General features: G+C 39.4%; 4 protein-coding genes, 1 long non-coding RNA gene and 1 other non-coding gene across 29 annotated transcripts in view; 4 read left to right on the plus strand and 2 right to left on the minus strand.

The window, feature by feature from the left end:
• The first annotated feature begins 20,488 nt into the window (after nucleotides 1–20,488).
• On the plus strand, nucleotides 20,489–27,593 carry SLC25A3 (solute carrier family 25 member 3). 2 transcript variants are annotated; one of them, XM_047066538.1, is made up of 8 exons: nucleotides 20,489–20,898; nucleotides 21,132–21,292; nucleotides 22,543–22,667; nucleotides 24,758–24,937; nucleotides 25,411–25,592; nucleotides 26,220–26,392; nucleotides 27,059–27,169; nucleotides 27,253–27,593. In XM_047066538.1, the coding sequence occupies exons 2-8, from the start codon at nucleotides 21,136–21,138 to the stop codon at nucleotides 27,411–27,413; spliced, it is 1,089 nt and encodes a 362-aa protein (XP_046922494.1). In that variant the 5' UTR covers nucleotides 20,489–20,898; nucleotides 21,132–21,135; the 3' UTR covers nucleotides 27,414–27,593. The 2 variants fall into 2 exon arrangements, with proteins under 2 accessions (XP_046922494.1, XP_046922493.1); XM_047066537.1 differs by lacking the exon at nucleotides 22,543–22,667 and adding an exon at nucleotides 22,837–22,958 and having other exon boundaries at nucleotides 20,627–20,898.
• LOC124502809 (small nucleolar RNA SNORA53) lies at nucleotides 25,898–26,148 on the plus strand. The gene has a single exon (XR_006960057.1). It is a non-coding gene; the product is annotated as a small nucleolar RNA SNORA53 (small nucleolar RNA).
• A 7,045-nt stretch (nucleotides 27,594–34,638) lies between the features above and the next one.
• IKBIP (IKBKB interacting protein) lies at nucleotides 34,639–55,705 on the minus strand. 2 transcript variants are annotated; one of them, XM_047067442.1, is made up of 4 exons: nucleotides 55,624–55,705; nucleotides 55,214–55,434; nucleotides 47,948–48,065; nucleotides 42,139–42,976 (listed from the first exon to the last, which is right to left on the minus strand). In XM_047067442.1, exons 2-4 carry the CDS (start codon nucleotides 55,387–55,389, stop codon nucleotides 42,140–42,142), a joined length of 1,131 nt encoding a protein of 376 aa, XP_046923398.1. In that variant the 5' UTR covers nucleotides 55,390–55,434; nucleotides 55,624–55,705; the 3' UTR covers nucleotide 42,139. The 2 variants fall into 2 exon arrangements, with proteins under 2 accessions (XP_046923399.1, XP_046923398.1); XM_047067443.1 differs by lacking the exons at nucleotides 42,139–42,976; nucleotides 55,624–55,705 and adding an exon at nucleotides 34,639–35,931 and having other exon boundaries at nucleotides 55,214–55,503.
• A 144-nt stretch (nucleotides 55,706–55,849) lies between these two features.
• Nucleotides 55,850–144,793, plus strand: APAF1 (apoptotic peptidase activating factor 1). 5 transcript variants are annotated; one of them, XM_047067436.1, is made up of 27 exons: nucleotides 55,855–56,015; nucleotides 59,645–59,817; nucleotides 60,009–60,201; nucleotides 60,860–61,057; nucleotides 73,643–73,826; nucleotides 76,700–76,812; nucleotides 76,911–77,042; nucleotides 79,483–79,721; nucleotides 80,129–80,296; nucleotides 81,012–81,143; nucleotides 84,515–84,628; nucleotides 85,474–85,658; nucleotides 90,124–90,250; nucleotides 91,131–91,256; nucleotides 99,165–99,296; nucleotides 103,481–103,606; nucleotides 110,567–110,728; nucleotides 115,173–115,301; nucleotides 117,538–117,663; nucleotides 120,192–120,311; nucleotides 122,881–122,997; nucleotides 125,264–125,389; nucleotides 134,074–134,193; nucleotides 134,726–134,851; nucleotides 136,461–136,586; nucleotides 138,786–138,932; nucleotides 143,864–144,793. In XM_047067436.1, the coding sequence occupies exons 2-27, from the start codon at nucleotides 59,680–59,682 to the stop codon at nucleotides 144,008–144,010; spliced, it is 3,753 nt and encodes a 1,250-aa protein (XP_046923392.1). In that variant the 5' UTR covers nucleotides 55,855–56,015; nucleotides 59,645–59,679; the 3' UTR covers nucleotides 144,011–144,793. The 5 variants fall into 5 exon arrangements, with proteins under 5 accessions (XP_046923397.1, XP_046923396.1, XP_046923395.1 ...); XM_047067439.1 differs by lacking the exon at nucleotides 110,567–110,728 and having other exon boundaries at nucleotides 55,854–56,015; XM_047067438.1 differs by lacking the exon at nucleotides 99,165–99,296 and having other exon boundaries at nucleotides 55,854–56,015.
• A 14,032-nt stretch (nucleotides 144,794–158,825) lies between these two features.
• The window catches only part of ANKS1B (ankyrin repeat and sterile alpha motif domain containing 1B), a 1,075,523-nt gene continuing 945,990 nt past the window's right edge, over nucleotides 158,826–288,358 (minus strand). For 2 of the 16 annotated variants that reach the window (XM_047066127.1, XM_047066125.1), the window contains exons 18-26: nucleotides 244,661–244,768; nucleotides 242,399–242,578; nucleotides 216,958–217,086; nucleotides 214,760–214,831; nucleotides 196,839–196,850; nucleotides 195,859–195,945; nucleotides 186,631–186,768; nucleotides 169,969–170,136; nucleotides 158,826–158,953 (exon numbers count right to left, since the gene is read on the minus strand). In XM_047066127.1, the coding sequence (XP_046922083.1) occupies nucleotides 158,843–158,953; nucleotides 169,969–170,136; nucleotides 186,631–186,768; nucleotides 195,859–195,945; nucleotides 196,839–196,850; nucleotides 214,760–214,831; nucleotides 216,958–217,086; nucleotides 242,399–242,578; nucleotides 244,661–244,768 (1,005 nt within the window). In that variant the 3' untranslated portion in view covers nucleotides 158,826–158,842. Of the gene's footprint in view, nucleotides 158,954–169,968; nucleotides 170,137–186,630; nucleotides 186,769–195,858; nucleotides 195,946–196,838; nucleotides 196,851–214,759; nucleotides 214,832–216,957; nucleotides 217,087–223,319; nucleotides 223,395–242,398; nucleotides 242,579–244,660; nucleotides 244,769–245,122; nucleotides 245,213–288,358 lie in introns of those variants that run through there. The other 14 variants (XM_047066124.1, XM_047066123.1, XM_047066128.1 and 11 more) reach the window with 14 other exon arrangements.
• Nucleotides 231,018–271,221, plus strand: LOC124501722 (uncharacterized). Of its 3 annotated transcripts, XR_006959801.1 has the most exons (5): nucleotides 231,018–231,314; nucleotides 243,322–243,461; nucleotides 258,951–259,062; nucleotides 264,840–264,926; nucleotides 271,105–271,221. It is a non-coding gene; the product is annotated as an uncharacterized LOC124501722 (long non-coding RNA). The 3 variants fall into 3 exon arrangements; XR_006959802.1 differs by lacking the exon at nucleotides 258,951–259,062; XR_006959803.1 differs by lacking the exons at nucleotides 258,951–259,062; nucleotides 264,840–264,926.

Consider the following 288,358-nt stretch of genomic DNA (forward strand, 5'->3'; position numbering starts at 1 on the left):
GTGATTTTAGCAATTATAAATGTTACATACTTGGTTTTTTAAAATTTAGACCCTGAACAAAATCTTGAAAAAAAAACAAAGTTGGAGGTCTCATGCTTGCTGGTTGCAAAATATATTACAAAACTACAATAATTAAAACAGTGTGGTACCCACATAAGCCAGACATATGGACCAATGGAATAGAGTAGAGTCTAGTAGTGAATCCTCACACATATAGTTAAATGATCGCCAACAAGGTTGCCAAGACGACTCAGTGGTGAAAATCCTTTCAATAAATAGAGTTTGGAAAACTGGGTATCCACATGACTGAAGAATGAAGGTGGACCCTTACCTTACACCATATATAAAAAATAATTCAAAATAAATACTTAAATGTAAGATATAAAACTGTAAAAATCCTAGAAGAGAACATATGGGAAAGCCTTCATGACATTGGATTTAGCAATTATTTCTTGGAAATGACACCAAAAACCACAGGCAACACAGGCAAAAACATACAAACGGGACTAAACCAAACTTTCAAACTTCTATGCATCAAAGGATATAATCAGGGGCACCTGGGTGGCTCACGCAGTTAAGCATCTGACTTTGGCTCAGGTCATGATCTCATGGTTCATCAGTTCGAGTCCCATGTTGGGCTCTGCTCTGACAGCGTGGAAGTTGCTTGGAATTCTCTTTCCCTCTCTGCCCTCCCCTGCTCGCATTCTTTCTCTCTCTCTCAAAAATGAATCAATGTTAAAAAAATAAATAAATAAACAGCATCTCAATGTCTTTTAGAGGTGCAGTTCCAAACAAAACAAAACAAAACAAAACAAAAGGATATAATCAACAGAGTAAAAATGCAGCCTACAGAATGGGAGAAAATATTTGCCAATCATACATCTAATAAAAAGTTAATGTCCAGGGTGCCTGGGTGGCTCAGTCAGTTGAGCATCTGACTTCGACCCAGGTCATGATCTCACGTTCATGGGTTCGAGCCCCGCGTTGAGCTCTGTGCTGACAGCTCAGAGCCTGGAGCCTGCTTTGGAATCTGTGTCTCCCTTTCTCTCTGCCCCTCCCCTGCTCACACTCTGTCTCTGTCTTTCAAAAAATAAAATAAAACATTAAAAAAAATAAAAAGAAAGAAGTTAAGGTCCAAAATATATATCTTTAAAACTCCTACAACTCAACAGCAACAAAAAACCCCAAGTAACCCAATTTAAAAATGAAAAGAACTTGAATAGATATTTCTCCAAAAAAGATATATAAATGGACAAGAAGCATATGAAAAGATGCTCAATATCACTAATCACTACAGAAATGCAAATCTAATGAGATATCAGCTCTCACCCATCAGGATGACCATTATCAAAAAAACCCCACTATGTTGGGGGGCTCAGTCGGTTAAGCGTCTGACTTTGGCTCAGCTGATGACCTCATAGTTTGTGAGTTCAAGCCCCATGTTGGACTCCATGCTGACAGCTCGGAGCCTGGAGTCTGCTCTGAATTCTGTGTCTTCCTCTCTCTCTCTCACCTTCCCCAGCTCACGTCTGTCTCTCTCTTTCTCAAAAATAAATAAATATTAAAAAATATATATTTAAAAAAACCCCACTATGTAAAATAACAAGTATTGGCATGAATGTGGAAAAAAAAGGAAGCCTTGTGCACTGTTGATGGGAATGCAAACTATTGTGGCCACTGTGGAAGACAGTATGGAGGTTCCTCAAAAGTTTTAAAATACAACTACCTTATGACATGGTATCACACTATCGGGTATTTACTCAAAACATATGAAAACATTAATTCGAAAGGATATATGCATCCCTATGTTTAAAGCAGCATTATTTACAATAGCCAAGATATAGCAGCAGCCCAAGTGTTCCTCGATTAATGAGTGGATAAAAAAGAGGTGGTATATATGTATGATGGAATATTATTCAGCCATAAAAAAAGACTGAAATCTTGCCATTTGCAACAACATGGATGGATGTAGAAAGTATAATCCTAAATGGAATAGTCAGAGGAAGACAAATACCATATGATTTCATTAAGTGTGGAATTTAAGAAACAAAACAACCGGGGGCAGCTGGCTGGCTCAGTTGGTAGAGCGTACCACTCTTAATCTCAGGGGCATGAGTTTGATCCCCACATTGGGTGTGGAGACTACTTTAAAAACAAACAAAAAGAAACAAACAAACAAAGGAGAAAAAGACAACCAAGAAACAGACTCTTAACCATACAGAACAAACAGATGGTTTGGGAGGTGGGAGGGTTATGGGATTAAAGAGCACACTAATCATGATGAGTATTGAGTAATGAATGTATAGAACTGTTGGATCACTATATTGTACACCTGAAACAAATATGACACTGTATGTTAATTATACTAGCATTAAAATTAAAAAACTTAAAATTAGGGGTGCCTGGGTGGCTCAGGCAGTTAGTTAAGCGTCCGACTTCGTTCAGGTCATAATCTCACTGTTCAAGCCCCTCTCTGGGCTCTGTGCTGACAGCACAGAGCCTAGAACTCGCTTCAGATTCTGTGTCTCCCTCTCTCTCTGCTCCTCCCCTATTCATTCTCTGTCTCTCTCTCTCAAAAATAAACATTAAAAAAATTTTAAACAATAAAATGAAAACAAAACAGTAATAAGTGTTGGTGAGGGTTTGGAGAAGTTGGTACCCTTGTATACTATTGATAGGAATGTAAAATAGTACAACCACTATGGAACAGTATGGATATTCCTCATAAAGTTAAAAATAGAATTAACCATATGATCTAAACACCTTTGGATACATATTGAAAAGAATTGAAAGCAGGATCTTGAAAAGATATTTGCACACCCATGTTCATAACACCATTATTCACAATAGCCTTGAGAAGAGGGCAACCCAAATATCCAGAAAAATAGATGAATAGATAAACAAAATGTGATGTACATACAGTGGAATATTATTCAACCTTGAAAAGCCCAGCAATCCCATCACACGATACAACATGGATGAAACTTGAGAACATTGTACAAAGTGAAGTAAGCCAGTCACAAAAAGACAAATACTGTATGATTCCACTTACATGAGGTATCTGAAGTAGCCAAATTAATAGAAACAGAAAGTAGAATGGTGGTTGCAGAAGCTGCTTGGGGGAGAGGGTAATGAAGAGTTGTTTAACAGATACAGAATTTTGCAAGACAAAACAGTTTTGAAGATGTATTGCACAACAATGTGAATATACCTAACACTACAGAACTGTACATTTAAAAATGGTTAAGGAGCACTGGGTGGTTCAGTCGGTTAACCATCTAACTTTGGCTCAGGTCATGATCTCACAGTTCATGAGTTCGAGCCCCTCATAGGGCTCTCTGCTGTCAGCGTGGAGCCTGCTTCAGATCCTCTGTTCCAAACCTCCTCTCAAAAACATAAAAATAAAACATTAAAAAAATTATAAAAGTACTACTTGTTAGGTTTTTTTTTTTAATTTTTTTTTTTCAACGTTTATTTATTTTTGGGACAGAGAGAGACAGAGCATGAACGGGGGAGGGGCAGAGAGAGAGGGAGACACAGAATCGGAAGCAGGCTCCAGGCTCTGAGCCATCAGCCCAGAGCCTGACGCGGGGCTCGAACTCACGGACCGCGAGATCGTGACCTGGCTGAAGTCGGACGCTTAACCGACTGCGCCACCCAGGCGCCCCTACTTGTTAGGTTTTAAAAAATAAAACTAAAATAAAAAAAGATCACAAATATGTGGGTTTTTTTTTTTACCACAATTAAAATTCTAAAAAACTAAATCAGTTGCATCTGAATCAATGAATGTTGAAACTGTGTCCTAAGGAAAATGAGTGGGGCAAGCATAGAAGATGTTATTTTAATATTCTCTTGTTATTCTGTGCTAATTGTGCAATTTTTGTTCTAATTACAAATGGTATACCATGTTTTCAAAGTTTGGCGGTTTTGTGAGTTGTTTTTATTTGGTCCAAAAAAGCATGAACTCATAATCCTGTATCTTTTTAAGCATGTTGCTCCTTATAATTTCAACTATGCAATCTCAAAAGATACAGAAAAACCATTCAATAAAATTCAGTGCCCACTCATTATTTAAAAAAACAAAAACCAGGGGAGACGGGTGGCTCAATCATTTAAGCGTCCAACTCTGGATTTCAGCTCAGGTCATGATCTCATGGTTTGTGAGGTCGAGCCCTGCATCAGTCTCTGCCCTCACAGTGTGGAGCCTGCTTGGGATTCTCTCTCTCTACCTCTCTCTGCCCCTTCCCCCACAGAAGTAAATTTTAAAAAAACCAAAACTTTAAAAAACAAAACAAATTTTCAATCTAGCAAAAGAAGGGAGGGTCCTTAACTGATAAAGGTTAACTATCAAAAGCCTACAAAAACCCACAGTGAAATACTACACTTAAAAGTAAAACAATAGGAACTAAAAAATAGTTTCTAAATAGTTACTTTAGGAACTAAATAAGAATGCTTACTGTCATCACTACTTGTTGATCTCTAGGAAGGCTGATTAAATCCTCATTTAGCTGCTGAGAAAACTATAGCCCAAATGGAGTAAGTAATTATCAAGAGGCCACATAGCTACTAATCAAGACTGAAGTTTTGAAAGCGAATCTAACCAAAGGGTTTATATTTTTACTTGTGATAACAACGAAGGAATGTTCAACCAGGCACAACCAAGTAACTCCAAACATTCAGACTCAATTCCTTAGTTAAGTGAGGATTTGGTAGATAGCTTTGATTAATAGAATGAGGGCCGCCATAATCAGATAACAGAATAAATCCAATTTTCTCTTTGGTTAAGGGGGCAGAAGGGCTTCAAGGGAAGTTTGTTCAGTTAAATTGGATTGGACACATAACACTAAGGTATTCGTTTTTCAGTTATCATAGTAACGGCGACACTTTTCCTAAGACTATTCCAAATAACTATAACAGGAAAAAGTTATATGGCATTACCAGTAAATAGTCATTTATGGATCATTTTGTCTTTGTAAACGAATCACTTTGGAGCTATTTGGACCTTTTTATCATACTAAATAGAACGTTAGTACTGCCAAGGCATACATCTATTACTGTCTGTTACTCCTTTACTAGTCATTCAGGTGATTTCTTAGAAGCTTCTCAACATTCTACAAATAGAATTTATATATATTATATATATAATATATATAAAGATATTTTTTTAAGTAATCTCCACACCTAACAGGGGGCTCAAACTCACAACCCCGAGATCAAGAGTCACATGCTCCACTGACTAAGCCGGCCAGGAGCCCCTACAAATAGAATTTTTGTTGAATGTACAGAGGTCCCTTTTATAACATTTTCCTATTACAGTATCTTGAATGAGGCAGCTTTGAACTGAACAGTTCTTAATAATTTAAACATTTACAGATGGATTAAAACTTCTTTAATTTTTTCCCAATAAACTATGTAAATTTTACAGTAAATTTGTAAAACAATCAAACATAACTTTTACACTGCAGCGTCACCTGCTGTAGTAAATTCTAGTCCAGCTACAATATGTACCATGAGAACCCCAAACAATACCACATTCTGTACTATAATCTAAAAAATGATAATAAGGATTAATAAACAGACTTTCGTTAGGCTGTTTCCTTCAAGACTTCAAAAATAGTGCCTAGTCATAAGGCCACAAGCTACTCTATCAGAAATATGCAAGACTAAGCAATTTTACAAGAAGGACACACTAGATGTCGCTGTGGAACTCACTGTAGTTTGTAATACAGGTCCCTGCCCTGCCTCCTGCACGCCACCAACCCCATCCAAAAGGTTTCCTATCAAACCTTTCATAAACCATTATGGCTTAAAGTGAAGAAGCCATTACCATTTTGTAAAAACAGAAATCCCCTTTGGATTTCTTTTGATTAGGGAAAACCAGGCACAAAGGCAGGTATTTTGTAAAAGCAAAGTGGCCTAAAGCAAACTTTTGGGTAGAGGAGGAAACCTGTATTTCTTACTATTGGAGAACTTTACTAAGTAGAGTCTGTCACTTGTAAATAACACTTAAAATGATGATTTGCTGGGGGTTCCTGGCTGGCTCAGTTGGTAAAGCATGTGACTCTTGATCTCTGGTTTGTAAGTTTGAGTTTTACATTGGGTGTAGAGATTACTTAAAAATAAGATTTAAAAAAAAATTTTTTTTTTTTTTACGTTTATTTTTGAGACAGAGAGAGACAGAGCATGAACGGGGGAAGGCCAGACAGAGAGGGAGACACAGAACCGGAAGCAGGCTCCAGACTCTGAGCCATCAGCCCAGAGCCCGATGCGGGGCTCGAACTCATGGTCTGTGAGATCGTGACCTGAGCTGAAGTTGGACGCTTAACCGACTGAGCCACCCAGGCGCCCCAAAAATAAGATTTTAAAAACAATGTTGAGTTGCTATTATTCCATGCTGGATTAAAAATGTGTTAGGGAGTTCCTGGCTGGCTCAGTCAGTAGAGCATGCAAGTCTTGATCTTGGGGTTGTGAGTTTGAGCCCCACCTGTGGCATGGAATTTACTTAAAATTTTCTTACAAAGCTATTACATTCCAATCATTATGTTCATTATCATTACACTAAAATGAGCATAAAGGTAGACTAATAGAAAGTCAATAAATAGGAAATAAGCAACCTTAATGATGCCTTGTAATTTCCAATATAATATAACTTGATTATCAAGATTTTAAAATCAGGGGCGCCTGGGTGGCGCAGTCGGTTAAGCGTCCGACTTCAGCCAGGTCACGATCTCGCGGTCCGTGAGTTCGAGCCCCGCGTCGGGCTCTGGGCTGATGGCTCAGAGCCTGGAGCCTGCTTCCGATTCTGTGTCTCCCTCTCTCTCTGCCCCTCCCCCGTTCATGCTCTGTCTCTCTCTGTCCCAAAAATAAATAAAACGTTGAAAAAAAAAATTAAAAAAAAAAAAAAGATTTTAAAATCAATTTAGGATAATTTACTAATGACAGCATAACTCTTATTATGTTTGTGATTTTTGACAGATAGACATTATCAGGACAATATGTCTTTATTTATTTATTTATTTATTTATTTATTTATTTATTTAATTTTGATAGAAACAGAGCACAAGTGGGGGAGGGGTGGAGAAAGAAGGAGACCCAGAATCCGAAGCAGGCTCCAGGCTCCAGGCTCCGAGCTGTCAGCACAGAGCCCAACACGGGGCTCAAACTCACAAACCGAGAGATCATGACCTGAGCCAAAGTCGTCGCCTAACCGACTGAGCCACCAAGCGGCCCAGGACAATATGTCTTGATAGCTAAAGTATTCTTCCTCTTTCCTCTCTGCACCCCCTTTTAGGGTGTGAGATAAACAAAAATACAATTGACCCTTGAACAACACAGGTTTGAACTGCGCAGGTCTGCTTACAGGATTTTTTTTCGATAAATACAGTAGTGTACTGTAACCAGAGCCATTTACATTACTAACTTACATATAGTAAATCCTGGAATATCCAAAACATCAGGGTAATCATTTTTTTTGTTTCTTTTTTCTAAAAAAAAAATTAAAGATTTAAAATCTAATACATATAAATGGTTCAAAAGTTTAAATATATAAAAAAAAGATATAGTGAAAAGCTTCCCTCTTGCTCATGACCTCCAGCTATTCAATTTTCTACTGTATAGGCAACCAATGTTATTAGTTTCTGTGTGTATATCTTTGCAGAGACATTATACACACACACACACACACACACACACACACACACACACACACACAATTACCCCTCTTTAACACAAATGATACTATATTGTGTTATTGTGTATATATCTTACTTTTTCATTTGACAGTATTTTGGAGATCTTTCTACATCAATACAAAAGTTTCCAGTTCTATCTATCTATCTATCTATCTATCTATCTATCTATCCCTCCATTCATCCACAGTTGCACAGTATTCCATGTATGGCTGTACCGGAACTTATTTAACCCTATTGGTGGACTTATACATTGTTTCCAATCTGTTGTAGTTATAACTAATATCACAATGAATCATCTTGTTGCATACATTGTTTTGTTCCTAGAAGTGAGATGACTGGACTAAAAGGTAGATGCATTTGTGATTTTTAATAGATGGACATTGTCAGGATATGTCTTGATAGCTAAGGTATTCTTCCTCTCTCTCTCTGCACCTCCTTTTAGTAGTATGTCTGTGAGATAAACAAAAATAACAATTGACCCTTGAACAACATGGGTTTAAACTGCTCAGGTCTACTTAGAGGATTTTTTTTTCAATAAATACAGGGTAGTATTGTAAATATACTTTCTCTTCCTTACAATTTTCTTAATATTTTCTCTAGCTTACTTTATTGTAAGAAGATAGTATATAATACATATACAAAGTATGTGTTAAATGACTATTTTATTGGTAAGGCTTCTGGTCAACAGAAGGCTATTAGTAGTTAAGTTTTGGGGGAGTTACAAGTTATACTCTCATTTTAGACTGTGTGTGGGGTCAGCATTCCCAACCCCAACATTGTTCAAGGGTCAAACTGTATGTGTAACCATGTACCATGCAAAGGCATTTAATCTTAAGTGGTACTGGAGCCAGCTGTATATTTTTAGTTTATGGGTTTTATTCTCGTTCTTCCCTTTATTACCTATTATTTGTCATTTGTCCCTCCTTCTAGTTGTCAACTGACTTGTATAACAGCTTCTCTGTTGCCCCCTCCTATTCTCACTTCTAATCTTTCAGCAGCTTAAAAAGCAAGTCTCCAAGTTTATTAGGTTTCTGTCAAGATCAAACTATATTCACCAACTTTATAATTTGTTTCTCAAATCAGAGATCAGAATTCTACATTCATTTTGAATCTGTAATCTGAGTTATTCAGATTTTCTATATGTAGTTCCTTCACAGTAAGACAGCTCTATATCTTAATATTCTTTCTAAATTATCCATATAGGGGCGCCTGGGTGGCTCAGTCGGTTAAGCGTCCGACTTCGGCTCAGGTCATGATCTCACGGTTCGTGAATTCGAGCCCCGCGTCGGGCTCTGTGCTGACAGCTCGGAGCCTGGAGCCTGCTTCCAATTCTGTGTCTCCCTCTCTCTCTGCCCCTTCCCTGCTCATGCTCTGTCTCTGTCTCAAAAGTAAATAAACATTAAAAAAAATTTTTTTAATAAATAAATAATCCATATATATCTTGACGTGACTGTAACAATTGTTAAACACAAAGAGTTGAGTTTAAAAATACATCAAATTGGGGTGCCTGGCTACCTCAGTCGTAATGGCATGCTATTCTTCTTTTTAAAAAACAGCCAGTGATTATCAATTCACCTTATTTTTTTATTTTTATGTTTTTTTAATGTTTATTTTTGAGAGAGAAAAAGAGTGCATGCATGTGTGAGCAAGGGAAGGGCAGAGAGAGGGAGACAGAGGATCCCAAGCGGGCTCCTCAGCTGACAGCAGAAAACCCGATGGGGGCTCAAATTCACAAACTGCAAGATCATGACCTGAGCCGAAGTTGGATGCTTAACCGACTGAATCACCCAGGCGCCCTGAGCATGGCAACTCTTGATCGTGAGTTCTAGCCTAGCCCCACTTTGGGTATAGAGATTACTTAAATATATATGTAAAATCCATCAAGTACACATTCAAATGTTCTATAGATAGCATAGCATCTCAGAGTATAAGTGTATCAATATGATTCTATAACTGTTGTGCTACCAAGTGATTGTCTCTTGGCTCTAAATCCACTTCTCTACACTCACTCAGCCCTAGTACTGACAGGAGCAAGAAACTATTTTATGTTCCACCAGTAGGGGGTGCTAGAACAGAATGAAAGGCAGGACTAGGGAGTTGGGAGTTTGCTGTTGTTCCCGTTAGAATCCTTCACATCTTCACTCCTTCACTCTGACAGCAATAGCTATTTCCTGTTCCCAGTTTTTTCTAGCATTTCCAGAACCAGCCTTATTGAGTCCCCTCAGAGACACCAGCAGCAGTCAGGCAGTGCCTTCTCAGAGGTTTGGGTCCCAATTCCAGAAGGCCCCTCCTCCTAGCTGCTAAGTTCTAATATCCCCTGCCTCTTTCCTGTGTTCCTCCAGCAGCAGGGGTAGTAAATGCTTTCTGTGGTTATTATCTGTGACTTCGGTGTTTTTGTGCCTCTTCAGTTATCCAGTGCCTGTTTAACCAATTCCCATATTAAATATTCTGTTAAAATAACTCATGTGGGATTTTTTAATGATAAAATGACTGTAGTTTCAGTTCATCAAGGAAAACAAGCATAAAATACTCAACCATCCACTTTGAATGAACACTTCAGTCTTTATAAAATGTCCATACAGCCTCATTCTCAGTAAAAGGAATGACATTTATTGAAATCACTCCTAGCTATCTAGAAAATCTTGAAAACAGGACAGTCTTGAAAAAGGGACAATGAAAAATTTTTGTAGACTGAACTGTTGGCTTCTAAAAATAATATAAAAACATCAAGGTAAATGGCAAGACACATAATCTATTTTAAGCTATGAATCTGTCGCATGACAAGTGGTTATAACAAATGAATGCAAAGAATGTGACTACTCTGTAGTGATCCTTGAACTTAAAATTGAAACCATATCTCTAATAGATTTCTCTAAGACAGGCTTGGCAGCATGTAAACTGTTCAGCAAATATTTATGGAACACTTTTTATATGCACAGCTGGTGCTCTAGGTGTGGAGAATCCACTGATGAGCAAAACAGACCCTTGTAGAACGTATGAGCTCATAGACAATGAAAAGTAGGTAAATGCTTTCTCAGCCTCAGCAAATGGAACGAGTTCAGTTCTGCAGTTGAGAATGCCCAAAATAAGTAGGATTCAAGGAGAAATAACTAACTCCAGGACTAGGGCATAAAATGAACAAGTGAGCCAGGAATACGTTGCATCAGAAAGTAAGGATGTACTCAGAAAGTGATGGAACATGTTAAAAGAACACAAAAGCCAGGTTGGAGGGGCCCTCACTGGGATAATCTGAACATCAAAATAACAGTAATGTGTTATAACCAGAATCCATGGTAATAGAATCCAGAGTCTACACTGATAATAAACCAACAAAAAACAAATAGTAAATAAATAAACAAGGAAAGCTCATTGTTAGAATGGAATGGTCAACCACAAAAAATGTGAAGGAACAAGGATTTAGAAAATATCCATTTGGGGGGGCTCCTGGGGGGCTCAGTCAGTTAAGCGTCCAAACTTTTGGTTTTAGCTCAGGTCATGATGTAACAGTCTGTGGGTTTGAGTCCTGAGTTGGGCTCCACACAGGCTTGAGATTCTCTCTTCCTCTCTCTGCTCCTCCCTGGCTTGCGTGTGTGTGCATACACACTCCCTCTCAAAATTAATAAGTAAACTTTAAAAAGAAATGTATTCTGAAGTATTAGAGGTAAAACATAAGTCTGCAAATTACTCTGAAATGGCTCAGATTATATAGATGAATGGATGGACAGAGGCATCAATAGATGGATAGATTAAAAAGAAACTTAAAGTGGTTGCAGCAAGGGGCACATGGGTGGCTCACTCAGTTAAGCGCTGGACTCTTGATTTCAACTCAGGTCATGATTCCAGCATCATGGGATAGAGCCCTGTGTCAGGCTCTTTGCTGAGTGTGGCGCCTGCTTAAGATTCTCAGTCTCTCTCCCTCTGACCCTCTCCTCCACATGCCCTTTCTCTCTCTCTCTCAAAAAAAAATAAATAAAATTGTGTGTGTGTGTGTGTGTGTGTGTGTGTGTGTGTGTGTGTGTGTGTGTTTTCTTCACTTCATATAGCCAGGGTCAACAGGATTTGTAAGGTTGATGCCAAGGAGGCGGCCGGGAGGACTGGAAAGTTGGTTACATTCAGGGGGAATGAGCGAATAAGAGGCAATATACTGAAGATAATGAAAACCGGTTTCATCTCTATCAGAGAAGGGAATTATAAATGTGGAAAGGAAAAAAGGCTAGAATGAATCCTGTGGTATTCTGGTTTGGAATTGGAGATATTAGCATGAACTCATGGTTTTAAAAGAAAATATGATAGATTGATTTAAATGTGTTTGTGTGTGTATGTATATATGCTGAGAGAGCCTAGAAGCAATAACATCCCAGAGCAATAAGCACATTTTGGTCTCGGATCAAATGTTATTCTCCTCTAAAGAGAACCAGAGCTCTTTGGAGAAAAGGCTGATTCCAGAGCTGGGGGAGAAAAAAGTAGATGAGTCTGGGGGAAGGGGTGGAAGGATGGGTGAAATAGGTGATGGGGATTAAGACGTGTACTTGTTGTGATAAGCACCAGGCATGGTATAAAAGTGTTGAATCACTATATTGTACACCAGAAACTAATATTACACTGTTAACTAACTGGAATTTAAGTAAAAACTTAAAAATAATATCTTTTAATGTAAATAAATAAATAAATAGGAGGAATCTGGTACATTTGCTGTACCACAAAGTAACAAAGTGCTCAAAAACTGATGGGGACTTATCAAAAGAATACAGGATCAGCTTAAAGGGGTTTTATAGGCCAAATCTGTGTTAATATAAACACCAAAAGAATGTTTGTATTAGATTATAACTCATTGAATATGACAGGAATCCATTAGTCCACACTGATATAAATAAATAATTAAATAAATGAAAGAAATATAAATAAATAAATAAATAAATAAATAAATAAATAAATAAATGAAGAGGAAGTAAAGCACTTCCTTACTGTAGAATAATAAATATAGGACTGATAGAGTTAGGAAATCACCATTTGGTGCACCTGGGTGGCTTAATCAGGTAAGTGTCTGACTCTTGATTTCAGCTTAGGTCATAATCTCACTGTTTGTAAGATTGAGCCCAAATCGGACTCAGGCTCTGGGTTGATGGTTTGGAGCCTGCCTGGGATTCTCTCTCTCTCCCTCTCCCTCCCTCTCTCTGCTGCTCCCCTCACTTCTCTTTCCATGTCTCCAAATAAATAAGTAAATTTTTAAAGAATAAATAAGTTAAAAAAATTTTAAGAGTAATTATATTTCTATGTACACAGACTTCAGGTGTTTTTCATATTTTTAAAAAATGTTTATTTATTTATTTTGAGAGAGAGAGTGCAGGGTAGAGAGAGAGAAGGGGAGAGAGAGGATCCCAAGCAGGCTCCGTGCTACCATCACAGAACCCGACATGGTGCTTGAACTCTCAAACTGTGAGATCATGACCTGAGCTGAAACCAAGAGTAGGACGCTTAACCGACTGAACTACCCAGGTGCCCCTATCATATTTTTTTAAAAAATAAAAAGTCGGTTCCTAAGCTTCAGCCATACCACTTAAATAATGAAGTGAATAATATTGATTATTTAATTCAGACATCTAGTCTGATCAAACACCCAGGAACAAATTATTCCACCATATAAATTTCCTAGGTAAGTAAATTAGGCAGTTGACAAAACCCTATTTTGATTTTCTCCTACTTTGTAATTTAAGTGATAGATGATTTAAATATTTTTCAAATTGACATTCTTGAAATCAAAAGAAGGAAAAAAGTTTCTTTCCCACATTTCCAAGCAACACAAATGATAGAAAATTTGAGTAATTGCTAGTGTTATGTAAGTTAACTGTAATTGTGTTAAGAGTCAGCAACATTCAGTTTCTTTCAGAAGAATAAAGTCAGTCAGTTAATTCCACTAACATTTGAAGTTATGGCTCTCTAAACAATGTGTTTGATTCCCTAAAGCTATTCCCAATGGACTCCCTTCCAAGTTTAGAGATATAATAGAATTTTCCCTGAACTTTCTTTATGTTTACAAATTTTAATTTCATTTAGGGGTTGACATTAGGTTAATTTCATTTAGGGTTGACTACAATGCAACTGTACTCATTTGTGAATAGTCCCCTTAGTTATCTAGAGCAAAAATATTTCATAAGTGACATGAGGTTTGAATTACAACAAAACTACAACACATTTCAGTTCATGATGACCCACTGCATAAACTTAGGTGTTAAGTATACTCTGTCCTACATCTCTAAGGCTGAATGGAACTATTTCTACTCCTTTCAGTAAAGCTTAATTCCTTCATTTTATATTCATTACTTTTTTTATTAATTTTTTTTAACGTTTATTCATTCCTGAGACACACAGACAGAGTATGAGGGGGAGGGGGGCAGAGAGAGAGGGAGGGAGACATAGAATCCGAAGCAGGCTCCAGGCTCTGAGCTGCCAGCACACAGCCAGATGTGGGGCTCAAACTCACAGATTGTCAGATCATGACCTGAGCCAAAGCCGGAGGCCCAACAAACTGAGCCACCCAGGCGCCCCTATTCACTACTTTTCATATTTGCTGTCCTTTGAGTATATATATTTCTCTCTAAAATTTCTTGTATTGTTACTAAGCCTGTGGCTATTGTCCATCTTTGAACCACTGATATGCCCTGTCTCCTTTTATACTTAAGCAGTTGCCCCATTTTGTACAGCGCACTGATGGTATACACCACAACTGTGCACGTGGTTCTTGTGCGTGCGACAACAATGTGAACGGTTTGAAGCAAACCAGATCTACGGAGATTCCCTTGTAGTAACTGAGCACTTTACATCCATGGCAAACCAGGTAACTCAGGATGTTCTCTCATTTTAGTGATAGGAAACTTGTGTCAGACTCGTTCTATGGGCTCACGCTTTGAGTTCCTTAGATTATTGGTTCCTAAACCTGGCTGTTTATAGGAATCACCTGGGGATCTTAAAAAAATGGCAGATTCCAGGACTCCTCATCTGACTTAGTAAGTAGAATCTTTTGAGGTCTGAGAACATCTGTGTCTAAAAAGCCCCCCAGGTGCATTGATGAGAAACCATATTTGGGAACTTCTAACTTGTGACCACAAGGCCTCACTTAAAAGTTGTCAGGGTGGAGGCACCTGGGTGGCTCAGTCCGTTTAGCGTCCAACTCTTGATTTCAGCTTAGGTCATGACCTCAGGATTTGTGTGTTCAAGCCCTGTGCTGGGCTCCTCATGGTGACCATGAGGAGACTGTTTAAGATTCTCTTCCCTCTGCCCCTCCCCTCCTCTTCTCATGCTCCCTCTCCCCTCCCCTGCTCAGGCTCCTGCACTTTCTCTCTCTTGCAAAATAAATAAATAAACTTTAAAAGCTGTGAGGGTAGGGGCACCTGGGTGGCTCAGTCAGTTAGGCCTCCAACTCTTGATTTCAGCTCAGGTCATGATCTCATGGTTCACGAGTTGGTTCGTGAGTTCAACCCCTGCACTAGGCTCCATGCTGAGCCTGCTTGGGATTCTCTCTCTCTCCCTCTCTCTCTGCCCCTCCACTCCCCTGCTTGTGGCTCTCTCTCTCTCTCTCTCTCTCTCTCTCAAAAATAAATAAACTTTAAAAAAAAGTTTTTAAAAAGTTGTCAGGGTAGTAGATTATAGCCACTGAGTGACTAAAGTTGCCATCTATATGTGCAATTTCTATGAGGACTATTTTAGGGTCTGACATATCTAGGTATGCTTCTCCTCTGAGATAAAACATATTTTATGCTTTTAATTGCAGAAAGAATATCAAAATATCAAGAGATAAAGACTAGGTAAGAGTATTCCCTGCCTTTATTTCCTATAAAATACAATATCCCTGAATATGCAGATAGAACTGCCACAGTTTTCATTCCCCTGCACCAAGATAGGTAACTTCAAGTGTCTTTACCTGGGCTCCAGAGCTCAGGGCGCACTTTGTACTCTTGGGATGTACTTTGGTAAAGGGATAGCCTCCAGTCTTACACCACGGTACTCTAGGCTCAACCTAGGATACCCTTCCAAAGAAGGATGGTGATCATTGGAACTTTTAAAACTTTTCAGAATGGAAATTACAGCCCCATTGTGAAGTCCATTTTATCTTATTTCAGATAGAAAAAGATAAATTTCTCCCTATTCTCTTTATGGAGACATGAAAATAAACAAGCAAGATTTCTAATCAGGAGCACGTGGGTGGCTGAGTCAATTAAGCGTCTGACTTTGACTCAGGTAATGATCTCGGGGTTCGTGAGTTTGAGCCCTGTGTTGGGCTCTGTGCTGACAGCTCAGAGCCTGGAGCCTGCTTCAGATTCTGTGTCTCCCTTTCTATCTGCCCCTCCCCTGCTCGTGCTCTGTCTCTGTCTCTCAAAAATAAATAAACATTAAAAAATTAAAAAATTTTTCTAATAAAAAAGACAATATCTAAGGTGCTTATTTTTTAGGAAAAGGAACTTCAGTCTACCTTGCATAATTTATTATATCCCTCTATTAGATGGCTGTGGTAGGAATTATGTAAGGATTTTCTGTGATTTGCCCATGCAGGGATGATCCTCAAATCGATAAGTGTTAACCTCTAGTAAGTTTACAAATGCCTGTTGGAAAGTTCTACTTGAATGTCCTATTTCTCTAGCATCTCCAATTCTGTTTATCTCTCAAATATGGTTCTGTGTTAGAATTGGCCACAAGGGAAATCTGTGCAGGATTTCAAAGGCAGAAGTGAAGCACTTACGCTCTGAAGGTCAGTGTAAGATGTGAGGCGCTACAGCAGCCCACGCACACACATGTTGATCTGCTGGCTTACCTGGGAGTGGAGCAGTGGCCAAGTGAGGAACTCTTTCAGCAACTCCAGGACCTTCTTCAGTTTCTCTGAGCCCTGGCCCAGATGCATGTGCAGCACCTTGGCTCCTATGAGCACTTGCAGCATGGCTCCTGCAGGTACCTGCATTTTTGACATTGTAGGTAGTAAGAAACAGATGCATGGTCTAGTTTATCCTCTTGAGATCCAGTTTGTCTTTGTGGGTTCCAGTTTGTCCCTGCTCATCCTCACTTCATGTCCAGCTTTCCTGCCTGATTGTACACTCTATCGATTTATTGCAATTTCAGATGAAACCCCAGACACAGAGGAAACTTCTTCTCCAGCTCCCACAAGTTTAAAGACCTAGTCTCTAAAATAAACCTTATTTCATATGACTCATAGTGATTATGCTTCTCTGGTCAAACTCCGATACAGACAATGGTATTGGAAGTAATTCCAGAAAAAACTAAACCTTCAAAATGGGTTCTATGAATTTGTTCTGGGTTATCTGATCTGATTGGATTTAAAGGGTCTGATGACCAGTTGTCAATGATAAAGGTGACACTGGTTGTGCATGGGATTCATTACGAAAAACAGTTTCTTAAATCATCACCTATGGTGACGGACAACTGTAATCAAGCGCCTAAATAAGGCAAGGCTTTGGATAACCATGTAGATGCTTCTATAAATTTTTAAACAAAAATAAGAAACACAATGGAGTTGGTTGGTTTATCCTAATTATGTTGGATAACTGCGGGAAAAGAAATGTGATGAGCTTAGGGCTTTAAATGTTCAGTTGTAGTAAAGGATCAGAAATCTTACCAAATCCAAAATCTAATCCTGATTTACAACTGAATTTCCAATCTTGAAGGTCTCATGTTAAAATTAGTTTTTGTTTTTGTTTTTGAGCAGCAGTGGGAGCCTGAATATTGGAATGGTAATGGGCACCTATGGGCAGATTGATGACACTAAGATCGTGAACTTCTAAATTTGCTGACCTCTTTTGCCATTAACAGCCCTTCCTCCTTTGCTTGAGGAGTTTAGTCTCTCCTTACCTGTAAAATCTGTAATGACCCATCCTGAGGTAGTTAGTTGCCTTGTAGGGTCTGCTGATCCTCCTCAAGATTTATTATCAGCACCTCTCACAGCTTTTATACCCATTGCAGGAGATCCTAGAAGATAAATAGTATGCAAAATTTATATTGACAGAAACCTGGGCAACATGTATGGGGATGGAGACAAAGAATGCTGGGTTGGCTGCATGGTAGTCACCCTCCAGGATGGCCCAAAAATGCCTACCACACTACCACATTGTATCTGGATTGGTCTGTGATCAGTAAAATACAGAAGTGCTGGTGTGTCATTTCTGAGATTAGGTTATAAAGGTCACTGCAGCTTCTCTCTTGGTTGCTACTGTCTTCCTTGAATTACTCACTCTGGGGGAGCCATGACATAAGCAGCTCTATGGAGAGGTCCATTTGACAAAGAACTGGAGTGTCCTGCCAATGGCCAAGTTAGGGGGCTTGGAATCACGTCTTCCAGCCCTAGAGACCACAGTCCCAACCAACACTTGACAGCGAACCCATGACACACCCTGAGCCAGGCCATCCAGTTGAGCCTCTCCCAGATTCCTGACCCTCAGAAAATGTAAGATAATAATTGTTTATTGTTTTATGCTCTTAAATTTGGAGACAATTTTATAAGTAGTGATAACTAAAATGGAACAGAATGAATATAATGGTAGATAAAGCCCACTTTATTTATTTTTTAAATGTTTATTTATTTTTGAGAGAGATCGCAAGTGGGGGAGGAACAGAGAGAGGGGGGTCAGAGGATCGGAAGCGGGCTCCGGGCTGACAGCAACGAGCCCAATGTGGGGCTCAAACTCATGAACTGTGAGGTCATGGCCTGAGCCGAAGTCAGACGCTCAACCGACTGAGCCACCCAGGCACCCAGACCAAGCCAAACTTACTGATATGGGTACAGTAAACAGTGTCTCAGTCCATTGTTTTAGCTCAAATTGCTGAGAGGGACTTTGACAGTTTAGCTGAAATTTAAATTCACTCGTAGCTCATATTAAATGAAATTAAAATGCCAGACTTGGTACACTGAATAGGAAAGGTTTTTTAAAATTATTATCCTTTTATAAGCAGGCTCCTTGCACAAGGTGGGGTTCAAACTCATGATTCTGACATCAAGAGTCACATGCTCTACCAACTGAGTCAGCCAGGTGCTCCCTGAATAGGAAAGTGTTGACAAAGATTCTCTCCTTGACCAGACCTTAAGTTAGGCTCCTCTGAGCTTCCTTTTCAATTAGGACTGTCCTTGGACATGTCCTCCAAGAGCCCACCTATAGCAAGAATTCTGTCAAAAAGAATGAAATCTTTCCATTTGCAACAACGTGGGTGGAGCTGGAGAGTATAATGCTAAGCAAAATAAGTCAGAGAAAGACAAATACCATAGGATTTCACTCATATGTGGAATTTAAGAAACAAATCAGCAAAGGAAAAAAAAGAGAGAGAGAGAGAGGGACAACCAAGACATAGACTCTTAACGTCAGAGAACAAACTGATGGTTACCAGAGGGGAGGTGTGTGTGGGGATGGATGAAATAGGGATGGGGTTTAAAAGAGTACACTTACCATGATGAAGAATAAATAAATAAATAAAATGGGGAAAAAAAAAGAATTGTCACCTTAGTAACTTAGGTTAGCAAAAAATCTCCCAACCTTGTTATCTATTTAATTTACTTATTCTTTTAGTAATCTCTACACTCTATATGGGGAATGAACTTAACAACCCTGAGATCAAGAGTCACATGCTCCATCAACTGAGCCAGCCAGGCACCCCACCTAGGCATGATATCTGATCACCCTCAATACCTTATCAAATTCATCATCCCCCAAGTAATATCTGATTATCTTGGCCTGCCTTCAGTAAGAATCCTGTTAGGTCAATTTAGCAAGATTTCCCCTACCTTCTTAGTAACTTACCATCCAGTGACCCCTTCACCAGCTCTGCTTCTTGGCTAAAATCCCCACATTTAGACATTGTCTCATTGAGTTCTCATAAACTCTGCAAGATGGATGTTACTCTCATCCCAGGACCAGGTAATTTGTAATTTGTAATTTCAGTGCAAAATGAAGGCGTCTTGTTCACAAATTATTAAGAATTCCAAAATGGTGACAACAGAGCATTAAATCAAGCACAGGCTCTGTACTTTTGGTACAAGACGATGGGGCTGCTCCCTGCTTCCATGCTACTTTGAAGAAGCAAGTTCAGGGGTGCCTGGGTGGCTCAGTCAAATGTCTGACTTCAGCCTGGGTCATGATCTCATGGTTTGTGGGTTTAAGCCCTGCGTTGGGCTCTGTGCTGACAGCTTAGAGCCTGGAGCCTGCTTTGGATTCTGTGTCTCCCTCTCTCTCTGTCCCTCCCCTCCTTATGTGTTGTCTCTCTCTGTCTCTCAAAAATAAGTAAACGTTGAAAAAAAAATTTTTTTTTTTTTTTTTTTTTTTAAAGAAACAGGTTTATAGAGATCAAGTGAATTCCCAAAGTTACTTTATCAAGAGCCAGGACAAGGTCAGAGCCAGAATTCTAACAGGAGTTTAAACTACTCAACTCCCCCAGTTAACTGAGTCTAATGATGGTTTTCTAAATTTATTGAACAAATCTTCTGCTAATCACTTTCAATCTGGTTTATCAAGTAGTGTTAAAATGCATTTATTGAATGTTTTAATATGTCATATAAACTATTGTGATGAACCCCCAAGCTGTCTTGTCTAAAGAGTTCTTGTTGCACATTTTCTTTTGAAATACTCTCCTGTGGTCTATTGGAAAATGCAGACATGTCTATGTGTAATGTCAATGTATGAAACTTAAAAAAAAAGTACCTTAATGGCAGACGTTGTTAACACAAAATACTGCAGTAACATTCTTAACTGCAACACCGAAATAATGTATCATCCATCATTCAGGGTTTTTTTTTTCTGTTTGTTTAAATGACTACCACCCTGGGACTCATCTAAATGTAAAAGTCTGGAATTCCTGCGTCAAAGAAAGACTCTTGAAGGTGAAGGCAGACAAAAACAGGAGGTCACCGAGCACTACCGCACACCACTCAAAAACCCGGCCCCGGAATGTGCGCCTGCGCAGAACGAATCCTCCGGCGCAGAAGCCGGGCCGGAAGTGCCGGGGCAGGCGGGGGCGGGGATATGGTTGCTAGGTGAACGTGATGACGCCACGGCACCGGCGCTCTTCTTCACCAATGGGTGCCCCAGCTGTAGTGACGCGTAACGTGCGTCACGCTGACGACGCGCGAAGGGCACAGATCTAAGGGCCAGGAGGACGTTCGGCCTCTGTGAGCCGCAGCCTTTCCGAAGGAGCGGTTGTGTGTTCGCCATCTTAGGAAGTGAGTGTGCCGGGTCTTCCCCCCAGTGGGTGCGGGGAATGGAATCCCTGTGGGGAGCTGCTTAGACTGCAGGCCTGGTCGACCTCCTCCCTTGTGGAGGCCGCCATGACCTCCTCAAGGGCGCGGAGGCGGGCAGAAGGAAGGCCCGTGTCGGGGTCCTAGGGTGCCGGTGACTTTGGCTGTCTGACGGGTCTCTTTGCCTTTCTTCTGACCGCTGCTCCCTGTTCCCTTAGGACGATGTTCTCGTCTGTGGCGCATCTGGCGCGGGCAAACCCCTTCAACGCGCCCCACCTGCAGCTGGTACACGATGGCCTCGCGGGCCCCCGCAGCAGCCCCGCGGGGCCTCCGGGTCCGCCCCGCCGCTCCCGCAATCTGGCAGCAGCCGCTGTGGAAGGTGAGTTTAGACCCTAGCCCGATTCGGTCGTTATGTTCGTCGTGGCTTATTCGGCTTTAGTGGCCTAGAGGACGGAGAAGGACACACTTGGTTTTCTGCACCACAGGACGGCGCCCAGTTGCTTGCCCTAGGATGTCAGCCCTTTCCGCCCTAGGCCGTGTGTCGGATCCTTGGCCCTCTCTCAAGGGCGTGGAACGGCCTAGGCACAGTTCCCTCTGTGACCTCCACGTCCTCGAGAAAGTAAAGCTATAGAGGCCGTCACTAGCGTCTTATCTTCTCCTCAGTAACCTGCCTGGTCAGCGGGCTAAGTATTGGGTGAACTCTCGTTCGTAGCTGCAGGCCACCTGCAGTTCTTTCTAATTGTATTGTCTGTTACTTGATTTGACTTTGGTTATTAAAAATACTCCTTTCTCTCATAAGTGTTCCCAAAGTCTAATATTCCTTGACCCAAGGTATGAGAGATAATTGGGTCTCTTGTTTTAATGTAATTGGTGGAGGAGGTGACAGCAGCCCCAGATAGGCTATTAAAAGGCCATAGTAATTGGTAGGGATCCCTTTAGTCTTATCTCTCCGGATTCTTTTTGGTTAGACTCAACTTTAGCTTAATTGTGTGTTTTGAATCCCAGCGGAGTGTAATGTACAGAGAAATCCAAACACCAAATTATAGGAGTCCTGTAGATGTTATCTATATCGTGTGCCTGTAAAATCTAAACTTTTTAAATCCTTTATGTGTTTTGTTATGTCTTTAGTGTGGATAAAAAAGTCCTTATACTGTTGTGTAGTAGTAAATGTATTTGATTGCAGGAATTTGTTTCGTTTTATACTTATATGAATCCATAGGTGGAGATAGTATTGGTTAGTGGCTGGGGTATACTTAGAAGTTTGCAAGCTTTTTACTTGTCCAGTGCTCTGAGTTTGTACTCTGAAGTGTGTTTTTATTAGCACTTAATAACTTGAAGTTTAATTTTAATTGGAAGAGCTATTAATGTTGTAGGAAACATTTAGTATGGCAAAATAGGTAATAGGTAATGTCTCATAGTACCTTCATAATCTAAATGATTCTTTGATTTTGGTAGTAAATGTCTTGTTAAACTAGGTGGAAAATTATCTTTCAACCTAATTGTAAACAGTGGCCAAAGTTGTTCATTTGTGATAGCATTATCTCCCAGGGAATCTTAGTTCTCTTTCATTCCCATGGCCTTAGTCATCTCTGAAGAAATATTTACCTGATTTTTTTTTCAACCAAACAGAGCAGTATAGCTGTGACTATGGATCTGGCAGATTCTTTATCCTTTGTGGACTTGGAGGAATTATTAGCTGTGGCACAACACATACAGCATTGGTTCCTCTAGATCTGGTTAAATGCAGAATGCAGGTTTGTTTTGCATGCTGGACTAAAAGTGTATTTTTGAAGCATGGCTTTTAAGTTGTAAAACATAAGCATCTAACAAGCTGCGTGGAAACCTAACTGTCCAGGAGGTAAGTTGATAACCAGTAACATGAGATTTATATTGAAATGCATGGTGTGTCTTGTCTTACTACAGAGTACAGTTGCGAATATGGCTCCATGAAGTTTTATGCACTGTGTGGCTTTGGTGGGGTCTTAAGTTGTGGTCTGACACACACTGCTGTCGTTCCTCTGGATTTAGTGAAATGCCGTATGCAGGTTTGTATTGAGACGGCAACATTGAATGTATCTTCCATGTGTGATTTAATTGCAAATACTTTTAAAGAGCTTCACAAATTTGAAGACATTACAACTGCTAGAAACTTTAGGAAACCAAACCCAAATTTTCTTAACTCGTGATCTTTATTTTAATTGGTTTTGTTTGTTTTGTTTTGTTTATTTTTTGAGAGAGACAGAGACTGCTTGAGTCAGGGGGTGGGGGGCACAGGAGGGAGAGAGAATCCCAAGCAGGCTCCACACTGCCAGCACAGAAACCGATGTGAGGCTTGAACCCGTGAAACTATGAGATCATGACCTGAGCCAAAACCAAGAGTCAGACACTTAACTGACTGAGCCACCCAGGTGTGCCTCAAGATTTTATTTTTAAGTAACCTCCAACATGAGGCTCAAACTTAACCCTGCAATGAAGAGTTAGTTGCATGCTCCATAGGCTAAGCCAGCCAGATGCCCTGGAATGCCTCTCTTTGAAAAATAAAATTGTAGGCAGATTTTTGGATCCCAAACCCTGGCTATAAATGTTTTTTGTTTTTGCTGCTGGACTGTTTTGACTAGAGTTTCTCTTCAAGGCCTGCCGGTTCTTTATGCTCCCAAATTGTCATTTTATAAGCAGTTACATGACAGAGTGGGTAATCATTTGTGTATTTTTGAAGTAACTTCATGTCCCTGTTTACTGATAAGATCAGGGCAGAACATTATGTACATTAAAAAAATACTCATTATTTTAGTGTTAAAATTATGTAGGCATAGCTTCCTGTATGTTTACATAAAAGTTTCTTGCAATTAGAGTATTTTAAATTAGGATTATTGAAAAAAAATAATCAAATGTCAAAAATTTATTTGTCCCAAACAAGATTAGAAGTCCACTTACCTAAAAGAGAGAGGAAGGTGAAGTAAAGGAAAGTGAAATAATGTTAGCAGGCAGGAAGGTGATGTATACCAGCCATTTTAGTACTGGCAGATATAGTGAAATAAGATTTTTTTTTTCTTTTCCCATTAGTTAATAGAATGGATATGAAATATACCTTTGCTGAAACTTAACGCACGTCTCTTGAAGTGAATTTAACTTCTTAAGTCAAAAGATAAATTCTCATTATGTCCATGTACCTTCTCAGCTTTTTTCTTTTTAATTTTTTTTTTTTAATGTTTATTTATTTTTGAGACAGAGAGAGACAGAGCATGAACAGGGGAGGGGCAGAGAGAGAGGGAGACACAGAATCGGAAGCAGGCTCCAGGCTCTGAGCCATCAACCCAGAGCCCGACGCGGGGCTCGAACTCACGGACCACGAGATCGTGACCTGAGCTGAAGTCGGACGCTTAACCGACTGAGCCACCCAGGCGCCCCTCAGCTTGTATTTTTTAAATTTGTCTTAACTTCATAAAACTTCGTAGTATAAACTGCTTAACAGGCTAACATACATTAGGGATATAGACTTATTACCTAGGCAGTAGCTTTAAAACTAAATTTTTTAAAGTGGTAGAGTTGGATGGTGAAAAATCTGAGTCAGTTTTATGTATTTTTCTAGGAATTTTACCATCTTAAGTAACCCTCCAAATTAATTCTGACTGAAAGACCTTAATGTATAAAGTTACATTTACAAAGATAATTCTAGATATTCAGTTGATACCATGCAGTGAACTTGTATTTATCTATCTTGTGTGTAGTTACTGAAGTTTATTATAGAACCAAAAGGAAAGACTAATAATAGCAAAATTTAATATTTATGAGAAGTGATAGCTCTTTGGTTAAATTAATTTTTTTCTTCTTGTTTTAAATAAAGGTGGACCCCCAAAAGTACAAGGGCATATTTAATGGATTCTCAGTTACACTGAAAGAGGATGGTGTTCGTGGTTTGGCTAAAGGATGGGCTCCGACTTTCATTGGCTACTCTATGCAGGGGCTCTGCAAGTTTGGCTTTTATGAAGTTTTCAAAGTCTTGTATAGCAACATGCTTGGAGAGGTATGTAATTTAACTTTGAAATTGAAGTCCTAAGCTTTAACTTAAAGTTTAAGACCAAAAAGGATCTTTTTTTTTTTTTTTTTTTTTGTGTTTTGCTCACCTTATTTTAGAACTGAAGAAATGGTCTCAAAAAGGGTAAGCAACATACTTTAAATCAGGAGAGACTGAATGAGAAAAAATACATTTTTAAAAATCTCAGTGCTGTTTTTATTCTACTGGGCTCATTCCCAAGTAAGTTGGATTTTGAGTTTTTTTAAAGAGGTCTCGGATTCCTTGTGTAGTTCAAGGGCCAACTAGATGTTGGCACCTAGATGTTCAAAGAATAATTCACATTGTACTATGGTTGATAAGGTTATGAGAGATTATAAACTTTCAGTCTCATCCTGAAATGTAACTATTTCCTTGAATTGTCCCTTAATTGAAAACAGCCAATGCAGCAGCAGTACATGTTCCTTCTTACGCTTTTCAATTAGGAGAATGCCTATCTCTGGCGCACATCACTGTATTTGGCTGCCTCTGCCAGTGCTGAATTCTTTGCTGACATTGCCCTGGCTCCTATGGAAGCTGCTAAGGTTCGAATTCAAACCCAACCAGGTTATGCCAACACTTTGAGGGATGCAGCTCCCAAAATGTATAAAGAAGAAGGTTTAAAAGCGTAAGTAAACATTTGTCTAAAGTTATAGTATAAGAAGGGAAGTGCTTTTGTTAGCAGTAAACCTACCAAACTTTTTTTTTTAAACTATTATGTTATTTAATGTCTGTTTCTCCCTTAAGTAGAACGTAACGGGCAAGGACAAGTTGATACATAGCATGAGCCCTGAATTACAGGTTTTTCTTAAGAAAGAACTGGTCAGTCTGCAGATAACTCGATATTTGACATTAACTGTTAACTTCTGGGAAGAGCTTGTTAGAATTGTCATCTGTGTTTACCAGCTAAGAATTGGCATATAGTCTGGCCACAACATGCTTCCTTAGATCCACCTTTGTGGATGCTAATCTTGAACTGAGTTCTACTTGTAAACTTTCTGTTTCTTGTAGTTCCAGTCAGAGAAACATCCAACAACTTCTTCGGTTGTATAGTCAAAGGTGCTTGAGTCATTGGCATGTGAGATAAATATACCTGCATGTTAGTCCTAGGTTCTGATAGAAATGACATGCAATTGTGCTGCCATTTTTTTTTGCTATCAGGACTTGACTGGTGTGCGGACACTTCTGTTAATAATGAAAATCTCTGCTAGGTGAATAAAGACAGCTGAGTAAAATAAGTCTCCTGATTTCCTAGATTCTACAAGGGAGTTGCTCCTCTCTGGATGAGACAGATACCATATACCATGATGAAATTTGCGTGCTTTGAACGTACTGTTGAAGCATTGTACAAGTTTGTGGTTCCCAAGCCCCGAAGTGAATGTTCAAAGCCAGAGCAACTGGTTGTAACATTTGTGGCAGGTTACATAGGTATGAATTATTTAGAGCATGTTTATGAAATTAAGAACAAATAATCATTTCCATTATTGGCCTCTTTTTGTGAGGAAAAAAGTATTCCAAAGAAGTCTTCCCATAGCATTTTATATGCCTTCTAGGATTCATAAATGCTTGTTAGCTTCTGAAAGAATTGTTTTCTTGTTTGCATGTCTTAAGTTTTGGCATGTATTGATTTCACTCCCTCATCATTTGGGTTTTTGGTTTGTTTTTCAAGAATACTTTTTTTTTTTTTTTTTTAATTTTGAGAGAGAATGTGAGCGGGGGAGGGGCAGAGAGAATGGGGGAGAATCCCAAGCAGGCTCCACACTGCTAGTGCAGAGCCCTACGTGTGGCTTGATCTCAGGAACCACGAGATCATGACCTGAGCTGAAATCTAGAGTCAGACTTTCAACTGACTGAGCCACCCAGGTGCCCCTCAAGAATACATTTTTAACACAAAGAAAGTGCTGATTAAAATGTGAATATAAAGACTTTTGGAGGATTGTTTTACATGGGGTAGACTGCCATATAACTTTTGTCAGTCTCACTCTAAATTTCATTTTTTTTTAAATAACTAAAAATTAGGAAAAGGTTGTTGGTTGTTTTAATGAATTTTTTAAATTGATCCCATGCTGGATTATTTATCTTGACTTTTTTCAGCTGGAGTCTTCTGTGCAATTGTTTCTCACCCTGCTGATTCTGTGGTATCTGTGTTGAATAAAGAGAAAGGTAGCAGTGCTTCTCAAGTCCTCCAGAGACTTGGATTTAAAGGTAGGATTCTTTTTTGCTCCTCTAAACCAAGAGTAACACTTAGGTATATTTCATTTCTCATTCATGTGTTATGTTTCAACCAGGTGTATGGAAGGGACTCTTTGCCCGTATCATCATGATTGGCACTCTGACTGCGCTACAGTGGTTCATCTATGACTCTGTGAAGGTCTACTTCAGGCTCCCTCGCCCTCCTCCACCTGAGATGCCAGAGTCTCTGAAGAAGAAGCTCGGGTTAACTCAGTAGATTGATCAAAGCAAATGTGGACTGGATCTGCTTGTTGATCAGTGTTGAGGAAAGTGCAAGAGAAACTTTTATATATTTGACAGTGTAGGAAATTGTCTATTCCTGATAGAATTACTGTAGTACTCTTGCCTAAGGCGAGAGTTTCAAACTTACTCTTGAAATAAACCCAGCTGTTCATGATTTGTCTGTGACTTGATGGTTATTTTGAAAACTAGTTTCTAAAGATTTAATGCTAAAATGGAAAGGATTAAGTGTTAAAACCTCAAGGAAAAAAATGCAAATTAACCACTGTTGGTTTAGTACTCTGATCCCTACTCATAAATTGTCATGTGTTTCAAGTTTTGTCAAACAAGAGAGTTCCTATATTTTTAAGAAACATACCTGAATTTTCAAAAAACTTGATTTAGTTGTAGTTAAATTGAAATATGGATAAATATTTGTGGTTATATTTTGAGAAGTAAATTTCAGCCTATAATCAGATTTTTGCAACACGTACTATACTTTAAAAACTCCTAATGAGTTTGCTAATATCATTTGTTTTTATTTTATTATTTATTTATCTTATTTGGGGGAGAGTGCAAGTGAGCAAGGAAAGGGAGAGGGAGAGAGAATTTTAAGCAGGCTCTAAGCTCAGCCCCTGAGTCTGTCACAGGGCTCAGTCTCATGACTGAGATCATGATCTGAGCCAAAATCAAGAGTTAGGAAGCTTAACTGTTGAGCCACCCAGGCACCCCAACTAATCCTCATTTGTAAATCTAGTGGTCCCTGGTGGGGAGTTGGAGGAGTGGTTGTGAGTTTGAGCCCTACATTGGGTGTAGAAAGTAATCTAAATTAGACTGATTGTTAGAATGATAGTTATTTTTTGTAATTTTATTTCAAGATTTTATTTTTTGGAAGTAGTCTCTAATCCCACACCCATTGTGGGGCTCAAATTTACAACTGCAAGATCAAGAGTCACATGCTCTACTGACTGAGCCAGCCAGGCACCCCTAAAATGATAGTTTTTAAAAGGACCAAAGCATGTGAAAGCCAAAACTACCTGAGGTAACAATTCTCTTCATACAAACCTGACTTTCTAAATTACAAAAAATGTAGCTGTAAAAGCACCTAGAAAGTAAGCCACTGTTGAGGTTCCGCTTATATTTGGTTAGGAAGTGTTAACAGCCCAATCTAACATTTTTCAAGTCTGATTATAATTTACCTTGGGGCTTCCAGTATCTGGATTGAGTTGACAACGCTTGTGTAAAGTATATAGATGGGGCCTCAGGAAAAAACTTATAAGGAGTCTTGAGGGAGAGAGATGTTTTCACTACAAACCCATGTTGTAAGGTGAGTGAACTAAGTTTAGGAACCAGATACATTGAGTTGTGTGTTAACTTCTCTATGTCATCACTTGTTTTGTTTAAGATTATAGACTTACTTTACCAATGTTGCAGAGAGAAAGGGTTGTGGGTGCAGTGTGAGCCAGACTTAAAAGGTACAGGTGTAGTCTGAACCCACATAACTGGCATCACCAGTGTGTGTTAGTATTGCTGTGTAACAAATCAGCTGAAATCTAATGGCTTCAGACTTAAAATCTCAGGTCAGGAATTCAGGAGCATCTCTGCTGGACTCTTTGCTTTGGGTCTTATAAAGTTAAATAGTCAGGTGGTAGCTCTGAGGTCCTTTTTAAAAGCTTTAACGCTGAACACCGGCTGGCTTGGTAGAGCATACAACTCTTTTTTTTTTTTTTTTTTTTTTTTTTAATATGTTTTTAAAATTTACATCCAAATCAGCATATAGTGCAACAATGATTTCAGGAATAGATTCCTTAATGCCCCAAACCCATTTAGCCCATCCACCCTCCCCACAATCCCTCCAGTTCGCCTGTTCTCCATATTTAAGAGTCTCTTATGTTTTTTCCCCCTCCCTGTTTTTATATTATTTTTGCTTCCCTTCCCTTATGTTTATCTTTTGTATCTTAAGTCCTCATATGAGCAAAGTCATATTTGTCTTTGACTAATTTCCCTTAGCATAATACCCTCTAGTTCCATCCATGTAGTTGCAAATGGTGTAGAGCATACAACCCTTGATCCCAGGGTTGTGAGTTAAAGCCCCACGTTAGATGTAGAGCTTTAAAAATTTTTTTTCCTTTTTAATTTTTTTAATCTTTATTTTTGAGAGACAGAGTGTGAACAGGGGAGGAGCAGAGAGCTTCCATCTGAAGAAGGCTCCAGGCCCCGAGCTGTCAGCACAGAGCCCGACGCAGAGCTTGAACCGTGAGATCATGACCTGAGCCGAAGTTGGATGCTCAACTGACTGAGCCACCTAGGTGCCCCCCCCCCCCAAAATTTTTTTTTAACTTATCTGGGCTATAGAGCTATTCTAAGCATCATCTCATCTCTCTGTTACTGGCTCAGTGTTTCCTTAAGATCTACAGCATGGTGGCTCCAGGGCATTTGGACATAATTTCAGGGCTTTGAGGTGGAGCCAGGCAGAACATGGATCTTCTTTAGTACTTAGCACTGTGGAAGTCATAGCATCACTTCACTATACTCTGTCATGACATCAGAAGTCTCAGAAGACTAAATCCCAGCTTCAGGGGAAAGGAACTTCTCCTGTTGGGAGGAGTGTGAATCATGTAAGAAGAACCTGTAGGGATGGAAATACACATATTTTAAGCCAACCCAAAGATAGATTGGACTTGAAAACAGGATATGCAGTTCAGCCAGCTCTCCCTGTAAGAGTTTTATTTTTATTTACTAAAAATACATTTTTTTCAATGTTTGATTATTTTGAGAGAGCATGAGCAGGGCAGGGGCAGAGAGGGAGACACAGAATCTGAAGCAGGCCCCAGGCTCTGAGCTGCACAGAGCCCAACGCGGGGCTTGAACCTATGAACTGTGAGACCATGACCTGAGCCAAAGACAGACACTTACCGACTGAGCCACGCAGGCGCCCCTTATTTATTATTTTATTATTTTTTTAATGTTTATTTTTGAGAGGGAGAGAGCGTGAGCAGGAGAGGAGCAGAGAGAGAGGGAGATAGGATCCAAAGTGAGAACCACGATGACAGCCGGATGTGGGGCTCAAACTCATGAACTGAGATCATGACCTGAACCAAAGTCAGACACTTCACCGACAGCCACCCAGGCACCACAAGAGTTTTATTTTCAAGAAAGACAGCTTTTATTTGAGGGTATTTACAAGTGTATTGTGTTCAACTTGTTAAGAGTCACTTGTTACCTGTATAGAGATATATTTCAAAGCTATTTCTGAGAGAAAGCCATCTCAGCCTAGAAATTCAAGAAAAATGCCCACTTAAAGTTTTGTGATTCTCATTTTACATTTTAAAATTTATTCATACTGAAATAATATGACATTTTAAGAGCATTGTTTTTCACATTTGGTTTAAGAAAATGTCCACTCCATAAAGCAGAACTCAGTGGAATGAGTATATGTGATTAGTTTAATAGAATTATGTTGTAATGCTAGGACAAGATAGAATTGCCTAGTAGTTTCCAGGAGGGTCAGATATGTTTCAAATTGTCTTTAAAAGCAATTAAAACTGAGAAAACTTGATTTTTGCTAAATTATGAATACCTTATGACACAACAAAATTGAACAGAAGAAGTAACAGCTGAATCAAGTCATCTTTATTGTGTGAAAGCTTGAAACGTTTCACCATGTTTTAAAACAAGTTTACTAGTCCCTACCAAAATAACACCAGCATTTTTCACAGAGCTAGAACAAAGAATTCTAAAATTTGTATGGAACCAGAAAAGACCCCAAATGCCAAAGTAATGTTAGAAAGCCAAAGCTGGAGACATCACAATTCTGGTCTTCAAGCTGTATTACAAAGCTGTAATCATCAAGATAGTATGGTACTGGCACAAAACCAGACACATAGATCAATGGAACAATAGAGAACCCAGAAATGGACGCACAAATGTATAGCCAACTAATCTTTTACAAAGCAAGAAAGAGCATGCAATGGAATAAAGTCTCTTTAACAAATGGTGTTGGGAAAACTGGACCACTTTCTTATGCCGTACGCAAAAATAAACTCAACATGGATGAAAGACCTAAATGTAAGACAGGAAACCACCAAAATCCTAGAGGAGAAAACAGGCAACCACCTCTTTAACCTTGGCCACAGCAACTTCTTAGTAGACCTGTCTCTGGAGGCAAGGGAAATAAAAGCAAAAATGAACTATTGGGTCCTCATCAAGATAAAAAGCTTCTGCACAGTGAAGGAAACAACAAAACTAAAATGCAACTGACAGAATGGGAGAAGATATTTGCAAATGACTTTGCGAATGACGTCTGATAAAAGGTTATCCAAAATTTATGAAGAACTTATCAAAGTAAACACCCAAAAAACAATCCAGTGAAAAAATGGGCAAAAGACATGGACACTTTTCCAAAGAAGATATCCAGGTGACTAAGAGACACACACAAAGATGCTCAACATCATTTATCATCAGGGAAATACAAATCAAAACTACAATAAGATACCACCTCACAGCTGTCAGAATTGCTAAAATTAACAACACAAGAAACAACAGGTGTTGGCGAGGATGCAGAGAAAGGGAAACGCTCTTGCACTGCTGGTGGGAATGCAAACTGGTGCAGCCACTCTGGAAAACAGTATGGAGGTTCTTCAAAAAATTAAAAATAGGAATACCCTATGACCCAGCAATTGTACTGCCAGCTATTTATCCAAAAAATACAAAAATGGTGATTCGAAGGGGCACATGCACCCTGATGTGTATAGCAGCACTATCAACAATAGACAAATTATGGAAAGAGCCAAAATGTCTATCAACTGACGACAAATGGATAAAGAAGATGTGGCATATATATACAATGCAATATTACTCGGACATCGAAAAGAAATCTTGCCATTGCAACAACGTGGATGGAACTAGAGTGTATTATGCTAAGTGAAATAAGTCAGAGAAAGATACATGTATGATTTCACTCATGTGGAATTTAAGAAACAAATGAACATAGGGAAAGGGAAGGAAAAATAAGATAAAAAGAGGCAAACCAGAGACTCTTAAATACAGAGAAAAAAGGTTGCTGGAGGGATGTGGGTAGGGGGACGGGCTAAATAGGTGATGGGCATTAAGGAGAGCACTTGTTGGGATGAGCACTGGGTGTTATATGTAAATGATGAATCACTAAATTCTACTCCTGAAATCACTATTACACTGTGTGTTAATCCATTTGGATTTAAACAAAAATTTAAAATTAAAAAAAAAAAAGAAACTTAGAAAAATGAGTTTAACATTTCTGGGATACCATTTTTGGGATAGAAAAAATGTCCAAAATGTTCATGGTGCATAGCAGTCTTGCTGCTAAATTAGGAATTGCATACTGTTTCTTTAGCATAAGAAGTTATATACAGTTGACCGTTGAACAACTCAGGGTGGTGGTATTAGGGGTGCTGATTTCCACCACACCCCCACCCCCGCCATACATACACTGTCAAAATCCCATATACAGCTTTGACTTCCCCAAAACTTAACTAGTAGTACCCTACTGTTGACAGGAAGCCTTATTGAAACAGTCAACATATATTTTGTAAGTTATATGTATTGTACTGCATTAGGATGTACTATTGTGATACCCTGTGGGGTGTAGAGCTATTTCCAAAAAAATAGTTCCATACCATGTAACTTTTGTTGTATTAGTTAATGGCTTTGTCCTTTATTAGATGTGCCAGGCACTTCAGATATGTTAATGGTGGGGCTCCTGGGTGGGTCAGTTGGTTAAGCATCTGACTTTTGATAATCGGCTCAGGTGATGATCTTGCGGTCATGGGATCAAGCCCTGCTTCAGGCTCCATGCTGAGCATGAAGCCTGCTTGGGGTTCTCTTTCTCTCTCCCTCTCCCCCACCTCCCCTGTGTTTCTTTCTCTCTCTCTCAAAATAAAATAAACTTAAAAAAAGGAATAACATCTTTTAAAAAAGGTATGTTAATGGTAATAGTCACAGCAGTCTTGTGAAGCAGAAATTGTTGTCTTTACTTACAGATGAAGAAATTAAAATTCATATACACTAAATTTATTTAAAGCCACAGAGCTCTGTGGTGATAGAGCCAAGATTGGACCCCAGATCTCTCTGATTTCAAAGTCTCATGTTGTTTCTACTATATTTCTATTATGTTTCTACTGTATATGTTTCTACTAAATTAAATCAGACATGAGCTAGTCAACTCAGAGTTTATGAATTCTTATCCTAGAATGGCTGGTCCCTGTGCCTTGGGCTTTTTGTCATGGAAGTTAGCTACATACTCTGACTAGTTCGGTGCATCTGCACACCTTTCATGCCAGGCATTTGAAACTGGGACTAATGGTATGTGGGTTTTTTTTTTTTTTTTTAAGATTATTGTACTTTATTTCACAACTTTATTGAGGAATAATGTAGAATAAACACATTTAAAGAATACAATTTGATGAATTTTGACACATGTATATACCCGTGAAACCATCATAATAAATACCCTTTACTCCTTAAGATTTCTTTGTGCCTCTTTGTGATCTGTACCTCTCACCATCCCTAAGCAACCACTGATCTATTTTCTGCCTTTATAGTTTGCATTTTCTAGAATTTCATATAAGTAGAGTTACATAATGCTGTTTTAAATGTTAGAATTTTCTTCTCTGCTTAGGCTGCTCTGGTCACATCATCACCATATGAGTTGTGTTCCTTTGGAGCACTCTCCATCTGAGGTTTGGCAGACCCCCTGCAATCTGTGATGCCTCTCCCTTAAACTGCTCTAGCTGCCACTTCCCTACTCTATCTTAGATAATCTTTACTTGTTTCTTAAAGCCATGAAAGACCCAGGAAGGCTTACATGATTCTTTTCCTGAAGCTCGCTGGCTATGACCTTTCTAGTTTCCCTTCTAAATGGATAATGAATGCTACAGTTCTGATCCTGATAGGCAGTTCTCCAGTTAGGGCCCAAACCATACATACTATGCTCCCTGGCAGTCAAAGGTCAATGAGGGCAAGTGGGGTTCAGATCCTGCCCCATCTAGATTTCCCAGTGGTAGATTGGCAGATCCTTTCTCCCCACTTGTCTGAATGTGTGTGTATGTGTGGGCGCACGCGTGTTGGGTATGCATAGGGTTCTTGCTATATAAAGTAGCAAGTATATGTATGAGCATATTAATTTTGGAAAATCAAGTGCTCAACCCTTTAAAATATTTTGTTTTTACTGTACAAAACAGAATCCATTAACCTTAAAACAGCCGGCTATTTCACCAGCAAAATGGGTTTATTCAGGAATAACAATTGCAATTTGGGACATGCAAGCTATGGCAAAACGGTAGGCAATCCTGGAGAACAAAGGAGAGGACTACTTTTTATAGAGGAAGGGGGGCTGTTGGGAGGGATTGTTATAAACAAATAGTCCATTGGAGTAACCTGGGAGTTTGAAATGTGGTGGCTTCTCATTGATTGAGTTGTGACAGTCTCTCACTGGCTGGGCTGCTGCCTCAGGGAGAAAATGTTCCTTCCTCCTGCTGGGGTAGTCAAGTATAGGCTTCTTCCTGTTTGGCAAAGGGCTGCAAGGAGTTGTACGGCATGAGAACTCCCCCTTCTGGCCTCTCAACTCCATTTAAATGAGGTTTCCTTTATTGAGTTTCACAAATCAAATACAAAATGATATTTGCTCCAAAATTTCATTATTTCTGAGTCATAAGTATTTTTATGACATGACTAAGGTCATGTTATTAAAAAAGTTATTTCAGTTTAATCTAAATAATTTCAAACTAATCCATATCTGAAATGTGTGTTATTTCATCTTTCATATCCTTAATCTCAGCTCGGACTATTGTTAAATTAGACATTTTTTCATTTAAGAAAGCAATTTCTTTCTCTCGTTGTAGTAAGTCAGTAACCAATCTTCCAATGCGTAGTGTTAAATCATTTACCAATGGTTCCAAACGGGAAAAGTCCTTCTTTAGATTATACACCTTTGGTTTTAGATCATTTGCAAAAGTTACGGTCTTCATAACTTTAGCTCTGTCACTTTCTAAGCTTAAAAACCTATCTGTGTGCTTGTTGAAATTATTCTTTAGCTCTGAAAGTATCTTCTTAATAGAGTTAATTTTTTGTGAATTTTCAGATGCTGTCTTCCGGAGCATTGCTGTTCGATCGATGCTACTTGAAAGAAGATCACCTATGTTTTTTACTGTATCTTTTTCTATTTTTTCTATTTTATTTTCTAATTCTTGCACAGAATCTGTCAATGATGTTGCATCAGTTACTAAACCTGAAATACGTCGTATATCTGTTTTTACAGTTGTAATCTTGAGACCAACATCTTTTGCCATGGAAGTTGTACTTTGGTCTACTTTTGTTACATCTTGAGAAAGAGTTGTCAAATTGTTGTTCAGTATATTTTGTTTTTCAGTTATCCTGTTGGACCAAGTTTTCACTTCATAAATTTCCTCCTGTAGACGCTTTAGATGGGCAATTATTTGAAAAGACTTCCACTGTTCCACGATAGCTTCAGACTTCTGACACTATAAGAAAATATAACACCACAATAATTAACTTGATTAAAAGCTTAATATTTAAAATTCAACTTAAATTTTAGGTGCTATTTATTTTGTTTTTTAATGTTTATTCATTTTTGAGAGACAGAGAGTGAGGTGAGGATGGGCAGAGAGGGAGACACAGAATTTGAAGCAGGCTCCACGCCCAGCACAGAGCCCTATGCGGGACTTGAACTCACCAAATACGAGATCATGATCTGAGCTAAAGTCAGATGCTTAACTGACTGAGCTACCCATGCGCCTCCATAATTTTTGAAACATAAGTTTGTAGCTATTTCAAGTGCTAGAATGAAGGGACCAATGCCCAAGACTCCATATGCATATCTTTATTGTCCTATTACATTTAAAGATTTTATTTTTAAGTAATTTCCACACCCAACATGGGTTGGATTTACAACCCAGAGATCAAGTCACATGCTCTACCAACTGAAAAAGCCAGGTTCCCCTCTCCTATTACTTTTATGAATAATTTCCTGGGGTATCTATCCATGAATAATTCAATTAACTAATTCTTAAATTCCTAGTATTTTAGGCATACCAAGTGTGAGGAACATAAAGATGAGTACAGCTTGGGTTCTGACCTCAACTCAGTTTAGCAGAGGATAGATATGTAAAAAGCAAAACAACCAGAGAATAAAAAAAACTATCTCCAAAGTTCTAAAATCCTGTGATTTCAAATATAAGTGGTTCTCAACTTTTGTATATTTCCATGCCATCCTCCCTCCCCACCATCCATTGTAATACTGATATCTATAAATTGTCATTTTGGTTTAACTTGGATACATTAGTTGCTGAACATTTTTTCCCCATCCCATCCAACCCCTAGTTGATGAACATTTTGAGCCACATAACTGCCTGGCAGCTATGACAAGCTGAAATGTAGAATAGTTAACTCATAGTAGTGATTACCCCTCCTTGCCCATATGTTTGATTTCAAAACATATTTTAGGACTTTTCTCCTCAGTAGGTTTATGCTATGTTATTTAATGGTGGGGAGAGATGGCCCAAAATATTTTTTGGTAGTGAAGTTAGAATGTGAAAATGTTATTATTGGTGTGACATTAAAGAGTAACCACAAACCGGAAGGAAATCAAGTAGTGATTGCAAAAGCACTGTTTTTTTTTAAGGGAAAGGTTTTGCAAGTGTTATTTGCTGAAACAGAGCCTCCAAAGGGTGAAGAAAGTAGATGGCTTATTTCTTCTATTTCATTATTAGGTTATTATTTATTAACATATCTACTCTGGTAGAGTAAATGTAGCTTACCAGCATTACACAGTTAAGAGTCCTCAGAAAGAGCCTACTTTATTTTTTAATTATTTATTTATTTTTGAGAGAGAGTGAGGGGAGAGAGAATTCCAAGCAGGCTCCACCCTGTGAGGGAAGAGCCCACCTAGGGGCTCCACATGGGGCTCAAATTCAGGAGCCCATGAGATCATGACTTGAGTTAAAATCAGGAGTCAAATGCTTAACCCACTGAGCCACCCAGACGCTCCAGAACTTTATTTTTATAAGGATCAGATCATTAAGAAACTGCTAGTAAGGCTCTCTTTCACTTGATAGCTTATAAAAGCAATTTATCATGAACTTCTATTGATCTTTACTAACATATTAACTGAACACAGTGTAGGAATAGTCTTGAAATTGTTTCACCAAATTGTTTTTAGAATTACTTAGGGCTTGTTTAAATTATTTGCCTAGAATGGACAGAAGAGTTGGAGAGTCTACCAAAAAGATTCACAAGATTCAGTCAGAAATTTAAATATTTACCAAATTCTTATCATATATGCAAGGTACTAAGCTAGATGCTGTCCTGTAATGGTCAGTATTATCTCAATCTGCAAGTGGAGCAACATGGTTCAAGGGAATGATGTGGGTCCAACTGGTTTTCCAAAAACTTTGATAAAAGATCTTTGAACTGTAACTAAAGGACCTGGAAATTTTATTAATCTCTAAAATTTAAAACCATGTAAAGCCAGAAGGGGTCTTAGAGATTAAAAAAATTTTTTTTTTAAATGTTTATTTATTTTTGAGAGAGACAGAGACAGAATGCAAGTGGTTTGGGGCAGAGAGAGAGGGAGACACAGAAGCAGAAGCAGAAGCAGGCTCCAGGCTCTGAGCTGTCAGCACAGAGCCCAACGCGGGGCTCGAAGAGCTGTGAGATCATGACCTGAGCCGAAGTCTGACGCTCAGCCAACTGAGCCACCCAGGTGCCCCAGAGATTTTTTGATATAATTCCCTCATTTTACAAATTAAAAAACTGAGCCCCCAAATAAAGTGCCCAAGAACACACAGTTAGTGGCAGAGCCTAGATTGGAAGATTCTGGCCTAAGGCTTTTTCTCCATCTCGCTTTCCCACTCTTGCCTAAACATTTATCAGTTCCTTCTTGTGCCCAAGGCCCAAACAATTTTAGGTCATAGTTACAACCTTTGGGTGACTTACAGTCTTGTTTAATGGTGACATGGAAGAGACACATTTGGCAGAATTAGTTTTTTGAATTCTCAAGATGGTTCTATTGATAGCAGATTTCTTGTGATTTTCTCCCCATGATTGAACAGCAGCAGGTTGCATTGTATAGTGGGAGGTCAGTAGCCTCTGGAGTTAGACAGACGTAGCAGTGTGACTACAAGTTTTCTAACCTTGGTAAGCCCCAATTTCCTCATTTGAATAATGGGTGTCAAGGCTAGCAAAGTTGTAGTGGGAAGTAGTGATAATATGGGTCATGGTAGGTACTCAATACACAGAGCTGTTATTGTTGACAATGATGAACATAGACTTCCTAGCAGCGTTTGACACATAATAGACTCAAAATGCTAGTTCTCTCCTCCCTTGCTGTGAAAGCTGCGATGGAGCATTTTGATACATATTAAATTAATACTTTATAGCTGAACTAAAAAAAAACAAAACAAAACAGATGATGGGCAAATTTGCAGAGCTTTTGCCACCTGTGCAAATATGAAGTAAGTATATAGAGAAATGAGTTGTTTCCATGTGTTTGGTGAATTTGCAGTATCATTATTTTTAATGACATATTAATCTTGGATCACGATTATAGATTCATAGAAAGGTAATCAGGTTAAGATGAAAAATAATGCCATTGACTTTGTATCTTACTAGTTTTCCATTAAACCATATGGATAATAAATCAACATTTTTATTTTTCATTATAAAATATAAAAGTACACTTAGTCAACAGCTTACAATCATTAGGCAAAATTTAAGGAAATATATATTTTTTAATTTTTTCTTTGACGTTTATTTATTTTTGAGACAGAGACAGAGCATGAATGGGGGATGGGTAGAGAGAGGGAGACACAGAATCTGAAGTAGGCTCCAGGCTCTGAGCTGTCAGCACAGAGCCCGACGCAGGGCTCGAACTCATGGACTGTGAGATCATGACCTGAGCCAAAGTTGGATGCTTAACCAACATAAATAGATTCTTTTAAGTTTATTTATTTTGAGAGACAGAAATAGCACACACAAGTGAGGGAAGGGCAGAGAGAGAGGGAGAGCGGGAATCCCAAGCAGGTTCTGCACTGCCAGCACAGAGCCCGACAGGGGACTCGAACTCATGAACCATGAGATTACACCTTGAGCTGAAACCAAGAGTTGGATGCTTAACCTACTGAATCATCCAGGCACTCCATAAATAGATTTTTAAACTTTGCATCCAGAAGTTAAAAAAATTAGGTGTTTGTTTTTGTAAAAGTGATTTACTTGTACTAAATTAAAAAAATGGACCCAGTACTCTATCAGAAATTAACTGATATAAAATTTGTTATCAATTACAAAGATACAAAAATGTGTTTTAGAATATGGTAATCTTCCTTAAAGGAAAGACTAACAGTATAATTTAATATTTGATACACAAGAAGTTCTTGAAATTTCAAGGATCTGTGTTATATAAATGAATGTAAGAAACAGAAGACAAATCAGGTACATCTAAATCTGACAGGTTTTTAGAGGAAAAACTGAATAAAGGAAAATATACATATGCACATGTACATAATATGCATATACATGTACGCAATAGTTTTCTCGTGAAATACTTAGAGAAAGGCAGTTTTTGATTCCCTTGTAACTGTCACTATAGAACAGAATGGCCATCTTGTTTCCATTCATTTTCTGTAACCAGTACTATGGTATATACAAGTTAATAATGATGTATCAAATATGGTAATAGGCCAAATAAATAAATAAAAGTGAAGATCACATCTGACATGTTGGGTTGGAAGCTGAAATAACAAAGTTCTAGTGAAGTTCAGAATCTATTTTATTAGCATTAAAATAAAAGTAAACAAAAACAATTTTGTCAGTGCACACAGATAAGAACTTAAGACATTCAGAAGTCAAGGAATTTAATGTTAAGATTCCAGAAATTAATGCTATGCTTTTAATAGTAGCATTCTTTCAGGCTTATCTTTATGACCCATGGCTGTCTACCATAGGACCTCCTAAACCCAAAATAGAACTTGTTTGGGATTTTTAAAAAAATGTGCAAATTTACATAATAAAACTACCTGACCACAACTACTTTTCATAATTGACTGCTTTCAAGTTCTTTGTGTTTATTTTTTATAACTATGATCATGCATTTAAACTTATTTTTTAAAATTTATTTAATATTTTAATTTATTTAAAAAATCTCTACACCAAACATGGGGCTCAAACTCGCAATCCCGAGATCAACAGTCACATGCTCTTTCAAGTGAGCCAGCCAGGTGCCCCTCAAGTTGTGTTTAATTCCACTGATATTACATAATAAAACTGGGACTATAGTTGGTTATTGGCAAGAATACACAAGTAAGAATAGTACTTCCTTCCATATGTAATTGACTCAGTTTTCAATGCCAAGCCTGGACACTTTGATACATCAGTCACCAATAAGAGTCTTATGTGTTCCCCCAACCCTGAACATTTTCCGATTATCATTATTTGAAAAATCTGACTAGATCTCCCCTTAATCACATCTCAGTATGTCTACATCTTATTCCTCATGACTCCATTATAAGAGTTAGAATAAAATAAAATCACTATGTAAAACAAATTGGCATGGGTAGTTTGGGAGCTCTTTAAAACAATGACATATGCTTAATTACCTTATAGTTACCATAATTTCTCATTATGTTGCTTTTTCCTCTTTAAAATAGGCCACAGGTGTATTGGTATATTTTTATTGTAGATAAAATAATTTATCTAGAGACCATGTATCTAGCAAACTCAAGAGTCTAGAACACAGATAGAACCTTTGAAAAAACAAAGCCCAGGTATACAAAGATATTCCAACAGTCCATACTTCAGAGGATACACACTTAATTCATAGGGTAAAAACTTCAATAGAAACATCTTTACTTTTTTTTTTTAATTAAAAAAAATGTAAATAATCCCTATGCCCAACATGGGGCTTAAACTCATGACCTTGAGATCAAGAGTTGTATACTCTATGGACTGAACCAGCCAGGCACCCCCATATTTACTCTTATTTAAAAATTCTTACAAGTATCTGTAACATATTTTAGAACCTTAATAAAAAGTAAAAATGTTTCCCAGGCTCCATAGTTTTCAAAAAGTACATATTAATCCATAGCAAAGCACCTTAAGTTCCTCCTTGGGCATCTTATTTTTCATTTTAGACAAATTCCCTATGCACTTGGTGGTCTGGATCTTGGCTTGCAGTAAATTACAAAGGAAATGCAGAACTGATTAGGGCAGGCACATTCCCACCCAACCTTGGGCCAGTGGGTCGCATCTTTAGGTGGTAATAAAGGTATAAGAAATAGACATAAGGTTTGAAAATATAGCAAACTAGGGTCATTTAGTGAGAAGGGAAATACTCAACAGCTTCTAGCCATGTTAATATATTTGGGTCCAATATAATAGGTGAAATTCACAGTAATGCCCATTAATTATTAGAAAATCATTTAAAAATATTAAGTATATTGCTTTAAAAAAGTAGAGAAGTTATTTTGGAAATATTTCTATTTAAAATGGCCAAAATGAAATAAATTTTATTGCTTAAGAGGGTAAGCTTTGATTATCTGGATAATCCAAGTGTGTGAATATCTCACTTACTTGCTGGTAATGTAGGATAAAGTGAGGCATATCAAAATAACATAAAAGCATGGAAACAATAAGTTTACGTATAACAATATGGTCATCAAAATAAATGTAGTGCATTTAAAAATCATTATCAATTCCTTTATTTTCTAGATTATATTCTTCTAAAGTTCCCTTTTCTCCTGTATTTGAATATACCATAAAATCATGAACTTTTCCTTTTAGAACATCCAGTTCATTTTGCATCTTTAATATGCTATTATCATACTGAATTCCTTCAAGGGTTTTCTGCATCTCCATTATTTCAGATACTGCTTTCAGCATATCATCTTCCATATTAAACATCTGAGTAGTCAAGTCTTCTATTTTTTTTTCTGTCCCTATCAGATCCTGAGAGACCCTGAGAACAGAGCGAACAGCACTTTCAATTGCTGGCAAATGTGTCTTGCATTCTTCAACTTTGGGTTCATAGCTGGAAAGCTTATGAGTCAGGTCTTCATCTCTGGCAAAGAGAGCATGCTGTTCCTCTTCTAACTTTTCAACTGCTTTTGTATCAGACCCAAGCTGCTCTTCTACTCGCAGAAGATCCTCTTCTTCTTGTCTTTTTACTGTTCTAATATTTCTTAGTGTGCTATCTTCCAAATCTTTTAGCCTTTCAGTGAGCAATTTTATTTCTTGTTCAGCTGAGTTAATTTGGACAGTAACTTGAGAATGTATGTGTTTTGATTCTGATTTGAAAGTGTCTGTATTAACATTCATTTCATCTAGGCTTCTTTTCCAGAAATCTGAAACATTCTGGAATTTCTCATTAAGGCTTTGCATCTTTTGGGTGAGCAGCTCTTCACTATTTTGAATGTCATGCATGGTACTTTGCAGGCTGGATACTTCCTGCTCAAACTGGGTCACCAAGGACATGGATGATGTAGCTTCCTGCAGGATACTTTCAGTAGACTCAAGCTGTATTTATAACACAAAACAATTCCCAAAGCTACTTAATAACTTTTATATTAGGGAAACACACTTTAACAATCACACCCCCAGTTCAAATTCTGAATATGTCTAAGATATCCAATTATATCAGAAGCATAATGACAGAAAAACATTTTAAATAAATGCGATAGATTAGCACTATGGTAGAAAAACATACACCTGAATTTATAAATCTAAATATTTCCACATTTTCATGGAAGGATATTCAAGAAAGAAATAATGTCAAAGAAGCCTGAAGTATATCACATTTCCTTCTTTTCTTACTCCAATGGAGAGCAACCTAGTTGTCATTTTTATAAGTTATTTGGCTTTTTTAAGAAACTGTAACCTAGTTAATTCTAGTTAATCACAGAATTCTAGTTAATCATAGAATTCTAGTTAATCATAGATTTATTTCTTAAGTTCTATGATTCTGGAAGAGTTTGTGCCTGAAAATTTCTTGACTGACCTCTTACAGAGAAGGTACCAGAATCAGATCTTATAGCTATAACAAAGGCAAAAATGAATAAAAATCATGTTCAGTGAGGCAACTCACATCAAATAGTAATCTGTGCTAATAAGTATCTATATTGCGGTAAAGTTTCTGGCATCTCCTCATATGTGCCTAGAATAGAGACGGGTCAAGCTGTAGACCTCTTTTAGTCTAAACTTACGTATAGATAACAGCCTTAGAGACTACAGGAAGGTCTAGAATGATCATTAACTTATTAAATATTTCAGCATAGTGTTGAAGACATAATACTATAAAAGACATGGTTCTGCCCTTAGGCAGCTTAGCTTAATGGAGGAGAAAGCCAAGTCTATGTGTGTTATGACAGGGGAAGAATTATGGAAGCACTTACATGGGGCACCAAAACCAGACTTCAATGATCAAGGAAAATATTCCAGAAGTATTATCTAATGTCTGCTTCTAGTTACTTTTTTAAATCATCCTACACACTAGAGCCAAATTAAGCTTTTAAAAACTGCCATGAACATGATGGTACAACATTAAAAAACCCACAATGTTTCCTAATACTTCTAATATGATAAAGTCCTAAATTTATCTCTATATGCTATTCTTCCCTCCTTGTTGCTTAGCTAAGTTCTGTCTTTCCTTTAAGGTTCAGACCAGATCTCACCCCTCAGTGCAGCATTCCTCCACAGCCCTAGCCCTGACAGCCCAAACTCCTGGAGCACCTATTGTGTTGTGTAATTTGACACCTGTTTGGTACTTAGCACACATAATTAAAGAATTTTTGAGCGTTCGCTCTGTGCCAGACCTCGTGCTACACACTAGGTATGAAAATATAGACATAATATGGTTCCTGACTTTATAACAGGACAGAGGAGACAGCACTTTGGATCTTTTACATCACATTCTGGAGGTCTATTAAGATTTATTGATCATCGGGGTGCCTCAGTCAGTTAGGCGTCCGACTCTCAGTTTTGGCTCTCATGATCTCACAGTTTTGTGAGTTTCAGCCCTGCGTTGGGCTCTGCGCTGACAGTGCGGAGCCTGCTTGGGATTTTCTCTCTCTCTCTACTCCTCCCCTGCTCATGCTGTCTTTCTCTCAAAATAAATAAATAAACTTAAAAAATAAAAGATTTCTTGATTATCCTCTGTTCCATTATTAGGCATCAGGGGTATAGAGATAAAAAACACAGTGTTGGCTCTAAAGAGCAGTAAAGGAGGCAAATTAATGACAACAAAAACTGACAATAGATTATGATTCGTGTCATGACAGAATTAGCATGGGGAGAATGGATGCTTTGAGGGGAGATCAGCAGTCTGAAATGAGGAAAGGCTTAGAAGTGACTCCGAAATCTGACTCTTCAACAGACTGATGTTATTAGGTGAAGATATGAAAGCTTCTAAATTCCTTGGGGAATAGAGCATGTCTAATGCTTTTTTGTAGCCCCTGTAACTTATGGTATAAAAAACATGTTTGTTGATATTTAGGAAGAATGGCCATAAACCTTCTAGGCCTACCCAGTCAAGATCTGAAGCAATCCCAGGTGAAAGCTAGGAACAATGTGTGACCAAATATAATAAAACCATTCTGAAGCCTTGTTTAAAAATTATTTTGATGGGTGCCTGGCTGGTTCAGTCAATAGAGCATGCAACTCTTGATCCCAGGGTTGTAAGTTCGAGTCCCACATTGAGTGTAGACATTACTTAAAAATAAAATTTTCAGGGGCGCCTGGGTGGCTCAGTTGGTTAAGCGTCCGACTTCAGTTCAGGTTATGATCTCACAGTCTGTGAGTTCGAACCCCGCGTCGAGCTCTGTGCTGACAGCTCGGAGCCTAGAGCCTGCTTCGGATTCTGTGTCTCCCTTTCTCTCTGACCCTCCCCCGCCGTTCATGCTCTGTCTCTCTCGGTCTCAAAAATAACTAAACATTAAAAAATAAATAAATAAATAAAAATAAAATAAAATCTTCAGGGGTGCCTGGGTGGCTCAGTTGGTTGAGCATCTAATTGGTTTCGGCTCAAGTCATGATATCACGGTTCGTGGGTTCGAGGCCCATGTTGGACTCTTGTGCTGGCAGTGTACAACCTGCTTGGGATCCTCTCTCCCTGCCCCTCCGTTGCTCACATGCTCTATCTCAAAATAAATAAACTTAAAAAAAAAATAAGATCTTAAAAAAATTATTTTTAATGTACACATGTAGCTATAATACAAGATCCTTTAGAAAATTTAAAAAAAATTTTTTTTAACATTTATTCATTTTTTGAGAGACAGAGACAGAGCGTGAGTGGGGGAGGGGTGGAGAGAGAGGGAGACACAGAATCCGAAGCAGGCTCCAGGCTCTGAGCTGTCAGCACAAAGCCCAATGCGCGGCTGGAACTCACAAACCGCAAGATCATGACCTGAGCCGAAGTTGGACACTTAACCAACTGAGCCACCCAGGCGCCCCTAGAAATTAATTCTGAGAAATATTTGTACATAAGTAATACTGTTAGTTGTCTTAATATCAGCATTTTGAAGAGGTAAGCTTATCTTCACCGAAGGTAATTTCCTATTTAGGCTGTTTATCAGACCATCATTGTAATCTGGACGCACTATATCCCAGTAGACCCCAACCAAGTACAAGATCAACTTTTCACCATAGTAAAGGTCTCAAGATTTAATCTAAAAATACATGGTGTTTAGCATGTTACAATAATTTGCATTTAGGGGCTGTCAATGTATCCTAATAGTTTTTTCATATTTTTTGAAAAAGGGCTTAATACCTTAAATTTATTACTATTTAAAGTTTATAAAAGTTTGCATATACATTATATCACATCTGATCCTCATTAAAATCCTGTTATTCTCATTTAATGAGAATAGATGAAATAGAGGCCAAGAGAAGTTAAAGTGATTTTTCCAAGGTCACACAGTTGTGATGAGAGCCCACATCTAGTTGTTTTCCCCTCCTACTGATTATGCTGGCCTTTAAGGACCAGCTTTGCGAAAAGGCAGCTATTGTTGAACTACTCCTAGGGAAGACTGGGAGAGAAAGAGTTTTGCGAAGACTGAATATTTCTTGGATCCCATGATGATATTTTAAAAATCTGCCTCAAAAAGCATTTTAATTGCCACCAAATTTTTCACTTAAAAAGGAAGTCTTTCTTCAAAATTTATTTTCAATAGCTTTTAAGTACATGGAGTTCCTATCTCCTGCGATTTTTTTCCCCATAATTTTTCTAATTGTTTTCTATAAATATATGTGTGTGTGTGTGTTGTGTGTGTGTGTGTGTGTGTGTGTGTGTGTGTGTGTATACATATATATATATATATACATATATAGAGCATGCAACTCTCGATCCCGGGGTTGTAAGTTCGAGTCCCACATTGGGTGTAGACATTACTTAAAAATAAAATTTTCAGGGGCGCCTGGTTGGCTCAGTTGGTTGAGCATCTAATTGGTTTTGGCTCAAGTCATGATATCACAGTTCGTGGTTTCGAGCCCCATTACATATTTTATAATTTTATAGCCCCAACAAGTACAACCAGATTCCAACTTGAGCCCTATGTAAAAATAACCATTCTTGCAGTCCTATGCAGTTTCTTTCCAAGGCCCCTAAGCTTACCCTCTACGGAATCCCCTGACATATGTGAGAGGTGTATAATTTTCATCCATGGCTTTTCTCTTCTGGGGGATTATATACTAATTCTGTGCACGAGGCTGCAGGAACTCAGACCCTCCATTTCACTTGTCTATTTTGTAAATCCTTGTTCACCTTGGTGCCAAGCACAAGTCCTTGTCTACCTTATGACATGAGTAAAGGTTTAGTGAATGAATAAATGAACAAAGAAGGCATGTTTCCCAGTGATAGCTTGATTTCTGTTAGCCAGACAAGACCTCCATGATGCTTTATTGGTTGCAGCTGACTTCTCCTGAGAAGCATGGCAGTTAAAATTTTTTTTATCTGTCTCACATATCTAAGAATTCCAGCAATAATGCATCTGTATTTGCAGGTTTAAGAAACACAACATACACATGGATTTTAATTTTCATTTGGCTACAGAATCAATATTTATTTTTATATTAGTCATTATTATATGCAGATGTATGTAAATTTACGAGCTGGAAAGTGAAGAAAAAAAAAAAGCAACTCATGGATCTTTGCCCAAAAAGTCCATTCCTATTCTAATTTTGTACCTACCTAAAGAACAATTATATTTTCAGTGCCCTAGACACTTAAATAGAAATTTGGAGTCATATCAATATGAGAATATTGGTCTTTTTAAACAGTAACATATATTACATTAAAAAAAATCCTTTCCTTTCAAAATAATCTGAGTCTAAATTGGATTGAAGGGGAGAATGTAAAGATGTAGGAAAACCAGTGAGAGTTAAGACAGTAATGGTCTAAAAGGCAGGAAAAAGGAAATTATGAACTGGGGTAGAAGTGTGGTAGTAGGGAAGAAAAATGGGAAAATCTTCCCAAATAAGCCAATTAATAATTACCTTTTCTGAAATTAAACTGATTTTACTTTGAAGTCCTTGGAACTTGTTGGTTTCTATTTTCAGTAACTGGTATTGGCTTTCCACCTTTGCAAACTTTTCCGACTGCTGAAATACAAACCTGGAAAAGAAAAAAAAAATTCACTACCTCCTAATTTATATCTATTTAAGTTAGAATTTTTTAAAAAAGTTTATTTATTTATTGTGAGTGTGTGCACAAGTGAGGGAGGGGCAGAGAGAGGGTTAGAGAGAATCCCAAGTAGGCTCCATACTGTCAGCACAAGTCAGCACATACAAGTCAGAGCCTGACTTGGGGCTTGATCCCATGAACCCTGAGATCATGACCTGAGCTGATATCAAGAGTCGTATGCTTAACTGACTGAGCCACCCAGGCCCCCAAGTTTGAATTTTGAAGGAACATTTTATACTTCTGGTAAGGACAACATAAATTCTGGTATGAGTGGTGACAGCCTTTAGTAGTTTATTTCAACAAATTAATAGAAAGTGAAAACTATTCCTGTTCAAGTCTAAGTTCAGGAGTGAGATGGTGTGATAGTTGTATGCACAAGAAATATTTTGGAGGAAGAAACGATGAATTATCTAGAACAAGATATGGGATCCCTACTATTTTTCTCAAGGCTATATATGGGTAATATCTAGAAAATAAGTGTTTTCATACTGAAATGTAGAAGAGTTACCTGTATAAAAAAAGTATTAAAATTTTTTTTAATGTTTATTTTTGAGAGAGAAAGAGAGTGAACAGGGGAGGGGCAGAGAGAGAGACAGACACAGAATCTGAAGTAGGCTCCAGGCTCTCAGCTATCAGCACAGAGCCCGACGTGGGGCTCGAGTTCATGAACTGTGAGATCGTGACCTGAGCTGAAGTTGGACGCTTAACTGACTGAGCCACCCAGACAAACCCCCAAAAAGGTATTTTTAAACTAAAATGTAGAAAAGAAAATAAAATTGGAATAGGACAGAGAGATGATGCTTAGAAGTCGCAAAATAACAATAGTTAAAACTATGAAAACAGAAGTCATTGTCAAAGTGGTGATACAACGCAATGCCGGGAGTATAAGCTCTACAATTAATTATACTCAACACTACGAGTCATATAGGTGTACTTTATTTTCTATATAAGTGTACTTTAGATAGATGCCATTTTAAAATTGGATTGTATTCTTCATCTGATAAAAGTAGCAAAGGGTAGCAGCATAAAAAAGTTATCCAAATCTTAAAAACAATAAAGAGTTTGTATAGGACTTGAAATAAGCAAACACAAAAGAAATGCTTTGGATCTAATACCATTTTGGTTCATCTACTTTGACTCAATTCTTTGGGCTCAGAAAAAGCAGCGGTTAAAATTCTTTGTGTTATTTATTGAGTCATCAAAAAGCAGTGGAGCAGAACCATATGAAGAAAGTACTTAAATCATAGTACATAGACCAGTGGTTCAAAAGCTTTGCTACATATTGGAGTCACTTGTCTGCTTTTAAAAAGTCTCATGCCTGGATCCCACCCACAGAAATTCTGACTTATGTGGTGTAGGATGTGACTTGGATATCAGAAATCTTCAAAGCTCCCCAGATTATCTGAGTATTCAGTCAAGCTGAGAACTACTAATTGATAGTGTTTTATGAAATTGACTTCCATTGAAAGACAAACATTTAAAGATCCCAAAACTCAAAAGAAAGATGAAAGACTTCTGAGGTTTGCGTACCATTGCTAAGGTGATGTTTCAGACTCATAAATGTCATTATTAGGCTAACTTGCTATAAAACTGTCCAAAACTAAAATGTACTTTTTGCTTTTTGAACAAATGTTTACAATACTGAATGAAATAAGTTTCTTTTGATGATGGCTAATCTCTGTCCTATGAGATAACAGTGAATTGAGTAAGCCCAGGTTACATAATTAGTATAGATTGACTTTCCTCCTATGTGCTAATATGATTTTTATTTTTATTTTTTTCAAGTTTTTATTTATTTTGAGAGAGCCAGAGAGAGCACGAGCAGGGGAGGGGCAGAGGAGAGGCAGACTCCCAAGCAGGCTCCATGCTGTCAGTGCAGAGCCTAACATGGGGCTGGAACCCGTGAAACTGTAAGATCCTGACCTAAGCCGAAATCAAGAGCAGGTTGCTCAACCGACTGAGCCATCCAAGTGTCCCTAATATGATATTTATTTATTTAAATGTTTATGGGGGGGAGGGGCAGAGAGAAGGGGACAGAGGATCCAAAATGGACCGGGAGAGCAGAAAGCCTGCTTTCTGTTTGTGAGGCTCCAATTCACAAACTATGAGATGACCTGAGCTGAAGTTGGACACTTAACCAAATAAGCCACCCAGGCACCCCCCTAGTATGACTCATCATTTTTTTTTAAATTTTTTTTTTTATAATGTTTTTATTTATGTTTGCAACAGAGAGAGACAGAGCATGAGCAGGGGAGGGGCAGAGAGAGAGGGAGACACAGATTTGGAAGCAGGCTCCAGGCTCTGAGCTGTCAGCACAGAGCCCGATGCGGGGCTCGAACCCACAGACTGTAAGATCATGACCTGAGCCGAAGTTGGATGCTTAACCGACTGAGCCACCCAGGCGCCCCCCCCCCCCAGTAGGACTTAAATAAATTTCTGGTTATTAGAAAATGCCATTATCCTAATTTTCAAAGATGAATGTATAGACTTCTTTTTTATATTGGCTGTTTCATTCTTGGATTTTAAGAGATTCTTTTCAGAGTATAGGCTTACTGAGATCAGAGACCAAGGATGGAGAATACACTAATGAAATAAGTCTAATTTCAGAGATTAGTTTTATCATCCTTTACTCCAGTGTTACTACAGGGATTTATCCTGTAGATCCATGTGTTTATTCAGAATAAAATCATTATAAGAGACTTTTGTGAAGGTTGATCCACTACTGTAACACACTTTTCATTTTATTAAAACTTTTAATGCTGGCTATTTCTGGACTTCTCTTTAACATTAAAATATTAAGCAAAACCTTGGAGAAAACTATGTCATGTTAGTGCAAATATCTCTGATGATAATTTGCAGGTTTTTTTTTCATGGCTAGCTTTTCAACGGATTAAAAAAAAAAAGACCATTGCTACATATGAATAATAATGCATGTAAGTAAAAACAAGCATAAGGATGGGGTGCCTGGGTGGCTCAGTCGGTTAAGCGTCTGACTTCAGCTCAGGTCATGATCTCACAGTTCGTGAGTTTGAGCCCTGCATCGGGCTCTGTGCTGACAGCTTAGAGCCTGGAGCCTGCCTCGAATTCTGTGTCTCCCTCTCTCTCTGTTCCTCCCCCACTCATGCTGTTTCTCTCTCTTTCAAAAATTAATAAAAACATAAAAAAATTTTTTTTAAGCTGATTTTGTGCTAGTAATGAAAAAAATGAAAAGTGGTTTGAATGGTGCTGAGTTAAAATACATTTATTTTATTTTTCACTTAGATGTGCCAGGCACTATTCTAAAATGATTCATAGGGGTGCCTGGATGGCCTAGTTGGTTCAGCATCTGACTGGCTTAGGCCATGATATCACAGTTCATGAGTTTGAGCCCTGCATCGGGCTCTGTGTTGACAGCTCAGAGCCTGAAGCCTGCTTCAGATTCTGTCTCCCTCTCTATCTGCCCCTCCCTAACTTGTACTCTGTCTCTCAAAAAAAACAAAAAACAAAAACATTAAAAAATTTAAAATGATTTATAAATATTAACTCATTTTAACATTAAGGAGAAGGATGATTTTCTAGAAGTCAATGCTGACAGAAAGTAGCTTCAATCCTGAAAAACTAAATTTTTGGAATTGGCATCCAGAGTAGTGTCCAAAGGGCTTTGTCAGAGGCATATTCTAACAGAAGTTCAAGGCCCCCCTTATTCCCAATCTTCCTCAGTTTAGATGAGACAGACAGGGTCTACTAAGGGCTATAGCTTCTAGTTAGAAAAGGACTATAACTAGTTCTGGACTAGGGATTTTTATTTCTAGGATCTTGGCCTCTTAAGGATTAGTATCAAAGGGAGGAAGCATATCATACTGGTTAAAAGTATGGAGCTGAGGGGCACCTAGCTGGTTCAGTAGCTCAGTTGGTTGAGTGTCTGGCTTTTGATTTTGGGTCAGGTCACGATCTCACAGTTCATGAGTTCGAGCCCCATGTCAGGCTTGGCGGAGCTGCTTGGGATTCTTCCTCTCCTCTGCCCCTCCCCTGATCACACATGCTCTCTCTCTCAGAAAAAAAAAAAAAAAAAAAGGTATGGAGCTGAGCAACTTTGGCTCTATTTACTAGCTGTATAATCATCTTGGGCAAGTTATTTATCTTTGTTATAGTCTCATCTGTAAAGTGACTTCGTAAGATTGTTGTAGAGAATTTAATCTCTATAAATTTATGCAGTTAGGACACTACTGCATTCTCTCAGCTATTCTCTTATATGCTGGCCCTTTCTTTCAGACTGCTTTGTGGAGCTGCTTTTCATCCCTATGACAAGCCTATAGTAGTATAAAGGATCAGCTTTCTCCACTGCTTACAGTTGATGGAAGTTCCACATCTGTTCACTGTTGAAACCAGGGTTGGGTTTATAGTAAATGAAAGATGGAATGGATGGATTAGACCACTTACAGGAAGAGAAGAACACCCTTACTGTTTTTCGGCCTCTTCTCATTATCATATAGGAAAAGATACAGAAGAAAGGGACCCAGGTTAAATGGCTACTTTAGTGTTGGCCTTACAAAAGGGTTCTTCAACTCCTTCATCTATCTATTGTTGTCTACAGACACCTCAGATTCAGGGCCCAGTAGCACAAAACAGTGTTCATTTCCTTAGGGTGTTGATTCTATGTAGCTCCTTTAGTAATCTTAGATGGTGGCAGATAGCTGACTGAGGACTTACAGGGTTTCTCTGGCTTTGTTTCAACTTAGTAATGAAAAAGAGGCAAATAAGCAAAGGAAGCTGTTATAATGGACCTTATGCAAGAAAGGGAGTTCCAGGGCCACTAAGGTCAGTATCCACTTAGCCTTCTGTTTCATACTACAGCTTCATTTTCAGGCATAATACTGAATGTTCAGGAAAATAGTAACCATATTCCATTTTTGAAAATCAAGGCATTTAAAGCATAACCCTTTCAGATAAAACTTCACTAACAAGAAACAACGGAAAAAAGATGAAAAATGAGGTTAGTGAAAATTTTGAATGTAACTTGTGTCTTTATTGTGAGCACTGACAGTAAGTTCCTGCACTAACGTGTCTACCTTTCAAGTTTTCCTTTATAGATTTGTTAGTGTGTTCTCCCAGAATAGTAACCAAATTACTGAAAAGTTGAACATTTTATGATGTAATTTGTCTTATATGAATATGGGTCTTTGGATAATTAATGAGAATAAATTCAGTAACTAAAACCAATTGTATTAGGTTTCAGAGAAAAGGAAGCAACAGGTACAGATGATCCCCAACTTAAAATGGTTTGACTTAAATTTTTTTGACTTTTTGGTCATTCAATACAAAATGTACTTTGAATTTTGACCTTTTCCTGGGCTAGCAATGTGATCCTGATCCTCGACTTGGTAGGATCCTCTCTCCTGATGCTGGGCAGTGGCAGCCTTAGCTCCCTGTCTGCCATGTGACTAAGAGAGTATACAACTGATTCAAGTACAACCATTGTGTTTTTTCACTTTCAGTATTAAGTTATATAAGATATTCAATTCTTATAAAAAAGGCTTGTTAGATGATTTTGCTCAAGTGTCTGCTGATGTTAAGCATTCTGAACACATTTAAGGCAGGCTAGGCTAAACTATAATATTTGGTAGGTGAGATGCATTAAATGCATTTTCATCTTATGATATTTTCAATTTATCATGAGCTCACTGGGAAGTAATCCCATCCTAAGTCAAGAAAGATCTGTATCTTTTAGCCTATTACTGAATAGCTTTCTCAGTAAAAAAGCATTCTTATTTACCTAAAGAAATTCATGCATTTTATTTATATTAAAATTTTTTTTAAATGTTTTTATTTTTGAGAGAGAGAGAGAGAGAGAGAGAGGAGGAGCACAGAGAAAGGGGACACAGAATCCAAAGTAGCCTCTGAGCTGCCAGCAGAGTCCAACGCTGGGGCTGGAACCCACCGTCTGGGGGATCACGACATGAGTGGTGGTCAGAAGCCCAACTGACTGAGCCACCCAGGCGCGGGAGAGTCATGTATTTTAAGACATAAGAGCGGTTTATCTACAAGAGTAAATTTAGTCTTTAAAATCAAAATATTACATAAACAAAATATCATATTGCTAAGATGTCTTTTTTTAAAGAGCACATTCAATAACATTCAGTTTATTGTAACAAATCTTTTAACTTCAACTCAGTCACCAGTAGAGTATAATTCAAAATTTAGTACCATCAAAAATGGTCTAAAGGACATCCAGGGTCCCTTCTAGAATTCTTTTACTCTTGAAGATGAATAACTATCTTCTAAATACTTTAAAAATCAATTAAAAGTGGAGGAAATTTTAATTTAAAGCATCAGTCCTGTTATTAAGATGAAACAGGTTATTCCTCAAGAAAATGGGGAAAATACAATTAATAAGTTGGTTTTAAGGTTATTTCTAATATTCATTTTTCTTATAACAATGTATGGCTATTTGCTTGGTTTAAAAACTATAGATGTTCAGTTTTCGGTGAACACCAGAACTACACTTTTGTCATTTCACGGTAGTAAAATTCAATCTGGAATTTAGGAATACACCTTAAATTCATAACGCATGAACGATCATGAACACATGAGAAATCCTCCAAACTCTGAGGTTATCATTAACCGCTTGTTGCCCTGAGATCATAATAACTTCTTTAACGGTTGCAAACCCTGCCATTAGGCAGTTACGGGGTGAAGGTGGGGCAACGGCGTCCAAGACAAATAAATGCACAGCGGACAGGAAATGGTGGGTTACACGAACGGAAAAGCTTTCGACGCGTAGCAGGCGCTTAATAAAGTTTGGCCAAATCTGCATCTCTTAAGAAATGGCCGACTGGTTCCCAGGCCTTAGTTTCAACTCCAGTTGAGTGATCAGGGCACATTACTAATACAAAGTAAAAATGAGTTGGAAGAAACGAGCGAAAAGGAAAAAAAAAAAAAAAAAAAAAAGTTGGGCTGTCCTTTTTTTGAGGCAGAGGAACCGAAGCCGCAGGTCTGAGGTTTGGAGGTCAGCGGGATGCTGAACCGCGCGGCGCCCAGGGAAGAGCGGGGCGACCGACGGAGGCCGGACCCAGGGCCCAGGCGGCCTCGCGTCCACTTACCAGGCCAGGCCCAGGCACGTCCCCAGCGACAGCAGGCTCACGCCGGTCCGGGGGTCCGCCCAGCCCCCGCCTCCACCGCCCCGGGCCTCGGGGTTCTTCCCACCGTCGCTCCGCTTCCCCGGCTCCGAGGGGGCTCCCTTGGGTCCCGACTTCTTCCGGCTTTTCACCTCGAACATGTCTGGAGGTCCGGAGGACGACAAACCCAGAGAGGTAGCTTCACCCTGGGTGAGCGGGACGCCTCAGCGGTGACCGCGCCCCCTCCTGGACTTAGCGCCGCCCAGAAACCTGTCCCCTCCTTTCCCGGCCGTTCTCCAGCTTCACAGACTCCTCCAGCCTCCCGCCCCCTAGTTCCTCCAGCTAAGGCACCTGGTGACCTTATTTCCCCTTTCCTCAGCATTAATGCCACAAACCTGAAGAAGTCGTGGATTCCGGGCGCGCGCGGCGCGCCCCGAAGGGAGGGGGCGGGAAGGGGCAGCGCGCGCCACGTGGAGCGCGCCGCCGCCCTCCCCTGTCAAGGGAGGGCGGCGGCGCGCCCCCGTGGCTTAGCCACGCCCCCGCCATGGGGTGGGGCGGAGGACGCATCCTTAGGCGCGCGCGGCCACTAGCAGCAGCTGGAGCGCGCGCGGAGGCGTACTGTCCTTGGCGCTCGGAGTGTTATTTATTTGCGTGCGCGGGCGCGCGCTGTCCGGGCTGGGCGGGCGGAGCGGGCTTTGACTGCTCCGCGGTTCTGAGGCGAAGAGGAGGAGTTATCAAGTGGACGCTGATGCTGTATTTCTGGCCTGAGGGGGCGAGGGAGCAGAAGGTGAGGAATCTCGGCCATCAGCGACCCTCGAGGACTTGAAGCCGCGGCGGCGTCCGGAGGGACGCCAGGCTCCGCTGAAGGGAAAGAGCGACTGCCCGAGTGGCCCTCCTCCCTTTGTGTCTGGGGTGGGGTCCACCCAGAGGGCGGCCCTCGGACCCGGGTTCACCTCGGCGCCCCGGGCCTGTGTGGTCGGCCTGCGGGGGTGACATCTACCTTTTCGCCAGTCAGAGGTCCCCGGGGATGGGGCGGGGGGGGGGGTAGAAATTCATTCAGGCGCCCCGGGCTACGGAGGCTCTGGTAGGCACCTGTGAGGCCCGGACTTGCCCCAGGGCTGCGCGCCGCGCCCTACATTCCTTTTAGGAAGCCCCCATTGCTTCCCTCCCCAGACCGCCACCCCCACCTTGACTTCCCAGTCTGTCCCCGCAGGGCTGCTCTTTCCAGTAAGACCATGGTACACAGGTTTGGGTAAGTTTGTGCCTCGCTTTTCTGCCCGAGCTGGGTTCTTTGGAGGTTCAGTAGCCGATTTCAGGGACGCAGAATTCTGGGACAAGGAATAATTAGTAACCATCCTGCTCCTGTACCAGGAAGAGAGATTACTGAGAGAGGAAGTAGCCAACTATTACAGGTTTCCTGGATGAAATTGCCCTTTACTTTTTTTTAATTTAACATCTTTGAAGAGTTTGTTTTTACATTTTGATGCGGTTACAAAAGTGGGACACTGAATTTTTTCAGAATATTATGATTTGTGCAGGGTTTAAAAACGTGTTTAAAATTTACATAATGGGGATGGGTAAAGTTGGAAATTAGTTTCAGGTTGCCAATTTGCTTAGCAATTCGAAATAACCTAAAAAATTAACTAAAAATTAAGGGACGTTTTATGTTCAAAAAATTTTTAAAGTTTATTTATTTTGAGAGAGAGAGAGAGAGAACACAGGGGAGGGGCAGAGAGCGAGAGGGAGGGAGAGAGAATCCCAGGCAGGTTCTGTATTGTCTGTGTGGAGTTGGATGAGGGCTCGAACTAACAAATCGAGAGATCATGACCTGAGGTAAAACCAAGAGTCGGAGGCTTAACCGATTAAGCCACCCAGGCCCCAGAGGGGACGTTTATGTTTAAATTGAGATCATAAAATGTTATTAATGTTTAAAAAACATCATAGCTTTATTCCAATCATAACTTTGTATTATCATTCAGATTCATGCTAATACTGGACATTAGCATGCTGGACATGTGATGTCAAGGTGAACCTTGCCAAGTATAGGCACATGCTCTATTTCCCTATGTTGCAAGTGCCACAGTTGTGACTTTAAAAGTATATAGTCATTGTTGGCACTTAATGATTATCCCAACTCTCTGTGCACCCCAAATGATTTGTACTTACCTGTATTTTTGCACTTAGGACATCACATTCTAATTATCTCTTTAAGGGGCGCCTGGGTGGCTCAGTCGGTTGAGGGACCAACTTGGGCTCAGGTCATGATCTCGCATTCCATGAGTTGGAGCCCCGTGTCAGGCTCTGTGCTGACAGCTCAGAGCCTGGAGCCTGCTTCGGATTCTGTGTCTCCCTCTCTCTCTGCCCCTCCCCACTCGTGCTCTGTCTCAGAAATAAATAAACAATAAAAACATAAAAAATAAAAAAAACTTCTGTGAGTCTTTTAATTATCTCTTTAAATTTTTCTCTCCCACTAGATTGTGAATTCCTTCAGGGATATGATTTAATCTCTGTAGACTTCAGGGCTTGGCACATAGGGGCTCAAATGTTTACTGAATCAATAAATTAATATATTTAGACACTCACTGTATTATATTGGATAGAGTTCTGTTAATGTTTTAAAAACTTGCAAACATTCTGATCTGGATTTTATACCCCTGGAAAAATTAGTGTTGTATCTGAAATAAAGTTGGTAGGAACTTAGAATATTATACTGTAAAGAATATTCTTTTTTTGTGTCCTCTTAATCCAAGGAATGACACCAAAGAATATTTTCTGTTGCTTTGTCATACTTAGCACAGCCAAAACATCAGTGGAGTAAGCATGTGAGAAATATGTTTTAGATGAAGATCTAGAGCTGACACTCACCTTGAGTGAGAACTAATGCTCGATACCAACAATGCTGTGGTTAGTCTTAATGTTTAATACAAGTTTCTAAACACTAGGATTTTAGTACAATCACTGTTTATAAAAATCATAAGTTTTTTTTTAACTCTTTTTTAAATGTTTTATTTTTATTTTTGAGACAGTGCAAGCAGGGGAAGGGCAGAGAGGGAGACAGAATCTGAAGCAGATTTCAGGCTCTGAACTTTCAGCACAGAGCCTGACGTGGGTCTCAAACCCACGAACTGCAAGACCATGACCTGAGCCACCCAGGCACCTTTTAAGAAGTTTTTTAAATTGTAAAAATGATAATGTGTATTGAAAAAATTAAGACTATATAGAAAAGTACAAAAAAGAAAAAGGGGAAACGCACCAAATCTTGCTACTTGGAAGTAACCCAAAATGTTTTTCGTTGAGTAGACTTCCTAACATCTCCCAATATGTTTATATGATACCAACACATATTTTGTGCTGTTTTGGGGATCATGTTTCTCATTTTTTTAATCGGTTTGTGGTGAACATCTTTACATGTCAGTGCGTGAAGATGTGTCTTGTTTTTTGTTTTTAAATGTTTATTTATTTTGAGACAAAGAGCAGGGGAGGGGCAGAGAGAGAGGGAGACAGAGAATCCCAAGCAGCATCTGTGTTGTCAATGTGGAGCCGGTGGCTGGGCTTGAACTCACAAGCTGTGAGATCATGACCTGAGCTGAAATCAAGAGTCCGATTCTTAACCAACTCAGCCGCCCAGATACTCCATAGAGATGTGTTTTGTTTTAAATGGTTGTATAATATACCACTTTACATACATACTCTAATTTTTTAAATCCATACTTGGTGGGCATTTAGGTTGTTTTCATTTTTTTGGTGTGTCTATTAAAATGTTTATTTATTTTGAGAGAAAGGGAGAGTACGAGTTGGGGAGTGGTAGAGAGAAAGGGAGACGGAGAATCCCAAGTAGGCTTCTTGCTGTCAGCACAGAACCTGACACAGAGCTCGATCTCACAAACTGAGTGGAAATCAAGGATTTAGACGTCTAACCAGCTGAGTCACCCAGATGCCCCTCATCTTTTTTGTTTTTAATTTTGTTTTGTTTTCATGTTTTTTTCTTACCCAAACATTCTCTCTTAACTTTTTTTTTTTAAGTAGGCTCCACACCCAATTTGTGGCTTGAACTCACAGCTCTGTTAACTCTTTTTTGTGTTTTGTGTTTGTTTGTTTTTTTTTTTTTTGATATCTTTGCATACGTATGTAAATGTCTCCTTAAGGTAAATTTCTGGAAGTGAGATTTTTGGGTTAGAGACAATACTTACCTTAAATGCTTTTATATCTTATCGCCTTCCAGAAAAGTTATATCCATTTTGTACTCTCAAGTGGTGCATATGAAAACTCATTTTTTCACACCTTTGAAAGCGTTGGGTTTTGTCCAGTTTTAAAAATCTTTGCCAAAAAAATCTTTTATTTCTTGATTACCAGTAATGTTGCACATCTTTTCATATCTTTATTGACCTGACAAAAATTTTGATGTTTTGTCCATAGCTGATGGTTGACAGCTTAGAGAAAAATTTGAGAGGATGGATGCAAAAGCTCGAAACTGTTTGCTTCAACATAGAGAAGCCCTGGAAAAGGACATTAAAACGTCCTACATCATGGATTGTATGATTAATGATGGAGTTTTAACAGTATCAGAGGAGGAAAAAGTAAAAAATGAGGTAAAGCCCTCTGAAGCAGTCTTTGCTATAAAGTTTTTTTTTCTTTCCAATTTTTATTTAAAATGTTTGCTATAATTATTTGATGACTTTAAAAAGTTTTCTTAAATTTATTTCAGAACTTGCACTGGTCTCCACTAATTTATGTTGCAAACATACTCTTTGTAGTATACTAAACTACTTATTTTTTTTAGCCCACTCAGCAGCAACGAGCAGCTCTCCTAATTAAAATGATACTTAAAAAAGATAATTATTCCTACATATCATTCTACAATGCTCTAATACATGAAGGGTATAAAGATCTTGCTGGCCTTCTTCATGGTGGCATTCCTGTCATCTCTTCTTCGAATGGTGGCAAAGATTCAGTTGGTGGAATAACTTCATATGGTTTGTATTCATTATATCTTATATCACGTTGCTATGACAGTGCTACATTGCTGCAGTTTTATCGTATTTTAAATGGAGTCTGTTGAAGAGACTGGTTCACTGAAAATGCATGTGAAAAAATTATAGTTAGGTTTTCCAATTTAAATATATTTACTTGTACCTATGTTTACTCACATTTTCCTCTTGCCCAGGGAGCTGTCTACTGCTGAGGGAACAATACACATTTTTAGGGATTAAAAAGACAATTTTTAGGCTTTTATTTAAGCTCTTCTCCAGTTCTGTGTTTATTGAGTTCGTGCATAGGAAAGAATAAGAATCTTTAGAAATCTATGTTCTTGAAAGGAACTCCATATTCCTTTACACCATCCTTTCCAGTCTTTAATATGAGAAAAAGAGATTGGAGAGTTAAGGAGGAATAGGGTGTATAAGGGCAGATGCAGATGGAGCTTTCCATTATCTGTAGTCATCTTGAAAGGCCTATGTTTGTTTTTGTTATGTTCTGAGAAATCAGAACATTGAGGTTAGTATGCTAGCCACATCTTCTCTTGGAAGTTCTGAGGTTAAAGCCCCAGCCTTGCTTTCTTTGGCTTTTATGGTATGACCTGAGTAACCATTTCAAAGTTCTGTTCATTCATACTTGTTTTGTTTTGGATTTCAGTAAGGACAGTCCTGTGTGAAGGTGGAGTGCCACAGAGGCCGGTGGTCTTTGTTACGAGGAAGAAACTGGTGAACTCAATTCAGCAGAACCTCTTCAAACTAAATGGTGAACCAGGATGGGTCATCATATACGGAATGGCAGGTTGTGGGAAGTCTGTTTTAGCTGCAGAAACTGTTCGAGATCATTCTTTCTTAGATGGTAAGTTTGATTACCATGTGTTGCTGGCTAAGGAAGCATGGTATTAGTTTCCTGTTGCTGCTGTAGCAAATAACTAGAACTTTGGTGGCATAAAACAACACAAATTTGTTATTGTACAGTTCTGGAAGTGAGAAGTCTAAAGTAGTTCTTACTGGGCTAAAGTCATGGTGTCAGCAGGGCTGAGTTTCTTTTGGAGGCTCTAGGGAAAATCCTTTCCCTTGCATTTTCCAGCTTCTAGAGATTGCCTGGACTCATGGTTCCTTCTTCCATTTTCAAAGCTGGTGGTACATAACATCTTCAGATCTTTTTCTCTCTTTATGATCTTTGCTTCTGTCACTGCCTCTCTTTCTCTGACTCACCTTTTTGCCTCCCTCTTCTAGGGGCCCTTGGATGATCCAGAATAATATCATCCCCAAATCCTTAATTTAATTGCATCTGCAAAGTCCTTTTTTGCCATTTAAGGTACTATGATTACAAGTTCTGTAGGTTAGGATGTGAACATCTTGGAGAAGCTGTTATTCTCCAATTCCAGGCCAATATTCTCCAATAGCCAGCCAAAGAGGCTTGGCTAACCAGTCTAATAAATTCATTATTAGATGGCACTTATTATTACTGGATTGAATCTAGTTCCCTTGTATCTTAATAATTGAGGGGATTGTAGAGTTGAAAAAGGATTTTGAAAGGTTGTCCACTTTATATCCCTGTCTTTTAAGCAGTATTGGACTTACACGTTCCTGTCACTTGAGTGCTATAGAGAAGGAGAGTTTTGGAAACTCATTTCCATTAATGATTCTCCTAGTGGTGATTCTCCCATGTATTTGGCATCCTATATTAAACTATTAATTCCATTTCTGTAATTACTTCCATCAGTGGTCTATCTTTAAAAATCTTTAGGGGCACCTGGCTGGCTTAGTCAGTAGAGCATGCAACTCTAGATCTCAGGGTTGGGAGTTTGAATCCTATATTGGATTTTCGATATAGAGATTACTTAAAAAATCTTGAGGGGAAAAAAAAATCCTGGCTTCTCTTAAAATTTTTAGTAACTTGTCTATTTTATATGTAATCCCCAAGAAAAAGAAAAAAATGGGAATTGACTATGGCAACCAATGGGTTTTTGCAGATAGGCCTTTTTTTTAATTTGCTTTTTTTTTTATTTTTAAAAATGTTACTTATTTTTGAGAGAGAGAGGTAGAGAGAGAGAGGGAGACAGAGGATCTGAAGCAGGTTCCGTGCTGAAAGCAAGAGAGCCTCATGTGGGGCTTGAATTCATAAACCATGAGATCGTGACCTGAGCTGATGTCAGATGCTTCACTGACTGAGCCACCAGGCACCCCTAGGTTTTTTTTTTTTTTTTTAAGAAATCACTACACTCAGTGTGGGGCTTGAACTCACAACCTTGAGATCAAGAGTCCCATGGGGCACCTGGGTGACTCAGTCAGTTGGGCGTCCAACTTTGGCTCAGGTCATGATCTCACTGGTCACAAGTTTGGGCCCTGCATCAGGCTCTGTGCTGACAGCTCAGTGACTGGGGCCTGCTTTGGATTCTGTGTCTCCCTCTCTGCCCTCCCCCACTCGCACTCTGTCTCTCTGAAAAATAAAATAAATACAAGAGTCCCATGCTCGACTCACTGAGCCAGCTAGGCGCCCCTGTGGATAGGCTTTATAGATTCATTTGACATCTAGTGACTGACTTCTTGCTTCAGGTATTCATGTATTCAGCAAATGTTTGAGAGCCTACTATGGAGCTTGGCAAAAAGGAAGGTCCAGTCTGTGCATCTAAGAAATTTATTCACAGTCAAGTAGGGGAGACAGACACGTAAACAAATTATATGTGACAAATGGAGCAGTAGAAACAAGTATGTGGTACAAAGTTAGAACAAAGGAAGGAAGTATTATCTCTCTGGGGGAAGAGGATGAACAGGACAGGCTCCTCTAATGACATGACATTTTAGCTGGAGTTTGGAGGAATAATAGAAGTTTGCTAGGTAGACTACGTAGGGTTGGGAGAGTAGCGAAGGTATTGAATAGACTGGGGAAGGGCACACTGTGCAGAAGAGTGTTTAGGACATGTCGCAGGTATACTGCTGACCTTAATGAATCTGGTGGGTTCTCAAGGTATTCATAGTTAGACAGCTCCATCAGTCTTTGGTTGCCTTCATTCATTAGTGACTTCAAGTGGAATTTAAAGATGGTGCTTGACTTCTAGTTGTTAATAACTCTTTTGTTTATAATACATAATAAGCAGTTAAAAGAGTTTATGATGAGATGACAAAATTAATGATGGAATAAATAGTAAGTGTTTAAGAGATTTAGAAAGATGAAGGCTAGGGCACATCTGTTGTACTCACCCTGCTTTGGTGTATACTTCACAGCCCTTGTCAGCAGTATTGATCTTCTTTTGTTAGAAAAATGCCCAATTCCTTGGTTTTTCCCTGTTGTCATTAGAGAGAAGTTTGTGGGATTCAGTTCCATCCAAGTCTTATGGCTAAGGTTTTATTTGAATACTTATTTATTCATTCGCTCACTCTACTGCAAAGTTGATCACTAAGGGTATTTCAGGGTAAAAATTGGTTTAAGTTCTTTTAGTGTGAAGAAATGCATTTTCCTTACAATATTATGATGAATTTCTTTTAAAAACATATTTATAGCTTACTAATTTAAAGGTTAGAAGTATGCCGCTCAACTCAGTTTAAATCACTCTAGATTACTGAAGTGAATTTTCAATTTTAGGGGTTAAAATTGACCAATAACTTATGGAATTAATTACCCAGGAATCAGATGGTATAAATTGTGGTCTCAGAGTTTTAACCACCTTGTTTTGAGAAAATGTCAAAGATACTGGCAATAGTCCAGTGTATAATGTAGTTAATATCTTTCATATACTTTTTTGAGATTTCATGTTAATGTATAGAGGATTGAATTAATCATTGTTTAGTTCACACCTGTTTTCATATTGGGTCTGTGTAAGACTTAGCTTTTTCTTTTTTTTTATTTTCTTTTTCTTTCTTTTTTTTTGGTGTAAGACTTAGCTCTTAGCTACTATGTTTGTTTTCTTTTAAAAATTTCCCATTCTCGATAAAGAAATTGTGGCTTATATACACAATGGAGTACTATGTGGCAATGAGAAAGAATGAAATATGGCCCTTTGTAGCACCATGGTTGGAACTGGAGAGTGTGATGCTAGGTGAAATAAGCCATACAGAGAAATACAGATACCATATGTGTTCACTCTTAGGTGGATCCTGAGAAACTTAACAGAAACCCATGGGGGAGGGGAAGGAAAAAAAAAAAAAGGTTAGAGTGGGAGAGAGCCAAAGCATAAGAGACTCTTAAAAACTGAGAACAAACTGAGGGTTGGTGGGGGTGTGGGAGGGAGGGAAGGGTAGGTGATGGGCATTGAAGAGGGCATCTTTTGGGATGAGCACTGGGTGTTGTATGGAAACCAATTTGACAATAAATTTCATATATTAAAAAAAAAATTCCCATTCTCATTTTCCGTTGATTCCTTTAATACACACTTTTCCATTGTGTCTCCTCTTCTGTTTCATCTCCACAGTAATTCTTTTTTTTAAAAATTTTTATTTATTTACTTTTTTTCAACGTTTATTTATTTTTGGGACAGAGAGAGACAGAGCATGAACGGGAGAGGGGCAGAGAGAGAGGGAGACACAGAATCGGAAACAGGCTCCAGGCTCTGAGCCATCAGCCCAGAGCCTGACGCGGGGCTTGAACTCATGGACCGCGAAATCGTGACCTGGCTGAAGTCGGACGCTTAACCGACTGCGCCACCCAGGCACCCCTCCACAGTAATTCTTTAAGACCAGCTGGGTGTTCTACAGTTCAACTCAATTCTGACACTATGTACCTGGAGATAGTGGCAGATCCCACAGGTTAAGGGCTTAATCTTGCAAGACTGCCCTCCTGCCATCCCTCCCATCCTTCAGATGCTAATCACAAGTCCAGGTTGTTAGCTGTGCATCTGACCAAATGGCTATAGATTGGACTTTCCCTCTTCTTGTATTTGATTAATTTGCTAGAGTGACTTTCAATATATATATATTTTTAATGTTTATTTATTTCTGAGAGAGAGAGAGGGTGACACAGATCTGAAGTAGGCTCCAGCTCTGAGCTGTCAGCACAGAGTCCCACGCGAGGCTCAAACCCATGAACCGTGAGATCATGACCTGAGCTGAAGTTGGATGCTTAACCGACTGAGCCACCCAGGTGTCCCTAGTGTAGCTTCAAAGGAAAACATTTTATGTACTAGATTACTTGTTTATTATAAAAGCATACAAAAGAGGAACCGCCAGATGGAAGAGATGCAGTAGGGGCAAGGTATGTGGGAAGGGGTGTTGAGCTTCCCTGACAACTCTAGTATACCACTCTGTCTACACCTTCATTGAACAGGCTGTCTATACCCCCCTTTTGGGAGGCTTCATTAAAATGAAGGTGATTAAATCATTGGCCATTAGTGATTGAGTTCAATTTCCAGCCTCTCTTCCCTCTCTAGAGGTCTGGAAGATCTGGGGCATGGGGCTGGAAGTTCCAACCCTCTATATGGTTGGTTCCCTGGCAGCAGTCCCCATTTTTCCATTCTATTGAGCCTTTTCGAAAGTAATTTTATTAACAAACTCAGGTGTGTTTGAAAGTGTCTTATATGAATAATTTTCACTTTTATACCTCTGGCATTATTTCAGGAACTGGGAACAAAACTAAATATTATAAAAGGTGTCCCTATGGCTCTTATTTGGGAAATTACAAGGGTTTTACAGCTATGTGCCAGGAACAGTGATGAAGACCAAATATATTGATCACTGTATCACCTCCCCATAGGTGATCACACCTCCCCATAGGTGATCCTTCCAGTGTATTTAATGTATGTTCTTTGTAAGCATATTTGTAATGTATGTTTTCTTGTAAAACGTGTTGTTTGTAGGCAGGTATTTTAAATTTGCGTAAATGTTATAGCGTTAATTATTCTATTTCTTACCTCTCTTGACACTGTTTTTAAGATTTATCTTTGTTGCTGGGTATATATCTTATTTGTTACACCTGATTGCTATCCTACATGGGGTGCATCTAGCACATTTTATTGTTTATTCCCCTAGTTAATAGATACATAGATGGTCTCCAACTCTTTGCAGCCCCACTAAAGCTGGGCTGAACTTTTACAGAAGTGAGAATTTTTTGAGTGTGTGTATCTAGGAGCAGAATCACTAAATTATAGAAAATGGTGACATCAGATTTGATTGCCCTCCAATCTGTATGTTCCCACCAGTAGTGTATGAGGGATCCTATAATCTCACTTCCTTATTGACACTAGGTATCATCTAGATTTATAATTTTTTGCTAGGTCAGCAAGTATAATCTTCTAATTTGCATTTCTCTGATAACTTGAGTTTGACTATTTCTAAGGAAGCTTTTTAGCTTTTTGGGTTTCCTTTTTTTAATTTTGTTTCTATCATTTGTCTGTTTATCCATTGAGATTTCTTTTTCTCTTTGCTCTCTAGGAGTTTCTTTTATATTCTAGATATTTGATGCTGTTGGTTTTAGATTATGTAAATATCTTCTTTTTATTTGTCTGTATTAACTTTGCCCTGGATGTCTTTAACAGAAATCTTTAATTCTGATATAGTCAAATTAATGAATTTTTGTGTCTTCTAATTTGTGCTTCTTGAATTTTGCTTAAGTACTTCTAATACGGTATTATTATTCAGATTTAGTTCATTAATGTTTTTGGAGTCTGCTTTAGTATATCCACTAATTCAAGAGTAGATACTTTACTGAAGATAAATTTTAGTCACTGGAGTTCATTTCCATTCTAAAATATAGGAATCTTGGATTTTTGCCATTTAATTGTAGTATGAAACCTTTTTTTTTTTTTCTTTTGTAAGTGTCCATAGCTGTAAGGTTTACAAACTTTATTAACACTGTGGTTCTGGGGGCACCTGGGTGGCTCAGTTGGCTAAGTGTCCGACTTTGGCTCAGGTCATGATCTCACAGTTCATGGGTTTGAGCCCCATGTCGGGCTCTGTGCTGACAGCTCAGAGTTGGGAGCCTGCTTTGGATTCTGTGTCTCCCTCTCTGCCCCTCACCTGGTCATGCTTGCTCATGCTCTCTCTCTGTCACAAAATAAACAAACATTAAAAAAATTAAAAAAAAAACTGGTTCTTATAGAATTTTTGTTGTCTTAGGGTGGTGTTTAAAGAAATTATTAAAATTAATAAAGAATATTAAATTCTTAACTATTTATGCCTATACATTTTTAGGTAACCCAATTTCCTTTTTTTTAAAGTTTATTTATTTTGGGAGAGCTTGAGTAGGGGAGGGAAAGAGAGAGAGGAGAGAGAGGGAGAGGGAGAGAGAGGGAGAATCCCAAGCAGGCCTCTGCACTGTCAGTACAGAGCTGACAGGGGGCTTAAACTCACCAACTGTGAGATCATGACCTGAGCCAAAATCAAGAGTCAGTTGGTTAACTGACTGAACCACCCAAGGTGCCCCGAGTAACCCAGTATCCTTTCGAATGTTTAACCCTTTATTTATTTTGGGTGTGGGTAGGAAAATAGGAGTTCACAGGTGTTTTTAAAAAATTTTTTTTAATGTTTATTTTTGAGAGAGAGAGAGAGGGAGAGGGAGGGGGACAAAGTGTGAGCTGGGAAGGGGCAGAGAGTGAGGGAGACACAGAATCCAAAGCAGGCTTCAGGCTCTGAGCTGTCAGCACAGAGCCCAATGCAGGGCTTGAACACACAAGCTGTGAGATCATGACCTGAGTTGAAGTCGGACGCCCAACCGACTGAGCCACCCAGGTGCCCCCCCTTTTTTTTTAATGTTTATTTATTTATTTTGAGAGAGAGAGGTAGAGAGAGCATATGTGATAGAGCAAGGAACAGAGAGAGGGGGAGAGAGAGAATCCCAAGCAGACTCTGTGGTGCTTGAACTCACAAACTGTGAGATCATGACCTGAGCTGAAATCAAGAATCGGACGTTTAACCTACCGAGCTACCCAGGTGCCTGGAGGAGTTAACATGTTTATAAACCATTGATATCGCTGTGTATATATGCTGAGTTTTTAAAGCATGGAAGCTTTATCTGGAGGCTGTCTACTATTCGTTCTGTCCTTCCTAAGATTTCTTTGATGCTATTAGATTTTTGATTGCTACCAGGACAAATCACATGTGAAAGTAGGATGGGGTTACTTTTCTCTGATTAAAGGCAGTGTTTTTGTGAATAAGTTCCCCTGAATGAATTACAGGTGTAAGCCTCATTCAAGGCTGACTTGCTCCCTCTTGTGCCCATAGTCAAGATGTTTACATTCTTTCTGAAATGTGGAATTAATACTGTTATACCGTGATGGTAGGAGATTTGCAGATGAGTTGGTCATCTGGTCTCTTTGTTTTTCTTTGTAAAGCTAGCAGTGTTTTATTTTTTCTTGTATGTGTTTCTTTTTTTTTTTTTAAGCCCCTCTCTCTCCGTCTCCCTCTCCCTCCCTCCCTCTCTCTCTCTCTCTCTCTCTCTCTCTCTCTCTCTCTTTTAATTAAACTCTGTACCCAGCATGGGGCTTGAACTCATGACCCTGAGATCAAGAGTCACATGTTCTACCGACTAAGCCAGCCAGGGGCCCCTTGGATATGTTTCTAATGCCCTAATGTTTTTGTTTTAAATTTAGGAGAGAAAGATTTTTTTTTTTTTTTTTGCTTTTGAACATATTGTGCCTTTATTTTTTAAAAACTTTGTTTTTAATTGAAGTATAGTTGACACAATGTTACATTAGGTTCAGGTATACAACATAGTGATTTGAGGACTCTACACATTATCTATCACCCCAAGTATAGCTACCATCTGTCGCCATACAGTGCTATTATAATACCATTCCCTGTATTCCCTATGCTGTACCTTTCATCTCCTTGACTTATTCATTCCATAACTGGAAGCCTGTACCTCCCACTCCCCTTCATCCATTTTGCCCAGTGTCTCCACTCCCCTCCCTTCTATGAGTTTGTTCTCTGTATTTATGGGTCTGTTTATGCTTTTTGTTTGTTTATTTGTTTTTTAGATTCTACATTTACGTGATATCATATGGTATTTGTCTTTAGGAGAGAAAGACCTTTGGTCTAGGTAATAGGTACTTAAATTTAAATCTGAGGAATTCATTAGCTAGTTACATCTGGACACTTTCCATTGTCTTTTACTCTGGGATGACTTTTTTTTCCCCCTAAGTTCTTTATTCTGAGAGAGAGAGAGAGAGGGAGGGAGAGTGTGCATGCACACAACGTGTGGGGGAGGGGGTATGGGGGGAGAGAGAGAGAGAGAATGAATGAATCCCAAGTAGGCTCTGTGCTGACAGTGTGGACTTTGAGATCATGGCCTGAGCTGAAATAAAGAGTCAGCCGCTGAACCAACTAAACCACTCAGGTGCCTCGATTTTTAAGAAATTTTAAATGGAATGCACACATTAAAAAAAAACAAAACAAAACATAAAACCTTAGGAGCAACAGGTAGTTTAAAATCTGTTTTAAATGTTACAAAAGTAGGGGTGCCTGGCTGGCTCAGTCAGTAGAGCATGTAATGCTTGATCTTGGGGTTGTAAGTTTGAGCCCCACATGGGGTGTAGAGATTACTTACAAATAAAATCTTTAAAAAAATTACAAAAGTAGTATTTTCATTTAAAAAGGAGTAAAAATTCTTTTCACTTGCTTTTTTTTCCTTTTTCCTAAATTCTAAATCCCTTAGCAGAGGTAATTGTGGTTAACAGTTTACAGTGAAGTTTTCCAAAACTTTTTTCCTGTACATTTACAAACCTGTGCACACACAGAATGCAGCTGTAACACTAAGGGAAACCTCAGGGATTTACTATTTCATAAATGTAGACTTACACTGAGGGAAGTCTAAGGGAGCTTGCAGAAGCTTTCACTGATAATCAAACCATGCTTCCTTCACAGCACTGTCTTTACCCTAGTTCCCTGCAGAATTCTCTATCTCCCGGTCATTTGTTATCTTTTAGATTCTCATGCGGTTACTAGTTAGTACATTGCCAATTCTGATCTAGGTTTCCTCCTCTCATTCCCAAGCTTTTCTGTCTTATCCCCTAGGTTTTCTCCTCTGTGATCACGAAACTCTTCTATCTTATCACCCTGTTCTGAGAATGTTTATTTCCTTGCCTTATCTAAAATTGGGCATTCCCCCACTGTTCCCCCTTCCCCCCCCCATACCACATTCTCCATAGCTACCTTCCATGGTTTGGCAACTTTTTTCCCTTTACACCCTATATACTTAAGCACTAGGAAGTGTTTGATGTTGTCCTTGCTTTCTGTTGCCTCATCCAGACCATTAATACTCCCTTTTCCAGCTAAAGTCTTTGTCCTTTGAAGTTCACTTCTCTGATCCTTCCCAGTTATGATATTGTTCTCATTCATTGATGATTGGAGTTCTTAATTATAAATTTAAGCTCTTCTTCTGTTGACACTCTTAGTAATATCAGTTGACATTTATATAGATGAGTCATCCAAAACCTTGGCCTCTCATTTTCTTGATTTCTTTATCTGCAGTGACCATTGTCTTTATTTTCCTTTAGCCATTTGCTTCTTTGATCACAGACTGGACCCTTGTCCTTGCCAATACCGGAAATGATACTACTTTTGAAATCTTAACGTTAAACCTGTTCTACCCTTTGCCCACCTCCATCTATTCTTCAAGTTCACTACTACAGTTTTCTGATCTACCAAGACTTATTTCTTTTTGATTCCATAATATCCTCACTATTTATCCCATTAGCACCCTCCTAGGCTCAGACCTAGGTTTTTATTGCCCATTATTCAGTTGCTTCACAGCACATGCTCTTGGCTCTTTAGTTTCTCCTTACTTGGGTAAAAGCTGATTGCTTCTTCTCTGCTAGGAGATGGGATCTAATTGCTTAGTCCCCATTGCTTCATCCAGTTACTTGCTTATTCCACATTGCTTCATCCAGACCATAATTTCCTTCCTCTTTGCTGAAGAAAATCACCCAACTTAGTTCCAGTGTAAATTTATGACCATAAACCTTGGCAATTTTGCTAGGTTTAGTTAGCAGATGTGTAATTATTGCATTGAAGTTTATAGGGTGTAATCAAAAAACAACTTTTTTCCCGTGTTGCCTGTTCAAAACTTCCCTGGGACTGATTCTTTCCCTCACCTTGTACAGGTTCAGAGTCCCCAGGTCACTTCAAATTTTAAAAACAATCTAATTTTTTTTTTAAGTTTTTATTTTAATTCCAGTTAGGTAGCATACAGTGTTCGATTAGTTTCAGGTATATGATACAGCTATTCAACAATTCTGCATCATCTGGTGCTCATCACAAGTGTACTTTTTAAAAAATTTTTTTTGATGTAACTGTAACTTTATTCTTTACAAGGTTATATTTATTTCAGGTATGCAGTATAGTGATTCAACAGTTCCATACATCATCCCAAACAAATCCCATCACCTATTTAACCCATCCCCCCTCCCACCTCTCCTCTGGTAACCATCTGTTTGTTCTCTATAGTTAAGAATCTGTTTCTTGGTTTATCTCTCTTTTTCCCTGTGCTCATTTGTTTCTTAAATTCCACATGAGTGAAATCCTATGGTATTTGTTTTTCTCTGATTTATTTCTCTTAGCATTATACTCTCTAGCTTCAGACGTGTCATTGCATATGCCAAGATTTCATTCTTTTTTGTGGCTGAATAATATTCCATTGTGTATATATACATCTTTATCCATTCATTAATCGATGGGTACTTGAGCTGCTTCCATAATTTGGGTATTGTAGATAATGCTGCTATGTATCCCTTTGAATTAGTGTTTCTGTATTTTTTGGGTAAATACTCAGTGCCATTGCTGGACCATGGGATAGTTCTGTTTTTAACTTTTTGAGGAATCTCCATACTGTTTTCCATAGTGGCTGCACCAGTTTGCATTCCAGCAATCTAATTTCAATAATTAAAATGTCAAGGCCTATTTAATATTCCAAACTTCATTTATATGTAAGGTTTTCTCTTTCCTCAGTTGGTCCTGCCTCAGGCTTGGGAAGAGGTGGTTAGGGTGGACATTGCAGTTTGTTTCCAGCTTTTTTCTGTTGAAAATAGTGCTGCAGTAAATATCCTTGAGGAGGTGGAATAGTTTAGAATGAGCAGTGGTGCTGGAGGTTTGAATCCCAGCTCTACTTTATTAACCTGTGTGACTTTGGACAAACTACTCAATCTTCCTATACCTCAGTTTCCTTATCTATAAAATGGGGAAAATAAGTGTCTTCCTGATAGTTTACGATGTGGATTAAAAATAGATTAATATGTAGAACCCTTAGAATATCTGTCATAAGTAGGTCTTTGCATTTATACAGATCTTTCTTTTGGATGGTTAAGGTTTTATAATAGTGATTTTTGTACTTAATTATTTGTAAATACCAGTAAACAAAAATTGCCCTTTGGTATGTTATAGCTTATTAATCTTTATTTTTTGTATTTTCTTATACTATTTATGATTACCTAATATAAATCTTTATGGTTAATGCCACTGGTATGGTCTAATGCTACTGCTCACCATATTTTACACATAGGAACCCTTCTTGCATTTTTTTTTTTTTTAATCTATACATGGAGCTGATTAAGTATAGTCTATGAAGGCTTAAGATTTTTGGCTCCTGATACCTATGAAAGTAAAAATATGTATTGTAAGATATACTGTGGCTTAATTAACAATGATAATGATGTTAACAGTTGAAAGTAACAGTAATAATAATTTCCATTCTTATATGGTGCCTACTACTTCAAAGCTTAATATTTGCAGGGTGCTCTCAGATCCATATCACTAGTAATCCTGTCTGTTATAATACCTTACAGTCAACAACATAGCAAATTTACATGTTATTAATTTCTCAGTGTAACTCTGAAATAGGTAAGGTAAATAATACCTTAGTATACGTCAGTATAACAAATGAAAGTGAGGTTAAGTGATTTGCTAAAGATAGCATAGCTAGTAAGCAGTAGAGCCAGACTTGAACCTAACTTCTTACTTTAAGTTTCTATACGAGAACCATAATGAGTGAGTTATGTGTTCCTGGATATCTGTGGTTCTCAGTCAGAGGCAATTTTGCCCCCAGGGGGACATTTGACAATGTTTGGAGATATCTTTGGTTGTCATAATCAGGGAGGAGGAATGCTACTAGCATATAGTGGGTAGAGGCCAGGGAGACTGTTAAACATCCTACAATGCCCAGGAAAGTTCCTTACAATAAAGAATTATCTGGCCCAAAATGTCAAAAGTACTGAGTTTGAGAAATTATGTTTTACAGTGATCATTGATGACATAGGACAAAAACTAAATTTTAGTTTGGTAAGATTTTACTGATAAACAGATTTATTTCATACTTCAGTTTCTTCACATCTTCAGCTCTTCTTAGATTCAGGTTATAAAGCTCGACAGTACTCTACAAGCGAAATGTGTACACTGAATCAAGAGAAATTAAAGATAGGATGAGGTTGAAATTGGAGCAAATCTAATCACCAAAATCTTTCAAAGCAGGACACCTGTTCAAAGACCTTAAGTTTATTATTATTATTTATTTTCCTAGGTTGTTTCCCAGGGGGTGTGCACTGGGTTTCAGTTGGGAAACAAGACAAGTCTGGGCTTCTGATGAAACTGCAGAATCTTTGCGCACGGTTGGATCAGGATGAGAGTTTCTCCCAGAGGCTTCCACTCAATATTGAAGAGGCTAAAGACCGCCTTCGCATTCTGATGCTGCGTAAACACCCACGGTACAGATAGACAAATTTAATGTATGAAGTCCCAATGAGACTTAACTGCTGACAGTTTGAGAACATCATACCCTTTTCTTGCTCTTCAGTAGAGATCTAAGAATGAACCGTTGCTTTTCTGCTGTTCTTTGTCTTGTATTAAAACAAAGGTGGCTGCCACTGGGCAAAAATTGCTACTTTTCTTTGCATTCTACCTACTATGTCTCTTATCTACCACTGGGGTGCTCAAGAAGTATTTCTTAAGAAGGTGAGTTGGTTAGTGATCTTTGCTAGAAAATGCAAGCTTCTTACCTTGAATCCATTCTTTTTATTTTTTTATGTTTATTTTTAGAGAGCGAGCATATGTGTACACCAGTGTGTGTGCCAGCAGGGGAGGGGCAATGAGAGGGGGAGGGAGAGAAAGAGAGAGAGAATCCCAAGCAGGCTCCACACCCAGCACAGAGCCAGATGCAGGGCTTGATCTCATGACTATGACATCATGACCTGAGCTGAAATCAAGAGTCAGAAGCTTAACCAGCCGAGCTACCCAGGTGCTCCTGAATCTGTTGTTTCTGATGGATAACATTGAACAAGAGACCGAATAAATATAGGCACCTGGTAAAAGGGTTATTTATTTAATGGGACCCTTCTGTTGTGTTGTATTAATTTTTGGATATATGTATATCTAACTTTTCTACTTTCATGTACTTCAAGAGTGTGTTTTGTTTGTTTATTTAAATAATTCATTCAATAAATAAGATTATAATTAAATGCCAGGTGCTGTTATCAACTGTTTTGCAATTTTCATTAGCCAGAAGGGAGACAATAGCTTGGTTGCTGCTTATGTTAACAATATAATCATCAATAGTTAACCAGCTGGGATTCAGTCATCACTTTGATTTCCCTGATCTAACAACCATTCTTTCATTGGTTCATTTAACCAACATTGAGTGTTCTGCCAGGTTCTGGGTCAAGTGTTGCAAGTACAATGATGAATAAAGCCTTCCTTGAGAGTTCAGCAGTAAATTGGGTGAGAATTAGGTAATGGCGCTGAACTTTTTTTTAATGCTGCAGTGTAGCTGATGATGCAGTACACTTTCATATGTAACAGTGGTGAGTATGGCAGTGATTCTTAAATTGGTAAGGGGATTAATATCAGAATATTGAGTGAGAGTAGTAATTTGGGAAAAGCCTCGTAGTTGATTCTTAATGGATGCATAATACAGAGGACAAGCTCCCTTCTCTCTGGCTTCTTTCTCTTCCAGATCCCTCTGTTATTGCCCCCTTCCCTTGATAGTCACTGGTATCTATTTTCCTGGAGGAAATGGGATTGAGACCACTAACTAATACTCTTTTCTTGTGTAGTAACTTCTCCCTAGTCCTGCTTCCCTTCCCTATGAAAGTAAAAGTGATTTCTGTTTAGGAATACTGTAAATGCTAACACATGTATCAGGCCATGGCTTATAAAGTCATTGATTTTGTTTTATTTTTTAAATTGTTTTAAAATTTATTTTTTAATTTAATTTTTAGAAAGTGTGTGTGTGGATGTGTATGAGTGGGGGAGGGGCAGAGAGAGAGAGAATCCCAAGCAGGATCTGCGCTGTGAGTGCAGAGACTGACATGAGGCTCAGTCTCACCAACTGAGAGATCATGGTCTAAGCTGAAATCAAGTGTAGGATGCTTAACTGACTGAGACACCCAGGCACCCTGTCATTCGTTTTGTTTATCAACATCATTGTGGTTTATGCTTTGGCAATTTGCCAGGCTGTGTGTGTACCCAGAGTCTTTTTTTGTAATGCACAGAAGTGATGTGCCATTAGTATAAAAATGCTAGTGTATAATTACCCTATCAGCTTTTAGTTGTATTTTTTTCTCTGTATGTTCTGCTGAGTTCAAAAAAGCTTTTGGAGAAACCAATTAAGAATTGGCACAGAGGTTCATTAGGAATAAACAAACTGACTTATAGATGGAAAAGACCCCCACTAGTGTACCAAATGAAAGGTAATATTCTTGCTAGTGCATTATGTTAGAACATATGAAATTGCTAGTTTTGTTGGTAAAAAAAAAAAAGGCTAAAATGGTCATTGTTATATGATTGATTCTAATGCTAACCTTGAGCTCATTTCTCATTTGGTTTTGGTACTTAAAGACTAAATTAGAAAAACCTCATTACTGGGGCGCCTGGGTGGCTCAGTCGGTTGAGCGGCCGACTTTAGCTCAGGTCACGATCTCGCGGCCCGTGAGTTCGAGCCCCGCGTCGGGCTCTGTGCTGACAGCTCAGAGCCTGGAGCCTGTTTCAGATTCTGTGTTTCCTCTCTCTGCCCCTCCCCCGTTCATGCTCTGTCTCTCTCTGTCTCAAAAATAAATAAAAAAACATTAAAAAAAAAGAAAAACCTCATTACTTGGAAACTTCTTTTAAGGCACTTGGTAACCACTTTTTAATACCTACACGGTTCTGTTTTTATAGGTTTCTTAACTTTAATATACATTCATTGGGGTGCCTGCATGGCTCAGTTAAGTTTCCAATCTTGATTTTGGCTCAGGTCATGATCTCACAGTTCATGAGACCGACCCTGCCAGTGTGGGGCCTGCTTGGGATTCTCTCCCTCTCTCTGCCTCTCCTTCTCCCCTGCGCACACACACTCTCTCTCTCTCAAAATAAATTAAGTAAACTTAAGAAAATAATAAAATGCATTCATTGTTTTGGGTTGGAAGAGAGGAAAGTCTAATTTTTTTTCCTTATTTGTATCAGTATATTGTGAAACGAATATAGCAAAGGGGAAGAGCCATGAAATACATATCTTTTATTTTGTAAATTTTAAAAGACATTGGAAGGAAGCTTTAAATAAATGTCATTAGTGACTTAATACAAGTTTTTGTTTTTTTAAAATTAGGTCTCTGTTGATCTTGGATGATGTTTGGGATCCTTGGGTATTAAAAGCTTTTGACAATCAGTGTCAGATTCTTATTACAACCAGAGACAAGAGTGTTACAGATTCAGTAATGGGTAAGGGTTAATATGCTTTTTACTACCTTTATGTTGTAATTCAATTAGATTTATATATATTTTAACCAAATTACTTATATCGTGTGATTTTGTTACAGGTCCTAAATATGTAGTCTCTGTGGAGAGTGGCTTAGGAAAAGAAAAAGGACTTGAAATTTTATCCCTTTTTGTTAATATGAAGAAAGCAGATTTGCCAGAACAAGCTCACAGTATTATAAAAGAATGTAAAGGTATGGTTATTTATTTTGTGTATGAGAGGGTTATAGAGATACTAATTTTATCCTTTTGTAAATTAAGCTAATAAGTATGACAATTTAGCACATGAACATCCAGAAACTTTACTAGAATATTGTATTCTAGAACCTAGAGTATTTTAGGTTTTTCTTTGATACCCTAAATAGATAATAATATTTTGGTATTCATTTATTCATTAAAATAATATTTAATGAACACCCATGATACGTTAGTGGGAGACGTTAAAGACATGACTTTTGTCAAAGAATAAAAAAATATGAGAATCAGAGTTTTAATTTTTTTTGATTTTATAAAAATAGTATTCTAATTTTGTATGTAACATGGTGTTCTCTTAATTTGCATTTTTTATGAAGTTAAGTGAAGTTAAACTTTTTACTTGTTTATTGAATATTTATTTGCATTTTAAGAAATTATCCTTGACTCACTTTTCTTTGTGATAGCAGATTTTTAATTGACTTTTGGCACTCTATTGAAGCTATTAGCTCTTTGCCATTTTTTGTAAATACTTTCCCCAGTTTTTTGTCTGCTTTTTCATTTCATTTGTAGTATTTTATTTGACATACAGAAATTTAAAATTTTAAATAGTCCTATCAGTTCTTAAGATTATTTCTTCCACTGTTGTTAATGCTTCAACAGACCTTGTTTTTTCATTCTGCCATCAGATAGATAGTTCGTTTTGAGCTAATCGACTTAAAAAAAAATTTTTTTTGAATATTTATTTATTTTTGAGAGAGAGAGACAGAGCATGAGCAGGGGAGGGGCAGAGAGAGAGGGAGACACAGAATCCTAAGCAGGCTGCAGGCTCCGAGCTGTCAGCACAGAGCCTGACTCGGGGCTCGAACTCACGAGCTGTGAGATCATGACCTGAGCCAAAGTTGGGCGCCCAACCGACTGAGTCACCCAGGTGCCCCTGAGCTAATTGACTTTTTAAAAATATCTTAGAAGAGAATACTTCATTTGTATTCTAATTGTGAAGGTGACGTTTGTCCATTTTGAAACATTTATTATTTTTTAAATTTTTTTCAAGACTTAAAAAAAATTTTTTTTTTAATTTTTTTTTTTTTTTAACATTTATTTATTTTTGAGACAGAGAGAGACAGAGCATGAACAGGGGAGGGACAGAGAGAGAGGGAGACACAGAATCCGAAGCAGGCTCCAGGCTCTGAGCTGTCAGCACAGCTGACATGAACTCACAAGCTGCGAGATCATGATCTGAGCCCAAGTCGGACGCTCAGCCAACTGAGCCATCCAGGCGCCCCTATTTTGAAACATTTAAAAGATGTGTGAAATGATAAAAAAGAGAAATTATCCATAAACCTGATAATTATTATCATCACGAGAGTATTTCAGTCTTTTAGGACATATAAAACTTTGAAAAAAATATTCAGGTTACAATGGTATACATAATTTGAATCTTGTCTTTTTTCATATAACAAATCTTGAATATTATGTCATTAAGTATGTTTTGAAAAAAGTTATTAGTGGCATAATATTGTGATAACTTCAATTTATTCAGTCATTTCTCTATTGTTGTTTAAGATTTTTCACTATTTCAGGGGCACCTGGGTGGCTCATTTGGGTAGGTGACCAACTCTTGATTTCGGCTCAGGTCTTTATCTCATGGTTTGTGAGTTCAAGTCCCACATCTGCTGCATGCACTGATAGTGCGGAGGGAGCCTTCTTGGGATTCTCTTCCTCCTTGCCCCCCACAAATAAATAAATACATTAAAAAAAAAAGATTTTTCAGTATTAAAAAAATTTTTTTTAAATCTTTGTTTTTGAGAGAGAGATAGAGTGTGAGCAGGGGAGGAGCTGAGGGGAGGGAGACACAGAATCAGAAGCAGGCTCTAGGCCCTGAGCTGTTAGCACAGAGCCTGATGCAAGACCCAAACTCACAAACCGTGAGTTTAACCGACTGAGTTACCCAGGCGCCCCAGATTTTTCACTATTTTAAATAATGCTGTGTTGAGGGACACCTGGGTGGCTCAGTTGGTTAAATGTCCAACTTCAGCTCAGGTCATGATCTCATGGTTTGTGAGTTCAAAGCCTTTGCATTGGGCTCTGTGTTGACAGCGAGGAGCCTGGAGCTTGCTTTGAGTTCTGCGTCTTCCTCTGTCTCTGCCGTCCCCCCCCCCCCCCCCCTCCTGCTCACACTCTCTCTCTCAAAAATAAACATTAGAAAAATAAATAAATAAATAATGCTGTGATGGATATCCTTAAAGGAAATATTTCTTATTTCTAATGCCTTCTTTAGAATAAATACATAAAGTGAATCCAAGTTTTATAAATATTTTAAGGGTTTGGGTAACATGCAGCAGAAATTGTTTTTTAAGAATAATGTGACTCTTAGTGGTAATTTTGAAATGACACAGTGTTAACCCAGTGACTTTGTTTTTTGTTTTGTTTTATTTTTAGGTTCTCCTCTTGTAGTGTCTTTGATTGGTGCACTTTTACGTGATTTTCCCAACCGTTGGGATTACTACCTTAGGCAACTTCAGAATAAGCAATTTAAGAGAATAAGGAAATCTTCATTTTATGATTATGAGGCTCTGGATGAAGCCATGTCTATAAGCGTTGAAATGCTCAGAGAGGACATCAAAGATTATTATACAGATCTTTCCATCCTTCAGAAGGATGTTAAGGTGCCTACAAAGGTAATAGAAGGACCAGCAATCCTCATCATTGGGTATTTTTGACATGGAACTTTTGATATAGTACCAAGGATGTTGTTATAGAGGATACTGGAAGGTTAAGACCCATGTCACTGAGGAGGTGTGGGGGATGTAAAAATCCTACTGCTCTTAGTCTCCATCAAGAGCTTGGTGTTGAACTCAGATTAGTTTCCTATTTCTCAGTTCTAGTGAAGCTGGAGAAGCATCTGACTTTGTTATTTCTCTTTTCTATCTTGACAAATAGTTGAACTTCTTCATATGAAACTGAGATGCTGTTATTCAGGGCTTTATGATATGATTTGTGTGTATGTTTATGTGTGTTAACATCTTATCTGCAATCCTGGTAATTGTATTTTTGTGATACATTAAATGCTTAAAATGATTCCCAGGTGTTATGTATTCTCTGGGACATGGAAACCGAAGAAGTTGAAGACATACTGCAGGAGTTTGTTAATAAGTCTCTCTTATTCTGTGATCGGAATGGAAAATCATTTTGTTATTATTTACATGATCTTCAAGTAGATTTCCTTATAGAAAAGAATCGCAACCAGCTTCAGGTACTTGCATCTCTGTGCATTTTTTTTTTAATTTTTAACTTTGAAATTTTAGGGTTATAGAAGTTGCAAAACTGTCTTTAGGGTTAAAGAGAGTTTTATGCATGTACCTTCATCTAGCTTCCCCCAGAGTTAACATCTTACGTAACTATAATAAAGTTATCAAAACCAAAAAATTAACAATCACAGAATATTGTTAGCTAACCTACAGATTTTATTTGAATATCACCAGCTTTCCCACTAATGCCCTTCTTGTGGTTCAGATCAAGACCCCATATTGCATAATAATTGTCATGTTTCCCTGGTTTCCTCAAATCTATGAAAATTTCTTGGCTTTCTTTATCTTTCATGGTCACTTTTGAAGAGTACTACTCAGTTATTTTGTATAGAGTCTCTTAGTTTGGTTTGTCTGATTGTTTCTCCTGACTATATTTAGGTTATATTTTTTTTTGTCAAGAATACCACAAAAGTTATGTTGTGTCTTCAGTGCATCATATTAGGAAGTCGATATGTCTTATTGTCAGTGATGTTAATGTTGATCACTTGGTTAAAGTGGTACCTGCTAGTTTCTCCAGTGTAAAGCTACTATCTTTTCCTTTTGTAATTAAGTATTTTCTTGGTTGATTCTCTGCACATTTTTAAATAGCTTTGTAAGCTATAGTGATACTTAGGTTATGAAATTGTTTCTGTCCTCTAAAATGTTTCATTTGTGTTTCAGGATCTACATAAGAAGTTAATCACTCAGTTCCAGAGACATCACCAGCCACATACTCTTTCACCAGATCAGGAGGACTGCATGTATTGGTACAATTTTCTGGCTTACCACATGGCTAGTGCTAACATGCACAAAGTAAGATGACCCACTTAAAAATTACTATTTTTTATCTCACTTTTATTTCATCCTATGTTTAGAATTTTCTTTTACCTGTAAAAATAAGATTAAAGTCTATGTAAGTATTTTTGTTTTTGTTACTCTTTTTACCTACAGTGATTTAAAAAGGTACCTTAGTAAATCTAGTAAATGAACCACCTAAAAATTCACTCTTTTCTTACCAGTAGCTATCTTTTTTGGGCAGTATGGATTTTAAACTTTGAGAGGAATGAAGAATGGGAAAGTATATTCATTCATTCAGCAAATATTTATTGAGTGCCTGTTAGGTACTGGTATTGTTTTTCATTGTGAGGATATACCATAGGCACAAAGTCCCTGCTCTCGTTGAGTTTACATTTTCTAGGGAGACCAATAGTGGACAAATAAATTTATGCTATTTTGGGAGTAGTAAGTGCTCAGAGAAAGAAAACATGGAAAGAGAAAGTGATGGTACAGAATCATCATGATTTGTTGATGGAATTGGTGTGTATTATAAGATTACTCCAGACTTGTACAACAGAAAGAATGGAGTTGATATGAACTGAGATTCGGATGTCTGTCGGGGTGAAGGGAGTGTTAGGAACTCATTTTGAATATACTGCTTCTTATACTTTTAAGACATCTGACTGGAAATAATGAACATGTAGTTGGATATATGAATATGAATTTCTGGGGAAAAATTATAGATTAACATAATTTTAATATAACTTAATTTAATGTATCCATAACATTATGGCGAACATTTGGGTATTATCACCACATAGATGATATTTGAAGTCATTACTTCAACTAATTCAAAATGTTAACATTTTGGAAAACTGTATGTACTTTGAGTAATTTGTCTATGCTTAGGTATGTTATCTCTTGGTTAAAAAAAGGGTGTATTGTTGTACCCTGTTTTTTTTCACCTAGCAAAATACAGTTTACATTTAATAATCTGCATTGGAATGAAGATATTCTGATAAATATCTGTGCCAAATTTGCTTTAATTGTTGCACATTTAGGTTTTCAGATTTTTGCCTTTATGATGCTTTAATGAACAATCTTGCTTGTCTTTGTACCTACATTATTTCCTTCAAAAATTTTTTTGAAGTGGGATTATTGGGTCAGTGCATCTTTTTAAAATTTGGCATGTCTGATAGTGTGACAGGATTCAGTTTTTTCTCACCATTTTAGACTTTTTTTCCTGATTTTTAAAGGTAATTTCTAATATTTAATGTTTTTCATTGGAAAACTTTAGGAAAACTAAAAAGAAAATGAAGATGGCAATTATTGTTAATGCTTTTTTGTATAATTTTCTAAGTTGTTCTGCTCAGATACATATACTTATTCTTTAAAACCAAAATAGGATCATAATAGAAATAGTCTTGGGGAGCCTGAGTGGCCTAGTCAGTTGAACATCTGATTCTTGATTTTGGCTCAGGTCATGATCTTTTTTAGCTTGTGGGATCAAGCCCCACATTGGGCTCTGCTCTGACAGTGTGGAGCTTGCTTGGTATTCTCTCTCTCACTCCCTCTTTCAAAATAAGTAAACATTAAAAAAAATGAAATAGTCATATCTTTTTTTTCTACTAACCTACATTTCATGGTCATCTTTTTATGTCAATTTATGTAAGTGACAAAATTTTTTTTAAACATTTATTCATTTTTGAGACAGAGCATGAGTGGGGCAGGAGCAGAGAGAGAGAGAGATACACGAAATCTGAAGCAGGCTCTAGGCTCTGAGCTGTCAGCACAGAGCCTGACGTGGGGCCCGAACCCACGGACCACAAGTTCATGACCTGAGCTGAAGTCGGATGCTCAACTGACTGAGCCACCCAGGCGCCACATAGAGTGACAAAATTTTTAAAGCTTCATACTGTTTCATTGTATAGTGACCAATTGGCTTATAGATAATTAGATTGCCGAAGGACACTTGTCTGATTATTTTCTTAGGACATATTTAAAAAAAATTTTTTTTAAATGTTTATTTTTGAGAGAAAGCGAGAGTGAGGGAGGGGCAGAGAGAGATGGAGATGCAGAATCTGCAGCAGGCTCCAGGTGAGCGGTCAGCACAGAGCCTGATTTTCAGGGCTCAAACCCACAAACCGTGAGCTCATGAACAGATACTTAAAAGACTAAGCCACCCAGGTGACCCAGGACATATTTTTATAAGCATAGTTTCTGGGTCAAATGGTATGTAGAGTTTGTATTTTTTTTAAAGTTTATTTATTTATTTTGAGAGAGAAAATACAAGTGGGGGAGGGACAGAGACAGAGAGAGAAAGAATCCCAAGCAGTATCTGCACTGTCAGCACAGAGCCCAGTTTGGGGCTCAAACCCGTATATGAGATCATGACCTGAGCTGACGTCAGACATTTAACTGACTGAACCACTCAGATGCCCCTGCAGTTTGAATTTTAATATAGATTACCAAACTGCCCCCCAGAAGGATGCTCTGAGTTACATCACTGCCAACAGTATGTGAGAGTGTTCATTTCCTCTGATTCCAGCTAATCCTCTTATTACTGCTTTTAGTCTTTAGAAATTTGTTATTAAAAAAATGCTGAATTGGGGTGCCTGGGTGGCTCAGTTGGTTGAGCGTCTGACTTCGGCTCAGGTCATGATCGCACAGTCCGTGGGTTCGATCCCCGCATCGGGCTCTGTGCTGATAGCTGGAGCCTGGAGCCTGCTTCAGATTCTGTGTCTCCCTCTCTCTGACCCTTCCCTGTTCATGCTCTGTCTCTCTCTGTGTCAAAAATAAATAAACATAAAAAAAAAAAAAATGAACATGTTTAAAAAAAAATGCTGAATCTTTGTTGTTTCATTTAGATTATTGGTGAGGTTTTTGGCCATTTGACCTTTTATTCTGTGCATTGCCTTTACCAGATTTTTCTGGTGAGGTGTTTATCTTATTTTATTAGAATTTTCTATAAAATAATAATATTGAGCCCTCATCATAAGTGTTATAAATAAATATTTTTATTTTTTGTCAAATTTTCTTTATATTGTTTACAACTATATTAAAGGTTTGAATTTTTATGGTAGTTAAGTGCACTTCTTTCTCTCTCTCTCTTTTTTTTTTTTTTTTTTTTTGTATTTTTGCTTTGGTGTTATGCTTACAACCATTTCCTTCATTCTAGGGTTACAAAAATATTTGCCTGTATATTGTAGTATTTTTTGAGGCTTTCTATTTTATATTTAAGTTTTTAATGTTTCTTTGGTTCTTTTTAAAAAACTTCCTTTTTTGTCCTTAAGTTCTAGTTATCTGCTAAATTTCGTTCAGTAGTGTTAGGATAGAGTTATAAAGTGGTAGAGTTAGAATTCTTTGATGTCTTTAACAATGTCCTTCTCTTACTTTTTTTTTTAAAGGAACTTTGTGCTTTAATGTTTTCCCTGGATTGGATTAAAGCAAAAACTGAACTCGTAGGCCCTGCCCATCTGATTCATGAATTTGTGGAATATAGGCATATATTGGATGAAAAGGTATAAATTAGTATGAATAAGTCCCTAAAGGGCATCTCATTTTGTCATTTAATTCTAGTTTTAATAGTGGGGATGAGCAGCACAGAAGGGGCAAACAGAGATAATTTCCTTTTTTTGATCCTTGATTATTCTAATTATTTTGCTTCCTTCCTAGCCTGTTGGGAATGTGGATGGGATTGAGGTTTGAAAGATGGGGAAGTGAAGTGTTTAGTGGTATTTTTTACAAAACAATGTATTAAGAAAGTAATAGTTGGATAATGAGATTTTTACACTTTATTTTATTTTTTTAATATGAAATTTATTGTCAAATTGGTTTCCATACAACACCCAATGCTCATCCCAACAGGTGTCCTCCTCAATGCCCATCACCCACTTCCCCCTCCCTCCCACCCCCCATCAACTCTCAGTTTATTCTCAGTTTTTAAGAGTCTCTTATGGTTTGGCTCTCTCCCTCTCTAACCTTTTTTTTTTTTTTTTTTCCCTTCCCCTCCCCCATGGTCTTCTGTTAAGTTTCTCAGGATTCACGTAACAGTGAAAACATATGGTATCTGTCTTTCTCTGTATGACTTATTTCACTTAACATGACACTCTCCAGTTCCATCCACGTTGCTACAGAAGGCCATATTTCATTCTTTCTCATTGCCAAATAGTATTCCATTGTTACACTTTGTTTAAAAGTTTAGAGAAGGTCACCAGGTATTTATTACCTAATGGTTGGCTATTTAATTTTAGCTCATATAGAGAATATCTTCATTTAAGCTTTTAAACTGACAAGATCACAGAAACAGAAAAATTTTAGATCTTGGTTCTGGTTATATTTCTAAGAGATTTCAATTTGTTCGTAGGATTGTGCAGTCTGTGAAAATTTCCAAGAGTTTTTATCATTAAATGGACACCTTCTTGGACGACAGCCATTTCCTAATATTGTTCAACTGGGTCTCTGTGAACCAGAAACTTCAGAAGTTTATCAGCAAGCTAAGCTGCAGGCCAAGCAGGAGGTCGATAATGGAATGCTTTACCTGGAGTGGATGTAAGTAGGTTAGGAGAGAAACCAAAGGGGAGCAGAGTGCTAATTATGTCATTATTTTTCAGGTAGTGAATAAGTTCACTCCAGGAAGATGTAACTACTTTGGAAAAAGCTGGAACTTTTAATAAGCATTCTTACTTACTGAAAAGTTCTGGAGAAGTAAGCATTGGAAAAATACATATTTTCAGAGTCCATAGAAATAGATTCTTGCCTATAGGCATTTTGACCAGTTATACTAAATATTAACATCAAATGGTTTACTTACTATAACATAGTATATTAGTGAAAAATATGGGCTTTGAAACCGCAGACATTGGTTCTAAAACCTGATATGTTTGGGGCACCTGGGTGGCTCAGTCGGTTGGGTGTCCCACTTCAGCTCAGGTCATGATCTCGCAGTCCGTGAGTTCGAGCCCCGCGTTGGGCTCTGTGCTGACAGCTCAGAGCCTGGAGCCTGTTTCAGATTCTGTGTCTCCCTCTCTCTCTGACCTTCCCCCATTCATGCTCTGTCTCTCTCTGTCTCAAAAATGAATAAATGTTAAAAAAAATAAAAATAAAACCTGGTACGTTTTTGTGATTTTGAGTAAGTTACAGGTTGCTTTTCTTTTTCATATATAATAGAGATAACAGTTTTTTGAGGTATTATTTTTGTGAAGATTGAAATGAGATCTTGGATATATAGTGATTAACACTTGCTTTTCACATAGCACTAATAAAACTTCCACTGAATTTTGATTCTTATTCCTAAAAGAGGCTGTTCAGTTTTACTCTTGCCTTAATCTTACCAATTAGAAAAATGAAAGGGTAAACTATCATCTATTTAATGCCTGTTACACATGATATGTGCACGTTACTTATCTTCAAACCTTATAAATATTCTCTATTTTACAAATGAGAAAATTGCAGAGATGTTGAGACTTGATTAAGCTCCTGTAGTTAGTTGAATGGGATTTAAACCCTGGATCTGTTTAGGGGTGCCTGGATGGCTCAGTTGGTTAAGTGTCTGACTTTGGCTCAGGTCATGATCTCGCAGTTCATGGGTTTGAGCCCCACGTTGGGCTCTGTGCTGACAGCTTGGAGCCTGGAGCCTGCTTCGGATTCTCTCTCTCTCTCTCTCTCTCTCTCTCTCTCTCTCTCTCTCTCCCCCTCCCCCCTGTATCTCTCTCTCTCCCCCCCCCCACTCACTCTGCCCCTCCCCCATTCGCACTTTGTCACACTATCTCTGTCTCTCAAAAATAAACATTAAAAAAATTTAATAATAAAAAAACGCTGGATCTGTTTAGCTTTCTTTTTTTTAATATTTATTTATTTTAGAGAGTAAGAGAGAGTGTGAGCATGAGTGGAGGAGGGGTAGGGAGAGAGAGAATCCCAAGTAGGCTACACACTCACTTGGGGCTCTATCTCATGATGGTGAGATCATGACCTGAAATGAAATCAGGAGTCGGACACTTAACTGACTGAGCCACCCAGGTGCCCCTGTCTCATTTTATTTTCTATGCACTTTCTATATGCCATGGTTCTCTTATAGCTAGAGATAATGAATGTGAATGGTTGACTTTTCACATGTATAATTTATATCTGAATAGAACTCTAGGTTGATCTGCAATATTTATTAGTCCTGGGCCCTCTTTCCAAATAAGTCAGATTGCCATGGGTGATTGCCCTAATTCAGCTTAGTTTAACAAATATTTGAGTTTGTCTAATGTACTAATATTAAGCACTGTTACTAGGTGCTAAGGCTCTCTTGAAGGAGCTTATAATCTGTTAATGAAGAAAAAAGTTGAAGCAAATAATTAAACATAATGTGATGAGTGCAACAACAGAAATGTGTATAATATAGAACTGAGAAGTGGGTTATTAACTTGGATTGGTGAGGAATTCTGGGAAGTTTCCACAAAAGCGTTAAAAAGTGTTTTTAAAATTAAATACTAATTTTTTGTTGGTTTTATTTTTATTTTAAAGTAATCAGTGTTTCTGCTTTTTTTAAAAATCAAATAATACTAGAGGGATATAAAATGAAAAGTCAGGGATGCCTGGGTGTCTCAGTTGTTGAAGCGTCCGATTTCAACTCAGGTCATGATCTCACGGTTCATGAGTGTAAGCCCTGCATCTGGCTCTGTGCTGGCAGTGTGGAGTCTGCTTGGGATTCTTTCTCTCTCCCTCTGCCCCTCCCCCACTTGCACGCATACTCGCTCGCTCTCAAAATAAACAAACTTAAAAAAAAAAGACAGACTCCCCATCTTTTCTCACCTTCCCATTTCCTGGAGTTAACTATTCTTTTAATTCTTTCCTGGGAAGAAGTTTACTCTCTCTTTGAAGCAGTCTCTTAACTCATTGAGGCTAGGGTAGACCTGTCTGTATTCTAGAATACTTGCATACTTTATCATAGCATTTGTCTCACTTTATGGTGATTGCCTATTTTTCTCTGTTACTAGTCCATACATTCTGTACTCTGGAATAGTTTGGAGGTTAAAATAACAGACTTTGGCTTTAGATTGCCTAGGCATGAAATGCAGCTCTGTTTTATTAGTTGTATATAACCAGGGAATTTTATTCAACTTCTCTCACCTAATGTTGCTATTTCATAGCATTAATTGAGAAGATTAAATGACTGTGTGCATACACACACACACACACACACACACACACACACACAGTGCTTAGAGCAGTACCTCATTCATAGAAAGTGTTTAATATCTAATAGTTAATTACTAAGAATAGCATTTTGCCTGGCCCATATAGTTGGTACGCACTAGAAATTTGTGGAGGATTGACGGCATTGGTGTTTTGGTGAGTGGTTGAAATAGAATTTTAATACAGGGTCTGATAATCAAATGGGCATAGGTTTAGTTCTTGTTCTCTTGCGTTGTTGAGTTTGTTTTTTTTAATGTTTCTTGCTGTTTTATTTTTGTTGGTTTTTTTCCCCATTCTGTCAACTGTGTTTCAACCCATGGTGTTCTCTCATAGAATCGTTAGTCATTCATAGCTAAATTTTTTAAGTGGGTTTGACCAGATCATAGTTAAAGAATGCCTTATTCCTGTACTAGAAAATTTCTTTTTCTGTAGAACGGTTTAGGTGGATAGCAGCTTAAATTTAATTTAATTTTAGCTTTCAGAGAAATCATTTGTTCATGCATTCATTTGTTATTTCTTTAATACTTTTTGGCCATCCACTATATGCCCATCACTGGGACAGGTCACTTTCTGACCCTATTTTGGGGAATTGAGTAGTTAGATCAAGGGGAGAGAGAAGAGTATTTTTAATCTAATCCTATAAACTTTGCTAGTAACTTACCTGGTTTTCTTCCAGGTTCTCATTACTCTAGTTCTTCTTATTATATTACAGTTACTTGTTTTGTTGTTTCTAGTAAATTATAATACTTTTTTTCAAATGTTTATTTTTGATAGAGGGAGTGTGAGTAGAAGGGGGTAGAAAGAGGGAAGGACAGAGGATCTGAAATGGGCTGGGCGCTGACTGCAGCGAGCCCAATGTGGGGCTTGAACCCACGAACCATGAGATCATGACCTGAGCAGTAGTCAGACGTTCAATCAACTGAGCCACCCAGGCACCTCCTGAATTATAATACTTTCTAAGTAAGGTCTAAATCTGATTTACCTTTTGTGTTCCCTTATTTCATTTGGCCTAATTTCTGTGTGATTAATTTTTTTTAAAGAATAATAACAATGGCATCCTTATGTGTCAGAAACTGTTTAGGGCAGGTACCCTTACTCCCATTGTACATATGAGAAAATGGAAATGTATTAGGTCATTTGCTTAAGTTTACACACTTAATAAGTAGTAGAAGTAGGGTTATTCATTAGGTTTATCTGACTATTAAAATAAGCGTGATGCCATTTAACATTTAATTGTATTCAAGGTGACTGGGGCATATGTGTATGAAATTCTGACACTGTTCTTTTACCCCTTTAGCCCATGAGAAATAACATATTACCTATACTAGTGGAATAGTATTCAGTAGACTAAAATATAAATAAAATGACATTGCTTGATCTTTTTTTCTCTATACCTAATTGTGGTTAGAGAAGAACAGTTTTAAAGTACATCATCCTAACAGTGGGTGTAGTGTTGTACTTTAGTATGGCTTCTTTCCTTTTAAAAATGGAGATTTTTTTGAGAGTATTCTTATATAATGTTTTCTCTACACATGTTATCATTAATGTATCAAAGGAAAATAGAAAGCAACATGTATTTGATTAGATTTCTCCCAACTCTGTCATTTGCAACATATGACAGGTTGCTTGATAGAGGGTAGAATTTCTCTTAAAAAGCCACTTTTGTTATGCTTTTTTTTCCTTCAGGAGATCTATGCTGTCAGTTACAAGTTGGTAACTTAATTTTAAGAATTTTGTATTTTTGGCAACACAACGTTAAAAGACAGTTTACTTCATTATTGAAAAAAATTACTTTTACTTATTGGGTTTCTGTTCATTTTCTCCTTGTATGTAGAAACAAAAAAAACAACAAGAATCTTTCCCGCTTAGTTGTCCGCCCCCATACAGATGCTGTTTACCATGCTTGCTTTTCTGAGGATGGTCAAAGAATAGCTTCTTGTGGAGTTGATAAAACCTTACAGGTAAAACAAATCTCTTGAGAAAAATTGGAAGAGGCATGTACCTGATACTGTGCATATTAGAATATATTTAAATACTAAAATTGAAGAAAATTGTACATTAGAAATAGAGAAATCTAACTCTCTGGAATATTTTATGAAAACTTTCTCTGGAGATTTAAAAGATAGGGTTGTGCATTTTCATTATTTTAAATTTGCCAAGTGGCATGAAAGTACCTTTTACCCTAGCAATAAGTTTCCGTTCATCTGTGTACCAGCTAGGGGTAATGAGGAAATGAAAATTGTTAAAAGACATAAGGACTCCCTGGCATAGTGAACTGGGCTTTGATTAAAAAAGTCATTTAATAAAATACCTATTTTAGTACAGGCTCAGGCATAGATTTCTGACTGTAAATAGGAATTGGACTAGATTATTTCTAAGGTGCTTGAAGGAATTTCTTAAGTTCTCATTTCTTTTCAGAATACATGAATGAATGCTTTTCTTTAAATCTGTACTGTACCTTTTGGTTTGGAAGGAAACAGGATCAAATTAGTTAAAACTTTGATTTTCAGACTAGGTTTAGTCTTTATAAGATTATGACTGGAAACCTTATTTTTATATGTGTACTTCATTATTTAAAAAAAAAAGAATTTGCCAAACTAATCTCAAGAACTGAAGCTATACTCTGCTAGCTCTTTTTATTGATATTAAAAACATTTAACAAGGGATAGTTCTCTATGTTCAGGCATATAAATTCTGACGGATATTTCTGCTGTTTGGACTGTTTTTGCCAACGTTCATTCCTATTGCAAAATAATACTGAATAAGATCTTTAAAAGAAAGATTTTTATTGAATGGTGGCCAGTGGTTTATGGTAAAAAGATTTTATTTTTGCTTGTGCAGGTGTTCAAAGCTGAAACAGGAGAGAAACTTCTGGAAATCAAGGCTCATGAGGATGAAGTGCTTTGTTGTGCATTCTCTGCAGATGACAGATTCATAGCAACCTGCTCAGTGGATAAAAAAGTGAAGGTAGGGAAGTATTTTTCGCTTGAGTTGTAATTACCACAGAATTCATTTTCTTTTTCCATACTAGAGGGACTAGGGTAAGTAGGGATAAAAGACTTGCCTATTGATTACTAACTTGAGGCAACTGTAAATTAACACTGTCTAAAAAATCTTTTTTTTTTTTTTTTTAAATGTTTGTTTATTTTTGAGAGAGCGTGAGCAAGGGAGGGGCAGAGAGAAGGAGACACAGAATATGAAGCAGGCTCCAGCCTCTGAGCTGTTGGCACAGAGCCTGATGCGGGGCTTGAGCCCATGAGTCTTGAGATCATGAACTGAGTCGAAGTCAGATGTGTAACAGGTGCCCCTAATAGTCCTTATTTTTAAGCACCAGCAAAATGCCTAGGTTTCTCAGCCTGAGATATTTACCAGGCAGCTAAGAGAAACAATTACAAATTAATGAATATGTCTGCCATTTATTGATCAGTCTATGGGATAAATACCAATTGGAATCTTTGAATGCATTGTGATTGGAAGTGTTGCTGCACAAAATTATTGTCTGAGATTGGATTCCTGTTGTAAAATGCTTAGTCTGTGAGGGGCAACCCAGGTTTTTTTTTTTAATTAAAAAAAATTTTTTTTTAACGTTTATTTATTATTGAGAGACAGACACAGAGCATGAACAGGGGAGGGATAGAAAGAGGGGAGACACAGAATCTGAAGTAGGCTTCAGGCTCTGAGCTGTCAGCACAGAGCCCGATGTGGGGCTCGAACTCACAAACTGTGAGATCATGACCTGAGCCAAAGTCAGTCGCCTAACCAACTGAGCACCCCAGGCACCCCCCAGGTTTTAAAAAAAAATTTTTTTTAACCTTTATGAACTACATTCACTGCAAATCTAGATGCACGAACAAACTAGCAATTCAGTTACTAGTCTACAAAGTAAATAGAGAAAAAAAAGTAAACACAGGTTAATTTTTATCTTTGTTATTTTTTCCCCCTTTTTTTTTCTTTTTTTTTTTTTTTTTTATTCTTTCTTGTCTCTTGTTCCTAAATTTGGCTTTCTGCTAGAGCATTTATGTGGAATTTAGGAGAGACCGAAGTCCAGGGGAATGTTTTTTTCTGATAAGTGGAGGGGGATCCTCACTTCAGGCTTTAAAAAAATTTTTTTTAAATTTAATTTTATTTTTTTTATGTTTATTTTTGAGAGAGAGAGAAAGACAGAGCATGAGTGAGGTAGGGCAGAGAGAGAAGGAGACACAGAATCTGAAGCAGGCTCCAGGCTCTGAGCTGTCTGCATAGAACACACGAACTGTGAGGTCATGACCTGAGCCGAAGTTGGACATTTAACTGACTGAGCCACCCAGAAGCCCCAGCCTTTTTCTTTTTCTTTTTTTCTTTTTCTCTTTTTCTTTTTCTTTTTCTTTTTTTTTAAAGAATGTTGTAACTGGTTAGGTGTGTAACTGGGTCTTAGTGGACCTGGGAGCAAGAAAATTGGCTTGGAAGTTTTCCTAGGGTCTGGATCCACTTGAAGAAGACTTTGGAGTGTTCAGACTAAATTCAGGCCTTGGAAAAATCTACTTCTTGATAGAATGGACTCCAAGTGGCTTTACAACCAACTCGTTAATTTACTCCATAGCTTCTACTCTGAGTCAGACTTGGAGTTGGCCATTCCATGTAGTTCCACAGTCAGAGCCAAATGGAGTAAAAGGAAATAACACTGTGTTTCTGCTTTCTAAGTACTCAAAAACAAAACAAGAGGCAGAAATGTGTATTAAATAAAAATAAACTTTTTGGGCCTCTGGGGAGTGCTTTGACAAGATAAAATGTGGGGCGACTGGCTGACTCAGTCAGTAGAGCACATGATTCTTCATCTCGGGGTTGTAAGTTTGAGCCCTATTTGGGAATGGAGCTTACTTAAAAATTAAAAACAAAATGCTATAAGAGGCAAATTAGTACTTCTGAAAAATCCAGAGCCCAGTGAAGATTAGATAATTTATTTCTTTCATTTGTTGTTAGATAGAACACACTGCTTGGTTGTCTTACATAGTAGCTAAAATGATTATTCTTTTACTTGGGAATTTAACACCTTGTGAAGCTTTATACTGAATACTTTGTTGTATTACATTATCAATTTCTCACTACAACTTGTAAAGTAAGTATTTAACAGATGAGGCAACAAGTTCAGAGATGAAGTCATTTGTCCAGGCTCACATCAACTGATAAGTAATGGAGCCAGGGTTGGAAGCTTAGGTTTCCCTCAGAATCAGAAGCCTTTATTTTTTTCACTGAGCTATTTGTCTTTACTTATTTATTTATAAGTTCAAGTCAGAAATCTTAGCATGTCCTTTATCTCATTAAAAAAAAACTTTTTGTTTTTTTAAATTTACATCCAAGTTAGTTAGCATATAGTGCAACAATGATTTCAGGAGTAGATTCCTTAATGCCCCTTACCCATTTAGCCCATCTCCTCTCCCACAACCCCTCCAGTAACCAACCCTCTGCTTGTTCTCCATATTTAAGAGTTTCTTATGTTTTGTCCCCCTCCCTGTTTTTATATTATTTTTGCTTCCCTTCCCTTGTGTTCATCTGTTCTGTGTCTTAAAGTCCTCTTATGAGTGAAGTCATATGAGATTTGTCTTTCTCGAATTTCACTTAGCATAATACCCTCTAGTTCCATCCACATATGTGCAAATGGCAAGATTTCATTCTTTTTGATTGCTGAGTAATTCTCCGTTGTATGTATATACCACATCTTCTTTATCCATTCATCCATTGATGGGCATTTGGGCTCTTTCCATACTTTGGCTGCTGTTGATAGTGCTGCTATAAACATTAGGGTGCATGTTAAACAACAGCGGTGAGTGGACATCCCTGTTGTGTTCCTGATCTCAGGGAGAAAGCTGTCAGTTTTTCCCTATTGAGGATGATATTAGCTGTGGGCTTTTCATAAATGGCTTTTATAATGTTTAAGTATGTTCCTTCTATCCCGACTTTCTCAAGGGTTTTTATTAAGAAAGGATGCTGAATTTTGTCAAATGCTTTTTCTGCGTCGATTGACAGGATCATATGGTTCTTATCTTTTTTATTAATGTGATGTATCACATTGATTGATTTGCGAATGTTGAACCAGCCCTGCAGCCCAGGAATGAATCCCACTTGATCATGGCGAATAATTCTTTTTATATGCTGTTGAATTCGATTTGCTAGTATCTTATTGAGAATTTTTGCATCCATATTCATCAGGGATATTGGCCTGTACTCTTTTTTTACTAGGTCTGGTTTAGGAATTAAAGTAATGCTGATTTCATAGAATGAGTCTGGAAGTTTTCCTTCCCTTTCTATTTTTTGGAATAGCTTGAGAAGGGTAGGTATTATCTCTGCTTTAAATGGCTGGTAGAATTCCCCTGGGAAGCCATCTGGTCCTGGACTCTTATTTGTTGGGAGATTTTTGACAACTGATTCAATTTCTGCGCTGGTTATGGGTGTGTTCAAGCTTTCTATTTCTTCCCGTTTGAGTTTTAGAAGCGTGTGGTTGTTTAACATAGTGTTGGGAGTTCTAGCATCAGCAATCAGACAACAAAAGGAAATCAAAGGCATGAAAATTGGCAAAGATGAAGTTAAGCTTTCACTTTTTGCAGATGACATGATATTATACATGGAAAACCCGATAGACTACACCAGAAGTCTGCTAGAACTGATACATGAATTCAGCAAAGTCGCGGGCTACAAAATCAATGTACAGAAACCAGTTGCATTCTTATACACTGATAATGAAGCAACAGAAAGACAAATAAACTGATCCCATTCGCAATTGCACCAAGAACCATAAAATACCTAGGAATAAACCTAACCAAAGATGTGAAAGATCTGTATGGTGAAAACTATAGAAAGCTTATGAAGGAAATTGAAGAAATATAAAGAAATGGAAAAATATTCCGTGCTCATGGATTGGAAGAATAAATATTATTAAAATGTCAATACTACCCAAAGCTATCTACACATTCAATGCAATCCCAATCAAAATTGCACCAGCATTCTTCTCGAAGCTAGAACAAGCAATCCTAAAATTTGTATGGAACCACAAAAGGCCCCGAATAGCCAAAGTAATTTTGAAGCAGAAGACCAAAGCAGGAGGCATCACAATCCCAGACTTTAGCCTCTACTACAAAGCTGTAATCATCAAGACAGCATGGTGTTGTCACAAAAACACATAGACCAACGGAATAGAATAGAAACCCCAGAACTAGATCCACAAACGTATGGCCAACTAATCTTTGACAAAGCGGGAAAGAATATCCAATGGAAAAAAGACAGTCTCTTTAACAAATGGTGCTGGGAGAACTGGACAGCAACATGCAGAAGGATGAAACTAGACCAGTTTCTTACACCATTCACAAAAATAAACTCAAAGTGGATAAAGGACCTGAATGTGAGACAGGAAACCATCAAAACCCTAGAGGAGAAAGCAGGAAAAAACCTCTCTGACCTCAACCGTAGCAATTTCTTACTTGACACATCCCCAAAGGCAAGGGAATTAAAAGCAAAAATGAACTACTGGGACCTTATGAAGATAAAAGCCTCTGCACAGCAAAGGAAACAACAAAACTAAAAGGCAACCAACAGAATGGGAAAAGATATTTGCAAATGACATATTGGACAAAGGGCTAGTATCCAAAATCTATAAAGAGCTCACCAAACTCCACACCCGAAAAACAAATAATTCAGTGAAGAAATGGGCAGAAAACATGAATAGACACTTCTCTAAAGAAGACGTCCAGATGGCCAACAGGCACATGTAAAGATGCTCATCGTCACTCCTCATCAGGGAAATACAAATCAAAACCACACTGAGATATCACCTCATGCCAGTCAGAGTGGCTAAAATGAACAAATCAGGAGACTATAGATGCTGGAGAGGATGTGGAGAAATGGGAACCCCCTTGCACTGTTGGGAATGCAAACTGGTACAGCTGCTCTGGAAAAGTGTGGAGGTTCCTAAAAAAATTAAAAATAGATCTACCCTATGACCCAGCAATAGCACTGCTAGGAATTTACCCAAGGGATACAGGAGTGCTGATGTATAGGGGCACTTGTACCCCAATGTTTATAGCAGCGCTTTCAACAGTAGCCAAATATGGAAAGCAGCGCTTTCAACAATAGCCAAATATGGAAAGAGCCTAAATGTCCATCAGCTGACAAATGGATAAAGAAATTGTGGTTTATATACACAATGGAATACTATGTGGCAATGAGAAAGAATGAAATAAGGCCTTTTGTAACATAGTGGATGGAACTGGAGAGTGTTATGCTAAGTGAAATAAGTCATACAGAGAAAGACAGATACCATATGTTTTCACTCCATGTGGATCCTGAGAAACTTAACAGAAGTCCATGGGGGAGGGGAAGAAAAAAAAAAAAGGTTAGAGAGGGAGAGAGCCAAACCATAAGAGACTCTTAAAAACGGAGAATAAACTGAGGGTTGATGGGGGGTGGGAGGGAGGGGAGGGTGGATGATGGGTATTGAGGAGGGCACCTTTTGGGATGAGCACTGGGTGTTGTATGGAAACCAATTTGACAATAAATTTCATACTAAAAAAAAACATTAGGGTGCATGTGCCCATTTGAAACAGCATACCTGTATCCCTTAGATAAATACCTAGTAATGCAGTTGCTGGGTTGTAGGCTAGTTCTATTTTTAAGTTTTTGAGAAACCTCCATACTGTTTTCCAGAGTTGCTGCATCAGCTTGCGTTCCCACCAACAATGCAAAAGAGATCCTCTTTTTCCACATCCTCGCCAACATCTGTTGTTGCCTGTGTTGTTAATGTTAGCCATTCTGACAGGTGTGAGGTAGTATCTCATTGTGGTTTTGATTTGAATTTTCCTGATGATGAGTGATGTTGAGCGTTTTTTTCATGTGTCAATTGGCCATCTGGATGTCTTCTTTGGAGAAGTGTCTATTCATGTGTTTTCCCATTTCTTCACTGGATTATTTGTTTTTTGGGTGTTGAGTTTGATAAGTTCTTCACAGATTTTGGATACCAACCCTTTATCTGATATGTCATTTGCAAATATCTTCTCCCATTCCGTCTGTTGCCTTTTAGTTTTGCTGATTGTTTCCTTTGCTGTGCAAAGGATGAGGCCCTTTGATGAAGTCCAATATTTCATTTTTGCTTTTGTTTCCCTTGCCACTGGAGACGTGCTGAGTAAGAAGTTACTGTGGCCAAGGTCAGAGAGGTTTTTTGCCTGCTTTCTCCTTGAGGATTTTGATGGCTTCCTGTCTTACATTTAGGTGTTTCATACATTTTGAGTTTATTTTTGTGTATGGTATAAGAAAGTGGTCCAGGTTCATTTTTCTGCATGTCGCTGTCCAGTTTTCCCAGCACCATTTGCTGAAGAGACTGTTTTTATTCCATTGGATATTCTTCCCTGCTTTGTCAAAGATTAGTTGGCCATACGTTTGTGGATCCATTTTTGGGTTTTCTATTGTGTTCCATTGATCTGAGTGTCTCTTTCTGTGCCAGTACCATACTGTCTTGATGATTATGACTTTGTTATACAGCTTGAAGTCCAGGATTGTGATGCCTCCTGCTTTGGTTTTCTTTTTCAAGATTGCTTTGGCTATCCAGGGTCTTTTCTGGTTCTATACATATTTTAGGATTGTTTGTTCTAGCTCTGTGAAGAATGCTGGTGTTATTTTGATAGGTATTGCATTGAATATGTAGATAGCTTTGGGTAGTGTTGACATTTTAACACTATTTGTTCTTTCTATCCAGGAGCATGGAATCTTTTTCCATTTCTTTGTGTCTTCTTCAATTTCTTTCATAAACTTTCTATAGTTTTCAGTGTATAGATTTTTCACCTCTTTGGTTAGATTTATTCCTAGGTATTTTATGGTTTTTGATGCAGTTGTAAATGGGATCAATTCCTTGAATTCTCCTTCTTTTGCTTCATTGTTGGTGTATAGGAATGCAACCAATTTCTGTGCATTGATTTTATATCCTGCAACTTTGATGAATTTATGGATCAGATCTAGCAGTCTTTTGGTGGAATCTTTTGGGTTTTTCATATAAAGTATCGTGTCATCCCCAAAGAGTGGAAGTTTGACCTCCTCCTGGCCTATTTGGATGCCTTTTGTTTCTTTGTGTTGTCTGATTGCTGAGGCTAAGACTTCCAAAAAGATGTTGAATAACAATGGAGAGAGTGGACATCCTGGTCTTGTTCCTGACCTTAAGGGGAAAGCTCTCAGTTTTCCCCATCCTTTATCTCATTTGATACCTTGAATTGTGTAGGACAGGTATAAGTATCCTCATTTTATAGAAGATTGGACTGTGATGCAGATAAATTAAGGACTTAAGGACACACAAATAATAAATGGTAGAGCCAGGTCTTGGACTTAATCCTTCTGATCTAAAGTCCATTATTCTATACTTCTTATTTATTTAAAGTTTGTTTATTTTTGAGAGAGAGAGAGAGAGAGAGAGAGAGAGAGAGAGAATCCCAAGCAGGCTCTTTGCTGTCAGCGCAGAGCCCATCTTGGGTCTTGATCTTCTGAACCCATGAGATCATGATCTGAGCTGAAATCAAGTGTAGGACTCTCAAATGACTGAGCCACCCACGTGCGCCTTCCATAGTTTTTATAGCACTTACATCTCTGCCTGTTGTCATTCATATGAACATGTGCAATCTTGCCCTTGAAGAATGTAATGTTTTCATGAGATTCTAATTATGCTATAGAAAGGTCACATGTATACACTTGCAAGTAACTTTTTTTTTAAACCTGGAAAAATACGTATTTTAGAGAAGGCGGAGGTGTTCATTAGCCTCATGTCTGGGAAAATCTGCCACAAAACAGGTGATGTTTGTTTGCTCCTCTGTTCTCCCTTTGAAAATAAGGGGTAGTTGTAAATTTTATTTTCTCTATTCTTTTTAGATTTGGAATTCTATGACTGGGGAACTAGTACATATCTATGATGAGCACTCAGAGCAAGTCAATTGCTGCCACTTTACCAACAACAGTCATCACCTTCTCTTAGCCACTGCGTCAAGTGACTGTTTCCTCAAAGTAAGTGTGGATAATGAGAATTACATAGACAAATTTGATAGATGCATTAGAACATTTCTTTTGATTTTCTCATGTATTAATCAGGGTTCTTTTGGTTGCAGTGATAGAAACTTCCATATTAGATTAAGCAAAAAAAAAAAAAAGATATTATTGGTTTATGTAAGTGAAGAGTCTAGAGGGAGCATGGCTTCAAGCATAGCTGATTCCAGATGTTTAAATTATGTTCTTAGACTCTACCTTTTATACTTTGTTTCCCTCTTTGTTTGGTTTAGGCGTTGTTCTTTCAGTGTGGCAGGAAATATGGCTGTTCTCACCTCCAGGCTTACATGGGTCTTATAGTTTATAGTCACAGAGGAAATCATATTATATATATGTGTGTGTGTGTATATATATATATATATATATACACACACACATACATATATACATGATATATATAATACACATATATGTATTTTATATATATACAACACACATACATACATACATACATACATACATACATACATATAGGATCTACTCTTTCCCAGATCCCATAGATTTCATTTTAAAGAAGACTATTTGACTTTGTTTGGCTTATATGCTCATTGTTAAATAATCCTAGTCGCCTGTAGGATGGAATCCGTGGATTGGCCAAGGATCACAAGTGTAGCCATGTAGAAATGGGACCAGTGAGGTGAGGTCAGCTCCACTGAATTACATAAGAGGGACTTGATTCAAAAGAGAGGTTCTGTTATTAGGAGGAAGAAAAAGAGATGCTGACAGGAAAAAAAAGCTAAAACCAAAAACATACTCATTTCATATATGTTTGGTAATGCTTTATAATTATAAATTATAAAAGATTTTATCTTTTTTTTGGAGTTTATTTTGAGAGAGAGAGAGAGCACGTATGCGCGAGCAAGCAGGGGAGGGGCAGAGAAAGGAGAGAGAGCGAATTCCAGGCAGGCTCTTTTTTCCCCTGTTAAGTGCCATATTAAAGATAGCTAGATTGAATTTTCTGGGGTCCCAGAAAGATTCACTAACTTCTTTTAGAGTCTTTTTTGGATTGATTTCTGCCCTTTGTCCTCCTCCTCCCTTTTTTTTTTTTTTTTTTTTGATGTTTATTTTTGAGAGAGTGAGAAAGAGCAAGTGCACAAGCTTGGGAGAGCGGGAGAGGGCAGCAAGACAGGGAGAGAGAATCCTAAGCAGACTCCATGTTGTCAGCACAGAGCTTGACATGGGGCTTGAACTCATGAACCATGAGATCATGACCTGGGCCGAAACCAAGTGTTGGACGCTTAACTGACTGAACCTCCTAGGTGCCCTGCGCCCTTTCTTTTTTTAATGTCACACTATCTTTGTAATGGGACATTATATTTTTGGGAAGGTTCAGCAAAACATTTCAGTTTGGAAAACCTCATACATTCTGTTTGATGTTTAAGGTATTTGAACAACTTTAGAAAATATTGAAAGTTGTCCCCACTATACCCACAGGTTATTTCCCCCAGTAGTTCCTTTCAGACACGTTTCTGGAATCCCCAGGGCCCTGCACAGCTCAGTTTGAAACACTGGATTGGGTTAAAATAACAGCCTAACATAGTCTTACAGTCTTAGCTCATTTTTACTCAGATATGCTTTACCCTACTGAATAAACCCACCTCTAAAAAATAAGACTATTGTACTATTTAAGAAAAGTTTTGCTCTATTTGAACAATCCCAGCTCTAAAAACCTAAGACCTTTTGTTATGACTAATTTTTGATGTTTCTTTTTAATATTTTAGAGGGTGAAGAAGTTAATATTTCCTCATTTTAATTACAGACAAAAACCTCTAGGATGTGAGAACAAAGAGAGATCTATGGGGTATATTGGTTAGTCAACAGTTTTAATTAAGGACAAGTTATGCTTTAAGATCTGCCATACAGGGGCGCCTGGGTGGCACAGTCGGTTAAGCGTCCGACTTCAGCCAGGTCACGATCTCGCGGTCCGTGAGTTCGAGCCCCCCGTCGGGCTCTGGGCTGATGGCTCAGAGCCTGGAGCCTGTTTCCGATTCTGTGTCTCCCTCTCTTTCTGCCCCTCCCCCGTTCATGCTCTGTCTCTCTCTGTCCCAAAAATAAATAAACGTTGAAAAAAAAAAAATTAAAAAAAAGATCTGCCATACCACACCTGTATTACCATGTAGACAATTAGAACTCACTTCTTGTGTCTCTTGAACTGAGAGAAGCCAATGAAAATATGTAAATCTGGGGGTGCCTGGCTGGCTCAGTTGGTGGAGCTTGCAACTCTTGATCTCAGGGTTGTGGGTTTGAGCCCCATGTTGGGTGTAGAGAATATTTAAAAATGAAATCTTTTTTTTTTTAATTTTTTTTTTTTTAACATTTATTTATTTTTGAGACAGGGAGAGACAGAGCATGAACAGGGGAGGGTCAGAGAGAGGGAGACACAGAATCTGAAACAGGCTCCAGGCTCTGAGCTGTCAGCACAGAGCCCGACGTGGGGCTCGGACTCACGGACCGCGAGATCATGACCTGAGCCGAAGTCGGCCACTTAACTGACTGAGCCACCCAGGCGCCCCAAAAATGAAATCTTTAAAAAAAAATATGTAAAATTGAAGCTGCCCCCATGTAACTTGCCTTATCTGAAAAATTGGATTTACCTAGGACTGGGATAAAAAGGAGTCTAGGATGGAGATGGACGTGAAGAATAGGACGTATCTCACTGGTCATTTGCAAAGGATTTTTACCAAAGTTAATCACGGGGATGAATGAGTTCTTCTTCTGTGTTTAATATAGTTAGCATAAATCACCAGAGATGACTAGTCCTTCTTATTTACATTTAAAAAGAAACATTTTTTTCTTTAATGTTTATTTATTTTTGAGAGACAGAGACAGAGCATGAGTGGGGAAGGGGCAGAGAGAGAGGGAGACACAGAATCCGAAGGAGGCTCCGGGCTCTGAGCTGTCAGCACAGAGCCCGACATGGGGCTCGAACTCACAAACTGCAAGATCATGACCTGAGCCGAAGTCGGACACTCAACCGACTGAGCCACCCAGGAGCCCCTTTTTAATTTACATTTTATATACTTTTCAAACATATCCAAAAGGAAAGAGTACAATAATGAACCCTTGTGGTATCCATTGTTTAGCTCTAACTGTACTATTATCAGTATTTTGCTAATTTTATTTTATTGTCCTCCCCGGTCCCCCATCCCCATTTTTGGGGGTGGGGTGGTGGCTGGGGCACGTTGCAACAAATCCCAGGTATTATGTCATTTCACCCAAAATCCTTCAGCATGCGTATCTGAGGTCTTAAACATACATACCATGGCATTATTACCCCTAACATTAACAATGGTTTTGTAATATACCTGGTTTGTGCTTACTTCTCCCCATTATTCTTTTTCTTTTTTTAAGTTTATTTATGTTTAGTAATCTCAACACCCAATGTGGGCTTGGACTCACAACCCCAAGATCAACTGACCCAGTTAGGGGCCCCTTCCCCATTATTCTTAAAAACATACCTTTCTACCATGAGTTTGTTGGAATCAAAATATAAATTTCAGGTGACATTTAGTTGTTCTATGTCTTAAATCCCTTTTAATCTGTAGAAGTTTCCGTTCTCCTCCTCTTTTCTTATGCCATTGATGAGAACTTTAGTCTTTTGTCCTGTGGATTCTGAATTTGGTTGGTTGCTTCCTAGAGGTGTTTACTTGGTCTTCAAGCCTGTTACATGTCCTGTCAAATGTATTTATGTCTATCTTTGCTATCTTTGAATTTTTTTAGTCATTTTTTAGAGCATTAATAGATTTTAGCCTAGCTAGTATACTCAAGGTTTGCATGGGGAAATCTTAGAAATGACCATTTGGGTAACCTAGTATCTAAAAAAGTTTGGGGATATTTTATTTTACAAATTATTTATTATAGATCTAAGTAAAAATAGTAATGATTCCAAACTACTTTGTTAAAATGGGCAGTGATTAGTTATTTACATAACCTTTGGTCCTTTAATAGATGTAGGTGCTGATCTAAGGGCGGCTCCATTACTTGGTAATCACAATTCACCTTTGTATTTGATACCTTTGTATTACTATGAACATTTTTCTGTAATTGAAAAAACTTAAATGGGAGGGAAGAAAAAATGTTATGTGGTTTCTAACTTCCTTGTTCAGTACTAGTTTTGTAGTTATCTTTTTATCTTTCTCAAATAGCTGTGGGATTTGACCCAAAAAGAGTGTCGGAATACCATGTTTGGCCACACAAATTCAGTCAATCACTGCAGATTTTCACCAGATGATAAGCTTTTGGCTAGTTGTTCAGCTGATGGAACATTAAAGGTATGCTTTTGTTTATCATTAAAATTGGTTGTAATTTTATAGTTTTATGATTTGGTTATAGAGATAGGTTTCTGTTTTTCTCATTTCTACAGGAAGAGCTTCTTTAATTTCCAGGAGCGTATTTAATATAACTGTAATTGCTTGTCATAATGATTGTTTACGAATCGTTTACTGCCTTATGCTTTAAAGTTTATAAAATTTGAAATCTTAATTTTTTAAGCATATATTCTATTTAAGACCTCATAAAATTGAGACCTGTGGGGTCGAATTTGTAAAGGCCCTGCTTTATTTATTCTTTATTCTCCCTTTTATTTTATATTTTCCTGTTTTTGAGAGCTAGGAAAAAAAGTTTATTCAGCCTCCTGAAATCTATAGTCCTAAAAAAAACTAAATTCTTTACATTTTTACCTTCTCAAATAAGATCCAAATCCTACTTTCTTTATTACTCCTGTCTCCACCATCATTCTAGCCTCCTCTTTATTGATTCTCCTTTTTTCCTTTGGTCTTAAGTCCAATCTATCTTTGACCTCCTCATCTTTTTGTCTACTTTTCCCCCTCCCATTCTATAGTGTTTGCTCTGGTTCATGCTGTCATCTCCTTATGTCTGATAGCAGCTTTCTAAGATGTATTCTCCATCCCTCCTAATTCTGGTACAGAACTGCTAGAATAACTTTACCTCTGTTTTCATCTTGCCACTTTAAGCTGGAACACAAAAGTACCACATTATAAATTGTGATAAACCAGGCTTATCAGGTGCACCTCTGAGTCTCTTTACCTTTCATCATTCTGCCACCTCTGTTCCTGTTCAGTTTGTTTCTTCTAATACACTTAACACTAATTGTTTTGGGCAAGATAATTTGGGGGCTTATGTCTGGTACTGTTTTCATATATATATTTCAGTAGTTTTTCGGCAGAATTTTGGCCTCCAATTCATTTAACCATATTTAAAAAAACCTTTTTTTACATGTTTATTTATTTTTGAGAGAGAAAGATGCTTAACCTGCTGAGCCACCCAGGTTCCCCTAACCATATTTTTTAATGACCTTTAAACCTTTATGCAAAACCTTCTTCAGGGGTGCCTGGGTGGCTCAGTCGGTTAAGTGTCCGACTTCAGCTCAGGTCATGATCTCATGGTTTGGAGTTCGAGCCCTGTGTTGGGCTCTGTGCTGACAGATCGGAGCCTGGAGCCTGCTTCAGATTCTGTGTCTTCCTCTCTTGGCCTTCTCTCCCTTGCTCACGCTGTCTCTTTCTTTCAAAAATAAATACATATTTTTTAAAAATTTAAAAACCCACTTCTTCAGAAAGTGTTCTCTTATAACATCCATGTATCTGGTTCTGAGTGCACCACCCATCCTTCTATCTATATTTATGTATATTGATAGGAACTGTTCAGTTGATCTTCTCATTTCCACTTGTAAATATGTTGTGCTGTTCAGTTCAATCATTTTCATATGTCTTTGATAAGATTGCATATAGATTTATGATCTGCAGAGACCTTGCATCTTGTACTCTCTGCAGTTCATAGTACAGAATTGTACTCAAAACACGCACTCAGTAAATTTTCTTGACGTATTTTTTTCCAGAAAAATGCTTGAACCCTCCTGGGCACTATTTTGTTTGTTAGAATCACTAGAGAAGATTTGTTAATGCTGATAGGTAACTCCTAAGTTACAGAAAGTTACAGAAATCTCTTGATGGTGATTCTCTGGTTGAATCTTTGATTTATCTTTGTTGGTTGAAGATAACTTGTTTTGTAGAAATTACTTCAGGGCATCTAGGAACCCTTTCTGGTTAGAATTCTACTTTAAAGAATTTTCTAGCTATTAGTAGATGTTGGGAGCATTCTTAGGTAGAATATTCAAGTAAATAGATTTTGACCTCTATGACATGTTATCTACGAATATTAAATACTGTCTCTTTCTTTAGGACAATCCATATCAGAGGAGGTTTTTCAGAACACATTTGGATGGGTTAAGACAACCCTTTTCTGAGAGATTCTTTTAAGATCTTCTCTTTATGCCCCGTATTTTTTCTTTTTAAAAATTTCATGATAACGTGCTGCGTTGGTGTGGGTTTGTCTTCATTTATTGTGCTTGGCACTTGGTGGCTTCTTTCAATTTGGAAATTCATATACTTCAGTTCTGTAGTCTTCCCTTAATTATTTGATGTAATTTTTCTCTGCTTTTTCTTCTTAGAATGGCTGTCTGTTTTTTTGGTTGTTTTCTTATTTTTCTGTCCTTCTCTTTGTCTATTTGCCCTCCTTTCTGGAAGATTTCTTTAGCTTTATTTTCTAGCTTTATTTTAATCCTTCTATTGGATTTTTAATTTCTCTTGTATCTTAAAGTACTCATTCTTATGATCAGTTTCCTTTTTGATTTTATACTATATTTGTCATAGATGGAGTTTCGTTAATCTTTTTGTGGTGTTAACAGTTTTTTATTTTTTATTTTGTAAATATATATTTTAAGAGCTGCATCTTTTTTTTTAAGTTTGTTTATTTTGAGAGAGAGAGAGAGAGCATGTGCACAAGTGTGGAGGGACAGAGAAAGAGGGAGAGAGAGAGAATCCCAAGCAGGCCCTGCACTGTTAGCACAGTGCCCAATGTGGGGCTCAATCTCAGGAATCATGATATCATGACCTGAGCCGAAATCAAGAGTTAGATGTTAACCAACTGAGCCACCCAGGTGCCCTTGTGAATAGTATTTTTTTTAATTTCATATTCCTGTATAGTTGCTGTTTTCTTTGTTGGTTTCAGTTTCTGTCTGTATTTTAGAGGTATACGTCAGCTATCTGATCCTTGGGTATAGCTACAGATGTTTTATGACTTACGATGGTTGACTTAGGATTTTTCAACTTTATGATGGTGTAAAAGTGATATACATTCAGTAGAAACTGTACCTCGAATTTTGAATTTTAATCTTTCCCTTGGATAACGATATGCAGTCTGATACTGGTGATGTTGGGCAGTGACAGGGAGCCGCAGCACCCAGTCAGCCATGAGATCACAAGGGTGAACAAGGGTGATACACTTACAGCCTTTCTATATCTGTATCGCCATTCTCTTTTTTGCTTTCTCTACAGTATTTAATAAATTACAGGAGATATTCAACATTTTATTATAAAATAGGTTTTGTTAGATGATCTTTGCCAGCTTTTGGCTAATGTAAGTGTTCTGAGCACATTTAAGGTAGGCCAGGCTAAGCTATGGTGTTCAGTAGGTTAGGCATATTAAATGCATTTTCAAATTATGATATTTTCAAGTTATGATGGGTTTATTGGGATATAACCCCATGGTTAAGTTGAGGAAGATCTGTATATGTATTAGATATATAAATCCTGCTCCTATTTAGGAGTGTAGCACCAAAAAGCTGATAGGGAATTGTAACCTTGCTTATTATGAGTTTCCCTGAAGGGTTGTCTGGGAAACTTCTGTCAGACTTTTTAGATCTTTCGTCTTGATCTCGTTGGATATTCAGAGAAAAATCTTTAGTCTACGTCTAGGGTATAAGTCTGGTTGGCAAGTTCTGAGACGATGTTGAGGTAGAGATCTCAAAATTTGGAATATAGACTTTCTTTTAATTTCCCAATTTTCAGAATGATGACTTTGCTCTCAACTGTGATGGGTCTAGAAAAAACCTCTACTCTTCAGCCAAAGTAGGGACACAGCAACTTGGATTGCATAGTTTGGGAGGGGGTTTTAAGGGATTTGTAGTGATTTCTCTTGATTTAGCTCTACCCTTAGAAGGTACCCAGTGCAATACTTCCTTTGCCTTTTAGGAGTTCTGTGGTATCAATTGGGCTGCTTCTTGGCTTTCCCTGTGGTGGGCTCAGGACTCAGTATTTAGGAGTCTCCTTATTGCTTGCCTTTTTGCTTTTTACCCTTTATAGTTTTGTTGCTATTATCTCTTCCTCCTTTCTCCTTTGCCTTGTGAACTATGCCTATGAAGAAAAGTTCTCTTTACTGTTGTTTTGTGTGGTTTTGGGAGGGTATGAAGATGAATGTTTGTATTCTATCTACATCTTTAATCCGAATCCTATTTCCTTCAGTAACACTATTGTTTCTACTCACCTATGCTTGAAACATGAGAAGAATCTGTCTTTTCACTTAAAATGCATTTTTTGATTATTTAGTGAATACTTAATATGTGTCAGACACTGCACGAGGCATTTGGGTTTTAAATACTAAAAAGAAAAAAACAAACAAAACATGAAATATTTCCTGGCCTGAAGTTGTTCAAATTCCAGTTGGAGAAAGTGGTAAGGGAATAGACAAGCTGTGGAAATGGTAAAGGTGCTCTGAGAACAGATGAGTGTTGTGTCCAGATGTGTTCAGGCACCTGGTGCTGCACCCAAACTGTAACCTTTTCTCCTTTTTCATGATCTTTGTTATCCCATTTTATGTGTCACTTTAGCTTATGCTGACCCTTTAGCCTAGAGTCTAGGCCACAGAGTGTTCCTCTTGTCTTTTTAGTGTTGAAAATCTCTCCATCCTAAGTTGTAGGCTAATCTTCAGGGAGGAGACTGAGATGTCCACCTCTGCAAAAACTGTTCCCTCAAGCCCACAGCTTGGGTCTAGCATTTCCACTGTGCTTTATCTTTTCCTCTTAAATGACACATCCGATGTACTTTGTCTTAGAGTCACTTATGGGCTTGTCTTACCTCCTTTAATGGCCTGTAAACTCCTTGAGAGAGAGGTATCTATACCTGATTTATTTATGTAATCTTCCAAATGATGAGCATAGCGGTTAATGTGTTCACGATGATAAACTTTTTTTGTGTCCCTTCAAATCAAAGTAAGACTTCTCCAAACTCGAAAGAAAAAAGTGTTAAAAGTCTTCAGGGACAGGATTTTGATATCATGTGTGAGTATCAAAATGTGATTGTAGAGCACAGAGCAGTAGCAGCAGGGGAGAGACATTATTGCACTCTTGGTGAGAACTGCCGTGTTTGTGGCAGCTTTCCCACAGTGCTATTAAGGCAGTATCGTTAGCTAGTTCGTGCTGATACAGTGACGTGTAGTAAGCAGAGGTCCTGTAAAATGATGTTGGATAACAGCATCTCAAGGTCAAAGTCTTCGCAAAGCCATTGCCTTCTGAGAGGATGAAGAACTGTAAAATTATTTCCTGCCCCAAATGGCTCTGTAATCTTTTAAGCATTTTGCAGGGTATCATGTTGATAAGCATGTGTTTTTCAGGCCCTGTTGATAAACTGTTTCAAAATGTGACTTTTATTTAAAATTGCCATGTAAACCACACAAAGCCCAGGGTGCACATGGGCCCTTGATACAGTATAGTGACTTGCTCAAAATCAAATGCTTGTATTTACTTGGTCCCTCGATGTGTGGAATTTCATCATTCATTGGATAGGAGCTGAAGTCAGGTCCAGATGCAGAATGTAGTTTAGACAGGTTTAATGAAATTGGGTTTTGTTAGGTTTGTTCTTTCTTTCTTTCTTTCTTTTTTCTTTTTTTTTATGTGTATTTCTGAGACAGAGACAGAGCATGAGTGGGGGAGGGGCAGAGAGAGAGAGAGACACAGAATCAGAAGCAGGCTCCAGGCTCTGAGCTGTCAGCACAGAGCCCGACAGGCTCGAGCTCACAAACTGTGAGATAATGATCTGAGCTGAAGTCGGTCACTCAACCGACTGAGCCACCCAGGTGCCCCCTTTCTTTCTTTTTTAAATCCCGGCAGTGGTGGCTTGGTAAGCAATGTGATTTCTCATATATGTAGTTGATGTGACTGAAACTTCTGGCATTTATGTATAGGCTTTTTTTTTTTCCTCTTTAAGTACCAAGGAAGGCTATTTTATTATCTGATGTCTTTTACTTCATCCACTTTATCCACATTTGTTGCAAGGGTAAAGGTTTTGGTATTGGTTATATTCCTTAGTGTATATAATGTGCCTCTAAACTTGAGATTTAAATTTTTTTTTTTTTACATTTATTTATTTTTGAGAAACAGAGACAGAGCATAAGTTGGGTAGGAGCAGAGAGAGAATGAGACACAGAATCCGCAGCAGGCTCCAGGCTCTGAGCTGTCAGCACAGAGCCCAACATGGGGCTCGAACTCACAAACCGTGAGATCATGACCTGAGTTGAAGTCAGACGCTTAACCGACTGAGCCACCCAGGCGCCCCTCTAAACTTGAGCTTTAAAAATGTGCTTGGTGAAACAAATCTGGTTTTACTTTGGAGGTGTTCTTTGGAAGCTGAGTTAAACCCTAAGAAGGAGGTTTTTTGTTTTTTTGTTTTAATTTTTAATTAAACAAAATTTTTTTGTTTTTTTGTCGTCCTTGACCAACCCTTGGTCTGGGCATGGTAGTCATTATCACTCTGTGAAGCTCAGTTGCTGTTTAAGGCCCAGGGGAGTGGAGATGGGTCTTCTTGAAGGCCTTTGTCTTTTGTGCCGCTTAAGTGTATGGCCCCACAAACACATAAGGTGCCTTGCTTCCTTTTAGCATATTCTTTGTTTTTATTTTCAGGGACTTCCTTATGTCCCTGGATACTCTTGCTACGTTTATAACTTAGCTTAGACTGGGCCTTGTGTGGTGTCCAGGTTGTGCATGCAGTAGATAGATGGAAAGCAAACTTCATGCCTGGCACAGCAGAGGGCAGCAGTGGCAAGTCGTGAGTCTCACCTTTCTTCCTGTTCTCATTCTTATTGTCACCACCTAATCTTTAGCTTCCTCCACACCATGCAAGGGTTTTTTAGCATTTAGTTTTACATTCTGCATTTTGCATTTCAGGCAGTGCTTCTAGTTTTTTTTTCTTTTTAGGAAGGTGCTGAATGAAACTGGAGTACTTAATTTGAAAGCTTTATAAAAAGTCACACATAAGTGAAAACAGTTCATTAGAAAAAGTGAATAATTTGTGTGACATTTAATCCCGGTAGAATTCTAGATGTGTGATTTGAGATTAAAACAAACTTAAACTTTTTTTTTTTTTAATTTTTACAATCTGAAGCTTTGGGATGTGAAATCAGCAAACGAGAGGGAAAGCATTAATGTGAAGCAATTCTTCCTAAATTCAGAGGAGCCTCAAGAGGATATGGAAGTGATAGTGAAATGTTGTTCATGGTCTGCTGATGGTGCTAGGATAATGGTGGCAGCAAAAAATAAGATCTTTGTAAGTATCCGTATTTTAACAAGCCAAAATTAGCCTGATTTAAAGAAAATGAAAACATCTATTGATTTTTGCATTTTATACTGTTTATTGATATAAATAATAACGTATAGCTATATGATTTTGGGTAGGCTCCCTAACTTCTTCGTTCTCAGAATTGTGTTCTAGGGGATGTTGGGGATTGGCTTTGTGCGGAAAGGTTTCCATGGTCACACAGGTTTGAGAAATGTGTATTCCTTTCCTTATTAGAGTCACTCAGTGTATACTAGCATACCTAAGGCCTCCATAAGTCCTATAATACAAAAATAATTTATGTTGGTTAGTCCAGTGTTTCTCAAATAGATTTAAAATATGGAATACTTTCTGTATCACTTTTTTTTTTTTTTTTTTACAATTTTGAATACATTGATTTAGGTGATTTTCAAAGTGCTTCCTTACTCCTCAAATTTATGATTTGGTGACTGTGATAGAAAAACTTAACAACTGAAGAATATTGTGAGATTTCTATGATGTAAATGAGGACAATATGTTAAAATAGTGAATGACAAGGAAATGTAGTAATAGCTTACATTTGTATTCAGGGTGCTCTCACATGTTTCTCTTGATATAAATGTCCAAGAGACGCAGCAGATTACAATATACCTATGCTAATAATGAGGCAGCTGAGGTTCAGAGCAGCCAAATAATTTGTCCCAAGTTATACCATGGATTTGGAAAGATAGATATTCTGATTTATGGCTCAGGGACATTTCATTCTAATAGTAATTTTAAAAGACTTGATAAGAGATACTACAGTTCTATTTTCAGCTTTATTGAGGTACAGTTGACGAAATTGTAAGATATTTAAGGTATACATGTGTGAATTAATATGTGTATGCATTGTAAAAGGATTCTCCCCACATGGAGTTAAATAACATATCTGTCACTTCATGTATTTACCTTCTGTGTGTGTGTGTGTGTGTGTGTGAGAGAACATTTAATTTCTACTCTTAGCAAATTTCAGTTATACCATACAGTGTTAATCAACTGTAGTTACCGTGTTATACATTAGATTCTCAGATCAATTTATCTTGAATGGAAAGTTCGTATTCTTTTACCAACCTCTTCCTATTCTCCACACCCAAGATAGTGCAATTTAATCATTTGTTTATCTATCTATCTATCTATCTATTTATGTGAATGTTTTATTTAATCATTTTTGTTTACAACCGAAACTCTGGGAATTCTAAATTAACATCCTTGCGTGTGAGCTTCTTATAGACACCAGAGAAAGTTTCAACCTTGTGTTCCACATTGTTCTGCTGTGCCTTATCCAAATGAACCTTTATGAGTCATCCAATTTCACATGGTTCTCTTGCTCACAATTTCACTTGAGAAAATCCAGTCCTCCAGGATCATGTCATGCATGGCTGTCAAAGTGTGGCTGTTGGGTCACTTTTCCTTATTTTTAATATGGTTTTTTCGAGTTGACGTAGGTAGAATTCTCTCAGCAATAAAGACTGTGCTTTCACTGAACTTTTTCTCCAATTCACAGACTAGCTAGACTTAGATTTTCTGGAAAGATTTCATTTGAGGAACAGGAACAAAGATGATGATAGCTTTCTGACAACTACTAACTTCAATTTCCTTGGCTGCTGTTATATTCAGCTACCTTAGCTGGGCTTGGAGGTCTGAGTCCATCTCCAGCTCAAGGAGAGCCTGGGAGATGTCGCACTTGAACTTGTCCAGCTTCTCGCCATTGGGCTTCATGATTTTTGCACTTGAACTGAACACTCTTGCACTCTTCTTCTTCTTGAACTTGCACTCTTCTTGGTGAGAGTGCTAGCTTAGGAAGAGGCCTTAAGTCTCTTGAGAGCTCCTCAAATCCCCTGAGATAGTACAATTTTAAAGAATATAACTGAAATATACTGTATATTTACATAAAAGCTGACTGAGGGCCCATTTATATTGTTTTTGATCTAGTCATTGATCTGTGACCCTTCGATCTTGGTTGCATGTCGGTTTATACTCCTTTAGCATGCAATTGAAGAAAAAAATAGCAAACTTTTTAAAGTTTGTTAAAATTTAGGAACAGAAAAGGAACCATTGCGTTTATAAGATTTGAAGGTTAAAAAATTTTTTGTTGTAAAATATATGTAAAATCTGCTACTTTAGCCCATTTTTAAATGTATAATTCAGTAATATTAATTACATTCACAGTGTTGTGTAACTCAGCACTGTTTGCAAAACTTTTTCTTCACCCCCAAACAAATTCTGTAACCAGAAACTAGTAACTGCCCATTCCTCTCTGCCCCCAACCCCTGGTAACCTTTAATCTATGAATTTGCCTGTTCTGGATATTTCATATAAGTGGAATCATATAATATTGGTCCTTCTGTATCTGGCTCATTTCATTTAGCGTAATATTTTCAAGGTTCATCCATGTTGTAGCATATATAAACTTCATTCCTTTTTATTGTCAAATAATATTCCATCATATGGATATACCACATTTTGTTTATGCATTCATTTGTTGATGGACACTTGGGTGTTTTCACCTTTTGGCTGTTGTGAATAATGATACAGTGATCATGGTGTACAAGTATCTGTTTGAGCCTCTACTTTCAAATCTTTTGTGTACACACCTAGGCATAGAATTACTTGGGTAATTCTAAATTAGCTTTTTTGAAGAACCACCAAACTACCTGCACCATTTTGTATTCCCGCTAGTAGTGTTACAGGGGGTTCCACTTTTTTCTTGCCAAACCTTGTTATTTTCCATTTTTTTAAAAATTATAACCATCCTATTAGGTGTGAAGTGGTGGTATCTAATGGTTGTTTGACTTACATTTCCTTAATGACTAGTGGTGTTAAACAGAATTTGAACATTTAATTTTTTTTTTTTAATTTTTTTTTTTTCAACGTTTATTTATTTTTTTGGGGACAGAGAGAGACAGAGCATGAATGGGGGAGGGGCAGAGAGAGAGGGAGACACAGAATCGGAAACAGGCTCCAGGCTCCGAGCCATCAGCCCAGAGCCTGACGCGGGGCTCGAACTCACGGACCGCGAGATCGTGACCTGGCTGAAGTCGGACGCTTAACCGACTGCGCCACCCAGGCGCCCCAGAATTTGAACATTTTAAAAGATCTGTTCCAGTGATAGAAGAAAACAACTTTATATTGCATGAAATATGTTTTTGTTTTAAAAATCTAGACGAGGTTTTTATTTTACCTGCTAAAATAAAACTACCCTAAAATTACCCTTAATTACATGTAGATCCCTATTTCTTACTCTCTGGTTTCTCCATTCTCCTCCTTCTGGTTTCTTTCAAACTCTTTTGTTGGCCTATTCCAATTGTTAGGGCTTTACCTTTTTACCACTTAGTAATTGGTGGTAATAGGACAGATGCCTATTTCATACATGCTAAGTTTCCTCTGTCACCCTCCACCATTAATTTTTAAGAACAATCTATCCTGGAAAACTATATTTTAAATATGGTTTACTATCTTTTGTTGTTGGCCCCCGATGTTGTGCTGCTTACCATCTGTGCATACTTGCAGGGCTGTGTGCATATTTATGGCTCCCGCTGGAAGCTTTTTTTTTTTTCCCTCCTAAAGACTATACCTTGGTCTTAAATCACAATACTGTATATTGCTATGAATGTTTTTATCGTTTAGCAAAAACTTCAGAAGAGTATATTCAACATTTAAAAATTTTTCAAAAGTTGAAGCTTGCATTACACAAAAATAGCTTTTTTTAATTCAAAAGTGGGAAAATGATCAAAATGGAATAATTTGATAGCACTGAAGAGAAATAGAAATGGTTGAACTAATTTAATTTTAGCAAGCCTCTGCTCTATATTATTTTGATCATCTTCATTTATGAGTATCCATTTTCCTCTTTTGAATACACAAGCATTCAGGAGAACTTCTCTGTATGTTAATTTGGCTAGTCCATTCATTTATTCACAAAGGTTTTATTTCTCCCTAGGCCAGCTTGAGACATCATCCATGATAAATTTTTCTTTTTTAATGTTTATTTTTTATTTTTTTTATTCTTTTAATGTTTATTTTTGAGAGAGAGAGAGAGAGAGAGAGAGAGAACTTGAGCGAGTGGGGAGGGGCAGAGGGAGAGAGAGACAGAATCCGAAGCACGCTCCAGGCTTCTGTAAGCACAGAGCCTGATGTGGGGCTCAAGCTCATGAACCATGAGATCATGACCTGAGCTGAAGTCTGATGCTTAACTGACTAAGCCACCCAGGTGCCCTGATAAATTTTTCTTTATAGGAAACATGTTACAAGATGAGCAGTATTTTAAAAGTATGTGTATATTGATTTATATCTTATTTATGACTGTTAACTATCAGTAATTGTGTTTTGTCAGGACTTATAAATTTATATTCAGTTTGAATATAGCTTATTTTTAAAAGTATTTTATTTTCATAGATAACCTATTTTATGTTGACAGCTTTTTGACATTCATGCCAGTGGCCTGTTGGCAGAAATCCATACAGGCCATCATAGCACCATCCAGTACTGTGACTTCTCCCCACAAAATCGTTTGGCAGTGGTGGCTTTGTCCCAGTGCTGTGTAGAGGTGAGTAGTTCACTTACTCTGTGAAGTTTGAGTCTCCAGAGGTACAAGGATGCCAAACAATGGGCTACTTAAACCTTTAACTACTGAGGATGTTTGAGAAATGAGTGGCTGTATTAATTTTTTCAAAAACAGTGAGTTCCTTATATTTGTTTTCCAAAGATGGATTAGTTTTCCCAAGCTTTGTTACTATTTATTTCTTGAGTGGGTCTTACCATCAGGTAATTTGGAGACCCTTGTGATGACAGTCTAAGAAGGTGGGTATGGGCTTTTATCTGGAAAATAGACAAATCCACTTGGTTCACAGGGTCTTCTCAAAGGAAGCTTGACTACTGCAAGCACTTCTTTAGTGTTCTGTGCTTATTTCAGCAATTTTTAGTGAGTTTGACAATCTTGCCCCTTACTGTGAAGATGTTGGGGAGAGTTTCTGAGCTATAGCCCTTCAGCATGGAGATATCTTCAGCATGGAGATATAATAGGTGAGAGTGAGTGGGTAAGCTCTGTAAGGTCTACTTACCTCCGAGTACAGAAGCAATGCAACTAACACTGAAGAACTTCCCTGCCGAGAATCTTCCCATTGGAAGCAGAGGCAGTGAGTGTGGGCAGGCTCCAGTCCTATTTGAAATGATGGGAAGAAGTAGGGTACTGTGGCAGTGTTCTTGTCAGTGGAGTCCTTGAATTGAAAAATTCAGATGTGCTAGATCTTTCACCTTAGCTATAGATCCTCAAGGTAGATGTGGTTGGAAATTTCCTCTTTGTGGGTTTTTGTCAGGATTTTTAGGAGGAGTGGAGGAGCAACTCTTCTTTCAGCCTTTTCTGTCACTTCTAAAATCCTTACCCTTTCCTATTAGAAAGCTCAAGGAAACATTGTCCTTTTTCCTAAAATGGGGGCTCTAATAAATGATGGGGTAGAACTAGAAGGGAAAAGGGAAGGATTTTCAATGGATATTTCTTAGTTATGGAACCATTTTCATTTGTGGCCTTTAGCTTTGTATGTCCACAAGAGCTTGGACTCTAGTGATAAGGCAAAGAAAATTTCATACAATTAATTTGTAACCATAGAACTCACCGATTGAAACCCACTGGGCATGTGATGAAGTACTTGTTTTGTCCATGCTTATTCTGAAATCGTAAAGTGGGTCTGTCATTCAGAGTGTAATGAGAGGAACTCGGGCACATATGGTACTTCATTAGACTGGAATATATTTGAATAATTTATAGCAGAACTCAGGACAAAATATAGCCAGGGTGGCAGACATTTACAATTGATAATAACCATGAATAACAGAAGTGTGTACATGTACAATTAGTGTATTCGGTTTTGCCATTGGTTGAAATGAGAATTAGATGACAGTGGAAAATAGTCTATTTTTTTGATGACTTATAAAAAAATAGATAAAATGCATGATTCCAAAGTTTTATAATAAGCTATATTCAGAGAAGTCTTGTTTTCATTTCTATCCCTATCCCTTTTTCTAACTCCTGCCAATAGGTAGCTGTTTTTGTTTTTGGTTTAACATTCCAATGTTTCTTTTTGTGTATATAAGCAGATATCTGTATGTATTTTGTATAAACAAAATCTCCATGTCTATATCCATGTATATATCGGTATTTGTTTTTCATCTCTTACACAGTATAGTGTGTGTATCCAGGTGTGTGTGTGTGTGTAAATATACACATATACATATATAGTGTAATATATATATTTTTTACATAGAAGTATATATGCTCTTTGCTTATTTTCTGTAAATCTATCTCGGCGACTAGTCATTGTCTGGGTGTTTTTTATAGCTATATGATATTCCATTATGTAGTTTATTCAGTCAGTTCTCTTTTTTTTTTTTTTTTTAGTGTTTATTTATTTAGAGATAATGAGCAGGGGCAAGGCAGAGAAAGAGGGAGACAGACAGAGACTGACATGCGGAGCCTGATGCAGGGCTTGAATGCACAAACCATGAGATCATGACCTGAGCCGAAATCAAGAGTTGGACACTCAACTGACTGAGCCACCCAGGCGCCCCAGTCAGTTCCATATTGATGATCCTTTGGGTTGTTTACAATTTTTGCTATTAAAAATAAGATGCAATGAATAATTTTTACACAAGTCATTCTGTATTTTTGCTAGTTTATTTTGGACTATATTCATAGAAGTGGATACTGGTTTACTTTTGCTATTTTCAATATTCTTGATATGTTCAAAATGCTTATGAATGTGATTTCCTATATATTTATTCTGTAGTTGTGGAACATGGACTCGTGTTTAAAAGTGGCTGACTGCAGAGGACATTTAAGTTGGGTTCATTGTGTGATGTTTTCTCCTGATGGATCATCATTTTTGACATCTTCTGATGACCAGACAATCAGGGTGAGAAATATTGACATTTTCATTCTAGACATTTACTGATCATAAACCTCCTAGAAACTAAGAAAATTGATGGGCAGTATTGGGGGCAGTAAAACAAGAAACTGCTAGATTCATATTTATCCTTGAAAAGTGCTATTACATGGACTATAACAGTCTCATTCATTCCATATGTGTTCATTGAGTATTATCATGGGCCAAATGTTGAAGTCCACTGATTATACTCTATTTTGATTCATTTAAAAATATATTACTAGATAATACATTGACTTAATTTTTGACTCTTTCCTCCATCTTAAATTCCCCCATCCAGTTATTTCCAATTCTAATGGATTCTGCCTTTCCATTTTCTGTCATTTGTTTCTACCTTTTCATTTCAAATTTAGGTGATCATTACATGTTGTCTCTCTTAATGTATTAGTGTGTGCCACAGTCTTTTCTTTCTTGGTTTTCTACATGCTGCTTCCAAGCTATTTTCCTCATGTACAATACAGTCATGTCATTTTTGCTTAAAAACAACTAAAAGTAAGTAGGTAGTCCTAAGTTTATATTGAAATTCTCTACAGTATGGTTTCATTCTGCTCCAGTCTTTCTTTTGGTTTATTCCTACAGGTAACCTATACTGGACTGCTCACATTTTCCCAACACCCTGTAGTTCCCTGCTTCTTTTGCTTTTATGGTTTCTTATGTTTGGAATACTCTATTTCCCTGTCTCTCTCCTTGTTGGAATCCTAACAGTCTTACACATTCCCCCCAGGCTTTCTGCAAAGCCCTTCCTAATAATCCATTTGGGAGAATGTATCTTCCCTTTAATGCCGTATAACCCTATGTCCTTTTCTTATGGTACTAACCAAATTCTGCTTTGAGTGTTAAGTAGATTTGCTTTACGTCTCACCTTCAGTTCTCCACTGCTCCTCTAACTTGTTCACACATTTTTTATTATTTTTTAATTTTTTTTAATGTTTATTTATTATTGAGAGACAGAGAGAGATAGAGCATGAGAATGTGAGGGGCAGAGAGAGAGGGAGACACAGAATCCAAAGGAGGCTCCAGGCTCTGAGCTGTCAGCGCAGAGCCCGACGCGGGACTCGAATTCACAAACTGCGAGACCATGACCTGAGCCAAAGTAGGATGCTCAACCGACTGAGCCACCCAGGCGCCCCTACACATCTTAAATTACAAGGCCTTTGAGGCCAGGGACCCTGTGGCATCTAATATAGTACTTTATATACATTGTAGCTGAAGTTTTTTTAGTATTTACTGTATGCTAGACATTGTGAGAAGTACTGCTCTTATATTTGCTAGTTCTGATAGCAGTCCTTTTTGCAGGTGAGAAAACAGTCACAGAAAGGTTAAATCAGTTTTGCTTATAGTGCCAGTCTCAATAAACTTGAGCCACAATGTAAATCAACTTACCTCTTTCTTCATCAAGAAGTCTTCTTAAAAAAAAGATCAGTCATATCACTAAGCATACTATTAATGGTGTGTTAGTGATATAGTTGATTTAAATTCTAGTACCAGTTCCTTATCTTGGTATCAGTTTGAAGACTGGCAGGAGTTCTTATTGTGAGAAGCACTGTATTAAGTAACCTTCCCAAAGTCACAACTTTAGGTGGAACTAGAATTCATGGTCGGGCACTCATTACTCTTAATACTAACTACTACTCACTGTAGCATATAATTTTTTTTTTCTTTTTTAGTGAAAAAAGATTTTTTTTATCTTGTTTCATTTTTAATTTTTTTAAATTTACACCTAAATTAGTTAGCATATAGTGCAACAATGATTTCAGGAGTAGAATCCTTAATGCCCCTTACCCATTTGGCCCATCCCCCCTCCCACAACCTCTCCCGTAACCCTCAGTTCTCCATATTTATGAGTCTCTTCTGTTTTGTCCCCCTCCCTGTTTTTATATTATTTTTGTTTACCTTCCCTTATGTTCATATGTTTTGTCTCTTAAAGTCCTCATATGAGTGAAGTCATATCATTTTTGTCTTTCTCTGACCAGTTTCACTTAGCATAATACCCTCCAATTCCATCCACGTAGTTGCAAATGGCAAGATTTCATTCTTTTTGATTGCCAAGTAATACTCCATTGTAACTCCATTGTATATATATACCACATCTTCTTATCCATCCATCCATTGATGGACATTTGGGCTCTTTCCATACTTTGGCTATTGTTGATAGTGCTGCTATAAACATGGGGGTGCATGTGTCCCTTTGAAACAACACACCTGTATCCCTTGGATAAATGCCTAGTAGTGCAATTGCTGGGTCATAGGGTACTTCTATTTTTAGTTTTTTGAGGAACCTCCATACTGTTTTCCAGAGTGGCTATACCAGCTTGCATTCCCATGTAGCATATAATAAGTATTTATTGAATTATAATCTAATAATTGAAAATTTCCTGGCATCATATGTATTTTGAGTGTGAAGCATGGTTTGTATCTTGCTTTAAGACTAAGGCTTCTCTTTACATATTTCAAAGGATGTGACTATCTTATTTTAGTTTTTTTAATCTTTTATTTAGCTCTGGGAGACAAAGAAAGTATGTGAGAACTCTGCTATAGTGTTAAAGCAAGACATAGATGTTGTGTTTCAAGAAAATGAAGTGATGGTTCTTGCAGTTGACAATGTAAGACATCTGCAGGTGAGTATTTTTTAGAAAACAATTGGAAAAATTGTGTGTGTGTTTTTTAATGTTTATTCATTTATTATTATTTTTTAAATGTTTATTATTTTTTTTTTTGAGAGAGAGAGAAACAGAATATGAGTGGGTTGGCAGAGAGAGTAGGAGACACAGAATCCGAAGCAGGCTCTAGGCTCTGAGCCATCAGCACAGAGCCCTACATGGGGCTCGAACTCATGAGCTGTGAGATCATGACCTGAGCCGAAGTTGGATGCTCAACCGACTGAGCCAACCAGGCGACCTGTTTATTCATTTATTTTTGAGAGAGAGCACAAGCAGGGGAGGGGTGGAGAGAGGGGACACAGAATCTGAAGCAGAGAGTCTGAAGCAGGCTTCAAACTCTGAGCTGTCAGCGCAGAGCCTGATGTGGGGCCCGAACTGATGAACATGAGTTTTCTACCTGAGCTGAAGTCGAATGCTTAACTGACTGAGCCACCCCGGCACCCCAAAAAATTTTGGTTGAACTTCCAATTCACATTTTTCTTGTTCAGTTTTGAATTTGGGAATCAGGCATAAATGTGTGATATCTAATAGGTGCTCAGTAAGTATTAGTTGAATAAATATGTGGGTCTTGAGCTGAGGCTTAAATATGCTTAATATTTAGAATTTTAAAAAGTGAACTTTGCCTCACTTCATTCCTCTCCTGTTGGTATCTATAATCACATTCCTTGATTTTCATGGAGTCCGGGAGGAGAACTTGAGACGGAGTGACTGAGGGTAAGACAGAGCTTCACAAGCTTTGGAGCTGCAAAGCCCAGCTTGATGTGATGGAAAGAACAGTGACTGTTCACTCAGGAGACCCACGTACAGTTTAGGCTTTATTGTCAGTCGTGTGATGTTTGAGTAAATTATACACTTCCTCTGAGCCTCACTTTCTTCAACTATATGGTCCTTTTTATCTTGAGAAGTCTGAGCTGGTTATAGGGTGAAGGTGGAATCCAGATTCAGGAGACAGATATCTGGGAGTAAACAGTCTATGGCATGTGGTAATTTCTCCTTGTCTCCTATCGGGGGTCAGAGTCAAGGTGTGAGGCACCCATTAATATGGCTTGTTCTGTATTTTACAAGCTACACTATCATCCTTAATATATTGATGGGGAGCTCCTAATACCCTGTATTTCTGGGATAAATTGATGTGTGAAATTGAATGTGCATGCCTCGATACTGATTTTTAACAGACTTGGGATATTTTCTGTTGCAGTTTTCTTGTCAAGTTCAGTGTCCTCAGGCTTATATTACCTTTATTAAATTTGTGCAACCTTTCTTTAATAGTTGTCATAACTGTGAGACTTCAAAAAGAAGTCATACAGCTATAAAAGTATCATTTCATTCTCTGTCAGTGATTATGGGAGAGTTTAGGGGATAGTTAAACTGACAAATATAGTTCCATTTAAGTGAACAAAACATGTTTTAGTCACTATTAGAAAAATATGGAAATTTATTTTTGAGAGAAAGAAGATAAATTCAGCTTTTAGCAATTCAGTCTTTATTTTGAATGTCATTGTGAAGAAAAGGCTACCTTGATGGATACCCTGTAATCTTTGTGCCTGAAACAAATATGACCATTAGTTCATGGTGGTGAAAAATGATTTAAGACTTTTAGGTTGTCAGAGAGAGAGGTAGCAGACAATTGATTTAAGTTTGAGAAATAGGTTTAGTTGAGCAATAAGCCATCTTTGTTAATAGGACTTAAAGTAATTGTTAGCATTGGTACGTATTATAAAATTAGCTAATCTTAGATTAAGCATTATAAGTCCAGTCACCCATATTATGCTTATGGGTTCTTCTCCAAAACTCCCTTCTCCCCTGCTTAACAAAGGAAAGAATCTTAATTTAAACTGTTTTGTGAGTGATTAGGGGATATAAACCTCATTTTAAAGATTTTTTAAAAAATGTTTTATTTTTGAGAGAGAGAGAACATGAGCAGGGAGTGGCATCGAGAAAGAGGGACAGAGGATCTGAAGCAGGCTCTGCACTGACAGCAGTGAGCTCGAAGTAGGGCCCAAACTCAACGAAGTGTGAGATCATGACCTGAGCCAAAATCAGTTGCCCAACCGATTGAGCCACCCAGGTGCTCCTAAAACTCATTTTAAGTTGAATTTGGCTTTTTATATGATGTCTATCTCAGTCCCATTTCAGTAGCCCCCTTGAAAAATATCAGAAAAGTATACTTTAGCAAATGATAGCCTTACTAAAATGGGCTTTGTAAAGAAATGGAAAACAGGGTGCAGAGTTAGCTGTGGGATTATAAATTCATGTGTCTCAGGTGGTGGGCAGAGCAGCTGCTTTTTAAACCTTTTAAAGCTCATTTTATTTTATGAAAGTGTATTTGAACCACAAAAGTGAAATGAAATGAAAGCGTGAAGTGCTAAATGCAGCTGCTGAGACTAGGATAGGGCTTTGTTGTTCCCCTGGGAGATCTTGTTGGTTGTTTTCTGTTTCGCTTTATGTTTTCAATTGAAGTCTCTGTTCTAAAGAACAGAAATTGCTCTTACAGCCTAACAACTGATTGTGCCTTATTTTTCATTAGCTCATTAATGGAAAAACAGGTCAGACTGATTATCTGACAGAAGCTCAAGTTAGTTGCTGTTGCTTAAGTCCACATCTTGAGTACATTGCATTTGGAGGCGAAGATGGAGCCATTGAGGTATTATTCTGTTCTAGTCTTCAGAATCCTTCTGTGCAGGAGACTTATTTCTTTAAAATTGTGTGTCTGGCATTGTAGACTTATACTAAATAAATCTTTTTGTGGTATATCAGTCATTCTTCTGCTAGGCTAAAATCTTAAAATCCTGTTGGTGATATATTTTTCAGATTGCCTTTACTATGGTTTCTCATACTTTTTGTCTTTTTGTGTTCTTATGGTCTATCTAGTTGTTTTGCTATTCTGCAAGAATATCAAACACTGTCAGAGATTTAGCTGACCATGTAAATAGCACTTTTTTCTCTCCTTAGCAACTCAGCCTTTGGTGTAAGTTTCCATTTTGGTACTGATAAGGTTCCTTGGAAATGTCTGTGCAGGGTTGTCCTTTGCTTACCTGTTTCACCAACACTTCTGATACTCTTTTGGTATTAGAAGTATACCTCTTCACCACCTGAAATCCTTAACTTATTAAAGAAGACCAAATAACTTAAAAAATGCAAAAATGTGTAATAAAATGATTTTATCACAAAGCACATTGTCTTTAGCTGTGTAATGGTTTTTCAAAGAACATTTGCTCCTTCTCTCACCTTTTTCTCATCCAAGCTTTTTGGAATTATTTCTTAATTTAGTAATTGTGGCACAAGCCACATTTATTTTACTTTGGATTTATTTTCATAAGGAATTACACAAATATTCTCTAGTCCATATTGCCCCACAAAGAGGAGACTATATGTTTACACACAAAATGAAGGAAGAAGCTTTTAGAAAGTGATGCCAGTGTTATTATATATTTGTCGTGGCCATTGTGGCATGGATTCAGAGTTAAGGTGTTTTTTTTCATTGTGAAAAATTATTTATCATGAAGATGAGTGCTATTTTGAAAAAAGTATATTGTGAATGTTTTTTAAGCAAGGGATGGTTCTCCATTTATAAGTGCACCTTAGTCTTCCCTCTCGGTCTCATCTTTCAAACTGGTGTATATTATTATTCATTCTTAAAGGATCCTTGCTTCCTCTTTTATTTTTACCTTGTTGCAAAGCCCACACTACATTCTTTTTGTTTTTACGATCTGAGTATCTTGAAATAAACCTTAGTTTAAGGAAATAATTCACAAAACACACATGTACCTCATCCATATCCCTGTCCTCAGAGTCATCAAATAATATAAATAATATAAAATGAATCATATGAGATTACTAATATTTGACTGTATTTAACTTGTAAGATAGCATTTTCATGTGGTTGAGTCTAGTATCATCAAGTAATAAAGGCTATCATTTTTAGGTATTTATCGACCAGATTCTCTCATGGAATTATTATAATACTTGGATGTTAGATGTTGTTATTCCTGTTTTACAGATGTCTAAACTCCAAGTTTCCATAACTTTGATTAAATCAGTAAGTGTCAGAACTAGGATTTAAGCCCTGGTCTCTGAGCTGCTGTGCTATGATGCTTGCCTGCCTTTTCCCTACAGCAGTTCTAAGATTGTTCTGCTCATTGGGGAACGCTCTCACACAGTTCCCATTTGCCTTCTAAAAGGAGCATTTTATCAGACATGCAGGTTAGGCTTGAATTTCTACCATTTCCTATATTAGCATCATTTCTATTTTCCTTAGGCTTCCTTGAGGCATTTTAATTTGGACAAGAGAACATATTTACTTTTTTTGTTTTGTTTTTGGTCAGTTCACTTGAAAGCCTTTTTGACATAGTCATTAGTTTTTGAGTTCTGTTACCACTTTTTTAATCTCTGCATTAGGCATATTCATCTTTAGATCCTTTATGTGTTCTTGATATACTTTAGAAACCTACTCTTTATTCTCTTGTCTGTTTCCTGTCTCTCTCATTACCCCCCTCTTTCCTTGTCTCTGGTGTTTTATAAAGAGCTTGTGTTGTCAGTCATCCAGAATTTTTCTTCTCTCTCATCCATCTTACGTGTCCTTTTCTTTTTGGAGGCTGAGTTCAGGCTGACACTTGTTTGATGAATTGGTTAGTTGAGTTCTCAGAAGGACCACTGGTTCCTACTGCTATCTGGTCATTCCAGTGAGTTTTATTTTAGGGTGTGTGTGTGCATGCATGTGTGTGTGTGTGGATACACTTGTGCATATGTATGTTCCATTCATTTGTGTGTCTTTAATTAAAATGAAAGCACTATGAGATGGAAATTCTATACCCTTCTGTATCTAATTTAAATTTAATATCTTTGGGGTGTAATGCCTGGGTGTTGCTGAATTTCTTGGTGCTAATTTTCTGTGGTTTTCTATTTTGAAGATTTTAGAACTCCTAAACAACAGAATCTTCCAATCCAGGATTGGGCACAAGAAAACTGTACGGCACATCCAGTTCACAGATGATGGGAAAACTCTTATTTCAAGCTCTGATGATTCTTCAATTCAGGTGAGGAGAATTAACTTCCAACATATGTCATGCTGACTCTAGCAAAGGAACACTTTGGTTGTGGCTCATATCTGGTGTGCATTTTAAATATTTCCTTAAGATCATACTACTTTGGGGATACATTCAGATTATGTACATAGATTTAGATAAAACCCATTCACGTTTCATATTTTTCTGTGGGTGAGGCAGGCAATTTGACTTGGGAACCCTCTACTGGAAGGTTGTTTATTTTGAAGATCAAGGAGTCATTTGAGTTCTCCCACCTGCCTTATATTTGGATTTGCTTCAATAAATAAACGTTTTTGCCACATTTATGTAGTTTCTCTTTTCTTTAAAGTTGTAAAATCTGAAATAATTTTATTCTTTTAAGAATAAGATGTATATTATAGGAATGAAATTCTTTAAAAAAGGAATAGTTTGCCATAATGAAGGATTGTGGATATGGAGGCCTTACGCCTATTGTATGTTCTTTAAAAATTAACTTTGTTTTTATCAAAGTTCCAATGTACATACTTTTAAAACTTAAATAGTATTACAGAGCTCATTATGGAAAACAGACATCCCCATTACTCATTCTCCAGAAGCACTTCTGTTAGCTTCTAGATACTTCTTTTGTATTTACCTTCATGCCCCCATATCTCAAGCTTATAATGTTTTTAATTTCTATGTTTGAGAACTTATCTTCTGAAAATTAAGATGAAAATGTAGCCTTTTTCTTCTCCCACCTGTGCTACCTTTGACATAGGCACACCCCTTTTTTATCACCCCATTATTCTAATACAGTTATAATAAAATTTTGTTTTGGTCATTAGTGTCATCAGAACTAAGTAGACTAAGTGTACTATGAATGTGCTTCCTGCCTTAATGCAATTTAGGACAGTTCTACCTTTGGATGTAGTTTGCAATTATTTTACCCTAAAACTTTGAAGACGTTGTTCCATTTTCTCCCAAGGTTCCAAAGCTCATACTGAGAAGTCTGAAGCCATTCTGATTCCCAATCTTTCTCTCTGGAAGATTTTTGGATCTTCTCTTTGTCCCTAGAATTTTGAAATTTCATGATGATGTGCCTTGGTGTGTATTTGTTTTATCCATTGTTTTGCCTATTTGTGGTCCCTTCTCAATTTGGAAACATTTTTTAATGCAAGTAAACTTAAATTTTTCTTTATTCCTCCCCACCCCAATATGCTTTCTTTTTCTTTAACAACCATTATTCAGATATTGGATCTCCTGGACTGATCATGTAATTTTCTTTTTCTGCATCATGATTTTAAACCATGCTGTGTTTTCTGAGTTTTCTTCAGCTTTATCTTCCAGGCCTTTAATTGACTTTTTTATGTGTACTATTTTTTTTTTAAATGTTTATTTTTGACAGAGAGAGAGAGACAGAGCATGAGCAGGGGAGGGGCAGAGAGAGAGGGAGACACAGAATTGGAAGCAGGCTCCAAGCTCTGAGCTGTCAGCACAGAGCCCGACGCAGGGCTCGAACCCACAGACTGCGAGATCATGACTTGAGCCAAAGTCGGATGCTCAACCAACTGAGCCACCCAGGCGCTCCTTATTTCTACTATTTTTAATGCTGAAGAGTCCATTCTTATTTCTTTAGAAGAGCACTGTGTTCTTGTTTCAGAGATGTAATACCTTCTTTGAGGATGGGTGGATATATAAATAATGTACAAATTATACATATAATACACATATATGTATATATGTATGTATGTGTATATATATATATATATGTATATATATATATATATGTATGTATGTATATATATACACATAATTTTTTCCTCAAAATTGCATTTTCATGCATAGTTGCTATTTCTTCCAAGTTTTGTTTTTTTTTTTTCTGTGTGGTTGCTTTGGCCTCTTATTTTAAATGTCTTCCTCAGCTGTGTGGTGATACTAGCTACCAGAGGTGGACACTAAAAGGCTGATTGAAAGCTCTGCATGTTGACTGAGACCTTTTCTGAAAAGTAGTCTGGATGGGGAATCTTTGTTGTCAGTATCTTTAGGTGTTTTGTCATGTACTTGTCAGATTACTAGAGAAGAAACTTCTGGTCTTTCTGCCTGGAGGTTATAAATCTGGCTGACAGATTCTTAGAGCTAAGTGGGGAGGAGAACTGGGGGGTAGCTGTAGGGTCTCGTCATTTAGTGTGTAAACCTTCACTGGATCCCTCTGTTCTCAAAAGTATAATTCTGTCCTCAGTTGTGCTGGTGCCCTTTAATTTAGAGTCTTCTTTCTGGTCTATTCCCATTGTCTGTAGGAGCATTTTCTACACTTGATTCTCTCTCTCTCTTTTTTTTTCATAGTAACTTTGTTTCATTCAATGATGGTTCTTTTCTTTTTTACACAAAATTAGTTTTCCTGAACTTTTTGAAGGAGTAGGTAAGGCCAGTGTTTCTAGCTTTATAGCTCTACAGCTTCTCCTTCTGTTGTTTTCATGAAACATTAAAAACATGGCCTTGTTCTTATGAGATTGCTTTGCTCTATCCTCTTCCTTTGTTTTTTTTTTTTACACCTTCACTTTCCTTTGCTGCCAAAATCCTTGTTCCACTCAATTTGGATTCTATTCCCAGCAGTTTCTCCTCATTAGTATAGGATTATCCTGGTTAATTTTGAGAGTTCATAGGTCCCAGACTGCTCCATCCCTTCCAGACTGGACCATAGTTGCCTTGCATTCAGTGTCTGCTGCTGCTGTCCCATTGGTCCACTGAGTTTTCCAGTGAATGTACTTGGCTCTTTTGGAATTCTCTTTTTAGGTTTGTCAGACTCTCCATACTTCTCTATACTTTCCACATAGATTCTGGGATGCAAGTCTTGCAGCTCTCAGTTTGTCCCTACTCACTTGTATCTTGGGGTTTATGGAAATACTTTGTCAGTTAACAGGGTCTTGTCAGTGTTGTCTGTGCATTTTTGGTTTTGGTATTGCAGTTGCTTTGTCCACTTTTGATGGAGGCTTCAGGGAGATTAAAAAAAAACAAAACTCACCTGCACTGTTGCCATCTTCCCAGAATTCCTAATAGTTCTGGTCCTATGCCCATCCTCATTCCCACCTCTGGATGTACTCAGTGACCTAAGTTTCTGAGCAATTGGTGAATTCTGTACTGTCAGTTTTGTTGCTTCGGTTTTTCTCTAATGCTTTTAAGGATTCTGTTTTCTTGGTTCTGCTATTCTCTATTTCTTGGTTCTGCTCTTTTCTTGGTTCTATTATTCTGCTTTTCAGGCTCCAACATTTTTGTTCCTATTCCCTTTAGCTTGTCATTGTAGTAGGGTTTTAGAAGTGAAGGAGATACAAATACGTATGTTCAATAGAAGTTACTGTATGTTCTTTTATTTAACATGTGTTTCTTGCATTAGCAATATTTACAGTATTTAAAACTTTTGACAGGGTGCCTGGTTGGCTCATTTGGAAGAGCATGTGACTGTTGATCTCGGGGTCATGAGTTCAAGTCTTACATCGGGGATAGAGATTACTTAAATAAATAAAAACTATTTTGAAAAAAAATATTTTTATGTTATGTCTTTGTGAGTTCTATATGATTGGAATGAAATTTGGTTTCAGTGCAGAAAGTTACTATAGACTCCCATGATATTGTTATTAGCATTAGCTATGAAACTCAGTGTAATATTCACCTTTCTTCCTCTCCAGATTGCTTTGAAATGGGTGAAACTAAACTACATCTGATGAGATTCTGTTGAGACCTTGTATACTGTATAGTTTTTCTGTCAGAAGCTAAAATCATAGGTTTAATGACCTGCTTGAACATCAGGTATTCTCAGCCAGAGAGAGAAATAATTTCTAGGAATATTTTTAGGTTCAGAGTTAGATTATTTTAGAAATATGAGTTAAGTGGTGTTTCATCCTCTTTTTTTACTCTATCCAGAATACTTCTTACATTTAAAATGTTTTAGTATAGGGGCGTCTGGGTGGCTCAGTCGGTTAAGTGGCCGACTTTGGCTCAGGTCATGATCTCGTCATGGTCCATGAGTTCGAGCCCCGCGTTGGGCTCTGTGCTGACAGCTCAGAGCCTGGAGCCTGTTTTGGATTCTGTGTCTTCCTCTCTCTGACCCTCCTTGTTCATGCTCTGTCTCTCCCTGTCTCAAAAATAAATAAAACGTTAAAAAAAATTAAAAAAAATTAAATGTTTTAGTATATATTCATGTAACAAAACTCTTGCTGGGTATTTTGAAGAATTGACTGGTTGGGTTTTTATTTTAACTTTTTAATAAATAATTAATTGGAAGTTTATGCCCCAGCCCTCTTTGTTGAGGTGTGACAAAATTGTATATGTTTTGGACATACATTATGATTTGATATATACACATTGTTAAATAATTACAATGATCAAGTTATTTAATGAATCCACACACGTCACATAGTTATCATCTTGGAGGTTTATTTGATTCATTTTTGTATCCCCAGTGCCAAGAATTTAACAGGAGTTCAGTAAATCTCTGTTGAGCTGAACCAAAGTTATTTCCAAAATTTAAAAATCAATTCACTTGATTGATTATAGCACCTAGCGTTGTAAAAATTGAGGTCTACCTTTGGTAGTTTTTGATCCTTTTTCTTGAGATAAATATAGCCCAAGTAGCAGCCATGTTCACCTGAGCTATGACACTATATTAATTCTTACAGGTATAAGAAGATTCTTCAGCATTTTTAAAATTTAAATTTTACCATTTATATAGCTGAAAACATTCTGTAGTGTACATACATTGCAAAAATTATAGCTCATGGTAGGGACATCCCCAAACTCAATACATTTGGTTAATGCTGGTGAAAGTTTAGCTGTTATATAAGGTAATTCAGTTAGTACCGTGTGTTTGAGTCCAGTAAAAAAGGTGTCGCTGTCATCACTGCCTTATCAGAAAGCTTTTGCAACAAACCGCTAAGGCTGTTCTTAATCTTTCCTCAGTCATTGTCAAACTTTTTGTTCTATCTGCTCAGGAAGGATCTCTGACTTCTTGACGTGGAGGGCAGCAGTAAGAACCCAACTCAAGATTGAACATTGAATCAGACACAGCTGGGAATGGCAGTACTGGTCACTGTACTGGAAGAGCTGTTAATAGTAGTCACTGATTCTCAATTGCAGTAATGCCCAGAAAGTAGGAGCAACCCAGAAAGTTCCTAGTGGAAATGATCTAGGTGTATTTTATGCTTAGTCACACAGGGTGCCTTTCTTTTCTGATATGATTTGGGGAGCCAGAGAAACCTCTCTTTATTCCTCCTCCTCAACATGTCTCCTTGAGTTCTTAAAATGCTGAAATTCCTAATACATTCTCTTTAAAATTCCTCTCATTTCTAACTCCTCTTCTAGGGTCCTCTTGCTCTCATACAGATACCCTGCTCCTGATATCCTCCTTCTGTGAATGAGCACTTGGAGACAGTAGAGATAGAGATCTGAGAGCCAGGGCTCGGTGGTGAGGGGCGGGGGGGGGGGTGGCTGCTTAAGTGTGGAGGATGAAGGAGTAAAGAAAGGGGATGAGAGAAGTGTCATTTCTTTTATAGTTTTGCCTAAGCCTGACAGGAAAAGCCTAAAGATATTTCTACTGTTGAACCTTCACCAGTCAAAAACTTGACCCAGAATATCACTAATGTGCATACCTGTGGTAGTTACTGATTTTTCTTTATCTTTTTATTCCTGATGTTAAAAATTAGAAGAAAAATCCGTTCTAGTCTACTTGATTGCCCACAGCTCGGAAGTCCAACTTCATCAAGCCCACTGGACTTATTATTTTTTTAATATCTTCCCAACCTTATTTTTCTGATTCTTCTGCATATCCTGTATTTCAGCTAGATTGAGCTATAAACTGGTCCTCATAATCTTTCCATGTTTTCCTGTTCCTGTGCTTTAACTTAAGCATTCATTGCCTTTATTTGAAAAGTCCTTCTCAGGTTGTGAATCATACTTCCAGCCCATACCTTACCTCAAGCCTATTTTGAATGCACTGTCTCCATCATTTCAATTTCTTCTCTTCCTTTTGTGCTTGAGGAATTCTTCCTGGAGCTCCATATGGAAAATAATGTACTATATCACTTTGTCAATTTGAGGATTGCATTAAGGGGATATTTAATATCTCTATCTCTAAAACTTAGACATTCTGTGACTTGGTTTGAAGCTGCTCTAGTCAGCTGACCTTCCCAGGCATTAGGGCCCGTAGGACTCAGTAACTTCAGTGGAGCTAGTATGTATGTATGTATGTATGTATGTATGTATGTATGTATGTATGTATTTACATCCAAGTTAGTTAGCATATAGCGCAACAGTGATTTCAGGAGTGGATTCCTTAATGCCCCTTAACCATTTAGCCCATCCCCCCTCCCACAATCCCTCCAGCAACCCTCTGTTCTCCATATTTAAGAGTCTCTTATGTTTTGTCCCCCTCCTTGTTTTTATATTATTTTTGCTTCCCTTCCCTGTTTCATCTGTTTTGTATCTTAAATTCTTCATATGAATGAAGTTGTATGATATTTGTCTTTCTCTAATTTTGCTTAACATAATACCCTTTAGTTCCATTCAAGTAGTTGCAAATGGCAAGATTTTATTTGATTGCCGAGTAATACTCCATTCGTGTATACACACATATACATACCACGTCTTCTTTATCCATTCATCTGTCGATGGACATTTGGGCTCTTTCCGTACTTAGGCTATTGTTGATAGCGCTGCTGTAAACATTGAGGTGCATGTGCTCCTTTGAAACAACATACCTGTATCCCTTGGGTAAATACCTAGTAGTGCAATTGCTGGATCATAAGGTAGTTCTATTTTCAATTTTTCGAGAACCTCCATACTGTTTTCCAGAGTAGCTGTACCAGTTTGCATTCCCACCAGCAGCGCAAAAGAGATCCTCTTTCTCTGCATCCTCGCCAACATCTGTCGTTGCCTGAGTTGTTGATGTTAGCCATTCTGACAGGTGTGAGGTGGTATCTCATTGTGGTTTTGATTTGTATTTCCCCATTGATGAGTGACGTTGAGCATTTTTTCATGTGTCGGTTGGCCATCTGGATATCTTCTTTGGAGAAGTGTCTATTCATGTCTTTTGCCCATTTCTTCTCTGGATTATTTGGTTTTTGGGTGTTGAGTTTGATAAATTCTTTATAAAGTTTGGATACTAACCCTTTATCTGATAATGTCATTTGCAAATATCTCCTCCCATTCCGTCAGTTGCCTTTTAGTTTTGCTGATTGTTTCCTTCGCTGTGCAGAAGATTTTTATTTTGATGAGGTCCCAATAGTTCATTTTTGCTTTTGTTTCCCTTGCCACTGGAGACGTGTTGAGTAAGAAGTTGCTGTGGCCAAGGTCAGAGAGGTTTTTGCCTGCTTTCTCCTTGAGGATTTTGATGGCTCCCTGTCTTACATTTAGGTCTTTCATCCATTTTGAGTTTATTTTTGTGTATAGTGGAAGAGTGGTCCAGGTTCATTTTTCTGCATGTCACTGTCCAGTTTTCCCAGCACCACTTGCTGAACAGACTGTCTTTATTCCATTGGATACTCTTTCCTGCTTTGTCAAAGATTAGTTGGCCATACATTTGTAGGTCCATTTCTGGGTTCTCTATTCTGTTCCATTGATCTGAGTGTCTGTTCTTGTGCCAGTACCATACTGTCTTGATGATTACAGCTTTGTAGTATAGCTTGAAGTCTGAGATTGTGATCCCTCCAGCTTTGGTTTTCTTTTTCAAGATTGCTTTGGCTATTCTGGGTCTTTTTCTGCTTCCATATATACTTTAGGATTGTTTGTTAGTGGAGCTATAATCTTCAGTCTTGGCCTAACTTGCGGGGCTTAGGAAACTGTGAATATGTAATGGGGATACTTTTCTCTGGAAAATTTAATCGGATGGAGAGCTCACTAGCATATTGCGGCTTTTCTCTATCTTCTGGTGTAATTAATTGCTCTCCAAGAAACTGAAGAAAGTGATTTTTTTTTCTAAAGATTTATTTTAATTTGTTTAGAGAGAGTGTGAACAGGGGAGAGGGGCAGGAGGAGAGAGAGAGAATCTCAAGTAGGCACCACACTCAGCCCAGAGTCCAACATGGGGCTCTATCCCATGACCCTGGGATGACCTGAGCTGAAATCAAGAGTCAGATGCTCAACTGACTGAGCCACCCAGGCACGGAAAATGAGTTTTATTTAGGAGGAAACGTATTTTATTTTGTCACTTAAGTTAATTAATCCCAGCTTTTCTCTTCTCAGTCTCTAAAATGGGAACACCCTATTTTTTTCTTGGTATTCTTCTGTGGTTTTCTTTTTTTATTAATAATTTATGTATTTCTTAATTTACATCTAAGTTAGCATATGGTGTAACAATGATTTCAGGAGTAGATTCCTTAATGCCCCTTACCCATTTAGCCCATTCCCCCTCCCACATACCCTCCAGCAACCCTATTTGTTCTCTATATTTAAGAGTCTCTTATGTTTTGTCCCCTTCCCTGTTTTTATATTATTTTAGCTTCCCTTCTCTTATGTTCATCTGTTTTGTATCTTAAAGTCCTCATATGAGTGAAGTCATATGATATTTATTTGTCTTTCCCTGACTAATTTCACTTAGCGGTATTCTTTATTTTACTGAAATGCCATGAGGATAAAAGATGTTAGGCTATTGAGCACATACTACCCCACTCCTCCAATGGGATATCATGGGAAGAGGGTTATAACAGACTTACTTCTTTGATAATCAGGTGTGGAATTGGCAATCAGAGGAATATGTCTTTCTACAAGCCCATCAGGAAACAGTGAAAGACTTTAGGCTCTTGAAAAATTCAAGACTGCTTTCCTGGTCATTTGATGGAACAGTGAAGGTAATTTGAAGCACAAGGTTTTTTTGTTTTTGTTTTTAAAGTATTCTGATATTGTAATGATTATATTGTGATAGCTAAAAGCAGATGGGTGGTAAGTAACTACCTAAATTTTAAAATTTCTGTTTTCTCATGGCTGTTTTCTGTTTACTGCGATCACCTTCATCTGTGTATTTAAGGGCACTTAAAGAGGTCAGAACAACCATTGTGCTAAAGCTCTTACTTTATAGATAATATATTCTAGATGATTATGCTCAGTAATACAAAATGTTCTTTTTCTAATTTTTTTTAATGTTTATTTATTTTTGAAGGAGAGAGAAAGAGTGTGAGTAGGGGAGGGTCAGAGACAGAGGGAGACACAGAATCCAAAGCAGGCTCCAGGCTCTGAGCTGTCAGCACAGAGCCTGACACGGGGCTCAAACTCACGAGCTGTGAGATCATGACCTGAGCCAATGTCAGATGCTTAACCGACTGAGACACCCAGGTGCCCTCAAAATGTTCTTAAAAGTGTCAACTTCTGTATTTCTTTTTGAAGGTGTGGAGTATTATTACTGGAAGAATAGAAAAAGATTTTGTCTGTCACCAAGATACAGTACTTTCTTGTGATATTTCTCCTGATGCTACTAAGTTTTCATCTACATCTGCTGACAAGACTGCAAAGGTAGGTCAGTTAGTTGAAATATGCATGTATAAAAGTTAGGTATTGGTTATTTATTATGAGTCCAAATGATGTATAAAATAGTAAGTGTCTATGTGTCTGTCCTGTTTTATGGGTTTTTGACAGATGCCCATTGACATTTAGTGTGTCAAATAGATTAAATGAATAACATTGAGGACTTTTGATTTCTGCCTTACTAATGACTTTTTTATCTATTACTGATAAAATGCAATTTCTACCATATATTATAGGCGGGAAAAAGCACTGAAAGGGATTTACATTTAATTGCGTATCCATTGTAAAAGTTTATGCAATTAATGTAAGTTGATACTTTGGAAAATAACATTCCAGTGAAATGCTGCCTGGTTGGGGACATTGACTATCCATTCTCTTCTTTTTTATCCATCTTTGTTAATGACCTCATTACCCATTTTTCCAAACTACAAACCTTGGAATTGGCTGGACTCTGTCCTGTCTTTCATGTTCTGTTGATTACTTCTCAGTGTTTCTTGGCTCATTCTTTTCCTCCTTATCCCACTCCATAAGATTTGGTCTCCTCCTTCATTGGTGAACCTTTCTTTGGTCTGTGCCTCCTCCAGTTTATGTTTCTTACTACTGCCTGAATCTCCTGTTGAAATACCTTCTGTGACTTGATGGTTTTTATGCCAGACTCCTTTGCCCTTGACCGTCTCTTTCTGCTGCATTGTTCCTTCTGTGCCAGGCTACTTTTACCTCCATCTTTTGTGCACTCAGTTCACTTTGGCATGACACACTTCTCTTTTTTTACCTCGAAGCATTATGACTCATTCTTTCAGAGGTAGGTTTGATGTCCGCTTTTCAGTGAACCCTTTCCTGCCTGTCAGGCAGGGTTAGCTGCTCTACCTTCAGTGTTCCAGATTACTCCAGTTTCTTAGAGCATTTACTTCATGTAACTATTCACTTAATGATTCGTAAGTCTATATACCTGATTATAGAGTTTTCAAGGGCAGGGAGGGTATCCAGTTCATCTTTATACCACCAGTTCTTAGCTTACGGTGTCTGGAACATGGCAATTACAGTACATTCTTATTAAATGGTGATGACATTGAACCACAAAGAATATTGGAAAGAAAAAAACAGTATTTTGGCTGCCAAGACAGTAAGATAGTGATCTTTAAAGAACACTTGTCATATATTAGGCCTTGTGCTAGAATTTCACTATTATCTCACTTAATCTTCACACCATAGGTACTATTACCCAATTGTACAGGTGCAGAAACGAAAGCTAGAGAAACTTACATGAGTTGTCAGTACAAGGGACCCAGGACTCACACTCAAGTTGGCTCTACTCTGTAGACTGTTCTTAACTGATTTGCTATTCCTTTTACGTCTAAAGTTAAAGAAGCTGTGATTTTGGTCCTTGAGCTTAAGTTAACATAAGTAATTAAAGGGAAGATAAGGAAAAAACAATGTTGCAAGTTGAGACTTGGGCCTCTAATGAAAATTTATTGAACTGTTGAATGTTATAACTTCCATATGATTGAATTTATGGCTAGTCAGCCCCAAGACAGGGTTTGCAGGTACTTATTTTGAGTGTATTTACTATTCTTAAACAATCTTAATTGCTTTCCAGATTTGGAGTTTTGAACTTCTTTCCCCTCTTCATGAGCTGAGGGGCCACAAAGGCTGTGTGCGCTGCTCTGCCTTCTCTGTGGACAGTACCCTGTTGGCGACTGGAGATGACAATGGAGAAATCAGGGTAGGGTGTTTGCTGACATGAAAAAGCGCTGCTCTTTCTGTAGCTTTGGTTAGTGCTCTGTACCACATGGGGGAACTTTGTTAATGTGACTGAGAAGTACAGGCCCTGGGGTTCTGGTTGGGTGAGACCTTGTTTGCTTTATTTCCTGTGCACAGTGTGTTCACAGCTGCGCTTCTCTGCAGGAAAGAATTAGTTTTAGTTAGAATGAAGTGTATGAGTTAGGGTTTGTGGGGGCACCTGGGTGGCTCAGTCAGTTAAGCATCCAAATCTTGATCTCGGCTCGGATCTTGATGTTTGGGTCGTGAGTTCAGGCCCCATGTTGGGCTCTGTGCTGGGCATGGAGCCTACTTAAAAAAAAAAGAAGAAGAAAAAAAGAATACAGTCTCTGAATGTGAGGATGCAAATTCCTGAGCTGTTTGCACTTGGTTGTCTGCTTTTAGCTTGAGAATGATTCATTGGGATTGTTGGACCTGAACCAAAGGTTGTTTATAGTGGCAGAATTTGAATAAAATAATTTTATAAATCATTAAGTAGATTATAAATGAATTGCAAATTCTGCTCTTTTGAGCACTGAAAGAATCACTTAATGGACTATATCCATTGGATAGTCAACATTTATAGTGTGGCCTATTACAGTCCTCATGGGATTGCCTGCCTCTGGTTGTGTTAGAAGGATTGGGCAGTTGATGGGAAAAATTTGGGTGTTGGGATGGCTGTTTTAGTAACCAGTGTATTTGAAGAACGTCTTTTTTTTTTCTTTTTTTACAAAGGAAGATTTAAAATTCATGACAGAGTATTCAGTTTGCAGGAATAGAGGAATTATCAGATGGTCTTTCCAGGAAAATTAAGATTCTCCTGCTTGAGGGCTAAGTAACCAATCTTCTCTGTACTGTTCTAATAAATGCCATGTCAACTGAAGTGGCAGGGCTGCTTTGGGAACATTCATTTTGCTCTGACTTCTCATCTTAGATGAAAAGGGCTCCTTTACTGGTTATGAAGGAGTATTTCATTTTTCAGAAACGCTTGAGGAAACAAATTCTCTTTATTTTTTAATTTTTTTAATTAAAAAAATTTTTTAACGTTTATTTTCGAGAGAAAGAGAGACAGTGTGTGTTGGGGGAAGGGCAGAGAGAGAGAGGAGACACAGAATTCAAAGCAGCCTCCAGGCTCTGAGCTGTCAGCACAGAGCCTGATGTGGGCTCGGGCTTGAATTCAAGAACTGTAAGATCACGACCCGAGCCGTAGTCGGCCACTTAACCCACTGAACCACTTAGCTGCCCCAAATTCTCTTTCTTTAAATGCATGTCATTTAAAATTTTTTCTTTAGTACATTAAACAAAATTTTTTTTCCTTGATTATTTAAAATGTAGCTGTTAATTTTTTTCTCTCTCTGTATATATGTATCTCTGATATTTAGCTATCTTACTAAATTCTAATGAGTCTGTCCATTTGATTTTCTTGGATCAAATGTTTCTAGGAAAACATTTACAAATGATGGTTTTGGTCATTTTCCTTTGCTGTTTATGCCTCTTTGTCTTATTCTGTTGTGCATTTATTAGAGTACTGCCCATGTATTAATTATCACTGGAAATGAATGGAAATATTAGCATATGTGATTGGGCTGTTCATAAGGATCTAGTAAAATAATCTTTATCTATATTTGTATCTTTATATATGTGTGTATGTGTATACACACACACACACACACACACACACACACACACACACGTAAAACCTTAAGGCACTTAGTGTTTAAATATGTTTGAATGCCTTTAGGTGTTTGAATGACCTCTGTCAGCATTTTTCATGGTAGATCCTGCCCTAGAATTCTATTTTTTTTTTAATAGTTTGTTAAGCCTTTTTTGTTTACTCCTTGCTTCTCCCATTATTCTCTTATTAAATGAAAAGGATCACAGTATTCTGACCAATTGTTCTAAGTTCTCTTGTTTTATTTTTTGGAATATGGTTAATGATAAATATTTTATTATTTTATAATAATAAGTACATTTTTATTATAGTGAGTGGCATTTAAAAAATTGAACAGGAGAGAATGCAATCTAAAAAAATTCCTAAGGTATCACTGAATTGTAATTATATTTTTGAGAAAGATTTCCAAATATGTTCCAGATTAGATGGATAGATATATAAAACTTCTGGGTGACCTTGTGTGTTAATGCATTGTGTATTTTGTTTGTGTAGATATGGAATGTCTCAAATGGTGAGCTGCTTCATTTATGCGCTCCGATTTCAGTAGAAGAAGGAGCTGCTACCCATGGAGGCTGGGTGACTGACCTTTGCTTTTCACCAGATAGCAAAATGCTTGTCTCTGCTGGAGGATATCTTAAGGTAAGAGTTCCTCAAAGACTGTGAAAGAAAAGAACAGCCTGTCTACTACTTTCCAAGCTATTTTCACTTCCTGTTTCTCAGTTGGGCCTCATACAACCCAGCAGAATGGAAGGGCAGTGACTGTTGTCCTCATTTGGCCTAGATGAGACAGATCTGCAAGGCTACTTTCCTCAGTTCTCTTGGAAGTTTTGATGATAGTGTTAGGGATGTTCTCTGTACACAGCTCTCATACTGCCCCATACTTAGATGATCAGAATGACTAGAAAGTTGGGTGTTTAACTTAATTTTATTTTCCACTGATGGTTAACTATTTTGGTTGAAAGTCTTGAATTATTTGTGAAAAAAATTTGTGAAATTTCCTTTTTTTCCCCTTAAGTTTATTTATTTATTTTGAGAGGGAGAGAAACAATCCCAAGCAGGCTCCACACTGTCATTGCAAAGCCCAATGTGGGGCTTGAACTCACGAACTGCGAGATCATGACCCGAGCAGAAACCAAGAGTCGGACTGTTAACTGACTGAGCCACCCAGACACCCTGTGAAATCTCTTAGGTACTACTAGTAGCATTTGTAATAATAGTAGCAAGAGTATATTGCTTTATTTTATAGCCTACAAAATGCTTTACTTACATAATCTCATAAGCCAGCTTTGTAAGCTTAAATTTCATTACCCTTGGCTTATAGATGAGGAAACTGATGTTCATTGCGTGTGTTGTGGTGCCTCCGGGTCCTTTTTTGGTGCTCGCATGTATTTATCCACTCGGTACGAATGTGTTCTGTGCCCACTGTGTGCTAAGACATCGCTATATGGCACAGTGTTTTAAGACTTGATTTTGCCTTTCAGTGACGTATAGTCTGGGGAAAGCAGATAGTGAATAAATAGTCTGTAAAATATAGGAGGGTTCTGGGACATGTGTGCATAAAGATGGAGTTAGCAGAGGCTTCGTAGAGAGGGGGATGCTTGAAGTGAGTCTTTTGAATGGTGGTACACTTGTGAAAGGGTTGAAGATACTATATATTGTACTGACCACTTAAAATAGATCCCTAATAAATTAGATCTTATATTACTTTTATTTCTTACTGAAAAAATCCAAGTGTAGGAAATGATTCTGATTAATTGTCTAACACAGTATAGGTGTTCAAAAATATTTGAATAAATGAATTTAATTTTTTGGTTATATGAGACCCACATAATTACAGTTTTACTCAACATAAAAGTGTACCTTATAAGAAAGAAGACAGTTTTTAGCTCTGTGAGAGGATGTTTGTTACAAACACTTTTTGAGTTGCATTGAGAACGCACTGCTATTTATAAAATGTTGCATTAAACTATACCTTTTTGGTATAGTTTATTTAGTTACTGGGACGGATCTTGAAACTGTCACCATCTATTTTCCTTTAATGTAAAGATAAACTGAGACTCTTAGTCTGCTCTGAGGATGATGCTTGGAGGAGCAGCATTGTGATCTTTGGGTTGGAAGCAGGGGGCCTTGAGTCCAGTACCTGTTGAAAAACATAACTGCTCAACTTTGACACTGAGCTTCTAGAGACCATGTCATTTGATACTCTGGGCCCCAGAGAAGGCTGTCTCATAATCATGAATCTGGCTTATAAGGTGTATAGCAATCAATGACAGGATTCCCAGAGTTCTTGGAGAACCTTGAAATAGAGCAACAGAATAGATGTCTGTACTGTAGAGGCTATGTCTTAAGGGAGTAAGAACCCATAGCCCATACATTCAGTCTGTATATTTAAATGACAGTCAAGCTGTTCTTCCCTCTGGTTTGATTACTAGCATGGTTAAACTGATTATGATATAGCCCAGCCTGCATCTACTCAGCATGTTAATGAGACTATCAAAAGCACAGAGCAAATTAGAAGTAAAAAGGAACAGCTGCTGTAGTGTCCAAAGGAATGAGCCTTTTGAGTCTGTTTACTAAAGAATCTAAGCTATATAAATCGAATGTCAGTAGGATAAAGTAGATATCCAGTAGCTAAAAAGCTCTTAACTTTCAAAATGCTTTTTTTTTTTTTTTAAGTTTATTTATTTTGAGAAAGAGAGAGCACAAGTGGGAGAAGGGCAGAGAGAATCCCAACCAGGCTCTACACTATCAGCCCAGAGTCCAATGCGGAGTTCGATCTCACAAACCATGAGATCATGACCTGAGTCGAGATCAAGAGTTGTATAGTTAACCAGCTAAGCCACCCAGGCAGCCTTCAAAATTATTTCTATCATAAAGTTAAAAAATAATATAATGTAGCTGTTTACTTGTGTAATGCCATAGAATACATAAGTTAGAATGATAGGAAATCGACATTAATTCATACTTACGAGAAGAAAGCTGGTTTGAAATGTGGAGTACATGGTGATAAAAGCAGGTGTGCCATTATATAGAGGAAAGAGAATGTAATAGTCAGGAGAGTGAGCCAGGGCAGATTGCCCAAAGTCAAAGCCTGTCTCTGCCACCCATTAGCTTTGTGATTTTGTATGAGATTATTTAATCTCTCTATGCTTTGATTTTCTTATTTGTAAAAATGGGTATAATAATAAACTCTAGCTCATAGAGTTGGGATGGTTAAAGGAGTTAATGCATGTAAAGCACTCTTACATAGAGTCACATAGTGTACCTTGAGTAAATGTTAGATATTTTTTAAAATTCACTTTATTTCTTTTTTTTAAATTTTTAATGTTTTATTTATTTTTGAGAGAGACAGAGCACAAGCAGGGGAGGGGCAGAGAGAGGGAGACACAGAATCTGAAGCAGGCTCCAGGCTCTGAGTTGTCAGCACAGAGCCTGACACAGGGCTTGAACTCACGAGCCACGAGATCATGACCTGAGCCGAAGTCGGCCACTTAACTGACTGAGCCACCCAGGCGCCTCAAATTCACTTTATCTTTTAGAGCAGTTTTAGGCTCACAGCAAAATTGAGCAGAAAGTACAGAGTTCTCATATACCTCCTGCCCCCACACATGCACAGGCTTCCTCCACTGTCCATAGATTATCAAGAGAGTGGTACATTTGTTACAATTGATGAACTTACATTGGCATGTCATTAGTACCACTCTTGGTGTTGTTCATTCTGTGAATTTTGACAAATGTATAATGACATGTGTCTACCATTGTAGTATCATACAGAATAGTTTCATTGCCCTAAAAATTCCCTATATTAGCTATTTTTAATGTCATTGTTTTTTAGTCAATATTCAACTTAGTGGCTTGATACAATGTTTCTAAGCAGAGTGGTTTGTTTCAGTAGAGGGAAAGGTAGTGGCACTAGATTAGGTACCAGAAACAGTTCTGCTTCTGCCACCTGCTAGCAGTATCATCTTAGGTGACAAGGCCTTTCTTCTCTAAGAACCCTGGTTTCCGTATTTGTAAATGAGGCAGTTGATCTAGCTGATCTTTAATGGCCTTACTATCTGTGTGATTTGTTTCTAGGGGAATGGAAAGTAATGAATTTTCTCTCAAGTAGGTGGAATGTGTGCTGTGCAGTCTTGATTACATTGCTATTTTATAAAGCAAAATCACCACTTCTGGAAAATTTTAAGTTACTACAAGTTGCTTTAGTGAGGTTTACTAAAGTCCATGGGGTATACTTTTACCAGTTACTATTACTGAGGAAACACGAATAGTTTACCCAGTCAAGCACAGAATGTTAGGCACTGCCCCCAGTTACAAAAATGAGTGACACCATTATTTTGTTCATGATACTCTGAATCTTGATGTACCTGACGCCTTTTCAAAAGGTGTTTATGTTCATTGTCTCTTTTACCCTCATTTTAGCTGTGAGATACATGGGTAAGCTTTATGAATATCTCCATTTGGTAAATAGCTGTAAACACTGTTATAATTTGAGCAAATTCAGTGATCGGGAGGAGAAAGGAAGGATTGGCCGGAGCACCTGCTGCATGCATTTAAGATGTTTAATATTTATTTAGCAAATAAATGTATAGACTCTTATGTAGAGGAACATGGTCATAGGCTCTTGAATCATCCTGATTAAAAGGAAGATTAAGCTGGGGCTCCTGGGTGGCTCTGTCGGTTAAGCACCGACTTTGGCTCAGGTCATGATCTCAAGTTTCGTGAGTTTGAGCCCTGCTTTGGGCTCTGTGCTGACATTTCAGAGCCTGCTTCAGATTCTGTGTCTCCCTCTCTCTCTGCCCCTTCCCCACTTGTGCTCTGTCTCTCTCTGTCTCTCAAAATAAATAAACATTAAAAAAATTTTTTTTAATTAAAAAAAATTTAAAAATGAAGATTCAGTAGAGAGAACATTCTGTCTGGTGTCCTATAATAAGAAATAGTCTCAGTGTCTATCAGAATACCAGTCTGTGTCTGCAAAAGAGCATTTTAATTTTTTTAATTTTAATGTTTATTTGTGAGAGAGACAAGGTGCAAACAGGGGAGGGGCAGAGAGAGAGGGAGACAGATTCTGAAGCAGGCTCCAGGCTCTGAACTGTCAGCACAGAGCCTGATGCGGGGCTTGAACTCATGACCTGCAAGATCATGACCTGAGTCGAAGTCGGAGGCTTAACTGACTCAGCCACCCAGGCACACCTGCAAAGGGGCATTTTTAAAGAAAACAGGGTTATTCTGTTCATTCTACTGAGAAAGATATCCAGGCGGCAGAGTTCAGTGCAGTCATGGCCATAGTTTACTTTGTATAGCCTTGTGTTTGTAGCTTTCTGTAGGCTGCACGTTTTTCCAGCATACCTTGCAGTGGGGTTAGGTGTTGCATAACTGTGGGGCAGTCACCAGGATTAATCAGGAAATAGTGACTAGGTTGTTAATATTAAACCTCAGACATTTTTCCTACAGTTTGCCGAAGTTTGGGAGTGGGTAGATGATAGGGTGAAGGACCTGGCTGGCACTAACTGCAATTGTCACACAGAGTAATTACCAGTCTAATGAGAATTTTGTTTTTCTCTGAACAGTGGTGGAGTGTTGACACTGGGGAATCCTCACAGACCTTCTACACAAATGGAACCAATCTTAAGAAAATACACGTGTCTCCTGACTTCAAAACATATGTGACTGTTGATAATCTTGGTATTTTATATATTTTACAGATGTTAGAGTAAAGTAGTTAAGGAATAATGTAGTTGAACTCTTTAATTTTGAATTGGAAAAAAATTCTATTGAAACTTCTGTATTTCGACTTTTTATAAAGCTGTGAATTGTTTTGCAGTACTGCATTCATTATGAAAGTGTTTGTGGTTGGGTGAATAATATTAATGTAGCCTTTTCCCAAACGAACACACCTTTAATCTTGTTTTTCATAATCATCATCATTATTGTTAACAGTTTGTCCTTAAGATGCAAATGAAAATGTAAATATGTACCTTGTTATACTGTTGGTAAAATTCTCTCTTGATGCATTCAAATTGGTTGACATAATTAATGAGAATAATTTGAAGGAAATATGTATTTTAATGCTATTATTATGCAGGCTGTGCCTCAGGGTAGCAGGCCTGCTTTCTGAACCACATTACCCCAAGGGATATAGTTCTCCCAATTACAATCTTGGAGCTTATTTGCACCCCTTAAATTTGCTTTAAAAATATTATGTTTGTGTGCATAGTTTGCAGCATTTCCTTAAATTCACTAGATAAGTGAGTGTTGGATTTCAAAAGTTCTTGTGAAGCAAAAATCATAGGACTACCTTTTTCTCACTAGCTAATGGCAGCCCTGTGCCGCCACTGGACTCTAGTTGTCAATCTTTGAGTTGGGTGCTGTCTTGCTTGCTCTGGTTTTTAACCAGACTTGTTACTTGACTGAACTTGACCTTCCTTTATAAAATTTTTTTTTTTATTTCAAGAGAGAGCGAGAGAGAGAGAGAGAGCCAGTGAGCGTACGCACATGTGTGTGTGTAGGGGAGGAGCAGAGGGACAGGGAGAGAGAGAATCCCAAGCAGGCTCCACAATTAGCACAGAGCCTGATGCAGGCACTCAGTCCCATGAATTGTGAGATCATGATCTGAGCTGAAATCAAGAGTCGTCACTTAACCAGTTGAGCCACCCAGACACCCCTGAACTCAACGTTGCTTAATCCTCAACTTTCTTCTTTTCTTTTTTTACAGTTGAATTTTTGTAAATTAGAATAATTGGAGAGGACCAATTTTCATTATGTTCTAGCAGAATTTTTCTAAGAAATATAAAATAGTAAAAAATCATTTTCTTCCAAGTCTGCTTACTCAGATGAATGGCATCTGTTTACTCAGATGAATTTCGAGAGAATTCTCTATGCTTTTCTATGTAGTAACAGAAGAGTCCTTGTGAATCTGGAAACTGGTCTGTCTTCCAACTGGTATTCTTCTCTTCTCTCTTCTGTTCCCTTTCTTCCTCCCTCTTTCCCTCCCTCCCTCCCTCCAAGGTTAATCAGGAACGGTAGCTCTTAACAGAGAAAAAGTATATCAGCATCAGTAACTAGCTTTTTTGACTTCCTGATTAGGAATTTTAATTGCATTAAAGCTGCATTTTTGCCTGACAATACATTATTAAGGGAAATGGCAATAAATTAATAGATGTGGTTCACATAAGAATAACCAAAATTCAAGAATTTTGCTGCTGCAGCAGAAAGTAAATCAAATGAATATTAGTATTAACAGGTAAGCAGTGAGCCAGTTTCTGTTGTTGGTGTGTATTAGATGTGGTATTGATAGGGGGCCTAGACCACTCCGAATGTATTTTAGATTAGATATTACTATTTAGCATTTGAGGCAGTCATAAATATAACAAATACAATATTTTACATTGTTAAGGAGGTTCGGCTGTTTGTTTTTTTATGATGGGTTGAGGTACTAATTTATAGGCTTACTGTGATTTCAGCAAATGTGATGTGAAGATCTTAATTTTATGAAAAAAATTATGTAAATGATGTACTTAGAGTAAACCATAGTTGGATTTGCATACAATGTTTAGAAACTATAGCTCACACTATAACGTATTAACTTTTGGAATTAAAAGCCACTTGACTGTTAAAGTATAGAACAGACATTTGGCTTTTACCTTTGATTGGCCCTTGTCTTCAAATAAAAAGAAAAATGGGAAGAAAAGGTAATGACAAAAAGGCAATATCAAAAAGATGAGAAGACAAGGTAACTTGAGGGAAGAAGAGAAACCCAATATGAGGGAGCTATATGTTTCTTGGCAGCTCAAGTGGTCAGTCAAGGGGAGGATTTTGTTTTGTACTTGCAGATGAGCATTTTCAAGCATTTTCCCTTGCTTTGTTTTTTGTAATGGAAATTACATTGCATTTTGTATATATAAGGATTTTTTTTTACATTGTTATGTGTCTTGTATGGTTTGAAAATTCTTAGTTTTATAAATTTATGATACAAGTCACACAATTTCTTTTGCCTTGGTATACATTTTAATACATGAATTAAAAAATTTTATAAAAAATAAAATTCCTAAAATATTTTTGAAAAACATTTTCAGATTATTTCAGACTCCTTGTCCTTTGTTGGTTAGAAAACAGATGTGAAAGATTCTTCAAACTAAAGCTACCATTCTTTCTATTGCTTTATCAACTATGTCTAATTCAATTTTATTAAAGTTTTATCTCCTCAGTTTATCTCTGATGATTGCTACCTGGTGTGGCTGTCATGGTGCATGGTGAAGATCTGTAAAGAAGAGAATTAATTTTTTTTCATTCAGTAAATATTTATTGAGATCTACCATGTATCTGGCATTTTTGTAGAAATTAGGTATATAAAAGTGAGCAGAAAAAGTGAGTCTTTGCCCTACTTCAGAGCCAGGGAGAGGCAGACAAAAAGTAAAATCTATAGTGTATTATAGTATGTATATATGGTATGTATAAATGGGGGGTTGGGAGCGTTACAGTTTTAGGTGGAGTTGCTCACTGAGAAGGTGACACTTTAGTACAGACCTGAAAGATGGAGGAGTGAGTCATACAGGAATCTGGAGAGATTCCCAAGCAGAGTGCACTAGGCACAAAGACAGAATAGTGGATGGGTTGGTCTGTTACAGAGCTGGCAAGAGGCTGGTGTGGCTGGCAAAGACTATGTGAGGGGAGTGTAACAAGAGGTGCATCACCATGTAGGGCCTCCTAGGCCATTGTAAGTACTTTTACTTTGAGATAGGACCTACTGGAGGAGTTTGGGTAGTGGAGTGATCTGACTTAAGCTTTATTTTATTTTATTTTTTAGAGAGAGTGTGAGCAGGAGAGAGGGGAAGAAAGAGAAAGAGAATTTTTTTTTTAAGTTTTTTTGTTTATTTAGAGAGGCAGACAGAGAGGGAGAGCAAAAATCCCAAGCAGGTCCCATGCTGTCAGTGCAGAACTCAGCATGGGGCTCAAACTCACAGACTGTGAGATCATGACCTGAGCTGAAATCACGAGTTGGATGCTTAACCAACTGAGCCATCTAGGTGCCCTGAGAGAGGGAGAGGGGGAGAGAGACAGAGAATCTTAATTAAGCTCCATGCTCAGCATGGAGCCTGATGCAAGGCTTGATCCCACGACCCTGGAATCATGACCTGAGCCAACATCAAGAGTCAGATGCTTGGGGTGCCTGGGTGACTCAGTCGGTTAAGCGTCCCACTTCGGCTCAGGTCATGATCTCATGGTCTGTGGGTTTGAGCCCCGCGTCGGGCGCTGTGCTGACAGCTCAGAGCCTGGAGCCTGTTTCAGATTCTGTGTCTCCCTCTTTCTCTGACCCTCCCCTGTTCATGCTCTCTCTCTGTCTCAAAAATAAATAAATGTTAAAAAAAAAATTAAAAAAGAGAGTCAGATGCTTAACTAAGCCACCCCCGTACCCCAAGATTTAATTGGTTCCTCTGGCAGTGGAAACCAATTGAGAATTGGTTGTAAAGGGGCACAGACAAGGGTGAAAGCAGGGATACCAGTGAGAAGCTTGCGCAATAATTCGGGTAAAATGAAGGCAGCCAGACGAGGGTGGCAGCAGTAAGGGTTGTGACAGTTGGATTTTGGATATATTTTATTTAAAAAAAAATTTTTTTTTCCAACATTTTTATTTATTTTTGGGACAGAGAGAGAGCATGAACGGGGGAGGGGCAGAGAGAGAGGGAGACACAGAATCGGAAACAGGCTCCAGGCTCCGAGCCATCAGCCCAGAGCCTGACGTGGGGCTCGAACTCACGGACCGCGAGATCGTGACCTGGCTGAAGTCGGACGCTTAACCGACTGTGCCACCCAGGCGCCCCATATATTTTAAAGATAATAGGATTTGCCAGTGGATTGGATAAAAGTTGTGAGAAAGACAAGAATGATACCAAGGTTTTAGCCTCTTTGGCTTGAACTATGGGAAGATTAGAATTGCCTTTAATGGAGATGAAAACGATTATGAAAGGAGCAGGGTTTTGGACATAGCAAGTTTGAGATGGCCATTAGGCATCCAAGTGGGGATGTTGAGTATTGGTGGTTAAATAAAAGGGTCTGGAGTTCATGGGAAAAATCTGTGATGCAGATACAAATCTGAGAGTTATCAGTGACTTTAAATACATCAAATGTATTTAAAACCACAGGATCAGATGAGATCAGCAGTGAAACAGGTGTTGATAGACAAGACTGGAGTCCTAAGCTGGAGTCCAGGACAGTGTGAGGTTGGTGAGATGAAGGACCAGCACAGGAGACTGAGAAGGACCAGAAAGACTAAGAATTGCAGCTTGATGTGGTAAGTATAGTGAATGCAGTGGGCATGAGTCTCTTAATGTGGTCTTGGGCAAAATTTCTTTAGTGGTTTGTCTGTTCAGCCACCGGCCTATCCTGAATGGCTTCGGTATCTAGTGTGTGCCAAGAACTATTTTAAGCAGCAGCCAAGGCAATAAATACATTTTAGTTGTTGGGAGAGATTGAGGACAATGGATAATATGAAAAAAAAATATCAGCAGTTGTCTTATATGTAAAATGGGTATCTGTTCTTCCTTCTCATGGTTGTCATAAAGATTTAATAAGGTAATGCTCATGAGGTACTTACCTCCATGCTTGGATGAAGAAAGTGCTCAATGAACATTTCTTGGTGTTATTCGGGTCTTGTCATCTTTGGCCTGGCAGCAGTTCCCTGACTGCTGTCTCTTGTGCCACTCTGCTTTATTTTTCCAAAGTGCTCATTTTAATCTTGTCGCTTCTCTTTAAAACCCTGGACCTGCTCTGTGCTCTCTTGCTTCTTTGTATATGCTGTTCTCTCTCTTATACTGCCTTTCTCCAGCCTAATTTTTTTCCCTAATTCCTTCTTATCCTTCATATATTTTGAGATGACCCTTTTGCTGAAGGTTTGTCTTGCCCTCTCATAGTACCTTCTTTTCTCCACCATGACTTTTTATCACCCTGTATTGTTTACTTATTAGAGTCCCTGATTAGGTCATAAGCTCCATGAAGCCAGGTCTGTGTCTTTTACACCACATTTAACATAAGCCTGGCTCCAGTTGGAGCCTCAGTAAATAGTTGTTGAATGATTGAAATTCTTGTGTATACGGTTGCATGTCCAGAGCACATTCTCTGTCCTCCCTCTGCACCAGGATATCAAGAGGCTAATTAAAAAGTAGCATGTCACTACCATTTTCTTTATCTTTCTGTTTTAGTTTGGCATTTTATTGTGAAGCATCGTTAGAGGAAAGTAAAACTTCACTTGAATAAAAGATTTGCTCCTAGATTATATGAAATGAATAAACATTTCCCTGAAGTGTTTAAGTTGGTAAGTATGGCAACCTATTATTCAACATTATGTTAGTATAATTTACTTACCGGCCTTTTGAGAAGGAGAAAATGATTTTCGAATAATTCTTGGTCTCTGAAGATTGTCACTTGAATAGATTTCCTTGCTCATAACCCCTGCCCTTAAGACTTTGGAGATACTATACAGTTATTTAAATGCTGGAATTAGAATATCAACTGCTATGGGGCTATGAGTATAACCATAGAATTACAACCATAGAATTATTGTGTAGTTGTGTATATTCATAGGGAAGGGGCAAAAAAAAAATATGCATCAAACGTGGGACTCATCAGAGACCAGGTCTTTGAAGTCATTTGGCATCAATAGTGTATTACTTCTAAGCCAGATGATGTAAGAAGACCAAAACTTGGGAAGTTTTCATTTCAGTTATGATTCAGGAAAATGAGCTGCTGGTGTTCACTGTAAATTCATTTATGAGGTCAGGCCTTCAGAACTGGGAATACTGCTTATCACAGAGATTAAAACAGAAATCTACCTCTGTAATTTCCCATCACCCAGGGCAAGAATAACTAGAGAATGCCAGGCCCAGGTTTGGATCTGGTGGTTCCGAACGAGCAGCTGATCAAACTGGAGAGCACCCAGCAGCTGAATGAAGCCTCCTGCTTAGTACAGGGTGGCTGTTGTGAGTTGGAGCAAAGATTCTCACCATCCATTCAAATCTCCATTTCGTCCCCACTCAGGGGACTGCCCAGCTGTTATTTTATCTTCACAGTACTTTGAGTGGATTTGCAGACTGTGCAGTCCTAGCTTATAGAGGAAGAACTACACCCCAGGCAGTTAATCAGCAACAAAGCCAGGGCCACAGTCCAAATCTGATTTTCTTTACTTTATGGAGAGACCCAGACCCACTGGGCTACAAGTGGAGTGGCGGTTTCAGTTGAAAGTGGAATCCTCCTGGGTTTATGGCAGATGAACACCAGTCCTAGGGGTCAAGGTTTAGGTTTCAGTAGCTGGGGAAGATTTGAGAGATCTGTGTTTCTCATCTCTGATTCATCTTCAATTAGTAGTGATTCTAAACCTTTCACCTTGTGTTGATTTGCCCCATTCTGTCAAATAACTTTCTGAGAACTAATAAATCCTTTTTTTCAAGGAAACAAGGAGGAGCTTTTATTTATTTATTTTTTTACCAGCATTTTATTGTGTCAGGCCCTATGCCAGGCACTTTATACATATTATTTAATTGAATCCTCACAACAAGGCTGTAAGGTATTGTTTCTGTTGTCTAGATGTGGAAACAGCCACAGCAAAGTGGTGGAGGTAGGGTTTTGGTCCATGCAGTTGGCCTCCTCACCAAAGCCCCTGGGTGAGAGGATCCAGGAACGTCATTTCAATTATGCACTTTAATTCATTATTCATTTCACCCATTCACGTCATGCATTGTGACTGATCCTAGGTCCTGAGCTGTCAGAGGTGGTCCCTGTACTTGAGGACCTTCTACTTTTGGTATTCTGGTTAACCCATCTCTATGTCAATAGAGATTGTTCTCTGAAAAGAATTTGACAGCCAAATGCATGGCAGAGGTTGGGGAATGCTTTGGATTTGTCGGCACTTGGCCACTACCCAACCTGGTCTCAATTTTCAGATGATTCCAACATTGAGCAGGGAAGGTGGCAGCCCTACCATGGTCTGTTCCCTGGAGATGCCTGTTTCTACATTGGAACTCTTAAGGTGTTCATTTCAAATTAGTGGCAGCCCTGGAGTTAGTGGATCCATGTGCCTGTCACCTTAATTTCATTTCCTTTTCTCCTTTTCCTTTCATCTGAAAAGGTGTAGCCTCTCAGAGTCTGTTTCCTTATTTGTAAAATAGGGACCACAACGCTTAATTACAGAGTTTTTTGTGAAGCTTGAAAAATATGTCAAGCACCTGACATAGGTCTCAATGGCATGATCATCTTCGGTCTCAGCTACAAAACTCCATTCCTTTGCTGCCCACATTTCCATGGTTTACAAGGTGGGACCCTATGACTTTTGCTTTCTCTAGGAATCCTTTTCTACCTCATGGTAGATCTGTCTTCTTGGCTATTAGCACCCAGGAGACAGACTTTGCTCAGCAGGAAAGCTGTCATCTGCGTTCTTCTGAGTTGTCTCAAACTTTCTTCTCTTTGGATATGCATGCACCCGTGAGTGATAGAGGATTGGGAATGAGAATGGGAAGACCTTGGGCTTGGTGCTTGGGCTGGTGCTTGGGTGGTGGAACTCTGGCTTTGGCTGTCAAGTGTATCCAAATTCAAATCCTGGCTATAATAATGTCCTAGCTGTGTGACCTTCAGCAAATGTTTTAATTGTCTCAAGGACCTGTTTCCTAGGGAGCCTCTGGTGTGGAGACTTACATGGATTGCCCAACATCTCAGGGGATCAGGAGGGCCTCATCCATCCAGGAGTGAAGCTTCTTATACTTGTCGCACCTAGAATTACCTGGGAAACTTAAAAACTTCCTCAAACCTGGACTTTATCTAACCAGGCCAATTAATTCGGAATCTCTGGAGATGGGACCCAGGCATCCATATTGTCTTAAAATTCCCCAGTGCAGTATTCCAGAGTGCAGTGGAGGTTGAGAACCTTGATGACCAGGCCATCGCTAGTTCTACTCCTGTCCAACTGCCACTGCACTTGTGATGGCTGCTTATGGTGTGTTCCTTCACACCTGCTCTGCCATGACATTCTCAGGCGTGTTGCTGGGCAGCACAGACGTTTGGTGTGCATATTATATTAACACAGATGTGAGGATATTTCCTACTTGGATTTGATGGCTAATTTATAGAGCAACTCTTATAGGGTTATTACCATCAATTCCTTCTCTAGTCATGGCTTTCTCTGTCCAGATGTCTTACCTCTGTGTGCTTGCTTTCACTTTTTACCTAGGGATGTGATGATTCCCATCATGGCAGGTACTGTTGGTGGCCATCCTCATATCCAGTCTCTCCCTTTTCCTCACTAACAACTCCTGGATTGTTGGGAGCTGCAAGGTGCTTAGCTAAAATCAACAGCTACATTTTCCAGCTGTCTTTGTAGGGGTGGCCAATGAGATGTAATTAGAAGCTGTGGGGTGAAGCTTCCAGGAAAGCTCCTAAAAAGATTGCCTTACTCAGTTGGGAGGGAGGAGAATTTTGGTCCTTACCATTCTTTTTACTGTCTGGAATGTGGATGTGCTAGATGATCCTCCAGCAGCCATTTTGTGATCATGAGGTGACCTTCCAGATGGATGCCATATGCTAAGGATTGATACAGTAGGAATATAGAAGTAGCTTGTGGAGCTACCATTCCAGCCATCCCAGCCCTGTACTGTATCTGAAATTCAAGCTACAGAGAAAAAAAATTCAACCTTTCCATGTTTTAAGAGCCTGTTATTTCTGGTTTTTGCTACTAGTCCCTGAATTCAGTTCCTGCTACTGAATAAACCAACCTGGTGTATAAGAGTAGTTCAACAAATGTCAGTGATTCTGCGTCTCTGCCTCCTCCACCCCCTCACTCTAGCCACAAACACACTGTTCCTCCTCTGATAAGTAACTGGACATCTAGCTGTGAGGCTGTTGAAACCTGATGGAATCTCAGAAAGTCACAAAGAAGTGAGGCATGGATCACGCCCAGCCCACAGATGAGTTGTATTTGGCCCACATGTATTTTTCATAATCCTGAATTTGTTGCCACCATTTGAAAACCTGGTGATTTTGCATAAATCCTGATTTCTTAGAAAATCTTTTGACCCAGGGTCATTTCTGCCTGGCAACGATCCACTGAAAGTAAGTAGCAGCTGCCCTCTGAGATGAGGCAGGTGTTCTGTGGATCACCACAATGCCCCCTTCACTCATGTCACCTGTGTGGCCCTGAAGGCAGCTGAGTTTGCAACCTTCCACCTCCCTACCCAGCCACACACCCGAGGAATGGCCTGTTAAAATGGTATTCCTGAATTTTCTGTGCCTTTCTCCTTTCCCAGTCTCCCTTGACTCAACACTTAGCACATTGGGGTTTTTGTTTTTGTTTTTTTTTCTCAGAAAACTTAGCATGCACTTTTGAGAGTTGGAGAGAAATCAACCTCTCAAATGCCAGAAAACAGCTGATGTTGCTTCTTGGAGGCATCTTGACTTCCCTTCTCACATGTCTTATTGAGGAGAGGCAGTAAGAGGGAGAGCTGCAGGCTCCTCAGGGAGCAGCTGTTGGGATGCTTGATTGAGGCACTGAGACATCCAGGGGACAATTAAATTGAGTATTGAATATGGATTGCTTTTGAATGGCTTTTTGAATGGCTTTTATTACCATGTCACGAGTAAGAATGACTCCAGCTCAGCTTTTACATTACGTCCTCTGAGACATAACTTAGAGGTTTCCTAAATGGCAGGACTCGGAAGATGTGCATTAGTTCCATTGTGCTTGTGAAGTCTGTTTTGCGACACATGTGCTCCTCAGTTGTCTGAACCCCTGAGAAAACCTCAGCTGCTATGGCTGCCACCTTCAGCTGGGGTGACCCTACTGCAGCTGTTAAATGGAGAGTCTCTGTTTCAGTCTGATGTAAGTCTTTATGTCCTTGGTCATTAACTTGGAAAGTTAAATGCTCGTGTAGCTTTTACAAACATAGTTCTTTGGGGTTTTGGGAAGTAAAACAAAAGCTATTTTGATAATAAATAATTTATAGTTCTGATTCTTTATGAATTATACAGAGTACAGTATGTTGGGTCAGGAATGATCACCTTTGCATTAGCAATTCTAAGTAAAATGGTGCCATGCTTAACAGAGCAAGTTCTCAGTAAGTAGATTGGCCTGGGATGCAGAGAGGAAACAGTAGAACTGGCATTCCCAGGTCCGCACCAAATTCTTAGGGTTAATACCACCACAAAAATAAGTCCTGTCTCTTGGATACTAATGGAATTTCACAGTATGCAGGATAGTGATTGTGCAACGGCCTAAGGAGAATCTCTGCCTGCTTTGGAGCTGGTTTCTGGGGGAAGCTGGGGCACAGATAGCTGCAAATGAGTGTGGGGTGTGCTGGGTATTGGGGGAGACAGGAATGCAGTAGGGGCCCAGCCTGATGGAGCATTGGTGCAGGTAGACTCTGCTGGCCTATGTTGGCTGGTTCTCCAATTATAGTTTAAGAAAATGTGTTCTGTCTGATCTCTTAATTTTCATAGGAAACCTACTCAGTGAATACCTTATATAAAAAGAACTAAAAAACTTAATGTCTTAAAAAGGCTTTATTCCATATAGACTTTTGAACATGGTTATTATATTCCAATTCTGTGGGAGAAGAATGAACTCTGGAGGCTAGCCCACTTATCAGATTTTCATTTCTTTCCAGAAGAAATGAAGCAGTTTAGGAGCAGTTACTTGGGGTCCAATTGTGAATTTTTATTTTTGAGATTTTGGCCATGTGTTCTTTATCTAAGACTGTTTTCTGCCCCATTGTATCCAAGCATTATATGCACCAGTAATATTCCTAACTAGTCCAACAGAAAATCTGGTATAGCTTGAGAAGAATCACTGCCATAACTTATTAATGGATTAACTAGGCATAATTTTTATAGGGTTCATTCATCCAAATTTATCATAGAATAGAATTTAAGAAAAAAATGAGTTATTTAAGTCCTTTTTTGGAAGGGATCCCTATCCCCTATGGATACTGCAGTTAGTGATGTGTCAGACTTCTCCTTCAAGAAATTAGCTGCAAATCCTTTCTTCATTATGTGAGCACTCTTCTGTTTGCCCCTTAGAGCTCTCCTCCCTCTTCCCTGCCCTGTGTAGACCATATCAGTGGGCTCCTTGTCCTGGGCTTCTGGGTTCAGGTAATGCAGGGTGGAGAGTGAGATCAGGGTGTTTTAATTCCTGGCTCCCTCTTAGAGGGCCACCACAGCTGGCCATATCCCTCAGCCTGTCTGGCAGCCTCCTCCACACAGCCTTCTCCCTTCCCATTCTCCCTTAGGCAATTACCAGCCCAGGGACACTGTTCACCCGTCTGTTTCCCTACATGCTGCCAACACCTATGTAAGTATTCTATTTATTAAACTCTAAAATAATCCCAATTGGAGTGTGCCATCTGCTTCATGCTGGGACCGTAATGGATACAAATAAGCATTTGATCCACAGAGAGAGGAGGACTGCTGACCTGGTAGTTAGCAAAGATTAAAAAAAAAAAAAAAAAAAAAGGAGGGGGGGGAGTGCAAACTATCCCAGTTGAAGCATTACCATCTAAAAAAATTGTTTTAATGTTTATTACTGAGAGAGAGAGAGGGAGGGAGAGGGAGAGAGGGAGGGGGAGGGGCAGAAAGGGGGGAGACACAGTCTGAAGCAGGCCACAGACTCTGAGCTATCAGTAGAGAGCCCAGTGTGGGGCTCGAACCCGCAAACCACGATATCATGATCTGAGCCAAAGTTGGACGCTTAACTGACTGAGCCATCCAGGCACCCTGAAGCATTACCATCTAAAACCCCAGCCCAAATCTTTCTTCAGGAAACCTGTCCTTTCTGCCTCTCTGAATGTTACCCCATCTCAGATTGTTTCTAGTGTTTTCAAAGCCCTGTGCATGCGTCTGCTACAAGCACGGCAGGCTTGTAGCACCCCAAGATTGTTTTAGTGTTTCAGAGTAACAGATCCAGCAGTGCAGGGGAGATCTCCTGAAAGTCATAGGATATGGAATGTGAATCTTTGATCTTTCCAGTTTCTCTAGCGTGGTCTTATATCACTTGACTTGCAGCTGGCACATATGTTTTAGGAAAATGGAAGGATGGATAAAGTGTATGGAATGTTTTGTCCTCTCAAAATTCTTATGTTGAAGCCCTAATCCTCCAGTGTGATGGTATTAGGAGATGGACCTTTGGGAGATAATTAGGTTAGATGGAGTCATGATGGTGGGGCCCTCAAGGATGGGATTGGTGCCTTTATAAGGGTAGACACCAGAGAGCTTGCTGCTCCCCCACTCTCTGCACACATAAAAAGAAGAGGTCATGTGACCACATAGTAAGATGGCAGATGCCTACAAACCAAGAGAAGAGCTTTTGGAGTGAAACCTATCTGTTGGTACCTTGATCTTGGACTTTCCAGCCTCCAGCAATGTGAAAAATATGTTTGTTGTTTAGCCACACAGTCTATGGTATTTTGTTATGGTACCCCGGGCTGACAGAGATAAACATGTAGATTTTTTCCAAACGTGCTATCTGCATTGTCTGAGACAAGCAATCTACTTGGGTGGCCCTTGCTCTTTTAGAAATTTGTTTGGCGATTCCTCTTTATAGCCTACTTTAATATTTAAAGGCAATGGGGATTGTTTTGGCTGAAATTTAAGCTTTAAAGGTGAAAGTATCCTTATCAGACTGGTTCAACTTAGAAATGAGCAAGTTTTCTCAATTTGGCCAATTAAAAAATACCTTTAGTATGGATGCTGAGGAGACTAGGCCTTTGGTTTTGATTCTAAATGGAAGTGGGGAGGTGCTCACAGAACGATGCCAAGCACCGGTGGCTGTACAATTTGTTTTATTTTGTGTGCTTTTTTTTAATAGGATATAAATAATGACAAAAATTACAAAATTTATAACTGGAAGCCCAAGCATATTTACACATGTTTCTGTTTCAGCAAAGCTACTATTTACTTTGCTCCTATACAATTACCTTTTGGTACCATATTTCAGTGTTATTTTATTCTCCATTTACTACATACATATCAACAGTGAATAGGCAAAATATATACAAGGAACTGTTCAGGTCAAGTAATTTAATATTGTATTAAAATTCTTCAACACTGAACTAAATCCATATACATTTGTCAGTTTGAAACAAAATTTAGTTATCCTTCTTTAAAACTCACCAACTGATGAATAACTGATAAGCCTCAAGTTTAAAATAATATTGGTTAATAAAAAAAACATTAAGACAATCCCACAATTTATCAATATCGCTATAATGAACTTCAAAATGATTCACAATATGATCAGTTAGAACAATATACATTAAAATGTTATTTTTTTCTATAATGATATTGGTACTGTTTATATAATTTGATTCTACATAAATATACATTATGGTATCATACAAATACTCCACAGAGACATTAAAAAAATTAAAATACCTTAAAGAAATGTAAGTAAATTTTATTTAATCAAATAGTAAGCAAACATTTATTTCAAGAAAAGAGTTTTATTACTTTGGAATCTCTCTCTTTTTTTTTTTTTTTGTATTTTTTCTAGAAAAATTTTTGCAATAGAATTTTATTAACACCTTTCTCAAACAAGGTTTCCATGACAGAAATCTTGACAGCAGGAGCCCTAGATTTTTTTTTTTAACGTTTTCTTTAAAACACTGTGAAGGTTAAAAAAAAAAAAACAATCTTTGCAGCTTATGGCTGCATCAGCACTTTCGGTTGGATGCCAGTCTGCTTGCCCTAATCTCCTGCTCTGGGGAGCGTCATCAGTACTTTGCCACACCCAAGCCAGTCCTCTCAGTGGTAGCAGTAAAAATTTAGTCATTTGAACTGAAACCAGAAACATCCCTCACAACTAACCTACTTTTCTTATCAGTGCATTAATGAAACATTCTTTTAATAAAAATATTTAATACAAGACACATTTTTCTGTGCATAATAAATTCCTGTTTTGAATCATTCTTAAATTTTGAATCAATCCATAGATGTAAAGTTTTTCTTTATCTGACATGGTTTATTACATATAAAATCCACAAATATAGAAATTGGGAAACAGGATTTCCTGGCAATCATGGGGGTGGTTTTTGTCCTTATGCATGAAATGATGCTCAGTGATATGATTTTACAGGTGTTTTATGGGGGTAGTTCTGTTCTGATTCTACCTTTAAAACTGCTGACTGAAAAATCCAAGATTTTTATACTTTTAGGCAGTATTAGAGATCCCCTGTACTTTTTTTTTAAAGGTATTATCCCCAAATTCAGCAAAGCAGTGTTGGGGGCAGAGTCATTAGAAATACCTTGGGTGGTGGTAGGGAGGGGAGTCAGGAGAGTCAGCAAAAAACCTCAACTCGTGCCTCTCAGGGGTTACGGCTGGAAAGTCTTGGTTGCACACTTTCTGTTACTGGTGCAGAAAGAACATCCCCAGGAATGGCCAGCGGCCTTTCGCCCGTGACAAGGCCACACAAACAGAGCAGTCTTCCTCCTGGGCTGGGTGGAAACGGAGGCGCGAAGGGAAGCCTGCTCCGGGACTGCTCAGCGTGCAAGGCACCGCGAGGACAGGAGGATGGTGAGTATCAGAAAATTGTGGTTTCATACTTGGTATTAATTCCTCTCTTGGCTTCTTGTCCTGGCTCCACAATCCACGGCAGATTGGCCAGAGTCTTTTGTTCAGAGGGGTCGATCTGCTTTAAAACAGAAAGGCTGATGCCTGTTATACGGTACCTGTACTCGGGTGCAAACATGCTTCTTAAAACTTTTTGGAAACCAATGCTATGCTCTGACAGGACTGCAGGGATATTGATACATGAGAATCTTGTGTTTGTCCTTTTAATACACATTTATTGTATAAGGACTATATGCAAGGCACTCAAGGGGTGGATGGTGAAGGAGACTCAGCCTTTGCTCTTGAAGGCACACAGATGGAGAGCAAACACAGAATTCTGCACTTCAGTACTGAGAAGGGGGAAGGAGGAAGAGAGGGTGCTCTGTGGTCAAGGAGCCAGGGGACTTCCTGGAAGAGGTGAACCAGGTTATGTCACTCCCCACCTCTCAAGCCTACAGTGGTTTCCATCACAAAGTAAACCCTAAGTCCTTCAGGTGAAGCCCAGCCACTCTGGCTTTGCTTCTCCCTGCATGCCAAGCCTACACCCAGGGCCTTTACTCACATCATCTGCTCTGCAGGAATGCCTTTCTCCAGACACCTGCATGTCTTATACCCTAATGTCATTCAGGTTGCAGCTCGAACACCACCTCCTCACCTGTTCACTCCATACAAAATAGCATCCTAACTTTTCTGCTCTTTTCTTCTGCTCTTTTCTTTATAATCCTTGTGCCACTTACATTATCTCATGTTTATTAGTTCATCCTACACTGCAGTGTAGGATTTTGTTTTGGCACTGTTTCCCCCAAACTTAGAAAAGCTCCTGGCAACCCAGTAAATAATAGTGGGCACACAATACATACTTATTGGATATTATAAAATAATGAGGTAATATCTGAACAGCTGGAGGATGAGCAAAAGTTTGCCTGGCAAGGGGGCAGGGAGAGGGGGAATAGCATGTGCAAAGCCCCTGAGGCAAGGAGAAAGAGCTGGTTGAGAGCTTGCAGTTTGCAGAGTGGGAGACTGGAGGGTAAATAGGTAAGCAGGGCCAAGTTAGGCTGAGCCTTGACCAAACTGAACTGAGCTGTAAAACAGTTAAAACCATTTTAGCCCCTGTGCATACAAAGTCAAAAAAGGCCACTCGTGGGTAAGGCCTGAGCTGTATGCTCTCAGGCAGGGCTTTCACAGGGAGTTCTTCCCCACATTGCTGCCTCATCTTTTCCACATCTGCCCTGGCCCTGGCTGTGTGTTCGGCTCAGGAGTGCTGGAGCAAGGTAGCCTGGGAAGGCCTCATTTCTCTTGCATTGTGAACTTTCGTGCCTGCTGGAAGGCTGTGGGATCCATGCCCTTTGGCTACCTTCCAGCATGATTTGATTCTATCTCCACAAAGCTGTGGGGAGGACTTCACATGTTCTTAGGAATCATGGAATATTTTTGAGTAATAAACAAATAGACCTGAGGGAGATGGAACATGGACACCAGCTGAGGGGGATGGGATGCTGAGGCAGTTAAAGAACATCAGTATTATTCACTGTATATTTTCATCATTTCTCAGTGAAGGGTTTTAGATGCATATTCTATGAGCCCCCATGGCATCCATCCCAGTTGTGCTCTCTTGGAAGAAGTCTTTGGGGACCAAAGTCTGATGGGAGGCACCTGCCTTGAACAGATTTATCCAGCCCATGTGAGAATGAATTACAACAGTCTAAGAGATAATCCAAAAAATATTCTGAAAATGACATTTAATTTACAGTTCTGTGGGGGAAGATAGATTATGAACAAATCTCCATCAATACTACACAGAATTAAAAGCAGGTATATGCTTGAGTGTGCCTGGGCATCTACCTCAGATTGGGCGGCCCAGGAAAAGCTTCATGTAGTGGAGACCTGAATGACAAGTGGGAGTCAGCTGTGCAGAAAATATGGGGGATACTATGCCAGGTGGAAGGAACAGGTAGCACAAAGGTCTTGGGTAGGAATGAGCTTTGGTCTGTTTGAGGAATAGGAAGGCCTGAGCATCATAGAGAAGTGTGGTGGGAATTAGCTTTTGGAACTTGGGGCAGTGGTGCCATGATCTGATGTGTTTTTTAGGATCACTCTGGTTGCATGGAGAAGAGAGACTGTTAGGACATGTACTGCAGTAGTTCTGGAGAGCAGTGGTGGTAGCCTGGATGAGAAGAGTGAGGAAATGGAGAGGAGTGGACAGATCTATGTTTTAAGGGTTGAGTGGATGGAACCTGCTCATGGTTGTACATGGTGGTGAGAGGAAGACAGGAATTAAGGATGACCTCTGGATTTATGGCTTAAACAATATGGTAAATGGTTATGCCATTTACCGAGCTGGGAAAGATTGAGAGTGTAAACAGCTTTAAGGGGAAAATCAAGAATTTTATTCCAGGGACTTCCAGGGAAGATGGTGGCCGAGGAGAATCCTAGGCTCAACTCATCCCATGGATACACCTGGATAATACCCACATCAGTGTAAATAACCCAGAAAATGATCTATAGACTGGCAGAACAGACTTTTCACGGCTAAATATAGGAAAGAGGCCACACTGAAGAAGGGAGGAAAGGCAGAGATGCAGTTGGAAGCCAAATGGGCCTGTGGTACCTGAGGGAGGGATGCTGTGGGCCCAGAGGGGAGAGGAGCAGATCCTACACCAGGCACCCAGGCACAGGGCACCTGCCCTGGGGAAGATGAATTCCCATAACATCTGGGTTTGAAAACCAGAGGGGCTTAACACACCTCTAACTTTGAAAATCAGTGAACCGGAGACTGATAGGAAACTAAGTCTCTGCCCTTAAAGAGACAGCATAACAAATAGCCCCACCAAGATACAGCATAGAAGCAGCAGTTTGAAAAATGCCTGTAGTATACGGAAGGGAGGGAGATTTATTAACTAATCTCTGAGCATGCGCTAGAGGTGCAGAGATCTTTGGGAGACTTCTCTAAGAACAAACGAACTGGCAGGCACCATTTCCTTCCCCGAACCCCCAGCCTACATACAGGTATACCCGTGTGAACCAGTGCAGCACTCTACCTAGCTTGCTAACAGCATGCCCTGCCCCATAGCCTCCTGTAGACCCACCTCCCAACCTGGCCTTGTTGAGTGCATCCAAAGCAATGCCACAAGCATGGCAGTATGCAAGCAGGCCTGACAGGGGTCAGCACCACTGCAAAGCAACTCCTGCCCTGGGGAGAGGGGAAGAAAACCACACACAGCAGTCTGTGGCCCCAGGAGTGTGCTGGGAATATTTAGTCTGACTATAGGCCCCATCCCCCAACAAAAACTTCTCAGGAGACAACACAGAGTGCCTTGCAGTGTGGTGCTCCTGTAGCTCTGGAAAATACCTGGTCTATTCCAACTTAAGCCCAAGGCAGCCCAGACTAACCCCCTAACACAGGGGACCAAACCCTGCCCACAGCAGGCAAAGAGCCATAGCAGACAACTGGACTGAAGGCAAAAACAGCTCAGCCAGAACAGTGAGACACATGCAACAGAGAGAGGAGACACCCCAGAAGTGCCAGATTCTGGTGAACAGGGGACACTACACTGTAGGGCACTATAGGACCTCTTCTTGTTAGGGTCACTACTTTCAAGAGCAGAAGACATAACTGACTTTCCTAATAGAAACAAGACACACAAAGGCACAATGAAGAGACAGAGGAATAGGTCCCAAATGAACTAATAGGACAAAGTTACAGAAAAATAGCTAAAATCTTGGAGATAAGTAATATGCCTGATTAATACTTTAAAGTAAAGGTCATAAAGATACTGGACTTAAGAGTAGAGGACCTCAGGGGCACCTGGGAAGCTCAGTCGGTTGAGCATCCGACTTCGGCTCAGGTCATGATCTCACAGTTTGTGGGTTCAAGCCCCACATGAGGCTCTGTACTGACAGCTTGCTCAGAACCTGCAGCCTGCTTCAGATTCTGTGTCTCCTTCTCTCTCTCTCTGCCCCTCCCCTGTTCATGCTCTCTCTCTCTCTCTCTCTCTGAAAAATAAATAAAAGTTTAAAAAAAAAAAAAAGAGGAGAGAACCTGAGACCCTCAACAAAGATAGACAACATAAAAAAACCAGAGAGATGAGGAACGCAATTAGAAATTAAAAGTACATTAGAGGGAACAAACAGACTAAAGGAAGCAGAAGAATGGATGTGTGACCTGGAAGACAGAGTAATGGAAAGCAATCAAGCTGAACAGGAGAAAGAAAAGAGCTTAATAAAAAATGAGAGTAGATTAAGGGAACTCAGTGAGACCATCCAGTGTAATAACACTGCATTATAGGGATCCCAGGAAGAGGAGAGAGAGAAAAAGGGGCAGAAAACTTATTGGAAGAAATAATAGCTTATTATTATTTGGCCAATATCGAGAATGAAATAGAAATCTAGATCCAGGAGACACAGAGCACCCCCGACTAAACCCAAGGAGGGCCACACCAAAACACACAGTAATTAAAATAGCAAAAAGTAGTGATAGAGAATTTTTAAAGCAGCAAGAGAAAGGAATACAGCTACATACAAAGGAAGCCCCATAAGGCTATCAGCTGGTATTTCAGCAGAAACTTTTCAGGCCAGAAGGGAGTGGCATGACATATTCAAAGTGCTGAAAGAAGAAAAAAGCCCGCAACCAAGAGTACTCTAATCGCAAGGCTATCATTCAGAACTGAAAGACAGAGATAGAGTTCCCACAGGCAAAAGTTAAAGGAATTCATGATCACGGGGCACCTGGGTGGCTCAGTCAGTTGAGCATCCGACTTCAGCTCAGGTCATGATCTCGTTGGGCTCTGTGCCGAAAGCTTGGAGCCTGCAGCCTGCTTCCGATTCTGTGTCTCCCTCTCTCTGCCCCTTCCCCGCTCATGCTCTGTCTTCTCAAAGATGAATAAACGTTAAAAAAAAAGAAATTTTTTTTAAAGGAATTCATGATAACGAGGCGCCTGGGTGGCTCAGTCGGTTGAGCATCCAACTTCGGCTCAGGTCATGATCTCGCGGTTCGTGAGTTCAGGCCCCAGGTTGGGCTCTGTGCTGACAGCTCAGAGCCTGGAGCCTGCTTCCGATTCTGTGTCTCCCTCTTTCTGCCCCTTCCCCACTCATGCTCTCTGTCTCTCAAAGATGAATAAACGTTAAAAAAAATTTTTTTAAAAAAAGGAATTCATGATCACTAAACCAGCCCTATAAGAAATGTTAAAGGGGGGGGCGCCTGGGTGGCTCAGTCGGTTAAGCAGCCGACTTTGGCTCGGGTCATGATCTCGCGGTCCGTGAGTTCGAGCCCTGCGTCAGGCTCTGTGCTGACAGCTCAGAGCCTGGAGCCTGTTTCGGATTCTGTGTCTCCCTCTCCCTGACCCTACCCCGTTCATGCTTTGTCTCTCTCTTGTCTCAAAAATAAATAAATGTTAAAAAAAAATTAAAAAAAAAAAAAAGAAATGTTAAAGGAGACTCTGAGTAGAAAGTAAAATTTTACTCCTTCTTTAGGAGTAAAAATTTCCTACCTTTATTTTTTTTATTTTTTAAAGTTTATTTATTTTGAGAGAGAACATGCATGAGCAGGGGAGGGACAGAGAGAAGGGGAGAGAGAGAATCCCAACCAGACTCTGCACTGTCTGTATGGAGCCCAAAAATGTGGGGTTCCATCTCATGAACCGTAAGATCATGACCTGAGCCAAAATCAAGAGTTGGAAGCTTAACCGACTGAGCCACCCAGACACCCCAGATTTTACTGCTTTTAGAATGGGTTCAAACTTAAGTACCCATCTACTTCATATAGACTGCTATATGCACAGGATGTTATATACAAACCTTATGGTAGCCACAAATCAAAAGCTGGTAATAGATATCCAAAAAATAAAGAGAAAAGAATCTAAGTATATCACTAAAGAAAGCCATGAGACAAGAGAGCAAGAGAAGAAAGGAAAAGAGAAGAACTACAAAAACAACAGGTAACAAAATGGCAATAAGTACATACCTATCAATAATTACTTTGAATGTAAACGGACTAACTGCTCCAATCAAAAAACATAGGGTGGTGGAATGGATAAAAAAGCAAGACCCATCTATATGCTGCCTACAAAAGACTCATTTTAGACCTAAAGACACATGAGATTGAAAGGGAAGGGATGGAAAAGCATTTATCATGCAAATGGAAGTGAAAAGAAAGCTGAGGTGGCAATACTTATATCAGACAAATTTGACTTCAAAACATACTGTAACAAGAGACAAAGAAGGACACTATATAATCATAAAGGGAACACTCCAACAAGAAGATATAACAATTGTAAATATTTATGCACCCAACATGGAAGCACCCAAAAACATAAAAGCTCATAACAGACATAAAGGACATAATGATAGTAATACAATAGTAGTAGGGGACTTTAATGCTTCACTTACATCAATGGATGGTTCACCCAAACAAAATCAATAAGGAAACGGTTTTACTAGATGGACTTAACAGATATATACAGAACATTCCATCCTAAAACAGCAGAATACACATTCTTTTCAAGTGCACATGAACATTTTCCAGAATAGATCATATTAGGCCACAAGATAAGTCTTAACAAATTAAAAAATACTGAAGTCATACCATGCATCTTCTCCAACCACAGCACTATGAAACTAGAAATCAACCACAAGAAAAAAAGTCTGGAAAGAACACAAATATGTGGAGGTTAAATAACATGGTATTAAATAATGAATGGGTCAATCAAGAAGTCAAAGAGGAAATAAAAAAATACATATGAAAATGAAAATACAGTGGTTCTAAATCTTTGGGATGCACCAAAAGCTGTTCTAAGAGGGAAGTTTATAGCAATACAGACCTAACTCAAGAGGCAAGAAAAATTTCAACTAAACAATGTAACCTTACACCTAAAGGAGCTTGAAAAAGAAGAACAAACAAAACCTAAAACCCGTAGCAGGAAGGAAATAATAAAGAGAGCAGAAATAAATGAGATAGAAAATTAAAACACCAACAGAGCAGATGAATAAAACCAGAAGCTAGTTCTTTGAAAAGATCAAGAAAATTGATAAGCCTCTAGCCAGACACATCAAAAATAAAAAATGAAGAGAGATGACTCAAAGTAAAAAATGAAAGAGGAGAAATAACAATGGATACCACAGAGATAAACAAGAATTATAAGAGAATATTATGAAAAACTATATGCCAACAAAATTATATGCCAACCTAGAAGAAATTGATAAATTCCTAGAAACATATAATCTCCCAAAACTGAATCAGGAAGAAACAGAAAATTTGAACAGACCAATTACCACCAATGAAATTGAATCAGTAATCAAAAAACTCCCAACAAAGTCCAGTACCAGACACCTTCACAGGTGAATTCTACCAAACATTTAAAGAAGAATTAGTTACCAATTCTTCTTAAACCTTTCTGAAGAATAGAAGAGGAAGGAAAGTTTCCAAATCCATTCTCTGAAACCTGCATTATGCTGATCCCAAAACCAAAAGACACTATAAAAAAAGAGACCTACAGGCCAATATAATGAACATTGATAAAAAAGTTGAGAACAAGATATTGGCAAACTGAATTCAATAATACATTTAAAAAAATCACTCACCACAATCAAGTGGTATTTTTTCCCCCAGGATGCAAGGATGTTTCAATGTTTGTATATCAATCAACATGATACATTACATCAACAAGAGAAAGGATAAAAACCATATGATCATCTCAACAGATGCAGAAAAAGCATCTAACAAAGTGCAAAATCAATATTCATTATAAAAACTCTGAACAATGTAGGTTTTAGAGGGAATATACCTCAACAAAATAAAGGCCATACATGAAAAACCCACAGCTAACATCATACTCAATGGTGAAAAACAGAGCTATTACCCTAAGATGAGGAATGATAAGCATGTTCACTGTCACCACTTTTATTCCAGTACTGGAAGTCTTAGCCTCAGAGCAATCAGACAAGAAAGAGAAATGAAAGGCATCCAAGTTGGTATGGAAGAAGTAAAACTCATTTTTTGCAGATGACATTATACCATGTATAGAAAACCCTAAAGGCTCCACCAAAAAACTAGAACTAATAAAATCCATATACAAAAAACCACTGCGTTTCTATACACTAATAATGAAGTAGCAGAAAGATAAATTAAGAAAACACCCCCACTTAAAATTGCACCAAAAATAATAAAATACCTAATAATAAACTTAGCCAAGTAGGTGAAAGATCTATACCCTGAACTATAAAACACTAATGAAAGAAATTGAAGATGACATAAACAAATGGCAAGGTACTCCATGCTCACAGACTGGGAGTTTACACTGCCTAAAATAATCTGTAGATTTAATGCAATCTCTATCAAAATGCCAACAGCATTTTTCACAGAACTAGAAGAAATAATCCTAAAATTTCTATGGAACCAAAAAAGACCCTGAATAGCCAAAGCAATCTTGAAAAAGAACAAAACTGGAGGTATCACAATCCCAAATTTCAAGGTATACTACAAAGCTGTAGTAATCAAAACCGTATGGTACTGGCACAAACAGAGATACATAGATCAATGGAACAGAAGAGGGAGACTATAAACAAACCCATGATATGATCTATTAATCTTCAATAAAGGAAGCAAGAATATGCAATGTGGAAAAGAATCTCTTCAAAAAATGGTGCTGGGAAAACTGGACAGCTACATGCAAAAGAATCAAAGTGGCCCACTTTCTTATATATACACAAAAATAAAGTCAAAATGGATTAAAGACATAGATATGAGACCTGAAACCATAAAAATCCTAGAAGAGAGCACAGGCAGTAATTCTCTGACAGCAGCCAGAGCAGTATTTTTCTAGATGTCTCCTGAGGCAAGAGAAACAAAAGCATAAATATACTATTGGGGGTATATAAAAATAAAAACCTTCTGCATAGCAAAGAAAACAATTCACAAAATTAAAAGGCAACCTACTGAATGGGAAAAGATATTTGCAAATGACATATCTGATAAGGGGTTAGTGTCCAAAATATATAAAGAACTTACACAACTCGACACAAAACAACCAAAAATACAATTTAAAATGGGCAGAAAACATGAACAGACATTTCTTCAAAGAAGACATGATGGCCAACAGACACATGAAAAGATACATGCACCCCTATATATATTGCAGCATTACTTACAGTAGCCAAATTATGGAAGCAACCCAAGTGTCCACTGATGGATGAATGAATAAAGAAAAAGTGGTATATATACACAATGGGATATTAGTCATAAAAAATAATGAAATCTTGCTATTTGCAACAACATAGATAGATCTAAAGGGTAGAGGGGTGCCTGGGTGTCTCAGTCGGTTGAGCATCCTACTTCGGCTCAGGTCATGATCTCACAGTTCGTGAGTTTGAGCCCCGCGTCAGGCTCTGTGCTGACAGCTTGGAGTCTGGAGCCTGCTTCGGATTCTGTGTCTCCCTCTCTCTCTGCCCCTCCCCTGCTCACACCCTGTCTCTTAAAAATAAACACTAATAAATAAGTAAATCGTATAAAGTTAAGTGAAATAAGTCCGAGAAATACAAATACCATATGATTTCACTCGTGGAATTTAAGAAACAAAACAAATGAACAAAGAAAAAAACCAGACTCTTAACTATAGAGAACAAACTGATGGCTGCCAGAGGGGCAGTTGGATTGGGGGGGGGGGGGGAGATGGGGAGAATAGGTGAAGGGGATTAGGAGTATTTGAATGAGCACTGAGTAGTGTACAGAATTGTTGAATCACTACACTATACTCCTGAAACTAATATAACACTGTATGTTAATTATACTGGAATTAAAATGAAAATAATTATTTCTGGACATGCTAAGTTTCAGATGTCTGTTACATATTAAAGAAGAAACTGAACATACAAATCTGGATTTGTGGGAGTGCATCAGGATTGGGAGCCAGTGGGGCTGGGTAGGTGCAGAGGTAGGGAGAACATGGGGTGTGTGTGTGTGTGTGTGTGTGTGTGTGTGTGTGTGTTTTGACCATGGTGTTTGAAGGGAAGATTTTCAGAGGACATGCAGTAACTGGTGATGTTCAGATGAAGGATAAGCATGGGAGCTAATGGCTGGGGTGGAGTGGCAGTGAGCCCTCAAGGAGAGAGGCCAGATGTTAGAGGGATTGTCTCCATGGATGCTGAAGCTGCCAAGAATGGTGACAGGAGTAGAGGCCCAAAAGAAGATTGTAAACAAGAAGCCACATGGTCACAAAGGGAGGAGCTTCAAGATTCTACACTTTCCTTGTGACCCCTTGGGCAGAGATGGTAGGGAGAAGAGAGTTAGAGGGATATATGGATATGAGAGCAGGGCATCTGGGGGCGCCTGCCTGCCCCATGCCACAGAGTTGCTAGGATGCCATAAGGCAGCTGGAGCAGAAGCCAGACGGGAGGCTGGTTGGGAACGCTCCAGCTTCTGGGTATTGCTACTACCAGCGGAGGTCGCTTTGAAGTCATGAGAAGTCTGTTAGGACAGGATGTCTACAGAGCTTGTGGGAGGGAGGGGGAGGAAATTCCTGGAGGAAGGCAGAGGACGAGGAGGAAGGAGGGGCTGCACCTTCTGAAGAGTCACCACTCTGTAGGAAGTCTCAGCTGCTGGGAGAAAGCCTGCCTAAAGCTGGCATCTAGGCCTCCAGTGAAGGGGAAGAGGGCTGCTCTGCTGTGATGCACGTACAGCCTGTGCACCTAGCTTCCTTTAGCTGGGTACCCGGGACACCTTGCTGTGAACCTCTGCCAACCTCTCCAAGGGCCAGTGGCTTGCAAGAGGCTCTGGCCCCTGTTGTGATGGTAGTGGAGCCTCAGGGAACATCATTCCCAAGCTTTACTGGACCTTTAGGAAAGGTTCGTCAAGGAAGCAGCAACACCCAGTACCCCCCTCACAGGGCTGCCACAGGTGACAGAGTGGAATTTTCTTGGGAGCCTCTAGGTTCAGGCAGACGGTCCCCCAAGACTTTGCAGGAACCAGGCTGGGAGGATGAAGGATGCATGCCAGGAGGAGGCCAAGGGAGACAGAAATGCAGGTCCCACACCACTCAGGGCCCACTTAGCAACCTCCTTTCCCTCTAGCTCAAGATTTTCAGAACATCTGTTATCTTTTCTACTTACCACCGATTTGCGAATGCTGACACGGGGCTTGGGGATGGGTTTGGAGGGTTTGTTTTCAAAGCTTTCCGGAAGTGTAGAGGAATGCCCCCCTTTTCTTGCTTGTAGTGCAAGCTGGTAAGCGACTTCAAATGCCTGTCCCAGTGTTAGGATGATTTCGTAGGCTAAATTCTGCAAGAGTAAAGAGAAAGTGTTTATTAGGTTGTACTACAGGGTGGCCAAGTTGAGTGGCTGAGGAGCACTGTGGGAGGTGAACTAGCAAGGACCTTGAACTACTCTACCTATTGTGGCAGTGAGTCAGTGGAAATCTGTGAAAAACAGGAAACTCTAGGTCCAATTTGGAGTCTATATGCCATTAATCAGCAATGAGATGCCTCTCTTTCAGCCATGCTAAGGAGCCGACCCCCAACTTCACCCCACAGGGAGCAGGCCCCCACCCACTGGCCCCAGGAACCTACTCCATTCTGAGCCTCCTCATGGGCAGCTGGTTTGCTCCCAGGCCTTGGAAGATAAGGGGTTACTCTGGTCCTTCATCTTAGTTCTGGGAGCGCCTCAGCTGTGCCTGTGAGGACTAGCCCACACACTCCACAGGAGGTGTTCCTGAGAAGTTTGGGTCTTTTTACCTCAAACATCTGTGATTCAGTGAACATCTCTAAAGCACAATCAAAATCTAATTTAGGCGGAGGGGAGAGGCATTAGTCATGCTGGTGTGGCGTCTCACAGTTACAGCAGCCAGCATGCAAACAGAGCCAATTATCCATCTATTTCTTGAGGCGCTTGCTCTCCCTGTGGGTCCACTCCATATTTTATCATCAAATCAGCAAGAGACAGGAGACTGTGTCAGGCCTGAATGCCATGCCAAGCAGTGCCTGGGAGAAAGGTTCTTTTCGTCAGACCTTCAATCATTCCTTCAAGATGACTTCTAGCTTTCTTTTCTCTTCTCCCAATACATATCTTCGATTTCTACCTTCTCTTCCCAGCACAGCTCCACCCCATCTTCTCTAAGAAAACATGATGTTGTGTGACCCCAAGGAGACAGGGTCTCGACAACACCCCTGAGGTCACAAGTGCACCGAAGAGGTAGATGCCTATCAGTCATAGAGAGCTTTCTTAAAATCACTGCACAGAGAGCAGCATGGTTTGTTCCAAGTTTTCATTCCGATCAGTGTCCCTGGAATGTGTATTCATAGTTTCTCAAAACACAGAAATGGCATTCTGCTTATGCTGCTTTTGCAACTGTGCCCATCTCTAGCCCCTCTAGTCAAGCACATGGAACAGCTCAATCCCCATGATTCTGGGGAGAACTGTTTGGGACTATTCCCACTTGAAGATGGTGAAGGAGATACAGGATTGCCTTCAGAGGCCATGTGAAAGAAGCCTGTGGATTTCTGGACAGACCAGGTTTCAGATCAATGCCAGACTGTTGTGGTCTTGGACCCAAGTAGGGAGAATGCCTCCGAGCTTGAAAACTGTTTTGACAGAAGCGGTGTCTTCTTCTTCGAGTGACATGTTATGAAATGATGGCCCCACAAGACAGACGTGTGCTTGCTGGAGACACTGAACCTCGCACAGCCAACTGAGCACTTCCTGCAATGAACACTGATCCCGTGTTTGCCTCCAAGGATGAGTCAGACTAGTAAATTAGCAGTGCACCAACAAATGATAGTGGAGGAGGGCTGGCAGACAGCTCCGGCCATCATTGTACAAAGAGGGCTGAACCCTTCGTCTGCCTACACTTGGCACTCATGTCATCGTCAGCCTTGCCTCCTTGTGTGCAGATGGGACCCCTCTGAAAGGCAGACTGGGGTTTCTGATTTCTGCAGTCTCCATGTGAAGTCACAGGCTCTTGGTCTTGTTCAGCACGACTGTGGAGATGGTTGATGTCCATCTGTCAGGGCCATGTAGCACATATTCATGCTCTGGGTGGGCAAATGGACTAAGGGAAAGATGGCAGATTCAGCAATTCTATAATGTTCAGCTTTTAGGTCCTGGAACAGTGGAGCTTAATGAGTGTGAATTCCTTTATCATTAACCTAAAAACAAATTCCTGAAAGTGAGATTTACTTAAAGCTCCAGTGTCTTCAAGTCAAAGTTGAAGATGCTCATTTGAGCAAGTGAGATTTTTCACATGACTATTATGGGAAGCCTAAAGATTTTGAAAGGTACTGGGTTAGAAGCCCTGCCTTTTCATTTTTAATTAGTTCCTGGTGTTAGGAAACTGCTCAAATAAGACACAGAGACCAGACTGTGCCAAATGGCCTCTCCTGATTTGGCTTGCATTCTCTTGACATCTTGCTTTTCATTTCATTTTAGAATGCTTTACTGAGTTATTCTCCTATGATTATGTAAAGAGTTGGACACTGTTACCTTTCCTATCTTTTCTATCACTTCAATCTTTGAGGTGGTGATTATGGAAGCCAAGAAGGGTCCATGGGCATGAGACAGAGGAGCAGTGGTTCTGATGGGGCTTCTGAATGCTGAGTGCCATGTTACTGACATACCAGGGCCCCTGAAGGGAACAGACACTCATCAGATGGGATCTGCAGACACATGTTTGACTGGAGAGGAAGGTTCATATCTCCTGCCTCTCCTTAGTAACATTCCCACTATTTAAATGGCAGAGGAGAGTTACTGTGGGAGTAGGAGTCTCTATTAGGACGAAGCCAGAATACTTCAGCATTCAGAATAATGCAGCCATTAATACTGCAATATCAGAAAGGCTTAGGTGGCCATCTCTTGCTTCCTCCTTCAAGCCAGGCTTGCCAACCCCAGCAATGCTGGCTGGCACTGAAGAGCCAGCGATGCTGCTCAAAACACCTGACAACCCAATTACTCTCTGTTTTCAATGTATTATTATCTTTGCAACTGTTGGGGAGGCCAGTGCCTGAAACTGTGCCTGGCATACCACAGGCACTCAGTAAATGCTTGCTGAATGAATGAATGAATATCCAAAGGACAAACCAGAGAAATAGCACTACTATAGTTACACTAAAGTTACACTATAATATGATATTATTATAGGCAGCATAGCTACTATTAAGTGAGGACTTTACAGGTGTTAGGAATCAACTGTGCCAAGCACTAGATTTATCTCATTTAAGTATTATCACAGTTATTGCAAAATATCATTATCCTTATCTTACAGGTAAGGAAATTGAGGCTTAGAGAGGTTAAGTAACTTGCCTGACATCACAGAGCTAGAAAGTTACAAAGTTGTGATAGGAACCAATATTTGTGACTCAAAGCCCATATTCTTAACCCTACCCATGTGTGGTGGTTTGTCTCCAGAATGGCTGCCATCAGTTCCTCTCCTCTGTGTACATGCCATGACCTTCTCCTAAGAGGGTGAGTCTGTTTCTCTGCCTCCTTAAATCTAGATTGACTTTACTGATTTTCCCAACTAGCAGAATGTGGAAGAAGTCACACACAGGGGGACCTCTGAGATTCAGTCACGAGGAGCCTTACAGTTTCTACCCAGGCCTCTTGGAACATTTGCTCTGAGGGAAACTAGCCATGTGTAAAACATCTGACCACCCCCAGGTCAGCATGCTATGTGAATGTCCAAGCTGGTCAAAGGCAGAGGCTGCCTGGAAAGAAACAGCAGTTGCAGTCATCCCAGCCTAGCTTCCAGATACACAGTGAAGGAGTCATACTGGACATTCAATCCCTAGGAGATGCCACAGAGACAGGGCCCAAGACCCCAGACAGATGCCCCAATAGAGCTGTCCCATCCGAGCCACCTCAGTGGAGGCCCCAGATACTGCTAAGCAGAAGAGAAGAGCAGAACTACAGTATTCTGCCCAAATCCCTAACTCACAGAATCATAAACATAATGAAATGGATGTCCTCCTATGTCACTAAGTTTCGGAGTGGTTTGTTAAGCAGCAATAGATAACTGGAACACCACACAATGCTACAGAAGGCTGGTTCGATCCTCATTCAGGTAGCAGGAAGAGGAACTTCCAGCCTTGAGCTGGGATGAACAGTATGTAGTCATGGGGAGTTACTCCTGGAGCCACCTACCCTCAGCCCTGGCTGTGGAGAAGCTAGATGTAGGCACTAAGGTGTACCTTCACACATGCTAGCCCAAACCACAGAGCGCTGGAATGTCCTTTTAAGTTGGCACAACGATGTCCTCATCTCTAGCCACTAACTCCCTTGAGCATAAATTCAATCTCCTTCAGTTTTACATTCACTACCTTACACCTTTCAAATGCTGTAACTCGGCTGGTCTCTGACCTTGGCTCTTTCTGCTCCTTCTAGCTTATTGGAAAATACCTGCCTTGGCTTTTCCAGCAGGAGTCTCTTTCCAGAATCATATTATGGCAATTGGCCTTGAGCCAATGATTACTGGGGAGAGCATGCTCTGAGCCTCATTTTTCTTAATATGCAGTACCTACCTTGCTGGATTGTTTAGAGAATCACTCATGATTACACTTATCCAATGACAATTCAGCCAACACTCATGATTTCTGTGTGCCATGCACATTATATGACATGCTTCACATGGACTATCTCATTGAATCCTGACAGCAACTCTGTGGGCATTATTAATAACTTTGGGGTTATTATTATTCCTAATTTACATGTGAGAGAATTAAGCTCAGAACAGTTAAATAACTTGGCCATGAAGCTAGCACCAGGCAGAACTGGGATTTGAATCCAGGTGTTGACAGGCTATGCTCTTGACCACTATACCTTAGAACTAGACTTAAGGTAAATGACTTCTACAAACTGTTAAAAAGAAAAAGCATAAAAACATTAAATACAGAAGCTCCCAGGTGGTTGATGCATCTTGGCTGGGATGAGGGTACCTAAAGGTACACAATTTGCCTGGGTCTCATGCCAGAACCAGGCAGCTTCCCGGCAAAGGGTGTCCTTTGTGACTTAACACGATCCATCATCACAGGGATTCTCAACCAGTGGAAGTGTCCCTTTCATGATGAGGGATGCCAAGCAACACTCCCTCTCCAGCAGAGGCTCTTTAGGATGAAGGCAGGGAATCCCAAGTGAATGGGCACAACCACCCCTAGGGAAACATCACAATCTCTAAACCCCTTCCTGTTTCTCCTGGGGTCTTTGATCTGTGAATTAAGAATTACTACATTAGAGGAATTTGCAGAGCCATTGTATGTTAAGGACAGATCTTAACCGTAATCAAGGGACACAAACTGGAGATGTATAGGCAAGCTTGCATTTACTGTGAGCTCTAGGCAGTCAGGAGTATAGTTGACCATCACCTTGGATACTTACTGAGCTACTTCCATGTGTCAGGGGCTGAGCTCCTGATGCCTAGCCCATGCCTGGTCTGTAGCAAGTGTCCAGGAAGTGCTCACTGAATGACGTGGATGAGGGGAGGCTCATGGAGAGACAAAGAGATGTCCCCATTGTCCTCCTGCATCCTAGTCACTGAGGCTGTGCCTAGCACATTCATCAGTTTGGTGTTAGAAAAATTTCAGCATAGATATGGACAATCTGTCCCCTAGGAAAAATTCTGGCCACTCAGGTAATTAATTTATATTGACTGATGCATCACTAGGATTTTTTTTTCTGCTTTATAATTTGTGTTTTATTTGAAAAATTAGTACTTATCATTTCCATAATATCATCATAACAAAGGAAGAAGTGAATACATCAGATAGCTTATAAAGGAAGAACCAGATCATAAAACTTAGAAATTTTTTTGAGAAAAAGAGAGAGCAAGTGAGCAAGGGGCAGAGAGAGGGAGAGAGGGAGAGAGGGAGGGAGAGGGAGGGAGGGAGAGAGGGAGGGAGAGAGAGAGAGAGAGAAAGTGAAAGAGAGAGAGAAGCGGGGCTCACCTAAAGTGGGGCTGGAACTCACCTGATCTGGGACTTGAACTCACAAACTATGAGATCATGACCTGAGACGAAGTCTGATGCTTAAGGACTGAGCCACCCAGGAGCCCAAAAAGTAGAAATGTTTAAGCACACTGGACAGTAAATATGCTCTTGCCACATGTACAGAACATCGGCAGGTGGGATCTAAAATGACTATCCCAGTAAGCGCAGCCTCAGCCTGCAACCCCTCCCTCCTATGAAGAGTTCACCCTTCCTTCCTTGTTGGAAAAGCTCCAAACAAATTCAGGAAGAGCCTGGTTCCTGACCTTGCTTGCCCTGGGAATCCACCATGTCCTCCTGCGTCTATCTAGTTTGGGGTTCTGTCTGGGATGCCCTGTTTCAGGGGTGCCTTTTGATTCTGTCCTAGCAATAAGCTTTATCTCCATCCCTAAGAGCCAGGCCACTGCCAGGCCTGGAGGAGCAGCTGTGGAGGTGGCCTGGGATGGGATTGGAAACAAAAGCATTCTTTCATTTTTAGAAGGAAAAAAAAAAAAAAAAAAAACAAGCATTTTTAGATAAAGTGGGGGTTTGAACATTTTTTTAAGCTGAAGGGTTCAGTGGCATATTTGCAAGAATACTATAATATTTAACATTTTCATAAATAGAGGACGGGTTAGGTATACTGCATAGATCCACACAGTGGAACACTAGGCAGCCAATTAAAATGAAAATTCAGTCATTAAAAAAAACTGGTTAAAAGACTCTAAGTAAAAATATATGGATATATACAAACATAGATGGTATCTATGTGCATAGAAAACAGGGATATATATTAAGATGTTACTAATGGTTAACACAGAGTGTTGAGATGATGAATGAGTTTTTATGTTTCTTTTTTTTTTTTTTAATTTTTTTTTTTCAACGTTTATTTATTTTTGGGACAGAGACAGACAGAGCATGAACAGGGGAGGGACAGAGAGAGAGGGAGACACAGAATCGGAAACAGGCTCCAGGCTCTGAGCCATCAGCCCAGAGCCTGACGCGGGGCTCGAACTCACGGACCGCGAGATCGTGACCCGGCTGAAGTCGGACGCTTAACCGACTGCGCCACCCAGGCGCCCCAGAGTTTTTATGTTTCTTTATGTTTTGAACTTTATTCAACTGAAGATGAATAATTTTATAGTCATAAAAATAAAAGCCTGTCAATTTTAATACTTAAAAGAAACAGCTCAAAAAAATCTTACTTATTCTTTACCCATCACCTTGGGGTTCTGAGTGCCTTTGCATTCTCTGGCAGAGAGGGCCGGAAACTATTCCAAGCAAAACCCAGGCCCTACTGCAGATGTTACCGTGGCTCACCTCCATGTACCAGTAGGGCTGGCCATCCATTAGGCCAAGAATCTAATTTAGGCTCTTCAGTTTTCACGCTGGATGTCAATTCTAACATCTGCTCAGTTGAATTTTAGACTACCTAGCTCTTCCTTTAACCTGGAACCCCAATACTTCTTTCTACTCTTCTAAGTACAAAGAGTTGAACCTTCTACTGTCTAATTTCTATCAAGCTCAGCTGAAAAATGTTGTATGTGGACATTAACTTATAGATACACACTCAGTACATTCTTGCAGCTGTGTTAGGTTTTATTGCTGTACCGAGTCAGACCACCTGTGAACCTGAACCACATTCTATTTCATCTCACAGAGATGATAAAGCAGACCTAGCAGCAACTAGCACATGACATTGCTTACTATGTCCCTGGGACCTGCTAAGTACCTGATGTAGATTACCTAACTCTCAGAGCTACCTTAGAGAGGGAGAATTATCGCCCCCAATTTTATGTGTGAGAGGTTCAGGATTAGTGTGATTGATTAACCTGGCCAAGTTCACACTGCTAGTAAGGGGCAGAGCCAAGATTCAAACCCAAATCTGACCTCAGATGAGCCAGTATTTTGTGCCACTCAGCTCCCTGCCTTGTTGCTTTTCGTGAGTCTGCTGGTGTTCTGCTTTCACTGAGGGAAACTTGTGTTTTGGAGATTCACTGTATGAATGTTAGTGAGATACTATCAGACAATATTGTGTCATGGAGAGACTCAGAACAAAAAGTTCTTTCAGACTTCAGTCTCACTGAAGTTTTGTTTTCTGAGAGGATGGGCTATACTCCCCAATACAGAGACATGTATTTCCCTATTTGCTTTGACCTCCAGGAAGCTCAGAGCCAAATTTGTGGCTTGGCTCTAATAACTACATACAATTCTGTGGTCTGCATACTGATGTTAAATCTATTCCCTTGGTGTTGATCTTCCTTTTAGTCTGTATTTTCCCTAATTCAGATCTGTGTGTACCTCTATTTTTAGATCTATCATACCCATTTATGTAGGTTGCCTTAAATCCTTGATGGAAGAAGGCATGGTATAAATGATGTCCATTTGTTCATGCATACATTTGCAAGCTCACTTTGTTTAACCCGTTCCTACCAAAATGGCTGACAAGCTACATCATATGTGGCCTTCTCATCACCTGGTGAAAGTGACACCTCAATAAGTGAGCGAGCTGAGAAGGGATGGGACACCACAGGGAGAGAGGGCCCTGTTGGTCCAGGTTGGTAAGCTACTGTTTGCAAGTAGACCATTCTGATCTATTTTCTGGCACTTTCTGCTAGCATTAAAAAAAACACACAAAAACACCACATTTCAGTAACTGGAATTGAAGGAATAAACAAATGTTAGTTCCAGAGCCTTAGGAAACTACAGGCCCATACCTGGCTATTCTTTGGACTCTGGGAGTCAGCAGAGCTGCGAGGTCAGCAAAGGTTACCCACGCCTGAAGAGGATGCCAACAGAGACATTCAAAGAAAGGGTTATCTCTGGGCATTGAAGCCCTAGACAGGGCGGAGGAGTCACAAGCATTATGAGGAGCTTCAGAGGTTTGCCACACCAGCACTGGTGACTAAAGACCATGCCTACATCACCTGCATGGGCTAAAGCTACCATGGGCTACCTACCTGTGGCACCAATCACTGCCACTGAGGGGACGACACTGAGAACGGGGTCTGGTCCAGGTGACCTTTAGGTCCCTTTCCACCCTGAGAGATTCCAGGATTCTAATTAGAAGCTGATGTCTCTTACTGTGGATTCAGTTTAGAGATGTACATATAGTTGACCCCATGTTAAACTGTAGCATATTACGCAAAGACCAGACTGCAGGCCTTGACAATCCACCAGCCAATGCTTAGAGAGGCTATAACCAAGGGGCTGGCCTTCCTCCCAGAGGATGTCCTCATTGCAACAATCACCCCTAAAACTATTCCAAATGCTCAAGTATTTTGTCTATTATAAAATGACTCTTTTAGCAAAACACCCTTTCCCCGTCTCTCATCTTTGGCTGGTAAGTTAATGCTCACCTGGGGCACTGTATCTCCCAGGAGCCTTCTCTTACTCCCCTTTCCTGACCCTCTGGCTAAGCAAGGTGCACATTCTCAGACAGCCCTGCAGCATCTTTACACAGCTCTACTTCATGGTATTTACTAGTATTTTCTCTCATTTGTCTTTGTGTCTGTAGGGCTTAGGGTACATTAGCTGCCTGGTAGGTCCCTAAGATCAGAGGACATGCACCTTAAGGGTTAGATAAGGGTGACTATGGATGGCCAGAGCCAATTCTTGCCTTCTCTTTTCTCTCCCGCAGGTAGACCTGGATGAACAAAGGCCAAACAAATACATGCAATGCCATCGGGGCCCTGAAAACAGAGGAGAGTGATTTTCAATTTGGGTCCTCAGCAGGGTCTCCAGAAGGAAGCCACAATTCTCTTTTGGCTGTATTTTGCTTGTACTTCTTGTTTTTTAAGACCTAGGGTAAGCTTCATCTACAAGTTGCTTCACCCACATCTTGAAGCAAAAATAACTCTTGAGAATATTCTGGGCATATTCACAGAATTCATTGACATCTCTTTAACTCCACCTATAGTTAGTTCTCTCAAGTACAAGCCAGAAATTAATCTCGATAGATTGTATCTGTAAAAGTAAATACTGCCCAATCACAGTCTTTAGTATTTAGAAATAAACATTAGGCATTTGGCTAAGATGTCTATCTGGTTCAGGGCTGACATGCAGACTGACCAATATACAGATAACCTCTTTGGGGTAATTTCAGCTCACCAAAAGAATCATGAAATTAATATTTCCCCCTAATTATAACAGGGGTACATGTATACAATTTTGAAAATATATAAAGAAGAAAATAGAAAATCACCTGTAAAATTCTGCTGGAATATAGCCAATACTGCGTTTTAGTTGGTTTTCTTTTTGCATTCATATATATATACAAATACTTTGATATGATATATGAATATTTACATATGTGAATTAAAAAAATTAAAATCACACTTGATATGTGGTTTCATAAGCTTCTTTCTCATGCAACATTAAATCATGAATGGTTTTTGCCTGCTACCAAATGTTCTTCAAGAATCAGATTTTTAAAGGTGGCAGGGCATTATTCCAGCATTACTCGCTAAGGTTTAACTTCATGCCTCATCCTGAGTACATGAGGGCACACTGGCTTAGCAAAGACCTAATTAGCCAGGAGGCTGGGCCCTCCTTCCTTAAGCCATGACTTGCTTTCTTGTAACATTCAAGGTTCTCCATGGAGATCATGCACCTGTGCCCCGTGTTCACCTGTCCACATGAAACCATAGCCTGAGTTGGCTGGATAGCAGGCATCCACAGGGACTTGGAGAAAGGGTATGCAAAAGAGAGATTTGCCCGATTTCAACCTCTCCCCACTTTTCAAAAGTAAATGCTCCTAGTGGAAGCTATAGTAAACCTTTACTAAACTGTGATGCCTGTGAAAAGGGGCACTTCCCAAATCCAAAACCCTTTTTATTTTAACCCTTCTCATTGAAAATCTTTCTCAAATGGACAAGTCCATTTCCTTAGCTTAATAAAAACAGTAAATATAAATGGCTTCTTGCTTATTGCAGGTGTGTGTAATACTCTGAGCTCTCCACTCCCAAGTGAATTAATGAGTTGTCATGCCTCCAAACTTATCACATGTTCACACAAAGTAAGCATTCAGCTTCCAGACCGAGCACGCCTCCTCTGAGAGCCCCAGCCCTGCTAGGTGTTGGCACAACTCCAGGGTAGCAAGGGTATGATTTCATGGCAGCTATTTGTTATGTCCCTACTTCTCCTACTGAAATATGAGCTTCTAGAGAGCAGGGACCTGTGCCTGACTCATAGTAGGCACTCAGTAAATGTATTTAAATGGACTTTGACTTTGTTCCTCAAGTGTGGAATGCTGCTTCAGCAAACACATGCTGTAAATGAAAAACTGGTTTTTCATACGGGTTCTCACAACAAGAATACAACTGCTACTACCCCTCTCCTTCCTCAGCAGCTGAGAATAGCTGAACACCCTGTGGACACATATTATCTCATTTAATTCTTACAATAGTCGTAAGTGGTGGGTACTATTGTTAGTTCTGTTTTACAGATGAGGAAACAGGATTAATTCTTGGCCAGACTATAAGTCTAAGAAGTGCTGACCTGATTCTAAAAGCTACACTTCTAAACAGGACACCTGAGTTTTAGTTCTTTGCAGGGAGGCTATATGGACACAGGTATGAATGCTGCCAATCTGCGAAAACAAATACAGAGTGCCTTTCTTAGATCTAACTTTACAAAAAAATGGGGTTGATTTTAGGCACTAATAACATCCATCCCTTCTTCCCCCACAAAAAATAGGGATGAAGAGAAAAAAGTGATTATTATTCTTTGAATATCCACCCACCTTTGACTTTGTGACTTGGTTAATTCTCAATGATTTATGCCAATGGAGAAAAGATACAGATATAATGCACATTGACAGTGTTAATTTATTCCTTTTTTTTTTTTTTGGTGAGGGAACAGGTGGTGGTGCATAGGGACCACTGGGCTGGGAACGCTGCCTTTTTATATTCAATTAGAGCCACTCACTGCTCTCGGGAGCAGGATCCCTCCTGACACTGACTTGCCGAGGAGTCTCAGTGGCTTCAGAACCAGACTTTCACTTTAGGTTGCTATCATAAGTGGGAAATAAGGCAGCGAAAGTGGTAGAGTTCCATCTAAAGGACTCTATGTCCCTTAAGGTTGCCTTCTATTGCCATGTACTTTCATATTTCATAGTCTCATAGTCAAAGAGGTTGAGGGCCATTTTCAGGTGGAGAAAATGAGAAACAGAATGACAGCTACAGCTTGGCTCCACACACAATATTAACTTAGTTGTCAGAGGTCAACTAACATCATCACCACTACCACCAACAGTTTTCTGCACCAAGTTCCCACTTTGTTGGATAACCTCTGCAACACAAGTCCTAAATACTTCTCGCCAGGAACTTTGAGCTACCCTGTATATTCTCACGGTTTACAAACAGGCAGTATGGATGAAGGAGGTCAAAAGGTACAAACTTCCGGTCACAAGTTCTCGGGAATGTCAAGTCTAGCACAGTGACTACAGTTAACAATATTATGCTGTATATTTGAAAGTTGCTAAGACAGTAGATCTTAAAGTTCTCATCACAAGGGGAAAAACTGTTTAACTTTGAGGTGGATGGATATTAACTAAAGCTACTGTGGTGATCATTTCACAACATACACATAAATCATTATGTTGAATACTTAAAACGAATATAAGGTTCTATGCCAATTATATCTCAATAAAACTGGAAAAAAGGGGGCTCAGGACTTTTAATTTCATTAAACAGATGAGAAAACCAAGAAAGAAACTCGTTGCAGAGCTGAAGTCAGAAGCTGGCATAGGTGTCATTGGTCAGGACAGTGTGCTTGACTGGACTGTCCTTTTCTGTCTATGCTTTGTTTGCTGGGACATACTGGTGGCACAGTACTATCAGATGCTGTCACACAGTCCGCCAAACTTGTCTGCCTGCATTTCATCATCTCTGCTTCTCCAGTTTAGTTCCTCTCATGGCCCACATTCAGCCAAGAAAGCACAGGAAAGAGGGAGCTTTGTCTCCCACATCCACCACCCACCAGCATCATGACTCCAACGTTGCCTGCACATTCCTGAGCCAGTCTGTGCCATACCACGTGCTGCATGCTCAAGATTACAGAATTTGGGAGTTGCACGTAAGAGCAAAATGAGCATGGTTAAAAATACCAAGGACTGCAAATATATTCTTTATAGAGAAATGAGAATTAGCAAGTGTCTAACAAGTCATGGCTTTTAATTCTATTAAAAAAAAAAACCCTTTCACATTTTAAAAGTATTAAATGAGGTCCTTTCTAGATTTTTACAATAAATCTGATAGTTCCACAGAGAATGCATTGAAATCTTTCTGATTTACCCCTCTCATTACTTAGAAATCTAGAATGAGTGAACAGTATATAGAAGATGACAGTTTCCAAGTGGCCTTGGTTATATCTGTTTCTTACCTATAGCATCCTCCTAAGGATGATCACTGCAGCTTTGGGATCTGGTGGCCACTGAAACACTCATTCCCCCCTTGCAATCCTTCCTGCATGGTATTCCCCTTCAGCCACTTGAGATAAGGCAGGAGGGAGGGAAAGTGGGATCCATGTTTTCAACCCCTGTAGCTGGTCTCATGACACATCCTTCTTTTCTGCCCAGCCGTATTGCTGCCTCCTCCTCTAAGTTCTCACTGCCTGGACAGTGGGCTTTGGGAAGCCTTCTGTTCTATGGCAGATGAGATGTGTTCTGGGCCTTCCAAGTTAAGAGATGGGAATAGAAATCTGCTGCCATGACAGTGAGAGTCTAGAATGCAAGGAGGTTGGTGCTTGCTAATAGGTACATCCTGGCTTTTTTTCATGGGGACCTGCCCCCTAATTCTGCTTTTGCTCTAGTCTTCTTATTTGCATCGATCTACCTGTCATCTAAAACTGAAACAATCACAAGCTGAATAACTTATCATAGATTCTAAGTAATGGAAACAGGCTTAGAGATCCTAAAGTATAACATTTCCTAAAGTTCTGTAGAACACCACCCATGCAAAGTGCTCTCCGAAAACAGTTCCATGGTCAGGTGAGCTGGGGAGACGTGGCACAGTCCACCCCCTCCTGGCATCTGAGCGTATTAAAGGCTTGACAACGTCCCTTAGTAAGTGAACTATGTTAAACTCACATGGTAGATTTGTAGGGGGACTTGGGCCTTCCTTCCCAGATTTCTATGGGAAAACACTCTGAATTTCAAATCTAATTCCCCATAAATTGAAGTGTTCTAGACATCACTGAATTTTCTTGATGGCAGATACTCATAAAAACATTGTTTTGACCTGTAAAAGCTTTGCAAGGTCAAAGCAGCAATAACTTTGCCATAAAAATGTGTATGTATTCATATATATCAGCTAAAAGATAAAATGTATACTTACAGCTTTTTTGTGTGTGTGCAATTTGAGCAGCCCAGGGGAATGACTCATACCAAAAAATTTTAAGGCTCCAAGACTAGACTGAATATTGAACTGCCCTATATAAAGATACAAAATCCATGCTCAAAGAGGCTTTTTTTTTTTTTTTTTTTTTTTTTTTTTTAGTGCAAGCAAAGCTTGTTGTGTCTCAAAATTGCTCAAAGGCCCTGGTCAAGTCTGGTGGCCTTTGTTACTATTTTTGAAGTTAGACAAACTGTGTTCACCTAGAGAGGATTAAAATGGTGGATTTGTGATAGATGATGAAAATCCTTTGGAGCTGATACCAGCCAGAATCCTAAGCCTGTGAATATCTACAGTAAATCAAACATCTGGGTGAAAAGCTAAAAGATCAAGCAATTCTTTGCGTGCTTTCCAAATGTATCAGGGCCATCATGAAACTGAAACTAAACAGTTGCCTATCTTCCCCCCACATTTCACCTCGGTATTCTGGCATCACACATACATTGCTAAAAACTCAAGGGGGCAGATGACCTATAGGTATCATTTTTAGTTTGAATATAGGACAATATTTGGGGTATGATCATAAAGGCCAATTATATGTTACTTTAAGAACTAATTTAGAAAGAAGTGCTGCAGTACTCAATGAGAGGCTGGAATTCATCCCGAAGAGTATCACAGTATTAATGTTGACACTTAGTGAAAACATTGCATGAAGGCAATATACCATTATAAGGCCTGCAGAGTCAATATTTTCTTTCTCTTGTTTCTATTTTATTTATTTATCACTTCTATTTTTTCAGTTCTTTTATAAGAGCAGTGGGAAAACTCTAGGATCATAAATACACTTTTGGCAAATCTATTTTATGTCTTTTAGCAGAAAGAGGGCCAGGCTGTCAATTGTGATGTAAACAGGCAAGGAGAGGGAAGAGGTAGGGAAGGAACATTGAACACCTGTTATTTAGGAGGCACTCTCCATATGTTCCTTCATTTCAATCCTGATGAAAACCTGTGAGGTACAAATCCCTGTACCTGGGTTTATAGACAAAGGAAATTGAGGCTCAGAAAAGTCCTACAACTTGTCTAAGACCAGGGTGCAGGAAGCAGAGCTGGGGTGTGAACCCTGATCTGCCTGTTCTTTCTATGACACTAATCCAACTCCCATAGTGAAAGGTATTTCATCCAAACCAAAATATGTGTGGATAGAATGGAATTTTGCTCTTTACAGAAACAACTGCATTTCACAAGAATGGAAATTATGTTTAAGGCACCAGAAATCTAATGCTGAAATGACTTTAATCAACACCATTGATCTCATGTAAACAAACACAACCAGAGATATTCAAAAGCAGCTTTCGAGGGCTTTGCTTTCTAGTCCTTACTATGATCACATCCCACTTCCACATACCTTCCAAAATAGAGGGAAGTTTTTAATAGCACATGAACATTCTTTCCTATTTTCGGTCTTCAAAAACTGAAAGACATGTGCCACTTGCTCTGAGCAAATGCTCTGAGCATGAGCCTGATGTACCTTAGAATGGTGTACATTTTGGATTATGGTGGTCGTTGGTCCTTCAGTGTTAGCCAGAGATGAAAAAGATTGTTCCAAGAAGTTTCACCCATGACACAGAACTATGGGCCGGCCTCCCAAGAATATATTTATTATATTGCAGTTTCTGTGTAATTATTTAAATATGTATATTTCAAACACATTGAACAGGGCAAAACTGTCAAGTTAAAGTGACATTTTAGGATTCTTCTGATTACAAATTATTTCATGGTTGCAACCATATCTGTTCTCGCTGCTTCAAATGCAGAATGGCCAGTGTACTGTATTAGAGATTCTTAGAGATATCCTCAAGAATTGGTACCATACTGAGGGTATCTATTTATCTTAGTGGAACACTTGTTTTCTACCACTGCTTTCATTTTTCAAGTTTGTAATATAAGGTCTAATGTTTAGTCTAATGACAAATAGGACTATAAGTGGTATAATATAAGTATGTCATTACCAGACTAATTCTGAATAAGCAAATGAACCAAACCTTGGTGTTCTCAATTATAATTTGTAGGTATAAAAACTGTTTGACTACTTTTCAATATAGAAAACCACAATGTATAAGGCACTGAAATTTATTTTTCTTCCTAACAAATCTGGACTACTATGCCCTACTATTTAAAAATGGCCACCAGAGAAACCAACAGACATTACTATGTTTTGGAACCAAAGAAAGAAGGGATTTGTCAAATATGAAAAATCAAGTTAGTAGTTGAGCAATAGCAGTTCAGATACCAAGGAGAAATAGAATTCTAAATTTAATGGGTGAGTGAAAATATATAAAAAGCTCAGAAAAACTTAATCTGCAAAATACCTTACATTAGGCATATCTGAACACTTGATAAACAAACCAAGTATCTTAACTGTAAGTTGAGCTTTCAATAAAATGCAGGTGTATTGGGGGAAATATTTAATCTGTTCAAAGATGGTAGTTACTCACCACATCGAAGGCAGTAAACACATGACAGTAGTGGTGATTGGACTTCAAATCTTTTGTGATATAAGCAAATGTTGAGAGGTCTTCTGGGTCCTGGGCAGCACAGGAGATATTACGAATTTCATGCTCGGCAATTATGTTCTGGAAGAAATGACATAAGTGACCATTATTTTCCTTTGCAAACCAGTAAATTTTAGAACCAAGGCAAATGACTTGGGAATCAGTTGCCTTCCCCCTTTCTAGAATGTTCTAGACCAGCAACATTCAAGGTGACCCAACACGCTATCTGTGGGTAAATGAATACCAGATCTGGAAGGAATGTTTTCATTTAATTAAAAACAACCTAATATAGTCATATCCTGGAGCAGTGGTTCTCACCAGGTGCTGTGAGCAGAAGCAGTCTGGGTGGCAGACACTCCTTAAAAAAATAGTAGTTATGAAGCATTTTAGTGTTTTGATTCCCCATATACACCTATAGATAGGCAGTCCTGCCTTCTGCTCATTCTGTCTGGAAAGGATCACCTGCCACATTCTGCATGCTGGGAGAAACTCTTCCCCATCTTGCTGCTGTCTTGTGCCCTGCTCCTACTGCCCCAGAGCAAAGGCAGGTATAGAAGGAAACGGGCAGGTGGAAATGTCAAGGTGCTATCTTTAAAAAAAAATTTTTGGGGGGGGGTGTCTGGGTAGCTTAGTTGGTTAAGCATCTGATTGTTGATTCCGGCTCAGGTCATGATCTCAAGGTTGTGAGATTGAGACCCTACTTGGGATATTCTCTCTCTCTCTCTCTCTCTCTCTCTCTCTCTCTCTCTGCCCCTCCTCCCCACTCATGCTCTCACTCTCTCTCAAAATAAATAAACATTAATTTTTTAAATGTGAGTTTAATTGACACTGTTACATTAGTTTCAGATGTACAATGTAGTGATTCAACTTCTCTGTACATTATGCTATGTTCACAAGTATAGCTACCATCTGTCACCATACAATGTGACACTGATAAACAATTCTGAATTGCTTACTCAGAATCAGTCTTGTAATGACATACTTACGGTATTATGCCACTTATAGTCCTATTTGTCATTAAGTCTAAACATTAGCCCTTATATCACAATTGACTATATTACCCATGCTGTGCCTCTTATCCCCATGATTACTCATCCCATAAGTGGAAGACTGTACCTCCCACTCCCCTTCACCCATGTTGCCCATCCCCTCAGCCCCTTCCCTCCGACAACTCTGTTTGTTTTCTGTATTTATAGGTCTGATTCTGCCTTTTGTTTATTCAATTGTTTTATTTTGTAGATTCCACATGAGTGAAATCCTATCCATTTGTCTTTTTTGGTCTTATTTCACTTAGCATAATACCCTGTAGGTCCATCCATGTTGTTGCAAATGGCAAGATCTCATCCTTTTTATGGCTGTGTAATATTCCATTTTGTGTGTGTGTGTGTGTGTGTGTGTGTGTATGTGTGTGTGTTTGTGCACAATCTTCCTTATTCAATCCTCTATTAATGGACACTTAGGTTGCTTCTATATCTTGGGTATTGTTAATACTGCAATAAACATAGGGGTGCATATATCTTTTTGAATTAGCGTTCTCATTTTCTTTGGGTAAATAGTAGTGGAATTACTGAATCATATGGTATTTCTATTTTTAATTTTTTTGAGGAACTCCACACTGTTTTCCACAGTGGCTGCAGCAATGTACATTCCCACCAACAGTTCAAGGTGCTCCCTCCTGAAGACTCTGTGGAGGCTAAGGTGTAGAGGTACTATGAGGGAAACAACCACTCTGCATTATTCAGGTCTTGGATTCCCTGCTTGATGCAGGGCCCTGTGGATGACAATACCTTACTAACTATACCCACTGTGCAGAATTATGAGTGGGCGCTGTGGCTATCATTATTATCTTACAGGTGGGGAAGCTGATACTCAGTGTAAGCGCCTTATGCAGGACAGGTGGTAGAGTTAGGACTAAAATGTAAGGTTGTCTGACTGTAGAGTTCAGGCTCTTTCACACACTGTAGGGCCCCTCATTGCCACCTCTCCCTCACTGGTTTAACATAATGTCATTTTTTTCTCTCTAGCATTTCTTCATGGCATCTCCCTGCCAGCCCCCTCATTCCAACGTGCCTCTAAGAATAACTGGTAGGAGGTAAGTGAAGAAAGGTTTAAGTATTATTATCCTAAAGCACAAAATAACCAAGGAGCATCATCTTGGCTGCAAACCCTGCTAGAAATTTCTTTTGATACACAGACGTATTTCAAAGCAAAAAAAAAAAAATTCCCATAATTGCACAATCATTTTTTATCTTATAATATCCCATTTACGTTTTTTCCAGTTGTCATAGATCTAAAACCCTCAATACTGTAGTTACGCTAATTACTTTTTAATTGCACAGTCTTAAATAACCTGTTGGCAATAAAATGTTCCGCGTATACCCATCAATGCCTAAAAATGCTTACAAAATGTCCTTCCCTGCCAGCACCCCCAGCAAGTGCTTCATGGCCCCCACTCTACTGAGCTGTGTGGCTGAGAAGCAATTACAGAATTAACACATAAAAGAAAATTAAATTAAGACATTCTTCACTGTGGCCCTGTATGTTGACACTACACGCAGCACTCTGTCAAAAATAACTCAATTTGAAATTGGAATCCCATAAACAAATAACATTCTATTGCAAGATACAGTTTCAAAATAGAAGGCCATGATCTTCTTCTGGCATTCAGATAGGTTTTCAAGTAGAAAACTAAATGAGGAGCTAGTGAGTCTTAAAATGAATTTAAGAATCTACATGGTGTCAGGGCAACTGGGTGGTTCAGTTGGTTAAGCATATGACTCTCGATTTTGGCCCAGGACATGATGTTGGAGTTGTGAAACTGAGCCCCATGTTGAGCATGGAGCCTGCTTAAGACTCACTCTCTTTCTCTCTTACTCTCTCTCCCACTCATGCTCTAAAAATAATAAAAAATTAAAAAAATAAAAATAAAAAGAATCTACATAGTCTTCACAGGGATGTTTGCAAATGCTGAGAGTCTCCACCATCATTTTAATTGGGGGCTGCCATGACCTTGGGGAGTGTGGATTTGGTCTCACCTATCCAAGATCCACTATCATCAGAAATAGAACATTCGCTCTGATTTTTAACTAAATTGGCATTTTGTGTTCTTGAGATCCTTTACTAGCATTCGGTAGATTGGAAGATCAACTTCTTGGGAAAGTATTACACTGAAAAACTCCCTGTCATTTTGAAAAAAGTTATTTTTATTTGAGACAGAGAGAGAAAGAGAGAGAGAGAGAAAGCAAGCCAGCAAGCATGAGTGGGGAGGAGGTGCAGAGGAATAGGGAGGGAGAGAATCTCCATGATGAACTCGGAGCCTGATGTGGGGCTTGATTCCATGACCTGGGATCATAACCTGAGCTGAAATCAAGAGTCGGATGCTCAACTGACTGAGCCACCCAGGAGCCCTGCCCTCTGATTTTCAATGTACTGAATTTCCTGAATCACTTCTCAACTGTCTTCAGTGGTGTGTGACAGCATCATGACCCTGGGCAAAACTATAAAGTAGGTAAAGTATATCTTTGGAGATCTCTCTTTATTATGGACTGCATGTCTGTGTCCTTCCCAAATTCATATCTTGAATTCTTAGGAACCTTGAAATCTTAAGCCTTGATGTGATAGTATCTGGAGGGGTGGGGGGGCTCTGGGAGGTGGTTAGGTCCTGAGGATGGGGCCCCATGATGGAATTAGTGCCCTTACAAAAGAAGAGAGACCTAGCTAGCTCTCTCTGCCATGTGAGGACACAGCAGGAGGATGCCCTCTATGAGCCAGGGAATGGATTCTCATCAGACACTGAATCTGCCTCCAGTACTGTGAGAAATAAATGCATATTACTTAAGCAACTCAGGCCATGTTAATTTGTTATAGCAGCCCAAATGGACTAAGACATTTTCCCTTTCTTGCCATTCTCCCAATTTTCTGGGACCCCCCACTTCTGTTTTTCCCAGGAGCCCAGGGCTGTCTTTTAGCTGCCCATTGAGACTGCCCTCTTCTGTGTTGCTTCATGTTCCCAAATCAGCCTCCTCTCCCACTACTGAAACTCTGTTGCTATGATCTAGAGGGAAGGTGGCTAATACATGTATTCTATATTTCATTAAGAATAACCGATGTTTAATCATCTTAACTGGCACTTTAAAAATATGCTGTTAATTGAATTCACATTGATGGCTTGTGTAGGGAGGGATTGTTGAACAGAACTTCCTGATCTTTCTGCAAGGCCAGGATGTGGTGAGCTCGAGCTCTCACTGTTGAAACACTGCCACCACTCTGCATGGTCTACCTTTGCAGAATGATGAGGCCAGTTCCCCATGTGTAAGACGCATCTAAGGGTAGGACACCACAGCTGGAGACAGCATGGAGACTGGGTGGCTGGTTTCCTCCTTGGAGAAGATGTCTAGGAGGGACAGATTTTTTTCTACCTCCTGTTACATATCAGTTGGTGGCTCCTCCATAAATTAAAAGCAGACAACAACATAAGGTACAGGTGATGTACCTCAGTTTAAGATGGATTCCTTTTATGTTGCTCAGCTTTCATACCTCAGCACATTCTAAGGAGACTAGCACTTTGAAAAGACTCAAAAGAAGGAGTGAGGAGGGGCTTATCCTGCCCCTTCCTTGGGATAGAAAGTTTGGCAGCCCAGTCCCTTGCAACAGGGAGAGATTGTTTTTCTGGTCTGTTGCCTTTCATCATGTTGAGAAACAGCTAAACAGGTGCCTGGCTGGTGGGTGTAGAGTAGAACTGTCTGGTCTAGCCAATTAACAGAGAGGTTCTAAGAAGGGCGTGTGATGCTGAAGTGATACAGCCAAGAAGTCAGCTTCCTCTCCCTCCCCCCACTCATGGCTATGACAGGCAGGCCTTTCTCCTGAGTCTCTTCCTTAGGCCTGGCCTTTTCAGAGAATGCAGTGCCCCTGCAGAGAAGAGGTAAGACATAAAGGGAGCAGCCTCAGCCGAGGGCTGCCTGGAGGGGACCTGTAGAGAAGCTGATGCAGATAAGAACAGCACACATGCTTAATGGGCTCTTAATCTGACTCTGAGCTTTTTAGAGGGAGAAGTATGTGCTATTAAAAAAAAAAAAAAGAGCACTTGTTTAGGCAAATGTTCTGAATTATTTTGTGCTTAAAAAATAGCATAAGCCCTGTTTGAAGTTGGCATTCAAAAAGCAAACAAACAAAAAACAAACTCCAGCACTGCACTGTTCCTAATTTAGCTTGATGGGAAGATTGAGGAGGGGGTCAGAACAGGAAGGCAAAATGCAACCCATTCTTAGCCAAGCATTGGATATGGGGACTGTGTCACCTCTTGCAAAACCCTGCTGGTATCAACACAGGTCTGTAACCAGTCAGAGACCTGTGGGCCAAATGCCATGCTAGAATTATCTCTGGGCTATGGATCTACAAAAAGTTGATGTGCTTCATCTACAACATTTAAGGACCAGATCTATTCCAAGTTCTATTTAGAAAAAAAAATTTTAATGTTTATTTTTATTTTTGAAAGAGAAAGAGAGAGAGAACAAGCACAAGTAAGCAGGGGACATGCAGAGAGAAGGAGACACAGAATCCAAAGCAGGGTCCAGGCTCTGAGCTGTCAGTACAGAGCCTGACGCAGGGCTCGAACTCACGGACCACAAGATCATGACCCAAGCCTAATTCAGATGCTCAACCAACTGAGCCACCCAGGTGCCCCTCTAAGTTCTATTTTTAATTCAAGACTGTTTTCTACTTCTTCCTTCTTAAATCAGGATTAGTGGTTTAAATTGTTTCCTAAGTTTCTAGGCAATAAATACACTTGCGAGTTTCTACCTAGGCATCTGACTCTTCCCCATGAAGCAGCCAAAATCACTTATTCATTGGAGTAAAAGGAAAGAAGTGCTTTGCTGGAGGGCTCATCTATCACAGTCTAATGGGCGGTAATAAGAATGGAAGAGGAGCACACACTCAAAATTAACTAGTGGATGGTGGCTGTGGAGGAACAGAAGATGTGTTAGAAAGTCAATCCTTTTCCACGACCAGCTGGCTGTATGACTGTGGGGCGGTCACTTAACAGAGACTCTGAAGTCTTCCATTCCTCCCCCTGTGCCGTGCAGGATGAACAACCCCCTCTACCTCTCTAGGGCAGAGTAAGAGACATGCAATGGTCAGGAGGAGACTGTCTAGGAATAAAGCACAATGGAAGCATCAGATATGTGACTTTAGGTTGTGCCTTATTACAGGCTTAGTTGGCCACTAGTACCTCATGTCGTGAGGTCTTCTAATATGTCTCCACAAGTCCTTCAAGTCAAAGTGGCCCAGTGAGACAACACCTCCCATGGGAGAAATCTCTGGCTTAAACTGCAATCAGGGCTCTGGAGTTTATCACTCTGTTCCTGTCCTGTTATGAGCGTTAATCAGAAGTTGGCCTTTGCTACGGAACAAGGTGGCATACGAAGATGCGCTGAGGACACTGCTGGAGTCTAGGTGTCTGAGCACAGCGCCCTTCACATCACAACTTGAGAACGGTCCTTCAACAGTGGCTCTTCTATGCTTTCTGGAACCAGTCCTTCAGCCCTGGCTGACGGTAGTGTTTCTCAGCTTTCTGCAGTCAAATCCCACCAATGTAGCCTGACACTATTTCTTTCTTCTACACTTCTAATACAATCTCTTTCCTTTGGCTTCTCACACACCAACTATCAGACTGTGGCCCTGAGTCATCCACTCTCTCCCCATCCACTGCTGGGTCGGGGTAGATCAGTCACATTGCAGGATACTGGGATGGGGACACTGTATAAGTGTCAGTGTTAAAGCCAATGTCCCCCAATTCCTGAAAAAGCCAGGCACATGTTGTCATGGAGAGGTTGGCTCTGCCTGCCACCAACATAGGCACTTTGCCTTTGCTCTAGATTCTGAAAATATGCTGAGGACCACACTACAAGAACTTGGAAGATATGCTGGCCTTCTTTAGTGTTCTAATTCACACAGAATTATCTTCTGCATATTTTTCAGTGCTTATACTTCCAGACAACAGTCATCAGTGGGCAGAGATTTATGGCTAACTCATCTAGTTACTGGCAACTGAGGCAGAAGTCTCTCCTTTAGGTTTGGGGGGATCAAGTTCTATAACACTGATGTGTCCGTGAGCAAAACGCAACAGAACCGACAGAGCTCTCTTGCCTGTGGTCATGGAGACTGGAATAGAGAGGATGCTACTGACACGGATGCATCCAGTCACACCACCAGCTTCACAGAATGATAGCCTTAAGACTCTGGAAACTTCTCAGGGCAAATACCACTTGTTTAGAAATTTTCAGAATCCACTACTGCTTAGGTTGTTAATCTAAGAGTTTCAGACTCTTATACTAGAAATAGACTACTATTCATGGTTTTCAAATGCAAATGGGGTAGAGACAGTTGCTCTAGGTTAAGGGAAAAAACCCAAATGCCAAAGCCTTCCTTGAAATTTAGAAACAGCGATAGCAATGAGGTATCGCCAATGAGAGTTCCGTAAAGTTCCAAAACTTTAAAAACCAACTGACTATAATTTAAGGATACAGAAAGTTTGTGCACCGGTAACTGAAGTTGCTTCCAACTAATAAAAGAGCAAATAGGTCTGGATTTTTCTGATTAGAATCTCCACAGCTGTAATCCAACAATAGTAACTATCAGCAATATATTGCAGACTTGAAACTATCATTCCACGTAAGGTAACTGACTCTGTGCTTTGGAGATCCACAGCCTACTTAATCATGCTGGGTTATAAGCTTTCTGCTCTGGTTTCAGAACTGTTTCTAAAACTGGAAGGTTGCTCTCCTAAGTAGATCCGGGGAGCCTGGGCTTGTCTGACTGCTGATATAGCAATCTTCTTTGTTACAGAAAACAAATCAGGAAAATCCGAACTGGTTGAATCAGATGCTCAGGTTTATTATAGTTGCCCAAGAGTCACTGCCCATGGGACTTTCCCCTGGTGGCTAAATCCAGTTGCCCTGGCCCTAAATTACTACTGTTTAGTTCACCTGTTTCACAACTTCTGTTCCCTTTCTCCAAAGTGGAGTGGGTGTAGGTGAGGGGACTCAGTAGGGGGTCCAGAAAAGAAATGGTATTCACCAATGGGGATCACCTCATTTCCCCTCTTTCTAGAGCTTATCATCTGGGAGGGTACAGGAATAAAACACAAGGACATCTGGGGGTTCTGTGAGGAGGAGCCCATCAAGTTTGACTGTTTGTGGGGAGTGACAGTGGTCACACCCAGGAGCTCTAGTCTAGCACCGGCATTCTGTCATCTTCGCCAAGAAAGGAGCTCTAGAACACTTAAGTGAAATGCAACCTGGCTGTTCACACTTGACCTTAGAGCCCATGAACTGTTTCCACTGTGAGTACAAAGTCACAACAGAGTCACAGTGTGGCCTGACCTTCTTTGTGATTATTTCTTCTCAGAAAACAATACAGCTGAAACCCTCTGTCCCATCTCAAGCGCTGAGAAGAAATGCAATTATAAAATTATAAAATGTAAAAGTCAGAGAATGTGTTTCTTGTGTCAGGTGTTCATTACATATATCGAAAGAAAGGACATGTATATCTCTAGACAAATGGGAGGACGAACATCCTAGTCCTTTAGCTAGTGACAGTTCCTCTGGTGAAGGGGTGATGGCTTTGTTGCATTGTCATTCTATACATGACACCCCCGTAGTGCATTGTCATTCTATACATGACACCCCTCCCCTTTAATGCATTGTCATTCTATACATGACACCCCCTCCTTGTAATGCATTATCATGCTATACATGACACCCCTCCCCTGTAATGCATTGTCATTCTATACAGGACACCTCCCCACCTTGTAATGCACTGTCATTCTATACATGACATCCACCCCTTGTAATGTTCTCTAGAGCCAGAGGGAAATGCCATATACTAAGTGGCCACAGTCTATGCGAGAAGGCACCACAGAGAAAGCAAAATATGTATAGGAATCCTAGATCAAGTTCCCCAGATGAAATTTGTCCTTCTGTATACATGTATGAGTGCGTGTGTGTGTGTACACACGTGCATGGGTGTATCTATGGGTGTGCAGAGAGCAGACAGGTGGGGACAGGAAGTGAATAAAATGAGAGATGCTGGGCGTGACGAGACACAAGGATTTTAGGTCACATTCCCAGGGCTGTATCTGGTGTCTAAGGCAAAGAGAGGTGCACTACTCACCTTATTTGTTGCATCAATGAATTTGACTCCTTTATAAGAGACTGAAAGAATAATAGTGGGGACCTTCTTCATTTGCTCTGTAGACTTCTGAAATTAAAATTAGAAAGCTGTTAGAGCGGTTTGTGTTGCATGGCAACTGAAGCACATAATTTCTCCTCTTGGAAGATAAAAATGAGCCCAAGTTAAAAACAACACACACACACACAAACACACACCAAACACATTAATTTAAATGTAGGTCTCCCTTCTCTTGGGCTTAGCTGTGGTTTGGGGTTCTAAACTATCTGTCTTGCACTTGAGGATCTAAAAACAGCCTGTTCTGCTGCCTCCCGTGGGTGAAGGAATACTCCTTTTCCCCGACACCAAAGGGAGAAATGGACAGCTCTGTCTCCTACAGCAATTTCAAGCAACGCTTCTTTGACTAGAGTTAAACCATGTCAGTGTTAACTCCAAGGGTGAGTTTAGCATTAGCAAAATATATGCCACTGCTCCCCCTTCTAGTCACTCTTTCTTCAAGGCATGACGTATGTCTGAATGTGTGGTTAAAATAGGGATTTAAAATACATCATTGTGAATTTTTCTCAAACCTGGCCAAATCCATAAGAGCTGATATATTTACAGCGCCATCGCTTGTGACCATGCGGGCAACAATACCACCCTACAACAATTAAGCCCTCCAGGAACAGTCTGTATTTTGAGCCACAGCAAAACTGGACAGTCCAGGTAACAACCTACTTTATCATTTAGAGCTGCTAGATTTCCTTAGGCTATGTTCTTATGACGGATGTTCACACTGGCTTAATGTGCCCAGAGTCTTCAGCTTCTATAGTTTTATGCATCTGCAAAAAGTTTCTCCACAATTTAGTATGAGTCTTTTCTGTTTAGCTTTATCATTCATCACGGGTCACCAACAGTCTGTGTACTTCATTTCCCACTATGGATCCTCCTAATAATCACATTAAACATCAAGAAGAACCTACCTGACAGTTAGCCTGATGGGTTTTCCAGATAAGACAGGTGGGAACAAAATAGGAGAGAAAATACATAAAAATGTGAGGAAACCATTTCAATAATTCACCAACAGCATAAAGTCATTAAAAAGTGAATGGAGAATAGGTTTTATCGATACATACAGATGCAGTGAAACTGTTTTAGGAATGGCTGTGGGCTTTTCCAGACCTCGTCTGTCCTTTTGTTTTCTAATTCCCGTTTACTGCATTGCCTAGCCTCACCCTCCACTTCCAGTGTCCCACAACCACCTACCTGTCTTATGGATATTAAGGGAATTGGGAGAAAACATTACCCATTTCCATTTTAAAATTCTGAAATGTGACCAGAATTAAAGAAGGCTTTTAGTTGGATAGAGTGACTGAAACTCACTGAACTCTAAAATCATAATTGCATTTACATCTTTCACTTGAGCCATGGAAAAGGTGTTTCACATTTTCCTGACTGTTTTGACACATCTTTTGGAGAGCTACTGTACTGGTTTCAAAGATGGAGCAAATGGATCAGTAAGAGTGTTACTATTTAGTATTCATTAAGTGTTTCACACGGTATAGAAAAAAAACCACTCTTGAAGTGCTTTTTAACTAGTTTTAAAATTACCCAAGCTTGTTAGTTTTCTTCTGTGTTTGCCAAAGAGATGCAGATACTTTTGTCTTTTTAATGCTTTATCCAACCAACTTTTAAAAGTGTGCAAGGTAAATCAAAGGCAAAGCTAGAAGAAGTAACGCTCAGTGTGCCAATTTTAAGGCAAAGTTGTGGGCTGAGCTCTGTAAAGAGAGAGCTATAGCCGGCCGGCACGGGTAGTGGCTTGGTGGACTGAATGTGTGTGTGAAGAATTCTCTGCAAAGGGTACCAATGGATTTCAACAAATTACCTCCCTCATTCCTTGCCATGAATACATTTCTCTCAGACACAACTATCTATACCATCGAACAATATAAGATTAAAATATCAACATTTCATTTAGTATTAAGAAAGCCCCAAAGGGAAAGAGCAAAACCATTTGTCATTCATTCAGCAATTGAGTGGTTATAGTAGGCAGCCCACTGTGCTGGGAAAGCTCAGAGTCTACTTCAGGGCACGTCAAGCAGACCTCAAGCTGTGTGCAAACTACAGTCTGCAGCAAGTGGCGTCCCGAGTGCGGTATTGAGAAAATTGTGAGCCTGTGTCTCGGCTCAGTGGGAAAGACGGTTGGGAACGAGGTTTGCCATGGGACAGGGAGAGGAAGAGGCAGCACAGGAGCTAGCTACACACCACGTTCCTGGCCTGGTCTGCCACAAAGAGAAGCCACAACACAAATGCTGATAAATGCAACAGTGAGAAACAGAGTGCCTCCAGAGTACTGAGCAAAGAGAGCTTCACTTTGCAGGAGAGAGTAGGGCAAGTCTTCATTATTCATTTGACAAGCAGTGACTGCCTGCTAGGGCTGACTGAGCTGTTCCAAGAGGATGAATGGGGATTTTCTAGGGGCCAAAAGAGGACAAAGGAGGCTTTTTAGCAGAAGAATCAACATACACACACGCCTGGAAATGAGAAATAATGGGGTGGGTTTGGGTAATTGGTGGAAGATGAGGCTGATACAGTAGGTTTGGAAGGTTGTGACTTACTCTGCCAAGTTAGAATTCCCTGGAAGCTTTTAAGTAGGGAGTGACACAGTCAGAGCTGGGTTGCAGAAAGCCAGTGCTGGTGACCAGATGCACTGGAACAGCTAGAGACTGAATGCAGCAAGGCTGGAAGGAGAGGTACATTCAAACAGGAGACCCTAAGCACCCGGGCTGAAACAGAAGTGCAAGCACAGAAGAGGGAGCCATAACTCTGATGAAGAAGATTCGAGAGGCTCTGCTAACCCATCTGCTACGAAAGATGAGTGAGCGAGAAGATGTCACCGATGAAGAGACCCTCAACTGAGATAAGGGATACTACACAGGAGCATGCTTTTGCATGAAAACCCCTTGAGCATTGGTCATCAGGTGGAGATGTCCAGTAGGAAATTAGAAGTAAGAATCTGATCTGGAAATCCATGTGCACAGCAGGGGTGCCTGAGGAGATGAGGTGGCTCAAGGAGTGAACAAGAAGAGGGCTAAGAATCTCCTGTCTGGGGAAGATAACCCTTAAGGAGTGGGGAATTAAGAGTCAATGAAGCTGAAACAGAGTTGGAAGGTGCCTGAACACAGTATGGCAGAAGTCAAGGGGCAGATTCCTTAGAAGGTGGGAGCCGTGCCCGACACCAGGAGGGCTGAAAAAAGTTAAGAATTGAAGCCCGACATCATGGCTGGCAGGCAAAGCGGCTGCTACATGTATTGGGTCTTCTGGGCAAAATCCTGGGCTTCAGCAACTAGAAAAGTTTGTTGCTGATTTTATTAAGAGCAGCGTGAGGAGGAAAGAACACAGAGGGGTGTGCAGTGATTGTCAGCAAGAGGGAGCGGAGGGCTGGGACAACGGGCAGGCCGGGACACGGGCTCTCAGGCTGAAATGAGCGCATCAGCGATGATTTCTGTCCCGATACAAGGATTCTACGTTATACGCTCAGACAACATGCACAAAGAAGACAAGAGAAAAGGTGGTCATTTTTTCTAGGTGCCAAGAGCCCCTGCTCTCCCAGCTGAAGGCCACGCTGGTGTGCCCCCGCTGCAGGCTGTGTGGACGGCAGCGCTGGGGGTGGCCACACAGTCCAATCTGGAGCCCAAACCGAGCTTCTTTCCCACTGCGCGCCGTGACAAGATGATGATGGACCCTGGCTGGCAGCAGAGTCACTCTGGGAGCTCTCCAATGTAATGCCCCTTCTTTAAGGCATTTAAAATTCTAGGAGATAGGGGCGCCTGGGTGGCGCAGTCGGTTGGGCGTCCGACTTCAGCCAGGTCACGATCTCGCGGTCCGTGAGCTCGAGCCCCGCGTCGGGCTCTGGGCTGATGGCTCAGAGCCTGGAGCCTGTTTCCGATTCTGTGTCTCCCTCTCTCTCTGCCCCTCCCCCGTTCATGCTCTGTCTCTCTGTCCCAAAAATAAATAAACGTTGAAAAAAAAATAAATAATAATAAAATTCTAGGAGATAGAAATCCAACCTGTTTTAGGGGATTTTCTGTTGGTGTACTTTGACAGAGCTTTCAAAGAGGTCTTTTCATACGCTATTTTAATGAAAGGTTGAAGACGCATAGAAGAAAGCTAATATACCGAGTCTTCAGGGAGAATAATCAGGCAAGAAATCCAATAAGTGCCTACTTCATTTTGTGAAGGCCGTACAGATACTGAAATATGAGCAGGGCTCCAGTCCAATCACAGACAGCCCACATCCCGCCATCTCCATTTTTCTCTTACGTGTTGAAATTATTGTTTTCTTCTCCTTCCCAGGGACGGAGGCACCTAATCTGGACATCACTGCTCAAGTTACAAAGCACTCAGCTGCAGGTGACACTGGTCTCTATGACTTATCTGCAAGCTTTGCTGCGATTCTGGTAGTTAATACTCCCATATATGTACATATGTTAAACATTCAAGCCTTATTGATCTGTATAAACAGAATTCACTTCTTCAGGCTCTTTTCCCCAGTGAAATGCTCAGGGCAAACCTTATGTTATGGTTCTCTTTTGTTTCCAGTTGTTTTTTTTTTTTCTGCACCATATTCTTGGTGGACTTTCTGAGCCTTCCTCAAGCCCTCAAATTCCCTCCCCTTCAGTACCAGCTTTATAGGAGAGATTCACTTGTAATGAGGACCTCTGGATACCTGAGCAGCTGAATACTCATGGGTAATGCCCAAAATTAACTTAACCTTCATAGCATCTTGCTCTCCTGCTAAGAGCATTACAGTGATATTCAATTGTATTTTGTTCACAGTTTCCCAAAATAAGATTATCATCCTTTTATTACTCTAACAGAAACAGTATTTAGTTATAGAGGGAAAATACCTACCTTTCTGAAATCCAAAATAAAGTGCAACTTTTGAATCTTAAATGCAAAGCCAGCTTTACATTTAGCACTTGGGTTTATATTATCTGTAAGCATTTACACAGAATACAGACTGTAATGTCATATCTGGAGGTGGGCACCTGAGATACTGTAAAGTAACTGAACACTTTTAGAACCTTTTTTTTTTTTTTAAGAGGGATTGTTGGACACACCAAGGAAAGTAATACCATCTTTTAATCTTTTTATCAAGTCAGAGATTGCTGTTGGTACTTTTATTTTATCCTTATAGCATGCCCCGAGAAGGGACAGTTTCTCCTTTTCTAATGCAGAGTCAACAGTCTGAGAATATCCTTTTGAGACTGCAGGGATGCTCTGGTCTCAGAGCATGGCTTTCGTAAGTGTGAGTGAGAGCAAAGAGGTTTACAACAGGGAGCACTTCAGCTGTGAGCCGTAATGTTGCGTTGGAGTCCGAAGTGATGTTTATGTTCCTAATGAGAGTCATTTGTGCCCCATAACCAGTACACAGAGGGAACAGAGTGAGGCAGCCCATGGGGAAGAGATCACCAACCCTTCATTCTTACAATACCCTGCTCATTTCCAGTGTATTTTAAATGCAGACTGGGGAACAGATTTCTGGATGGGCTACTGCCATCCAGCTCACAGTATATTTTTAACCTACACATGGCTACCCTGAGAATGCTTTCTAGTTAGATATTCAGCGCTGAGTCGTAACTATTAATTTTGCCATATAATATTTTCTTTAGATCATTTCAAAGCTTAATTATTATATTCAGTCTCAGCAAGTAAATTAAAATAGGATCAGACAATTATGTTTGGTAGCCCTAAGTGCCTTCCAAATGATTTAAAAAATGTAGAAAACAAGCAGTGTTGTATTTTGTATTTAGTGATACTAATTATGTTGCGGAGGTTCTAAGAGATAGAAAGCAGACCACAGATCGGCTATTTGAAATGCACCTTTACCCTTCAGAACTCAGTTTCAACGTCATTTTCTGGGAAAGCCTCGTGTGGCCTCGCAGCCTGACAGGATGGCCACCTCTTACCCCAGGTATGCTCTGTGAACCTCTGCCGCTCTCCCTTAGGGTTCGCTGCCATGGGTCTCAGGTTTGTCTCCCTCACCATACAGGGAGTTCTTGGAGGATGGCCCACATCTTTCTTGATTTGTCTCTGATCTCCCCCATAATGACTAGCACATGGTCTCAGGTTTAGCCCTATGACACTGCCATTTTTTATGGGTCAAAAAAATGGTGAAATATCAGCAATTTCATAGGGTTCAGTCTAACAGCTGCTGAAATCCATAATTATTAAGTGAATGAACAAACGAATGAATGTATGGTAACGAGCACAAAGTCAGCTTTATAAAGAAGAACCACAGTGCCAGCCTCTCAGTGCACCAGGAGCTCAGCAGACTTTTCAGAGAGCCCTGGTGCCCAGAGCCAGGCACGGAGGCCTTGAAAGAACTTGGAGGAGAACCACAGATGTGATTAGAGATAAGCCAGGAGATTCCTATGGGATGGGAAAGCCTTACCGACCTTGTGATTTGTCAGCCTCAAGGAGAGAAGGGTTAGGTCTTCATTTTTGCAATAGGGAACTGGTTCAAATTGCAAGTGCTGAGAAGGAAAGACTTTTTGAAACAGCAGGAGGATTATTAGGGGCAGCTGCGAAGTTTTCCCCTCTGGATGTCTTTAAAAATAGTCTGGACTCTTATTTGTCACTGATGACTTAGGGGTAAGTCTCATTTGGCTGGGAAATGAGGCTAGATGACCTCTCAAGGGCTTTTCTGGCCAGGAGAAGCCTGACACAAGGGCTGGGTGAGTACAGAGCCTGGTACGACCATGTGACAAGAGCAGACGGTGGGCAGGCAGCCATTCTAACTACTCCCTTGGCACAAGACACGGCTATTGTACTGCCAAGTGTAACTCACACACCCTGGCCAAATCTAGTACAGCGCAAAGCGATGCCCTCTATCTCTACTCCTCTGGCCCTGGCTGCTTTCCAGGCACCATGGCAGAATGATTCCACCAGGGCAACCTAACTGCATGGCAGACTTAACAGGAATGCCCAGTGGACCAAGGCAGCTGTTCTCAAACTTTCGTGGGCATTGGAATCACATGGAAGGCCTGGTAAATAACAAATCGCTGGGCCCCACATCTACAGTTTCTGATGCAGTAAGTGTTATGAACTGAAGGTCTGTGATCTCCCAAACTTCTTATGTTGAATCCTAATGCCCAAAGTATTAGGAGTTGGGGCCTTTGGGAGGTGCTTAGGTCATGAGAGTGGAGCTGTGAATGGGATTAAGGTATAAAAGGGTCCTCTTCCATCATGAGAGGGCAGTGAAGATGGCCATCTATGAGCCAGGAAGAGGGCTGGCCAGTGTCTTGACTTGGGGACTTCTCAGCCTTCAGAATCACAAGAAATAAATTTCTCCCAGTCACATGGTATTTTTATTATAGCAGCCTGAAAAACTAAGACAGTGAGTCTGAGACAAGGCCTAAGACTTGCACTTATAACAAATTTCCAGAAGCTACTGCTGTTACCACAGTTTGAAAAATTCTGTTCTAAAAACACAGTTGATTTTGGGGGCCCCTGGGTGGCACAGGTGGTTAAGCATCTGACTCCTTGTCTTGGCTCAGGTCATGATCTCACAGTTCATGAATTCAAGCCCGGCATCAGGCTCTGTGCTGATGGTGTGGAGCTTGCTTGGAATTCTGTCTCTCCTTCTCTCTACCCTCCCCTGCTTGTGCGTGCTCTCTCTCTCTCAAAATAAATAAGTTAAATAAATAGTTGATTTTTGATTGAAAGTCACTGTCAGAACTGTTCTCTGCTGCTATGCATGTAAACTCAGTTGTACCGCATCCTACATTAATTCAGAGAGAAGCTAATTTATCAAAACACACTATCCTCCACTTGACAAGTGATTTCCAAAAATCCTTAGTTAGCACTTAGTTACAGATCTTGGTCTTCAGAGCAAATAACAAGAATTATTTAAACTTCCATGGTTTCTCAGGGACTGTGAAAGTAAAAAACATCCTTCACATAAAATAAAGAGTTCAGGTCATAAAGATAGATTCTAGAGGTACTTCTAGAATAGATGTTGATCAGACAGAGCTGACAGGCCCAGGGGTAACGCTGAAGATGTATGGTTTCTCATAAAAGTTCCCCAGTTCTCCCTCAACTAGGAGCACATCCAAGGTATTAAGTATATACCTTGAGAGACGTGACGAGCAAACACCAACACACTTTCGTGTACTGCTTCCGGAAGTGTCAACTGGAACAAGGTTTTTAGAAGGCAGTTTGGCAATTTTTACCCAGAGTTTCAAGATGTGTATACTTTTGACCTAGCCAGTCTATATTTAGTGGCTAATTCTAAGGAAACAATCAGACCTGTTGCAAAAGATGTAGGTGTAAGGATGTTGCCAACAGTGTTGGTTATATTTTGAAAAGATTCAAAATGACCTAATGACCAACAAGGGGAACTGGTTAAATGAGTTTGGTTCAGTTATTGATTGGAATATTGTTCAACCACTACAAATAATGTTGAAGATAAATATTTATTGGAACAAAAATATTTTAAAATATGTTATGTTAAAAATAGATTAGAAAATAGAAAACAGTAGGCACAGTATATTCCTATTGCTTTGTAGAAAAGAGATGCCTATGAATGCATGATTAATTAGTTTGGAGGATTACATAGGAACAAAGTGTTAACAGAGAGGTGTTTACCATCTCTGTGTGATAAAATTACAATTTTTTTAATGTTTATTTATTGATTTTTGAGAGAGAGAGAGAGAGAGAGAGAGTGAGGGAGAAGGAGAATCCCAAGCAGGCTCTGTGCTATCAGCTCCGAGCCCGATGTGGGGCTCGATGTCATGAATTGTGAGATCATAACCTGAGCCGAGATAAAGTCAGATTGCTCAACCTACTGAGCCACCCAGGCGCTCCCTTTTTATTTCTCCTTTCCCTATCTATGTTTTAAAACTGGATAACAATGGATTACTTTTATAATAATGAGAAGTTTTAAAAATGTATATTTTTTTTAGTTAAAAAGCTAATTGTATGGGAATGTAAACTGGTGCAGCCACTCTGGAAAACAGAATGGAGGTTCCTCAAAAAATTAAAAATAGAACTACCCTACCAACAAAACTAAAAGGCAACCAACGGAATGGGAAAAGATATTTGCAAATGACATATCGGACAAAGGGCTAGTATCTAAAATCTATAAAGAGCTCACCAAACTCCACACACGAAAAACAAATAACCCAGTGAAGAAATGGGCAGAAAACATGAATAGACACTTCTCTAAAGAAGACATCCAGATGGCCAACAGGCACATGAAAAGATGTTCAGCGTCGCTCCTTATCAGGGAAATACAAATCAAAACCACACTCAGGTATCACCTCACGCCAGTCAGAGTGGCCAAAATGAACAAATCAGGAGACTATAGATGCTGGAGAGGATGTGGAGAAACGGGAACCCTCTTGCACTGTTGGTGGGAATGCAAATTGGTGCAGCCGCTCTGGAAAGCAGTATGGAGGTTCCTCAGAAAATTAAAAATAGACCTACCCTATGACCCAGCAATAGCACTGCTAGGAATCTACCCAAGGGATACAGGAGTACTGATGCATAGGGGCACTTGTACCCCAATGTTCATAGCAGCACTCTCAACAATAGCCAAATTATGGAAAGAGCCTAAATGTCCATCAACTGATGAATGGATAAAGAAATTGTGGTTTATATACACAATGGAATACTACGTGGCAATGAGAAAAAATGAAATATGGCCTTTTGTAGCAACGTGGATGGAACTGGAGAGTGTGATGCTAAGTGAAATAAGCCATACAGAGAAAGACAGATACCATATGGTTTCACTCTTATGTGGATCCTGAGAAACTTAACAGGAACCCATGGGGGAGGGGAAGGAAAAAAAAAAAAAGAGGTTAGAGTGGGAGAGAGCCAAAGCATAAGAGACTGTTAAAAACTGAGAACAAACTGAGGGTTGATGGGGGGTGGGAGGGAGGGGCGGGTGGGTGATGGGTATTGAGGAGGGCACCTTTTGGGATGGGCACTGGGTGTTGTATGGAAACCAATTTGTCAATAAACTTCATATAAAAAAAAAAAAGAAATGTTAAGAGCAAAAAAAAAAAAAATAAAAAAAAAAATAGAACTACCCTAAGACCCAGCAACTGCACTACTAGGTATTTATCCAAGGGATACAGGTATGCTGTTTCGAAGGGGCACATGTACCCCAATGTTTATTAGCAGCGCTACTGACAATAGCCAAAGCATGGAAAGAGCCCAAATGTCCATTGACAGATGAATGGATAAACATGTGGTATATATATACAGTGGAGCATTATTCGGCAATCAAAAAGAATGAAATCTTGCCATTTACAACTATGTGAATGGAACTAGAGGGTATTATGCTAAGCGAAATTATTCAGTAGGAGAAAGACAAGTATCATATGACTTCACTCATATGAGGACTTTAAGATATAAAACAGACGAACGTAAGGGAAGGGAAGCAAAAATAACATAAAAACAGGGAGGGGGACAAAACAGAAGAGACTCTTAAGTGTAGAGAACAAACAGAGGGTTGCTGGAGGGATTGTGGGAGGGGGGATGGGCTAAATGGGTTAGGGACATTAAGGAATCTACTCCTGAAATCACTGTTGCACCATATGCTAACTTGGGATGTAAATTAAAAAATAAATAATTAACAATAAAATTTAAAAAAACTTAAAAAAAAGCTAATTGTAAACATGTGAAAAAACACACCGACTTCTCACTTATGATAAGTTCAATCCATCACTTATAAGAACAAGTTAAGAGTGTGTTTGTGTGGGGCCGCCTCGGTGGCTCAGTTGGCTGAGCGTCTGACTTTGGCTCAGGTCATCATCTCACAGCTTGTGAGTTTGAGCCCCATGTCGGGCTCTATGCTGACAGCTCAGAGCCTGGAGCCTGCTTCAGATTCTGTGTCTCTCTCTCTCTCTGCCCCTCCCCCACTCATGCCATGTCTCTGTCTCTCAAAAATAAATAAAAACATTTAAAAAAAATTAAAAAAAGAGTGTGTTTGTGTGCACATAGGTATGGTCATGTTGAACTTATGAAGAGACCCACTGATAAGCTCCTTCTCCAGGAGACACTGCAGTACAGTGAATAATAGCACAGAAGGGCATGTTTGGATTCCTGTCTTGGCTCCACTGTGTGTCAAGATATTTAACCTCAATGTCTTAGTTATTTCATCTGTAAAATGGGTATGTTAATATAGCATCGACTTTGTAGAGCTGTGAGGATTACATAATCCAGGGCCCAGCATGTAGTGAGCATCAACAAATTTTAGCCATTGCTCTTATTCTGAGGATGGATGCTTTCACTTATCTGCTTTCCAAAGTACATCCTCCCACTGGCAAGAGAGAGTAGAAGTAAAGTCAACATCTGTGAGCATAAGTGAATAATCTCTGGGCTACATGCTAGGATAGTGGTGAAATGGTGGTTCCAACAATGAATATTCAGCAGAGCAATATATCTGGACCAATGACAATGGACTCAGTATGTTTAGAAAGAGAGCTTCTGTGGGCGTTAAAGGCAGAAGAGGACCATGAAACCTTTCAGTGATGTGCAATAGTGAGGGTGTATAAAGATGATATAGGATGAGATGATCAGAATTGTTCAGTCTTCCTTTGGGAGGACCCCTAGGAAATCACTCACAAAGCAAAAGTACAAGTGAGCAAAGCTTAGCAGTGAGCAGTTAGAAATGCTGTTGCCTTGTGTATACTGTTATTTTAATATACACTCATATTTATGGGCTTAGACCTGTACTGACCTGCAGTACTTGGGAGGGAGCAAAAAATGAAATATTTTATTCCTCCCTGAAACTTGGGCAAATGGAGACTTTTAAAAAAACAGCTGTTTGCACATTTCTTCCAAGCCTGGTTCCTAAGTAGTAGTCCCTGAAATGATTTCTGGAAACCATCCTAATAGACCGGAGTTGTAGAAGGAACTAAACATGACTTAAGTTTTGAGTCTCTTCTTTTTCTTTTTAAAGCTTCTTTTTATTTCTTTTGAGAGAGAGAGAGAAAGACAGCACACAGCAGAGGGGCACAGAAAGAATTCCAAGCAGTCTCCATGCTGTCAGCATAGAGTCTGATGCTGGGCTTGAACTTACAAACCACGAGATCATGACCAGAGCTGAAATCAAGACTCAATGCTTAACCGACTGAGCTACCCAGGTGTCCCCAGTTTGAGTCTCTTGTAAGAGCATAGAGACAACATTTCCATCTAATTCTAAAATCTGATTTCAAGCATTCCAATCCATTCTCCAACATTATTATTTTTTTTGACAAGCACAGAAAAAAGACAGTCTTCACACTTCAATCAAGGTACATTTGGAAATTTATAGATTTGAAAATTCAACTTTAGAATTGTTTCTAGATTGGAAGTTTAAAAATGAGACAAGGTCAGGGGAATGGACTCAATAAGAAACCTGAACTATGGTGTCTGAACTATCTAAGCCCTTTGGGAAATAAAGATTCCCTAATTTAAATTTGCCAGATCTGCTTACTCCTGACAATATATATATATATATATATATATATATATATATATATATACGTATGTATATATATATATATATATATATATATGTATATGTATATATATTTCCTATTTTGCATTGAGAAGGCGGATTTCTACCTGATTGTAGTTTAAAACAGGTATTTTTCTTTTCTTAAAAGAGAAATTGCCTCGAGCACAAACACCTGTGAACAATACTCATCATCAACTATGGGATTAGAGAAAGATTTTAGAGTATGAAATTGAATATAATAGCCTACCTCTTATAGTAGCAGATGTTTCCTAAAAGTATATTTAATTAGGGAAGTGACTGAATACTGTATATTAGTGATAATTATACCCTGAGGCAAAATTCGGGGCTGGGGGATGGGGTACGTGTAAGTCTCGGGAGGCAAAAAGGAATAGTAGAACGTCATCTGGCCAGAGCAAATCCTTCATTTGAGCAACCACTGTGCGTCTTAGAATCTCTGAAGTGGGAATTACTCATACCAAAGAGAACACTGAAAGGCCAAAGCAACCTATTTATTGCTTTGTAAAGTTCAGTCCTGTGAACACATTATTTAAAAGAGGCAAGCTAACTCCCAATCGATTTAGGAACAAGTTACTTCCCCCAAAATATAAAACTGCAAAATTACATTTACCATCTTATCAACAGTTTCCCATCATTTTCTCTTCCTCTTGGTGATGGCCTTTAAAAACTGGAACTAAGGGGCACCTAAGTCAGTCAAGTGTCCGACTCTTGGTTTTGGCTTAGGACATGTTCTCAGTGGTTCATAAGATTGAGTCCCATGTCAGGCTCTGTGCTGACAGCACGGAGTCAGCTTGGGATTCTCTCTCTCTGTTCCCTCCATCAACCCCCCCTCCCACGCATGCACACACTCTCTCACAAAATAAATAAACATTTAAAAAAATAATAATAAGAGTGCAGGATTCCTAAGTTTTTGAATACTTTCTTCCATATTGTGAATGCAGAAAACCAGGGTAATGACTGCAATACTGACATTATAGTTGAGTAAAAAATAAATGAAATAATCCAAAGCAAATCTATCAATTTACTTGTTCAAACATTTTGGAGGAAGAGGTCAACGTGTTTTGAGGTTTTAGTGAACTAGACCCTTTACAGGCATCACTTTATTGATCACCATCAAAACCACCCTAAAGGTAGCTATGTTATGGCAGGCCCTGGGGTGACAATATACATGGTTCCTGCCCTCTAAGGGGCACGGGGCATGAGCAACCAGGTTTGTACAGTGGTGACATGAGGTGTGACAGAAGGAAGGTTCTGTGTTCCATGGGGAGCATTTTGGGGGCATCATATTCAGGATCCCAGAGCTAATGCTTCCCCTCAGGAATCCTTTCAGAAATGAAGCCTGTCTCCGAGCACAGATTTAGCTGGAAAACCTAACTAGTAACATAAAAGGCAGCACTAAATGAATATGTTCAGATCAAATAGATACTTCTTACAACTTCTCACATGTTACTAATATATGTTTTTAGACTTTAATTTTAACAGAAATGCCTGTAAAGCTGTCACAGTAAAGGTAATAGGCAGCCAAGTTGTACTACTGAAGAGCGAAATAATTCACAGAAATCATTCGTCCTAAAAGTATGCCTCAACATCAAGGCATATCTAATCTCTTGGGCTTTTATTAAAGAAAACTCTGAAAGAGAAGACAAAAACTGCAATTCTACTTAAAAAAAATGATCAGGGTTTAATGTAAGTTCCTACTGATTCTTCTTCACTAAACACAATTAAGAAGATAATTTTAAGAGGGTGTGGATCCAGGAAAAAAGAAATCTTAAGACGAAAACCTGCATACAAATATTCATAGCGCCTCTGTTCATAATTGCCAAAATCTGGAGGCAACCAAGATGGCCTTCAATAAGTAAATGGATGAACAAACCGTGGTACATCCATACGATGGAATATTATTCAGTGATAAAAAGAAAGAGCTATTGGGCACCTGGGTGGCTCAGTCGGTTAAGCATCCGACTTTGGCTCAGGTCACAATCTCATGGTTCATGAGTTCGAGCCCTGTATCGGGCTCTGGGCTGACAGCTCAGAGCCTGGAGCCTGCTTCACATTCTGTGTCTCCCTCTCTCTCTGCCCCTCCCCTGCTCATGCTGTCTCTGTCTCTCTCTCTCAAAAATAAATAAACATTTAAAAAAAAAAAAAAGAGCCATCAAGCCACAAAAAACATAGAGGAAGGAAGCTTAAAAGCATATTGCTAAAGAAATGAAAGAGGCCAGTCTGAAAAGGGTACACACTGTATGATTCCAACTATTTGACATTCTGGAAAAGACAGAAGACAGTAAAAAGGTTAGTGGTTGCCAGGGGCTGGGGGGCAGGGGAGAGGAGAGATGAACAGGTAGAGCACAGGGGATTTTTAGGGCATGAAACAATTCTTTGTGACACTGTAATGGCTGCATTTGTCAAAACCCCAAACACTGTATAACACTGAGAATGAACTCTAATGGAAACCACAGACTTTAGTTAATAGCAATATTGTTCATAATTGTGACAAATGTACCACATCAATGCATGTTAATATGCGAAACTGGGAAGTGAATGGTGGAGGGGGTATGTTCAATAACTTCACTTTATGCTTAATTTTTCTGTTAACCTAAAACTGCTCTAAAAAGTAAAGTCTGTTAGAAAAATTATAAGGCAGTTTGAAGAGGAAAAAAGCTGGCTGACCTGAACAGAATGATGTGAATTACGACCATCTCACATACATTAGCTTATGATGGCCTATTTTTGACTGAAATAATATGAGTATAATAAACTACCAGGACATCAGTGTAGAATTATCTTGGTTTCAGAAATGGAGGGGACCTTAGAGATGAATAAACAGGCTTAGATAAACTTAGAAATTAACCAATTGTGACCACCAAACACTCCAAATGTTTCTGAAGGGGGAACATTATGTTTGGTTTGTGCTGGGGCAAAGTACATGTATTTAAGTATTATGGAAAAAAAATATAGTTGCTTAGGATGCAAGAAAAACTCTCTTAAAATTATTTAGGTTAACACATTGGAATGTACCCCAAATTACTATATATATCTGTACCTACATGGTTTAATTTAGCTAATTTTACAGACTCTTTGAGGGTTCCTAAAGCTCTTTGTCAACATAAATGATCCACATTTTCAGCTATTTTATTTTGTTTTTAATTTTTTTAAGTTTATTTCTTTCTCTTCAGAGAGAAAGAGAGGGAAGGGCAGAGACAGAGGGAGAGAGAGAATCCCAAGCAGGATCTGCACTGCCAGCACAGAGCCTGATGTGGGGCTTGAACTCACAAATGGTGAGATCATGACCTGAGCTGAAATCAAGAGTTGGATGCTTAACCAACTGAGCCACTCAGGCAGGGACATTTTCAGCTATTTTCAAACTCCGGGCAATAAATGTTCCAAGGGCTCATTAGAGAGGTAGTGCAGCCTAGGGTTTGGAGTTCGGTGGTGGAGCTAGATCACCTGGGTTCAAACCCTGGTTGCACTGCTTGCTGGCTAACCTTGGGTAAGTTACTTAACTTTCACTGGCTTTTGTTTCCCCACATGTAACATGGGGACAGTAGCAATACTCACTCATGATTAAATGAATTAATGCACATAATCACATGTGCAGGGCCTGGTCTATAGCTGTCAAGTGTTAACTGCTATTAGTATTGAAAAACTGATTTTAGGATACCATGCTTGCAGGTCACTTTGGGGATCATCTGTGATGATCCTGCAGGTTGATGGAAACATGAAGACCACGCTATAGTGAAACTTCTCCTACTTTGGGGGAATTACATGTTAACTTGTAGGATTTCTCTACTGAACTGTGAACTCAGGGAGAGCAGGAGCCAAATCTTAGTCATCTTTGTTAACAAAGTACATTAAGGAAGCATTTCTCAGTATAAAGAACCGTACTGATTTACTTCTTACTGGGAAAGAAATTTTAATTTCAGCTAAAATGCATACTGTTGAATTGAAAACGTCTTTTTTTTTTTTTTTTTACACCCAAAGAGTTAAAAACCAGGTAAAGTTTTAATCTACAGTAATTTGGCCTAATGATATTACTACATATCAACTTCTAACATCACCAGTCCTAAAGTATTTCCCCTGGGTAGACCTGATCATTCTGGGACTTTTGACTGCAATGCTACCATGTTGAAAACAGATAAAACAGCGTCTTGAAGTTCAAACTGAAAATTAACTGCCAGTTGAGATCCACACCATTTTCAGTTGGTGAGAGTTCTAATTCACAATACAATAGTCCCAGATAACAGCAAACCTGAGTTTCTCCTTTTGAAAGGCTCTAATAAATCCACTGAGTGCAACTTCAGCCACTGTACCAAAGACTGATATTTATTTAATCAAGATGGGAGATAAGGGTTTGTGATATTCTAAGAAGCAATGAAGTCCCTATTTTCATGTAAACTACCCCAAATAAACACCAAGGGCAGCAAACCAGAAAAACCCCAATGAACAGAAGAATGGCTTCTAAACAGAAGGCCTTTTCTGTTTCATTTTAAGCAACAGACAAGTATTTAACTAAATTATTCTCCGCTGACACTATTAAAATGGCTTCCCTGTTATCAGAATGGAATTTCAGATCCACTTAATTTCAAGAAATTGAAATTCAAATCACAAATCTGGTTTTAAATGGTGCTATGTGCTGTATGCACTATTTGTGCGGATTACAGCATCGAAGTAGCTGGACTCAGATAATTGAGTTAATAGCATTAAATCAGAGATGCCAAATTAATTTCTTAGACACGTTCATAAATAGCTCTAAAATTATTATGAGGCTTGATGATTGAAAAATGTTCCCATTTTATTGTTCACTGGTGACATAATTTAGAGCGGATATATATTGAGAATACCAGATTCCCAGAATTATAAAACCGTGAACCAAGACCCCTACAGGGCACCTCGTCCCATGTCCTCATTTTCTAAGTAAGAAAACGAGGCCCAGGGGAAGCAGGCAAGTGCAGTAGTTAAATGCTGGAGTCAGATCTGCGTTCTAGTTCCAGATTGGCAAGTTATTCACTATGTGACCTCGGGAAAGTTACTTAACCTCTCTCAGCCTCAGTCTCTTCAAGAGTAAAGTGGGGGTAAGGACACTACTAATCTCTAGGTTTGTGATAGGATTCAGTGGGATAAACACACAAAGCACCCAGCATAGAAGACTGGCACATTTTACCTACTTGGTAAATATTAGCAGTTATTATTATTATGACTAAGAGTGACTTCCACAGCATGTAAGCAGCAAGAAAACCAGAACATAGAGTTCCTGACACATACCACAGCTTTTTTCATCTAAATATAGTACCTGGGATAAAGATTCTTTGGCACTGACAACAGAAGTATAACTCTACATCAAATAGAAGGATAACTATTTTCAGTCTTTCTGTTACTGAGCTGATCCAAATATTAAATCAGTGATCACATACTGAGGTCTCAGTTTCATGAAGATTCACACACCCTCAGCCTTCCAAGAGCAATCAGTATTACATATTTGCCTTCATAACTGTTTTAGTTTAATTCAATGCTTTTAAGTATTTCCCACCCAACAGTGCTCATATAAAATAAATGATGATGGAAACTGGCCGCAAATAAGAGTTAGGGTTCACTTGCTGACAAACTTAAATTTGAGTGTTAGTTGCTATATGGAGTAAGCCTACTATTCTCAATCTATACTGTCAGTCAGCGCCACACCCCTCTATATATCTGCTATGGAGGAAGCAAGAATAAAGGATACAGAAAAAAAACAAAAGCCAAAGTGGGTGTGCAGCAGGAGTAAAACTTGGTCTGGCTAATACAGCTTCCTAGGAACCCAGCAATCACCAATCACAGGCATTTGCAATTGCCCTTTTTGTCAACGTTTACTGCCCTTACATGATTTAACTAAGAGTTGAATGGTTTTTTTTCTTATACTAAAAAACAACAACAACCCAGAATAATTAAGAACTAATACCCATAAAGAACATTAGCTTTATATAATATGCTCTCAATACTTTAGCATTTGATAATTTTTTAGTTAACTGGTGGTCTTTACAGTAAATGTTCTCAGACTGACAGGTAGGTGCTTAAAGCATTTTCTTGCAACCAACTAAAGACCATTTTTCTCAATCTGGAGAATGACCAGTGTATATACAATTAACTTTAAATTTTTAAAAATAATAAATGTAATATGGCACAAATACATAAATATATCCAACGGATATCAACTCAAACTACAGTGAGATAAACTCAAGTATAAACATGAACAAAGCCCAAACACCTTTTTATGGAACAGCAATGTGATTCAGCAGACCAACAGATGAAGAAAATAGTCATTTGAAAAGTGGCAATTTGTAACCATACCCGGTATTTAGTATTTCAGCGACTAGAAATAAAATTGTTTGGCAAACTTACCCTCATTTTTGCACAGGCATCTTGGGTTGATTCTGTCCCTCTGAGCTCTTTTATCAGCATAGAACCTAAATACTAAAATACAAAACATTTCAATGATTTATGAAAAAGAGTATAAATATGAGTTGCGATTTAGAAACCAAACTGTGGAAGTCCTATTGGCTGGGTTTCCTGGCTGAAAGTTGCTGAATAACTTTAAAAAACTAAGAGTAACTAATCCTAATAAATGCCTTTAGAAAGAGAATGCCGTAGAATTAACTACAGTTCTGAGGGCTGTAAATTGCTCTTTATAATAAAACTGCAGCATCTTCTAAAGATGCCATCTTTCAAATCATATTTAACTGCAAAATGGGGGCATCTAAAAATGTTTTCCTTTTTTTTTTTTTTTTGAGGCAGCAATGTCTGCAAAAATAAATCACACTACTCTCTACGTAATTACAGGGTTGTGTGAGACAGCTGAGAAGCTAAGCAACATGCACCCCATTTGGGCTGACTTGGCTGCGTAGGTAATTAACGTTAGGCTGTTCTCGGGCGGAGACGCAGTTTGGGGTCTTTTCATTCACAGCTGCGCGCCCCGTGGTTGATCCACCTGAGAACGGGATGGGCGCGGGATGGGAGCCAGCGGGGAGGGAGAACGGCATCTCGGTTGTTCCCGAACAGAAAGAGTTCAGTCCCTGCTGCAAACCCACACGGAGGGCTGAATGGGGGAGGGGGAAGATGAGAAAAGTCTCCTCCCAGGAATGACTAACCACCGTGCGGTTAGGTGATCAGATCCAATACCGCCTCGGGACAAAACGCCACTCAGGCTCCATGTTCTAGCTGCGGGGCAGTTTGTAGCAAAATGCCTCTTTTGCCTTTCCACCAATAGACTCCTCTTCAACTCTTTGAAGCTTCAGTCGGGTTCCTTTGTCATTTTTTTCCCTCCCTAATCTCCCTCAAAAAAAAAAAAAAAGAGCTCTTATGTGTTGTTGTTGTTGTTTTTTTAAAAAAGTGAATTAAAATAATTATTTTCCTGACATGACTGAAGAAACGCTGGCACTCCGCAAAACCGCAGTTGGGAATCAGGCCTGCAAACCAAGAAATTGCCGACTGGAAGAGGGTGAGCCCTTAAGGGCTGGAGAGCAGAGGGCGTGGTTAAGGGCCTTGAAAGGAGAGTTTCCAAAGGCTCAGGGATTTGGTGTTTGAGCTTTGGAGGAGGAAGGAGGCATTTCAATCCTACAGTTTTGGAAAGATTACTGCTGAAATAAATCCAGTGCTTCACAATAAGTAGGCAGTAAAAGAGGGATAGATAACAAAATGAAAAAAAAAAGGCCAAATTGCTATGCAACCAGAATGCCCACATCTTAATCAAATTAAGAAAAATGAATTCGGTGAAATCCTTGTTTTTTAAGATATCAGTGAAGTTTGTCCTAATTGAAACATTTCTTTGTAAAAGAGGTGATTTTCCTTCTCCAGCTGTAGTCATGACAACCACCACCTGCCCCCGCCCAAACCTACAGTATTTTTTCAACACCTCCCTGTTTATATTGCATTTTCAGCTAAGCCTGATTCTCTCTTCTATTAGAAAAAAAATACCCAGTATTATAATTCTAGTGAAAAAATCTGGTAGTAGAGCCAATGTTTTGAGATCATTAGTGAGTGAGTGGAGATGTCTGTATGTGCTATACTTCTATTCATATCCATTTAAAGATCATGCTTTATCTCATTTAAGATATACAACTATATACAAAATAGATCTTAAGCTCACAAGATTCAAAGGGATTATAAAGCTCTATTTACTTGGACTTTCTCTGTATAGAAAAGGCTACTTTAAGAATAAGAGAAGGGACAGGGCGCCTGGGTGCCTCAGTCAGTTAAGTATCTGACTTTGGCTGGGGTCATTGACCTTGTGGTTCATGAGTTCGAGCCCTGCGTTGGGCTTTATGCTGATAGCTCAGAACGTGGAGCCTGCTTCAGATTCTGCGTCTCCCTCTCTCTCTGCTCCTCCCCAGCTTGTGCTGTCTTTCTCTATCTCAAAATAAATAAATAAGTAAATAAGTAAGTAAATAAATAAGACATTAAAAAAAAGAATAAGAATGGGAGAATACTTTAAGAGTTTCAGCAGGGGACATTTTGGTATATTTTCAACATAAAAGTAAACAAGCCAGAAACACACCCTCTATCCCCTCTGGAACCCAAATATTGAATTCATAGTAACTTACAAAAGCTTTGTAATCACACGATTGGAAGATGAGCTTTTCTGGGTGGTGTTGCCAGTACTGTACTGGAGTGGAGGCTGTGGCTTCATTTGGAGGTCGCAAGGTAATGGAAGGTTCTCCCCAGTCTCCTGTCTGAAAATCACATTTATTCTAGACGTAATATGAGCAGTTGGCCAAGTTCATTCCCTATAGCTAGCCTGAGTTCTTCTTATACACGTGTGCTGGGATGTGCAAATGCATTCGGGTGTATTATGTGCACATAAATACTTTTACTGTTTATTACGGTTTTATATGTGGTAGCATCATATTTCCCAAAGCTGAGTTAATTTTTGAGGTGTGAAAGAAGTTACTCCATTTTTAGATTGACGCCCTAAGCTAAGTAATTTTAAAATAAAACATAGAGATCTTCATAAATGAGGCACTAATTCATAGTTCTCTGTCACAACAGAAAAGAACATACAACTTTGAAAAGACTTTTCTGTTTTTAACCTTGATTATTTGAAATTTTTAGTTTGAACTGCTTTTACATTCAGGATACACAGTTCCATGAATTTCAGTTTCCAAATGTGACATGTACTGTGTTCTTGGGATAATTTTATATCTCTGGAGAAAAGGTAGTAAAAGTGTGACTCTAAACAAAATTTTAGAAGAAAAATTACGAATGGATGACTAGTTTCCCTCATCTGAATTCATTTGGATTCATAAAATGCCACTGTGACTGTCTTGGATGTATTCAGCTACCTTTCTCAGAAAACCTAAAGCACACATGAATAATAAACACTTAAATACCAAGTTTGGTCATATGTGCAAATGATTCACAAATACAAGCACGTGCACATATGATGGCGTATCATATAACGCATATGCCCACTAAGACCTGAGACAGAAGGACATCCCGTAGTTTCATTTACCGTTTTCCATGAGGTTAGCCTCATATAACGGTTTAGTGTGAGCATCTATGAACTGAGAGGTCCATGCTGGCAGGTGTTTTCTTGGCTCTAGTCCAATTTAGGTATTATATATGGGAGATTTCTCACTCTCTTCCCTGAAGATTCTCATTTCATGAAATTCAGCTCTTTGTTCTCAGATGGACATTAACAAAACTAGACAACAGGCAGATTTCCAAAGCCACTCTCTTTTAACCTGGATTTGGCTGGTCTTGTAGAATTATAAGGAATTACTCTTCTCAGGAGTTGAAAGAATACAAATAGGTCTCATGAACTCCAAAAACAAGTAAAACTTTGGTTAGAGACCAAGTTTCATAGAAGTACTAGCAAATAGGTTGATGCTGTAGGGTTTCTTAAGGAAGATTTTCAAGGAGTCTAGGATAAGAATGCAAAATTGTGGATGGAGATGTATGTTTTGGGGAAGAAAAAGTCTACAGCTTTCATTAAATTCTTTGAAAGGATCAGAGACCCTAACAGGTTAAAAACCACAAGTCTCCAGGAATAGCTTAAATAGGATGTGTGTTTTGGGGAAGAGGACCAGCATTTCAGTTTTCTCTGTTCGGTCTGGACTTACATGAGGTGGCTGCTAATGCTGGGAAGTGGTAGGCATAGGCTTTGCCTTCGGAAGTTTCTAACAGGCTCTGGAAAAATGGAAGAAAATTCTAGAGCCCCTCCAGAATGCCTTTTCACTGGGGCAGAGAATGTGAAGCTTTTCTCTTTGAGATGGGTCACTCCTAATCTCAGGAAGAGCAACGTTAGTATCATGCTAGCTCATTAGTTTCTCACTGGAGTGTGCGACCTATCAGATTTTCTCGAGCTCTCCCTCACGCTCTAGTCTAAGCTATTCTTTGTACTTGAAGATGGCTCGGTTCTCCTGTCTCCTGTCTGTTGATACAGTTAAGACTTTACCTGGAATGATTACTTTAGCATTTTTGTGTGCCTTAGGACCCATCCTTGACTCATTCTTGAGTTTTCTCTTTATATTTATATGAACTTTTATTTTGTAAAAGCAATGACTGACTTCAATTAATTTTAGGAGTAAGTTTTCCTCTGGCTGCCTATTATGATCTTCTCTTAGCCTTCTCTTTCAAACATCTGGTCTTAATTATGTCTCTAGTCTTTAATTCAACGGGCTGTAATTTGCTCTTTAAAAAAACTAGTAAAAATTGAAAATGCAGGAAATGTGGATTTTGATATTATTTTGAAGGTGAGTGTAATAACCTTTAAGTGATAATACCTATAGTTAAAGCTCTGGAAACATGCAGCTATGAGTTCTTAATTAAAAGCTCTCCCCAAATCTGGCAAGTCCTCTAATCTGCCCCATTAACCTGCTTCCCGCCCCCGCCTCGATAAAGCAACAACAACATAGCAAACAGGTGTTGTACATTTAAGTCACAGGTAACACTGTTAATGGAACAACAGAAGTTTGCACGCAACTCCGTGGAATGATACAAAAAGAGGAGCTCGTTGATGTTATAAGATCCTTCGATCCAGTGTTTGCTGAGGTGACAACTTAAACCAAGCATCAGATCTTCACATGAGACCTGTCATAGTTCAGCTGGGTACACCTTGGCCGAGCTCAACAGGCAGTTTTCAAAACAGTCTGAACAGACATGGCAGGAGATGGGGGTACCACAGGTTGCGGGGCAAGGGTTGGGAATAGGGCTGGGGGTGGGGAGAAGTGGGGAGAAGCTGGGGTTATGGGGACATTTCAGGTATTAGTACATTAAGCATGCAAATCATATGCAAACTCATTCTCTAACTGTTGAATTAACTCAGGCACGTTTATAACTAAATTTCAATGTGAGTTCCGTACATTTAAAGCAGAACTACAGCCAAATGCTGATCCAAATATTTACATCATCCACATAAGTCGTAGCAGCCATTTTGGGAGTAACAAGCCCCAGCACATACCAACTCAGTCTGGAATTCATCCCGACCTCTTATTTGATAACCACTTGAAGAAGTTCGTGGCACATCCATTTAACTCTGTTTAGGCAGCGCCATCATCTGCTCTTCTATGACTTCACTTTGTCCAGAAATCACAAGCCACCTGCTTTGAATTCAGAATGATCTGACAGGGCCTCCCCTACGTGCTATGGGGGAGGGAGGAAATTATAGGGAAGATAAACACAGTCCTTACTTTATTTTCTTTGTGGCCTTGAAACATTGCTCCAGTCCAAATATTTTTAAATTCTCTATACAGACTGAATCTATCTTTCTGGAAACAGACACTGAGTTTTGTCACATTTAGGACCATTTGCAGAAATTCATTTTCAGATGAGGGAAAAGTGTTGTTAAGATTGAAGGTATAAAAAAATAAATTTATTTTCTTCCTGGAAATTCATCAACTTATTATTATTGTTTTTAACCTTGGATCAAAGAATATTTATGAGACTCAATTTATAGGTGTTGATTCTTCTCTTTGGAGTTAATTTTATGAGAATGGACAGACTTGGTGACACATTACTACAAAGGGCAGGAATGGCCTTGGCCTTTGGGTTTGTTCCAGCTTCAACTGGTCAGCTGACAGTACAAGGGTCCAGAGAACAAGGGTGCCTTTGGGCTCACCCACCTTGGAGGCTGGACTGCAGCAGGAATGAGCTAGGGAGGAACTGAGTAGGGCAGTATATTGTATGGAATAGCAAAAGAAACCAAAAAGCAAATTAGGGTTTCTTCCTTAGCTATAAAATAATTCCACACTGTGAGGCCCATTGTCAGGTCTTGCCAAATAGTATACTCATATCAAGATGGAACCTGTATTTCTTCAGGTAAATTAATAAAATTAATTTAATAATTTCCCAGTTTTTAAAAAACGTTTAATATGAAAAAAAATCAAACAGATGTTTTGCCTCAAAAAATGGTTTATAATCAAAACTTACATAATCAAACCTTATCCTCAACGAACAGATCTGAACACAGGTAACAATGACGCAGCAATATTTAAATAGAATAAAAAAATACAAGAGGAAAAGGTTGGGGTAAAATTCCATCTTAAACTGTTACTGACTGACAGTACTCCTTTAAAGGCTTTAGCAATTACAGAAGAGAAATGATTCAAGGCACTCTTACTAGATGTCTTCAGGCTACTTTTTTTGAGCTGAAAATACTCACACCTTTCCTTTATGTTCATGTATTGAATGATCTTAATATTCCAAGTATTTGGTCATGGCTTAAAACCTCATTTACTTGTATGTATGTGCCTATGTACGTATGTATGTATAGGATATTACCAACAAAACAAAGGAAAATTAACATCATTAAGTGTCCTTTTGAGCTCAACTAACCTTTGAAGATAAAGGAAAAACATAATTTGAGATTAGAGCTTTAAACGGAAAATTGATTCTGTTGAACGGGTATCTACCAACTGCGAACCAAAAGTGCATAGACTGGCCGAGTTTGAAGGACAGGTAGGCCATACTTAAATGTCTTTCATACCACCAGCTGAAAGGTATAAAACCACTAACTGAATTTAGTATCTATATATACTAAGTAGTATATATACCATAGAAAAAAACTCACAGAAGTCTACCGATAGATTTTTATTGGATGGCAGAGTCTAAAACGCAGCTTTTAAACTTTGCCTTATTTTAAAAGATGGTAAAACCGTATGAATTTTAGTTCATATGCACCGGATTCATAAGGCAAATGCTAAAATATCATAGTGTGTAGCTTTCTCCCTGCAAACTGGAAACTGAAGAAACTCCATATTCTATATGCTCCGTGCATACAAAGGGAAACACTGTCGATATCCTCATTCTCTCCTTGATAAAAAAATTTCCTAAAGATGTCAGTAAATAATTATGACTTAGATTATTATCACTTAGATTCCTAACATGAACAGAAAGGTACAGTATTTTCCAAGCCTTGTATTATTCTTTAAAATTTTTTTTTAAATTAGGATTTAATTGATTTTTTTAAATAGAAGCTTTTAAATCTTTTATACTAGGAACTGTTTCCACCTACCTGCTTATAAATTTAGTTCTGAATATTAACAAACATTATTCTCTATTTCTTCAGAACACTTAATGAAAAACTAAAATGATTTTAAATGACAACTGTTATTTTAAGGTTTCACTTTCAATAATTCTGACAAATATCAGAGATGGGCTACCCAAACATTCATAAGTTATACATGATTACATGTATTTTCTGTCATCTCTAAGGCTCTGAAGAATGTTACATAGAGCTCTATGCTTATAAATATGTATACATATATTTGGATGTGAATGTAAAGAAAGGCCTCCTGCAAACATTCACACACACATAAAAGGAGGATGCCACAACAGTTGTTTTAAAAATCTTCAGGAATAAAGAATGCTAGTTTGGTCAAATGCAGTTGGTTATACTAAATTTGTTCCTTTTGATGATAAAGAGCAGAGATGGCCACTTCTGAACATGAAAAAGCACTGGTTAGCATTTACGGGTTCGGGAGGGACCACTGGTTCACTGAAGCATCAGTACCAGGCAATGTAGAGACCCCAAGATCCCAAGAGCCAGAAGTCCCATGCACAGGAGGGGTGTGCCTGATGTGGCTCCCCTAAAAAGGCCCTCACATGCCACCCTGAGAGCTCTGCTTAGTGATTCTCAACCAAATGTCTCAACCTCTCAGACAGCTCAGACAGCAGGCTATCCAATGGCAAAAATTTATTCAACAGGATGTGAAAACAGGATTGTATTTTAAAATACAAAGCAGAAAAGACCAAACATGAAAATGTCTACTTTCCAAACAAAAAGTGATTTTTTTAAAGTATGCAAAGGTAAAATGTGAATATTTGAATATTAGGTGGCTCAGTGTAAAATGGGTCATGATTTCAACACTTTCCAAAGATCAATTCAGAATCGTCAAATGGAAAAAGGCTGAGAACCACTTTGTAGCCGTAACAGTGCAGCTCCTGGCTATACTACTCCCACACTTGCATAAAATGTATACAGAATATCATGCAAATCATACTCCAATATTTCTCACAAGTAAAGCACACGAACCTTTGAGAACTGTTAGACACAATGGGTTGAATAGCCCATGGACATGGGGAAGTACAAGATGAAGAAGAGTAACACCGATATATACATGTGTGTGTATATATATATATAAAAATATATATCAATTTACCCTTTTCCTTCTTCCTGTAAAAGCAAATTAACACAGACACCTGGGATGAAAGTCAAAACTCACATGGGACAGATTTTAACTGCAGACTTTAAAACCAAGTATGTTTCTCATTTTAGGACAATGTTTGCACGTCAACTAGTCACAAGGCACAGTGAATGAAATATAATAGACAAGATCTCAGGAGTCATTAGACATCACGAATTTTCTGCATTGCCCAGGACACAGTACCTGTAGCTATTGACAACACTTTGCAACACATTACAGAGCGCAAGTTCAGGAAAGAAAATAACCATTTGTAACCTTACATTATGAACCTGATGGATGGCTGAGAAAGGAAATCCAGCGTTCTGATTCGTCCATATCTCACAGACAGACGACTGCTGATATAAACAGAAAACTATCTCATCTTGTCAATATTTAGAACATGGCAGCTACCATGGTAGAATCAAGGAAAGGAAGGAGGAACATAATAAAAAGCAAAGAATCACATTTCTTAAACACTGACTCACGCACATACACACACACACGTGCACGCGCACACACAAACTCAAAAAATGTTTTAGGATGCCCAGGTTTAATAATTGGCTTCCAAGTCATTCTTTTGCTTAAAAGCATTTTGGGTTGGCTGAAGGGGGGGGGGTAGGAAAAAAACACTTATGCATTAGTTTTATATCAAGGGAGATTACCAATAAATGCACATCTTGGAAAAAGCAAACTGTTTTACATTTGCCAAAGAGAACGGAAATATCTTCCCTCTTCACATCATTCATTTCAGAGGATAAATAGTTTCATGAAGTTCAAGATGGGAAAAAAGCCTTTAACGCAGAATAAATGTTTTTATTTTCTTATCTTCAATGACCAAAAGCAAACAATGCAATAAAATGACTTTCCTGACTTAGTCATTGCTCCACTTGATAAACCTAGAAGATCCTTCTCCCTCCGGAGTTCTCAAGGGCAAAACTGCGGTTGACATGGAAAGAAGCATCAGTCTGCCACTCAGCAGTGGAAGTGTGTGTGGTGGGGGAGGCAGGAAGGAGATTAGAGCAGGGAGGGGTTGGGGCCAGGAAGCCGGGGTCTGTTACTGAAGCAGACGCTTTGGTGAACAGCACTGGGGAGCCTAATGAGTCAGCTCCGTGATCTCAACTCTCCACCACACCATTAACAATTAAATAATTAACAATTATTAAAAGGCAATAATGTTTGCTTAGAACCAAATGCCAAACTAAGTCCCCTCCCGGGAATTACAGCAGAACCACCAAATAAAGCGAAGAGACTCCTGGCTTGATCTTTATAGAGTTCTTTTCCTGAATTCCATCATTCTAAAAGACACCATGAAATTGAATCACAGAAAATGGCAGCATGCCTAAACTTACTCAGTAAGCACTGTGAACATCCCCAGAATTCACAAGCAGGCCGTACAAAGATCATGCAGGAAGGAGATAAGAACATAACCACAATATGGTTTAGAAGCCCGGCAAAGAACAATCGCATCAGCAAATGAATTATGGAAAAGAAACTTATCCCTGGCTAAATGTCTTCCCTACCTCCACCCTCCCAAAAATGCTCACCAGAAATTTAACATCTCTCTGTCCAGTTACAGTGGCATGTCCCACCCACACACAAACATCTTTGCTTTCCATCCCTTCTGTCATCTGGATAACTTGCTGGGGACGGATTGTTAGGTAACTGGCATTTCCTTAAGGAAGTAAGATCCCTGGGGGGCCTGACCAAAGGCAACTTCAACCACCTCCCACTTTAAGTGGTTTAACCAGGTTTGCTACTCTCAGCTCCCTCTCTCAACTCCATGCTATTTCCTCCACAGGGGAGCTTCCTCTTCCTACCTTTCAAAAATTAAAACTCTAGCAAGCTAAGTGTTGCCCATTAACCTCCCAGCCTCATCTACAATAGCTGCCATCTGATTTAAATATACTAACTTCATGCTTTGGTGGGACTGCCATCTTAACTGGCATAAAACATACTTCTAGGATATCCTTGACCTTTTCAGTACTATCATCCACAGTTCTGAGCTAATTCTTTTACAACTTTCAGAGACTTTTAGTGCTAGAAGTAACCCAGGGACCGCTTGTTATCTGCCAGATGAAGGCGCTGAACTGACATTCAGAGAGGGTAAGTGGCTTGCTCAGGTCACACAGGGGAGGGTCACAAGTCAGCCTGTGGGGATGGCTGGGAAGGAGTGCCAGCTTGGTACTGACTTCACAGGAAGCCAAGGAAGGCAAAGGGAGTCTCCAGTTATATGGAGATATGTATTGTTTTACTGATCCTGGAACAAGTGTCTGTAAACGTAACCAGTTCAACGAAGAGTCTCAACTCCATTGGAGTTCAAATAACCTGAATGTTTTATTGTTTTCCAATCCTTATTCCCAAATGGGCCAGCCCAGTCTCCCCTCCCTGATGGGCATCAGGCCACTTGACATTTTGGGCAGATCTCCTAACTTCCTGGTCACTGTGAGTCACTAAGAATCCATTTTGTATGCAACTCCAGTATCATCTGATTCGAACTTTGCCTTCCCTTACCACAGGCCAGTCTTGAGGCTTAAAAAACCATGGTGGCTAAAAGAGATTTGATTTGTACTTGGTCCTCTTCTCCTTTGTTCTTCCTGTAGGAGCAGGGAGGAGTGGGGTGGAATGGTCAATCCTGGAAACCCAGGACCCAAGCTCTACCTCCTTCATGCCCTTTGTTGGGGAGGAGAGCACAGGACAAGGACAAGGGCCTCTTTTCTTATCTGGCTATGGCTAGATTCTCCGTCGGCTGCACTGCTTCTCCAGGTGACACTAACTCGGCTTCCAGCATCCTTGTGTAGCTGGTGCACCCACCCTGCCCCACCCCCACACAGGTTCTGCTGTATACCCCTGTGAGATCTTTGGAGGGCTCTGCTGAGGAAGGGGAGTGGGTCCCCACTGCACAGTTCCTGATGTGAGAAATACGTCCCCAGCTTGACTTCCTCTAACCTCTGCTCAGCCCTCCTAGCGTCCATGCTGGCCCCTTGGATGGGACGCAGGGGACAGGGTATAACCCAACCTCCTCAGGACGGGCTTGCTCTGTGACCACTCCCCTCTCTGCCAGGAGATGTCCCTCCAGTTCCCTCTTCTTCAGCTCAGGCTGGTGTATCTGCTTGTCAGAATTCCAACTGTGGAAAGAGATGCCAGTTTCCCCTTCTGGTAGGTTCCCCCACTCTGGATAGACCTTCCTCTTAGAGCTCTTCTCACTAGGCTTAGAGGGCACGGGGACACCTCTCTCCTCTGCCACATGCTCTCCTCAATGGCTCAGACAGTTCTCAGCCCTTCCCAACACCAATCTTCTGCCTGTGCAGACAGGTAGCTGACTGGGCAGGGCAGGACTCATTACATGTTGGTCAATCCTGAACAAGGTATCTGGCTCCATTCTCAGCAGCTTTCTCTTGAGAATGTTTGGTACTTAGTACCTACATGAAATTTCCCACTTAACATCTTGTTACACGAATATTATCTTCCAACAGTCCCAGAAAGTTACCACAGTTAAGGAGGGAAGAGACCATCTCATGCATCACTTATTTTATTTTTAGAAATCCATATAAAAATTTTTTCAATGAAGAAAAAAAACCTACCTCTAGTCACATACACTGAAGAGACTTTGTATATGGTTTATATACATTTTAAAGACGTTACAATAACTATTTTCATGTATAAGCTATGTCTTAAACTTAGAAAAAACAGAACTTCTATAATTTCCAACAATTAATTGACTCAATGCAAATGGTAAAAAGTCAGACTTTTAAAAAAGAGTTGAAAGTAGATGCAGTTAATTGAGTTTTAGTTATGGAGGTTGTTGAAGAAAAAGCTGATAATTTCAGATACCGCAGTAATTCTGTTGGCAATAAATAATTCATCAGGCTCAAAGAGCAGTTACTTCAGGGGGATCAGCTGTAACTGGTGTCTTCATAATATAAAATGGCTCTTCTTCTAGACACAATGGTTATTAGACTGAGTGCCAGAATGATTTTTTTAAATGCAAAAGAGTTTCCACCACAGAATTTCACTACATTGATGAAGATAATATTTCGGGGTACAACTTGTACTGAAGTGCTGAGTTTTGAACAATTCTGAGAAAGAAAATACTGGTGATAAGATTTCATCTAGGGCCCAAATTCCTAGAACAGTAGTAACTTAAATCTAAGCTTCGATTAAGCGTTAGAATGTCTTCATCTGTGAAGAACAATAATAGTATTTGACCCACTTATTTCATCAGGTTGTTCTGTAATTCGTTAAGCTTCATGAGAGACGGAACTTTTTCACAGCTAAATTTCTAGGACCTGGAAAGTAGAAGGCCGTCAAATGTATTTACTGAATCAGTGGAATCATAGAATGTGTTCAAAAGTTTCTTGGCAAATAGTAAAGCACTACAGGAACATTAATTACTGCTGCTCGTTACCATTTGTAATTGGTCCGCTTTGTTGTTGACACTTGTGCCTTCCGTCAACGACGTCACTGCTGACGTATTTCTGGTAAAAGGCACCAGAAATTAACCTTGCAGACTTTTTATTAGAACACTTCTCATCTTTCCTGATAAAAGCTGACAAAGGGCTGCTCACTTCGTTGAAGACAGAAGGAACATTTGTAATTAGTACACCTCTATGTTAAAGGCCAGCTTATACAATTCTATAAAAGGACGTTAAACATCCCTCTGCAAGTTCATTTGCTGACTTCTCAGGCTAACTTAGCTTATCTGAACCTGAATTACCATGATATCCAAATAAATGGGGATTAAGGAAAGATGTGTAGTAGTCTTATAACTGAGATACAATTAATAATTTAATGTTGATTTCCTTGATGAAGTGAAGGTATATAATTTTATCATTAGTGTAGACCTCTCTCCTCACTCTGGAAATGTTTTCTTCAAATACAACACACAGCTCACTCATTCTTGTCACCGTCCTGTATCTCAGGTTACCAGGAATTCAGTTCAGAAAATACAACACACTTGCATTCAAATATACTGACAAAATGGAAAGCGCATTCTCTCTCTTCAAGGTTTTCTTCCTAAAGGTGGACTTCTTTTCTGCTCAACTGGTAGCAATCCAGTAGTTTATAGTATATTCTCTCTTCCTCCTCATCTATTTCCCCCCTCTTTACCGGAGCATTCTCAAACAGTGCTATAACATCTTCTACTAAAAGCCAACAGACTCCTTCCCTTGATCACCTACTCAATTTCTGCTCTTCTTTAAGAACCACAACACCCCAAGAGGTGCCTATGCCGTCTCCATGTTCCCTTTTCCTGTCCTCACTTGAGTCCACCTTTCTCCTGAGCTCCAGACTCAGACACCCAGTTGCCTTCTTGGCACCTCTACTTTGATGATTAATAGGCATCTTAACCTTAAATGTCCAAACCAAGCTCCTGCTTACCTCACCTTCTTTTTTAAGCCTTCTTGTCTTAAAAAATGGCAAATCCCTCCTTCCAGTGGGAATCATCCTTTTGCTCACATTTCCCATCCAGGAGCAAATCCTGTTGAATCCACTTCTACGGCCTTCTCATCCTATCACTGCCTGATCCAAGCCACTACCTTTTCTCACTTGGATTATTCCATGAGCTTGCAAACTGGTCTCATTGCTTTCACCCTTGCCTCCTTAGTGCTTACTCTCAATACAACAGCCACCATGACCTGTTTGAAATGAAAGCTGCATTGTGCTGCTCTGCTCCATTTAACTCACAGGAAAATCCAGAGTCCTAACGATGGCCTGCAAGCATCTCCGTCCTCTGCCACCCATCTCCGCTTCATCTGTCCACCCTCCGCTCCTATTATTCTTCTTGCTGGTTCTGGACAGCAAAGCACACTCCTGCTTCAAGCCTTTGAATGTGTCTCCCCTTCTGCCTGAGATGTTCTTCCTCCAGCTACTGTGGGACTAGCTCCCTTATCTCCCGCAGGCTCTACTCCAATGTCACCTTCTCAGAGAAGACTTCCCTGAGCATCTGGCATATTATATCCAAATTAAGTCTATGTTTCCCACACTGTAAACAGATTATTCTTTCAAGCGGAAGTTGAACGTTTAAAAAAAGTTTACAGCATAGGAATCTGTCTCCCTGGCACCCTGACATCATTCCAGGACAGCTACTGCATCTTCTGAGCGCAAGGCATGGGTCACAAAGTAAGTAGGAAACGGTTCTGCTTTTTGTCACTGTTTATGGAATGCAGACTGTTACAGACACAATCCCTTTTCCACTGTCAGGACCCGTAGTAAACTGGGATTCAGAGGCTGATGGTGGGTCTTGGAATGGAGCAAGCTGACAGTAGCTCCATCTACCCACCAACACCAATTAGGCTCTGACAACCTGCCAACACTGTGTAGTTAGTTTAATAATAATAAAAAAAAAGTGTGTGAATAGAGCCCTCTGGTCAGATTCTACCAGAGATGAAATTTCCTGCCTTGTTCTAGCCCTGAAAAAGAAAATCATTTTTTTCTCGGTTTCTCCCTTACTTTTGTCATAATTCTTTCACTTCGGGTTGTTCAGAAATTGACCAGAAAGAATCCAACAAGAAATAAAAAAGGTTCAGGGTGAAAGCTAAAGGTATAATGAAGCCCATTCCTTCTCTTGGATGCCAGCAGTTCTAAAATAAAACAAAAACAAACTTGAAGACTGAACAAAACAGCTTCAAAGGCAAAAGAAAAAAAGGGCACCCTAACAAAGGAAGGCTCGGGCAACAGCCAGCGGACTTGGCGGCTCCTTGAGCAGAGACTAAAAGACGGAGTCAAAGGGACTCAGTTCAGGCAAGGATTAATGCACCAAACACCTCTGTCTTTTCTTCCAGCAGTGACAGCCCTGCAGCCCCTTCCTCCAGGGGCACTAACGGAACGCTGCCTGGAAATCAGAAAACCGGAACCCTCTGTCCCTCCAGAGTTGTCCAGAGGCCGTGAGGCAGCCTCGGATCACTTCTGTCCCTCTGCTGTTGATACAGAAAAGGTGCTCCTCTGCCCCATGCACATGGCCCTCAACTGTATGTGATTCTTCTTTTTCAACTATACTTGAATGTCTCAAGTTCAAGTTTTTTTGTTTTGTTTTGCTATTTATTTGCCACCGACGCTTGTTCTAAAAGTTTTCAGATGGACTGTTTCATTTGCAGGGGACGCTGGACTCGAGAAAATCCTGCTTCCTGTCATTTCTCCACCTTTCTGAAGAGCAGTCCTATCAAACCTTCGTGACCGTGACCTTCCCCTGTGTCCACAGGGAAATTCTTGGACAGATCACCTGCTGGAAGTGAAAAGTCAGGCCAACAGTTGTTCTCGGTGTGAGACCCACTATTGCTGGTGTCAGCATTAATCCATCTAGCAAAAGTGGGAAGGACTAAATACCATTTTTGGTCCCATCAAAAGTCCATTGGTACGATAGAGATTCCGATTATAAATTCCTATTGCTTGCCCAAATTTACAGGTTTCTCTCTTTCCCTCCCCTCCTACCTTCCTTTCTCCCTCCCTTCCTTCCTTGTTAACTGATTCTGCTACTGACAGCACATAAAATCAGCCCTCAGCTACCAGAGTAGGAGAGAACTATAGGCTTTATGATTTCTGTTATTCATTTGTAGAGATAATGTATAACCCGCATTCCCTAATATGACGGTTGTAGCCCTAAATGACAATACACAATTATTTATGATATCTCTTCAAAAAAAATAAAGCAGGGCAAGGAAAAAGGAACATTGCACAGTCCAGATCTTATTGTCCCAGTTTCTCTGGATATTGTAGGGAATTTAAGTCAAGTGGGATCATGCTGCTTATTGCAATATGGGCTATTTGTTCTGCCTCAGACTTTGGATGCCACCATTACTGATACATTTTTCAGAACAACTAAACACCTAAAAACCAGAAATATTAATAACTCATTCAGAAAAGCAGCGATCAGCTTTTTTATCATAACAGGAAATGCTGCAAAGGAACTGGATTTTGCAGAGTAATACTGTTCTTTGCCTGTAACATCTTTTTATACATTATGCTCCTTTCTTGTAAACTGACACTGTCATTTTCTTTATTTAAACCCGTTTATTAACTAGATGCTCAACACTGCTTCTTGCATCTGGTAACAAAGATGTATTGGATAAAGCCATTCATTCACCAACGTTGAGACCCCACTATCTCCTCATATTATCCTTACGCAAAACATGGACAAACGAGGTCTAGTTGAATGATTATCTTAAATGATGCCCATCCAAGAGGTCCCTGGCAGAAGACTGCATTTTTTTTCTTCAGTTCTGCCTGTTCAACACTGAAATCAACACACTGGAGAAATTACTTGAAAGGCATACTTTTTCGAGGTAAGGTTTTTAAATTAGCACATTACAAACTTGGGAAGGATCACTGACACACTGAGTGTTGATCAAGCTTTACAAAACATTGATACTCTAGGACTACTGGATAAACAACTTGATAAAACTGTTTTTGCTGGAAAGGAGTAATGTAAATGTAAAGTCCTGCATTAAGGTTACACACACACCATCACCACCACCACCACCACCACCGAGGGCTGAGAAAAGAGGCACGGCTCAGCTCGTGGCCATTGGTAAAGGTTGGGAAATTTTCATGAAGGGAAGCTCAGTAGGAGTTAACGATACGTTAATGTCGTCGAGCATGAACATCAAGGAAGCAGATGTGCCCAGAGCTGGGGAATCAGGATGCTGTGAGGCCCATATCCCACTATCAGAATGATATTGGCAAGGAGCTAGATATGATTAATAGAGTAAGGGGAAAACATCAAATTGTCTATAGTCTTAGCTATTCTCAGCAAGAGGGAGCAGATTTATCCTTCATGTTTTCTGAAGATAGCACTAACTAACTATGTAGTAGTTTTAGGAAGGCTTATTTCAATTCAGCATAAGGCAAAAGTTCTATCAGTTAGAAATTTTACGATGCTGATAGGGCTGTTTCACAAAGTGGGGGCCACCTTTCCAGTGACAAATTTAAGCAGAAACTTGTGGCTGTCTATTGAGGATGTATTAGGAGGGGTGCTGTAGTAAGTTACAAGACTAGATACATTTTCTGGCCCCTTCCCGTTCTGTTTCTCTGTTTTTCTTTAACAGAAGTACAGAAGAATCTTCTAGCCATTAACACAAGTTACTTCAAATTTTTGTGATGCTGCATTCAAACCTCATTAGAGACCCTATCATGTCAGGGCATCATGTGGTTCAGTTGGTTTAGTGTCTGACTCTTGATTTCAGCTCAGGTCATGATCTCATGGTTTGTGAGTTCAAGCCCTGTGTCAGGATCAGTGTTAACAGCATGGAGCCTCTTGAGATTCTCTCTCTCCCTCTCTCTCTCTGCCTCTCCTCTGCTTGCACATGGGTCTCTCTCTCTCTCAAAATTAATATACAAATATTAAAAAGAGAGAAAAGGGGTCATGTCATTTTATAACTGTTTACATGAAGCAACTGTTTGCTACTCCTGATTTGTAAAGAATGTATGTCAAGAGCGAAGGATTTTCTTTACAAAGTTTATCCATGCTCCCTTAGAGGTTCAGTTCTCTACTAACCTTGCATTTATATAAAACATTAAATATTATTAACAGAATTTGTCAAGGATTCAAAATATTGGACTAGAGCCATTTGGGGTTCTAGAACTTTGGAATGTGTTATGTCTGCTGGTACTCAGTTTGGTTAAAGACGGCACAGGGTGTTAATCAACACAGTGGTTAAAGCACAGGTTGTGAAGCCTGACTGGGTCCAAATCCTACCGGTACTTCTTACAATCTATGAAGCCTTGGGTAAGCAACATAAGCTCTCCATGCCTCAGTCTCCTCATTATAAGTTGTATTAATTGGTACTGCCTCTGACGATAGTAGTGATGAGCTAACTACCAGATCTAAGCTAGGCAGGAGGCATGCTACTGTTCCACACAGTCTCTCTAAAAGATTTGAAGCTATCCTAATATGTGTCTAATCTGGAGTCCTAGAAACCTGCGGCTTTGTGGTGCCTATAACCTTGTGTAAATTAATCTGGCAACAAGTATTTACAGAGTGCTTATTATAGTGAATTTTAAAATGGTGAAAGAAGAGTCAGGCTTGCTGTTACACAGTCAACATACACTTCATTATAAAAGAAAAATAATTTTTTAAAATATAAAATCTAATGATAGATTTTAATATATGCTAACTCATAAAGTATTTAAAGGTATTTAAATAGGGATATCATCCACAAATCCTTTCCAAAGGGCTCCAATAATAATTGGGTTATAACATAGACAGGAACTTCTTGTTCGAACTAAGCACTGTTGTTTCCATATCATTGGAGGGGTATCAGTTTGGGCTTAGCAGTTGGAAAATAGAAATAGTTTTGTAAAACTAAGTTAAATATTATGAGCTTTACTCTACAGTGCATTTATTCCCAGTTGTTTTGAAGAAGCACAGTGTAGAAGTTATCTCAAAATAATGATACTTTCTAATAAAACCACCCCAACATATAGGTTTAGAGTTTATTAAATACTTTGACAGCTGCCACTTTACTTACATGTCTCACAACAATAATGTGAGATGGGCATTAATTTCATTTTAGGAAGAGAAAACTAAGACTTTGAAGGGCTAAGAGGCTTGTTCAGGGTTACAGAAGTAATAGATAACAGAGATGGGATTTTTAACCCTGATCTCATGACTTCAAATCCAATTTGTTTATTTAAAGATTTTATTTTTATATATTTATTTTATTTTTTTAACATTTACTTATTTTTGAGAGAGAGAGAGAGAGAGAGAGAGAGAGAGAGAGAGAAGGGGGGCAGAGAGAGAAGAGACAGAGAATCTAAAGCAGGCTCCAGGCTCTGAGCTGTCAGCACAGAGTCTGATGTGGGGCTTGAACTCATGAACTGTGAGATCATGACCTGAGCTGAAGTCGGACACTTAACTGACAGAGCCACTCAGCCTCCCCTAAAGATTTTATTTTGAAATCCCTACACCCAATGTGGGGCTCAAACTCACAATCCTGATACCAAGAGTTGCATGCTCTGGGTGCCTGGGTGGCTCAATCGTTTGGACATCTGACTTCAGGTCAGGTCATGATCTCACAGTTCATGAGTTCAAGCCCTGCATCAGGCTTTCTGTCAGCACAGAGCCTGCTTCAGATCCTCTGTCTTCCTCTCTCTCTGCCTTTCCCTTGCTCATTCTCTCTCTGTCTCTCTCTCAAAAATAAATAAACACTAAAAAAAAAAAAAGAGTCATATGCTCCACTGACTGAGCCAGCCAGGCACCCCCAAATCTGGTATTTTAAAAATCTCATCGGGGGCGCCTGGGTGGCTCAGTCGGTTAAGCGTCTGACTTCGGCTCAGGTCATGATCTCGCGGTCCATGGGTTCGAGCCCCATGTCGGGCTCTGTGCTGACAGCTTAGAGCCTGGAGCCTGTTTCAGATCTGTGTCTCCCTCTTTCTCTGACCCTCCCCTGTTCATGCTCTCTCTCTGTCTCAAAAATAAATAAATGTTAAAAAAAAAATTAAAAAAATCTCATCAAGTTTAGTATGAAACACTGAAATCAATACTTATGTAATAAAACAATTTTTCTGCCAGACATTCTCAGAATGTCAAAATGGGTTTATTCAGGTGCCTACTACTGATATTTCTGCCTGCATAGAAGACATTCCCATTTCTGGTCATGGCACTCTGTCCATGGGAGGGGGCTCCTTTTCCACCCCTCAATCTGTGTGGTGCATGTGGAGCTAAAACCACCTCCAGGCAAACTCTCTCTCTCTCTCTCTCTCTCTCTCACACACACACACACACACACACACACACACACACACACCTTCTTCTGTGATTAGCTTTGGACAGATAAGTGATCCAAAACAGGCTGATCTGAACAAATGGGACCCAATGACAGGACTTTGGGGGGAACTCTTGGAAAGATAAGCCCTCTTTCTCATAGTTTCCAGTTGAACAGGAATTGGATTTGAAACTCCCTCATACAGAGAAAGACTGTTTGGGAAAAGAGCCAATCCAGAGGAAGCAGAGCTGAGACACGAAGAGCCAAAGAGCAAGACATCATATGAGCATCTGGACCCAGGTCTACTTGGACTTGGCAGTGAAATAATTCAAACACATGCCCTTTTTAACTGAAGACACCTTGAGTTGGATTTTTGTTAGCTGCACGTACATAGAAGAGTCCCTACTGGAATTTTACTTTAGTCATATACAAATGGAATTAACTGAGACAGGACCGCATAATCAGCCAGATTTCCAAAAAATTTTGTCTTCATTTTTTTTTTTTTTTACATTGGAAAAAGAAAAGGAAGAGGGAGAGGGAGAATAAGAAGATTCTCCTACCCTTGAAAATTTATCAAGGTCAGATCAGAAAAGCCAAAACTCTGACCTGTGGACCCAAGAACTGGACTGAATATAATGAGAAACATTCCAAAGACTTAACAAGTGGAAAAATAGCCTGGTGTGGCTCTTTGTGAATAAGCTGCTCCCTGTTAGCAAGCCTAAGGCACCACTAAATATCACGAGGTCAATTCCACTGAAATAGGGTTTTTATATATTGTCAGATTTCTTATTTATTCAGTTGAAAATAGGATCTTTTATACCGATCTTTCTCTTAAAAAAAAATCCATAGTCTGTTTTTAATTGGGAACGTTCCCTTTGGTTAAGGACCAGGACATGGAGGGAAGGTGGAGGCATCAAAGCTTCTCTAGCAAAATGAACGGAGCTATTTAGGTCTGACTGGAGTCTGTCAGAACAAATTCCTGGTTGTCTAATTTGCCTCACTGATGGACTTGACAGAGAATGAAAGAATCCAGACTTGTAAGATGAGTACCAAAATCTGAAAACGAACCCATCTGAGTGCTTTTCCCACTTCTTCCCATTATTTTTTTTTAAATTGAGGTATAGGATAGACGGTAACACTTCAGTATTTCCCAAAAGACACTAAGCACATTGGAATTTCTAATCCCAAAGTTGTGACAGGGAGAGCAGTATATATTTTGAGAAGAGACAATTAGCTGTCCACGTTAATAAACAAAGGGTGCACACATCAGGTTTAAATTCCAATTATGAAAGCAATGTTTTCCACTTTTGCTTGGTGTGATGCCTTTGGGAATAGATGGCTGGTGGTCTCGAATTCCTGGCTTGAAACAGGGCACAGATACCATCAACATCCCAAGTTATCTCTGAAGCTGGTATGTCAGCTTGTCAACTCGACAAGCTGTCAAGTCGGAAGCTCCTGATGGAAGAGCCTACCAAGTTTATTCTTCACCTTCTTTTTTTGGTTATATGTTATCTGTCTGTGCTTAAGTATCAGGAGTTGCTCTTTAGACCTTCATGGAAGAAAATTCTGAAGTCATGGACAGGCTGAACCTTTCTGAGTAGCGGCTAGGTGATAAGAATCTAAATTAAAAACTAGCCATTAACCTATGGGCATTAAAAAAAAAATCTGATGTTAACACAGTAATAAGAAAACTTGTTAGTTTTAGGGAAAAATAACTCTGTAAAATGTTATTCCTTTAACATAGTTGTGCTATTTTCTAAAGGCTGATTCTGTAAATTCCCATAATGCCAGAGCAGTGGGCAGTATTTCTAGAAACAATAGACTTTCTCTCCCAGGGAAAAATATGATAGAATCAATTACCATCTTCCTTCTTTCCCAAAGATGGCTAAGCATTTGCCTCATGGCTTTTTGAGATATTCATGCCTCTCTAGCTAATTTTGTGTACTGTACATTTCAAGCAAGTTGTAAATTTCATTTAAGAGAAAAATAATCCCTTCTTTGTCACTTAATGTTTTTACCTCACCATGTTAAAATAATAATAACATGCCATTACTGTAAGATATTCTTTGCTACATACTTTCTGTTAAAGTTTTTACTTAAATTCCAGCTAGTTCACATATTAGTGTCAGCTGTACAATATAGTGATTCAACACTTCTATACAACACCCAGTGCTCATCACAAGGGCGGGGGGGGGGGGTGAGGGAATGGGTTAAACAGGTGATGGGGATTAAGGAGTGCTACCTACTTTTGTAACCTGAATTTGTAGAGAATTATTCCATCTATCTTCTGCTTCTCCTGGCTTTGTGATCACTACACAGATCCCTTCTCCATCATAAGACACTTCTTGGGAGCCTTCATATTTATATAATTAAAATAATAAAGAGGAAAATTCCAATTCCATTGTATATTATATATTCTAAGCATGGATAATACTAGAACAAAAAGATGGCCTTTATAGAATGCTACAACCATCTGAGTGAGCATTTACCTTTCTGATATCTTTGATATTAACTGGCCCTTTGATGAACCAGGGACCCACGGGTGATACATCTGAATTGAGAGTCATATCATCTATGTATTTACACATAAATTTCTTACCTGATACATACAAATATGCTTTCACATAACTTATCTTATCTGATACACACAAATCCCAGAGGCAGGATTTATCCACATTTTAAAGAAAACTGATGTTCAGAGAAACCACATGACTTGGTACAGGTCACACAGCCAGAAAGAAACCAAATCAGAACTCCAAATGGAGAAGCCACTAAGGAAACAGCATCCACTGTTTGGAAAAACCACAAACAAGGACCTCTCTGTATGCACAGTAAACCCCACCCACATACAAAGCTTTCACAAACATGTGTACAGGGCAGAGTTCTACCAAGCTGTGCAGAGAGGGTCTCCACCAAAAGGCTCAACAAATAACCATTATAGTTTTGCATTAAAGGGTTTTATGATGATTCATTAAAACCTGATTCAATAAGTTTCCACTAAACTACTAGTGATTTTATCGTCATTCTTCTTGCTATACCCACATAAGTATAATCTATTACAGCATATAAGTTTGTATTTGTTGAACTGTTATGAAAATGTTTTATGTCATTTAAAAATATTTACACCATTCAGGGGCTTATATCAGTCAGATTAAGTGTCTGACTCGTGGTTTCGGCTCAGGTCATGCATGATCTTGTGGTTTCATGAGTTCGAGGTCTGCACTGGGCTTTGCGCTGGCAGCTTGGGATTCTCATCTCTCTTTGCCCCTATCCCACTTACACTGTCTCTGTCTCTCTAAAAATAAATAAACTTAAAAAAATACTTATATCATTTAAAACAGATACCACAAGGTATCAAGAGCCATAGAAGAACCAGGATACAGTCAGGTAGACAGAGCTTGAGTGCTGACTCAAGCCATGAGGCACAGCTCTTACCCACCCAGGGTTCCTCAAGTACAGGAGGGACATTGTGAGGATCAGATAAGATAAAGCACATGGAATCCCAGGCACGGATTTGGCTGTGGTGGGGCTTCTATCTGACTCCCTTTCCATTTCTCTTCTTTTAACAATATCAAAAGAATGAACATTTGTAGAACATATATGTTAAATGCTTTCAAATAAAGAAGTAATTGGTCTAGTCATACTTATTAAGTGATACCGTTTGGATCAAGAAACACTGGCATTTCAACGGTATCAACAGTACTGATTTAGGAGCAATTCAGACCAAGCCTTTGCAGTGCCTTACATAATGCCCTAGGTGAGTTCTGATTCAGTTTCTTTCTGGCTATGTGACCCAGACCACATAGTCATGTGGTTTCTCAGTTTCCTTGTCTTCAAAATGTGGATAATGCCTGTTTCTCAGGTTTGTGTGCATCAGATAAGGTAACTGCCCCCAAATACTGGTATTTTTATTTAGATGAGAGCCTTAACGACTTCTACAGTATGGATTTTCCTCATTAATATCAACCTAAAATTTGTTCAAAGATATGTATTTCTTTTACTATTTAGGAGTCCTTTTTATTTTTGTGAAACTAGAAGCATCATTTCATTTTTCCATAAGTATTTTCTGTAAATGAAGGCCTTCTATAAATGGTAGGAAGTTTCACATTGGGAATTTCTTGTTTCTTAGTAACTTTGGAGACTGTGGTCCCTTAACTTGATTAGCCCCATTACTCTCTTTTATTATTCATTTTCAGAGTATTCTGACTTCTAAATAAATGTCACTTGAAAACATTTCTAAAGATGGCGAGTAGGCCCTAAATACTGGAAATATTTATCCCCCTTCTGATCGGCTTTCCATAGTTTCACTTTATTTTCACTCACTACAGAACTCGGACTGAAAAGCTGATCAGCCACATGCTATGTGCACATGAGCAATTGTGTAGGATACTTCGTTTGTACTCAAATGAGATAATAGATGTGAAAGTACTTTGAAAATTTAAAAGCTCTATGGGCATTAAGTTATTATTATACAAATGTGAGTGTGACATTCATTTATTAGAGGCAGGGAAATATGGGAGCATTTCAGAGCTTCTGAGCTAATGAGTCCAATTTAGAACTGTAGGCCAGAAAAGTGATGTTTTCAGCATGACAGAAACCCATTGTCTAGATGTGATTATATCATTATGTTCAGTGGTTTAAAAAATGTTATTAGTACTGAACTCAATTCCATCTCTCACATATTCATTTAAGACAATTTGATGCCAGAATATTACTTATATCAGAATAAAAGCAAACAATAGTCACAGTATTTAAAAGCCACTGGATTCCAAGACAGGTATTTTTCATACTAGTTCAACCTGAACACCGATAATTAAACATCACTCTAGTGTTACTTTTGAAAATCATTTGCCAATGAACAAATTTCATAGTGGAACGGACATTAAATGTATCTCAATTTAACTGTAAGCATTGGTTTTCTAGGTTAAGCAAAGCACTTCCAAACATCTACTGAGTAGATCTTAAGAGGGCAACACTCCTATGAATTATTGCAACCACCAAGAACTTGAGGTTTCTGGCCTATGACTAGAATTCCAGATCACTCTGGTGGAGTCTCTGCTGAGAACAGATTTTCTGACCTGGTGATTTTTCTCTTAATTGCATTTTCCTTTCTTTTAGTAAATTAGCAAGCCTGAAGAGGGACTTGTCTTGTTTGGTTAGGTGAGCCTTACCCATGCAACGAAAGCCCCTTGGGAGAAATGTCCTGGGAAAACCTCAGGGACCAGGCTCCTGGTTGGATGGAGGTGTAACTAGGTGCTTGCCTACCGCAATTTTAATTTCTAATCCAAGTCTTTAGGAAGACCCAACTTTATTGGCTAAGCACATAGCCTCGGGGAAGAAATGTGGCATGGGGAGAGCATGACAGGTTGTTAAAAAAGCAAATGGATTTAAAAAATCATCCTAGCAAATGACCAGAAAAGAAAGGATAAGAAAAAAACACCAATCGAGTGGTTGAGTGATAGAAAAGCACTTAAAAAAAAAAAAAACCTGTTCAACAACAAAATCACAGAGTATTTCATATTTTGACAGGTTAAAGCTTTGAGACTATTTTTAAAAGGTACACATTCATTTCTCCACGATTTCTGGTATTTCTAGACTAGGAAACATTCTCAAGAGAAACAAACAAAAAACTGCAATTAACACAACCGAAAGAGTTGCAATCCCAGAATTCTTTTTTCTTATTGATTAGTTTCTTGTAGTGCCATCTCCTATTTTCTCTGCTTTCTCTGCAGCCAAAGTGCTGTATTGAGCGGCAGGATTTCAGAAAGGTCTAATACGCTCCTGGCTCCTGGCCTATGTCTACATCAGTCATTCGATTGCTGTGAGCAGTACACGTGAGGAAAACAAGCATATCCACACAGACCCTCTGTGGCTCACCACGTCCCATCCACCCTTTTATCTATCCTCTCTCTGCTTTTGGGCCTTTCTCACTTGGCCAGATACAAGTTCATTCAACTTTCTCAAGGATAGGACAATTCTTGAAAGGGATGCCTTCCAATCGGAGTGATGGGAAAAACATCTGGGCTATTCAACAAGAAATACTAGCCTTTGAATCTCACGAGGGACCTAAGGGAGAAATCTTGCTAGATTATCTCTGAGTGTTCACACTCAGGCAGAGGAGTAATTAATTTCCTCTTTGAAAAAACTGTGCTGTGTGCAGAAATGTCATAAATTATAGGAGGATCTCAGATAGGTGATTTTGTTTTTGAAGTCGGCATAGTCAACAGTAGCTAATGCTCTTTAAGGAAGGATCCTCCTTTACCCAGGAAATAGAAAGTTTCAGAAAATACCCAGTTGGTACTAATACATAAAGACTACATGGGTCAAACTTAAAACAAATCATGTCTCTGAAATGCTGTCATTACAGAAATTTAACCACATATATGTGATCCACAAATACTAACAAGTAGCAAGAAATATATGAACAGCTTGGGGGAAAAAAGCTTTCAGACTCTAAAAGAACATCAGTGAAAACAAGAATAAGGATTAAAAGATAATACTTAACAAGAGAGAAAAGGAAAATTATTCATTTCTTGTAACTTGTACATTTTCATTTCCCTTCAAGAAAAGATTCTCCGTAATCCTAACATTGCCATTCCCTGCACAAAGATCCCAGAGAACAATTCAATATTGAGAGAGCTAAAAGGAGTTGCAATATACCAGACTCTCTCTCTCTCCAGGGCCTCTGCAAGCAGAAAAGTCATGGTTTCCAGAACATTCTCTTCACATTTTTCTTTCATGAGCGGCAGCACAGAATGTTTACCAAAGGCTTTTCAAAACAGAATCTCACCAAACAGTTGAGAAAAATATTTAACAAGCAAAGCAAAGCAATTACAGTCGAATTTTCACCTCAAGATTCTCATCTTAGGTGTGGGAGGCAGAGAGAAAACTCTTAACACACCAGTCTGAACCTGGAAGGAGGATGAAAACAGTTGATTCTGCCAGTTGTTGTCAACAAATCCAAATCTTTGAATCTCGAGGACAAATGCTAGAGCCTTAGCTGCCCCCCTGGACGTGTGTTAAGAACAGTTCCACTGTTGGGTATGGCTGACTCATGTTTCTGAGCGGCAGTCTGAGGGCAGGTGAGGCATGGACACCTCTACCAAAACCACAGAGAGGGCTAAGCATGAAAGATCTCTCTTTTCAGTTCTTTGTGTCAAGCAGCATCATCACCTTCAACTACTCAAGGTGACACTGTGAGACGATGCAACCAGTCCCGACAGTGTGATACTGTTCAAATATGTTAACCCGGAAGGAAATTAACAACATCACGAGGAGTTACTACTTCCCCCCAACTTCTGCTCTGTCATCTAACCAATTTACATTTTATAACCCAGACTTTTGTTATTCATTTTCATTATGATTTCATTCTTACGCGGGATGATTCCCTTTGGCACAAAGACTTTCTGGGTGCAATGGGATCAGACAACTTCTCCCATAAGAATGGATAACAAGGACCTGGGTATACAAGCCATTTCCGGAAGGTGTGTTTTCAGTCTGGTTTGAGCGAGTAGGGAATGAAGGCCATAGCATAAGACGGTAAAATTCCAGCTGGGTGGACAACAGGCATCCATCGGCTCACTGCAAGCTAGTGTTCAATATCAGAATGCATTACTCGATATGGGTGAAAGGCAAAAATATCACAGAGGCTTTTAACACCTTACCTGGGCCATCTGCCTCTCCAGTTTTGATCGGGGAATATCATCAAAGTAGTTTTCATTTCTTCTCCTCCTTGCATCGCCCTGCATGATAATGTGAGGAACGTCTAGGGAGCCACCAGTGGTGTAAGTGCTTTGGCTAAGTGATGGAGACAACTGAGGAGGAGTGTGATTACCACTGGGATCCTGAATGGAAATACATCATGAAATAAATACCATGTTCTTGTGGCTAACCTTTGGTTTCACAATTGTGAAATACTGACAAGACACACTGCAGGGGTGGGGAGTCATTTCTGAATCACCTGCTAAGGAATGGGTGACATTCTACCATTTTATTAATGGCGTGATCTAGGCAATACTTTCCCCCCTAAGTATTTCAGCTCAAAGTTTTCAAGGATAATGAGTCAGGCCCGGTTTTCCTACACCAGTGCTACGGAGGAGCTCAGGAGAGAGGCACCCGTATGCTGGGCACCCCTGATGCGATTGTGTGTGTTTACAAGGGAAGAGATGCATCTCCTTGTGGACAGAGTGTCCTCACTGTAGTGACACATGACAAAAAGGCCCCAGTAGGACCTAATGGGTCTTGATTCTCCATCAAAGGGTGGTCTGGCAATCAGGCAGGGAAGAGGACACAGTATGGAAACACAGCATGTCACACGCAGACTTCAGAGCAATGCATATAATGACAGGGGACGTGTTTCAACGGCAAAGATGACTCAAGCTGAGGGAAACTGGTCAGAAGTCAGATAAGGGGTGGCAGACGGCTGGGCTCTAGGGTTTGCAAGTCAGAGGAGGGTTGGATTGTGCTGAGTCTCCAGGCCACTTCTCCCCCAGATGTTCTGGGCCTCCTGTGACAGATTAAGATCCTGCACTTTTTCTTGGGAATCTCTGTCTTTGATCTGTTTGTTGTTCTCCTAAATCTCTTCCAGGGAGCCGGAGGGAGAGGTTCAGGAGGGGAAGGAAAGAGAGCAGAGTAAGTAGGAGGAAGTTACTCGTCTAAAGAGGCATTTTAGGATGTTTACACTGAAGGCACCTACATCTTTACCTCCTTTTGTGTAGCGAAATGAAGGTAAGACAATAATCACTTTCTAGTCTTATTTTCCCCCTAATTTATTTGAGGCTTCCCTTACTGGGAAGAAAAACACGTCCTGTTTTTACTTTCACTGCTCCCAAAGCCCCCAGCTGGTTGGTCTCCAAATGTCCCAGTGTATCCCAATTTCCCTAGTGCTCAATTTTCCTGCTGGTTCCCTCCTCCAGCCACATCTCTTGTATTCCCTGAAATCGTTGTGTATCTTCTTCTTTAAAATGGAATCAGACTCACAGTCTTACGAGCTTCTCTCCCACCTGACCCTCTGCTGTCCTGGCAGTAGTTTTGCTGTTTTCTGAAGTTCACTGATAAGAGGCTTTCTACTGCATTTCATTGTTGGCAGTTACATCTAAGTGCCATGCTTGGGTGTACTGTTTGCTATTGCTGCCTTTGCTGACACGTGCAGAAAAGGGATCAGAAGCCAGTGCAGGATGAAATAAAGAGAACAGAGTTGGAACTCTCTAACCAGTCATGGAGATCCAGGCTTTTCGATGAGTTTTTGAGAAGTTCCAACAGGGTCTCATGGAAACCAGTGACTGTTGGCTGCTCCTTCCCACTGCCATTTTGCCAGCAGTCAACTCTCATTTTCTTGTTCTCTCTGCTTTGCCCTTCTTGCCTTCCTTCTCCTTCCACGTTATCTTTGTCTCCATTCTATACTTTTCTCTCTAGTTTTTCTGCCCCAGAATTCTAAAATATAGCTGCAATCATTTATTAATGTTCTGGATTCTCTATTCATAATTTTTGAAGGAAGTAAAGCTGACAAATTTGTACTTCCTAAAAAAACAGGAGACCCTAAGGTTAACTTTCAATTTATCTTTCCTTAACTGTGGTCCTTGAATGATTTTCGTTCTGTGGGTTTGAGGAGTTTGACCTAAAACTCATCTCCTCTCACTTGGTGCAGATGGGAATGTGGGAAGGGGGCAGAGGGAGTGGTTCTTTAAAAGTGCTGGTTTGTAATGTGTACATCTAAATCTCAAAAGTATACATTTAACCAATTGAGAGAAACAAATCTCATCTTACAAAACACAATCAAAACTGAGATTGTTTTTATATAAATAAGGTAAACCACATGGAAAACAGCCTGTACTTCTCGATCCATTGCTTCGATCATGTCATTTTATTGCACACAATAACTTCTGAGGATAAGAGTGGAGGCGGAAACGAACAAGCTGGGCACTTACCCTGAGGGTGATGGACCGAGGGGGCTTCTGTGGTGGATCGTCGTGCAGCCTGTCTCCCAGAGATGCCAAAATACGTTTCCTGTGGCCAATCAAATTGATTTTTAAAACCTGAAACGACATATATTTGGGTTAAATATTTCATCTGAGAAAAAGATGTCCTAAAAGATGAAAAATGAAGGGATCTGTGCAGTTACCTCTGCACCATGAGAGATGTGTGAAATCAGGGTGGGCTCTCAAGTCCAGAAAGATGGGAATGGCAGGGGCAGAGTCCAATGTGGCTGTGGAGTGGGGGTCGGAAAAGAGAGCAGAGACACGGCTCCTCCTGCTGGTGCTGCCCTGGAGTCTAGATCTCCTCTCATCAACCACCACCCTTTCCAGAGGATAAGTCACTTTAACCTGCACCAGCAGAAAACTCTCCCATACAGAGTCCTATTGCTCTTAGAATAAAATCAGAGTCCTGACCTGGCCCCAAGGCCCAACAGGGCTGGTTGCCCTCTGCCTCCCTCTGTGTCCCTCCATTCAGGATGTCCACACTGGCCTTCTCTGTTCCTTGAACATTCCATACTCATTCTTGCCTTAGGGCCTCTATCCCTTTTGTCCATCTGCCTGGAATGGTCCCCTCAAGATTTTCAAATGATGCCTTCTCATCCCTCTGGGGCTCAAGTGTTATCTCCTCACAAAAGCCTTCTCCCTCCTCTCACTAAAAGAACCATGCCCTCAACCCCCATCACACTCTACCGCATGATCCTCTTTTTATCATTCTATGAAATAACTCTATTTATAGGTTCAGTGTGTGTGTGTGTGTGTGTGTGTGTGTGTGTGTGTGTGTACCCATCTCCCCTAGGTAAACTTCCTGCAGGCAAGGCTCTGGTGTATCTTTATCATTATGATTTCCCAAATGCCTAAAGCAATGCTTGAAATAATAGGGGTTCAATGAATATGAAAGAATGAATTTTAATGTAGATGAAGGTAGCAGAGGAGGGTTGGAGTCAAGCACCACCTACCTGGGGGAAGACTCAAAGTCTCCCCAGGATGGGATTTTGAGTCTGAGGGCCCTACAAGGCACACTGTGGAAGAGGTGACAAAGGAAACCAAGAGTTGCAGACAGTCTCAGTTCCCACCTCTTCCTGGAGCTTTGCAAATGCTACTTTTTCAACCATCCCAACATCCCTCTCTGGAAGGGGTTCTTCTTGCTTTACAGAAGAGGAGCCTGAAGTTCAGAGTGGTTAAGTAGTCTATCTAAGGGCCAGTAAATGGTGGCTCTGGGATTTGAATGAGGTTTGCCTGACTCCAAAATTTGTTTTACTTGAAGGTAAACTGCAAAGTTTGGGCACATCTCCAAATATTACTGATGTTTTAAAAGAGCATATTATAAATCCATTCATAAGAAATGCATTTACCTCTTCTCTGCCCACGTGTAGTCCCAGGACAGAACTAGAACTATTTGGGTCACTAGTTCCTCAAGTACAATACCCATAGTGTAAGTGATCTAAACAAAATCTCTCTTTTCAAGTTTTAAAGAGGAGAGGTGGGCATTCTCTGGCATTCCTCCCGCACTATCTTGAATTTTTATTTGCCTATTTGTCAGTTAGCCTATTGGACTTTCTGTCCACACTGATTCAGATTTCAAACCAGCAGTATGCTCTATTCCTTTCACATCTACTCTCTGATCCATGTCTGTTGATGACGGGGATAGCAAATGTTCATCAAGGTGAGTGATCACATGCACCACCTCCCTATGATTTTGTAAACCTTTATCTTGCCTGGCTGATGCATCCTGATCTTTGCAGTCACCCCCATAAAGCAGCTCCTCTTCCCCACAGATCATTCTAGTCAATTTCTGTACCTTCTCCTACCCCTTTACAGCTGCTTAAGGTTTGTCCAGCAAATTACAACATTCCAGGTGTAAGTGAACCATGGCTTTACATCTGAGCAGTACACTATTTTCTGCTTTGAATGTACCCTTTTAAATGTCCCTTTCTAAGTACTCCTGATTCTGGCTGACCTTTCAGCCATGGGAGGAAAAACCAGGGGCAAAAATACACACTGGCTGTAAAACCTCTTAACTTTGTTACAGCTGATAGTTCAAAGCCTTTTAATCTTGGAAGGAGGGCTTGTATTACTTCTCCCTAAATTCCTTATCCTACAGTCGTCCATGCAGAAACCCATCTGCCGTCCTTCTCCATACTCACATAACCCTGTGTTATCTTCCTGCATGTATATTAGCTGGTGTGGCATTTCACTACCTGGAGGAGTTTAGCAAGTTTTGCAAATCTAGAATTTCACCATACACTCCTCAGATGATTTAGAAGTATGCTTAATAAGGATGGTCCCAATGTCCATGACTTGCAGGCAATATTGTTTACGCGATCCAGAGAAATGCCCTTATATTTTTGCGTTGTTTCTTTTCTTTCTTTCTTTTTTTTTTTTTAAAGAGTATCAAGATCAAAGAATTCCTCCATTTCAGGGAAATATAACATTAACCTTTTCAAATGTATTTGCAAGTCTAAAAAACACTATATTCTTCTCATTCTCTTTTATTCTTATTCTCAATTACTTTGCCAAATGCTTCTATTGAATATAAATTCCTCCCATAAAATCTCCACTGCCTTCCTCCCAATAGCTAATTGGACCTGCTGCTGCTGCTGCTGCTGCTGCCTTGGGCCCCTGGGTCCTGCTAAGTAACGTTTTTATCGTAATAAATGAATTCAGAATTACTTTGACAAATAACTGACACTAAACAACAAATAACTGTGGTAAAACTGAGCTGGTGTCCCCTCCACTGCTGCTTTCAGTTTACTCTCCAACAACTCAATTTGGGGCGAGATACCTGAGTCTCTGATCTCCATTTTCTCACCTATAAAGTGAGGAAGTTAATGCCAATCCTAATGTTGGGAAGATGAAGAGCGAGATTATGAGAATAACCAGCACAGGGCCTGGTGTAGAGAAGATACAACCTTCACACTGTGCTTCTTCCAGTTAGTGGGCTCTAAGGATGTATGCAAATCCTGACCCCGAAAGACAGGGACTATGTGATTTTCAGAAAGTTAATCACATCAAACAAGTCTGCTGGTGCTTTGCATGCAGAGATTTGGCTAACCTTGGAAAAAGTGCCCACTGAAGTGACATGTACTGGTAGGAAGGGGTCTGGTTTCTAGCTGTTAAATTTATTCCTAGACCTAATCTAAAAGAATGCATGCTATTCTCCCATGCACATTATTTAATCCCCAAAGAAGGTAAGCTGAGGCACTCTACACTGGAGCTCGACTGCTGCCTCCTCTACAGAACCTTCCGGAAGAGTCCAGATAGATAGATAGATAGACAGACAGATAGATAGATGGAACAAATTAACAAAGAGTGATGAGTCATGTCAAAAACATGTGGGTAACTCTCAATTATTAGAAATGATCCCACATTACAGAAGATACTGATGATTACCATTTACTTAACATTTGCTATGGTCTAATTGTGCTAGAAACTGTGCCAAGTACATTATATATGTGTAAATATCTCATTTAATCCTTATAATAACATTCTCATTCTCATTTTAGAGGTGCAACCTGAGACACAAATACTGAGTAACTTGTTTAAGGTCACACTGCTAATGGCATCATGACAGGGATGTGCACCTGATTCTTAACCTGCTCTTTACCACTTACCAGGCTCTTCTTGCTATCAATCTCTACACCGTCTGGCTTCAGCTACACTATAAATCATGTGTCATGAGGCTTCTTAAAATGGTACTTTGTAAATTTTGAGTTATGTTCAAAACATTTATAATGGGTTTTGATCATCTGAAAACATTAAAATACTATAGCTTCAATTCTGGACAAAGCTAAAGCAGTGTTAAAGCTTCAGGTCAAAAGAGCTCAGGTGGGTACCTTACAGAATTCCTTGTGAAATGCATATATAGATAAAGGATAGGAAGTCCTCATCAATCCAAGATTCAATCCAAGTTGGCTAATATTAGAGTGGTGGTGGTGGGGGGGGGGGTGACGTTTGGCTTCAAAACTCCCAAGTCAACAATAAGAAATCAAATTGGCCAGACAGTAACAGAATATTCCAAAGAAAGATAGTCACTATGAAAAAGTCAAGTCCAAAGGCAAGTGGGTTTGCCTTGGATGAGAACAACTTAACTAACATATGGTCATCATTGGAAGCAGACAGGGAAGTAGTGGAATCCTATCACTTTAGGCACCATAACTGATGACCAGTCAGTCTGCAAACCTTTGGTTTTTAAAAAGCCAGAGCAATGATTACTGTAGTAGAGAAAAACTCTGTACGGGTTTCATTCCTGTGTGGGTGGAAGTGAACTGCATATAAAAGAAACCCCATGGGTATAAAAGGTAAAGTAATGGTAATATATTGGGGATTTAGTTATTCTAAGATATTGAGCCAATTCCGCTCAATTCAAACACTGATATTGAGTTTCTGCCACAGATTATTTGGCAGTACAAAGAGGGAACTTAGAGAAACGGGACATGAATAACTACACAGTCAAACCATTAACTAAGAAAAAAATTATTATACATATGAGCCTAAGAATGTGGTTCCAGGTGCTGAATTCTAACAGATATGAAATAAAAAGTTACTGCATATTTTCTTAATGGTTTTTATTACAACTACTATGAGAAATGTGAGCCAAAGGCAAGGAGTGGTGTTGAACCGACATGAGCTTTCCTCATATTGGGACCCATTCATCAGACCAGTAGCTGCCTCTAGGAATTTTCTCTAGTATCATCAATTGAACAGGACATCTTCAGAAATCCTGTCACAGATCCCAGCAAGAGGAGAATAACTGTGGAGTGACAATGCTGCAATGTTATGTCACTGTCTTTTATGCTTCTGGGTCTGGCTGTGGGAATTCTGCTAGACAATGTCATGCCATTACCCTCACACTGAATAGGCTCGCATCAGAATATATGTCACAGCACCAGGTAAAGTCAGCATACTTAGACTTCTTTTTTTTTTTCTCTTAAAATTTAACGTGATATATGTTAAACGTTAAATTTAACATGATTTAAATTAAATGTTTTTTCTTCATCTGCTTTTAAAATTAAACAATGTTTGGATTGTAGTAACAATACTGCTCTCCCACTGTAGAGACAGAAAATACAGAAAAACGAGTAAGGGGACAAGTTCTCTGTAGGCTATTAACATATAGATGTGCTTCCTTTCATTTTGTCCCCATGATTATATTTTATAGAAGCTGTAACATAAGTTCAATTTTCACCTTAATTTTTTTCACTCAATATTAAAGCTAAAATACTTCCTTAACATATCCAACTCTCAGTAGACATTTTAAGTAACTCCATATTACCATATTATTGCTTTAGAGAAGCATGGCATAATTTACTAACCATTCCCCTTATTGTTGGAAATTTAGATTGTGCTTCTTTTCTGGATATCAAATATTCCATGGACTAAAAAAAAAATCCTATCATCCTACAATTTCCATTTTCATTGCCATGTTTGCATAGACACCATAGAAAAAAAACACTGGAAAAAGCTGCGACAATGTGCATGAGTCACAAAGAAAAGTCATGTAGCGACAGTCTGTCTCCATGTTCCGCATGAAATCTCAATCCATTTATTGCTGGCTGGACCAAGTCCTCCAGGGAAAATCACAAATCCACATAATGTTCCTCAGTGTCACATTTTGCATTTGTTATATTTTGGAGTTCAGATTTAGCTGACAGACGTGAAATAACACATGTAGCTGAATACTCCAGAGACTACACATGCAGCAACACTGAGCACACGAGCGATTCCAGTCATCACCACCATGGGACTGCATCCTTTTTATTTCCAGTTTTTTTATTTAGAGAGGGATTTTTATTTAAATGGTACTTAAATGAAACAGCTTTATCCTGCATTTGGAACCCTCCTTCCATTTTAACAAGGTAGATAATTCCCCTTTCCCTTTTCTAGATGTTTGCTAACTACGGAGAGCAGCTTTTATGCAACTCTAGAGCATGCATCTGGCTTCACAGTGGCCTCTTCTAACAAAACTGCAAGTGTTCTGAGGAGTTCTGGTGTTCTTAAAGACCCAGAATGGAAGTTGAGCTAAAAATTTATCTGCTTTGTTCTCATCTGCAGAACTAAATTCTGCAATTAAATGAGAAAGGTTTTCCCCCCTCTCTGGTAATTTCTAAACACTTTCCACCTGGAAGCATCAAGGCAAAAGTGCCTGTGTGTCATCCAATTTCAACTCCCACAATGCCAGAAGTCCTCGTTTGAACTTGCATTTGATTTTTGACTGTGACATGTTCTCTCTGATTTTTGGGGCTGTAATAATCCATGCCTGGCATAATATGGTGGATAGAAGGACCTCTGAAGCAGAATATCATGACATTTTGTTCTTCCTCTGATTCTTCTTCCAGCTAGCTGATCTTTTTAAATATTATTATTATTATTATTATTGAGAGAGAGGGGGAGAGGGAGAGAGCACGTGTACATGTGTGCACAAGCATGGGAGGGGCAAAGAGAGAGGGAGAGAGAGAATCCCAAGCAGACTCCATGCCCAGCGCAGAGCCTGATGCAGGGCTCGATCTCATGACCGTGAGATCATGACTTGAGCTGAAATCAAGAGTTGGACACTCAACCGACTGATCCACACTGATGACCCAGCTAGGTGATCTTTAATATCTTTAAGCAGTGATATTAAAGGGATAATAATAATCTTACACAACAAACTACTGGATGTCTTTCACATGTAACCCCCATGTTATGCAATTTGTGAGCCACAAAGAAGAAAAAATATTCAGTCCTCTAGGGTTCTCAATATAGTAGTTGGAAAAAAAAATTTAAAAAACAGGTGTGTATATCTTCTTGTCTATTATGTATGTATGTATGTATGTATGTATCCATGTATCCATCCATCCATCTACCTATATATCATCCATCCATCTATCTAAATATATGTGTCTACACAGCCTGCCAAGACTAAAAAGGGTTTCTGTGGATTGAATGAGAATGACTAGGAAGCTGCTCTGGAAACCATGAAGCATTGAACTAAGGCATGATTTCTCTTTTAAGTATAACAGACACTTTAAACTTGTTTTATCCTATCCTTGAATAAACCTACCAGCAAAAATTTTACTATTATCTTTGTTATTTAAATGTGTTACTATAGATATCTCTGGGTAGATTCTAAATATTTTTTTAACGTTTATTTATTTTTGAGACAGAGAGACAGAGCATGAACGGGGGAGGGGTCAGAGAGAGAGGGAGACACAGAATCTGAAACAGGCTCCAGGCTCTGAGCTGTCAGCACAGAGCCCAATGCGGGGCTCGAGCTCACGGACCACAAGATCATTACCTGAGCTGAAGTTGGACGCTTAACCGACTGAGCCACCCAGGCGCCCCTCTCTGGGTAGATTCTAGATCAAGAACCCTGTCTTTCACTTTTCCAGCCTTCTCTCCTATTAATCTAAAATTTCTTTAACTCCAGCCAAATCTCTCCAGGTCTCCAACTCTGCCATGGACATTTCTTTGACTTAAATATACAACACTTCTGCATATTCTATAAATATGGATATAAATATCACACTCTCCTTTTCATTAGAATCTTGGAAGGATGAAGTCAAGATCCACCTAAAGTTTTCCTTGCTCACCTTGGATTACTGCAACCTCTCTCTCTGAATTTCTGTATTATCTGTGGGCTGTCGTGGGCTGGTAACACTGGATGTATCTTGGCTTGTACTGCTAGCTCTCTTTTTACATGTCTGTCTCTTACCTGTTCCACCTGACTGCAGGCTTTGGAAGTCAGGTAGGTACAGTGTTACTGAGTCCTAGAGTTCCTCATAGCATCTAGCTCACAAGGACATTTTAGAGGGGTATCCCTAAAATCTCAGATCTGATCACTTCTGCTGTGGGCAACAAATGACATAGGAGAACTATCTCTGAAAGCAAAGAGAACACTCATGTCCTATTGCTTTTTCCTTTCTACTCTCTAGTTTTCTGTTCTTTCTGAGTCTTAGCCCTGATTCCTTTACACAGTCTTGCCATGAGTGATGGAAAACTGGCTTACCTCCTACCATCTGTAACTCTTTCCCTTTACCTCTAACACTTTAAAAAATGCCTCTGACAAGATTTGCCACATTTTCTTTTCCTTCTGCTATTACTTTTCATAGCAACTACTACCAAATAATCAGCAAACACCAGTTTGTATAATACATGTGACCAAAATACAACTGTGCTAACCTATGGGGTGGAAAAGAGGTTCCAAGTTCTATGGCCCCAGAGAGAGCAAAGGACAGTGCGAGAGTGAGGGGGGGTCCCAGGGAATGTAGGTTTTCTCAATACAGTCTGTCTCAAAAAACAGGAAACACTAATTAGGAGGAAATGAGATAATCTTTGCATGGAAAGAGAGATTTTAATGGTATAATTGCTTCTGAGCATTTAAGGGTTCTGGAAGTAGAAAGCCTTCTTTTGTAATCAATGAGAATCTTAGGTTTATTTGTAAAGCTCTCTGAATTACCTCTTGATGAAGGTACTAATTTTCTGATTATATTTTCACATAAACATTGCTCCAGAAGATTAAAACCAAGCAAGCAAGCAAGCAACCAACCAACCAACCAATCAGTTCCTAACTAATTTCCCTGTAAGTTACTTTTAAAGTACAGCTTGCTGCAAATTAGGTTTTCATAGGAGAAATTTGGTTTGCATTGCTCAATAACCCAATCGTTGGGATTACTGAAGAAAAAATTTGTTGCAGAAGAATATGGGAAATATGCGCTATATCCCACATCTGAAGTTATTCTTGGAGATGTGATGATGAGCTAAAAGCATTTGAAAACCGCAAATCTCTTTGCAGTATTATTAATACATAAAAATACTCTACATCTTAAGAAGTAGAGAGGCCACAGTTAGGCTTATCTTTTGCTAACCATGGGGGATATTTATGGCTACTGAGGGTATTTTTCAACTTACCTTATTCATTCAGTTTTTGAGATCATAAAACTTATGACCCATGGTCTCAGTATTATAAATGATACTATGTTTAAGAAAGTTCATTATTAACATGTCCACATATTGTAAATTAAACGGAATATGCAAAGTACTTGACTAAACACATATTTGTAAACAGAAGCTTTAAGACAAATTGCATTCCAAGAGACAATCTTAGGTAAGTAAGGGCCTGGTTATTCAATTTTTGGGTTATAAATGGTCTTCTTTTCTGCTCTTTTGCTACCTCCTTTGTGCTGTTTGCTACTTTAATGACATAACACCCTACATCAGTGGGTAGGTAGAATAGTGAAAGATGCAATGAATTCAAGGCAATCAATTCTGTTTCTTGTCAGCAGCTCTGATAAAAGAATTTGGTGTGGGAGGAGGTAAAAATCTACTGAAAACTAGCTAAAATTAAGGTTTAAAAAGTGCATCCATGGATTTTACTTGGCCCAGCTAGCTACTACTGCACTTTAGAGTCAGGTGTTAGCCGTATTTCAGCCCATGTGTGGAGGGAAAAAGAATGTCAGGGGCTTAAAAAAGTATTTCTAAGGAAAGCAGATGTTATTAGTCCCAAAGACAGGCTCAGGATAAGAAAGCAGGATGACAGTGAGGGACAGATTTTTAATAATCCACTTACTTCCTTTGTTACCTCACCCCATCTGCTTCCTTATCTCCTAGAGAATCACATAACAGAATACAACTCGGAATCACTATATACCCACTAGAATGGCTGAAATAAAAAAGACTGACAATACCAAGTGATGGTAAGGATGTGGATAAACTAGAAATCTCATATTGCTAGTAGAGATATCAAGGGGACACATCTACTTTTCGGAGAACTGCCAATATCTCACATTATGACCCAGTTTCTTACCATATGACCCAGCAAGTCCACTCCTAGGTAGCAGTCCAAGAGAAAGAAAATTACATGTACACACAAAGATTTGTAAGTGAAAATTTAACCAGCATTATTCATAATAGCTAAACCCAGCAATCCAAATATTCCATCAAGTAGCCAACAGGTAAGTAATATCTAGTATATTCATGCAATGGAATACTACTCAATAATGAAAAGGAAAAGACTACAGATAATGCTACAGTATGGATGAACCTCAAAAAACATTATGCTAAGTGAAAGAAGGCATACATGTTGTATGACTCCACTTATATAATGTTTCTAAAGAAAGCAGATCGGTGGTTGCCTATGATAGGAACAGGAGCGAAGATGACAGCAATGGCCGTGAAAGAACCTTCTAGAGTGATGAAAATATTCTAAAACTGGATTGCATTGATGGTTGGACAATTGTATAAATTTACTAAAACTCATTGCAAGGTATACTTCCAACGGGTGACTTTTATGATCTGTAATTATATTTCAATAAAGGTGTTAAAAAAAGAAAAACACTGGGAGAAAGCAGTCAGTATTCAGTATTCAATAAGTGTAATATAAATAAAGCCATTCCTGAAGGCTGTAATTCAGAATGCACCAGACAGAAACCACTGTTCTTCTGGAGCAGACTAGTTACCAGTTAGACTAAAGGGCAGGCAACACAGAAACTGCATGCTGTCCAGTATATTTCAAAGGAAATGTGACCACAAGGCTGGTCCTATAGGCTGCTTGGTGAGTAGGATATTCTTTGTTATATGTGTTTAGTACACTAGTACTTATGACTTACCATACATATATTTTAAGAGTCTTAATTCTCCTAGTCATGACAGTTTGGTAAAAGTGCTCATGCTTTCTAAATGATTACCACAAGAGTTTGTGCAGGTATGAAAAGAAGGCAGTGATCACTAGGAACCCAAATAGATTCTGTAGGGGTAACAGGTGGTGATAATGAGATTCCCTCAAGCACTTGGGACCAGGCTTGCATTCTAAGCACTCAATTAATCACACCAACAATGTGAATGGAGACAGAATGGCTTTCTGGCCCAGAAAGAGCCAATGAAATAGACTGGCAACTGGACTATCATTTAATCATTGGTACTGAAACCCAGCTAAACAAAGAAGGTGTGTGCCAGATTAGGGCGGGCATGGAAACAAGCATAGACGGCAGATTCAAACAGTGAAACAATGGACAAAAGACAACTAGAAAGCCCAGCCTTGACAGCACTGTTGGGAGAGAGGGCTTGACTCCAGAGAAGGCAGGCTCCTTGATTACCTAAGAGGTATTCTCTGCCACTGGATGGAGGCTATTTCATCAGACCTCGTGTTTGATCACTTGAGCTATCCTTCAAAACTCCCTTTCCTCCAACTCCACATGCACCAGGAAGCACAATCAGAATCTGTTTTCTCGGGCACCTGGTTAAGCGTCTGACTCTTGGTCTCAGCTCAGGTCATGATCTCACGGTTCGTGAGTTCAAGCCCCACATCGGGCTCTGCGCTGATGGTGCAGAGCCTGCTTGGGTCTCTGTCTCTTCTTCTTTCTGCTCCTACCCCATCCTGTGCTTGCTCTCTCTCAAAATAAATAAATAAGTAATTAATTATATGCAGAATTCATTTTCTTGATGCCCAGATACCAGGAAAGGAAGGGCTGAAGATAGGTGGTGGGGAGACTTTGATCATAGTTAGAGAATTCTTCCCACCATCGGTTAACAGATTGGAAATTTTGTTCTCTCATCAGTTATCACCACCACTGAGGCACAAGAATCTGCTCAAGAGGGCACAGTGATTAAGAACCAAGATTGGATGTCAGGGTGATGTGGGTGTGAGCCTTGATTCTGGCACTTTCTATCTACGACTTTGGGTCAACTATTCAACCCCTTCAGCTTTAACTAACTTGTCAAAATAATACGGTTAAAAATAGTATTTACCTCTTAATATAGGAATTAAACGAGATATATGAAAAGCATGTAGTGCAGTGTCTGGCATAAAAAGCATCTCAATAGGGGTGCCTGGGTGGCTCAGTCAGTTGAGCATCTGACTTCAGCTCAGGTCATGATCTCACACTCCGTGAGTTTGAGCCACGTGTCGGGCTCTGGGCTGACAGCTCAGAGCCTGGAGCCCGCTTCAGATTCTGCGTCTCCCCCTCTCTCTGCCCCTCCCCTGCTCGTGCTCTGTCTCTCTCTGTCTCAAAAATAAAAAAAAAAAAACATTAAAAAAATTAAAAAAAAGCATGTCAATAAATACTAACTTTGTTTAGCGTTTGATTAAATCCAGTTTCTGAGCCGGCTCCTGGCATGTGGTCAGTTCCTCAGTGCAACGCCACAGCTAGAAACATGCAGCAGCTGGCCAGGTGTCCTTCCTCTGGGACCCACCCCTGAGCCATCAGCCACTCTTCTTTCCAAACCTCATTGGTTTCATTGAAAATAAGTTTTTGCTGCACTATTTTAATTTCCCCCTTTTGACAGGGTTATTAGTATGAGGTTGACAGACCAGAAGAATGCCACGGACACAGTGTCTTTGATTTCAATAAAGCACTTGATGAAGTCTTTCATTATCTATAAGATGGTGGGCTCTATGAGAGAAAAATTAAGTGGATTCACAGCTGGTTGTACATATACACCCAAGAGACATGATGAATGACTCTGTCACAGTCTGTAGGGGGACCTCTGATTGAATGCCACAGGGCTCTGCCCCTGGATTCTGCTCTATTCAATATTTTTATTAATGGCATCAATGTAGACATACGAGGAACGTTTATCAGATTTCTCAATGCCATAAAGCCATGAAGGATATTTAATACAGTAATAGACTGATGCAAAATTCAAAATTCGCTCAACAGGCTCAAAGGCCATGCTGACATAAAAAAGGTGCAACTTAACAGGGACAACTGTAATGTTCTACATTAAGGTTCCAAAAGAAATCAACTGTGCAAGTTCAAGATGGGGGAAGATAACACTTTTTCACAGTTCAAAGAAGTATCTGAGTTTTCAGCTGAACACAAGAGGAGGTTTGGTAGAAAACACAAGACTGAGGGTCAGAGAACACACATATAATACAGACCAGCCCATTTACCTTACCATTTCAGTCTTACAAGGTTGGTAATTATCTTCATTTTAGAAATGAATAAACTGAGGCTGAGGAATTTTAAGAACTTGCCAAAGTAGGTGACAAAGCCAGGATCTGAATCCAGTTCTAACTTCAAAAATTCATGCTCCTTATATTCACTCTATCGGGCTGCCATTTCTCCCCCAGAATTGTCATGAGGCCCACGTGAGATAATTTTAATAGAAGTGCCTAGCATGGTGCTTGTCCCACATCTGCTCAAAAGTTGTTGATCTTTTCTCAGAGACTCATTTAGCCATAAGGTTGTGAGCTTCTCTAAGTGACTGGTATTTTATTTATTACAGTATGGGCCCTATGGTTTGTCTTAGTCTTTTCAAGTCTATCCATTAATATACCCACCACAGGAACAATTCTATTTTTCTTCTATTCCTTTCACTCTCTCACTCTTGTTCCAAAACCCTTAATGCCAGAAGCGGAAGCTCTGGCCAGTAAAAGGTAGTGGGAAATTTGAGGGCAGTTGGAAACCTGTGTCAGCCAGTAATGATTCCCACATAATGAAAACATTTTTTTTTAATTAAGGTAATTTCCAAGGGCTGCATTAGTGGTTCAATACTGCAATATTTACAAGATAAAGCCGCAATTACTTTTAGATAATGAGGTGGTGTGTTAAGTAACCTTGGTAAAATGATATGCATATAGAATATACAAAATTTTCACTTAATTCAATTTTTTAAATTAGTGTACCTTATTGCCAAATGATACTTTTTTCCTCACCGTTGTTGGAATCCCTATTGGAATTCATCTATCTATCTATCTATATACACACATACACACACACAATGTTTTATATACATTATATAATATTTGTAATTCCAAATATTACATAATATATAACATATATTCTTCCTAAGTATATATGTGTATATATATATCCACTATATATAGTATATAAAATATTTAGGAAGAATTCTAAATATTACATAAAATATATATTATATGTAATATATATATATGTCTAATACATATATATAAACACAGTCTTTTCCTCCCTTGCCTAAGTGCAGTTTATTGATTGTCCTTAATTTTTTTGTGGATATTTGGAATATTGCATGGTGTCTGAGTTAGGCTCTGTGAAGACAATTTGTCACTGGGCCACAGTGCTGCCACAGAAGGTGGATGAGGAATGCACACTGGCCCCAGCAACATCCCAGAAGGTTTTGCTCTTTTTAATACATGCCTAGGAGTCATTGTTTGTTACTGTCTCTCACACTGAAAGCAAGGGCTGACAATATCAGCTATCTAAAAGTTCCAGTTAATGGAGTGTTTACTGTAAAAAAATCACCCTTTGGGGGGTGGCAAACTCCTTTTAATTTTCTCCCTGCCTAGGCCAGCCATGATCAGCAAGGCTGGAGAACAGAGTCATTAAAAAGACGGAGTCATTAGCTGCTGATGGTGCTGGTCCTGTCCTCCCTATACGGCACAAAGAGGAACGGTCATGGTGAGTGCCCAGGCTGACCATGCCGTGGATAAGCTGAGAACCTTTGCTGTACGCTGTCTGTAAAGATATGTAAAGAAGTGATGTTTCTGGGGATGGAGGATTCTTTGGGGATTAGAGCATTTAATCTGTGATAAAGTGGGACACTACCTTCAGGTTTTTAAGGCGTATGAGCTACACCTTCTTTTTGAATGCCTGTCACCTCTTCTTTATCTGGTGAACCCCTACACATCTTTCAATATTTCAAGATCAAGTCAAATACTACTTTTGTGAAAGATGAAACTTCTACCAATACCCTTGTCATCTATTCCCTGTCACCTATCTTATTGAGCTACAGCTAGGTGTTTATGTGTTTCCTTTAGGCAAAAATCTCCTTGAAGGCAGCAATAAGCCTTATTCTCTTTGTATTCCTAGCAGGTAGTATATTACAAGGTGGTTCAAAACTAAACCAGATCAGACTAAAACAAAGACATCTCAAAACGAACAACAGCAACAGACCTTTAAATGATAGCATCAAATTAGTGATGCGCCAAGAAAAAAAAAAACTACTTGGTATACTGTATAAAAAATGAACTACAGTATATTTATTTTGTATAAGGTTTATAAGCTTGTTGATCAATTTTATGAGCTCAAGACAAAAAAGCAAAAAAGAACAATGCTTTCTAAAAACTAGATGATGAACTATCAAATGCAAAAGTAATATCCCCACTTGCCAATATAATTCATTATAATTTATAAGCCTCCAATGAAAATCAAGCAATAAACAGTGATTTAGTATTTGGTATAAAATAGTTTAATGTACAATTGTCACTGAACTCATTACCTACATATAATGTCCTTCACACAGTGAGGAATTACTCATTTTTTACTTCAACATAATTACAACATTAAGCTGGACACAAAAACTATATATGATGAAAAATTGGTAATTTATTCTTATGCTGCCCTAGAATGATGAGAGTATGGGCGTATCATTAATTAATTAATATGTTATTCACACAGTGGACACTTGAAATCCATGAAATGCATAATTAATGATGAAAATGCCTCAATGTTATTATCATATGTATTGATGTCACCTTTTTTCCCGACCATGCTTAAATTAAATCTTCCTGAAATCCCTGGTTCAATTTTTAGAGGATTCAAGTAATTTAGGATTTTTGGTGAAGACTTTAAATGCCAAAGTTCACTTCTAGTCTATAAAAAATGATTGTTTTCTAATCTCAACTTTTACAGGAATTTCCCAACTTTATTTCAGGCAAGATGTTTCAACTATTAAAACCTCGTATTTTAATTCTTTTCCTTTTTAAAAATTTTTTAATGTTTACTTTTGAGGGAGACAGAGTGAGAGAGAGAGCGAGCAGGGGAGGGCAAGAGAGAGAGGGAGACACAGACTCTGAAGCAGGCTCCAGGCTCTGAACTGTCAGCACAGAGCCTGATGCGGGGCTCAAACTCACAAACCACAAGATCATAACCTGAGCTGAAGTTGGATGCTTAACCTACTGAGCCACCCAGGAGCCCCTCATATTTTAATTCTTTGAGATGAAAGGGGCTTCCTTGCCCCAGTATTTGTTTTTATTTAGGTTTAATCTCTTCTCTTACCAAGATTCATAAAAAATGAGATTTATATCTCATGAACATGGACAGAACATGTTGAAGGCTCCCTGAGGGAAAACGATGAGCAGACATAAAAATCATTGCAGGATTCTTCGCTCCTTAACTGCAGTGTCTCTTAGGAAAATGTCACGTATGAGAAATGCTAATTGAGGAGGCTGGGAGAAAAGAGACGCTACCTTTCCACACACAACATTTAAAAAACAAGTATTATTAACATAGTGGTTTATGAAGCACTTGAATCTTACATAAGTGTAGCTTATTTTTTGTTTCCTAAAAAAAGACTGCATTTGGGCAAACCAAAAACTGAATAATTTAAATTGTGAATTTGAGAGAAAAAATAATCACATCTAGCTAGAAATTTAATAAAATGCAACTTTTCAAACATTTTTTTTCTATTTTGTAATCACTTACATGGCTATTTGCAAAAGCTCTAGTCATGTAGAAACTGAAGAAGATGGGTTTAATTTTAAAATAGTAACAATGCCCTCATTTATGAGGATTTTTGCAGGGAGAAAAGGTTCTATAAACTATTCATCTCAATATAAAAGGGCTTAAATTCAAGAGTGTTTAAAGTTGGAAGTTGAATATATTACTTGTAATGGCTTCATGGCTAATATCTTGTCTATATGCAAGGTCAAACAGATGTATGTCTCTGGTTAATTTGGATTGACCGCCAAGCAATTTATTAGGAAGCCGGGGAATCTGAACGCATCACGAAGACAACAGAACAAATGAGCTTTGTCTGATTAGTTCAGTTTACTTGATGATTAAATCTTCATGCCTTCAGAAAATTTACTGGACTTCCAAATGAGACAGACAGACACTCCACGACATACTTACTATTTAGAACCCTATCTTAATTAAATGAAAAAAAATCAATTTCCAAAAGGTCAGCATTAAACATCTTTTGTTGCTTATGTCTTTGCTGAATTTCATCTCAGGAAATAGAAGAGCTTCTCATTGCCATACTTCCTGATGACTGTCATATTTCCCAGAACTGGTGACTTTTGGGGAGATGGATAATTGGGCATTAAACATCAAATATTATAAGTGCCTGGTCTTCCTTTAGCAAATACTCCTTTTCCAAGAGGTCAGTTTGATCTTTGATTAAATTTAGGCAGGAGGCTTCCTTTGGAGGCTTGTAAGTTATCTTTCACATAACGGCAGTGATGGACACCAGAGAGGCAACATTTTAGGGGAAAAACAAAGCTTCTCTCCAGCTCTCTCTGCCTGGCTTGCCGATGCCCCCATTTTCATAGCACCCAGGCTAGCCAAGACCTAACCTTCCACGGAATAAGGGAACAATGTTAACCAAGCATGGAGTTCTACTACTTTTGCTACTTAAAGTGCAAAACACGAAAGAAAGAAAGCTTATGAAGGAGTCACGGCACGTTTTATAAAAGTTGGTGCCTGTGCCCTTGATAGAATTGTTACACTCCTGCACTTCCAGGTCTGTACTGGCAGTTCTGTTCTGAGAGTCACGTTGTGGTGTGAGAGCCCAACAATGCAGCCTGTAGTGTTCAGGTATTCATCAGAAATCCACATCCAGGGTTGACTGTATCAGTGATGCAAGGTTGTGTAGGGCACACACAGTGTTATGAAAGCAGAGGGTCAGAAGTGACCTGATCCAGGGGGAGCTGCAGATGATTTCATGGTGTCGGAGGAAGACTTTCAGGGATGAGTTGGATTTCCAGGTAGAAAACTAAGGGAAGGGAATTCCAGGCAGAGGAAATACCATGCAAAAGCTCAGAGGCATGCAAGAATATAAGAACATGACATGTCTGTGTATGGTTTTAACATCTGATTGATTTTGGCAAGAAGAACTGGATGTGTGAGTGGCAGGGGAGGAAGTGGTGGGGGTGGGCTGTGGCCAGATTTAAGGGTATTCTAAAGGAATTTGGTCTTCCAACCGAATTAGACAATACATGTAAAGTGCTTAAAACAACGCCTCGCCCATAGTACAGGCTCAGTAAATACGGGCCGTTTTTACCACGTTGAAATCTTTGGGAAACCAGTCACGGTTGTAAAGAAGGCAAAGGATGATATCAGAATTGAGGAGATCAGAGATCAGTATTGCTTAGGACAATAATTTTGATGTCAATACTGAGAATGGACTGGAGTAAGGAGACACTGTCTGTAGGCGAGTAAACTGAAATAATTTGAGTGAGGATGAGTGCCAGGAATTCAGGCTTGTTCCCTCCTGTTTTCCCAGAGTCCAGTGTAGTGGCTGCAGGTAGTAGGTACTCAACAGTCATTGAATGAATAAATGAATGGCAATGAGAGGAAGGAGCGGATCTGAGAATTGTCTAGGCAGCAGAAAGGGCAGGGATGGTGAGTATCATTTGTAGGTGGTAAAGGAGAGGGAGGTTTTTTAAGGATGACTCCAGAAAACTGGGCTTGGGAGAATGGTGTTGCAGAAAGGCGGAGGAACGGGTTTGGCGGGGAAGGCAAGCCTCTGTGAGTACTACTCTTTACGCAGCTGCTGGGCTCAGCCTCTCCTGAGTGTTGAGGAAAAAGAAAGTGGCCAAGGGAGGGCAAAGCACCTTCACACAGGCACTGAACTGGGTGCTTTCCTTGTTACCTCATTTACTGCCCCAAAACCCTTTTCAAGTTTGGTGTTGTTATCACTGTTTACAGGGGTAGGGGGGCAGGGTGTGAGTGGCGGAAGCTGAGGCTTAAGATGGCATATTAATTGGGGGGCAGCGCCCTGATTAAACATGCACACTCGTGCACACACACACCCATCCCTTTTCGTCACAAAGCCTGTATCTTTCATCACTCCATCATATTGCCTACCCTGTTAAAATGAACATTTGGAGTAAGACATATTCCATATTAAAAAACAAAAAAGGTATATTCTGTATTCCACAGAAAACTCATGGCTGGGGAGGGGGGATACTTTGCAAAGAAACCAAAGCAGAAGTTCTGTTAACTTTCTGCTTCATTAATGCTTCAAACCTGTCTTCTTCATTCACAGAGTTTTTATGAGGAACCAAAAAAGATGTGAAAGTCTTTTGAAAAATATAAACCATTCTATAAAAACAAAGTGATAGAAAAAAAAACAAGAGGAAAAGAGGTTAGAGTGGGAGAGAGCCAAAGCATAAGAGACTCTTAAAAACTGAGAACAAACTGAGGGTTGATGTGGGGTGGAAGGGAGGGGAGGGTGGGTGATGGGTATTGAGGAGGGCACCTTTTGGGATGAGCACTGGGTGTTGTATGGAAACCAATTTGACAATAAATTTCATATATTGAAAAAAAAGAAAAAAAAAGAAAAAAAAACAAGAGGAAAATATGTCAGATTCTCGTTAAGGAATTCTAGAAAAGTGCAAAAGGTGATAGGAGCTGGATACTGTATTAGGACCATTTGACCGGCAAAGGCATCTTTTCAACCATGGTTGAGAGAGCTTATTGAGTTGTTTTTCTGTCTTTCTGGGTCAATTTACCTAAAACATGAAGATCTGGATGTGAAGTATGGGAAAGAATGAATTTTGCCTTCCAAAGTCACAGTTTACAACTTTACTGCTTCCAATGCTTTTTCAGAGAGGTGTGGTTCTTGAATAAGCCTACATTCATACCACTTGTGTCTACAAAATTCCCTTGGGGACTGGGTGGGGTGGTCACTGGATGGAGAGTGACCCCATCAGTGGTCACTTGTGTGGGATGTGCTTTCTCCTTGTGCTGGGCGAAGCTTTGTGATACCACCAAGGACCCAGGGAGAGTATGGTAATGTGTCTTGGTCCTATCGTTGAGCAGAGGCCACGTTCTCACGTCTCACAGTAGCCACAGCACCCAGCATGGAGGGCTCCCTGTGTGTCACTGAAACTTACACTGTTTACACGCTTCCCAGTGCTTGGTCCTTCTATACACTCAGGACTCAGCCAGATATGCTTCATCAGAGGGACCTTTCATGGCCACCCTCTTTAAGTAGGTCCTTCCTCCACTCCCCTTACCATACTCTGTTCATTTCTCACATGGTTCTTTTTAGAATTTATATTTGCTTGTCCACTTATCTGTTGTCTCCCTCTCAAACTAGATTGCAGGCCCCACGAGGGCAGGGGTACATGTTGACTTGATTCAGCCCAGCACCTAGCATGCTGGCACGCTAGCATGTTGGCTTGGCATGTTGCAGGCTGGTAGAACCTATTTGTTGTTCTAACGAACAGATAATGCCAACCTGGGGATGGTGAAGACAAGTGACAGGAAGACAGAAGACCCAACACCTGGCGGATCTCATTCCACGCGCAGGCTGAGTTACGATCCGGGTCCAGGAATGAAGCGACGGGTTTGCTCATATGTGGATGGAGGCCACCTCTTTGGTCTCATCAGCAAGACACGTCAACCAAACTGGTCCACACACAAGCCCCACCGGAGAAGCACACAAACATCACTATTCCTCAGCCCTGGAGTAGTTTCCGTGCTTTCCTAATTAAATATGTATGGCATGTAAAAATAATTGTGCAGACAGAAGGACTCACAGTTGCTCAAAGTAGACCAGGAAAGTGTTTGAACCATTCAGTGGGTGGTGTGACTGCCAGGGGAATCAGGAATGTGTCAGGGGGTGGGAAGAGAAACTACTCCAGGAAACGGTACTGTAGGAAACAATTTACATATTTTAGGGCAGGAGAGGTGCTTTAACTGCATTTGTTCCCTGTAGTTCTACCACCGAAATAAATTGTTAAGACTTAAAATGAGTAGATGATATGTAGTGATAGGGCTGGAAAGCCATATAAAACTAGTTTACAGGCCAGGCTTTATGCATAATTTATCACATCAGATCCTTACAACCTGTATGGAAAGTGATATTATCCCCTACTTCACAAATGAGGAAACAGGTTCGGGGAGGTTATGCAAGCAACGAGGTCTGTTAGATTTCAACACTTGCACATTCTTTACCATGGAGCCAAAGCCAGGTGACTGTTTAGAATAGAATTCTAAGTTCCATACTGCAGTGGCTTTTCTTACGTATTTCTGACACGCCTTTTAGAAATCAGGAATACACTTCGGATGGCACAAGAGCGTTGTAAAAATGGTGGCTTAAAAGTGATGGGGTGCATTTTCCATTTGGAAACAGAATGAGGGGAACAATTGTTTTACTTCCTCAGTGTTAACTAAAGTGATAGTCATTGAGGATTTCACCCATTTCCCACTGAGTTATTTCAATCCTACTAAACAGTTCTTACCCTTTAGAAACAATCTCTTTACAGACTCCCTCCTTGCAAATTACGTATTTTTCAGTAAATACCTTCTCTGACAATTCTAAAGATAGGTACATGAATTCTACATCCTTGCTATGGTTGTCAAGAGAGGTGAAATATGCAGTAGCCATATTTATAGTACCCAAACCTGTTCTTCTGGTGTTGCATTTTGCTGATCTGCTCATTCTGAAGGGCTTCAGTGCCTTAAATATCCCCACACGTCATTTATTGCTGCTTAATGTGATTATTCATCAATTTTTGAAAGTAGAAGCATATTTTGGAACATATTTAATTTTTTGATGTTGAAAATAATTGCTTCTGGTTCTTCACCCAAACTATATGAAATACCTAGCACATAGCTGGTGCTCAGTAAGTAGAGTATTGCTAGATGAAGAAAATTAAGGAAAGCTAAAATAATCAGTTTTTTTTCTCCATAATTCTACCTGTATATAATTTCTAGGATTCTAGTGGCTTAAAATCTTGGACTGCTTATATAAATATATAATCAGTATGAAAAGTTTGGGAAGGGGGGAATATGGAATTCAAAACTGGCTCTCAGCCCGTGAGTTTTTCAGAGACAAGGTCTTCAAATATTTTTGATCTGCAAAATGCCTTTGCTGTCTTTCCCGTCTTCTCTTTACAACTGGCATTGTTGTATGAGCCTGGTGTCCCTTCCAAATTACTCTGTTGTTTGGGATCCTTATGGGGAGTGTCAACTTCGTTCCTGAAAGACAAACTGGTTGATGTATTGTGTTTCTTCAAAAAGCGCAGTTAGTCAGACCTATACTTTGAAGTCCAGGATGGTGTGATGCTCTGGAACTCTAGAATTCTGTCCTTTGGGAAGGGTCTGCTCTTCTCTGGGCCTTGATTTTCTTATCTGAATCATGGAGTGTCCTCTAAGAGGAAGGTTACAAACATAAATAACTCCCCAGTGAATAATGTTCTTCTGTGAGGTGCATATATCAGCAGTTAGGAACATATGTGAGGTCTTATACATCATGGCTTAATAAATAATTTATATTTTTATGATGTATATACAGTGTAGCTATGAATAATCTACACAGTCACACATACAAGCCATACAATCATTAATATTAATTGATTTCCCCTATTTTTGAAGCAGTTTGCAAAACAGAATGAATTGGCTTTGATGCAAGGCAGACCTGAGTTTAATTCCTAGCTCCAATATTCAGAGCTGGATCTCGGGGAAGATATTCACCTTTCCCAGCTTCCATTTCTGCATCTGTGAAATGGACATGATAGTAATACCTCCTTCATAGATCTACTGAAAGCACATAGTGTATTGACTATATGTATATAAACTGATGTTAACAAAACGAGATGATTTATATGTGTGTGTGTAACATGCACATGCGTGCATGTGTTTGGTGCAGGATTAGTAAATATTGTCCTTTCCTTATGCTTTACTACTGAATATGACTGTGAGGTCAGTAGCCAGTGCAATTATTTGCTTCTTTCTTCTAGAGGTTACATGGGGTTGGGTGGTGTAAGATGAGGATAAGGGGAAGGGTAGCCACAGGCAGATACTGAATAATCTCTGTGAGCCTAGGAGGACAGATGATTGCAACTAGCTAGGGACAAAGAAGAAAAGCCAAAAGACTTATTAAAGCATATTTTCTTCTATGTCTAGAAGAACCATTGGGAAGGCACATTATCAAGAGAAAAAGTCTGTCTGAGAACACAAATGACATGATATGACATGAGTATTTACTTTTATCAAGTCCTACCTGGTGAGAGGAAAGAAAGCATAATTATTCCACAAACATTTGTTAAATGTCAATTATATGAGAAAGCCATGCAATGGAGGTAGAATGAGTCATGGTGACATAACCCTTGCATGCAATGAGTTCTCAATCTAATGGGGAAGCATGTGTGTACCTAACACACCACCCTGTCAGGCTGTGATTGGTACTATATTCAAAGACAACAGGTCTTGGGAGCACAGAATGGAAAGTAGTTTTCTGAGAGGACCAAGGACATTTGGAGGCAAGGATATGTTAAGCTAGGTTTTGGAAGTGAAATAGGATGTCCACAGGGAAAAGGGATGCATGTTAAGTACTGACACACCTGCATGAGTCAGAAATGGGATATACTGTGAGCCAGGCCTAGACAATTGCCGTTATTGTGATACTGCAGAAGCACAGTGATCTCAACCACGGGAGATGGGGTGACACTGCAGGAAGCCATGAGGCTACAAGGAGAGAAGAACAGATTGGTTTTGGAGAGGGAGAATGGGGATGGGCCTCGGGCACAGACAGAATGGTTAGCTTTGGAGTGAAGGAGAGACACGTTTCTCTGCACAGGTAAGTCTAGGTGCTACTTGGTTATGTCTAGAGATAGAGAAACTGTAAGTTCTTTCTTTTTAAGCTACGTTATCGAAGCATGATTGACATACAAAAAGCTGTGCTTATTTAATGTACATAACTTAATGACTTTGGAAATAAGTACACACTTGTGAAATCATCACAACTATGCCATAAACCTATCCATCACCTCCAAACGTTTCCTCCTACCCTCTGGCAGTACGTTCTAAGAGAAAATGCCTAGTTACCTTCATGGTCTTGGTGTGGTGAAAGTCGGTGCCACTGATTGGATGAATGAAGCTGACTAGGGTACAGGGTTAGTAAGCATAAAATAAAAGCTGAAGAGCTATTTATGGGGATCAGTACACAGGAAATGAATGAAGGTGTGGCTTCTGATCTCAAGGTATTTGCAAGTCAGTTGAGGACACGTGTAAGGACATCATATGTGAGAATATCATACAAATTTTAAAAACAGAAAGTTAAATGAATGGTTCATGAAATGAGAGTGTTCAAACGGAAACGTAGGTAAACAAGTTTATAGCTACATTTTGTAATGTAACACTATGGTCTTTTCCCCTCTTAATGTTAAAAAATATCATAGACCACCTACCTGACAATAGTTACACTTTAAGTTGTATTCAGATTCCTGACAGTGTTTGGTGCATAGACAGTTTTGGGCAGTGTTAGTAATTCAAGGCACTCCCCTACCTTCTCCCTGCACTCCTCCCTCCATCCCCAGGGCCTGAGAAAGAAAGCTCCAGGATCAACAAAAAGGCATAGTTCAGAGTAAAAGAGAGTGGCTGGATTGTACATGGTGTGTTTAGAGGAAAAGTTGGCCAGTTGAATGGAAGAGAGGGTTCTTTTAGCAGTGCTTTGAGAAGTGAGGCTAGAACAGTTTGGGGTTGGACTCTGTCTTAATCCTTGCTAGGGAATCCGACCTTCCCTCTACTGCGGCAGTAAACAGCCACGAAACAGGGATGGGATTTTTCTTTCACACTGAAAACTGCGATGTCCTATCTGGGCTCTCTGGCAGATCTAACTGGGCTTTCTGGCAGATCTAACGAAACACAGCGTTAGCATTTCTGCTAGTTTTCCTGCAGGAAGTGAGTCTTGTGCAGCATCTGTTTCCCATGGAATAAGAGGGGAACATATATTACCCAATTATATTAAAAAGACTCTGGCTTCTTGTAGGATTATCATCTCTTTCTGGGATCTCCAGCAAGTGAGTAAATGCATATTTCCGTGGACTTTCTGTTTACTAAAAAATGTTGGGTCTAGTTTGTTGTGATACATTTTGCTGAAGACATTCTCATTCCTGTGAACTAATTTGGTTCCTGAAGAAAAGAAGGGCTGGGTTCTGGAAGAGCTTTTGGGTCTAATGCCAGAACTTCTAACCTGACAAGTAAGAATGGAGCTCAAGCCACCAAAAATGACTTCAATAAAACATTCACATATGTGAGGGTATCAGAGCCCAAGGCTTCAAAGAGAAATATTTTGAAAATTTTCACTGATTTCTGGCAAGAACAGCAAATCCTGATTTTAGTTCTTTATAAAAATAAGAAAAGACTAACAATTTAAAACCTGGCATTAATCAACTATTTAATAATGCCAACAAATGAATTGAGTTCTACTGTAATTCACTGTGGGGAGATTAGAGAAACCTAAGAGCTACAAAGAAGCCATTACAAACAGTTTATAGCGATTGAACACATGAGTTGTGATTAATCATGAATCAGAAGTAAAGCTATGAATGACAACAAACAGAAAAGACTTGTTAGATTAAGAATTTTATCAGAAAAGTATAATTTGGATGTTGATTCAATGTTTCCAGTGGCAACAATAGGGAAAATAAATCTTTTATGCAATGCACTGTAGTTGACCAAATTCAAATTGATAATGTATGAGACAACATTTAGATCAATACAGCCCAGGAGATGTAAAAGTATAGGCTGTGTAGTCTTCTAAACAATTGACATTTACATATTCCATTTTTCTTAAGATCCGCGTAAGCAAAATGGAAAAAGCACCCTAATATCTTGGATTTTCTGTAAGGAGACTTTTCAGTCTTGCTTATATTTAGGTCAATATACTGACATCTTGACTTGTGATAAAAACATTTTCAGATCCATATTTTTGGCTCATATTTTCTTTATTACAAAGAAAATAATTGATTGCACAGAGAAGCAAAAGCTAAATTGAATTGATTTTATAAGCTGCAATAAGCACAGCTCTCAGAAACAAATGCAAATGGAATGAACAGCTCGAACCATATGTTTCTTGTAGGCTACTCACGTTTTCCTTCATTCCAAGATGATTTTGAAAACCTGTTCTGTTAATGTATGCATGCAATTTCTGCAATCTTGAAGATTTAAAAACCTATGAGTTTTTACAGTCTTGAGTGTCCTAATACACCTGGATGCTGAACACACACACTGAAATATATTCTATGAACAAAGGAAGTTGAAAGGGACCATGGATTTCTCATTGTATGCTGATGCTGTCCTATGTCCGCTCTTCACATAAATGCCAAACTCAGGGCCTTTGAAATTTAAGAAAAGATGCCATACTTTTATTTCAGTAAGTTTGACCCTTTGTTGTCTATCTCTGCTCCTCGGAGATACAGGCACACCTTGCGCTAACTGAATGAATACTAATGTCTTAATTACACCTTGATAAAGAAGCATGCTACAGCCTGCACTTAAAATGTGCACAGAATTAGAAGGGGAAAGAAAGAGCAGGATGCTGTAGGCCTATCAAAGGAAGAAGAAAACCACAATGTCAATGGTGCATTGGCAAAGACTTCCTCAAGCTGCTTATCCACTAAAGGGCCTAACAATGAAAATTGCTTTCATTTCCCTTTCATTGACATGAGTTTACTTATTTGTTTATTTATTTTTATTTTTTTCCAGAGGTGAAGGGGCAATGGAACAGAGTGGTTTTAAGTCCATAAAAGGATTACTGACAGGGGCACCTGGGTGGCTCAGTTGGTTGAACATCTGACTCTTGACTTCAGCTCAAGTTACAATCTCATGGTTCATGGGTTTGAGCCCTGCGTTGGACTCCACACTGATGGTGCAGAGTCTTCTTGGGATTCTCTCTCCATCCTTCTCTGCCCCTACCCTGCTGGCACTCTAAATCTCTGTCTCACACAAATAAATAAATATTAGAAAAAAAGGATCACTGACAGATCTGACTCACTTCACCGTTTCTCCCATTCCCAACCCCTCTCATTTCCAGGGTTAGGTTAGGTGGGAAGGATCCCATATCTTCACATTAGAGTCTCATTACATTTCTATAGCTATGGTAAAATTCTCAGTAAAGTTAACACAGCTTCTCTTTTGGAGTTATGCTATTTCATAATTTCCAGTTCTCAGTGGAGATGTTGTTAATATAATTGTATCAGGCTTCATATCCTGATTTTGGCATTTCTCTTATCAATTTTCTGGGAGGACCTTCTTGGAGCCTAATTTTGGGAGGACCTTCTTGGAACATCCTTGTTGCTTGTTGTTCTAATGGTTCCCATATGGCTCTGTACTATGTGCGGGATCTGACAGTGTCTTCTGGAGGGGGAAGAGAAGACCTTACCATCTCCAGCAAATGACCAAAGATCTACTGTGATGGTAGAGTTAATGTGACCAATTAACAATGTTTGAAAAAAAAATGTCTGCCCAGCTGTTGATCTCATCAAGAGAAAAAAATAAAACCCACAAGAATCATCTTAAAAAAGAACATAATTAGTTTTGATTCGAAGACAGCATGTAAAAGTTCTGCACTAATTTCTAGTCTGAAGATATTCATAAAATATTAGAGCTGGCACAAACTCTGTTGATTACTGGAAGAAAAAGGTTTTAAGTTTGTGGAAATGGAGACTCAGAGGGTGATGTGTTCAAGGTCACCCAGAGTTAACAGAAAAGCCAGTAGTGAATCTTGGGTTTTCTGAGTTCTGATATGCCACTTTTTTTTTTTCCTGCAAATCACAGCATCTGAGATTCACACTTTGAAAAAGAGTGACATAAAATAACATGTCATTTTGAGGTTAGCTTTCTACTGTGACAGATGATTAAAAAAAAAAATCCTGACCTTCCTGTTTCCACATGTTTAAAATGCTATCAATATTTTAAATTTAATTTTCTTTTGAAAATACAGTAATGATTTTTGAGAGACAAATTTGCTGTATCAATTTCTAAAGGTTAAGAATGTGTGTCAGTTCTCTTTTATTCTAAATTGCTTGAATCATCCCTTGGTGTAATAAGATTTTGGGGTGGTTATGCTGATATCGAAGTTTCCTTTTCTTAATGTAAGACTGATGACTTGGTCTTGGCATGGTGCAAGAGCACAGACCATGGGGTCAGTCGGACCGAGTTCAGACTCTGCCCCACCGCTTCCCAGCAGTGTGGGAGGGTTACTGGAACCCTCTGTATTATTGTTTTCTCATCTGTGAAGTGGGAATACTCAGAAGTCCTAGCTCAAAGGACTGTTTGGAGGAGAATCAAATAAGCTGATACAGGCAAAGCAGCACAGAGTAAGTGCTCAAGACAGCTAGCAGCTATCCTTATGATCCTTATTCAAAAAGAAAAACTGAGAGATCATTTTATGTAATTGTTGTTTATTTTAGTAGGAGGAACTCAGCTTTACAACCACAAGACTATGAAATTTCATCATTAAAACTGAGCAGACACTTTTACACAAAATCCTTTGCTCAAATAATGCCATTTAGCAATGACTGACTTTTTGATATTGGGGGAAATGGATTAATAGGAACAAATTTGGCAGTCTGAAAAAACCTGTTTATTGAAAAAAATGTATAACCAAAGAGTATAGGCTCTCAGTCTCAAGCATGAATCAATAAGGTACATCCCCTTCTCTCCCGCTCCCCACCAAAAAACTGTTCAGAACAATCTTGCTTTACATCTTATTTATATACAGTAATACACATTCAAGACTCATTTAGAGTTCTGAAATGTGACGTGCAAACTGAGATTTTTGATAGGAATATGTTCCCAAAGACCTTTCTTTGGCCACAGTACAAAATAATAACCTTGACCACAGACAGTTGCATTTAATGACCCAACATAGTTCCTACATGAAAACCAACAGATCATTCAACATGACCTCCAATGCAGTCTGAAAGCCATTCACGACATTGCGGGTTTTCACCAAACTCTTAGGTCCTTGACTTATCTGTGTCGTCATAAAGATATGCTTTTTCAAAGACCTTCAAGGATACAAGCAACTCCAGTCTCACCCTGTGTAATAGTTTTTATGCTTGGGAGAGTGTAGTTCACCCCCTCGTCCTATTAGAAAATATTTATTAACCATAATAACCATAACAAAGAGGTTCTGTCCTCTCTCACCTGAGAAGAACATAACAGCTGGGTTTTCCTGCAGCTCTGCGGGACCCCAGCCTCTGTGACCTCTGCTGCTAATGGGCTCTCCACAGGCAAGATGAATAGGAGACACAAGCCATGCAAATTAGAGTGCCGATGTTCCTTATTGGCTGTAAAACCCAAATGGCTCAGAATATGAGCCAAGTGTGGAACAAAGTGTGTTGGTTGTATAGGTTCAACATTGTGAGGAGGAGGGGAAGGGGCATTCTTCTATATAAATAAAATCTGTCATTCTTCTTGTCATGTCAACTTGGTTGATAGATAAACAAAATGTGTTGTTTTTTCATATCAACTATGGACCACTGACAACAAACCAGAACAGAAACAAACTGGCCCATTAGCAAGTGAGGAATAAAATGCTAAATGGGTAACTGGAGAAATTCTTGAGGTACATATGTTAGTGAATTCTGTTTCCATGGTCATCTTGACAGAAAGCTAATTGTAATGTAGATGATGCAAAAGGGTTGGGTAAATATCTTTTAATATTTTCATTGCCTACCCGTGCATGCATTGCACCAGATTTATCTTAAACATAAAAGTAAGTCTATATTCTTGGAGGTAGCCTGGAAGCATGCTGAGCTTACACCATCAGCATTATTCACTTTGGTAGCCATAAAAGCCAGTATCTTCCCCCACACTCTATGGTGCTCAAAGGAAGCAACTATCCTGGCCTTACTGCTTCCCCAGTGAGATGCTCCCCCACTGTACCTATGATGGTTTTTCCACAAGGTGCCCGGTCCTCAAGCAGGCTTTAGGGACCCTCTCCTCGTGCACTGCTCCAGAGTCATCTCTTGCCATGCTTCACCTATGCTCGGTGCTTGGCCATGTGACCTGAGATTCACTGAACATACTGTGTTCTCTCTGGCCCCTGCACCTTTGTGGATGCTGCTTCCTCTGCCTGGAACATTCTCTCAATCCTCCTTCGCCACTAGGTGCAACCTTCCTCCTGGGAAGAAATATGGCCTGGCCAGCTCACCCTTGTCTCCCTTTCTCCCTATAGCGTCACTTCCTACAGAAAGTTTCTCCTGACCCTCCTCTCTCTGGTTGAGGTCCCCTCCACTACGCTTCCACCAAAGCTGCAGCAATTTCATACCGTGGCTCCATGCTCTCTTTATTTCTTGGTCTCTCCACTAGGTTTAAAGCAAGGGTGGAGTGCATGCTTTTTTCTATATATATTTATATAGCACTTGGCTTAGACACATAGGAGGCGCTACACAAACGTTTGTTGAATTTATGAATAATCCCCATGTGGAAAGTTGAGGTTATACAGGTGGATTAGATAGGGAAAAAATAAACGTAGAAACTGCATATGACTTCCTGTGAAAAGGGATTTCTTACAGAAGCAGGATCTGTAACCACAAGGCAGCCATCCAGAGAAGCCGGGTAATGTTTTGTGCTGTTCCTGTCACTACGGGTTAGGATGAGCTTTCGGGTCAAATGGATTACCCTGATCCCTCTTAGAGCCATTACAATAAACCTCATCTCAAGAACAGACTTTTCTGGCACCTGATCTCTTTTGTACTCTTCAGTCCACACAGTGTGAGACCATCTCCCTGCAAAACAATCTCTGTGGTTTCACAGACAAGCAGAATGTAATCCATTTCCAACATGTGACAACAAAAGAAAATCTGAAATGGCATAAAAATGTAACGGTAATATCATACAGACAGGAAGGAGCTGAATCAAAATGAAATACGACCAAATGCAATCAGCGACTACCACCAGTAGGAAAAAGGCAGCTGTCATCTTCATTCCTTCCATAAACTTTGTAAAGCAAATTATGTCTCCTGGACTGTAAGTCAGCTCTCTTTCTGGATATTACCTCTCAATGCTGCTGCCATTTACAGGAGGTGAAGCCTTCTCTGCATCCCCTGAGTTAGAAGCGGACTCTGAATCCCACTTGGGTGTTTTATTCCCGAGGGCCCACCTTCTCTTAGCTGCTAGAACATCTTCCCCTGATGCCTCAGTTTGACAGTCTTCTCCTTTTGTCTCCATTCACACCACTGATTAAAATGCATTCTGCATTGATGTTTCAGCAGCTCTGGGTGCTCTGATTCTAGAGGGAAAAAGGCCTAGGCTCAGATAAATAAAACTGTAATTCATGGCAGAGCACACCCTGGGCCCGAGGGGGCTGGAGGAGAGGCGCCAAGTGTGGGCTGCGCATGGAACGGGAACACTGGTGTTAGGTGTGGGCTGCTTGGAACGTCCCAGGAGTGGCTTGCCTCATGTTCCAGACTAGGAATCCAGCTGTCTGGAGGTGGAAGAATCCATGGATGGTGCATATTGCTGAGACATAGTTTCAAAATCTTTTGCAGGATGCACATGTCAGGAAAGAAGTCCTCAAAAAACAACAACCAAAAAACCCTCTAATGGCTTTTTTGAAAAATATTTATTTATGAGAGAAAGAGAGAGAGCGTGATTGGGGGAGGGGCAGAGACAGAGCATGATTGGGGGAGGGGCAGAGACAGAGAGGGAGACACAGAATCCAAAGCAGGCTCCAGGCTCTGAGCTGTCAGCACAGAGCTGGATGTGGGGCTCGAACCCACAAACTGTGAGATCATGACCTGAGCTGAAGTCGGATGCTTAACTGACTGAACCACCCAGGTGCCCCATCTAATGGCTTTAAATGAACATAGAGCATTCAGATATTAATCTTTGGCTGTGTAGACAAAGTGCTTCCCAAATTATCTCAAATACTGATGGCATGACTAATTGTCTCTTGGGAAAAAAATACCAAATACACAGGAAACAGACTTCCCTGAATGTGCTGCTTATCTTTCGGAAGGAAGAGAAGAACCCAAGCAGAGCAGAAGTCTGCAAAATGGGTTGACATAGTAGCCACACTTGGCATGTGACCTGGTCCTGAATGATAAATGCTTGACAAATGGGGGCAATTATTACGATGACTTCTTGCTAGTTATCCAATCTCTTACCAACTGAGCACTGTGATAGGAAAGTCCTCTGTACTGGAACAAAAACATTCTTGTGACGCAAGAGAACTAACCTTTACTCCATACCCTGTATGTCTCAGGCACTCTGTCAGCTTGATGTGCTGCTTTCCTTTCATCTTCCACACAGTTCTTTCAGAGACATATTGTGTACCTCTTTTGTAGAAGGAAAACACAAAGACTCTGGAGATGTTAAGTGTGTCCAAGGGCACAAAGATGATTGGTTAGGAGCCCCACTCAGAGTGTCCCAGAGAGGCTTGTTCTCTCTCTTTAAAAAAAAAAAAAATTGGGGCGCCTGGGTGGCGCAGTCGGTTAAGCGTCCGACTTCAGCCAGGTCACGATCTCGCGGTCCAGGAGTTCGAGCCCCGCGTCAGGCTCTGGGCTGATGGCTCAGAGCCTGGAGCCTGTTTCCGATTCTGTGTCTCCCTCTCTCTCTGCCCCTCCCCCGTTCATGCTCTGTCTCTGTCTGTCCCAAAAATAAATAAACGTTGAAAAAAAAATTTAAAAAAAAAAAAATTGAAGTATAGTTGACATACAACGTGACCTTCATTTCAGGTGTACAACACAGTGGCTCCAGTGGCTTGTTCTCTTGCAGAGCAATTCTTGCACCTTCCGCTTCTCCCGTGGCATGTCCCCAAGGACACTCAGAGTGTATGCCCACGAGGATGCGAATTTTCATGCTTTCTTCATCGTTAGTTATATCCTCGGTGCCTTCCACGGTGCTCAATAAATATTTACTGAGAAGTGACTAGACTCAGGCCTGGGGGAGGAGATTTCTGCCTTTGGCCCCACTTTTCATCCATGCAAGAGAGAGTCACGGATCCAAACATTCCTGGGAAGAGAACTTTTTGACTGAGGAGTTTAAGGACTGTGAGTCAGGACAAGACTTGTGTCAACCCGGATGACAAAGGAGCTGTGAATCCCTGGATGTAGCTACGTCCCAAAGATACACGTCCAGGGCCCAATCTTTTGGTGTTTAATTCCCAGTTCTGATAAAAATTAAAATAACCCAAATCCCAGATATCTAGATGTTTCCAGAATTGTGACAACCATCTTCAATAGGATGAAAAACCATCAATCCAATTAAAGTTCCACAATATTCTGATTCTGAGCTACAAATAGCACAAAATAACACACACACATGCACATACACACACACAAATAAATAGGTTATTTGCCAACTTTTGTCTTGTGTGGGAAATTTGAGTTTGAAAACAAAAAAGAAACCTTGTCCATTACTTCTTTTCTAATAGTTTGGCTAGTTAGCCACTCATTGCCATTTAACTCCTCTGAGTATCACTTCTTTCTGTAAAATGGGCATAATGAGACCTTCTGCTTCATGTGAAGAGCTCATGATGGAATATGCTAAAATATCCAGAAAACCAGAAAGTAGTCTTGTCAACAGCAGGGCTCTGCCTATCATTTTCACTTTGTGTGTAGGTAAGTAAGAAGGACACTCTGGGCCCCAGCCCTCGCTTGGTCACCTGTGCTCTGCAGGGAGTTTATAAGAGCTGTCACCTTGGTTTCTCTTATCTGTAACAGAAAGGTACTAATGCCCCCAGCTTCTAGAGGTGGTAGGGAGATACAATGAGAACACATCTAAAGCGCTTAGAAGAAACCCAGCATGTGAGAAATACTAAAAAAAAATGTTAACTGTTTTATTGCTTGCTTTCAGGGTCAGCATACAAATGTTGATTCTAGCCAGTTCCATGCTTCCTCAGCAGTAGAAAGGACTGTTGGCAACTGTCCTCAGGGGCAGGCAGGGGTGAGGGGTGGGCAGAGCCAGGTCTACAATCCAATAAAGGTGGCTATCCCAGAAGTCATTTGCCAGACACAAAGGAACCAAACAGAAAAGCTTTTGGGGGATATGTGTTCTTTATTTTCTTTTTCTCCTTCCCTTCCATCCTTCTATCCTTCCTTCTTTTTTTCTTTCCTATTTAAGTAAGCCACAGAGCTCAGGAGCGCTTGGGAGGAGATGTTAGGGCAGCTGTGAGTCCAGCTGTGAGATGATGAGCAGGGCTCAGGCCCTGCTGTTCGACCCCATCCGCTCAATCTTCCCCAATTAACTGGAAATGGAAGTGGTGGTCCCCTAACCGAGTTCCACTTCCCACTACTAACAAGGCTTGTTCAACAAACGCAAACACTTGGCTGTCCATGTCCACCAGTCTGGATAGCCATCACACCCTTGAGCATCTGCGTCAGCATCCAGGAGGCAGGAGCAGGACTCTGACCTCTTTTGTGCTGCGCTCAACTCCGTGCTGGAGCCAGTGGTGGTTACAAAATACTTGTGCATGACGATAACAACAATGGTCCCTTATGGGAGATTTTATAAGAGGACACTTCCTCTGTGCTCACCTGTGTCCTTCCTTTGATGACTCAGACCTGGGGTAGGGGCACTGAAGGTGTCACCATTTCATTTCTTCCTTCCTCAATGGATCTAAATTTCCTCCTACCTCTTTGAACTGGGCCTAGGTCTTTTTCCCTTTCAAAATTTGCCTCAAAGACATATTTTTCACTTTACCTTAAGAATGACTTTAATGGTCTAATTTTTAAACCATTTCTTCATGTAATATAGGTGATCTGTGAGGTTTCTTATATGACACCTTTTGAATTTCAATTTTTTTTCTAAATCAATTCCTTCTTGGCAAGGCATTCTTACTTTCTGCCCATATAAATACTATCATCCACAATTTTCTCTCTTCTACCATAATGCAAGATTTATATTAACGTTTAAAACTAAGTTCTAACGTTTAAAATCTAAGCATTGTCTTGCATATTAATTCAACAACATAATTCCTACACTGGAAAAATGCACAAGAGTATAAAATATGAAATAAGTTTGATATATATAATCACATGCTTTTGACCAAGGAGAAAACAAAAGCTCAGGAAAATTAAATGCCTTGCACAAATCATGAAGAAGTGAGTGGCCCAGTGAAAATCAGAATTGACATCTTCTGATCATTACACAGCTTTCCTGTCAGACCACCACAGGCAACACTAGAAAAATTGTGAGTGTCTAAAATGCAAAGACATTTCAAATTCTTTCATATCTAACAAAATATATATATAATTTTTTTTTCCATAAAGGAGATCCAAGAAGCAGTTACATTTTTGAGAAGCTGTTTTTTTTCTCAAACTATATTCTTATCTACACTGAAATTCTATATAATGATCCATCTAAATAAAGATAAATGAATTTATCTCTACAGTGGGAACAAATTACTAGATTAAGCAATTTAAAGCATAGTCATTTCATCAGTGATTATAAGCGTGATATGGCTTCCACAGCAGTACTGAAAGGGTTCATACACTGTCATGTGTCTTGGGCCTTTAGGGACAAAGTTTAGTGTTTAATGAGGTATGGCTTCTGTAATATTTTAATTCTAAATGGAGCTACATGGGAAATCTAGGGTATTTATAGTAACACTTAGAATAAATTTAAAACATTTAAATAGCTTTGCTCAGCAGATAACAGCTCATCATATATTCTTTTAGTTAAGTCCAGTGATTCTGAAAACCAGTTATACCATTGGTTCAAACACTACTACAGACTTAATACAAACTGTTATGGGCTGAATTGTGTCTCTTCCCCAAACCCTCACCAAATTCCTATGCTGAAGCCCTAATCCTCAGTACCTCTGAATGTGACTGTATTTGGAGATAGGGCCTTTAAATAGGTAATTAAGTAAAAATGGGGTTGTCAGGATGGTCCTCATCCAGTATGTCTGATGTCCTTATACGAAGAAAAGATTAGGACATAAACATCATAGACCGAGAAATGGCCATGTAAGGACACAGTAAGAAGGTAGCCATTTGTAAGTCAAGGAGAAAACCTCATAAGAAACCAAACTTTCTGTCATCTTGATCTTGATCTTAAGCCTCCAGAATTGTCAGAAAATAAATTTCTGTTGCTTAAGCCACCCAGTCTGTGGTATTTTGTTACAGCAGCCCTTATAAACTCATACAGAAATGTAGTACTTATTTTCTTCCCTCGGCCTCTGTGCCTGTGTTTCCCACAGACTTTTAGTTTCTTCTTGATCTGCCAATAATATAAAGATGGGCAGATATGGAAAAAGGAATCAGAGTAAGTTGAGAGTACCCATCTGGAAAGACTACATCTTCCCATGAAACACCATTTCCCTTCTCTCTTGTTTGCCTATGAAACTCATCCCGATTCCCCCAGAACTACAATTAGATTCTTTTTCTTGAGAGCCTTCATCTCTTCAGGGTGGCACCCCTATTGGACCTTGTAAATATACCACCATCATAGTATGCATCACACTGCGTTAGAATTGTTTCCATTGCTGACTCCTTCCTGATCTTGTGAATGTTTGCAAAGGAGGCATCATTTTGTAGCCCAGTATCTGACCACTTGACCACCAGGAGGTACTTACTCATTAAATGTTGGTTTAATAGGGGCACCTGGGTGGCTCAGTCGGTTGAGCGTCCGACTTTGGCTCAGGACATGATCTCGCGATTTGTGATTTCGTGCCCTGCATCTGTGCTGATAGCTCAGAGCCTGGAGCCTGCTTCAGATTCTGTGTCTCCCTCTCTCTCTTCCCCTCCCCTACTCGTACTCTGTCTCTCTCACTCTCAAAAATAAATAAACATTAAAAAAATGTTGGTTTAATAAATGAACAAATGAATGAATAAATGAAACAAAAAGATCTCCACTCTCCAGGAATAAGCATGAGATAATTAAGTCCCCAACACAGTTTGAAGTATAGTTGTATTTGTTGAGGGAAGAAAAGTATTAAGTAATACAAAGCTAAAAAATAACATAATAAAATCTACAGAAAGAAAGTACCTATTGATGAGTTTATAAACAGTGAAGAAAGTAATTAAGGATGAGAAAATGGAAAAAAAGAAGCAGAGACCTTAGAACAAGATAATACAATCTAGTAGGGCTATACCTGGGTGTAGCCTGGTTAGACCCAAGAGAAGGAATCACAGGGCTGCTGTTCTGAACCAGGCCCTACAGCATCCAACCTGAAAATAATGTCCGCATCATGAAATAGAAAAAGCAAAAATTCAAACAATACTCTATGGGTGGTTGAAAGACAGTCATAGTCCTGGAGGTAAAAATAACTTTGCTTGTCAACAAACAGAAACATGAGAGAAAAAAACCAAGCAGATTGAACTAGTGTGAGTTCTCTTCTAAAGGGCAGCAAAAGCAGATGAGCTAATGTGAATAGAACATGTAAAGGGGAAAGCAGGGTATAGATCACAGAACCCAGGAATGGAGCTGAGACCTGGTGGCTAGTAAGAGGGAAATGATGAAGTCAGCCAGGATGACTTGGAAATGGTGTGGGAAGGTGGCTTCAGACAGCTGGCAGCAGGGAGGTCATCCTCTGCCTGTTTCTCCTCATGTTTACTGCCATCCTCTGTAAGTAATGGATCTGGTTAATATAAGATATGTAGAATCAACAGGAATCCAAATATTTATGCACCACAAAATGAGGCAAAAGGAAAAGAGAGCCCTGATTTTCAAACGATGAAAGTGACCCTGAAAATTGTAATTTGGCAAGTTTGCAATATCGTGAGAGTAATAAAAAATCTGTTAACATCCAGAGGAAATAAACCCAAAAGTAATAAGAAGCTGAGCTTTATGAAGGAAAAAAAAAGGCATGCCAAATTTGATTGCTTTTCTGATGGAATTACAAGATTACTAGTTTAAGGGAATGAAGCAGATGTGATATATTTGAATTTTATTAGAGCATTTGGAAGAACGTCTCACACAATTTCCTTCACAAAACTAAGTGACTTTGGCTTGAACATGGACTGAGGAGATAATAAATGAAGGGTAACAATACACCGCAATCAATCTCATTAGGAGGAAGGTGTTTAAGAGGTGACACAAAGGCTCCCGCTTTTATGGTAGACAGAATATTCTTTTTAATGTTGTGTGAAAAAGGAAGAATGAGAGTGGCAGACAGGAAACGTGGAGATTTATTGGACAAAGGAATGAGAAACTTGGTTAAAATGATCTGTATACAGAGAAAAATAAAAGCTAACAAATATTTTTATATATTTAAAGTGTTTTAACATTTATTTATTTTTGAGAGACAGAGCATGAGTGGGGGGAGGGGCAGAGAGAGAAGGAGACAGAGGATCTGAAGCAGGCTCCAGGCTCTGAGCTGTCAGCACAGGGCCTGACATGGGGCTTGAACTCACAAACTGTAAGATCATGACCTGAGCCGAGGTTGGATGCTTAACCAACTGAGCCACCCAGGTGCCCCGATAAGACTCTATATATTTAGAAAAGGAAATACATTTGGAAAATATTTGTAAAAATACACACATAAAAGGAGAAAGAATCTAGAAATTAATAACACTGAAAAGTACCTAGAAGCCCTTTGCTGTATATTTGAACTGTAATACTGATACAAAACAGAGATTTTAATGACTTATACCATGTCATAATGAAGAGACCTTATATGCCTTGCCCCAAAATAATTTTTCAGGTGCAAAAGGGCTGATTTTTACTCATCTTTGGATTTTGCCCTAACGAACTGTAACCCTCAAATTTAGTAATAAAACTATTAAAACAGTTGAACTATTCTGGGGTAGGGACAGTTTCTCTCCGTTTTTCTCTCTCCAATGCCATCTTCAATGAGGTCCAACTTGACTGTAACTATTTCTGTATAAATGAACTCTCTCCAGTGTGGTCATGACCGATTCTAAAAGGATCTGGAATGCCACTGTGAAGGTGTTGCTGCTTTCAGAAATCTCGTTTCAAAGTTAAAAAAAAATCCTTTAAACAAATGCTCCTGAGCAGTTTCGAAAAATAATGATCATGTCCTAGACTTGTCCACTCTTCATGTATTTGCTCTAAGCTAAGTGAGAAGCTCTGAAGCCATTATGCCTCAGTTCAAACTCCAGCTTAAACGCCTGTGGCCAGGCGACCTTGGGCAAGTTACTTACCATTTCAGTGCTTTAGTTCACTTGTCTAACAAGGGGATAACATCAGTAGCTATCTCACAGAATTAAATAGTTAAATGGATTAATACTACATGAAGCATACAGTGAGCCTTTCATAAATGTGAGCTATTCCAAAATAGAGCCACTGTGAGCAGACAACACATTTAAAAGACACAAGCTTCCAAGAAAAACTTTGCATTTGGCCGTAGATAGTCATCAATGGCTGCTTGTTGAAAACCAAAAAATGAATTCCATTTTGCTGGGAACAGCATCATCTAATGACGTATCTTCAAAGCCGACAACGCAGGCTAGAAGCAGGGAACAGGGTGAAGATTCCAACCCCACTCGGTCACACTAGATTTGTGTTTTGTGCATGACAGATTTGTATCTATAAAACGAGAATGTTGCCACTTGTCTAAACTTCCTCATAGGTTCTGAAGGAAAAAAAGAGGTGAAAATAATTTGCAGGACTGCACAGGGCTTATAAATGGAGTTTCATTTTTTTTGACCAGGTATAAAAATGAGCCAAGGAGCAGAAGGCACATTGAGGGTAATACAACAGCAACGTGGCATTCAAATGCAGCCAAAAGTGTAACTCCATTTCACAACAGTGGCACCCACTGAAAAACTCTGCCATCAGTGGACTATGGCCCATCTTTTTTCATCCTTGACTTCGCCCTCTTATACATCTCCACATCCACTGAATCTCCAACCTCCAGCAGTTTTGCCTCTTTGCCTCTCTTTAGACCCATCTTTGTCTCTCGATCCATAGATGTTAACTTTGTTACAGTCCTTCCTTCCTTCCTTCCTTCCTTCCTTCCTTCCATTCATCCCTTCCTAATTTTAGAGAGAGAGGAAGAAGGGCAGAGGGAGAGACAGAGAGAGAGAGAGAGAGAGAGAGAGAGAGAGAGAGAGAGAGAGAGAATCTTAAGCAGGCTCCACGCTCAGCACAGCCCAACATGGGGCCTGCTCCCACAATCGTGGGATTGTGACCTGAGCCAAAATTGAGGGTCAGATACTCAACTGACTGAGCCCCCCAGGTGCCCCCCAGCACTCCTTATTTGTTGCTGGTATCACTGTCCGAGCTCAGTAAGAGAGGGAAACAGAGGTAGTTTTCCTGTCTCCATCTTGTCCCTCTCGAACACACTCACTCTGCTCTCATGACAATCTTTCTGTGGAGCTGGCTGTGTTAACTCTCCCTGTTCAAAACCCTCTGGTGGCACAGTGTGCAAGCCCTGGAGGCCCAGGTCCCCTGCGATCTCTTCGGCTCCTTCCCTTATCGGCTCTCTCCTCCTTCTCCATGCTTGGGCCTGAAGCACTTGTGGTTCTCAATAGCTTGTTTGTCTATTTGCCTTGCACTTTGACATCCCTGTCTGCCCTTCTTTGCTTCCTCCTTTGGGAGACACAGATGCCATCTCCTGCAGGAGGGCTTCCTGGTCTCTGTTCCCTCCTTTCTGTTCCTTTAGTTTCTCTACTGTGATATTTATTGTACTCTTTTGGAATTGTTTATGTGTCTGCAGATGGTGGCAGGCACGTCTCACTCTTTTGTGATGCCAGCCTGGGACACAGAGCAGACCCACAGGTGTCTCAGTGAGTGGACCCACACCACCAGACCATGAACATACTCAGGGACTGCATCCATTGTTAAGGCAAGTCTAGGCTTATGATCAACAGCTCGTTGGTTTTGTGAGCAGTGTTCAGGAGGAAGAAGTGGCCCATAAAAGGACTACAGTTATGACACAACCTAAACATTGCTATAACAAGCCAGGAGTGGGTGACCTGTTGGCCTGTGACCCTTAAACTCAGCCTTCCTCAGCTCACTGGCCTAGAAAATGTGATCGTTTAGATCAAGCCCTGCAGGAACAACAATGGAAACCGAAGGACGGGGTGGTCTTTAAACACAAACAATAGAGCAGTGGATGAGGAATGCACGTTGTACCACATGACCTCTCCCAGCTACAAATATAATCACATCACCTCTGTTCAAGATACCTTCGGTGGCTTCTCTTCACTGGCAGGCTGACGTCCAATAGACTCATCAGTCTCCTCCTCCTCTTCACCCCCCATCCATGCTCTACTATTAGTGGTTCCCACCAGGCACCACATGGTGCATACCTGACTTTGCATTTGCCATTTTCTCTACAGAATATGCCCTTTCCTCTCCATCCTCTTGTTGGCTTTCCCTGGTGAGCTCCTCATCATCCTTAACGTCTCATCTCAACTGTTGCTTCCTCTGAGAAGTCTTCCATGAACTCTCTAGGTAAAGTTAAGTATGTTTCCTTAGTGCCTCCAATGAATCTGTCATCTACTATGTAACTGAACAGACTGTCTGTTCACATGCTTGTTCCTTCCTCACATCGCAGCCTTACACATCTTTGTATTCTGGGATTCTAGCATAAAGCACATCCCAGAACTCAATAAACTACATGTTGAACTTAATTCGTTGAATTCACATGGAAGAGAACACTGATCTAAAGCCTGAAAAGCTAAGGTGGTTAATCTTTTTGTTTCACTTGACAATAGGGAACATCATTAGAATAAAATAAAATGATCATGAATGTGCAGAAAGACCTTCACAACCAGAAACTATGGGGATACCAATTTTTGTAGTTAATTAAATTGAAAACAAGGGCAATCACAGAAAATAATATTTAATGGCTTTAGGGTACAGGTAGAAATCATATGATATTTTTAGATTGCTTTCTTTAAAAATGCATCAAAGCACTGTAAAAAGCCTAAAACAGCCTTTTAGAAGTGGTATTTTACAGCAGGTATTTAAATTCTATTTTCACTGTGAGTTTATTGTACAATAAAGAAAAGCACTTGGCCTTTAGGTCACTATACATATACAGCAAATCATGCATAGTGACCTGAAGGCCAAGTGCATATATAGCATAAATTATGCAATTAGATGACATGTAATCAACCGGAATAGCAACAGAGCCAATCTAATGGGGCCAATTTGGGTCTGAGTGACTCACAAAAATATTATACAGTTAAGGGATAGGCAGCCTACAAGGTTACTGAGTTGTGGTCTACCTACAGTGTAATGAATCTCTCCTGTGACTACAGAGATAATGGAAACAGAGGTCTCAGATGGGGCAGATTATCTAGAAATTCTGCCCAAGAAGGAGCTGAGGTGTCATCTTGATTTTTATTATTCCAAACTCCTAAAAAGATAGGAAATCTCTACAAACATACTGCTGTCAACATTATCAGGTTGACTTTACATTACTAGAAATAATAGGAAAACAACATTAATCAGAGCTTATTTTTAGTCAACTTGAAGAAATACTTTCTGACCTATCACCCAGGTAATTCAACAGATGGAATATTTAGTAAGTAAAACTAGTGACAGAGAAGTCCAAATTTGCTTTCTTCCTTCTTCTTCAATGATTTATATATGGCAAGCTTGAGTGAATTAATAAGGTCACAAACAAGAAATGCTATTTCTTTCTTAATGATCAAAGTTTTTTGTTATTGTGTTTTGTTTTAGGGGGGTGGTTTTAGTCTTGTTTGCTTGTTTAAAATATGGAAACATTTCAAAGGATTCAAGCTAGGAATAGGAAGGAATCCTTTAAGAATTGTCAAATTACCCTCACTCTTATCAAGAAGAATCCAACAAATGTCATACTTGCCAATGTGACATTTTTATTCTTAAATTTAAGAAATAAAACAATGTAGCTATTAGACACCTGGGTGGCTCAGTCTGTTAAGCATCTGACTTCACCTCAGGTCATGATCTCACGGTTCATGATTTTGAGCCCCACGCTGGGTGAGCACGAGCCCTGCTTTGGGCTCCATGCTGACAGTGTGGAGCCTACGTGGGATTCTCTTTTGCTCCCTCTCTCTCTGCCCTTGGCTCACTCTACCCTCTTTCTCAAAAGTAAAAAATAAAAACCAAAAAACAATCTAGCTATTTATTCACAAACCCATCCCTCAATCCCCAACATGACTTATTCTGTACATATTTACTGACCATAAATTTAACAGTCCTCAGAGAGAATATAAAGGGTGTCAAGACTCAGTACCTGTCTCTAAGCAGCTTTCAGTCCACCAGAAGAACCAAAATCCATCACCCAATCTTTATCTTCCAATTCAAAATGGCTTGAGTATATACAATATATTGTAATATTTTAATTAAAATTGCATACATAAGAACCTGGAAGGATACATACTGAAATGTCATCTGGTAGAGGGATAGCAAATTATATTTTTTGCTTCTTTGTATTTTCCAATTTTTTTTCAATAACGAGAATGTATTACTTGCATAAAAAGGAGAAAAAATTTATTTTATAAAAGACGAGAAGAAAATCCCAATTTGGACAGCTCTGTATCTTCTCCTTCTTTTGGACACTTAAAAAGCCCCACTGCCTAAACTGTGGAAGAGCTAACCGAGGGTTTTGTTGATGACCAAATCTGTTAGAGTTGCTTATCTACTTATTTGGTTATCCCCCAGCAGTGAGGAAGCTCCTTAAGGGCAGGGACCCTATGTTGTTTGTTGTTAGAACTAATGCCTAATATGGATTGAGGCACTTCATGGATACAGGATAAATATGTGGGGAAAAAGACTCAATGACAAGAGAGGAGGAAGAGAGGGAAAAAGGCTGAAGTCAAACATTTCTTTTTTTTAATGTTTATTTATTTTTGAGAGAGAGAGACAGAGCACGAGCAGGGGAGGGGCAGAGAGAAAGGGAGATGCAGAATCCGAAGCAGTCTCCAGGCTCTGAGCTGTCAGTACAAGCCCGATGCGGGGCTTGAACTCATGAACTGTAAGATCACAACCTGAGCTGAAGTTGGATGCTTAACCGACTGAGCTACCCAGGTGCACCTGAAGGCCAATGTTTCTGATGCTTTTATTAAAACTAGCAGTTAATGGGGCACCTGGGTGGCTCAGTAGGTTG

Source organism: Lynx rufus, unplaced genomic scaffold, assembly GCF_022079265.1.
Source record: "Lynx rufus isolate CCGP_SWC_20201006 ecotype Redwood Valley unplaced genomic scaffold, mLynRuf1.p SCAF_7, whole genome shotgun sequence".
Classification (NCBI taxonomy): domain Eukaryota; kingdom Metazoa; phylum Chordata; class Mammalia; order Carnivora; family Felidae; genus Lynx; species Lynx rufus.

What these genes read in the sequence shown, in the direction of transcription:
- SLC25A3 (XM_047066538.1), top strand. Translation starts at nt 21,136, where the DNA reads ATGTTCTCGTCTGTGGCGCATCTGGCGCGGGCAAACCCCTTCAACGCG. An exon ending in TGGTTAAATGCAGAATGCAG is followed by an intron (nt 22,668 to 24,757) that starts GTTTGTTTTGCA and finishes TTTTAAATAAAG; the next exon opens with GTGGACCCCCAAAAGTACAA. An exon ending in CCAGAGACTTGGATTTAAAG is followed by an intron (nt 27,170 to 27,252) that starts GTAGGATTCTTT and finishes TGTTTCAACCAG; the next exon opens with GTGTATGGAAGGGACTCTTT.
- APAF1 (XM_047067436.1), top strand. Translation starts at nt 59,680, where the DNA reads ATGGATGCAAAAGCTCGAAACTGTTTGCTTCAACATAGAGAAGCCCTG. An exon ending in AGGAAAAAGTAAAAAATGAG is followed by an intron (nt 59,818 to 60,008) that starts GTAAAGCCCTCT and finishes TATTTTTTTTAG; the next exon opens with CCCACTCAGCAGCAACGAGC. An exon ending in AGAATCGCAACCAGCTTCAG is followed by an intron (nt 80,297 to 81,011) that starts GTACTTGCATCT and finishes TTTGTGTTTCAG; the next exon opens with GATCTACATAAGAAGTTAAT.
- IKBIP (XM_047067442.1), bottom strand. Translation starts at nt 55,389, where the DNA reads ATGTTCGAGGTGAAAAGCCGGAAGAAGTCGGGACCCAAGGGAGCCCCC. An exon ending in ACGTGCCTGGGCCTGGCCTG is followed by an intron (nt 48,066 to 55,213) that starts GTAAGTGGACGC and finishes TTTCTTTTCCAG; the next exon opens with GTTTGTATTTCAGCAGTCGG. An exon ending in TCAGTTTAATTTCAGAAAAG is followed by an intron (nt 42,977 to 47,947) that starts GTAATTATTAAT and finishes TTATAAATACAG; the next exon opens with CTTGAGTCTACTGAAAGTAT.